This window comes from Pleurodeles waltl, chromosome 2_2 (assembly GCF_031143425.1).
Source record: "Pleurodeles waltl isolate 20211129_DDA chromosome 2_2, aPleWal1.hap1.20221129, whole genome shotgun sequence".
Classification (NCBI taxonomy): domain Eukaryota; kingdom Metazoa; phylum Chordata; class Amphibia; order Caudata; family Salamandridae; genus Pleurodeles; species Pleurodeles waltl.
Genome location: NC_090439.1, coordinates 1,201,015,863 through 1,201,258,408, shown reverse-complemented (window position 1 = coordinate 1,201,258,408; position 242,546 = coordinate 1,201,015,863). Strand labels below are relative to the sequence as shown.

General features: G+C 48.4%; 1 protein-coding gene across 1 annotated transcript; it reads left to right on the top strand.

Moving 5' to 3' along the window:
- Positions 1-43,061: 43,061 nt before the first annotated feature.
- LOC138279475 (axoneme-associated protein mst101(2)-like) lies at positions 43,062-233,413 on the top strand. Its single transcript, XM_069219406.1, has 4 exons — positions 43,062-43,202; positions 196,207-196,216; positions 232,433-233,297; positions 233,398-233,413. Exons 1-4 carry the CDS (start codon positions 43,062-43,064, stop codon positions 233,411-233,413), a joined length of 1,032 nt encoding a protein of 343 aa, XP_069075507.1.
- The last annotated feature ends 9,133 nt before the right edge of the window (positions 233,414-242,546 follow it).

Below are 242,546 nucleotides of genomic sequence, written 5' to 3'. Positions count from 1 at the left end.
AGTTATATGTACACAAACCACAAATAGGTAAGTAAGTGTCAAAAAAGTAATGCAAACAGTGTAGAATTACAATAGGTTGCAATAGGCAAGCATAGGTCTAGGGGCAACACAAACCATATACTCCAAAAGTGGAAAGCCTATTGTGAAGCGCTCTGACACCTTCGGGTAAAGTCCGCGCTATATAAAAACGCATTAAATAAAATAAATAAAATAAAAAAGCGAATCACAAATGGACCCCAGACCTATGGGAGCTTGTAGAGGGTCACTGGGACTGTAAGGAAACAGTCAGGGTGTCCAAGATACCCCACCCCAAGACCCCGAAAAGTAAGAGTAAAGTACACCTACTACCCCAAAAGAGCACAATAGTCGTGATAGGGGGATTCTGCAAGAACCACCAAACACCAGTGGTGCACTGAAGATGGATTCCTGGACCTGAGGACCTGCAAAGCAAGAGGACCAAGTCCAATAGTCGCAAAAGTGTCCAGGGGGGGCAGGAGCACAGAAAACCCCGGATGAAGGTGCAAGGAAGCTGCCTCTGGATGGAAGAAGCTTGGACTTCTGCAAGAAAGAAGAGGACTAGGGACTTCTCCTTTGGAGGAAAGATGTCACACATCGCGATGAAGCTTACAGAGGTATTCCCACGCAAAAATACCAGAAACAAGCCTTGCTAGCTGCAAGGGTCGCAGTAGAGGTTTTTGGGTGCTGCTTAGGACCAGGAAGGACCAGGATGTCACCACTTGGAGGAGGAGAAAGGGGGACGCTCAGCAACTCAGAGAGCCCTCACAGAAGCAGACAGCTCCCGCAGAAGTACCAGAACAGGAACTTGGAAGATTTGTGAACTGGAGTCTATGCAGAGTTACAAAAGAGGGTCCCATAACGACGGAGGCCAACTCAGCGGGTTGTGCACTGCAGGATAGATTGCTGGGGACCCAGGCTAGGCTGTGCATGAAGGAAAGCCTGGAAGAGTGCATAGAAGCCGGAACAGCTGCAAATCACGCAGTACACAGGTTTTCAGTCTAGCGTTGGGAGGCAAGGACTTACCTCCACCAAACTTGGACTGAAGAGTCAATGGACTGTGTGAGTCACTTGGACAGAGTTGCTCTGATCCAGGGACCATGCTCATCAGGATGAGAGGGGACCCAGAGGACCGGTGATGCAGTCTTTTGGTGCCTGCGTTAGCAGGTGGAAGATTCCGTCAACCCACAGGAGATTTCTTCGGAGTTTCAGGTGCAGGGTGAAGGCAGGCTACCCCCAGAGCGTGCACCACCTGGAAACAGTTGAGAATGCCGGCAGAATTATGCGCTACAATGTTGCTGGTAGTCGTCTTACTACTTTGTTGTGGTTTTTCAGGTGTATTGGAGCAGTCAGAGGTCGATCCTTAGTAGAAGTCGAAGAGGGAGAGGCAGAGGAACTCTGGTGAGCTCTTGCATTCGTTATCATAAGAATTCCCCAAAGCAGAGACCCTAAATAACCAGAAAAGGAGGATTGGCTACCAAGAGAGGTAAGAGCCTATCAGAGGGAGTCTCTGACGTCACCTGCTTGCCCTGGCCACTCAGACCAGTCCAGTGTGCCCCCAACACCTCTATTTTCAAGATGGCAGAGGTCTGGGACACACTGGAGAAGCTCTGGGCACCTCCCCTGGGAGGTATTGGTCAGGGGGGGAGTGGTCACTCCCCTTTCCTTTGTCCAGTTTTGCACCAGAGCAGGGCTGGAGGATCCCTGAACTGGTGTAGACTGGCTTATGCAGAGATGAGCACCATCTGTGCCCATCAAAGCATTTCCAGAGGCTGGGGGAGGCTACTCAGAGGAAATCCTTTGTTCTGCCTTCCTAGGCCAGGGCTGCCTGGACCCCAGGAGGGCAGAAACCTGTCTGAGGGGCTGGCAGCAGCTGCAGTGGTAACCCCGGAAAGGCAGTTTGGCTGTACACGGGTTCTGTGCTAGAGACCCGGGAAATAATGGAATTGTCCCCCCAATACCAGAATGGTATTGGGGGGACAATTCCATGATCTTAGACATGTTACATGGCCATGTTCGGAGTTATCATTGTGACGATATACATAGGTAGTGACCTATGTATAGTGCACGCGTGTAATGGTGTCCCCGCACTCACAAAGTCTGGGGAATTTGCCCTGAACGATGTGGGGGCACCTTGGCTAGTGCCTGTGTGCCCACACACTAAGTAACTTGGCACCCAACCTTCACTAGGTGGAGGTTCAACATATAGGTGACTTATAAGTTACTTATGTGCAGTGGTAAATGGCTGTGAAATAACATGGACATTGTTTCACGCAGGCTGCAGTGGCAGGCCTGTGTAAGAATTGTCTGAGCTCCCTATGGGTGGCAAAAGAATTGCTACAGCTGATAGGGATCTCCTGGAACCCCAAATACCCTGAGTACCTCAGTACCATATACAAGGGAATTATATGGGTGTACCAGTGTGGCAATGAGAATTGGTAAATTTAGTCACTAGCCTGCAGTGACAAATTTGGAAAGCTGAGAGAGCATAAACACTGAGGTTCTTGTTAGCAGAGCCTCAGTGATACAGTTGGCACCACACAGGGAACACATACTCCGCACATACTTTGGGAACTGGGGCCCTGCCTGGCAGGGTCCCAGTGACACAAGGGGTAAAACAACATACATACAGTGAAATATGGGGGTAGCATGCCAGGCAAGATGGTACTTTCCTTCAATAATACCCTTCATTTTAAGGTGCATTTCTAAGACACTATGCTGCTCATCCGGGACTGCAGCAAAGGTTTTTACCCATTCTGTGTCTATGGGAAAAAGTGTTCGTACATATGGCCCTGAATGAACAGTAACCACCTGAAACTAAACTCTGATAAAACAGAGATAGTAGTTACCAAGAATAGGATTGATTTCTGGAGTCCCTGCTTCTGGCCTAAGGAGATGGGTTTCCCCCTATTTCATAAGAAGATGGTAAAACGTCTTGGCTTCATCATTGATGAGGATCTAGTGATTCAGATCTGGTTCAGTGATTTTCTTCAACTTTGCAGAATTAAAACGATAAAGACATTTTTCACTACTGACAACTTGGTCCAAGTTTTGATTGTATTAGTCATGTCAAGAATCGACTATGCCAATTCTCTATACCTGAGTCTTCTCTAAGGGCCAGATGTATCAAACATTTTTGCATTCGCAAATGGTGCGAATCGCAAAATTCGACCGGTTGCGAATACAAAAATGCGTTTCAAGATTTATGAAAGACATTCACAGTGCAATTTCAAGGAATCGCTAAAATAGTGAGTCCCTGAAATTGCGACTCCATTTAGTGAATCGCAAATTGTGATTCTCTAAATGGGAAATCGCAAATAATTCCTGTTTGTGATTTCCAAAGCACACGTACCAAGCATTTCCTAAATGCGAATTGGGCATTTACCAAATGCAATTACCACCAAATCCAATTTGAGGGTAAGCATCTGCAATTTTTCAAAATGCATTATATATGTCCACAAATATTTTTTTGGGGTGCATCAAAGGGGGCCTCAGGCCTTCAGCACCCTGGGGTTTGCATTCCTAACAGGAATTGACAAATTAGGTAATGCAAAAACATTCACACCTATGGACCTACAGGCCCATAGGGATGAATGGAATCCCATTCCCTGATAGCAATTCGATAATATCGATTGCGAACTTTAAGAAATCGCTATTACCAAATTGCAATTTTTATACATCCCATTTTGCATTTCTTAAATAGCGATTTCTTAAAAATCGCTATTTAGAAAATGCAAACCGGGATGTTGATACATCTGGCCCAATATATCTTTTGTGCAAAGTCAAGCTAATTCAAAACCAGGCTATTCGGTTTACTTATCAACTTCCAAAACACTATCATCTCTCAAGTGACAAGAGAGTTTCACTAACTCCCTGTGGCACAGAGATATATGCACTAATCTTGTTTCACTGTCTTGAAGATCAGTGGCGGCTGGCAGCTTTAGGAGGGAGGGGGCGGGCGACACACACACACACTCATTCTTTCACACACAGACACGCATGCATGCAGATCCATTAACAACACTGATACCATTCAAACATGCACACACGCACCAAACATTTATTTTAAAAGATCGCGCACACTCATTCTTTCACACACACACGCACGCACGCACATTCATGAACAACACTCATAAGACTCAAACATGCACATGCGCACCAAACATTCAATTTAAAACATTTCACACATACACACACACACACACACTTACCTTCAGCCTCCAGGTCCCAGCAGGGTTGGACTGCTGCCTTCCCTCATAGGCAGCAGTCCCAGCCTCGTCACAGAGTGGGATGGGGTCAGTGAGACTGCTGACCCCACCCCACACTGCGACGAAGTGTCACTGATTGACACTCGCCCTGGGCACTTCGGGGCTTAAACCTGAAGCGTCCAGGGAGAGTGTCAATTGGTGATGCTTTCCTCGTCACCCAGGGGAGGGCCTCGAGGCACCTTTGCTGAGCTGAGGAGGTCACGCCCATAGGAGCTGTGACCTCCTCGGCCCAGCAAAGTTCAGCTCAGGCAGCCAGGAGTGTGTGCAAATCGCGCATGTCTGCTCCTGGCTGCCTGAGCTGAACATGGACAGTGTCTGTCAGGCTGACCTTTGTTAAGCCTGACAGACACTCTTCATGAGGGGCAAAAGGTGGGGGGGCGTGGCCCCTCCGCCTTAAAGGACGGGCTGCCACTGTTCAAGATTCTGCACATGAGTAGTCCTACTTTTGTTAAATCTTGGATACACAGGTACTCCCCCACCAGGAACCTTAGATCTACTCAATTAAGTTATGTGGTTATTCCTCAATTTAAGAGGAATATGACTGGTGGAAATGTCTGGAATTACTTGCCATTGGATCTGAACTTAAGACCATCTTAAACTGTGGAAAGTTCACACAAATTTTGAAGACCTGGCTCTTTTGGAAAGCTTAATAGTTAGTGCACTGAGGCCCTCATTACAACCCTGGCTGTAAATCCCACTTACCGTTGTGCCGACGGCCGCCAACAGACCGTGACCGCTGCGGTATTCTGCTACGGGTATGATGTCCCACACAGAGAAATCCGCCACTATACAGACACCCACACAAGTCCGCCACACCAAAGGTCAGTGATAAACTAGTGATAGCAAAACCCACACCATTACACCAACAGGAATATGCCCACAGTATCACGACCCATGAATACCGCGGCGGTATTACAACCGCAGTAAACCATTGGCGGTACACACTGCTGCGTTCAAAATACACATACATATACAAAACACAAGCACATTGGATAATTCAAACAACACATACCTGGCACACATACACACATCGCACCCTCACCACTATAAAACACACACCCACATTACCCACAACCCTTTCAATGAACAAATTTGAACAAGCAGAGAGAGAGAAAAGCAAAAACCACATCTTCACCACGAGGCACAGAACACCATCACACATACACCATCCACGTAATACATAATACATCACAACACAGCACCCCACACATCATCTCACACATCACTCACACCACATCATGGCACCTCAAAGACACCCCAGGTTTTCTGAGGAGGAGCTAAGGGTCATGGTGGAGGAAATCATCCAGGTAGAGCCACAGTTATTCAGATAACAGGAGCAGCAGACCTCCATTGCAAGGAAGGTGGCGTTATGGCGGAGAATCGTCGACAGGTTCAATGCTGTGGGACAACGTCCAAGAACCAGGGATGACATCAGGAAGAGGTGGAACGACCTACCGGGGAAGGTATGTTCCATGGTTTCAAGACACCAGGTTGCTCTACAGAGGACTGGTGGTGGACCCCCACAACTAACAACATGGGAGGAGCAAGTCTTGGCTATCATGCATCCTGGGGGCCTCACAGGAGTAGCAGAAGGACTGGACTCTGGTAAGGCAAACTTTACTACTTTATCCCCCCCACCATACCTGCATGCATGTAGGAAGCTGGCATGGCTTATAGTGGGTACCTGATGGTACTTATACCTTGTGCCAGGTCCAGTTATTCCTTATTAGTAGATTAGTAGTGTTGTAGCAGCTTAGGCTGATAGAGGTAGCTATAGCAGAGCAGCTTAGGCTGAACTAGGAGACATGCAAATCTCCTACTATACCACTTATATCATATAGCACTATATCATAAGAAGCACAAAACTCAGAGTTACTAAAAATAAAGGTACTTTATTTTAGTGACAATGTGCCAAAAATATCCCAGAGGATATACTTCCTTAGGAGGTAAGTAAAATACACAAAATATACACAAAAACCAATCAGGTAAGTTAACAGTTAGAAAAGTAGTGCAAACACTAGAATACAATAGGATGCAATAGGCCAGGGGCAACACAAACAATATACTCTAAAAGTGGAATGCGAACCACGAATGGACTCCAGGCCTAGTGTAGTGTGTAGAGGGTTGCAGGCAGTGTAAGAAAACACTAAGGGTGTCCAAGATACCCCACCCCAAGATCCTGAAAAGTAGGAGTAAAGTTACCCTACTTCCCCAGAAACACACTAAAGTCATGATAGGAGATTCTGAAAAGGACAACAACTGACTGCAAAGCAGTGAGGACGGATTCCTGGACCTGAGGACCTGTAAATGAAGGGGACAAAGTCCAAGAGTCACTCAAGTGTCCAGGGGGGGGCAGGAGCCCACTAAACCCTGGATGAAGGTGCAAAAGGGCTGCCTCCAGGGCGAAGAAGCTGAAGATTCTGCAACAGTGGAAGATGACAGGAACTTCTCCTTTGCACTGAAGATGTCCCACGATGTGATGGAGGATGCAGAATTGTTTCCACACAGAAAGACTGCAAACAAGCCTTGCTAGCTGCAAGAGTCGCAGTTGAAGAAACTGGCTGCTGCCCGGGCCAGGAAGGACCAGGAGGTAGCTCTTTGGAAGAGGAGACAGAGGGGGTGCTCAGCAGCACAGAGAGCCCATGCAGAAGCAGAAGTACTTGAACTGATGTTCAATAAATATGAGCACAGCGAGTTGAGCAATGCAGGACGGAGTGCTGGGGACCTGGGCTATGCTGAGCACAAAGGATTCCTTACAAAAGTGCACAGAAGCCAGAGCAGCTGCAGTTCACGCAGTACACAGGATTGTAGTGTAGCCATTTTTAATGTAGCTTTATGCGCGTTAGCTTCACATATTAAGTCTGTGCACTTTGCCCTAGATGCATTTTATTCAACCTCGCACTGTTATTTTACAATAACCAGTTTCACGGTCTTGTTTTATTTCATTCTATCGCACTGTTTAGCTTACTTCAGCACTGTGTTCTCAAACAATACATTCTTGTTCGCTCTGTTCTTCAGTCAAGGCTACAGTCTGGTACATTGCCGGTAAACGTGGTAGAAGTTTAGTCCCTAGTGTTCGTAGAAAGTACACATCCTTACGTAGGGACATTTCTTAGAACATCTGCGTGTTAGTTATAACAACACTTTCTAGTCCTAGTACAGGTCAGAGGGAGATTCCGACCAGGAACCTCAGATGCTGCTGAAGATTACAGGTCTTTGCTCAGGTATGAGGGTTGATGTCCTCCCGGGGGAACCTGAAAGGCAGAATTAGAGCTTTACATGCTGTGATCAGAATATAATTTAGAGAGAACATAATCTGGTTGCACTATGATAGCCTTATTCTTGTCCTTCACTCTCCTCGGTACTATTTTAATCCTACTGTGTTGTGTAGTTCTGGTTATTGCAGCTCACGCTTTGCTATCTAAAATGCAGTCGTTTTTATTAAACCAATCTTTACAACTCAAACTGCCTTTGTCATTTCTATATGAGACCGTACTGTGTATGAGAGAACCGGTTGAGACCTGAGTGACCACGACTTCCCTGGGAAGTACTAAGATGTCATGTGCTCGGCTGCCCAATTGTCTCTTCCCTTCAGGAGAGATAAGGCACTGCTAGTTAGCCGGAGCAAAACCGGATTTGGGGTGATAAGGGTCCTTCACCGTGGGTCAGACTTAGTCCCCCACACTGTGAACGATCTTGCTGCCCAAAAATCCAGTAGTCTCATTAGGATAATGAGAGCCTACGAGTAGGAGGCTGGCCTGGCTTGTAGTGGGTACCAGAGGTACCTACACCTTGTTCCAGGTCCAGTTATCCCTTATTAGTGTAGAAGAGGTGTTTCTACCAGCTAAGGCTGATAGAAGGTAGCTATGGCAAAGCAGCTTAGGCTGAACTAGGAGACAAGTAAAGCTCCTACTATACCACTGGTGTCATATGCACAATATAATACGAAAACATAATACACAGATATACTAAAAATAAAGGTACTTTATTTTTATGACAATATGCCAAAACTGTCTCAGTGAGTACCCTCAGTATGAGGATAAGAAATATACACAAGATATATGTACGCAACCCAAAATTATGCAGGTAATAGCAAAAGGAAGTAATGCAAGCAATGTAAAGTTACAGTAGATTGCAATAGGAGCACATAGGTATAGGGGCAACACAAACCATATACTCCAAAAGTGGAATGCGAACCACGAGTGGACCACAAACCTATGTGAGCTTGTAGAGGGTCACAGGGACTGTAAGAAAACAGTGAGGGTTAGAAAAATAGCCCACCCCAAGACCCTGAAATGTAGGTGTAAAGTGCACCTACAACCCCCAGAGAGCACAGAAGTCGTGATAGGGGGATTCTGCAAGGAAAACAAACACCAGCAATGCAAAAACAGTGGATTTCTGGACCTTAGTACCTGTAAGACAAGGGGACCAAGTCCAAGAGTCGGCGACAGTGTCGAGAGTGCGCAGGAGCCCAGGAAATGCCAGCTGAGGGTCAAGGAAGCTTGGTGTTCTGCAAGAACAAAGAGGATTAGAAACTTCCCCTTTGGAGGACAGATGTCCCACGTCATGAAGAAGCTTGCAGAGGTGTTCCCACGCAGAAAGACCACAAACAAGCCTTGCTAGCTGCAAGGGTCGTGGGAAGGGTTTTTGGATGCTGCTGTGGCACAGGAGGGACCAGGATGTCGCCACTTGGATGAGAAGACAGAGGGGGCGTCTAGCAACTCAGGGAGCCCTCACAGAAGCAGGCAGCACCTGCAGAAGTACCTGAACAGGCACTTGGAAGAAAAGTGAACCAGAGTCCACCCGAAGTCACACAAGGGAGTCCCACGATGCCGGAGGACAACTCAGAAGGTTGTGCACTGCAGGTTAGAGTGTCGGGGACCCAGGCTTGGCTGTGCACGAAGGAAATCCAGGAAGAGTGCACAGGAGCTGGAGCAGCTGCAAATCACGCGGTACCCAGAAATGCAGTTTAGCGTGGGGACGCAAGGACTTACCTCCACCAAACTTGGACTGAAGAGTCAGTGGACTGTGGGAGTCACTTGGACAGAGCTGCTGAGTTCCAAGGACCACACTCGTCATGCTGAGAGGGGACCCAGAGGACCAGTGATGCAGTCTTTGTTGCCTGCGGCTGCAGGAGGAAGATTCCGTCGACCCACAGGAGATTTCTTCAGAGCTCCTGGTGCAGAGAGGAGGCAGGCTACCCCCAGAGCATGCACCACCTGGAAACAGTCGAGAAAGCCGTCAGGATGAAGTGATACAAGGTTGCTAGTAGTCATCTTGCTACTTTGTTGCGGTTTTGCAGGCGTCCTGAGAAGTCAGCAGTCGATCCTTTGGCAGAATGTGAAGAGGGAGATGCAGAGGAACTCTGGTGAGCTCTTGCATTCGTTATCTGGTGAGATCCCCAAAGCAGAGACCCTAAATAGCCAGAAAAGGAGGTTTGCCTACCTAGAAAGGAGGATTGGCTACCAAGAGAGGTAAGAGCCTATCAGAAGGAGCCTCTGACGTCACCTGCTGGCACTGGCCACTCAGAGCAGTCCAGTGTGCCACAAACACCTCTGTTTCCAAGATGGCAGAGGTCTGGGACACACTGGAGGAGCTCTGGGCACCTCCCCTGGGAGGTGCAGGTCAGGGGAGTGGTCACTCCCCTTTCCTTTGTCCAGTTTCGAGCCAGAGCAGGGCTGGGGGATCCCTGAACCGGTGTGGACTGGCTTATGCAGAGATGGGCACCATCTGTGCCCATCAAAGCATTTCCAGAGGCTGGGGGAAGCTACTCCTCCCCAGCCTTCACATCTATTTCCAAAGGGAGAGGGTGTTACGCCCTCTCTCAGAGAAAGTCCTTTGTTCTGCCTTCCTGGGCCAGGGCTGCCTGGACCCCAGGAGGGCAGAAACCTGTCTGAGGGGTTGGCAGCAGCAGCAGCTGCAGTGGAGACCCAGTAAAGGCAGATTGACAGTACCCGGGTGTAGGAGGCTGGACTGGCTTGTAGTGAGTACCAAGGGGTACTTGCACCTTGCACCAGGCCCAGTTATCCCTTATTAGTGTATAGGGTGTCTAGCAGCTTAGGCTGATAGATAATGGTAGCTTAGCAGAGCAGCTTAGGCTGAACTAGGAGACGTGTGAAGCTACTACAGTACCACTTAGTGTCATATGCACAATATCATAAGAAAACACAATACACAGTTATACTAAAAATAAAGGTACTTTATTTTTATGACAATATGCCAAAGTATCTTAGAGTGTACCCTCAGTGAGAGGATAGGAAATATACACAAGATATATACACACAATAGCAAAAATATGCAGTATATTCTTAGAAAACAGTGCAAACAATGTATAGTTACAATAGGATGCAATGGGGAAACATAGGGATAGGGGCAACACAAATCATATACTCCAAAAGTGGAATGCGAACCACGAATGGACCCCAAACCTATTTGACCTTGTAGAGGGTCGCTGGGACTATTAGAAAATAGTGAGAGTTAGAAAAATAACCCTCCCCAAGACCCTGAAAAGTGAGTGCAAAGTGCACTAAAGTTCCCCTAAGGACAAAGAAGTCGCGTTAGAGGAATAATGCAGGAAAGACACAAACCAGCAATGCAACAACTGTGGATTTCCAATCTAGGGTACCTGTGGAACAAGGGGACCAAGTCCAAAAGTCACAAGCAAGTCGGAGATGGGCAGATGCCCAGGAAATGCCAGCTGAGGGTGCAAAGAAGCTTCTACTGGACAGAAGAAGCTGAGGTTTCTGCAGGAACGAAAAGGGCTAGAGACTTTCTCTTTGGTGGACGAATACCACTCGCCGTGGAGAGTCGTGCAGAAGTGTTTTCCCGCCGAAAGAACGCCAACAAGCCTTGCTAGCTGCAAATCGTGCGGTTAGCGTTTTTGGACACTGCTGAGGCCCAAAAGGGACCAGGAGATCGAAAATTGGACCAGCAGAGAGAGGGGACGTCGAGCAAGACAAGGATCCCTCTCTAAAGCAGGTAGCACCCAAAGAAGTACCAGAAACAGGCACTACAAGGATGTGTGAAATGGTGCTCGCCGAAGTTGCACAAAGGAGTCCCACGTCGCCGGAGACCAACTTAGAAAGTCGTGCAATGCACGTTAGAGTGCTGTGGACCCAGGCTTGGCTGTGCACAAAGGATTTCCGCCGGAAGTGCACAGGGGCCGGAGTAGCTGCAAAGTCGCGGTTCCCAGCAATGCAGCCCAGCGAGGTGAGGCAAGGACTTACCTTCACCAAACTTGGACTGAAGAGTCACTGGACTGTGGGGGTCACTTGGACAGAGTTGCTGGATTCGAGGGACCTCGCTCGTCGTGCTGAGAGGAGACCCAAGGGACCGGTAATGCAGCTTTTTGGTGCCTGCGGTTGCAGGGGGAAGATTCCGTCGACCCACGGGAGATTTCTTCGGAGCTTCTGGTGCAGAGAGGAGGCAGACTACCCCCACAGCATGCACAAGCAGGAAAACAGTCGAGAAGGCGGCAGGATCAGCGTTACAGAGTTGCAGTAGTCGTCTTTGCTACTATGTTGCAGGTTGGCAGGCTTCCAGCGCGGTCAGCAGTCGATTCCTTATCAGAAGGTGAAGAGAGAGATGCAGAGGAACTCGGCTGAGCTCATGCATTCGTTATCTCAAGTTTCCCCAGAGACAGAGACCCTAAATAGCCAGAAAAGAGGGTTTGGCTACCTAGGAGAGAGGATAGGCTACTAACACCTGAAGGAGCCTATCAGAAGGAGTCTCTGACGTCACCTGGTGGCACTGGCCACTCAGAGCAGTCCAGTGTGCCAGCAGCACCTCTGTTTCCAAGATGGCTGAGGTCTGGAGCACACTGGAGGAGCTCTGGACACCTCCCAGGGGAGGTGCAGGTCAGGGGAGTGGTCACTCCCCTTTCCTTTGTCCAGTTTCGCGCCAGAGCAGGGGCTAAGGGGTCCCTGAACCAGTGCAGACTGGCTTATGCAGAATTGGGCACATCTGTGCCCAACAAAGCATTTCCAGAGGCTGGAGGAGGCTACTCCTCCCCTGCCTTCACACCATTTTCCAAAGGGAGAGGGTGTCACACCCTCTCTCAGAGGAAGTTCTTTGTTCTGCCATCCTGGGCCAGGCCTGGCTGGACCCCAGGAGGGCAGATGCCTGTCTGAGGGGTTGGCAGCAGCAGCAGCTGCAGTGAAACCCCAGGAAGGGCAGTTTGGCAGTACCAGGGTCTGTGATACAGACCACTGGGATCATGGAATTGTACCAACAATGCCAGGATGGCATAGAGGGGGCAATTCCATGATCATAGACATGTTACATGGCCATATTCGGAGTTACCATTGTGAAGCTACATATAGGTAGTGACCTATATGTAGTGCACGCGTGTAATGGTGTCCCCGCACTCACAAAGTTCAGGGAATTGGCTCTGAACAATGTGGGGGCACCTTGGCTAGTGCCAGGGTGCCCTCACACTAAGTAACTTTGCACCTAACCTTTACCAGGTAAAGGTTAGACATATAGGTGACTTATAAGTTACTTAAGTGCAGTGTATAATGGCTGTGAAATAACGTGGACGTTATTTCACTCAGGCTGCAGTGGCAGGCCTGTGTAAGAATTGTCAGAGCTCCCTATGGGTGGCAAAAGAATTGCTGCAGCCCATAGGGATCTCCTGGAACCCCAATACCCTGGGTACCTTAGTACCATATACTAGGGAATTATAAGGGTGTTCCAGTAAGCCAATGTAAATTGGTAAAAATGGTCACTAGGCTGTTAGTGACAATTTGGAAAGAAATGAGAGAGCATAACCACTGAGGTTCTGATTAGCAGAGCCTCAGTGAGACAGTTAGTCACTACACAGGTAACACATTCAGGCACACTTATGAGCACTGGGGCCCTGGGTTACCAGGGTCCCAGTGACACATACAACTAAAACAACATATATACAGTGAAAAATGGGGGTAACATGCCAGGCAAGACGGTACTTTCCTACACAACCCCCCCCCAAACGAAGGACAATAAGACTAGCCATGACCTGATGAGTCTTCATTGTCTAAGTGGAAATATCTGGAGAGTCCATCTGCATTGGAGTGGCTACTCCCAGGTCTATGTTCCACTGTATAGTCCATTCCCTGTAGGGATATGGACCACCTCAACAATTTAGGATTTTCACCTTTCATTTGTTTTAGCCAAAGTAGAGGTTTGTGGTCTGTCTGAACAATGAAGTGAGTGCCAAACAGGTATGGCCTCAACTTCTTCAGAGCCCAGACCACAGCAAAGGCCTCCCTCTCAATGGCAGACCAACGCTTTTCTCTAGGGGTCAACCTTCTACTAATAAAAGCAACAGGTTGATCCTGGCCCTCAGAATTAAGTTGTGATAGGACTGCCCCTACTCCTAATTCAGATGCATCAGTTTGGACATAGAATTTTTTAGAGTAACAAGGGCTTTTCAGGACAGGTGCAGAGCACATGGCCTGCTTCAGCTCCTCAAAAGCTTTCTGACAGCTTGCTGTCCATAATACCTTTTTAGGCATTTTCTTGGATGTGAGGTCATTAAGAGGGGCTGCAATGGAGCCATAGTTCTTAATGAACCTCCTGTAATACCCAGTGAGGCCTAGGAAGGCTCTCACCTGAGTCTGAGTGGTAGGGGGAACCCAATCAATAATAGTTTGGATTTTCCCCTGAAGTGGTGCAATCTGTTCCCCACCAACAAGGTGTCCCAGATAAACCACCTTACCCTGCCCTATCTGGCACTTTGAAGCCTTGATAGCGAGGCCTGCCTTTTGCAGGGCCTCCAAAACTTTCCATAGGTGGACCAGGTGATCATCCCAGCTGGAGCTAAAGACAGCTATATCGTCCAAATATGCTGCACTGAAAGCTTCCAGCCCTTGCAGGACTGTGTTCACCAACCTCTGAAAAGTGGCAGGTGCATTTTTCAAACCAAAAGGCATTACAGTAAACTGGTAATGTCCTCCAATGGTAGAAAATGCAGTCTTAGGTTTAGCATCTTCTGACAATTTGATCTGCCAATACCCTGCAGTCAAATCAAAAGTGCTTAGATACTTGGCAGATGCCAGTGTATCTATGAGCTCATCTGCCCTGGGTATAGGGTGAGCATCAGTTTTGGTTACCAAGTTGAGACCTCTATAGTCTACACAAAACCGCATTTCCTTCTTTCCATCTTTGGAATGGGGTTTTGGTACCAGTACCACAGGAGAAGCCCATGGACTGTCAGAGTGCTCAACCACTCCTAGTTCTAACATTTTCTGGACCTCTTGCTTTATGCAGTCCCTGACATGGTCAGGCTGCCTATAGATCTTACTTTTGACAGGTAAACTGTCTCCAGTATCTATAGTGTGCTCACACCAAGAAGTGGTACCTGGCACAGTAGAGAAGAGTTCAGAGAATTGATCTAGGAGATTTATGCAATTATCTTTCTTCTCAGCAGTAAGACAATCAGCCAAAACTACACCTTCCACAAGAGCATCTTGTTCTGTGGAAGAGAAGAGATCAGGTAGAGGATCACTGTCTTCTTCCTGTCCCTCATCAGTTGCCATGAGCAGGGTGAGATCAGCCCTGTCATAGTAGGGTTTCAGGCGGTTGACATGGAGCACCCTAAGGGGACTCATGGCAGTGCCTAAGTCAACTAAATAGGTGACTTCTCCCTTCTTTTCAACAATTGTGTGGGGACCACTCCATTTATCTTGGAGTGCTCTTGGGGCCACAGGCTCCAAGACCCACACTTTCTGCCCTGGTTGGTACTGAACCAAAACAGCCTTCTGATCATGCCATTGCTTCTGGAGCTCTTGGCTGGCCTGAAGGTTTTTACTGGCCTTTTTCATGTACTCAGCCATCCTTGATCTGAGGCCAAGTACATAATCCACAATATCCTGCTTAGGAGCTTTTGAAGGTTGTTCCCAACCCTCCTTTACAAGTGTGAGTGGACCCCTAACAGGGTGTCCAAAAAGAAGTTCAAAGGGGCTGAAGCCCACTCCTTTCTGGGGTACCTCCCTGTAGGCAAAAAGGAGGCATGGTAGAAGGATATCCCATCTCCTGCGGAGTTTTTCAGGGAGACCCATAATCATGCCTTTGAGAGTTTTATTAAATCTCTCCACCAGTCCATTTGTTTGTGGATGATAGGGTGTTGTGAACTTGTACGTTACACCACACTCCTTCCACATGGCCTTTAAGTATGCAGACATGAAATTGCTTCCCCTGTCTGATACTACTTCCTTTGGGAAGCCCACCCTGAAAAATATACCCAGGAGGGCCTTTGCCACTGCAGGTGCTGTAGTGGTCCTTAAAGGAATAGCTTCAGGATATCTTGTGGCATGGTCCACTACCACCAAGATAAATCTATTGCCTGAAGCAGTAGGAGGGTCAAGGGGGCCAACTATGTCAACCCCTACCCTCTCAAAGGGAACCCCAACCACAGGCAGTGGAATAAGGGGTTCCTTTGGGGTGCCACCTGTCTTGCCACTGGCTTGACAGGTTTCACAGGACTTACAAAATTCCTTTGTGTCCTCAGACATCCTAGGCCAATGAAACAGGGGAACAAGCCTGTCCCAAGTTTTCATTTGTCCTAGGTGCCCAGCTAAGGGAATGTCATGTGCCAGTGTTAGGAGGAACTTTCTGTACTCCTGAGGAATCACTAATCTCCTGGCAGCTCCAGGTTTAGGATCCCTATGCTCAGTGTACAAGAGGTTGTCCTCCCAGTAAACTCTGTGAGAGTCACTGACATCCCCATTAGCCTGTTTGACAGCTTGCTGTCTGAGACCCTCTAATGTGGGACAGGTTTGCTGTGCCACACTCAGCTCCTCTCTGGCAGGCCCCCCTTCACCCAAAAGCTCAGCAGTGTCTGCTTCCAGCTCCTCTGGTGTAGGTTCTGCACAGGGAGGGAATTCTTCTTCCTCAGAAGTTGAATCCACTGTAGAGGGAGGGATAGTAGGAAGTGGTTTGCTTCTACTAGCCCTAGCTTTAGGGAGCACTTGGTCCATTGTTCCAGGATCCAAGCTTCCCTGTCCTTTTTGCTTTTTGGCCTGAGCCCTTGTCAAAGCAAAAATATGCCCTGGGATGCCCAGCATTGCTGCATGGGCCTCCAACTCCACATCTGACCAAGCTGATGTCTCCAAATCATTCCCTAATAGACAGTGTACAGGTAAATCTGAAGCTACCACAACTTTCTTTGGACCAGTAACCCCCCCCCCAGTTGAGATTAACAACAGCCATGGGGTGGCTAAGTGTGTTGTTGTGAGCATCGGTTACTTGGTACTGGTGACCAAGTAGGTGTTGTTCAGGGTGGACCAGTTTTTCTATGACCATAGTCACACTGGCACCAGTGTCCCTGTAGGCCTGAACCTCAACACCATTTATTAGGGGTAGCTGCTTGTACTTATCCATATTAAGGGGACAAGCAACTAAGGTGGCTAAATCAATAGCCCCCTCAAAGACTAACACAGCCTCTGTGGCCTCCCTAACAAGGCCAACCCCAACTAAGTTACCAAAAGTGAGCCCAGCTACTCCCTTGGATTGGCTATTAGTAGGTTTGCTCCCACCACCACTGCTATTAGTATGGACACTAGGTGTAGCAGTAGGGGTTGTAGTGGTAGGAGGCTTGGTGCCTTTCTTTGGACAACTGGGATCTGTTGTCCAATGGCCTTTTATTTTACATAAATAGCACCATGGTTTCTTTTCCTTGTTCTGATTAAAAGAGGATTTGGGCCCACCACCCCCACCAGAGTGTTTTTGTGGGCCTGATGAAGACTCATTTTTAGATTTGTCCCCATCCTTGTCAGAAGACTTACCATCCTTCTTCTTGTTGCCATCTTTGTCACCCCTTGTATGAACTTTTCTGTTCACCCTTGTTCTGACCCATTTGTCTGCCTTTTTTTCCCAATTCTTGGGGAGAGGTCAGATCAGAGTCCACCAAGTACTGGTGCAACAAATCAGACACACAATTATTATGAATATGCTCTCTCAGGATCAAGTTATACAGGCTTTCATAATCAGTAACTTTACTGCCATGTAACCACCCCTCCAAGGCCTTCACTGAATGGTCAACAAAATCAACCCAGTCTTGTGAAGACTCCTTTTTGGTCTCTCTGAACTTTATCCTGTACTGTTCAGTGGTTAAGCCATAACCATCCAGGAGGACATTCTTAAGAACTTGGAAATTATTAGCATCATTTTCTTTCACAGTAAGGAGCCTATCCCTACCTTTTCCACTAAATGATAGCCATAGGATAGCAGCCCACTGCCTTTGAGGGACATCCTGTACAACACAGGCCCTCTCAAGTGCAGCAAACCACTTGTTAATGTCACCCCCCTCCTTATAAGGGGGAACTTTCTTGTGCAGATTCCTGGAATCATGCTCTTTTGCAGGATGACTATGGGGAATACTGCTGCTGCCACCATGGGTTTCTAAACCCAGTTTCTGTCTCTCCTTCTCTACTTCTAAAGTCTGTCTATCCAAATCCAGCTGTTGCTTCTTGAGCTTCAGTCTGGTTTGTTCCACTCTCAATCTATTGAGTTCCCTTTCTAACAATCTGTCATCAGGGTGGGTGGGAGTGACATGCCTTGAAACAGAAGTATGGTGAGAATGGACAGAAGGAGACCTGTCCCTTTCAGAAGCCACCCTAACAGCTTGGCTAACAGAAACATCACTACCAGTATGGTGAGAATAAATGCTTTTGCTATGATGTGAGACAACACTATTTATATGGTGTGGCTCATCATCATTACCAACTATGCTAGACTGTCTAGTAATGGGCAGGCTAGGAAGTTTCTTTCCTGAATCTTTTCCTGGGGGAGTCCCTGGATCAGATTGAGAACCATTAGCTACTTTTTCTACAGATTGGGCACTTATGGCCTTATCCTGTACTCTAAGCATGTTAATTAACAGTTCTAAGGAAGGATTCTTCCCTACACTCAAACCTCTCTCTATGCAGAGATTCCTTGCTCCTTTCCAGCTAAGGTGATCATATGCAAGTTTGGACAGATCAACATTTTGGCCTGTGCCAGACATTTTTAGAGAGAGTTAAAGTGATAGTAAAAGAAAAAAAAGTTTGTCAGAGCTTTTAGAAAGACAGAGAAAAAAACTTTTTAAACTTTTTAGAACTTTTTAGAAAGTTAGAAGTACTTTTCAGCACTTAGAAAAGAGTGAAAAGAGGAAATGCAAAACTTTTTGGCTATGTGTATATACACTGACCTTGTTTTGTATATTTTTCTCTTATGAAAAGTACAATGACAAGAGTGGTAAGTAGTCTCAAAGCACTTATCCCACTGCTGCACAACCAATGTAGGAGGCTGGACTGGCTTGTAGTGAGTACCAAGGGGTACTTGCACCTTGCACCAGGCCCAGTTATCCCTTATTAGTGTATAGGGTGTCTAGCAGCTTAGGCTGATAGATAATGGTAGCTTAGCAGAGCAGCTTAGGCTGAACTAGGAGACGTGTGAAGCTACTACAGTACCACTTAGTGTCATATGCACAATATCATAAGAAAACACAATACACAGTTATACTAAAAATAAAGGTACTTTATTTTTATGACAATATGCCAAAGTATCTTAGAGTGTACCCTCAGTGAGAGGATAGGAAATATACACAAGATATATATACACAATAGCAAAAATATGCAGTATAGTCTTAGAAAACAGTGCAAACAATGTATAGTTACAATAGGATGCAATGGGGAAACATAGGGATAGGGGCAACACAAACCATATACTCCAAAAGTGGAATGCGAACCACGAATGGACCCCAAACCTATGTGACCTTGTAGAGGGTCGCTGGGACTATTAGAAAATAGTGAGAGTTAGAAAAATAACCCTCCCCAAGACCCTGAAAAGTGAGTGCAAAGTGCACTAAAGTTCCCCTAAGGACAAAAGAGTTGTGTTAGAGGAATAATGCAGGAAAGACACAAACCAGCAATGCAACAACTGTGGGTTTCCAATCTAGGGTACCTGTGGAACAAGGGGACCAAGTCCAAAAGTCACAAGCAAGTCGGAGATGGGCAGATGCCCAGGAAATGCCAGCTGCGGGTGCAAAGAAGCTTCGATTGGACAGAAGAAGCTGAGGTTTCTGCAGGAACGAAAAGGGCTAGAGACTTCCCCTTTGGTGGACGGATCCCACTTGCCTTGGAGAGTCGTGCAGAAGTGTTTTCCCGCCGGAAGGACGCCAACAAGCCTTGCTACACGCAAATCATGCGTTTGGCGTTTTTGGACGCTGCTGGGGCCCAGGAGGGACCAGGAGGTCGCAAATTGGACCTGAAGAGAGAGGGGACATCGAGCAAGACAAAGAGCCCTCACTGAAGCAAGTAGCACCCGGAGAAGTGCCAGAAACAGGCACTACGAGGATGCGTGAAACAGTGCTCGCTGAAGTTGCACAAAGGAGTCCCACGTCGCCGGAGACCAACTTAGAAAGTCGTGCAATGCAGGTTAGAGTGCCGTGGACCCAGGCTTGGCTGTGCACGAAGGATTTCCGCCGGAAGTGCACAGGGGCCGGAGTAGCTGCAAAGTCGCGGTTCCCAGCAATGCAGCCCAGTGAGGTGAGGCAAGGACTTACCTCCACCAAACTTGGGCTGAAGAGTCACTGGACTGTGGGGGTCACTTGGACAGCATCGCTGGATTCGAGGGACCTCGCTCGTCGTGCTGAGAGGAGACCCAAGGGACCGGTAATGCAGCTTTTTGGTGCCTGCGGTTGCAGGGGGAAGATTCCGTCGACCCACGGGAGATTTCTTCAGAGCTTCTGGTGCAGAGAGGAGGCAGACTACCCCCACAGCATGCACAAGCAGGAAAACAGTCGAGAAGGCGGCAGGATCAGCGTTACAGAGTTGCAGTAGTCGTCTTTGCTACTATGTTGCAGGTTTGCAGGCTTCCAGCGCGGTCAGCGGTCGATTCCTTATCAGAAGGTGAAGAGGGAGATGCAGAGGAACTCGGCTGAGCTCATTCATTCGTTATCTAAAGTTTCCCCAGAGACAGAGACCCTAAATAGCCAGAAAAGAGGGTTTGGCTACCTAGGAGAGAGGAAAGGCTACTAACACCTGAAGGAGCCTATCACAAGGAGTCTCTGACGTCACCTGGTGGCACTGGCCACTCAGAGCAGTCCAGTGTGCCAGCAGCACCTCTGTTTCCAAGATGGCAGAGGTCTGGAGCACACTGGAGGAGCTCTGGACACCTCCCAGGGGAGGTGCAGGTCAGGGGAGTGGTCACTCCCCTTTCCTTTGTCCAGTTTCGCGCCAGAGCAGGGGCTAAGGGGTCCCTGAACCGGTGTAGACTGGCTTATGCAGAATTGGGCACATCTGTGCCCAACAAAGCATTTCCAGAGGCTGGGGGAGGCTACTTCTCCCCTGCCTTCACACCATTTTCCAAAGGGAGAGGGTGTCACACCCTCTCTCAGAGGAAGTTCTTTGTTCTGCCATCCTGGGCCAGGCCTGGCTGGACCCCAGGAGGGCAGCTGCCTGTCTGAGGGATTGGCAGCAGCAGCAGCTGCAGTAAAACCCCAGGAAGGGCAGTCTGGCAGTACCAGGGTCTGTGCTACAGACCACTGGGATCATGGAATTGTACCAACAATGCCAGGGTGGCATAGAGGGGGCAATTCCATGATCATAGACATGTTACATGGCCACATTCGGAGTTACCATGGTGAAGCTACATATAGGTAGTGACCTATATGTAGTGCACGCGTGTAATGGTGTCCCCGCACTCACAAAGTTCAGTGAATTGGTTCTGAACAATGTGGGGGCACCTTGGCTAGTGCCAGGGTGCCCTCACACTAAGTAACTTTGCACCTAACCTTTACCAGGTAAAGGTTAGACATATAGGTGACTTATAAGTTACTTAAGTGCAGTGTAAAATGGCTGTGAAATAACGTGGGCGTTATTTCACTCAGGCTGCAGTGGCAGGCCTGTGTAAGTATTGTCAGAGCTCCCTATGGGTGGAAAAAGAAATGCTGCAGCCCATAGGGATCTCCTGGAACCCCAATACCCTGGGTACCTCAGTACCATATACTAGGGAATTATAAGGGTGTTCCAGTAAGCCAATGTAAATTGGAAAAATTGGTCACTAGCCTGTTAGTGACAATTTGAAAGTAATGAGAGAGCATAACCACTGAGGTTCTGGTTAGCAGAGCCTCAGTGAGACAGTTAGGCACCACACAGGGAACATATACATGCACACCTATGAGCACTGGGGCCCTGTGTGACAGGGTCCCAGTGACACATACATATAGGCCACAAACCTATGAGCACTGGGGTCCTGACCAGCAGGATCCCAGTGACACATAACAACCATACTGATAACAGTGTTTTCACCATGAGCACTGGGGCCTAGCCATCAGGATCCCAGTGAGACAGTGAAAACAGTGACAAACATCCTGACATACACTCACAAACAGGCCAAAAGTGGGGGTAACAAGGCTAGAAAGAGGCTACCTTCTCACACAACCCCCCCCCAAACGAAGGACAATAAGGCTAACCTTGGCCAGTTGAGACTTTATTGTCGAAGTGGTGATAAGTAGAGAGTAGCTCTGCAATAGACTGGTTACTCCCTTTATCATCCACTATATGGTTACTTCCCTGTGGGGATGTAAACCACCCTGTTTGAAGTTTTTTAGCTAAGCAACAATGTGAAGATGTATTTTCAGAGTTTCTATCAGTAAGTTTTAGTTTAGAGCAGTGGGAATTGTCCACTGAACCTATTTGTAGTGATGGAAATGCCAGACAGGGATGCTGTCTCAGTAAAGCCATAGCTGGGCAAAAACTTTGTCCATTTGGCTGGAAGAGGGAACAGGGATGCTGTTTCTCTTGAGTTGGAGCAGGGCAGGGATGCTGTCCTATGAGCTCCACACTAGGGCAGGGATGCTGTCCTAAGTGTTGTGAGGTAGTGCAGGGTTTCTGCACTAAAGTTTCTCTGGGAGGGTTGGAGGGATGCTCCATGTTAACTAAAATGGTGCCGTTTTTCTCACCAATGTTAGTTTTCCCACAGAGAGGTACTTCCACCTCAGGGAGTCCAGCTTTTCCAGCTGATGATTCCCTTGGAACAGGTGCCACCCCAGGGGAGGTTTCTCCCACCACAGGAATAGTATCCTGAATGGTAGGGTGGTTAGGGGATACTGTGATACCCTTTTTACCTGTTGATGGAGAGGGATCCTGAGTTTTCAGGCCTTCTCTCCTTTGCTTTTTCATTTCACTTGAAATGAGAGAGAACAATTCCTCAGGGATGCCCAGCATGGCTGCATGGGCATAAAACTCTACATCAGCCCAACCTGAGGCCTCTAGGTCATTACCTAAGAGACAGTCTACAGGTAAGCTAGGTGATACCACCACCTGCTTAGGGCCAGTAACTCCACCCCAACTAAACTGAATTATAGCTAAGGGAAGAAACTTAGTGGAGTTATGGACATCAATAATCTTATACTGTTGTCCAATGATGTGTTGTTCAGGAGGCACTAGGTTTTCAGTCACCAAAGTGAAACTGGCACCTGTGTCCCTGTAGGCCAAGGCCTCAACACCATTTATTGAAACTGTCTGCCTGTACGTATCCATTGTAAGGGGACAAGCAGCCAGTGTGGCAAGGCCAGTGCCACTAGGTGTGACAGAAACTGTCTTGGGACTGACTACCCCAGTTTCTACTATGGACCCATAAGTGAACCCAACTACACCCTTTGCTTGACTGTTGCCAGCAGTCCCACCACTAGTACCACTACTGCTAGGGGCACTAGAGCTTGATGTATTAGTGGTGGTAGGCTCAGGGGGTTTACCTGGACAGGACTTATCCCCTGGCCTATGGCCTCTATTTTTACACACAAAGCACCAAGGCTTTTTAATGTGTGCAGGTTGGGAAGAAGAGGAAGAATTTGTTTTATCCCCACCCTCTGAAGAGTGTTTAAGATTTGAAGTGGGATCTTTGGTTTTACCCTTATCCCCATGCTTATCTTGAGATTTTTCACCATCTTTCTTCTTATTGCCATCTTTGTCACCCCCTGTATGAACTTTTCTGTTCACCCTTGTTCTGACCCATTTGTCTGCCTTCTTTCCCAATTCTTGGGGAGAGGTCAGATCAGAGTCTACCAGGTACTGGTGCAACAAATCAGACACACAATTATTAAGTATATGCTCTCTCAGGATTGTGTTATACAGGCTTTCATAATCAGTAACTTTACTGCCATGTAACCACCCCTCCAAGGCCTTCACTGAATGGTCAATGAAATCAACCCAGTCTTGTGAAGACTCCTTTTTGGTCTCTCTGAACTTTATCCTGTACTGTTCAGTGGTTAAGCCATAACCATCCAGGAGTGCATTCTTAAGAACTTGGAAATTATTGGCATCATTTTCTTTCACTGTAAGGAGCCTATCCCTACCTTTTCCACTAAATGATAGCCATAGGATAGCAGCCCACTGCCTTTGAGGGACATCCTGTACAACACAGGCCCTCTCAAGTGCAGCAAACCACTTGTTAATGTCATCCCCCTCCTTATAAGGGGGAACTATCTTGTGCAGATTCCTGGAATCATGCTCTTTTGCAGGATGACTATGGGGAATACTGCTGCTGCCACCATGGGTATCTAAACCCAACTTCTGTCTTTCCCTCTCTATTTCTAAAGACTGTCTATCCAAATCCAGCTGTTGCTTCTTGAGCTTCAGTCTGGTTTGTTCCACTCTCAATCTATTGAGCTCCCTTTCTAACAATCTGTCATCAGGGTGGGTGGGAGGGACATTTCTAGATACAGAGGTATGATGGGAATGAACAGAAGGAGACCTGTCCCTTACAGAGGGCACCCTAACAGCTTGGCTACCAGCATAATGTGAGAGCACACCATCAGTATGGTGTGATTCAACCTCTGTACCAACTATGCTAGACTGTCTAGTAATGGGCAGGCTGAGAAGTTTCTTTCCTGAACCTTTTCCTGGGGGAGTCCCTGGATCAGATTGAGAACCATTAGCTACTTTTTCTACAGATTGGGCACTTATGGCCTTATCCTGTACTCTAAGCATATTAATTAACAGTTCTAAGGAAGGATTCTTCCCTACACTCAAACCTCTCTCTATGCAGAGACTCCTTGCTCCTTTCCAGCTAAGGTGATCATATGCAAGTTTGGACAGTTCAAAATTTTTTCCTGTGCCAGACATTTTTTAGAGAGAGTTAAAGTGATAGAAAAAGAGAAAAAAAAGTTTTCAGAACTTTTTGGAAAGACAGAAAAAACTTTTTAAACTTTTAAGAACTTTTTGAAAGTTTTAGAAGTACTTTTAAGCACTTAGAAAAGAGTGAAAAGAGGAAATGCAAAACTTTTTGGCTATGTGTATATACACTGACCTTGTTTTGTATATTTTTCTCTTATGAAAAGTACAATGACAAGAGTGGTAAGTAGTCTCAAGCACTTATCCTACCACTGCACAACCAATGTAGGAGGCTGGACTGGTTTGTAGTGAGTACCAAGGGGTACTTGCACCTTGCACCAGGCCCAGTTATCCCTTATTAGTGTATAGGGTGTCTAGCAGCTTAGGCTGATAGATAATGGTAGCTTAGCAGAGCAGCTTAGGCTGAACTAGGAGACGTGTGAAGCTACTACAGTACCACTTAGTGTCATATGCACAATATCATAAGAAAACACAATACACAGTTATACTAAAAATAAAGGTACTTTATTTTTATGACAATATGCCAAAGTATCTTAGAGTGTACCCTCAGTGAGAGGATAGGAAATATACATAAGATATATATACACAATAGCAAAAATATGCAGTATAGTCTTAGAAAACAGTGCAAACAATGTATAGTTACAATAGGATGCAATGGGAAACATAGGGATAGGGGCAACACAAACCATATACTCCAAAAGTGGAATGCGAACCACGAATGGACCCCAAACCTATGTGACCTTGTAGAGGGTCGCTGGGACTATTAGAAAATAGTGAGAGTTAGAAAAATAACCCTCCCCAAGACCCTGAAAAGTGAGTGCAAAGTGCACTAAAGTTCCCCTAAGGACAAAAGAGTCGTGTTATAGGAATAATGCAGGAAAGACACAAACCAGCAATGCAACAACTGTGGGTTTCCAATCTAGGGTACCTGTGGAACAAGGGGACCAAGTCCAAAAGTCACAAGCAAGTCGGAGATGGGCAGATGCCCAGGAAATGCCAGCTGCGGGTGCAAAGAAGCTTCGACTGGACAGAAGAAGCTGAGGTTTCTGCAGGAACAAAAAGGGCTAGAGACTTCCCCTTTGGTGGACGGATCCCTCTCGCCTTGTAGAGTCGTGCAGAAGTGTTTTCCTGCCGGAAGGACGCCAACAAGCCTTGCTACACGCAAATCGTGCGTTTGGCGTTTTTGGACACTGCTGGGGCCCAGGAGGGACCAGGAGGTCGCAAATTGGACCTGACGAGAGAGGGGACATCGAGCAAGACAAAGAGCCCTCACTGAAGCAGGTAGCATCCGGAGAAGTGCCAGAAACGGGCACTACGAGGATGCGTGAAACGGTGCTCGCCGAAGTTGCACAAAGGAGTCCCACGTCGCCGGAGACCAACTTAGAAAGTCGTGCAATGCAGGTTAGAGTGCCGTGGACCCAGGCTTGGCTGTGCACGAAGGATTTCCGCCGGAAGTGCACAGGGGCCGGAGTAGCTGCAAAGTCGCGGTTCCCAGCAATGCAGCCCAGTGAGGTGAGGCAAGGACTTACCTCCACCAAACTTGGGCTGAAGAGTCACTGGACTGTGGGGGTCACTTGGACAGCATCGCTGGATTCGAGGGACCTCGCTCGTCGTGCTGAGAGGAGACCCAAGGGACCGGTAATGCAGCTTTTTGGTGCCTGCGGTTGCAGGGGGAAGATTCCGTCGACCCACGGGAGACTTCTTCAGAGCTTCTGGTGCAGAGAGGAGGCAGACTACCCCCACAGCATGCACAAGCAGGAAAACAGTCGAGAAGGCGGCAGGATCAGCGTTACAGAGTTGCAGTAGTCGTCTTTGCTACTATGTTGCAGGTTTGCAGGCTTCCAGCGCGGTCAGCGGTCGATTCCTTATCAGAAGGTGAAGAGGGAGATGCAGAGGAACTCGGCTGAGCTCATGCATTCGTTATCTAAAGTTTCCCCAGAGACAGAGACCCTAAATAGCCAGAAAAGAGGGTTTGGCTACCTAGGAGAGAGGAAAGGCTACTAACACCTGAAGGAGCCTATCACAAGGAGTCTCTGACGTCACCTGGTGGCACTGGCCACTCAGAGCAGTCCAGTGTGCCAGCAGCACCTCTGTTTCCAAGATGGCAGAGGTCTGGAGCACACTGGAGGAGCTCTGGACACCTCCCAGGGGAGGTGCAGGTCAGGGGAGTGGTCACTCCCCTTTCCTTTGTCCAGTTTCGCGCCAGAGCAGGGGCTAAGGGGTCCCTGAACCGGTGTAGACTGGCTTATGCAGAATTGGGCACATCTGTGCCCAACAAAGCATTTCCAGAGGCTGGGGGAGGCTACTCCTCCCCTGCCTTCACACCATTTTCCAAAGGGAGAGGGTGTCACACCCTCTCTCAGAGGAAGTTCTTTGTTCTGCCATCCTGGGCCAGGCCTGGCTGGACCCCAGGAGGGCAGCTGCCTGTCTGAGGGGTTGGCAGCAGCAGCAGCTGCAGTGAAACCCCAGGAAGGGCAGTCTGGCAGTACCAGGGTCTGTGCTACAGACCACTGGGATCATGGAATTGTACCAACAATGCCAGGGTGGCATAGAGGGGGCAATTCCATGATCATAGACATGTTACATGGCCATATTCGGAGTTACCATGGTGAAGCTACATATAGGTAGTGACCTATATGTAGTGCACGCGTGTAATGGTGTCCCCGCACTCACAAAGTTCAGTGAATTGGTTCTGAACAATGTGGGGGCACCTTGGCTAGTGCCAGGGTGCCCTCACACTAAGTAACTTTGCACCTAACCTTTACCAGGTAAAGGTTAGACATATAGGTGACTTATAAGTTACTTAAGTGCAGTGTAAAATGGCTGTGAAATAACGTGGGCGTTATTTCACTCAGGCTGCAGTGGCAGGCCTGTGTAAGAATTGTCAGAGCTCCCTATGGTTGGCAAAAGAAATGCTGCAGCCCATAGGGATCTCCTGGAACCCCAATACCCTGGGTACCTCAGTACCATATACTAGGGAATTATAAGGGTGTTCCAGTAAGCCAATGTAAATTGGTAAAATTGGTCACTAGCCTGTTAGTGACAATTTGAAAGTAATGAGAGAGCATAACCACTGAGGTTCTGGTTAGCAGAGCCTCAGTGAGACAGTTAGGCACCACACAGGGAACATATACATGCACACCTATGAGCACTGGGGCCCTGTGTGACAGGGTCCCAGTGACACATACATATAGGCCACAAACCTATGAGCACTGGGGTCCTGACCAGCAGGATCCCAGTGACACATAACAACCATACTGAAAACAGTGTTTTCACCATGAGCACTGGGGCCTAGCCATCAGGATCCCAGTGAGACAGTGAAAACAGTGACAAACATCCTGACATACACTCACAAACAGGCCAAAAGTGGGGGTAACAAGGCTAGAAAGAGGCTACCTTCTCACACCCCCACAGCATGCACCACCAGGAAAACAGTCGAGAAGGCGGCTGGATCAGCGTTACAGTGTCGCTGTAGTCGTCTTTGCTACTTTGTTGCAGTTTTGCAGGCTTCCAGCGCGGTCAGCAGTCGATTCCTTGGCAGAAGGTGAAGAGAGAGATGCAGAGTAACTCTGATGAGCTCTTGCATTCGTTATCTAAGGAATTCCCCAAAGCAGAGACCCTAAATAGCCAGAAAAGAGGGTTTGGCTACTTAGGAGAGAGGATAGGCTAGCAACACCTGAAGGAGCCTATCAGAAGGAGTCTCTGACGTCACCTGCTGGCCCTGGCCACTCAGAGCAGTCCAGTGTGCCAGCAGCACCTCTGTTTCCAAGATGGCAGAGGTCTGGAGCACACTGGAGGATCTCTGGGCACCTCCCAGGGGAGGTGCAGGTCAGGGGAGTGGTCACTCCCCTTTCCTTTGTCCAGTTTGGCGCCAGAGCAGGGCTGAGGGGTCCCTGAACCGGTGTAGACTGGCTTATGCAGAAATGGGCAAAATCTGTGCCCATTAAAGCATTTCCAGAGGCTGGGGGAGGCTACTCCTCCCCTGCCTTAACACCTTTTTCCAAAGGGAGAGGATGTAACACCCTCTCTCTGAGGAAGTCCTTTGTTCTGCCTTCCTGGGCCAAGCCTGGCTGGACCCCAGGAGGGCAGATGCCTGTCTGAGGGGTTGGCAGCAGCAGCAGCTGCAGTGAAACCCCAGGAAGGGCAGTTTGGCAGTACCAGGGTCTGTGCTACAGACCACTGGGATCATGGGATTGTGCCAACTATGCCAGGATGGCATAGAGGGGGCAATTCCATGATCATAGACATGTTACATGGCCATATTCGGAGTTACCATTGTGAAGCTACATATAGGTAGTGACCTATATGTAGTGCACGCGTGTAATGTTGTCCCCGCACTCACAAAGTTCAGGGAATTGGCTCTGAACAATGTGGGGGCACCTTGGCTAGTGCCAGGGTGCCCTCACACTAAGTAACTTTGCACCTAACCTTTACCAGGTAAAGGTTAGACATATAGGTGACTTATAAGTTACTTAAGTGCAGTGTAAAATGGCTGTGAAATAACGTGGACGTTATTTCACTCAGGCTGCAGTGGCAGGCCTGTGTAAGAATTGTCAGAGCTCCCTATGGGTGGCAAAAAAAATGCTGCAGCCCATAGGGATCTCCTGGAACCCCAATACCCTGGGTACCTCAGTACCATATACTAGGGAATTATAAGGGTGTTCCAGTAAGCCAATGTAAATTGGTAAAATTGGTCACTAGCCTGTCAGTGACAATTTGAAATAAATGAGAGAGCATAACCACTGAGGTTCTGGTTAGCAGAGCCTCAGTGAGACAGTTAGGCACCACACAGGGAACACATACATATAGGCCACAACCTTATGAGCACTGGGGTCCTGACTAGCAGGGTCCCAGTGACACATAACAAACATACTGAAAACATAGGGTTTTCACTATGAGCACTGGGCCCTGGCTGGCAGGATCCCAGTGAGACAGTGAAAACACCCTGACATACACTCACAAACAGGCCAAAAGTGGGGGTAACAAGGCTAGAAAGAGGCTACTTTCTCACAACAAGCAACCAAGGTGGCAAAGTCAATACCACCATCAGAGACTAAAACAGCCTCTGTGGTCTTCCCAACAAGACCAACCCCAACTACATTGCCAATAGTGAGCCCAGCTACACCCTTGGATTGGCTATTAGCAGTAGACTTACCAGCACCACTGCTATTACTAGGGGCACTAGAGGTTGCAGTTGGGGTTGTGGTGGTGGGAGGTTTGGTGTTTTTCTTTGGACAAGTGGAATCACTTGCCCAATGGCCTTTGACTTTACACAAATAACACCAAGGCTTTTTCAGATTGTTGGAAGAGGATTTGGACCCACCACCCACAGAGGATTTTTCTGGGCCTGATGAAGACTCAGAATGCTTACTTGTGTCCCCACCCTTCTCAGAAGACTTATCATCCTTTTTCTTGCCATCCTTGTCACCCCCTGTATGAACTTTTCTGTTAACTCTTGTTCTGACTCATTTGTCTACCAATTATTGGGGAGAAGTCAGATCCGAGTCCACTAGGTATTGGTGCAACAAGTCAGACACACAATTGTTAAGAATATGCTCTCTCAGAATAAGATGATACAGGCTTTCATAGTCAGAAACTTTACTGCCATGCAACCAACCTTCCAAGGCCTTCACTGATCAGTCCACAAAATCTGTCCAGTCTTGAGAGGGCTTTCTTCTGGTGTCTCTAAACTTAATCCTGTATTGTTCAGTGGTTAAGCCAAATCCATCCAAGAGTGCATCCTTTGAAACTTTGTAATTATTGGCATCACTTTCTCTGACAGTAAGGAGCCTATCCCTACCCTTTCCAGTGTAAGATAGCCACAAGATAGCAGCCCACTGCCTTTGAGGGACCCCCTGTACCATACAGGCCCTCTCAAGTGCAGCAAACCACTTATTAACCTTGTATTATCCTTGTAAGGGGGGACTATCTTATGCAGGTTTCTGGAATCTTGCTCTCTAACAGGATTACTATCTGAAACACTGCTGCTGCACCATGGGGAACTAACCCCAATCTCTGTGTTTCTCTCTCTATGTCTAGGGATTCCCCGTCTAAGGCCAGCTGCTGCTATTTAAGCTTCAGTCTGGTCTCTTCCAACCTCAGCTTTCTGAGTTCCCTTTCCATTAAATTATCCTCAGGGTGGAAGGCTTGGGAATGTTTGGACACAGAGGAGATTTTGGAATTTGCAGAGCGAGAACTGTCCCTAACTGTCTGGACCCTAGTGACCTGGCCTCTAGAAGTGAAATATGCCCTACTAATGTGTGAGCCTCTAAAACTACCAGTGTCACTAGGTGCCCTGGTAAGGGGCAGGACTTTGCAAGAACGGTCCCCAGCTTCTTCAGGGGACTCCTCTGAGTATGACTGGGAAGCTTCCCCTTTTTCTACCCTCTCCTGAGATGGGCCAGACTGGTTCTGGTCATCTTGTAAGAGCAGATTAAAGAGAACTCCTTTTGTTTTATTCTTACCTATGCTTAAACCTCTATCCAGGCAGAGACCCCTCAAACTCATGTAGTTTAAACTTTCATAAGTTGCCTGAACAACTTTGGAAGTAGCCTCTCCTGTAGACATGATAGGAAAAGGTTTAAGACAGAGAGAGAAAAAGTTTTAGAACTTTTGAAAGCACAGAGAAAAACTTTTTTAAACTTTTAGAAAACCTTTAGAAGTTCAGAAACTCAGTTAAAAGTTTTAGAGTAGAAAAGTAAACTGTTTTGGTTAAGTGCACATATACTGAACTATTTGATATATGATTTTCTTATGAAAAGCACCAAATGACAAAGTGGTAAAGCAGTTACAAGTACTTATCCCGCCGCTGCAGCACCAATGTAGGAGGCTGGCCTGGCTTATAGTGGGTACCTTGTGGTACTTACACCCTGTGCCAAGTCCAGTTATCCCTTATTAGTAGAATAGAGGTGTTTCTAGCAGCTTATGCTGATAGAAGGTAGCTATGGCAAAGCAGCTTAGGCTGAACTAGGAGACATGTAAAGCTCCTACTATACCACTTATATCATATAGCACTATATCATAAGAAACACAATACTCAGAGTTACTAAAAATAAAGGTACTTTATTTTAGTGACAATATGTCAAAAGTATCTCGGAGGATACCCTCACTCAGGAGGTAAGTAATATACACAAATTATATGTACATAACCCAAAACAGGTAAGTAACAGTAAGAAAAGTAGTGTAAACAATGTAGAATCACAATAGGATGCAATAGGTGAACATAGGTCTAGGGGCAACACAAACCATATACTCCAAAAGTGGAATGCGAATCACGAATGGACCCCAGACCTATGGGAGCTTGTCCAACCCCAAGACCCTGAAAAGTAGGAGTAAAGTACACCTACTACCCCAAAAGAGCACAATAGTCATGATAGGGGGATTTTGCAAGAACAACAAACACCAGCAGTGCACTGAAAACGTATTCCTGGTGACCTCTGACCCTGCATCCTTGCAGGCAGGTCGCTTCCTCCTCACCACTGCTGCGTTAAGTGCTGCCACTGTTTTGGGCTTGTTTGGGCTTGTCTGGGCTTGTCTGGGCTTGTTTGGGCTTGCTTGGGCATCTTGGCTTCTCCTCTTCCGAAAGGCCCCGCCCCCCTCCCTCCTCCTCGGAGCTCTTCCTGCTCCTGACTCCTGCTGCCCCCGCACTCCCATTGGAGGTTTCCCTCCCTCCTCCCAGCTGCCACTCCCTCCCACTATCCTCTTATGGTGGCTGCAGTGCGGACGGGCCGCTGGCGCGCCAAAGGCAATCCCTTCTGCGCCCATCCACGCCAAGACCGCGCCCAGCGCCAGACCCCATGGCCAACATGCCTCCCGTGCCACCGAACACCTTTACACTGCCAACAAACTCCACGCCTTCAATCAGGACGCTCCTCCATCTGCTTCCAGTCCACCCCGACGCACACCAAAGGACCCTTCTCCTGCAAAGCCTGCAATTTCACCTGCAATCTAACCTCCAAACTCCAAATCAAAACAGAAAACCACCTAAGATGCATCCTACTTAACACCCGCTCCGTCCACAAACATGTACTTGAACTCTGGGACCTCCTGACCACATACTCGCCCAACATCGCATTCTTCACCGAAACCCGGATGAATTTGGCCTCGGAACCAGACGTAGCCATAGCCGTACCAGAAAACTACAAGATCACCAGAGGAGACCGAATCAACAGACCAGGAGGACGAATCGCCATAGTCCACAAAAACACCATAAGAGTCTCCACCAACTCCCACAACACCATCAACTCCGCCGAGCACCTCCACTTCAAAATCCACATCAACGCCAACAACACACTCAGAGGAACACTGGTCTACAAACCCCCTGGACCCAGACCGCAGTTCTGCGACGACATCGCCGACGCCATCTGTAGGAGGCTGGACTGGCTTGTAGTGAGTACCAAGGGGTACTGGCACCTTGCACCAGGCCCAGTTATCCCTTATTAGTGTATAGGGTGTCTAGCAGCTTAGGCTGATAGATAATGGTAGCTTAGCAGAGCAGCTCAGGCTGAACTAGGAGACGTGTGAAGCTACTACAGTACCACTTAGTGTCATATGCACAATATCATAAGAAAACACAATACACAGTTATACTAAAAATAAAGGTACTTTATTTTTATGACAATATGCCAAAGTATCTTAGAGTGTACCCTCAGTGAGAGGATAGGAAATATACACAAGATATATATACACAATAGCAAAAATATGCAGTATAGTCTTAGAAAACAGTGCAAACAATGTAGAGTTACAATAGGATGCAATGGGGAAACATAGGGATAGGGGCAACACAAACCATATACTCCAAAAGTGGAATGCGAACCACGAATGGACCCCAAACCTATGTGACCTTGTAGAGGGTCGCTGGGACTATTAGAAAATAGTGAGAGTTAGAAAAATAACCCTCCCCAAGACCCTGAAAAGTGAGTGCAAAGTGCACTAAAGTTCCCCTAAGGACAAAATAGTTGTGTTAGAGGGAAAATGCAAGGAAAACACAAATCAGCAATGCAACAACGATGGATTCCTGACTGAGGGTACCTGTGGAACAAGGGGACCAAGTCCAAAAGTCACAAGCAGCTCGGAGATGGGCAGATGCCCAAGAAATGCCAGCGGTTGGTGCAAAGAAGCTCTTACTAGGCTGAAGAACTGTGAATACTGCAGGAACGACAAGGGCTAGAGACTTCCCCTTTGGAAGATGGATCCCCCACGCCTTGGAAAGTCGTGCAGAAGTGTTTTCCCGCCGGATGGACGCCAACAAGCCTTGCTACACGCAAATCGTGCGTTTGGCGTTTTTGGACGCTGCTGGGGCCCAGGAGGGACCAGGAGGTCACAAATTGGACTTGCAGAGAGAGGGGACGTCGAGCAAGACAAAGAGCCCTCACTGAAGCAGGTAGCACCCGGAGAAGTGCCAGAAACAGGCACTATGAGGATGCGTGAAACGGTGCTCGCCGAAGTTGCACAAAGGAGTCCCACGTCGCCGGAGACCAACTTAGAAAGTCGTGCAATGCAGGTTAGAGTGCCGTGGACCCAGGCTTGGCTGTGCACGAAGGATTTCCGCCGGAAGTGCACAGGGGCCGGAGTAGCTTGCAAAGTCGCGGTTCCCAGCAATGCAGCCCAGCGAGGTGAGGCAAGGACATACCTCCACCAAACTTGGGCTGAAGAGTCACTGGACTGTGGGGGTCACTTGGACGGTGTCGCTGGATTCGAGGGACCTCGCTCGTCGTGCTGAGAGGAGACCCAAGGGACCGGTAATGCAGCTTTTTGGTGCCTGCGGTTGCAGGGGGAAGATTCCGTCGACCCACGAGAGATTTCTTCGGAGCTTCTGGTGCAGAGAGGAGGCAGACTACCCCCACAGCATGCACAAGCAGGAAAACAGTCGAGAAGGCGGCAGGATCAGCGTTACAGAGTTGCAGTAGTCGTCTTTGCTACTATGTTGCAGGTTTCCAGGCTTCCAGCGCGGTCAGCGGTCGATTCCTTATCAGAAGGTGAAGAGGGAGATGCAGAGGAACTCGGCTGAGCTCATGCGTTCGTTATCTAAAGTTTCCCCAGAGACAGAGACCCTAAATAGCCAGAAAAGAGGGTTTGGCTACCTAGGAGAGAGGAAAGGCTACTAACACCTGAAGGAGCCTATCAGCAGGAGTCTCTGACGTCACCTGGTGGCACTGGCCACTCAGAGCAGTCCAGTGTGCCAGCAGCACCTCTGTTTCCAAGATGGCAGAGGTCTGGAGCACACTGGAGGAGCTCTGGACACCTCCCAGGGGAGGTGCAGGTCAGGGGAGTGGTCACTCCCCTTTCCTTTGTCCAGTTTCGCGCCAGAGCAGGGGCTAAGGGGTCCCTGAACCGGTGTAGACTGGCTTATGCAGAATTGGGCACATCTGTGCCCAACAAAGCATTTCCAGAGGCTGGGGGAGGCTACTCCTCCCCTGCCTTCACACCATTTTCCAAAGGGAGAGGGTGTCACACCCTCTCTCAGAGGAAGTTCTTTGTTCTGCGATCCTGGGCCAGGCCTGGCTGGACCCCAGGAGGGCAGATGCCTGTCTGAGGGGTTGGCAGCAGCAGCAGCTGCAGTGAAACCCCAGGAAGGGCAGTTTGGCAGTACCAGGGTCTGTGCTACAGACCACTGGGATCATGGGATTGTGCCAACTATGCCCGGATGGCATAGAGGGGGCAATTCCATGATCATAGACATGTTACATGGCCATATTCGGAGTTATCATTGTGAAGCTACATATAGGTAGTGACCTATATGTAGTGCACGCGTGTAATGGTGTCCCCGCACTCACAAAGTTCAGTGAATTGGCTCTGAACAATGTGGGGGCACCTTGGCTAGTGCCAGGGTGCCCACACACTAAGTAACTTTGCACCTAACCTTTACCAGGTAAAGGTTAGACATATAGGTGACTTATAAGTTACTTAAGTGCAGTGTAAAATGGCTGTGAAATAACGTGGACGTTATTTCACTCAGGCTGCAGTGGCAGGCCTGTGTAAGAATTGTCAGAGCTCCCTATGGGTGGCAAAAGAAATGCTGCAGCCCATAGGGATCTCCTGGAACCCCAATACCCTGGGTACCTCAGTACCATATACTAGGGAATTATAAGGGTGTTCCAGTAAGCCAATGTAAATTGGTAAAAATGGTCACTAGCCTGTCAGTGACAATTTGGAAGTAATGAGAGAGCATAACCACTGAGGTTCTGGTTAGCAGAGCCTCAGTGAGACAGTTAGGCACCACACAGGGAACACATACATGCACACCTATGAGCACTGGGGTCCTGTGTGACAGGGTCCCAGTGACACATACATATAGGCCACAAACCTATGAGCACTGGGGTCCTGACCAGCAGGATCCCAGTGACACATAACAACCATACTGAAAACATGGTGTTTTCACTATGAGCACTGAGGCCTGGCTATCAGGTTCCCAGTGAGACAGTGAAAACAGTGACAAACACCCTGACATACACTCACAAACAGGCCAAAAGTGGGGGTAACAAGGCTAGAAAGAGGCTACCTTCTCACACAACCCCCCCCAAACGAAGGACAATAAGGCTAACCTTGGCCAGTTGAGACTTTATTGTCTAAGTGGTGATAAGTAGAGAGTAGCTCTGCAATAGACTGGTTACTCCCTTTATCATCCACTATATGGTTACTTCCCTGTGGGGATGTAAACCACCCTGTTTGAAGTTTTTTAGCTAAGCAACAATGTGAAGATGTATTTTCAGAGTTTCTATCAGTAAGTTTTAGTTTAGAGCAGTGGGAATTGTCCACTGAACCTATTTGTAGTGATGGAAATGCCAGACAGGGATGCTGTCTCAATAAAGCCATAGCTGGGCAAAAACTTTGTCCATTTGGCTGGAAGAGAGAACAGGGATGCTGTTTCTCTTGAGTCGGAGCAGGGCAGGGATGCTGTCCTATGAGCTCCACACTAGGGCAGGGATGCTGTCCTAAGTGTTGTGAGGCAGTGCAGGGTTTCTGCACTAAAGTTTCTCTGGGAGGGTTGGAGGGATGCTCCATGTTAACTAAAATGGTGCTATTTTTGTCACCAATGTTAGTTATCCCACAGAGAGGTACTTCTACCTCAGGGAGTCCAGCTTTGCCAGCTGATGATTCCCTTGGAACAGGTGCCACCCCAGGAGAGGTTTCTCCCACCACAGGAATGGTATCCTGAATGGTAGGGTGGTTAGGGGATACTGTGATACCCTTTTTACCTGTTGATGGAGAGGGATCCTGAGTTTTCAGGCCTTCTCTCCTTTGCTTTTTCATTTCAGTAGAAATGAGAGGGAACAATTCCTCAGGGATGCCCAGCATGGCTGCATGGGCATAAAACTCTACATCATCCCAACCTGAGGCCTCTAGGTCATTACCTAAGAGACAGTCTACAGGTAAGCTAGGTGATACCACCACCTGCTTAGGGCCAGTAACTCCACCCCAACTAAACTGAATTATAGCTAAGGGAAGAAACTTAGTGGAGTTATGGACATCAATAATCTTATACTGTTGTCCAATGATGTGTTGTTCAGGGGGCACTAGGTTTTCAGTCACCAAAGTGAAACTGGCACCTGTGTCCCTGTAGGCCAAGGCCTCAACACCATTTATTGAAACTGTCTGCCTGTACTTATCCATTGTAAGGGGACAAGCAGCCAGTGTGGCAAGGCCAATGCCACTAGGTGTGACAGAAACTGTCTTGGGACTGATTACATCAGTTTCCACTATGGACCCATAAGTGAACCCAACTACACCCTTTGCTTGACTGTTGCCAGCAGTCCCACCACTAGTACCACTACTGCTAGGGGCACTAGAGCTTGATGTATTAGTGGTGGTAGGCTCAGGGGGTTTACCTGGACAGGACTTATCCCCTGGCCTATGGCCTCTGTTTTTACACACAAAGCACCAAGGCTTTTTAATGTGTGCAGGTTGGGAAGAAGAGGAAGAATTTGTTTTATCCCCACCCTCTGAAGAGTGTTTAAGATTTGAAGTGGGATCTTTGGTTTTACCCTTATCCCCATGCTTATCTTGAGATTTTTCACCATCTTTCTTCTTATTGCCATCTTTGTCACCCCCTGTATGAACTTTTCTGTTCACCCTTGTTCTGACCCATTTGTCTGCCTTCTTTCCCAATTCTTGGGGAGAGGTCAGATCAGAGTCTACCAGGTACTGGTGCAACAAATCAGACACACAATTATTAAGTATATGCTCTCTCAGGATTGTGTTATACAGGCTTTCATAATCAGTAACTTTACTGCCATGTAACCACCCCTCCAAGGCCTTCACTGAATGGTCAATGAAATCAACCCAGTCTTGTGAAGACTCCTTTTTGGTCTCTCTGAACTTTATCCTGTACTGTTCAGTGGTTAAGCCATAACCATCCAGGAGTGCATTCTTAAGAACTGTAAAATTATTGGCATCACTTTCTTTCACAGTAAGGAGTCTATCCCTACCCTTTCCACTAAATGATAGCCATAGGATAGCAGCCCACTGCTTTTGAGGGACATCCTGTACAGCACAGGCCCTCTCAAGTGCAGCAAACCACTTGTTAATGTCATCCCCCTCCTTATAAGGGGGAACTATCTTGTGCAGATTCCTGGAATCATGCTCTTTTGCAGGATGACTATGGGGAATACTGCTGCTGCCACCATGGGTATCTAAACCCATCTTCTGTCTTTCCCTCTCTATTTCTAAAGACTGTCTATCCAAATCCAGCTGTTGCTTCTTGAGCTTCAGTCTGGTTTGCTCCACTCTCAATCTATTGAGCTCCCTTTCTAACAATCTGTCATCAGGGTGGGTGGGAGGGACATTTCTAGATACAGAGGTATGATGGGAATGAACAGAAGGAGACCTGTCCCTTACAAGGGGCACCCTAACAGCTTGGCTACCAGCATAATGTGAGAGCACATCATCAGTATGATGTGATTCAACCTCTGTACCAACTATGCTAGACTGTCTAGTAATGGGCAGGCTGAGAAGTTTCTTTCCTGAACCTTTTCCTGGGGGAGTCCCTGGATCAGATTGAGAACCATTAGCTACTTTTTCTTCAGATTGGGCACTTATGGCCTTATCCTGTACTCTAAGCATATTAATTAACAGTTCTAAGGAAGGATTCTTCCCCACACTCAAACCTCTCTCAATGCAGAGACTCCTTGCTCCTTTCCAGCTAAGGTGATCATATGCAAGTTTGGACAGTTCAACTTTTTGGCCTGTGTCAGACATTTTTAGAGAGAGTTAAAGTGATAGACAAAGAGAAAAAAGTTTCCAGAACTTTTTGGAAAGACAGAAAAAAACCTTTTAAACTTTTAAGAACTTTTTGAAAGTTTAGAAGTACTTTTCAGCACTTAGAAAAGAGTGAAAAGGGGAAATGCAAATTTTTTTGGCTATGTGTATATACACTGACCTTGTTTTGTATATTTTTCTCTTATGAAAAGTACAATGACAAGAGTGGTAAGTAGTCTCAAAGCACTTATCCCACCGCTGCACAACCAATGTAGGAGGCTGGACTGGCTTGTAGTGAGTACCAAGGGGTACTGGCACCTTGCACCAGGCCCAGTTATCCCTTATTAGTGTATAGGGTGTCTAGCAGCTTAGGCTGATAGATAATGGTAGCTTAGCAGAGCAGCTCAGGCTGAACTAGGAGACGTGTGAAGCTACTACAGTACCACTTAGTGTCATATGCACAATATCATAAGAAAACACAATACACAGTTATACTAAAAATAAAGGTACTTTATTTTTATGACAATATGCCAAAGTATCTTAGAGTGTACCCTCAGTGAGAGGATAGGAAATATACACAAGATATATATACACAATAGCAAAAATATGCAGTATAGTCTTAGAAAACAGTGCAAACAATGTATAGTTACAATAGGATGCAATGGGGAAACATAGGGATAGGGGCAACACAAACCATATACTCCAAAAGTGGAATGCGAACCACGAATGGACCCCAAACCTATGTGACCTTGTAGAGGGTCGCTGGGACTATTAGAAAATAGTGAGAGTTAGAAAAATAACCCTCCCCAAGACCCTGAAAAGTGAGTGCAAAGTGCACTAAAGTTCCCCTAAGGACAAAATAGTTGTGTTAGAGGGAAAATGCAAGGAAAACACAAATCAGCAATGCAACAACGATGGATTCCTGACTGAGGGTACCTGTGGAACAAGGGGACCAAGTCCAAAAGTCACAAGCAGCTCGGAGATGGGCAGATGCCCAAGAAATGCCAGCGGTTGGTGCAAAGAAGCTCTTACTAGGCTGAAGAACTGTGAATACTGCAGGAACGACAAGGGCTAGAGACTTCCCCTTTGGAGGATGGATCCCCCACGCCTTGGAGAGTCGTGCAGAAGTGTTTTCCCGCCGGATGGACGCCAACAAGCCTTGCTACACGCAAATCGTGCGTTTGGCGTTTTTGGACGCTGCTGGGGCCCAGGAGGGACCAGGAGGTCACGAATTGGACCTGCAGAGAGAGGGGACGTCGAGCAAGACAAAGAGCCCTCAATGAAGCAAGTAGCACCCGGAGAAGTGCCAGAAACAGGCACTACGAGGATGCGTGAAACGGTGCTCGCCGAAGTTGCACAAAGGAGTCCCACGTCGCCGGAGACCAACTTAGAAAGTCGTGCAATGCAGGTTAGAGTACCGTGGACCCAGGCTTGGCTGTGCACAAAGGATTTCCGCCGGAAGTGCACAGGGGCCGGAGTAGCTTGCAAAGTCGCGGTTCCCAGCAATGCAGCCCAGCGAGGTGAGGCAAGGACTTACCTCCACCAAACTTGGGCTGAAGAGTCACTGGACTGTGGGGGTCACTTGGACGGTGTCGTTGGATTCGAGGGACCTCGCTCGTCGTGCTGAGAGGAGACCCAAGGGACCGGTAATGCAGCTTTTTGGTGCCTGCGGTTGCAGGGGGAAGATTCCGTCGACCCACGGGAGATTTCTTCGGAGCTTCTGGTGCAGAGAGGAGGCAGACTACCCCCACAGCATGCACAAGCAGGAAAACAGTCGAGAAGGCGGCAGGATCAGCGTTACAGAGTTGCAGTAGTCGTCTTTGCTACTATGTTGCAGGTTTGCAGGCTTCCAGCGCGGTCAGCGGTCGATTCCTTATCAGAAGGTGAAGAGGGAGATGCAGAGGAACTCGGCTGAGCTCATGCATTCGTTATCTAAAGTTTCCCCAGAGACAGAGACCCTAAATAGCCAGAAAAGAGGGTTTGGCTACCTAGGAGAGAGGAAAGGCTACTAACACCTGAAGGAGCCTATCAGCAGGAGTCTCTGACGTCACCTGGTGGCACTGGCCACTCAGAGCAGTCCAGTGTGCCAGCAGCACCTCTGTTTCCAAGATGGCAGAGGTCTGGAGCACACTGGAGGAGCTCTGGACACCTCCCAGGGGAGGTGCAGGTCAGGGGAGTGGTCACTCCCCTTTCCTTTGTCCAGTTTCGCGCCAGAGCAGGGGTAAGGGGTCCCTGAACCGGTGTAGACTGGCTTATGCAGAATTGGGCACATCTGTGCCCAACAAAGCATTTCCAGAGGCTGGGGGAGGCTACTCCTCCCCTGCCTTCACACCATTTTCCAAAGGGAGAGGGTGTCACTCCCTCTCTCATAGGAAGTTCTTTGTTCTGCGATCCTGGGCCAGGCCTGGCTGGACCCCAGGAGGGCAGATGCCTGTCTGAGGGGTTGGCAGCAGCAGCAGCTGCAGTGAAACCCCAGGAAGGGCAGTTTGGCAGTACCAGGGTCTGTGCTACAGACCACTGGGATCATGGGATTGTGCCAACTATGCCCGGATGGCATAGAGGGGGCAATTCCATGATCATAGACATGTTACATGGCCATATTCGGAGTTATCATTGTGAAGCTACATATAGGTAGTGACCTATATGTAGTGCACGCGTGTAATGGTGTCCCCGCACTCACAAAGTTCAGTGAATTGGCTCTGAACAATGTGGGGGCACCTTGGCTAGTGCCAGGGTGCCCACACACTAAGTAACTTTGCACCTAACCTTTACCAGGTAAAGGTTAGACATATAGGTGACTTATAAGTTACTTAAGTGCAGTGTAAAATGGCTGTGAAATAACGTGGACGTTATTTCACTCAGGCTGCAGTGGCAGGCCTGTGTAAGAATTGTCAGAGCTCCCTATGGGTGGCAAAAGAAATGCTGCAGCCCATAGGGATCTCCTGGAACCCCAATACCCTGGGTACCTCAGTACCATATACTAGGGAATTATAAGGGTGTTCTAGTAAGCCAATGTAAATTGGTAAAAATGGTCACTAGCCTGTCAGTGACAATTTGGAAGTAATGAGAGAGCATAACCACTGAGGTTCTGGTTAGCAGAGCCTCAGTGAGACAGTTAGGCACCACACAGGGAACACATACATGCACACCTATGAGCACTGGGGTCCTGTGTTACAGGGTCCCAGTGACACATACATATAGGCCACAAACCTATGAGCACTGGGGTCCTGACCAGCAGGATCCCAGTGACACATAACAACCATACTGAAAACATGGTGTTTTCACTATGAGCACTGAGGCCTGGCTATCAGGTTCCCAGTGAGACAGTGAAAACAGTGACAAACACCCTGACATACACTCACAAACAGGCCAAAAGTGGGGGTAACAAGGCTAGAAAGAGGCTACCTTCTCACACCATCAGCTCCCAAGCCCTCGCCTCAACAGACTACATCCTCCTCAGTGACCTAAACTTACACCTGGAAAATAACAACGATATCAACACCACCAACCTAATCGACAACCTCGACAACTTAGGCCTCAAGCAACTCGTCACTACACCCACCCACTCCGCAGGCCACACACTCGACCCCATCTTCCCAGCCAGCAACCACGTCTCTTTCAGCCACACCACCGGACTCAGCTGGACAGCCCACCGCTGCATCCACTTCTCCTACCAGAAACCAATCACTCACCACCACCGCACACAACCCCCCCGACGCAACTGGAGCAAAATATCAACGGATCAACTGATCTCCACTCTCGCCTGGGCCCCATCCCTTGGGACCCGGGACCCCGGACCCCATCACAGCCACCACCAACCTGCATCGCTGGATAGAAGATTGCGCCAACACCCTCGCACCGCTCAAAAAAAACCCAAAACACCTCCCACAGAATCAAGGCCAGCTGGTTCACCCCAGAACTACAGGAATCCAAACGGCTATGTCGCAGAATGGAAAAAACCTGGCACCGTGACCTTACCAACTCCAACCACATCGCTTTCAAGGATGCCCTACGCAAACATCACCAACTGATCCGCACCACCTAAAGGACTCACTTCAAAAAACGCATCAACATCAACGCTCATAACGGTAAAGAGCTCTTCGGCATCGTCAATGAGCTCTCCACCCCCAGGACCTGCTTCAATGAACCCCCGCCATCACAGGAGTTCTGCAAGTCACCGGCAACCCACTTCCGTCGAAAGATAGAAGAAATACATAATAGCTTCAATCCCCAGACCTACCAGCTGACTACAAACACCCAAGAACCCTACTCTCCAATGAACACCCACCTCCTCCACACCTGGATCCACTTCAACATAGAGGACACCGCCACCACCATGGCCTCCATCGACTCTGGATCACCATCGGACCCCTGCCCAAACCATATCTTCAATAAGGCTAACATTATCATCGCCCCCCACCTCTGGAAAACCATCAACAGCTCCTTCGAGTCAGCCACCTTCCCAGAAATATGGAAGCACACAGAAATGAACGCCCTGCTGAAGAAACCAAAGGTAGACCCAGATGACCCCATGAACTACAGGCCGATCACCCTCCTCCCCTTCCCAGTCAAGGTCATCGAAAACATTGTAAACAGCCAACTATCCCGGTTCCTGGAAGACAGCAAGGTACTCGACACCTCCCAATCCGGATTCTGCAGAAACCACAGCACGGAGACTGCACTCATTGCTGCCACAGACGACATTAGGACCATGCTCGATGAAGGAGAAACAGCAGCACTCATCCTCCTGGACCTCTCTGCAGCTTTCAACATGGTATGTCATCAAACTCTCCGCACACGCCTCCACAACGCTGGAATCCGCGACAAGGCACTTGACTGGATCTCGTCATTTCTCTCAGGCATAACCCAGAGAGTCCGCCTCCCACCATTCCTGTCAAAAGCCTCCAGAATCATCTGTGGCGTTCCCCAAGGATCTTTGCTCAGCCCCATGCTCTTCAACGTTTACATGGCCCCCCTAGCAAACATTGCACAAACCCACCACATCAACAAAGTTTCCTACGCAGATGACACTGAGCTCATCATCTCCCTCACGAAAGACCCTACAACTGCAAATAACAACCTCCACAACGGACTTCACGCCTGTAGGAAAGTACCATCTTGCCTGGCATGTTACCCCCTTATTTCACTGTATATATATTGTTTTAGTGTATGTGTCACCGGGACCCTGCCAGCCAGGGCCCCAGTGCTCATAAGTGTGCCCTGCATGTGTTCCCTGTGTGATGACTAACTGTCTCACTGAGGCTCTGCTAACCAGAACCTCAGTGGTTATGCTCTCTCTCCTTTCCAACCTGTCACTAACAGGCTAGTGACCAATTTCACCAATTCACATTGGCATACTTGAACACCCTTATAATTCCCTAGTATATGGTACTGAGGTACCCAGGGTATTGGGGTTCCAGGAGATCCCTATGGGCTGCAGCATTTCTTTTGCCACCCATAGGGAGCTCTGACAATTCTTACACAGGCCTGCCACTGCAGCCTGAGTTAAATAACGTCCACGTTATTTCACAGCCATTTACCACTGCACTTAAGTAACTTATAAGTCACCTATATGTCTAACCTTCACCTGGTGAAGGTTGGGTGCAAAGTTACTTAGTGTGTGGGCACCCTGGCACTAGCCAAGGTGCCCCCACATCGTTCAGGGCAAATTCCCCGGAGTTTGTGAGTGCGGGGACACCATTACACGCGTGCACTATGCATAGGTCACTACCTATGTATAGCGTCACAATGGTAACTCCGAACATGGCCATGTAACATTTCTAAGATCATGGAATTGTCACCCCAATGCCATTCTGGCATTGGGGAAACAATTCAACGATCCCCTGGGTCTCTAGCACAGAACCTGGATACTGCCAAACTGCCTTTCCCGGGGTTTCACTGCAGCTGCTGCTGCTGCAAACCCCTCAGACAGGTTTATGCCCTCCTGGGGTCCAGCCAGGCCTGGCCCAGGAAGGCAGAACAAAGGACTTCCTCAGAGAGAGGTTGTTACACCCTCTCCCTTTGGAAAAAGGTGTCAGGGCTGGGGAGGAGCAGCCTCCCCCAGCCTCTGGAAATGCATTGATAGGCACAGATGGTGCCCATCTCTGCATAAGCCAGTCTACACCGGTTCAGGGATCCCCCAGCCCTGCTCTGGTGCGAAACTGGACAAAGGAAAGGGGAGTGACCACTCCCCAGACCTGCACCTCCCAGTGGAGGTGCCCAGAGCTTGTCCAGCGTGCCCCAGACCTCTGCCATCTTGGATTCAGAGGTGTTCTGGCACACTGGACTGCTCTGAGTGGCCAGGGCCAGCAGGTGCTGTCAGAGAGTCCTTCTGATAGGCTCTTACCTTTCTTACTAGCCTATCCTTCTTCCTAGGAAGCCAAACCTCCTTTTCTGGCTATTTAGAGTCTCTGCTTTGGGGAATTCTTCAGATACCAAATGCAAGAGCTCACCAGAGTTCCTCTGCATCTCCCTCTTCACCTTCTGCCAAAGGATCGATCGCTGACTGCTCAGAACGCCTGCAAAACCGCAACAAAGTAGCAAAGACGACAACTGCAACCTTGTATCGCTTCATCCTGCCGGCTTTCTCGCCTGTTTCCTGGTGGTGCATGCTCTGGGAGTAGCCTGCCTCCTTCTTGCACCAGGAGCTCTGAAGAAATCTCCCGTGGGTCGACGGAATCTTCCCCCTGTAACCGCAGGCAACAAAAGACTGCATCACCGGTCCTCTGGGTCCCCTCTCAGCATGACAAGCGTGGTCCCTGGAACTCAGCAACTCTGTCCAAGTGACTCCCACAGTCCAGTGACTCTTCAGTCCAAGTTTGGTGAAGGTAAGTCCTTGCCTCCCCACGCTAGACTGCATTGCTGGGTACTCTGTGATTTGCAGCTGCTCTGGCTCCTGTGCACTCTTCCAGGATTTCCTTTGTGCACAGCCAAGCCTGGGTCCCCGACACTCTAACCTGCAGTGCACAACCTCCTGAGTTGTCCTCTGGCGTCGTCGGACTCCCTTTTCTGACTTCGGGTGGATTCCAGTTCACTCTTCTTCCAAGTGCCTGTTCAGGTACTTCTGTGGGTGCTGCCTGCTTCTGTGAGAGCTCCCTGACTTGTTGGGCGTGCCCTCTGTCTCCTCATCCAAGTGGCGACCTCCTGGTCCCTTCTGGGCCACAGCAGCATCCAAAAACCCTTACTGCGACCCTTGCAGCTAGCAAGGCTTGTTTGTGGTCTTTCTACGTGGGAACACCTCTGCAAGCTTTCTCACGACGTGGGACATCCATCCTCCAAAGGGGAAGTTCCTAGTCCTCTTCGTTCTTGCAGAATCCACAGCTTCTACCATCCAGTGGCAGCTTCTTTGCATCCCCAGCTGGCATTTCCTGGGCATCTGCCCAATATCGACTTTGTCGCGACTCTTAGACTTGGTCCCCTTGTTCCACAGGTACTCTCGTCCGGAAATCCACCTTTGTTGCATTGCTGGTGTTGGTCTTCCTTGCAAAATTCCCCTATCACGACTTCTGTGCTCTCTCTGGAACTTAGGTGTATTTTACACCTACTTTTCAGGGTCTTGGGGTGGGCTATTTTTCTAACCCTCACTGTATTCTACAAGCTCACATAGGTTTGGGGTCCATTCATGGTTCGCATTCCACTTTTGGAGTATATGGTTTGTGTTGCCCCTATACCTATGTGCTCCTATTGCAATCTACTGTAACTTTACATTGCTAGAATTACTTAATTTTGCTAATACTGCATATTTTTGGTATTGTGTACATATATCTTGTGTATATTTGGCATCCTCATACTGAGGGTACTCACTGAGATACTTTTGGAATATTGTCATAAAAATAAAGTACCTTTATTTTTAGTATATCTGTGTATTGTGTTTTCTTATGATATTGTGCATATGACACCAGTGGTATAGTAGGAGCTTTGCATGTCTCCTAGTTCCGCCTAAGCTGCTCTCCTATAGCTACCTTCTGTCAGCCTAAGCTGCTAGAAACACCTCTTCTACACTAATAAGGGATAACTGGACCTGGCACAGAGTGTAAGTACCCCTTGGTACCCACTACAAGCCAGGCCAGCCTCCAACAATAGGTAGTGACCTATGTATAGTGCACGCGTGAAATGGTGTCCCGCACTCACAAAGTCCGGGGAATTTGCCCTGAACGATGTGGGGGCACCTTGGCTAGTGCTTTGGCCAGTTGAGACTTTATTGTCTAAGTGGTGATAAGTAGAGAGTAGCTCTGCAATAGACTGGTTACTCCCTTTATCATCCACTATATGGTTACTTCCCTGTTTGAAGTTTTTTGGCTAAGCAACAATGTGAAGATATATTTTCAGAGTTTATATCAGTAAGGTTTAGTTTAGAGCAGTGGGAATTGTCCACCGGACCCCTTTCTAGTGATGAGAATACCAGACAGGGAAGCTGTCTCAGTAAAGCCATAGCTGGGCAAAAACTTTGTCCATATGGCTGGAAGAGAGAACAGGGATGCTGTTTCTCTTGACTTGGAGCAGGGATGCTGTCCTATGAGCTCCACACTAGGGCAGGGTTGCTGTCCTAAGTGTTGTGAGGCAGTGCAGGGTTTCTGCACTAAAGTTTCTCTGGGAGGGTTGGAGGGATGCTCCATGTTAACTAAAATGGTGCTCTTTTTCTCACCAATGTTAGTTATCCCACAGAGAGGTACTTCCACCTCAGGGAGTACAGCTATACCAGCTGATGATTCCCTTGGAACAGGTGCCACCCCAGTTTCTCCCACCACAGGAATGGTATCCAGAATGGCAGGGTGGTTAGGGGATACTGTGATACCCTTTTTACCTGTTGTTGGAGAGGGATCCTGAGTTTTCAGGCCTTCTCTCCTTTGCTTTTTCATTTCAGTAGAAATGAGAGGGAACAATTCCTCAGGGATACCCAGCATGGCTGCATAGGTATAAAACTCTACATCAGCCCAACCTGAGGCCTCTAGGTCATTACCTAAGAGACAGTCTACAGGTAAGCTAGGTGACACTACTACCTGCTTAGGGCCAGTAACTCCACCCCAACTTAGTTGAACTATAGCTAAGGGAAGAAACTTAGTGGAGTTATGGACATCAATAATCTTATACTGTTGTCCAATGATGTGTTGTTCAGGAGCCACTAGGTTTTCAGTCACCAAAGTGATACTGGCACCTGTGTCCTTGTAGGCCTGGGCCTCAACACCATTTATTGAAACTGTCTGCCTGTACTTATCCATTGTAAGGGAACAAGCAGCCAGTGTGGCAAGGCCAATGCCACGAGGTGTGACAGAAACTGTCTTGGGACTGATTATGTGAGAAAGTAGCCTCTTTCTAGCCTTGTTACCCCCCCTTTTGGCCTGTTTGTGAGTGTATGTCAGGGTGTTTTCACTGTCTCACTGGGATCCTGCTAGCCAGGGCCCAGTGCTCATAGTGAAAACCCTATGTTTTCAGTATGTTTGTTATGTGTCACTGGGACCCTGCTAGCCAGGACCCCAGTGCTCATAAGTTTGTGACCTATATGTATGTGTTCCCTGAGTGATGCCTAACTGTCTCACTGAGGCTCTGCTAACCAGAACCTCAGTGGTTATGCTCTCTCATTTCTTTCCAAATTGTCACTAACAGGCTATTGACCAATTTCACCAATTTACATTGGCATACTGGAACACCCTTATAATTCCCTAGTATATGGTACTGAGGTACCCAGGGTATTGGGGTTCCAGGAGATCCCTATGGGCTGCAGCATTTCTTTTGCCACCCATAGGGAGCTCTGACAATTCTTACACAGGCCTGCAATTGCAGCCTGAGTGAAATAACGTCCACGTTATTTCACAGCCATTTACCACTGCACTTAAGTAACTTATAAGTCACCTATATGTCTAACCTTCACCTGGTGAAGGTTGGGTGCAAAGTTACTTAGTGTGTGGGCACCCTGGCACTAGCCAAGGTGCCCCCACATCGTTCAGGGCAAATTCCCCGGAGTTTGTGAGTGCGGGGACACCATTACACGCGTGCACTATGCATAGGTCACTACCTATGTATAGCGTCACAATGGTAACTCCGAACATGGCCATGTAACATGTCTAAGATCATGGAATTGTCACCCCAATGCCATTCTGGCATTGGGGAGACAATTCCATGATCCCCCGAGTCTCTAGCACAGACCCGGGTACTGCCAAACTACCTTTCCCTGGGTTTCACTGCAGCTGCTGCTGCTGCCAACCCCTCAGACAGGTTTCTGCCCTCCTGGGGTCCAGCCAGGCTTGGCCCAGGAAGGCAGAACAAAGGACTTCCTCAGAGAGAGGGTGTGACACCCTCTCCCTTTGGAAAAAGGTGTCAGGGCTGGGGAGGAGTAGCCTCCCACAGCCTCTGGAAATGCTTTGATTGGCACAGATGGTGCCCATCTCTGCATAAGCCTGTCTACACCGGTTCAGGGATCCCCCAGCCCTGCTCTGGTGTGAAACTGGACAAATGAAAGGGGAGTGACCACTCCCCTGACCTGCACCTCCCCTGGGAGGTGCCCAGAGCTCCTCCAGTGTGCTCCAGACCTCTGCCATCTTGGAAACAGAGGTGCTGCTGGCACACTGGACTGCTCTGAGTGGTCAGTGCCAGCAGGTGACGTCAGAGACTCCTTCTGATAGGCTCCTACAGGTGTTGCTAGCCTATTCTCTCTCCTAAGTAGCCAAACCTCCTTTTCTGTCTATTTAGGGTCTCTGCTTTGGGGAATTCTTTAGATAACGAATGCAAGAGCTCATCAGAGTTCCTCTGCATCTCTCTCTTCACCTTCTGCCAAGGAATCGACCGCTGACTGCTCTGGAAGCCTGCAAAACTGCAACAAAGTAGCTAAGACGACTACTGCAACCTTGTATCGCTGATCCGGCCGCCTTCTCTACTGTTTTCCTGGTGGTGCATGCTGTGGGGGTAGTCTGCCTCCTCTCTGCACTAGAAGCTCTGAAGAAATCTCCCGTGGGTCGACGGAATCTTCCCCCTGCAACCGCAGGCACCAAAAGACTGTATCACCAGTCCTCTGGGTCTCCTCTCAGAACTATGAGCGAGGTCCCTGGAACTCAGCAACTCTGTCCAAGTGACTCCCACAGTCCAGTGACTCTTCAGTCCAAGTTTGGTGGAGGTAAGTCCTTGCCTCCCCACGCTAGACTGCATTGCTGGGTACCGCGTGATTTGCAGCTGCTCCGGCTCCTGTGCACTCTTCCAGGATTTCCTTTGTGCACAGCCAAGCCTGGGTCCCGGCACTCTAACCTGCAGTGCACGACTTTCTGAGTTGTCCTCCGGCGTCGTGGGACCTTCCTTTGTGACTTCGGGTGAGCTCCAGTTCACTCCTCTTCGTAGTGCCTGTTCTGGCACTTCTGTGGGAGCTGCTTGTTTCTGAGTGGGCTCTTTGTCTTGCTAGATGCCCCCTCTGTCTCCTCACACAATTGGCGACATCCTGGTTCCTCCTGGGCCACAGCAGCATCCAAAAACCCTAACTGCGACCCTTGCAGCTAGCAAGGCTTGTTTGCAGTCTTTCTGCATGGAAATACCTCTGCAAGCTTCTTCACCATGTGGGACATGCCTCCTCAAAAGGGGACATTCCTAGTCCTCTTCGTTCTTGCAGAATCCTCAGCTTCTACCATCCAGTGGCAGCTTCTTTGCTCCCACAGATGGCATTTCCTGGGCATCTGCCCACTCCTGACTTGATTGTGACTCTTGGACTTGGTTCCCTTGTTCCACAGGTACTCTCATCAGGAAATCCATTGTTGTTGCATTGCTGGTGTTGGTCTTCCTTGCAGAATTCCCCTATCACTACTTCCGTGCTTTTTGGGGAACTTAGGTGCACTTTAAACCTACTTTTCAGGGTCTTTGGGTGGGCTATTTTTCTAACCCTCACTGTTTTCTTACAGTCCCAGCAACCCTCTACAAGGTCACATAGGTTTGGGGTCCATTCGTGGTCCGCATTCCACTTTTGGAGTATATGGTTTGTGTTGCCCCTATCCCTATGTGTCCCCATTGCATCCTATTGTAACTATACATTGTATGCACTGTTTTCTATTACTATACTGCATATTTTTGGTATTGTGTACATATATCTTGTGTATATTTGCTATCCTCATACTGAGGGTACTCACTGAGATACTTTTGGCATATTGACATAAAAATAAAGTACCTTTATTTTTAGTATATCTGTGTATTGTGTTTTCTTATGATATTGTGCATATGACACCAGTGGTATAGTAGGAGCTTTACACGCCTCCTAGTTCAGCCTAAGCTGCTCTGCTAAGCTACCTTTTCTATCAGCCTAAGCTGCTAGACACCTCTTCTACACTAATAAGGGATAACTGGACCTGGTGCAGAGTGTAAGTACCCCTTGGTACCACTACAAACCAGTCCAGCCTCCTACATTGGTTGTGCAGCGGTGGGATAAGTACTTGCAACTACTTACCACTTTGTCATTTTGTACTTTTTATAAGAGAAAAATATACAAAACAAGTTCAGTGTATGTACACCTAACCAAAAAGTTTTGCTTTTCTTCTCTTACTCCTTTGCTAAGTGCTGAAAAGTACCTCTAAACTTTCAAAAAGTTCTTAAAAAGTTGAAAACGTTTTTTTTCCCTGTTCCTTGAAAAGTCCTGAAACCTTTTCTTTCTTTTTCGGTCCCTTAAACCTTTTCTATCATGTCTGCTACAGGTCAAACTCTGGATCTGACCAGAACTGCTCATGACCACCTTAGCTGGAAAGGAGCAAGGAGTCTCTCCATTGAAAGAGGTTTAGGGGTAGGGAAGAATCCCTCAAGAGAATTGTTAGTTAATATGCTCATTGAACAGGATAAGACCATAGTTGGCACCTCTGGTGAGAGATTGGCTGATGGTTCTCACTCTGATTCTGGGGTAGCCCCAGTAAAAGAGCCAGAAGGGAACCTTCCCAACCTGCCCCTTAGCAGGCCACCTAGAAAGGCTGGAACTGATGTGAGTTCTCATCATAATATAGAGGTTACTCCTGTCGCGTGGGCTCTCATTATCCTAAATGAGACTACTGGATTTCTAGGCAGCAGGATCGATCACGGTGTGGGGGACTGAGTCTGACCCACGTGGAAGGAACTCTGACACCCTAAATCCGGTTTTTGCTCCGGCTAACTAGCAGTGCCTCATTTCTCCCAAAGGGAAGAGATGATTGGGCAGCCGAGCGCATGACATCTTCGGAACTTCTCAGGGAAGTCGTGGTCACTCAGATCCAAACCAACTCTCTCATTTACAGTATCATCTCATATACAAATGACAAAGGCAATATAAGTTTTATATAATGTTTTAATAAAACGACTGCATTTTAGATAATAAGGCGTGAGCCGCAATAACCAGAACCATACAACACAGTAGGATTGAAATAGTCACCAGGAGAGTAAAACATAAGAGCAATGCTATCATGGTGTTTAATAGTTTCCACTGTCCCTCTGCTAGTTCTATTTCGAGCACAGCATGTTAAGCTTCTAACTTGCCTTTCTGAATCCATGAGGAGACATCAGCCCTCATACCTGAGCAAAGGCCTGTGATCTTGGTTCAGCATCCGCAACGAGGCAGTCAGCGTCTAGTTGTGATTCCCTGGTCAGAATCTCCCTCTCTCGTGTATTGGGAAAAGGAAGTGTTTTTAGAACTAACATGTCAGCGTGATCACAAAATGTCCCTACGCAGAAATGCCAAAGACTAAACTCCTACCACGTCTATCAGCAATGTACCAGACTGTATACTTGACTGAAGCACAGAGTAAACAAGAATGTTATATGGAGAACTCCAGTGCTGAAGTAGGCTAAACAGTGTGATATGAAATATAAAACAAGACCGTAGAACTGGCTATTTGAAAAATAACAGTACGAAGCTGAATAACAAGCATTTAGAGCAAAGTGCACAGAGGCTCTAAGCTGCGAGCAAATTAATAAAATACATCCAGGGCAAAGTGCACAAAGGCCTAAAGCCTGAAGCTAATGCGCAAAGGATATGTAAAACTGACCACACTACACTCCTTTAGGCCAGGTTGTTAGAGTGCCATCTGTTAGGGACAGGTCTCCCTCTGTTCATTCACACCATTCTTCTGTGTCAAGGCATGCCCAACCCACCCACCCTGAAGACAGAGGGGGTCATTCTGACCCTGGCGGCCGGTGACCGCCAGGGTCACCGACCACGGGAGCACCGCCAACAGGCTGGCGGTGCTCCCGAGGGCATTCTGACCGCGGCGGTTCAGCCGCGGCCAGAAAGGGTAAACCGGCGGTCTCCCGCCGGTTTACCACTGCCCTTGTGAATCCTCCATGGCTGCGGAGCGCGCTCCGCAGCCATGGGGATTCTGACACCCCCTACCGCCATCCTGTTCCTGGCGGGTCTCCCGCCAGGAACAGGATGGCGGTAGGGGGTGCCGCGGGGCCCCTGGGGGCCCCTGCAGTGCCCATGCCTGTGGCATGGGCACTGCAGGGGCCCTCGTAAGAGGGCCCCGCAAAGTATTTCAGTGTCTGCTAAGCAGACACTGAAATACGCGACGGGTGCAACTGCACCCGTCGCACCCCTGAAACTACGCCGGCTCAATTCTGAGCCGGCGTCCTCGTTGCAGGGGCATTTCCTCTGGGCCGGCGGGCGCTCTTTTGGAGAGCGCCCGCCGGCCCAGAGGAAATGTCTGAATGGCCACCGCGGTCTTTTGACCGCGGTGCGGTCATTCAGCGGCGGTACCTTGGCGGACGGCCTCCGCCGTCCGCCAAGGTCAAAATGACCCCCAGAGTGTTAGAAAGGGAACTCAATAGATTAAGAGTGGAAGAGTCCAGGCTGAAGCTCAAGAAGCAACAGCTGGACCTAGACAGGGAAGCTTTTGACTTAGAAAAAGAAAGACAGAGGTTGGGGTTTGGACCCCATGGTGGCAGCAGCAGTATTACAGATAGAACTCCTGTAAAAGAGCATGATTCTAGGAATCTGCACAAGATAGTTCCCCCTTACAAGGAGGGGGGTGACATTAACAAGTGGTTGGCTGCACTTGAGAGGGCCTGTGTTGTACAGGGGGTCCCTCAAATGTTAGTGGGCTGCTATCCTATGGCTATCTTTCAGTGGAAAGGGTAGGGATAGGCTCCTTACTGTGAAGGAAAGTGATGCCAATAATTTTACAGTTCTTAAGAATGCACTCCTAGATGGTTGTGGCTCAACCACTGAACAGTACAGGATCAAGTTCAGAGAAACCAAAAAGGAGTCTTCACAAGACTGGGTAGACTTTGTTGACCATTCAGTGAAGGCCTTGGATGGGTGGTTACATGGCAGTAAAGTTTCTGAGTATAAAAGACTGTATAACTTAATCCTGAGAGAGCATATTCTTAATAATTGTGTGTCTGATTTGTTGCACCAGTATCTAGTGGACTCAGATCTGACCTCTCCCCAAGAATTGGAAAAGAAGGCAGACAAATGGGTCAGAACAAGGGTGAACAGAAAAGTTCATACAGGGGGTGACAAGGATGGCAAGAAGAAAGATGGTGAGAAATCTCAAGATAAGCATGGGGATAAGGGTAAAACCAAAGATCCTTCTTCAAATCTTAAACACTCTTCAGGAAGTGGGGATAAAACAAATTCTTCCTCTTCTTCTCAACCCACACACATTAAAAAGCCTTGGTGCTTTGTGTGTAGAAACAGAGGCCATAGGCCAGGGGATAAGTCCTGTCCAGGTAAACCCCCTGAGCCTACCACCACTAATACATCAAGCTCTAGTGCACCTAGCAGTAGTGGTACTAGTGGTGGGACTGCTGGCAACAGTCAAGCAAAGGGTGTAGTTGGGTTCACTTATGGGTCCATCATAGAAACTGGGGTAGTCAGTCCCAGGACAGTTTCTGTCACACCTAGTGGCATTGGCCTTGCCACACTGGCTGCTTGTCCCCTTACAATGGATAAGTACAGGCAGACAGTTTCAATAAATTGTGTTGAGGCCCAGGCCTACAGGGACACAGGTGCCAGTATAACTTTGGTGACTGAAAACCTAGTGGCTCCTGAACAACACATCATTGGACAACAGTATAAGATTATTGATGTCCATAACTCCACTAAGTTTCTTCCCTTAGCTATAGTTCAACTTAGTTGGGGTGGAGTTACTGGCCCTAAGCAGGTGGTAGTGTCACCTCGCTTACCTGTAGACTGTCTCTTACGTAATGACCTAGAGGCCTCAGGTTGGGCTGATGTAGAGTTTTATACCCATGCAGCCATGCTGGGTATCCCTGAGGAATTGTTCCCTCTCATTTCTACTGAAATGAAAAAGCAAAGGAGAGAAGGCCTGAAAACTCAGGATCCCTCTCCAACAACAGGTAACAAGGTCCAGTTATCCCTTATTAGTGTAGAAGAGGTGTCTAGCAGCTTAGGCTGATAGAAAAGGCAGCTTAGCAGAGCAGCTTAGGCTGAACTAGGAGACGAGTGAAGCTCCTACAGTACCACTAGTGTCACTTGCACAATATCATAAGAAAACACAATACACAGATATACTAAAAATAAAGGTACTTTATTTTTATGACAATATGCCAAAAGTATCTCAGTGAGTACCCTCAGTATGAGGATAGCAAATATACACAAGATATATGTACACAATACCAAAAATATGCAGTAATAGCAACAGAAAGCAATGCAAGCAATGTACAGTCACAATAGATTGCAATGAGAGCACATAGGGATAGGGGCAACACAAACCATATACTCTAGAAGTGGAATGCGAACCACAAATGGACCCCAAACCTATGTGACCTTGTAGAGGGTCGCTGGGACTGTAAGAAAACAGTGAGGGTTAGAAAAATAGCCCACCCCAAGACCCTGAAAAGTGGGTGCAAAGTGCACCTAAGTTCCCCAGAGAGCACAGAAGTCGTGATAGGGGAATTCTGCAAGGAAGACCAACACCAGCAATGCAACAACGATGGACTTCCTGATGAGAGTACCTGTGAAACAAGGGGACCAAGTCCAAAAGTCACGATCAAGTCGGGAGTGAGCAGATGCCCAGGAAATGCCAGCTATGGGTGAAAAGAAGCTGCCACTGGATGGTAGAATCTGTGTATTCTGCAAGAACGAAGAGGACTAGGAACTTCCCCTTTGGGGGATGGATGTCCCACGTCGTGAAGAAGCTTGCAGAGTTGTTTCCGTACAGAAAGACTGCAAACAAGGCTTGCTAGCTGCAAGGGTCGCAGTTAGGGTTTTTGGATGCTGCTGTGGCCCAGGAGGGACCAGGATGTCACCAATTGCGTGAGGAGACAGAGGGGGCATCTAGCAAGACAAAGAGCCCACTCAGAAACAAGCAGCTCCCACAGAAGTGCCAGAACAGGCACTACGAAGAGGAGTGAACTGGAGCTCACCCGAAGTCACAAAGGAAGGTCCCACGACGCCGGAGGACAACTCAGAAAGTCGTGCACTGCAGGTTAGAGTGCCGGGACCCAGGCTTGGCTGTGCACAAAGGAAATCCTGGAAGAGTGCACAGGAGCCGGAGCAGCTGCAAATCACGCGGTACCCAGCAATGCAGTCTAGCATGGGGAGGCAAGGACTTACCTCCACCAAACTTGGACTGAAGAGTCACTGGACTGTGGGAGTCACTTCGACAGAGTTGCTGAGTTCCAGGGACCTTGCTCGTCGTGCTGAGAGGGGACCCAGAGGACCGGTGATGCAGTCTTTTGGTGCCTGTGGTTGCAGCAGGAGGATTCCGTCGTCCCACGGGAGATTTCTTCAGAGCTTCTAGTGCAGAGAGGAGGCAGACTACCCCCACAGCATGCACCACCAAGAAAACAGTCGAGAAGACGGCCGGATCAGCGTTACAAGGTCGCAGTAGTCGTCTTTGCTACTTTGTTGCAGTCTTGCAGGCTTCCAGCGCGGTCAGCAGTCGATTCCTTGGCAGAAGGTGAAGAGAGAGATGCAGAGGAACTCAGATGAGCTCTTGCATTCGTTATCTAAAGTTTCCCCAGAGACAGAGACCCTAAATAGCCAGAAAAGAGGGTTTGGCTACCTAGGAGAGAGGATAGGCTAGCAACACCTAAAGGAGCCTATCAGAAGGAGTCTCTGACGTCACCTGGTGGCACTGGCCACTCAGAGCAGTCCAGTGTGCCAGCAGCACCTCTGTTTCCAAGATGGCAGAGGTCTGGAGCACACTGGAGGAGCTCGGGGCACCTCCCAGGGGAGGTGCAGGTCAGGGGAGTGGTCACTCCCCTTTCCTTTGTCCAGTTTCGCGCCAGAGCAGGGCTGAGGGGTCCCTGAACCGATGTAGACTGGCTTATGCAGAAATGGGCACCATCTGTGCCCATGAATGCATTTCCAGAGGCTGGGGGAGGCTACTCCTCCCCAGCCCTAACACCATTTTCCAAAGGGAGAGGGTGTAAAACCCTCTCTCTGAGGAAGTCCATTGTTCTGCCTTCCTGGGCCAGGCCTGGCTGGACCCCAGGAGGCTCGAAACCTGTCTGAGGGGTTGGCAGCAGCAGCAGCTGCAGTGAAACCCCGGGAAAGGCAGTTTGGCAGTGCCAGGTCTGTGCTAGAGACCCGTGGGATCATGGGATTGCACTAACAATGCCAGGATGGCATAGAGGGGTCAATTCCATGATCTTAGACATGTTACATGGCCATATTCAGAGTTACCATTGTGAAGCTACACATAGGTAGTGACCTATATGTAGTGCACGCGTGTAATGGTGTCCCCGCATTCACAAAGTCTGGGGAATTGGCCCTGAACAATGTGGGGGCACCTTGGCTAGTGCCAGGGTGCCCACACACTAAGTAACTTAGCACCCAACCTTTACCAGGTAAACGTTAGACATATAGGTGACTTATAAGTTACTTAAGTGCAGTGCAAAATGGCTGTGAAATAACATGGACGTTATTTCACTCAGGCTGCAGTGGCAGGCCTGTGTAAGAATTGTCAGAGCTCCCTATGGGTGGCAAAAGAAATGCTGCAGCCCATAGGGATCTCCTGGAACCCCAATACCCTGGGTACCTCAGTACCATGTACTAGGGAATTATAAGGGTGTTCCAGTATGCCAATGTAAATTGGTAAAATTGGGCACTAGCCTGTTAGTGACAATTTGTAAAGAGAGAGCATAACCACTGAGGTTCTGGTTAGCAGAGTCTCAGTGAGACAGTTAGGCATCACACAGGGAACACATACCTATAGGTCACAAACGTATGAGCACTGGGGTCCTGACTAGCAGGGTACCAGTGACACATAACAAACATACTGAAAACATAGGGTTTTCACTATGAGCACTGGGCCCTGGCTAGCAGGATCCCAGTGAGACAGTGAAAACACCCTGACATACACTCACAAACAGGCCAAAAGTGGGGGTAACAAGGCTAGAAAGAGGCTATTTTCTCACAGTATGTCACACCACATTCCTTCCACATGGCCTTTAAGTAAGCAGACATGAAGTTGCTACCCCTGTCTGATACCACCTCTTTTGGGAAGCCCACCCTGGAAAAGATTCCTAGGAGGGCCTTTGCCACTGCAGGAGCTGTAGTGGGCCTTAGAGGAATTGCTTCAGGATATCTGGTGGCATGGTCCACTACCACCAAGATAAACCTATTGCCTGAAGCAGTAGGAGGGTCAAGGGGGCCAACTATGTCAACCCCAAACCCTTTCAAAGCGAACCCCAACCACAGGCAGTGGAATAAGGGCTGCCTTTGGGGTGCCACCTGTTTTGCCACTGGCTTGACAGGTGACACAGGACTTACAAAATTCCTTTGTGTCCTCTGACATTCTTGGCCAATGAAACAAGGGAACAAGCCTGTCCCAAGTTTTCATTTGTCCCAAATGTCCAGACAAGGGAATGTCGTGGGCTAGAGTTAGGAGGAGCTCTCTGTATTGCTGTGGAATAACCAATCTCCTGGCTGCTCCAGGTTTTGGATCCCTTGCTTCAGTATACAAGAGGTTGTACTCCCAGTAAACTCTGTGAGAGTCACTGACATCCCCATTTTGGTGCTTGACAGCTTGCTGTCTTAGACCCTCTAGTGTGGGACAGGTCTGCTGTGCCACACTCAGCTCCTCCCTGGCAGGCCCCCCTCCACCCAAAAGCTCAGCAGTGTCTGCTTCCAGCTCCTCTGGTGTAGGTTCTGCACAGGGTGGAAATTCTTCTTCCTCAGAAGTAGAATCCACTGTAGAGGGAGGGATAGTAGGTAGTGTTTTACCTTTACTAACCCTAGCTTTAGGGAGCACTTTGTCCATTGTTCCAGGATCCAAGTTACCCTGTCCTTTTTGCTTTTTGGCCTGAGCCCTGTTCAAAGCAAAAATATGCCCTGGAATGCCCAGCATTGCTGCATGAGCCTCCAACTCCACTTCTGCCTAAGCTGATGTCTCTAAATCGTTCCCTAGTAGACAGTCTACAGGTAAATCTGAGGCAACCACAACTTTCTTTGGACCAGTAACCCCCCCCACACCCCCAGTTGAGATTCACAACAGCCATGGGGTGGCTAAGAGTGTTGTTATGATGTTATGAGCATCAGTCACTTGGTACTGGTGACCAAGTAGGTGTTCTTCAGGGTGGACCAGTTTCTCTGTTACCATGGTAACACTGGCACCTGTGTCCCTGTAGGCCTGAACCTCAACACCATTTATTAGGGGAAGTTGCTTGTACTTATCCATATTGAGGGGACAAGCAACCAAGGTGGCCAAATCAATGGCACCTTCAGAGACTAACACAGCCTCTGTGGGCTCCCTAACAAGACCAACCCCAACTAAGTTACCAAAAGTGAGCCCAGCTACTCCCTTGGATTGGCTATTAGTAGGTTTACTCCCACCATCACTGCTATTACTAGGTGCACTAGGTGTAGAAGCAGGGGTTGTAGTGGTAGGAGGCTTGGTGCTTTTCTTTGGACAACTGGGATCAGTTGTCCAATGGCCTTTTACTTTACATAAATAGCACCATGGTTTCTTAACTTGATTTGAAGAGGATTTGGGCCCACCACCCCCATCAGAGTGTTTTTGTGGGCCTGATGAAGACTCATTTTTAGATTTGTCCCCACCCTTGTCTGAAGACTTACGATCCTTCTTCTTGCCAACCTTGTCACCCTCTGTATGAACTTTTCTGTTCACCCTTGTTCTGACCCATTTGTCTGCCTTCTTTCCCAATTCTTGGGGAGAGGTCAGATCTGAGTCCACTAGGTACTGGTGCAACACATCAGACACACAATTATTAATAATATGTTCTCTCAGGATTAAGTTATACAGGCTTTCATATTCAGTAACTTTACTGCCACGTAACCACCCCTCCAAGGCCTTCACTGAATGGTTAACAAAGTCTACCCAGTCTTGTGAAGACTCATTTTTGGTTTCTCTGAACTTGATCCTGTACTGTTCAATGGTTAAGCCATAACCATCTAGGAGTGCATTCTTAAGAACTGTAAAATCATTGGCTTCACTTTCCTTAACAGTAAGGAGCCTATCTCTACCCTTTCCACTGAAAGATAGCCTTAGAATAGCAGCCCACTGCCTTTGAGGGACCCCCTGTACATTACAGGCCCTCTCAAGTGCAGCAAACCACTTGTTAATGTCATCCCCCTCCTTGTAAGTGGGAACTATATTGTGCAGATTCCTATAATCATGCTCTTTTACAGGATTACTATCTGTAATACTGCTGCTGCCACCATGGGGTCCAAACCCCAACCCCTGTCTTTCTTTTTCTAAGTCAAAAGCTTGTCTGTCTAGATCCAGCTGTTGCTTCTTGAGCTTCAGTCTGGATGCTTCCACTCTCAATCTATTGAGTTCCCTTTCTAAAATTCTGTCTTCAGGGAGGGTGGGTTGGGCATGCTTTGACACAGAAGAATTGTGTGAATGAACAGAGGGAGACCTATCCCTAACAGATGGAACTCTAACAACCTGGCCTAAAGGAGTAACCTCTATACTATGATGAGAACTCACATCAGTAGCATCCCTGCTAGGTGGCCTGCTAAGGGGAAGGTTGGGAAGGTTCCCTTCTAACCCTTTTACTGGGGCTACCTGTAGGAAAGTACCATCTTGCCTGGCATGTTACCCCCATTTTTCACTGTATATATGTTGTTTTAGTTGTATGTGTCACTGGGACCCTGCCAGCCAGGGCCCCAGTGCTCATAAGTGTGCCCTGAATGTGTTACCTGTGTTATGACTAACTGTCTCACTGAGGCTCTGCTATCCAGAACCTCAGTGGTTATGCTCACTTTTTTCTTTCCAAATTGTCACTAACAGGCTAGTGACCAATTTCACCAATTTACATTGGCATACTGGAACACCCTTATAATTTCCTAGTACATGGTACTGAGGTACCCAAGTGTAGGAGGCTGGACTGGCTTGTAGTGAGTACCTAGGGGTACTTGCACCTTGCACCAGGCCCAGTTATCCCTTATTAGTGTATAGGGTGTCTAGCAGCTCAGGCTGATAGATAATGGTAGCTTAGCAGAGCAGCTTAGGCTGAACTAGGAGACGTGTGAAGGTACTACAGTACCACTTAGTGTCATATGCACAATATCATAAGAAAACACAATACACAGTTATACTAAAAATAAAGGTACTTTATTTTTATGACAATATGCCAAAGTATCTCAGAGTGTACCCTCAGGGAGAGGATAGGAAATATACACAAGATATATATATACACAATACCAAAATATGCAGTAATAGTCTTAGAAAACAGTGCAAACAATGTATAGTTACAATAGGATGCAATGGGGACACATAGGGATAGGGGCAACACAAACCATATACTCCCAAAGTGGAATGCGAACCACGAATGGACCCCAAACCTATGTGACCTTGTAGAGGGTCGCTGGGACTATTAGAAAATAGCAAGGGTTAGAAAAATAGCCCACCCCAAGACCCTAAAAAGTGAGTGCAAAGTGCACTAAAGTTCCCCAAAGGACATAGAAGTCGTGATAGGGGAATTCTGCAGGAAAGACACAAACAAGCAATGCAACAACGATGGATTTCCAGTCGAGGGTACCTGTGGAACAAGGGGACCAAGTCCAAAAGTCACAAGCAAGTCGGAGATGGGCAGATGCCAAGGAAATGCCAGCTGCGGGTGCAAAGAAGCTGCTACTGGATGGTAGAAGCTTAGGTTTCTGCAGGAAAGACAAGGGCTAGAGACTTCCCCTTTGGAGGACGGATCCCGCACGCCGTGGAGAGTCGTGCAGAAGTGATTTCCCGCCGAAAGACTGCCAACAAGCCTTGCTAGTTGCAAATCGTGCAGTAAGGGTTTTTGGATGCTGCCGTGGCCCAGGAGGGACCAGGATGTCGCAAATTACGTCAGGAGACAGAGGGGACGTCGAGCAAGACAAGGAGCCCTCTCAGCAGCAGGTAGCACCCGGAGAAGTGCCAGAAACAGGCACTACAAGGATGCGTGAAACGGTGCTCACCCGAAGTCGCACAAAGGAGTCCCACGTCACCGGAGAACAACTTAGGAGGTCGTGCAATGCAGGATAGAGTGCCGTGGACCCATGCTGGACTGTGCACAAAGGATTTCCGCCGGAAGTGCACAGAGGCCGGAGTAGCTGCAAAAGTCATGGTTCCCAGCAATGCAGTCTGGCGAGGGGAGGCAAGGACTTACCTCCACCAAACTTGGACTGAAGAGTCACTGGACTGTGGGAGTCACGTGGACAGAGTTGCTGGATTCAAGGGACCTCGCTCGTCGTGCTGAGAGGAGACCCAGGGGACCGGTGATGCAGTTCTTTGGTGCCTGCGGTTGCAGGGGGATGATTCCGTCGACCCACGTGAGATTTCTTCGGAGCTTCTAGTGCAGAGAGGAGGCAGACTACCCCCACAGCATGCACCACCAGGAAAACAGTCGAGAAGGCGGCAGGATCAGCGTTACAGAGTTGCAGTAGTCGTCTTTGCTACTATGTTGCAGTTTTGCAGGCTTCCAGCGCGGTCAGCAGTTGATTCCTTGGCAGAAGGTGAAGAGAGAGATGCAGAGGAACTCAGATGAGCTCTTGCATTCGTTATCTCAAGTTTCCCCAGAGACAGAGACCCTAAAGCCAGAAAAGAGGGTTTGGCTACCTAGGAGAGAGGATAGGCTAGCAACACCTGAAGGAGCCTATCAGAAGGAGTCTCTGACGTCACGAGTGGCACTGGCCACTCAGAGCAGTCCAGTGTGCCAGCAGCACCTCTGTTTCCAAGATGGCAGAGGTCTGGAGCACACTGGAGGAGCTCTGGGCACCTCCCTGGGGAGGTACAGGTCAGGGGAGTGGTCACTCCCCTTTCCTTTGTCCAGTTTCGTGCCAGAGCAGGGCTAAGGGGTCCCTGAACCGGTGAAGACTGGCTTATGCAGAAATGGGCACCAAATGTGCCCATGAAAGCATTTCCAGAGGGTGGGGGAGGCTACTCCTCCCCTGCCTTCACATCATTTTCCAAAGGGAGAGGGTGTAACACCCTCTCTCAGAGGAAGTCCTTTGTTCTGCCATCCTGGGCCAGGCCTGGCTGGACCCCAGGAGGGCAGATGCCTGTCTGAGGGGTTGGCAGCAGCAGCAGCTGCAGTGAAACCCAAGGAAAGGCAGTTTGGCAGTACCAGGGTCTGTGCTACAGACCACTGGGATCATGGGATTGTGCCAACTATGCCAGGATGGTGTAGAGGGGGCAATTCCATGATCATAGACATGTTACATGTGTAGGAAAGTACCATCTTGCCTGGCATGTTACCCCCATTTTTCACTGTATATATGTTGTTTTAGTGTATGTGTCACTGGGACCCTGTCACCCAGGGCCCCAGTGCTCATAAGTGTGCCTGAATGTGTTACCTGTGTAGTGACTAACTGTCTCACTGAGTGTAGGAGGCTGGACTGGCTTGTAGTGAGTACCAAGGGGTACTTGCACCTTGCACCAGGCCCAGTTATCCCTTATTAGTGTATAGGGTGTCTAGCAGCTTAGGCTGATAGATAATGGTAGCTTAGCAGAGCAGCTTAGGCTGAACTAGGAGACGTGTGAAGCTACTACAGTACCACTTAGTGTCATATGCACAATATCATAAGATAACACAATACACAGTTATACTAAAAATAAAGGTACTTTATTTTTATGACAATATGCCAAAGTATCTTAGAGTGTACCCTCAGTGAGAGGATAGGAAATATACACAAGATATATATACACAATAGCAAAAATATGCAGTATAGTCTTAGAAAACAGTGCAAACAATGTATAGTTACAATAGGATGCAATGGGGAAACATAGGGATAGGGGCAACACAAACCATATACTCCAAAAGTGGAATGCGAACCACGAATGGACCCCAAACCTATGTGACCTTGTAGAGGGTCGCTGGGACTATTAGACAATAGTGAGAGTTAGCAAAATAACCCTCCCCAAGACCCTGAAAAGTGAGTGCAAAGTGCACCAAAGTTCCCCTAAGGACAAAATAGTCGTGTTAGAGGGAAAATGCAAGGAAAACACAAATCAGCAATGCAACAACGATGGATTCCTGACTGAGGGTACCTGTGGAACAAGGGGACCAAGTCCAAAAGTCACAAGCAGCTCGGAGATGGGCAGATGCCCAAGAAATGCCAGCGGTTGGTGCAAAGAAGCTCTTACTAGGCTGAAGAACTGTGAATACTGCAGGAACGACAAGGGCTAGAGACTTTCCCTTTGGAGGATGGATCCCACACGCCTTGGAAAGTCGTGCAGAAGTGTTTTCCCGCCGGATGGACGCCAACAAGCCTTGCTACACGCAAATCGTGCGTTTGGCGTTTTTGGACGCTGCTGGGGCCCAGGAGAGACCAGAAGGTCGCAAATTGGACCTGCAGAGAGAGGGGACGTCGAGCAAGAAAAAGAGCCCTCACTGAAGCAGGTAGCACCCGGAGAAGTGCCAGAAGCAGGCACTACGAGGATGCGTGAAACGGTGCTCGCCGAAGTTGCACAAAGGAGTCCCACGTCGCCGGAGACCAACTTAGAAAGTCGTGCAATGCAGGTTAGAGTGCCGTGGACCCAGGCTTGGCTGTGCACGAAGGATTTCCGCCGGAAGTGCACAGGGGCCGGAGTAGTTTGCAAAGTTGCGGTTCCCAGCAATGCAGCCCAGCGAGGTGAGGCAAGGACTTACCTCCACCAAACTTGGGCTGAAGAGTCACTGGACTGTGGGGGTCACTTGGACGGTGTCGCTGGATTCGAGGGACCTCGCTCGTCGTGCTGAGAGGAGACCCAAGGGACCGGAGATGCAGCTTTTTGGTGCCTGCGGTTGCAGGGGGAAGATTCCGTCGACCCACGGGAGATTTCTTCGGAGCTTCTGGTGCAGAGAGGAGGCAGACTACCCCCACAGCATGCACAAGCAGGAAAACAGTCGAGAAGGCGGCAGGATCAGCGTTACAGAGTTGCAGTAGTCGTCTTTGCTACTATGTTGCAGGTTTGCAGGCTTCCAGCGCGGTCAGCGGTCGATTCCTTATCAGAAGGTGAAGAGGGAGATGCAGAGGAACTCGGCTGAGCTCATGCATTCGTTATCTGAAGTTTCCCCAGAGACAGAGACCCTAAATAGCCAGAAAAGAGGGTTTGGCTACCTAGGAGAGAGGAAAGGCTACTAACACCTGAAGGAGCCTATCACAAGGAGTCTCTGACGTCACCTGGTGGCACTGGCCACTCAGAGCAGTCCAGTGTGCCAGCAGCACCTCTGTTTCCAAGATGGCAGAGGTCTGGAGCACACTGGAGGAGCTCTGGACACCTCCCAGGGGAGGTCCAGGTCAGGGGAGTGGTCACTCCCCTTTCCTTTGTCCAGTTTCGCGCCAGAGCAGGGGCTAAGGGGTCCCTGAACCGGTGTAGACTGGCTTATGCAGAATTGGGCACATCTGTGCCCAACAAAGCATTTCCAGAGGCTGGGGGAGGCTACTCCTCCCCTGCCTTCACACCATTTTCCAAAGGGAGAGGGTGTCACACCCTCTCTCAGAGGAAGTTCTTTGTTCTGCCATCCTGGGCCAGGCCTGGCTGGACCCCAGGAGGGCAGCTGCCTGTCTGAGGGGTTGGCAGCAGCAGCAGCTGCAGTGAAACCCCAGGAAGGGCAGTCTGGCAGTACCAGGGTCTGGGCTACAGACCACTGGGATCATGGAATTGTACCAACAATGCCAGGATGGCATAGAGGGGGCAATTCCATGATCATAGACATGTTACATGGCCATATTCGGAGTTACCATGGTGAAGCTACATATAGGTAGTGACCTATATGTAGTGCACGCGTGTAATGGTGTCCCCGCACTCACAAAGTTCAGTGAATTGGCTCTGAACAATGTGGGGGCACCTTGGCTAGTGCCAGGGTGCCCTCACACTAAGTAACTTTGCACCTAACCTTTACCAGGTAAAGGTTAGACATATAGGTGACTTATAAGTTACTTAAGTGCAGTGTAAAATGGCTGTGAAATAACGTGGATGTTATTTCACTCAGGCTGCAGTGGCAGGCCTGTGTAAGAATTGTCAGAGCTCCCTATGGGTGGCAAAAGAAATGCTGCAGCCCATAGGGATCTCCTGGAACCCCAATACCCTTGGTACCTCAGTACCATATACTAGGGAATTATAAGGGTGTTCCAGTAAGCCAATGTAAATTGGTCCAAAAACGCCAAACGCACGATTTGCAGCTAGCAAGGTTTGTTGGCACTCTTTCGGCGGGAAAACACTTCTGCACGACTCTCCACGGCGAGATAGATCTGTCCACCAAAGGGGAAGTCTCTAGCCCTTTTCGTTCCTGCAGAAACCTCAGCTTCTTCTGTCCAGTCGAAGCTTCTTTGCACCCGCAGCTGGCATTTCCTAGGCATCTGCCCATCTCCGACTTGCTTGTGACTTTTGGACTTGGTCCCCTTGTTCCACAGGTACCCTAGATTGGAAATCCACAGTTGTTGCATTGCTGGTTTGTGTCTTTCCTGTATTATTCCTCTAACACGACTACTTTGTCCTTAGGGGAACTTTAGTGCACTTTGCACTCACTTTTCAGGGTCTTGAGGAGGGTTATTTTTCTAACTCTCACTATATTCTAATAGTCCCAGCGACCCTCTACAAGGTCACATAGGTTTGGGGTCCATTCGTGGTTCGCATTCCACTTTTGGAGTATATGGTTTGTGTTGCCCCTATCTCTATGTTTCCCCATTGCATCCTATTGTAACTATACATTGTTTGCACTGTTTTCTAAGGCTATACTGCATATTTTTGCTATTGTGTATATATATCTTGTGTATATTTCCTATCCTCTCACTGAGGGTACACTCTAAGATACTTTGGCATATTGTCCTAAAAATAAAGTACCTTTATTTTTAGTATAACTGTGTATTGTGTTTTCTTATGATATTGTGCATATGACACTAAGTGGTACTGTAGTACCTTCACACGTCTCCTAGTTCAGCCTAAGCTGCTCTGCTAAGCTACCATTATCTATCAGCCTGAGCTGCTAGACACCCTATACACTAATAAGGGATAACAGGGCCCGGTGCAAGGTGCAAGTACCCCTTGGTACTCACTACAAGCCAGTCCAGCCTCCTACATTGGTTGTGCAGTGGTGGGATAAGTGCTTGAGACTACTTACCACTCTTGTCATTGTACTTTTCATAAGAGAAAAATATACAAAACAAGGTCAGTGTATATACACATAGCCAAAAAGTTTTGCATTTCCTCTTTTCACTCTTTTCTAAGTGCTGAAAAGTACTTCTAAACTTTCAAAAAGTTCTTAAAAGTTTAAAAAGTTTTTTTCTGTCTTTCCAAAAAGTTCTGAAAACTTTTTTCTCTTTTTCTATCACTTTAACTCTCTCTAAAAAATGTCTGGCACAGGCCAAAGTGTTGATCTGTCCAAACTTGCATATGACAACCTTAGCTGGAAAAGAGCAAGGAGTCTCTGTATAGAGAGAGGTTTGAGTGTAGGGAAGAATCCTTCCTTGGAACTGTTACTTAATATGCTTAGAGAACAGGATAAGGCCATAGGTGCCCCAGCTGTTGAAAAAGTACCTAATAGTTCCCAATCTGATTCAGGGACTCCCCCAGGAAAAGATTCAGGAACGAAACTTCCTAGCCTGCCCATTACTAGACAATCTAGCATAGATGGTAATGATGATGAGCCACACCAAATAAATAGTGTTGTCTCACATCATAGCAAAAGCATTTATTCTCACCATACTGGTAGTAATGTTTCTGTAAACCAAGCTGTTAGGGTGCCTTCTGTAAGGGACAGGTCTCCTTCTGTTTCTAGAAATGTCCCTCCCACCAACCCTGATGACAGAATGTTAGAGAGGGAACTCAATAAGTTGAGGGTGGAACAAACCAGACTGAAGCTTAAAAAGCAACAGCTGGATTTGGATAGACAGTCTTTTGAATTAGAGAAGGAAAGACAGAAGTTGGGTTTAGATACCCATGGTGGCAGCAGCAGTATTCCCTATAGTCATCCTGCAAAAGAGCATGATTCCAGGAATCTGCACAAGATAGTTCCCCCTTATAAGGAGGGGGATGACATTAACAAGTGGTTTGCTGCACTTGAGAGGGCCTGTGTTGTACAGGATGTCCCTCAAAGGCAGTGGGCTGCTATCCTATGGCTATCATTTAGTGGAAAAGGTAGGGATAGGCTCCTTACTGTGAAAGAAAATGATGCTAATAATTTCCAAGTTCTTAAGAATGCACTCCTGGATGGTTATGGCTTAACCACTGAACAGTACAGGATAAAGTTCAGAGAGACCAAAAAGGAGTCTTCACAAGACTGGGTTGATTTCATTGACCATTCAGTGAAGGCCTTGGAGGGGTGGTTACATGGCAGTAAAGTTACTGATTATGACAGCCTGTATAACCTAATCCTGAGAGAGCATATTCTTAATAATTGTGTGTCTGATTTGTTGCACCAGTACTTGGTGGACTCTGATCTGACCTCTCCCCAAGAATTGGGAAAGAAGGCAGACAAATGGGTCAGAACAAGAGTGAACAGAAAAGTTAATACAGGGGGTGACAAAGATGGCAACAAAAAGAAGGATGGTAAGTCTTCTGACAAGGGTGGGGACAAATCTAAAAATGAGTCTTCATCATGCCCACAAAAACACTCTGGTGGGGGTGGTGGGTCCAAATCCTCCTTTAATCAGAACAAGGAAAAGAAACCATGGTGCTATTTATGTAAAATAAAAGGCCATTGGACAACAGATCCCAGTTGTCCAAAGAAAGGCACCACAGCTCCTACCACTACAACCCCTACTGCTACACCTAGTGTCCCTACTAATAGCAGTGGTGGTGGGAGCAAACCTACTAATAGCCAATCCAAGGGAGTAGCTGGGCTCACTTTTGGTAATTTAGTTGGTGTTGGTCTGATTAGGGAGACCACAGAGGCTACTTTAGTCTCTGAAGGGGCTATTGATTTAGCCACTTTGGTTGCTTGCCCCCATAACTTGGAGAAGTACAAGCAACTAACCCTAATAAATGGTGTTGAGGTCCAGGCCTACAGGGACACAGGTGCCAGTGTCACAATGGTGATTGAGAAACTGGTGCACCCTGAACAACACATACTTGGACACCCGTACCAAGTAACCGATGCTCACAACATAACACAAAGCCACCCCATGGCTGTTGTAAATCTCAACTGGGGGGGGGGGGTAACTGGTCCAAAGAAAGTTGTGGTAGCTTCAGATTTACCTGTAGACTGTCTATTAGGGAATGATTTGGAGACATCAGCTTGGTCAGATGTGGAGTTGGAGGCCCATGCAGCAATGCTGGGCATCCCAGGGCATATTTTTGCTTTGACAAGGGCTCAGGCCAAAAAGCAAAAAGGACAGGGAAGCTTGGATCCTGGAACAATGGACCAAGTGCTCCCTAAAGCTAGGGCTAGTAGAAGCAAACCACTTCCTACTATCCCTCCCTCTACAGTGGATTCTACTTCTGAGGAAGAAGAATTCCCTCCCTGTGCAGAACCTACACCAGAGGAGCTGGAAGCAGACACTGCTGAGCTTTTGGGTGAAGGGGGGGCCTGCCAGAGAGGAGCTGAGTGTGGCACAGCAAACCTGTCCCACATTAGAGGGTCTCAGACAGCAAGCTGTCAAACAGGCTAATGGGGATGTCAGTGACTCTCACAGAGTTTACTGGGAGGACAACCTCTTGTACACTGAGCATAGGGATCCTAAACCTGAAGCTGCCAGGAGATTAGTGATCCCTCAGGAGTACAGAAAGTTCCTCCTAACACTGGCACATGACATTCCCCTAGCTGGACACCTGGGTCAAATGAAAACTTGGGACAGATTGGTTCCATTGTTTCATTGGCCTAGGATGTCTGAGGACACAAAGGAATTTTGTAAGTCCTGTGAAACCTGTCAAGCCAGTGGCAAGACAGGTGGCACACCAACGGCACCCCTTATTCCACTGCCTGTGGTTGGGGTTCCCTTTGAAAGGGTAGGGGTTGACATAGTTGGCCCCCTTGACCCTCCTACTGCTTCAGGCAATAGGTTTATCTTGGTGGTAGTGGACCATGCCACAAGATATCCTGAAGCTATTCCTTTAAGGACCACTACAGCTCCTGCAGTAGCAAAGGCCCTCCTGGGAATATTTTCCAGGGTGGGCTTCCCAAAGGAAGTAGTATCAGACAGAGGAAGCAATTTCATGTCTGCATACTTAAAGGCCATGTGGAAGGAGTGTGGTGTAACGTACAAGTTCACAACACCCTATCATCCACAAACAAATGGACTGGTGGAGAGATTTAATAAAACTCTCAAAGGCATGATTATGGGTCTCCCTGAAAAACTCCGCAGGAGATGGGATATCCTTCTACCATGCCTCTTTTTTGCCTACAGGGAGGTACCCCAGAAAGGAGTGGGCTTCAGCCCCTTTGAACTTCTTTTTGGACACCCTGTTAGGGGTCCACTCACACTTGTAAAGGAGGGTTGGGAACAACCTTTAAAAGCTCCTAAGCAGGATATTGTGGATTATGTACTTGGCCTCAGATCAAGGATGGCTGAGTACATGAAAAAGGCCAGTAAAAACCTTCAGGCCAGCCAAGAGCTCCAGAAGCAATGGCATGATCAGAAGGCTGTTTTGGTTCAGTTCCAACCAGGGCAGAAAGTGTGGGTCTTGGAGCCTGTGGCCCCAAGAGCACTCCAAGATAAATGGAGTGGTCCCCACACAATTGTTGAAAAGAAGGGAGAAGTCACCTATTTAGTTGACTTAGGCACTGCCAGGAGTCCCCTTAGGGTGCTCCATGTCAACCGCCTGAAACCCTACTATGACAGGGCTGATCTCACCCTGCTCATGGCAACAGATGAGGGACAGGAAGAAGACAGTGATCCTCTACCTGATCTCTTCTCTTCCACAGATCAAGATGCTCTTGTGGAAGGTGCAGTTTTGGCTGATTGTCTTACTGCTGAGCAGAAAGACAATTGCATAAATCTCCTAGAACAATTTTCAGAACTCTTCTCTACTGTGCCAGGCACCACTTCTTGGTGTGATCACACTATAGATACTGGAGACAGTTTACCTGTCAAAAGTAAGATCTATAGGCAGCCTGACCATGTCAGGGACTGCATAAAGCAAGAAGTTCAGAAAATGTTGGAACTAGGAGTGGTTGAGCACTCTGACAGTCCATGGGCTTCTCCTGTGGTACTGGTATCAAAACCCAATTCTAAAGATGGAAAGAAGGAAATGCGGTTTTGTGTAGACTATAGAGGTCTCAGCTTGGTAACCAAAACTGATGCTCACCCTATACCCAGGGCAGATGAGCTTATAGATACACTGGCATCTGCCAAGTATCTAAGCACTTTTGATTTGACTGCAGGGTATTGGCAGATCAAATTATCAGAAGATGCTAAATCTAAGACTGCATTTTCTACCATTGGAGGACATTACCAGTTTACTGTAATGCCTTTTGGTTTGAAAAATGCACCTGCCACTTTTCAGAGGTTGGTGAACACAGTCCTGCAAGGGCTGGAAGCTTTCAGTGCAGCATATTTGGACGATATAGCTGTCTTTAGCTCCAGCTGGGATGATCACCTGGTCCACCTATGGAAAGTTTTGGAGGCCCTGCAAAAGGCAGGCCTCACTATCAAGGCTTCAAAGTGCCAGATAGGGCAGGGTAAGGTGGTTTATCTGGGACACCTTGTTGGTGGGGAACAGATTGCACCACTTCAGGGGAAAATCCAAACTATTATTGATTGGGTTCCCCCTACCACTCAGACTCAGGTGAGAGCCTTCCTAGGCCTCACTGGGTATTACAGGAGGTTCATTAAGAACTATGGCTCCATTGCAGCCCCTCTTAATGACCTCACATCCAAAAAAATGCCTAAAAAGGTATTATGGACAGCAAACTGTCAGAAAGCTTTTGAGGAGCTGAAGCAGGCCATGTGCTCTGCACCTGTCCTGAAAAGCCCTTGTTACTCTAAAAAATTCTATGTCCAAACTGATGCATCTGAATTAGGAGTAGGGGCAGTCCTATCACAACTTAATTCTGAGGGCCAGGATCAACCTGTTGCTTTTATTAGTAGGAGGTTGACCCCTAGAGAAAAGCGTTGGTCTGCCATTGAGAGGGAGGCCTTTGCTGTGGTCTGGGCTCTGAAGAAGTTGAGGCCATACCTGTTTGGCACTCACTTCATTGTTCAGACAGACCACAAACCTCTACTTTGGCTAAAACAAATGAAAGGTGAAAATCCTAAATTGTTGAGGTGGTCCATATCCCTACAGGGAATGGACTATACAGTGGAACATAGACCTGGGAGTAGCCACTCCAATGCAGATGGACTCTCCAGATATTTCCACTTAGACAATGAAGACTCATCAGGTCATGGCTAGTCTTATTGTCCTTCGTTTGGGGGGGGGTTGTGTAGGAAAGTACCATCTTGCCTGGCATGTTACCCCCATTTTTCACTGTATATATGTTGTTTTAGTTGTATGTGTCACTGGGACCCTGGTAACCCAGGGCCCCAGTGCTCATAAGTGTGCCTGAATGTGTTACCTGTGTAGTGACTAACTGTCTCACTGAGGCTCTGCTAACCAGAACCTCAGTGGTTATGCTCTCTCATTTCTTTCCAAAATTGTCACTGACAGGCTAGTGACCATTTTTACCAATTTACATTGGCTTACTGGAACACCCTTATAATTCCCTAGTATGGTACTGAGGTACCCAGGGTATTGGGGTTCCAGGAGATCCCTATGGGCTGCAGCATTTCTTTTGCCACCCATAGGGAGCTCTGACAATTCTTACACAGGCCTGCCACTGCAGCCTGAGTGAAATAACGTCCACGTTATTTCACAGCCATTTTACACTGCACTTAAGTAACTTATAAGTCACCTATATGTCTAACCTTTACCTGGTAAAGGTTAGGTGCAAAGTTACTTAGTGTGAGGGCACCCTGGCACTATCCAAGGTGCCCCCACATTGTTCAGAGCCAATTCCATGAACTTTGTGAGTGCGGGGACACCATTACACGCGTGCACTACATATAGGTCACTACCTATATGTAGCTTCACCATGGTAACTCCGAATATGGCCATGTAACATGTCTATGATCATGGAATTGCCCCCTCTATACCATCCTGGCATAGTTGGCACAATCCCATGATCCCAGTGGTCTGTAGCACAGACCCTGGTACTGCCAAACTGCCCTTCCTGGGGTTTCACTGCAGCTGCTGCTGCTGCCAACCCCTCAGACAGGCAGCTGCCCTCCTGGGGTCCAGCCAGGCCTGGCCCAGGATGGCAGAACAAAGAACTTCCTCTGAGAGAGGGTGTGACACCCTGTCCCTTTGGAAAATGGTGTGAAGGCAGGGGAGGAGTAGCCTCTCCCAGCCTCTGGAAATGCTTTGTTGGGCACAGAGGTGCCCAATTCTGCATAAACCAGTCTACACCGGTTCAGGGACCCCTTAGCCCCTGCTCTGGCGCGAAACTGGACAAAGGAAAGGGGAGTGACCACTCCCCTGACCTGCACCTCCCCTGGGAGGTGTCCAGAGCTCCTCCAGTGTGCTCCAGACCTCTGCCATCTTGGAAACAGAGGTGCTGCTGGCACACTGGACTGCTCTGAGTGGCCAGTGCCACCAGGTGACGTCAGAGACTCCTGCTGATAGGCTCCTTCAGGTGTTAGTAGCCTATCCTCTCTCCTAAGTAGCCAAACCCTCTTTTCTGGCTATTTGGGGTCTCTGTCTCTGGGGAAACTTTAGATAACGAATGCAAGAGCTCATCCGAGTTCCTCTGCATCTCTCTCTTCACCTTCTGATAAGGAAACGACCGCTGACCGCGCTGGAAGCCTGCAAACCTGCAACATAGTAGCAAAGACGACTACTGCAACTCTGTAACGCTGATCCTGCCGCCTTCTCGACTGTTTTGCTGCTTGTGCATGCTGTGGGGGTAGCCTGCCTCCTCTCTGCACCAGAAGCTCCGAAGAAATCTCCCGTGGGTCGACGGAATCTTCCCCCTGCAACCGCAGGCACCAAAAAGCTGCATTACCGGTCCCTTGGGTCTCCTCTCAGCACGACGAGCGAGGTCCCTCGAATCCAGCGACTCTGTCCAAGTGACCCGCACAGTCCAGTGACTCTTCAGCCCAAGTTTGGTGGAGGTAAGTCCTTGCCTCACCTCGCTGGGCTGCATTGCTGGGAACCGCGACTTTGCAGCTACTCCGGCCCCTGTGCACTTCCGGTGGAAATCCTTTGTGCACAGCCAAGCCTCGGTCCACGGCACTCTAACCTGCATTGCACGACTTTCTAAGTTGGTCTCCGGCGACGTGGGACTCCTTTGTGCAACTTCGGCGAGCACCGTTTCACGCATCCTTGTAGTGCCTGTTTCTGGCACTTCTCCGGGTGCTACCTGCTTCAGTGAGGGTTTTTTGTCTTGCTCGATGTCCCCTCTCTCTTCAGGTCCAATTTGCGACCTCCTGGTCCCTCCTGGGCCCCAGCAGCGTCCAAAAACGCCAAACGCACGATTTGCAGCTAGCAAGGCTTGTTGGCGTTCTTTTGGCGGAAAAACACTTCCGCACGACTCTACACGGCAAGAGGGATCCTTCCACCAAAGAGGAAGTCTCTAGCCCTTTTCGTTCCTGCAGAAACCTCAGCTTCTTCTGTCCAGTCGAAGCTTCTTTGCACCCGCAGCTGGCATTTCCTGGGCATCTGCCCATCTCCGACTTGCTTGTGACTTTTGGACTTGGTCCCCTTGTTCCACAGGTACCCTAGATTGGAAATCCACAGTTGTTGCATTGCTGGTTTGTGTCTTTCCTGCATTATTCCTCTAACACAACTACTTTGTCCTTAGGGGAACTTTAGTGCACTTTGCACTCACTTTTCAGGGTCGTGGGGAGGGTTATTTTTCTAACTCTCACTATTTTCTAATAGTCCCAGCGACCCTCTACAAGGTCACATAGGTTTGGGGTCCATTCGTGGTTCGCATTCCACTTTTGGAGTATATGGTTTGTGTTGCCCCTATCCCTATGTTTCCCCATTGCATCCTATTGTAACTATACATTGTTTGCACTGTTTTCTAAGACTATACTGCATATTTTTGCTATTGTGTATATATATCTTGTGTATATTTCCTATCCTCTCACTGAGGGTACACTCTAAGATACTTTGGCATATTGTCCTAAAAATAAAGTACCTTTATTTTTAGTATAACTGTGTATTGTGTTTTCTTATGATATTGTGCATATGACACTAAGTGGTACTGTAGTAGCTTCACACGTCTACTAGTTCAGCCTAAGCTGCTCTGCTAAGCTACCATTATCTATCAGCCTGAGCTGCTAGACACCCTATACACTAATAAGGGATAACTGGGCCTGGTGCAAGGTGCAAGTACCCCTTGGTACTCACTACAAGCCAGTCCAGCCTCCTACAGTTATGCTCTCTCATTTCTTTCAAACACCCTTATAATTCCCTGAGGTACCCAGGGTATTGGGGTTCCAGGAGATCCCTATGGGCTGCAGCATTTCTTTTGCCACCCCATAGGGAGCTCTGACAATTCTTACACAGGCCTGCCACTGCAGCCTGAGTGAAATAACGTCCATGTTATCTCACAGCCATTTTACACTGCACTTAAGTAACTTATAAGTCACCTATATGTCTAACCTTTACCTGGTAAAGGTTAGGTGCAAAGTTACTTAGTGTGAGGGCACCCTGGCACTAGCCAAGGTGCCCCCACATTGTTCAGAGCCAATTCCCTGAACTTTGTGAGTGCGGGGACACCATTACACGCGTGCACTACATATAGGTCAATACCTATATGTAGCTTCACAATGGTAACTCCGAATATGGCCATGTAACATGTCTAAGATCATGGAATTGCCCCCTCTATGCCATCCTGGCATTGTTGGCACAATTCGATGATCCCAGTGGTCTGTACCACAGACCCTGGCACTGCCAAACTGCCTTTCCTGGGGTTTCACTGCAGCTGCTGCCAACCCCTCAGACAGGTTTCTGCCCCCCTGGGGTCAAGCCAGGCTTGTCCCAGGATGGCAGAACAAAGGACTTCCTCTGAGAGAGGGTGTTACACCCTCTCCCTTTGGAAAATGGTGTGAAGGCAGGGGAGGAGTGTAGGAGGCTGGACTGGCTTGTAGTGAGTACCAAGGGGTACTTGCACCTTGCACCAGGCCCAGTTATCCCTTATTAGTGTATAGGGTGTCTAGCAGCTTAGGCTGATAGATAATGGTAGCTTAGCAGAGCAGCTTAGGCTGAACTAGGAGACGTGTGAAGCTACTACAGTACCACTTAGTGTCATATGCACAATATCATAAGAAAACACAATACACAGTTATACTAAAAATAAAGGTACTTTATTTTTATGACAATATGCCAAAGTATCTTAGAGTGTACCCTCAGTGAGAGGATAGGAAATATACACAAGATATATATACACAATAGAAAAAATATGCAGTATAGTCTTAGAAAACAGTGCAAACAATGTATAGTTACAATAGGATGCAATGGGGAAACATAGGGATAGGGGCAACACAAACCATATACTCCAAAAGTGGAATGCGAACCACGAATGGACCCCAAACCTATGTGACCTTGTAGAGGGTCGCTGGGACTATTATAAAATAGTGAGAGTTAGAAAAATAACCCTCCCCAAGACCCTGAAAAGTGAGTGCAAAGTGCACTAAAGTTCCCCTAAGGACAAAGAAGTCGTGTTAGAGGAATAATGCAGGAAAGACACAAACCAGCAATACAACAACTGTGGATTTCCAATCTAGGGTACCTGTGGAACAAGGGGACCAAGTCCAAAAGTCACAAGCACGTCGGAGATGGGCAGATGCCCAGGAAATGCCAGCTGCGGGTGCAAAGAAGCTTCTACTGGACAGAAGAAGCTGAGGTTTCTACAGGAACGAAAAGGGCTAGAGACTTCCTCTTTGGTGGACGGATCCCTCTTGCCATGTAGAGTCGTGCAGAAGTGTTATCCCGCCGAAAGAACGCCAACAAGCCTTGCTAGTTGCAAATCGTGCGTTTGACGTTTTTGGATGCTGCTGGGGCCCAGGAAGGACCAGGAGGTCGCAAATTGGACCTGAAGAGAGAGGGGATGTCGGTCAAGACAAAGAGCCCTCACTAAAGCAGGTAGCTCCCGGAGAAGTGCCAGAAACAGGCACTACGAAGATGCATGAAATGGTGCTCACCGAAGTTGCACAAAGGAGTCCCACGTCGCCGGAGACCAACTTAGAAAGTCGTGCAATGCAGGTTAGAGTGCCGTGGACCCAGGCTTGGCTGTGCACAAAGTATTTCCGCCGGAAGAGCACAGGTGCCGGAGTAGCTGCAAAGTCGCGGTTCCCAGCAATGCAGCCCAGCGAGGTGAGGCAAGGACTTACCTCCACCAAACTTGGACTGAAGAGTCACTGGACTGTGGGGGTCACTTGGACAGAGTCGCTGGATTCGAGGGACCTCTCTCGTCGTGCTGAGAGGAGACCCAAGGGACTGGTAATGCAGCTTTTTGGTGCCTGCGGTTGCAGGGGGAAGATTCCGTCGACCCACGGGAGATTTCTTCGGAGCTTCTGGTGCAGAGAGGAGGCAGGCTACCCCCACAGCATGCACAGGCAGGAAAACAGTCGAGAAGGCGGCAGGATCAGCGTTACAGAGTTGCAGTAGTCGTCTTTGCTACTATGTTGCAGGTTTGCAGGCTTCCAGCGCGGTCAGCAGTCGATTCCTTATCAGAAGGTGAAGAGAGAGATGCAGAGGAACTCGGCTGAGCTCATGCATTCGTTATCTAAAGTTTCCCCAGAGACAGAGACCCTAAATAGCCAGAAAAGAGGGTTTGGCTACCTAGGAGAGAGGATAGGCTACTAACACCTGAAGGAGCCTATCAGCAGGAGTCTCTGACGTCACCTGGTGGCACTGGCCAATCAGAGCAGTCCAGTGTGCCAGCAGCACCTCTGTTTCCAAGATGGCAGAGGTCTGGAGCACACTGGAGGAGCTCTGGACACCTCCCAGGGGAGGTGCAGGTCAGGGGAGTGGTCACTCCCCTTTCCTTTGTCCAGTTTCGCGCCAGAGCAGGGGCTAAGGGGTCCCTGAACCGGTGTAGACTGGCTTATGCAGAATTGGGCACCTCTGTGCCCAACAAAGCATTTCCAGAGGCTGGGGGAGGCTACTCCTCCCCTGCCTTCACACCATTTTCCAAAGGGAGAGGGTGTCAAACCCTCTCTCAGAGGAAGTTCTTTGTTCTGCCATCCTGGGCCAGGCCTGGCTGGACCCCAGGAGGGCAGCTGCCTGTCTGAGGGGTTGGCAGCAGCAGCAGCTGCAGTGAAACCCCAGGAAGGGCAGTTTGGCAGTACCAGGGTCTGTGCTACAGACCACTGGGATCATGGGATTCTGCCAACTATGTCAGGATGGCATAGAGGGGGCAATTCCATGATCATAGACATGTTACATGGCCATATTCGGAGTTACCATTGTGAAGCTACATATAGGTAGTGACCTATATGTAGTGCACGCGTGTAATGGTGTCCCCGCACTCACAAAGTTCAGGGAATTGGCTCTGAACAATGTGGGGGCACCTTGGCTAGTGCCAGGGTGCCCACACACTAAGTAACTTTGCACCTAACCTTTACCAGGTAAAGGTTAGACATATAGGTGACTTATAAGTTACTTAAGTGCAGTGTAAAATGGCTGTGAAATAACGTGGACGTTATTTCACTCAGGCTGCAGTGGCAGGCCTGTGTAAGAATTGTCAGAGCTCCCTATGGGTGGCAAAAGGAATGCTGCAGCCCATAGGGATCTCCTGGAACCCCAATACCCTAGGTACCTCAGTACCATATACTAGGGAATTATAAGGGTGTTCCAGTAAGCCAATGTAAATTGGTAAAAATGGTCACTAGCCTGTTAGTGACAATTTAGAAAGAAATGAGAGAGCATAACCACTGAGGTTCTGGTTAGCAGAGCCTCAGTGAGACAGTTAGGCACCACACAGGGAACATATACATGCACACCTATGAGCACTGGGGCCCTGTGTGACAGGGTCCCAGTGACACATACATATAGGCCACAAACCTATGAGCACTGGGGTCCTGACCAGCAGGATCCCAGTGACACATAACAAACATACTGAAAACATAGTGTTTTCACTATGAGCACTGGGGCCTAGCTATCAGGATCCCAGTGAGACAGTGAAAACAGTGACAAACACCCTGACATACACTCACAAACAGGCTAAAAGTGGGGGTAACAAGGCTAGAAAGAGGCTACCTTCTCACACAACCCCCCCCCCCAAACGAAGGACAATAAGGCTAACCTTGGCCAGTTGAGACTTTATTGTCTAAGTGGTGATAAGTAGAGAGTAGCTCTGCAATAGACTGGTTACTCCCTTTATCATCCACTATATGGTTACTTCCCTGTGGGGATGTAAACCACCCTGTTTGAAGTTTTTTAGCTAAGCAACAATGTGAAGGTGTATTTTCAGAGTTTCTATCAGTAAGTTTTAGTTTAGAGCAGTGGGAATTGTCCACTGAACCTATTTGTAGTGATGGAAATGCCAGACAGGGATGCTGTCTCAGAAAAGCCATAGCTGGGCAAAAACTTTGTCCATGTGGCTGGAAGAGAGAACAGGGATGCTGTTTCTCTTGGGTTGGAGCAGGGCAGGGATGCTGTCCTATGAGCTCCACACTAGGGCAGGGATGCTGTCCTAAGTGTTGTGAGGCAGTGCAGGGTTTCTGCACTAAAGTTTCTCTGGGAGGGTTGGAGGGATGCTCCATGTTAACTAAAATGGTGCTCTTTTTCTCACCAATGTTAGTTATCCCACAGAGAGGTACTTCCACCTCAGGGAGTCCAGTTTTGCCAGCTGATGATTCCCTTGGAACAGGTGCCACCCCAGGAGAGGTTTCTCCCACCACAGGAATGCTATCCTGAATGGTAGGGTGGTTAGGGGATACTGTGATACCCTTTTTACCTGTTGATGGAGAGGGATCCTGAGTTTTCAGGCCTTCTCTCCTTTGCTTTTTCATTTCTGTAGAAATGAGAGGGAACAATTCCTCTGGGATGCCCAGCATGGCTGCATGGGCATAAAACTCTACATCAGCCCAACCTGAGGCCTCTAGGTCATTACCTAAGAGACAGTCTACAGGCAAGCTAGGTGATACCACCACCTGCTTAGGGCCAGTAACTCCACCCCAACTAAACTGAATTATAGCTAAGGGAAGAAACTTAGTGGAGTTATGGACATCAATAATCTTATACTGTTGTCCAATGATGTGTTGTTCAGGAGCCACAAGGTTTTCAGTCACCAAAGTGAAACTGGCACCTGTGTCCCTGTAGGCCAAGGCCTCAACACCATTTATTGAAACTGTCTGCCTGTACTTATCCATTGTAAGGGGACCAGCAGCCAGTGTGGCAAGGCCAATGCCACTAGGTGTGACAGAAACTGTCTTGGGACTGATTACTTCAGTTTCCACTATGGACCCATAAGTGAACCCAACTACACCCTTTGCTTGACTGTTGCCAGCAGTCCCACCACTAGTACCACTACTGCTAGGGGCACTAGAGCTTGATGTATTAGTGGTGGTAGGCTCAGGGGGTTTACCTGGACAGGACTTATCCCCTGGCCTATGGCCTCTGTTTTTACACACAAAGCACCAGGGCTTTTTAATGTGTGCAGGTTGAGAAGAGGAAGAATTATTTTTATCCCCACCCTCTGAAGAGTGTTTAAGATTTGAAGTGGGATCTTTGGTTTTACCCTTGTCCCCATGCTTATCTTGAGATTTTTCACCATCTTTCCTCTTATTGCCATCTTTGTCACCCCCTGTATGAACTTTTCTGTTCACCCTTGTTCTGACCCATTTGTCTGCCTTCTTTCCCAATTCTTGGGGAGAGGTCAGATCAGAGTCTACCAGGTACTGGTGCAACAAATCAGATACACAATTATTAAGTGTATGCTCTCTCAGGATCAAGTTATACAGGCTGTCACAATCAGTAACTTTACTGCCATGTAACCACCCCTCCAAGGCCTTCACTGCCTGGTCAATGAAATCAACCCAGTCTTGTGAAGACTCCTTTTTGGTCTCTCTGAACTTTATCCTGTACTGTTCAGTGGTTAAGCCATAACCATCCAGGAGTGCATTCTTAAGAACTTGGAAATTATTAGCATCATTTTCTTTCACAGTAAGGAGCCTATCCCTACCTTTTCCACTAAATGATAGCCATAGGATAGCAGCCCACTGCCTTTGAGGGACATCCTGTACAACACAGGCCCTCTCAAGTGCAGCAAACCACTTGTTAATGTCATCCCCCTCCTTATAAGGGGGAACTATCTTGTGCAGATTCCTGGAATCATGCTCTTTTGCAGGATGACTATGGGGAATACTGCTGCTGCCACCATGGGTATCTAAACCCAACTTCTGTCTTTCCTTCTCTAATTCAAAAGACTGTCTATCCAAATCCAGCTGTTGTTTTTTAAGCTTCAGTCTGGTTTGTTCCACCCTCAACTTATTGAGTTCCCTCTCTAACATTCTGTCATCAGGGTTGGTGGGAGGGACATTTCTAGAAACAAAGCTATGATGGGAATGAACAGAAGGAGACCTGTCCCTTACAGAAGCCACCCTAACAGCTTGTTTTACAGAAACATTACTACCAGTATGGTGAGAATAAATGCTTTTGTCATGATGTGAGACAACACTATTTATTTGGTGTGGCTCATCATCATTACCATCTATGCTAGATTGTCTAGTAATGGGCAGGCTAGGAAGTTTCTTTCCTGAATCTTTTCCTGGGGGAGTCCCTGAATCAGATTGGGAACTATTAGGTACTTTTTCAACAGATGGGGCACCTATGGCCTTATCCTGTTCTCTAAGCATGTTAAGTAACAGTTCCAAGGAAGGATTTTTCCCTACACTCAAACCTCTCTCTATACAGAGACTCCTTGCTCTTTTCCAGCTAAGGTTGTCATATGCAAGTTTGAACAGATCAACAGTTTGGCCTGTGCCAGACATTTTTTAGAGAGAGTTAAAGTGATAGAAAAAGAGAAAAAAGTTTTCAGAACTTTTTGGAAAGACAGAAAAAAACTTTTGAAACTTTTAAGAACTTTTTGAAAGTTTAGAAGTACTTTTCAGCACTTAGAAAAGAGTGAAAAGAGAAAATGCTAAACTTTTTGGCTATGTGTATATACACTGACCTTGTTTTGTATATTTTTCTCTTATGAAAAGTACAATGACAAGAGTGGTAAGTAGTCTCAAGCACTTATCCCACCACTGCACAACCAATGTAGGAGGCTGGACTGGCTTGTAGTGAGTACCAAGGGGTACTTGCACCTTGCACCAGGCCCAGTTATCCCTTATTAGTGTATAGGGTGTCTAGCAGCTTAGGCTGATAGATAATGGTAGCTTAGCAGAGCAGCTTAGGCTGAACTAGGAGACGTGTGAAGCTACTACAGTACCACTTAGTGTCATATGCACAATATCATAAGAAAACACAATACACAGTTATACTAAAAATAAAGGTACTTTATTTTTATGACAATATGCCAAAGTATCTTAGAGTGTACCCTCAGTGAGAGGATAGGAAATATACACAAGATATATATACACAATAGAAAAAATATGCAGTATAGTCTTAGAAAACAGTGCAAACAATGTATAGTTACAATAGGATGCAATGGGGAAACATAGGGATAGGGGCAACACAAACCATATACTCCAGAAGTGGAATGCGAACCACGAATGGACCCCAAACCTATGTGACCTTGTAGAGGGTCGCTGGGACTATTAGAAAATAGTGAGAGTTAGAAAAATAACCCTCCCCAAGACCCTGAAAAGTGAGTGCAAAGTGCACTAAAGTTCCCCTAAGGACAAAGAAGTCGTGTTAGAGGAATAATGCAGGAAAGACACAAACCAGCAATGCAACAACTGTGGATTTCCAATCTAGGGTACCTGTGGAACAAGGGGACCAAGTCCAAAAGTCACAAGCACGTCGGAGATGGGCAGATGCCCAGGAAATGCCAGCTGCGGGTGCAAAGAAGCTTCTACTGGACAGAAGAAGCTGAGGTTTCTACAGGAACGAAAAGGGCTAGAGACTTTCCATTTGGTGGACGGATCCCTCTTGCCGAGTAGAGTCGTGCAGAAGTGTTTTCCCGCCGAAAGAATGCCAACAAGCCTTGCTAGTCGCAAATAGTGCGTTTGGCGTTTTTGGACGCTGCTGGGGCCCAGGAGGGACCAGGAGGTCGCAAATTGGACCTGAAGAGAGAAGGGACGTAGAGCAAGACAAAGAGCCCTCACTGAAGCAGGTAGCACCCGGAGAAGTGCCAGAAACAGGCACTACGAGGATGCGTGAAACGGTGCTCGCCGAAGTTGCACAAAGGAGTCCCACGTCGCCGGAGACCAACTTAGAAAGTCGTGCAATGCAGGTTAGAGTGCCGTGGACCCAGGCTTGGCTGTGCACAAAGTATTTCTGCCGGAAGTGCACAGGGGCCGGAATAGCTGCAAAGTCGCGGTTCCCAGCAATGCAGCCCAGCGAGGTGAGGCAAGGACTTACCTCCACCAAACTTGGACTGAAGAGTCACTGGACTGTGGGGGTCACTTGGACAGAGTTGCTGGATTCGAGGGACCTCGCTCGTTGTGCTGAGAGGAGACCCAAGGGACCGGTAATGCAGCTTTTTGGTGCCTGCGGTTGCAGGGAGAAGATTCCGTCGACCCCCAGGAGATTTCTTCGGAGCTTCTGGTGCAGAGAGGAGGCAGACTACCCCCACAGCATGCACAGGCAGGAAAACAGTCGAGAAGGCGGCAGGATCAGCGTTACAGAGTTGCAGTAGTCGTCTTTGCTACTATGTTGCAGGTTTGCAGGCTTCCAGCGCGGTCAGCAGTCGATTCCTTATCAGAAGGTGAAGAGAGAGATGCAGAGGAACTCGGCTGAGCTCATGCATTCGTTATCTAAAGTTTCCCCAGAGACCCTAAATAGCCAGAAAAGAGGGTTTGGCTACCTAGGAGAGAGGATAGGCTACTAACACCTGAAGGAGCCTATCAGCAGGAGTCTCTGACGTCACCTGGTGGCATTGGCCACTCAGAGCAGTCCAGTGTGCCAGCAGCACCTCTGTTTCCAAGATGGCAGAGGTCTGGAGCACACTGGAGGAGCTCTGGACACCTCCCAGGGGGGGTGCAGGTCAGGGGAGTGGTCACTCCCCTTTCCTTTGTCCAGTTTCGCGCCAGAGCAGGGGCTAAGGGGTCCCTGAACCGGTGTAGACTGGCTTATGCAGAATTGGGCGCCTCTGTGCCCAACAAAGCATTTCCAGAGGCTGGGGGAGGCTACTCCTCCCCTGCCTTCACACCATTTTCCAGAGGGAGAGGGTGTCAAACCCTCTCTCAGAGGAAGTTCTTTGTTCTGCCCTCCTGGGCCAGGCCTGGCTGGACCCCAGGAGGGCAGCTGCCTGTCTGAGGGGTTGGCAGCAGCAGCAGCTGCAGTGAAACCCCAGGAAGGGCAGTTTGGCAGTACCAGGGTCTGTGCTACAGACCACTGGGATCATGGGATTGTGCCAACTATGTCAGGATGGCATAGAGGGGGCAATTCCATGATCATAGACATGTTACATGGCCATATTCGGAGTTACCATTGTGAAGCTACATATAGGTAGTGACCTATATGTAGTGCACGCGTGTAATGGTGTCCCCGCACTCACAAAGTTCAGGGAATTGGCTCTGAACAATGTGGGGGCACCTTGGCTAGTGCCAGGGTGCCCACACACTAAGTAACTTTGCACCTAACCTTTACCAGGTAAAGGTTAGACATATAGGTGACTTATAAGTTACTTAAGTGCAGTGTAAAATGGCTGTGAAATAACGTGGACGTTATTTCACTCAAGCTGCAGTGGCAGGCCTGTGTAAGAATTGTCAGAGCTCCCTATGGGTGGCAAAAGGAATGCTGCAGCCCATAGGGATCTCCTGGAACCCCAATACCCTAGGTACCTCAGTACCATATACTAGGGAATTATAAGGGTGTTCCAGTAAGCCAATGTAAATTGGTAAAAATGGTCACTAGCCTGTTAGTGACAATTTGGAAAGAAATGAGAGAGCATAACCACTGAGGTTCTGGTTAGCAGAGCCTCAGTGAGACAGTTAGGCACCACACAGGGAACATATACATGCACACCTATGAGCACTGGGGCCCGGTGTGACAGGGTCCCAGTGACACATACATATAGGCCACAAACCTATGAGCACTGGGGTCCTGACCAGCAGGATCCCAGTGACACATAACAAACATACTGAAAACATAGTGTTTTCACTATGAGCACTGGGGCCTAGCTATCAGGATCCCAGTGAGACAGTGAAAACAGTGACAAACACCCTGACATACACTCACAAACAGGCCAAAAGTGGGGGTAACAAGGCTAGAAAGAGGCTACCTTCTCACAAGGAGTAGCCTCCCCCAGCCTCTGGAAATGCTTTCTTGGGCACAGATGTGCCCAATTCTGCATAAGCCAGTCTACACCGGTTCAGGGACCCCTTAGCCCCTGCTCTGGCGCGAAACTGGACAAAGGAAAGGGGAGTGACCACTCCCCTGACCTGCACCTCCCCTGGGAGGTGTCCAGAGCTCCTCCAGTGTGCTCCAGACCTCTGCCATCTTGGAAACAGAGGTGCTGCTGGCTCACTGGACTGCTCTGAGTGGCCAGTGCCACCAGGTGACGTCAGAGACTCCTTCTGATAGGCTCCTTCAGGTGTTAATAGCTTATCCTCTCTCCTAGGTAGCCAAACCCCCTTTTCTGGCTATTTAGGGTCTCTGTCTCTTGGGAAACTTTAGATAACGAATGCAAGAGCTCATCAGAGTTCTTCTGCATCTCTCTCTTCACCTTCTCATAAGGAATCGACTGCTGACCGAGCTGGAAGCCTGCAAAACTGCAACAAAGTAGTTAAGACGACTACTGCAACTCTGTAACGCTGATCCTGCCGCCTTCTCGACTGTTTTCCTGTTTGTGCATGTTGTGGGGGTAGTCTGCCTCCTCTCTGCACCAGAAGCTCCGAAGAAATCTCCCGTGGGTCGACGGAATCTTCCCCCTGCAAACGCAGGCACCAAAAAGCTGCATTACCGGTGTGAGAAAGTAGCCTCTTTCTAGCCTTGTTACCCCCACTTTTGGCCTGTTTGTGAGTGTATGTCAGGGTGTTTTCACTGTTTCACTGGGATCCTGCTAGCCAGGGCCCAGTGCTCATAGTGAAAACCCTATGTTTTCAGTATGTTTGTTATGTGTCACTGGGACCCTGCTAGTCAGGACCCCAGTGCTCATAAGTTTGTGGCCTATATGTATGTGTTCCCTGTGTGGTGCCTAACTGTCTCACTGAGGCTCTGCTAACCAGAACCTCAGTGTGAGAAGGTAGCCTCTTTCTAGCCTTGTTACCCCCACTTTTGGCCTGTTTGTGAGTGTATGTCAGGGTGTTTGTCACTGTTTTCACTGTCTCACTGGGATCCTGATAGCCAGGCCTCAGTGCTCATAGTGAAAACACCATGTTTTCAGTATGGTTGTTATGTGTCACTGGGATCCTGCTAGTCAGGACCCCAGTGCTCATAGGTTTGTGGCCTATATGTATGTGTCACTGGGACCCTGTCACACAGGGCCCCAGTGCTCATAGGTGTGCATGTATATGTTCCCTGTGTGGTGCCTAACTGTCTCACTGAGGCTCTGCTAACCAGAACCTCAGTGGTTATGCTCTCTCATTACTTTCAAATTGTCACTAACAGGCTAGTGACCATTTTTTACCAATTTACATTGGCTTACTGGAACACCCTTATAATTCCCTAGTATATGGTACTGAGGTACCCAGGGTATTGGGGTTCCAGGAGATCCCTATGGGCTGCAGCATTTCTTTTGCCACCCATAGGGAGCTCTGACAATTCTTACACAGGCCTGCCACTGCAGCCTGAGTGAAATAACGTCCACGTTATTTCACAGCCATTTTACACTGCACTTAAGTAACTTATAAGTCACCTATATGTCTAACCTTTACCTGGTAAAGGTTAGGTGCAAAGTTACTTAGTGTGAGGGCACCCTGGCACTAGCCAAGGTGCCCCCACATTGTTCAGAGCCAATTCACTGAACTTTGTGAGTGCGGGGACACCATTACACGCGTGCACTACATATAGGTCACTACCTATATGTAGCTTCACCATGGTAACTCCGAATATGGCCATGTAACATGTCTATGATCATGGAATTGCCCCCTCTATGCCATCCTGGCATTGTTGGTACAATTCCATGATCCCAGTGGTCTGTAGCACAGACCCTGGTACTGCCAGACTGCCCTTCCTGGGGTTTCTCTGCAGCTGCTGCTGCTGCCAACCCCTCAGACAGGCAGCTGCCCTCCTGGGGTCCAGCCAGGCCTGGCCCAGGATGGCAGAACAAAGAACTTCCTCTGAGAGAGGGTGTGACACCCTCTCCCTTTGGAAAATGGTGTGAAGGCAGGGGAGGAGTAGCCTCCCCCAGCCTCTGGAAATGCTTTGTTGGGCACAGATGTGCCCAATTCTGCATAAGCCAGTCTACACCGGTTCAGGGACCCCTTAGCCCCTGCTCTGGCGCGAAACTGGACAAAGGAAAGGGGAGTGACCACTCCCCTGACCTGCACCTCCCCTGGGAGGTGTCCAGAGCTCCTCCAGTGTGCTCCAGACCTCTGCCATCTTGGAAACAGAGGTGCTGCTGGCACACTGGACTGCTCTGAGTGGCCAGTGCCACCAGGTGACGTCAGAGACTCCTTGTGATAGGCTCCTTCAGGTGTTAGTAGCCTTTCCTCTCTCCTAGGTAGCCAAACCCTCTTTTCTGGCTATTTAGGGTCTCTGTCTCTGGGGAAACTTTAGATACCGAATGCATGAGCTCAGCCGAGTTCCTCTGCATCTCCCTCTTCACCTTCTGATAAGGAAACGACCGCTGACCGCGCTGGAAGCCTGCAAACCTGCAACATAGTAGCAAAGACGACTACTGCAACTCTGTAACGCTGATCCTGCCGCCTTCTCGACTGTTTTCCTGCTTGTGCATGCTGTGGGGGTAGTCTGCCTCCTCTCTGCACCAGAAGCTCCGAAGAAATCTCCCGTGGGTCGACGGAATCTTCCCCCTGCAACCGCAGGCACCAAAAAGCTGCATTACCGGTCCCTTGGGTCTCCTCTCAGCACGACGAGCGAGGTCCCTCGAATCCAGCGACACCGTCCAAGTGACTCCCACAGTCCAGTGACTCTTCAGCCCAAGTTTGGTGGAAGTAAGTCCTTGCCTCACCTCGCTGGGCTGCATTGCTGGGAACCGCGACTTTGCAAGCTACTCCGGCCCCTGTGCACTTCCGGCGGAAATCCTTCGTGCACAGCCAAGCCTGGGTCCACGGCACTCTAACCTGCATTGCACGACTTTCTAAGTTGGTCTCCGGCGACGTGGGACTCCTTTGTGCAACTTCGGCGAGCACCGTTTCACGCATCCTCGTAGTGCCTGTTTCTGGCACTTCTCCGGGTGCTACCTGCTTCAGTGAGGGCTCTTTGTCTTGCTCGACGTCCCCTCTCTCTTCAGGTCCAATTTGCGACCTCCTGGTCCCTCCTGGGCCCCAGCAGCGTCCAAAAACGCCAAACGCACGATTTGCGTGTAGCAAGGCTTGTTGGCGTCCATCCGGCGGGAAAACACTTCTGCACGACTCTCCAAGGCGTGGGGGATCCATCCTCCAAAGGGGAAGTCTCTAGCCCTTGTCGTTCCTGCAGTATTCACAGTTCTTCAGCCTAGTAAGAGCTTCTTTGCACCAACCGCTGGCATTTCTTGGGCATCTGCCCATCTCCGAGTTGCTTGTGACTTTTGGACTTGGTCCCCTTGTTCCACAGGTACCCTCAGTCAGGAATCCATCGTTGTTGCATTGTTGATTTGTGTTTTCCTTGCATTTTTCCTCTAACACGACTATTTTGTCCTTAGGGGAACTTTAGTGCACTTTGCACTCACTTTTCAGGGTCTTGGGGAGGGTTATTTTTCTAACTCTCACTATTTTCTAATAGTCCCAGCGACCCTCTACAAGGTCACATAGGTTTGGGGTCCATTCGTGGTTCGCATTCCACTTCTGGAGTATATGGTTTGTGTTGCCCCTATCCCTATGTTTCCCCATTGCATCCTATTGTAACTATACATTGTTTGCACTGTTTTCTAAGACTATACTGCATATTTTTGCTATTGTGTATATATATCTTGTGTATATTTCATATCCTCTCACTGAGGGTACACTCTAAGATACTTTGGCATATTGTCATAAAAATAAAGTACCTTTATTTTTAGTATAACTGTGTATTGTGTTTTCTTATGATAGTGTGCATATGACACTAAGTGGTACTGTAGTAGCTTCACACGTCTCCTAGTTCAGCCTGAGCTGCTTTGCTAAGCTACCATTATCTATCAGCCTAAGCTGCTAGACACCCTATACACTAATAAGGGATAACTGGGCCTGGTGCAAGGTGCAAGTACCCCTTGGTACTCACTACAAGCCAGTCCAGCCTCCTACATTGGTTGTGCAGTGGTGGGATAAGTGCTTTGAGACTACTTACCACTCTTGTCATTGTACTTTTCATAAGAGAAAAATATACAAAACAAGGTCAGTGTATATACACATAGCCAAAAAGTTTTGCATTTCCTCTTTTCACTCTTTTCTAAGTGCTGAAAAGTACTTCTAAACTTTCAAAAAGTTCTTAAAAGTTAAAAAAGTTTTTTTTCTGTCTTTCCAAAAAGTTCTGAAAACTTTTTTTTTCTTTGTCTATCACTTTAACTCTCTCTAAAAATGTCTGGCACAGGCCAAAAAGTTGAACTGTCCAAACTTGCATATGATCACCTTAGCTGGAAAGGAGCAAGGAGTCTCTGCATAGAGAGAGGTTTGAGTGTAGGGAAGAATCCTTCCTTAGAACTGTTAATTAATATGCTTAGAGTACAAGATAAGGCCATAAGTGCCCAATCTGTAGAAAAAGTAGCTAATGGTTCTCAATCTGATCCAGGGACTCCCCCAGGAAAAGGTTCAGGAAAGAAACTTCTCAGCCTGCCCATTACTAGACAGTCTAGCATAGTTGGTACAGAGGTTGAATCACACCATACTAATGGTGTGCTCTCACATTATACTGGTAGCCAAGCTGTTAGGGTGCCCTCTGTAAGGGACAGGTCTCCTTCTGTTCATTCCCATCATACCTCTGTATCTAGAAATGTCCCTCCCACCCACCCTGATGACAGATTGTTAGAAAGGGAGCTCAATAGATTGAGAGTGGAACAAACCAGACTGAAGCTCAAGAAGCAACAGCTGGATTTGGATAGACAGTCTTTAGAAATAGAGAGGGAAAGACAGAAGTTGGGTTTAGATACCCATGGTGGCAGCAGCAGTATTCCCCATAGTCATCCTGCAAAAGAGCATGATTCCAGGAATCTGCACAAGATAGTTCCCCCTTATAAGGAGGGGGATGACATTAACAAGTGGTTTGCTGCACTTGAGAGGGCCTGTGCTGTACAGGATGTCCCTCAAAAGCAGTGGGCTGCTATCCTATGGCTATCATTTAGTGGAAAAGGTAGGGATAGGCTCCTTACAGTGAAAGAAAATGATGCCAATAATTTTACAGTTCTTAAGAATGCACTCCTGGATGGTTATGGCTTAACCACTGAACAGTACAGGATAAAGTTCAGAGAGACCAAAAAGGAGTCTTCACAAGACTGGGTTGATTTCATGGACCATTCAGTGAAGGCCTTGGAGGGGTGGTTACATGGCAGTAAAGTTACTGATTATGAAAGCCTGTATAACACAATCCTGAGAGAGCATATACTTAATAATTGTGTGTCTGATTTGTTGCACCAGTACCTGGTAGACTCTGATCTGACCTCTCCCCAAGAATTGGGAAAGAAGGCAGACAAATGGGTCAGAACAAGGGTGAACAGAAAAGTTCATACAGGGGGTGACAAAGATGGCAATAAGAAGAAAGATGGTGAAAAATCTCAAGATAAGCATGGGGATAAGGGTAAAACCAAAGATCCCACTTCAAATATTAAACACTCTTCAGAGGGTGGGGATAAAACAAATTCTTCCTCTTCTTCCCAACCTGCACACATTAAAAAGCCCTGGTGCTTTGTGTGTAAAAACAGAGGCCATAGGCCAGGGGATAAGTCCTGTCCAGGTAAACCCCCTGAGCCTACCACCACTAATACATCAAGCTCTAGTGCCCCTAGCAGTAGTGGTACTAGTGGTGGGACTGCTGGCAACAGTCAAGCAAAGGGTGTAGTTGGGTTCACTTATGGGTCCATAGTGGAAACTGATGTAATCAGTCCCAAGACAGTTTCTGTCACACCTAGTGGCATTGGCCTTGCCACACTGGCTGCTTGTCCCCTTACAATGGATAAGTACAGGCAGACAGTGTCAATAAATGGTGTTGAGGCCTTGGCCTACAGGGACACAGGTGCCAGTTTCACTTTGGTGACTGAAAACCTAGTGCCTCCTGAACAACACATCATCGGACAACAGTATAAGATTATTGATGTCCATAACTCCACTAAGTTTCTTCCCTTAGCTATAATTCAGTTTAGTTGGGGTGGAGTTACTGGCCCTAAGCAGGTGGTGGTATCACCTAGCTTACCTGTAGACTGTCTCTTAGGTAATGACCTAGAGGCCTCAGGTTGGGCTGATGTAGAGTTTTATGCCCATGCAGCCATGCTGGGCATCCCTGAGGAATTGTTCCCTCTCATTTCAAGTGAAATGAAAAAGCAAAGGAGAGAAGGCCTGAAAACTCAGGATCCCTCTCCATCAACAGGTAAAAAGGGTATCACAGTATCCCCTAACCACCCTACCATTCAGGATACTATTCCTGTGGTGGGAGAAACCTCTCCTGGGGTGGCACCTGTTCCAAGGGAATCATCAGCTGGCAAAGCTGGACTCCCTGAGGTGGAAGTACCTCTCTGTGGGATAACTAACATTGGTGAGAAAAACAGCACCATTTTAGTTAACATGGAGCATCCCTCCAACCCTCCCAGAGAAACTTTAGTGCAGAAACCCTGCACTACCTCACAACACTTAGGACAGCATCCCTGCCCTAGTGTGGAGCTGATAGGACAGCATCCCTGCCCTGCTCCAACCCAAGAGAAACAGCATCCCTGTTCTCTCTTCCAGCCATATGGACAAAGTTTTTGCCCAGCTATGGCTTTTCTGAGACAGCATCCCTGTCTGGCATTTCCATCACTACAAATAGGTTCAGTGGACAATTCCCACTGCTCTAAACTAAAACTTACTGATAGAAACTCTGAAAATACATCTTCACATTGTTGCTTAGCTAAAAAACTTCAAACAGGGTGGTTTACATCCCCACAGGGAAGTAACCATTTAGTGGATGATAAAGGGAGTAACCAGTCTATTGCAGAGCTACTCTCTACTTATCACCACTTAGACAATAAAGTCTCAACTGGCCAAGGTTAGCCTTATTGTCCTTCGTTTGGGGGGGGGTTGTGTGAGAAGGTAGCCTCTTTCTAGCCTTGTTACCCCCACTTTTGGCCTGTTTGTGAGTGTATGTCAGGGTGTTTGTCACTGTTTTCACTGTCTCACTGGGATCCTGATAGCCAGGCCTCAGTGCTCATAGTGAAAACACCATGTTTTCAGTATGGTTGTTATGTGTCACTGGGATCCTGCTAGTCAGGACCCCAGTGCTCATAGGTTTGTGGCCTATATGTATGTGTCACTGGGACCCTGTCACACAGGGCCCCAGTGCTCATAGGTGTGCATGTATATGTTCCCTGTGTGGTGCCTAACTGTCTCACTGAGGCTCTGCTAACCAGAACCTCAGTGGTTATGCTCTCTCATTACTTTCAAATTGTCACTAACAGGCTAGTGACCATTTTTTACCAATTTACATTGGCTTACTGGAACACCCTTATAATTCCCTAGTATATGGTACTGAGGTACCCAGGGTATTGGGGTTCCAGGAGATCCCTATGGGCTGCAGCATTTCTTTTGCCACCCATAGGGAGCTCTGACAATTCTTACACAGGCCTGCCACTGCAGCCTGAGTGAAATAACGTCCACGTTATTTCACAGCCATTTTACACTGCACTTAAGTAACTTATAAGTCACCTATATGTCTAACCTTTACCTGGTAAAGGTTAGGTGCAAAGTTACTTAGTGTGAGGGCACCCTGGCACTAGCCAAGGTGCCCCCACATTGTTCAGAGCCAATTCACTGAACTTTGTGAGTGCGGGGACACCATTACACGCGTGCACTACATATAGGTCACTACCTATATGTAGCTTCACCATGGTAACTCCGAATATGGCCATGTAACATGTCTATGATCATGGAATTGCCCCCTCTATGCCATCCTGGCATTGTTGGTACAATTCCATGATCCCAGTGGTCTGTAGCACAGACCCTGGTACTGCCAGACTGCCCTTCCTGGGGTTTCTCTGCAGCTGCTGCCAACCCCTCAGACAGGCAGCTGCCCTCCTGGGGTCCAGCCAGGCCTGGCCCAGGATGGCAGAACAAAGAACTTCCTCTGAGAGAGGGTGTGACACCCTCTCCCTTTGGAAAATGGTGTGAAGGCAGGGGAGGAGTAGCCTCCCCCAGCCTCTGGAAATGCTTTGTTGGGCACAGATGTGCCCAATTCTGCATAAGCCAGTCTACACCGGTTCAGGGACCCCTTAGCCCCTGCTCTGGCGCGAAACTGGACAAAGGAAAGGGGAGTGACCACTCCCCTGACCTGCACCTCCCCTGGGAGGTGTCCAGAGCTCCTCCAGTGTGCTCCAGACCTCTGCCATCTTGGAAACAGAGGTGCTGCTGGCACACTGGACTGCTCTGAGTGGCCAGTGCCACCAGGTGACGTCAGAGACTCCTTGTGATAGGCTCCTTCAGGTGTTAGTAGCCTTTCCTCTCTCCTAGGTAGCCAAACCCTCTTTTCTGGCTATTTAGGGTCTCTGTCTCTGGGGAAACTTTAGATAACGAATGCATGAGCTCAGCCGAGTTCCTCTGCATCTCCCTCTTCACCTTCTGATAAGGAAACGACCGCTGACCGCGCTGGAAGCCTGCAAACCTGCAACATAGTAGCAAAGACGACTACTGCAACTCTGTAACGCTGATCCTGCCGCCTTCTCGACTGTTTTCCTGCTTGTGCATGCTGTGGGGGTAGTCTGCCTCCTCTCTGCACCAGAAGCTCCGAAGAAATCTCCCGTGGGTCGACGGAATCTTCCCCCTGCAACCGCAGGCACCAAAAAGCTGCATTACCGGTCCCTTGGGTCTCCTCTCAGCACGACGAGCGAGGTCCCTCGAATCCAGCGACACCGTCCAAGTGACTCCCACAGTCCCGTGACTCTTCAGCCCAAGTTTGGTGGAAGTAAGTCCTTGCCTCACCTCGCTGGGCTGCATTGCTGGGAACCGCGACTTTGCAAGCTACTCCGGCCCCTGTGCACTTCCGGCGGAAATCCTTCGTGCACAGCCAAGCCTGGGTCCACGGCACTCTAACCTGCATTGCACGACTTTCTAAGTTGGTCTCCGGCGACGTGGGACTCCTTTGTGCAACTTCGGCGAGCACCGTTTCACGCATCCTCGTAGTGCCTGTTTCTGGCACTTCTCCGGGTGCTACCTGCTTCAGTGAGGGCTCTTTGTCTTGCTCGACGTCCCCTCTCTCTTCCGGTCCAATTTGCGACCTCCTGGTCCCTCCTGGGCCCCAGCAGCGTCCAAAAACGCCAAACGCACGATTTGCGTGTAGCAAGGCTTGTTGGCGTCCATCCGGCGGGAAAACACTTCTGCACGACTCTCCAAGGCGTGGGGGATCCATCCTCCAAAGGGGAAGTCTCTAGCCCTTGTCGTTCCTGCAGTATTCACAGTTCTTCAGCCTAGTAAGAGCTTCTTTGCACCAACCGCTGGCATTTCTTGGGCATCTGCCCATCTCCGAGTTGCTTGTGACTTTTGGACTTGGTCCCCTTGTTCCACAGGTACCCTCAGTCAGGAATCCATCGTTGTTGCATTGTTGATTTGTGTTTTCCTTGCATTTTTCCTCTAACACGACTATTTTGTCCTTAGGGGAACTTTAGTGCACTTTGCACTCACTTTTCAGGGTCTTGGGGAGGGTTATTTTTCTAACTCTCACTATTTTCTAATAGTCCCAGCGACCCTCTACAAGGTCACATAGGTTTGGGGTCCATTCGTGGTTCGCATTCCACTTCTGGAGTATATGGTTTGTGTTGCCCCTATCCCTATGTTTCCCCATTGCATCCTATTGTAACTATACATTGTTTGCACTGTTTTCTAAGACTATACTGCATATTTTTGCTATTGTGTATATATATCTTGTGTATATTTCCTATCCTCTCACTGAGGGTACACTCTAAGATACTTTGGCATATTGTCATAAAAATAAAGTACCTTTATTTTTAGTATAACTGTGTATTGTGTTTTCTTATGATAGTGTGCATATGACACTAAGTGGTACTGTAGTAGCTTCACACGTCTCCTAGTTCAGCCTGAGCTGCTTTGCTAAGCTACCATTATCTATCAGCCTAAGCTGCTAGACACCCTATACACTAATAAGGGATAACTGGGCCTGGTGCAAGGTGCAAGTACCCCTTGGTACTCACTACAAGCCAGTCCAGCCTCCTACACTCAGTGGTTATGCTCTCTCTTTACAAATTGTCACTAACAGGCTAGTGACCAATTTACCAATTTACATTGGCTTACTGGAACACCCTTATAATTCCCTAGTATATGGTACTAAGGTACCCAGGGTATTGGGGTTCCAGGAGATCCCTATGGGCTGCAGCATTTCTTTTGCCACCCATAGGGAGCTCTGACAATTCTTACACAGGCCTGCCACTGCAGCCTGAGTGAAATAACGTCCACGTTATTTCACAGCCATTTTACAATGCACTTAAGTAACTTATAAGTCACCTATATGTCTAACCTTTACCTGGTAAAGGTTAGGTGCAAAGTTACTTAGTGTGAGGGCACCCTGGCACTAGCCAAGGTGCCCCCACATTGTTCAGAGCCAATTCCCTGAACTTTGTGAGTGCGGGGACACCATTACACGCGTGCACTACATATAGGTCACTACCTATGTATAGCTTCACAATGGTAACTCCGAATATGGCCATGTAACATGTCTAAGATCATGGAATTACCCCCTCTATGCCATCCTGGCATTATTGGTACAATTCCATGATCCCAGTGGTCTGTAGCACAGACCCTGGTACTTCCAAACTGCCTTTCCTGGGGTTTCACTGCAGCTGCTTCTGCTGCCAACCCCTCAGACAGGTTTCTGCCCCCCTGGGGTCAAGCCAGGCTTGTCCCAGGATGGCAGAACAAAGGACTTCCTCTGAGAGAGGGTGTTACACCCTCTCCCTTTGGAAAATGGTGTGAAGGCAGGGGAGGAGTAGCCTCCCCCAGCCTCTGGAAATGCTTACTTGGGCACAGATGTGCCCAATTCTGCATAAGCCAGTCTACACCGGTTCAGGGACCCCTTAGCCCCTGCTCTGGCGCAAAACTGGACAAAGGAAAGGGGAGTGACCACTCCCCTGACCTGCACCTCCTCTGGGAGGTGTCCAGAGCTCCTCCAGTGTGCTCCAGACCTCTGCCATCTTGGAAACAGAGGTGCTGCCAGCACACTGGACTGCTCTGAGTGGCCAGTGCCACCAGGTGACGTCAGAGAATCCTTCTGATAGGCTCCTTCAGGTGTTAGTAGCCTATCCTCTCTCCTAAGTAGCCAAACCCTCTTTTCTGGCTATTTAGGGTCTCTGTCTCTGGGGAAACTTTAGATAACGAATGCAAGAGCTCATCAGAGTTCCTCTGCATCTCTCTCTTCACCTTCTGCCAAGGAATCGACTGCTGACCGTGCTGGAAGCCTGCAAAACTGCAACATAGTAGCAAAGACGACTACTGCAACTCTGTAACGCTGATCCTGCCGCCTTCTCGACTGTTTTCCTGCTTGTGCATGCTGTGGGGGTAGTCTGCCTCCTCTCTGCACCAGAAGCTCCGAAGAAATCTCCCGTGGGTCGACGGAATCTTCCCCCTGCAACCGCAGTCACCAAAAAGCTGCATTACCGGTCCCTTGGGTCTCCTCTCAGCACGACGAGCGAGGTCCCTCGAATCCAGCAACTCTGACCAAGTGACTCTCACAGTCCAGTGACTCTTCAGTCCAAGTTTGGTGGAGGTAAGTCCTTGCCTCACCTCGCTAGACTGCATTGCTGGGAACCGCGACTTTTGCAGCTACTCCGGCCCCTGTGCACTTCCAGTAGAAATCCTTCATGCACAGCCAAGCCTGGGTCTACGGCACTCTAACCTGCATTGCACGACTTTCTAAGTTGGTCTCCGGCGACGTGGGACTCCTTTGTGCAACTTCTGTGAGCACCGTTTCACGCATTCTCGTAGTGCCTGTTTCTGGCACTTCTCCGGGCGCTACCTGCTTCAGAGAGGGCTTTTTGTCTTGCTCGATGTCCCTTCTCTCTCCTGGTCCAATTTGCGACCTCCTGGTCCCTCCTGGGCCTCAGCAGCGTCCGAAAACGTTAACCGCACGATTTGCAGCTAGCAAGGCTTGTTGGCGATATTTCGGCGGGAAAACACTTCTGCACAACTATGCACGGCAAGTGGGATACGTCCACCAAAGGGGAAGTCTCTAGCCCTTTTCGTTCCTGCAGAAACTGCAGCTTCTTCTGTCCAGTCGAAGCTTCTTTGCACCCGCAGCTGGCATTTCCTGGGCATCTGCCCATCTCCGACTTGCTTGTGACTTTTGGACTTGGTCCCCTTGTTCCACAGGTACCCTAGATTGGAAATCCACAGTTGTTGCATTGTTGGTTGGTGTCTTTCCTGCATTATTCCTCTATCACGACTTCTTTGTCTTTTGGGGAACTTCAGTGCACTTTGCACTCACTTTTCAGGGTCTTGGGGAGGGCTAGTTTTCTAACTCTCACTATTTTCTAATAGTCCCAGCGACCCTCTACAAGGTCACATAGGTTTGGGGTCCATTCGTGGTTCACATTCCACTTTTGGAGTATATGGTTTGTGTTGCCCCTATCCCTATGTGTCCCCATTGCATCCTATTGTAACTATACATTGTTTGCACTGTTTTCTAAGACTATACTGCATATTTTTGGTATTGTGTACATATAACTTGTGTATATTTGCTATTCTCTTACTGAGGGTACACTCTAAGATACTTTGGCATATTGTCATAAAAATAAAGTACCTTTATTTTTAGTATATCTGTGTATTGTGTTTTCTTATGATATTTTGCAAGTGACACTTGTGGTACTGTAGTAGCTTCACACGTCTCCTAGTTCAGCCTAAGCTGCTCTGCTAAGCTACCATTATCTATCAGCCTAAGCTGCTAGACACCCTATACACTAATAAGGGATACCTGGGCCTGGTGCAAGGTGTAAGTACCCCTTGGTACTCACTACAAGCCAGTCCAGCCTCCTACATTGGTTGTGCAGCAGTGGGATAAGTGCTTTGAGACTACTTACCACTCTTGTCATTGTACTTTTCATAAGAGAAAAATATACAAAACAAGTTCAGTGTGTGTACACAGTGCTAAAAAGTTTTGCATTTCCTCTTTTCACTCTTTTCTAAGTGCTGAAAAGTACTTCTAAACTTTCAAAAAGTTCTTAAAAGTTTAAAAAGTTTTTTTCTGTCTTTCTAAAAAGTTCTGAAAACTTTTTTCTCTTTTTCTATCACTTTAACTCTCTCTAAAAATGTCTGGCACAGGCCAAAATGTTGACCTGTCTAAGATTGCATATGATCACCTTAGCTGGAAAGGAGCAAGGAGCCTCTGCATAGATAGAGGTTTGAGTGTAGGGAAGAATCCTTCCTTGGAATTGTTACTTAACATGCTTAGAGAACAAGATAAGGCTAAAAGTGCCCCATCTGTTGAAAAAGTAGCTAATGGTTCCCAATCTTATCCAGGGACTCCCCCAGGTAAAGGTTCAGGAATGAAACTTCTTAGCCTTCCCATTACAAGACAGTCTAGCATAGTTGGTACTGAGGTGGAGTCACATCATACAGATGATGTGCTCTCACATTACACTGTCAGCCAAGCTGTTAGGGTGCCCTCTGTAAGGGACAGGTCTCCTTCTGTTCATTCCCATCATACCTCTGTATCTAGGAATGTCCCTCCCACCCACCCTGATGACAGAATGTTAGAGAGGGAACTCAATAAGTTGAGGGTGGAACAAACCAGACTGAAGCTTAAAAAGCAACAGCTGGATTTGGATAGACAGTCTTTTGAACTAGAGAAAGAAAGACAGAAGTTGGGTTTTGAAACCCATGGTGGCAGCAGCAGTATTCCCCATAGTCATCCTGTAAAAGAGCATGATTCCAGGAATCTGCACAAGATAGTTCCCCCTTATAAGGAGGGGGATGACATTAACAAGTGGTTTGCTGCACTTGAGAGGGCCTGTGTTGTACAGGATGTCCCTCAAAGGCAGTGGGCTGCTATCCTATGGCTATCATTTAGTGGAAAAGGTAGGGATAGGCTCCTTACTGTGAAAGAAAGTGATGCCAATAATTTCCAAGTTCTTAAGAATGCACTCCTGGATGGTTATGGCTTAACCACTGAACAATACAGGATAAAGTTCAGAGAGACCAAAAAGGAGTCTTCACAAGACTGGGTTGATTTCATTGACCATTCAGTGAAGGCCTTGGAGGGGTGGTTACATGGCAGTAAAGTTACTGATTATGACAGCCTGTATAACTTGATCCTGAGAGAGCATATTCTTAATAATTGTGTGTCTGATTTGTTGCACCAGTACTTGGTGGACTCTGATCTGACCTCTCCCCAAGAATTGGGAAAGAAGGCAGACAAATGGGTCAGAACAAGGGTGAACAGAAAAGTTCATACAGTGGGTGACAAAGATGGCAACAAAAAGAAGGATGGTAAGTCTTCTGACAAGGGTGGGGACAAATCTAAAAATGAGTCTTCATCAGGCCCACAAAAACACTCTGGTGGGGGTGGTGGGTCCAAATCCGCCTTTAATCAAAACAAAGAAAAGAAACCATGGTGCTATTTATGTAAAGTGAAAGGCCATTGGACAACAGATCCCAGTTGTCCAAAGAAAAGCACCAAGCCTCCTACCACTACAACCCCTACTGCTACACGTAGTGTCCCTACTAATAGCAGTGGTGGTGGGAGCAAACCTACTAATAGCCAATCCAAGGGAGTAGCTGGGCTCACTATTGGTAACTTGTAGGAAAGTACCATCTTGCCTGGCATGTTACCCCCATTTTTCACTGTATATATGTTGTTTTAGTTGTATGTGTCACTGGGACCCTGGTAACCCAGGGCCCCGGTGCTCATAAGTGTGCCTGTATGTGTTACCTGTGTAGTGACTAACTGTCTCACTGAGGCTCTGCTGATCAGAACCTCAGTGGTTATGCTCTCTCATTTCTTTCCAAATTGTCACTGACAGGCTAGTGACCATTTTTACCAATTTACATTGGCTTACTGGAACACCCTTATAATCCCCTAGTATATGGTACTGAGGTACCCAGGGTATTGGGGTTCCAGGAGATCCCTATGGGCTGCAGCATTTCTTTTGCCACCCATAGGGAGCTCTGACAATTCTTACACAGGCCTGCCACTGCAGCCTGAGTGAAATAACGTCCACGTTATTTCACAGCCATTTTACACTGCACTTAAGTAACTTATAAGTCACCTATATGTCTAACCTTTACCTGGTAAAGGTTAGGTGCAAAGTTACTTAGTGTGAGGGCACCCTGGCACTAGCCAAGGTGCCCCCACATTGTTCAGAGCCAATTCACTGAACTTTGTGAGTGCGGGGACACCATTACACGCGTGCACTACATATAGGTCACTACCTATATGTAGCTTCACCATGGTAACTCCGAATATGGCCATGTAACATGTCTATGATCATGGAATTGCCCCCTCTATGCCATCCTGGCATTATTGGTACAATTCCATGATCCCAGTGGTCTGTAGCACAGACCCTGGTACTGCCAGACTGCCCTTCCTGGGGTTTCTCTGCAGCTGCTGCTGCTGCCAACCCCTCAGACAGGCATCTGCCCTCCTGGGGTCCAGCCAGGCCTGGCCCAGGATGGCAGAACAAAGAACTTCCTCTGAGAGAGGGTGTAACACCCTCTCCCTTTGGAAAATGGTGTGAAGGCAGGGGAGGAGTAGCCTCCCCCAGCCTCTGGAAATGCTTTGTTGGGCACAGAGGTGCCCAATTCTGCATAAGCCAGTCTACACCGGTTCAGGGACCCCTTAGCCCCTGCTCTGGCGCGAAACTGGACAAAGGAAAGGGGAGTGACCACTCCCCTGACCTGCACCTCCCCTGGGAGGTGTCCAGAGCTCCTCCAGTGTGCTCCAGACCTCTGCCATCTTGGAAACAGAGGTGCTGCTGGCACACTGGACTGCTCTGAGTGGCCAGTGCCACCAGGTGACGTCAGAGACTCCTTGTGATAGGCTCCTTCAGGTGTTAGTAGCCTTTCCTCTCTCCTAGGTAGCCAAACCCTCTTTTCTGGCTATTTAGGGTCTCTGTCTCTGGGGAAACTTTAGATAACGAATGCATGAGCTCAGCCGAGTTCCTCTGCATCTCCCTCTTCACCTTCTGATAAGGAATCGACCGCTGACCGCGCTGGAAGCCTGCAAACCTGCAACATAGTAGCAAAGACGACTACTGCAACTCTGTAACGCTGATCCTGCCGCCTTCTCGACTGTTTTCCTGCTTGTGCATGCTGTGGGGGTAGTCTGCCTCCTCTCTGCACCAGAAGCTCCGAAGAAATCTCCCGTGGGTCGACGGAATCTTCCCCCTGCAACCGCAGGCACCAAAAGGCTGCATCTCCGGTCCCTTGGGTCTCCTCTCAGCACGACGAGCGAGGTCCCTCGAATCCAGCGACACCGTCCAAGTGACCCCCACAGTCCAGTGACTCTTCAGCCCAAGTTTGGTGGAGGTAAGTCCTTGCCTCACCTCGCTGGGCTGCATTGCTGGGAACCGCGACTTTGCAAGCTTCTCCGGCCCCTGTGCACTTCCGGCGGAAATCCTTTGTGCACAGCCAAGCCTGGGTCCACGGCACTCTAACCTGCATTGCACGACTTTCTAAGTTGGTCTCCGGCGACGTGGGACTCCTTTGTGCAACTTCGGCGAGCACCGTTTCACGCATCCTCGTAGTGCCTGTTTCTGGCACTTCTCTGGGTGCTACCTGCTTCAGTGAGGGCTCCTTGTCTTGCTCGACGTCCCCTCTCTCTGCAGGTCCAATTTGCGACCTCCTGGTCCCTCCTGGGCCCCAGCAGCGTCCAAAAACGCCAAACGCACGATTTGCGTGTAGCAAGGCTTGTTGGCGTCCATCCGGCGGGAAAACACTTCTGCACGACTCTCCAAGGCGTGGGGGATCCATCCTCCAAAGGGGAAGTCTCTAGCCCTTGTCGTTCCTGCAGTATTCACAGTTCTTCAGCCTAGTAAGAGCTTCTTTGCACCAACCGCTGGCATTTCTTGGGCATCTGCCCATCTCCGAGCTGCTTGTGACTTTTGGACTTGGTCCCCTTGTTCCACAGGTACCTTCAGACAGGAATCCATCGTTGTTGCATTGCTGATTTGTGTTTTCCTTGCATTCTCCCTCTAACACGACTATTTTGTCCTTAGGGGAACTTTGGTGCACTTTGCACTCACTTTTCAGGGTCTTGGGGAGGGTTATTTTTCTAACTCTCACTATTTTCTAATAGTCCCAGCGACCCTCTACAAGGTCACATAGGTTTGGGGTCCATTCGTGGTTCACATTCCACTTTTGGAGTATATGGTTTGTGTTGCCCCTATCCCTATGTTTCCCCATTGCATCCTATTGTAATTATACATTGTTTGCACTGTTTTCTAAGACTATACTGCATATTTTTGCTATTGTGTATATATATCTTGTGTATATTTCCTATCCTCTTACTGAGGGTACACTCTAAGATACTTTGGCATATTGTCATAAAAATAAAGTACCTTTATTTTTAGTATAACTGTGTATTGTGTTTTCTTATGATATTGTGCATATGACACTAAGTGGTACTGTAGTAGCTTCACACGTCTCCTAGTTCAGCCTGAGCTGCTTTGCTAAGCTACCATTATCTATCAGCCTAAGCTGCTAGACACCCTATACACTAATAAGGGATAACTGGGCCTGGTGCAAGGTGCAAGTACCCCTTGGTACTCACTACAAGCCAGTCCAGCCTCCTACATTGGTTGTGCAGCGGTGGGATAAGTGCTTGAGACTACTTACCACTCTTGTCATTGTACTTTTCATAAGAGAAAAATATACAAAACAAGGTCAGTGTATATACACATAGCCAAAAAGTTTTGCATTTCCTCTTTTCACTCTTTTCTAAGTGCTGAAAAGTACTTCTAAACTTTCAAAAAGTTCTTAAAAGTTTAAAAAGTTTTTTCTGTCTTTCCAAAAAGTTCTGAAAACTTTTTTTTTTTTTCTTTTTCTTTCACTTTAACTCTCTCTAAAAAATGTCTGGCACAGGAAAAAATGTTGAACTGTCCAAACTTGCATATGATCACCTTAGCTGGAAAGGAGCAAGGAGTCTCTGCATAGAGAGAGGTTTGAGTGTAGGGAAGAATCCTTCCTTAGAACTGTTAATTAATATGCTTAGAGTACAGGATAAGGCCATAAGTGCCCAATCTGTAGAAAAAGTAGCTAATGGTTCTCAATCTGATCCAGGGACTCCCCCAGGAAAAGGTTCTGGAAAGAAAATTCTCAGCCTGCCCATTACTAGACAGTCTAGCATAGTTGGTACAGAGGTTGAATCACATCATACTGATGATGTGCTCTCACATTATACTGGTAGCCAAGCTGTTAGGGTGCCCTCTGTAAGGGACAGGTCTCCTTCTGTTCATTCCCATCATACCTCTGTATCTAGAAATGTCCCTCCCACCCACCCTGATGACAGATTGTTGGAAAGGGAGCTCAATAGATTGAGAGTGGAGCAAACCAGACTGAAGCTCAAGAAGCAACAGCTGGATTTGGATAGACAGTCTTTAGAAATAGAGAGGGAAAGACAGAAAATGGGTTTAGATACCCATGGTGGCAGCAGCAGTATTCCCCATAGTCATCCTGCAAAAGAGCATGATTCCAGGAATCTGCATAAGATAGTTCCCCCTTACAAGGAGGGGGATGACATTAACAAGTGGTTTGCTGCACTTGAGAGGGCCTGTGCTGTACAGGATGTCCCTCAAAGGCAGTGGGCTGCTATCCTATGGCTATCATTTACTGGAAAAGGTAGGGATAGGCTCCTTACTGTAAAAGAAAATGATGCTAACAATTTCCAAGTTCTTAAGAATGCACTCCTGGATGGTTATGGCTTAACCACTGAACAGTACAGGATAAAGTTCAGAGATACCAAAAAGGAGTCTTCACAAGACTGGGTTGATTTCATTGACCAGGCAGTGAAGGCCTTGGAGGGGTGGTTACATGGCAGTAAAGTTACTGATTATGACAGCCTGTATAACTTAATCCTGAGAGAGCATATTCTTAATAATTGTGTGTCTGATTTGTTGCACCAGTACTTGGTGGACTCTGATCTGACCTCTCCCCAAGAATTGGGAAAGAAGGCAGACAAATGGGTCAGAACAAGAGTGAACAGAAAAGTTCATACAGGGGGTGACAAAGATGGCAACAAAAAGAAGGATGGTAAGTCTTCTGACAAGGGTGGGGACAAATCTAAAAATGAGTCTTCATCAGGCCCACAAAAACACTCTGGTGGGGGTGGTGGGCCCAAACCCTCCTCTAATCAGAACAAGGAAAAGAAACCATGGTGCTATTTATGTAAGATAAAAGGCCATTGGACAACAGATCCCAGTTGTCCAAAGAAAGGCACCACAGCTCCTACCACTACAACCCCTACTGCTACACCTAGTGTCCCTACTAATAGCAGTGGTGGTGGGAGCAAACCTACTAATAGCCAATCCAAGGGAGTAGCTGGGCTCACTTTTGGTAATTTAGTTGGGGTTGGTCTGATTAGGGAGACCACAGAGGCTACTTTAGTCTCTGAAGGGGCTATTGACTTAGCCACTTTGGTTGCTTGCCCCCATAACTTGGAGAAGTACAAGCAACTAACCCTAATAAATGGTGTTGAGGTCCAGGCCTACAGGGACACAGGTGCCAGTGTCACAATGGTGATTGAGAAACTGGTGCACCCTGAACAACACATACTTGGACACCAGTACCAAGTAACCGATGCTCACAACATAACACAAAGCCACCCCATGGCTGTTGTAAATCTCAACTGGGGGGGGGTATCTGGTCCAAAGAAAGTTGTGGTAGCTTCAGATTTACCTGTAGACTGTCTATTAGGGAACGATTTGGAGACATCAGCTTGGTCAGATGTGGAGTTGGAGGCCCATGCAGCAATGCTGGGCATCCCAGGGCATATTTTTGCTTTGACAAGGGCTCAGGCCAAAAAGCAAAAAGGACAGGGAAGCTTGGATCCTGGAACAATGGACCAAGTGCTCCCTAAAGCTAGGGCTAGTAGAAGCAAACCACTTCCTACTATCCCTCCCTCTACAGTGGATTCTACTTCTGAGGAAGAAGAATTCCCTCCCTGTGCAGAACCTACACCAGAGGAGCTGGAAGCAGACACTGCTGAGCTTTTGGGTGAAGGGGGGCCTGCCAGAGAGGAGCTGAGTGTGGCACAGCAAACCTGTCCCACATTAGAGGGTCTCAGACAGCAAGCTGTCAAACAGGCTAATGGGGATGTCAGTGACTCACACAGAGTTTACTGGGAGGACAACCTCTTGTACACTGAGCATAGGGATCCTAAACCTGGAGCTGCCAGGAGATTAGTGATTCCCCAGGAGTACAGAAAGTTCCTCCTAACACTGGCACATGACATTCCCTTAGCTGGGCACCTGGGTCAAATGAAAACTTGGGACAGATTGGTACCACTGTTTCATTGGCCTAGGATGTCAGAGGACACAAAAGAATTTTGTAAGTCCTGTGAAACCTGTCAAGCCAGTGGCAAGACAGGTGGCACTCCAAAGGCACCCCTTATCCCACTGCCTGTGGTTGGGGTTCCCTTTGAAAGGGTAGGGGTTGACATAGTTGGCCCCCTTGACCCTCCTACTGCTTCAGGCAATAGGTTTATCTTAGTGGTAGTGGACCATGCCACAAGGTATCCTGAAGCAATTCCTTTAAGGACCACTACAGCTCCTGCAGTGGCAAAGGCCCTCCTGGGAATATTTTCCAGGGTGGGCTTCCCAAAGGAAGTAGTATCAGACAGAGGAAGCAATTTCATGTCTGCATACTTAAAGGCCATGTGGAAGGAGTGTGGTGTAACTTACAAGTTCACAACACCCTATCATCCACAAACAAATGGACTGGTGGAGAGATTTAATAAAACTCTCAAAGGCATGATTATGGGACTCCCTGAAAAACTCCGCAGGAGATGGGATATCCTTCTACCATGCCTCCTTTTTGCCTACAGGGAGGTACCCCAGAAAGGAGTGGGCTTCAGCCCCTTTGAACTTCTTTTTGGACACCCTGTTAGGGGTCCACTCACACTTGTAAAGGAGGGTTGGGAACAACCTTTAAAAGCTCCTAAGCAGGATATTGTGGATTATGTACTTGGCCTCAGATCAAGGATGGCTGAGTACATGAAAAAGGCCAGTAAAAACCTTCAGGCCAGCCAAGAGCTCCAGAAGCAATGGCATGATCAGAAGGCTGTTTTGGTTCAGTACCAACCAGGGCAGAAAGTGTGGGTCTTGGAGCCTGTGGCCCCAAGAGCACTCCAAGATAAATGGAGTGGTCCACACACAATTGTTGAAAAGAAGGGTGAAGTCACCTACTTGGTTGACTTAGGCACTGCCAGGAGTCCCCTTAGGGTGCTCCATGTCAACCGCCTGAAACCCTACTATGACAGGGCTGATCTCACCCTGCTCATGGCAACAGATGAGGGACAGGAAGAAGACAGTGATCCTCTACCTGATCTCTTCTCTTCCACAGAACAAGATGCTCTTGTGGAAGGTGTAGTTTTGGCTGATTGTCTTACTGCTGAGCAGAAAGATAATTGCATAAATCTCCTAGGACAATTTTCAGAACTCTTCTCCATTGTGCCAGGCACCACTTCTTGGTGTGAGCACACTATAGATACTGGAGACAGTTTACCTGTCAAAAGTAAGATCTATAGGCAGCCTGACCATGTCAGGGACTGCATAAAGCAAGAAGTTCAGAAGATGTTGGAACTAGGAGTGGTTGAGCACTCTGACAGTCCATGGGCTTCTCCTGTGGTACTGGTACCAAAACCCAATTCTAAAGATGGAAAGAAGGAAATGAGGTTTTGTGTAGACTATAGAGGTCTCAACTTGGTAACCAAAACAGATGCTCACCCTATACCCAGGGCAGATGAGCTAATAGATACACTGGCATCTGCCAAGTATCTAAGCACTTTTGATTTGACTGCAGGGTATTGGCAGATCAAAATGTCAGAAGATGCTAAACCTAAGACTGCATTTTCTACCATTGGAGGACATTACCAGTTTACTGTAATGCCTTTTGGTTTGAAAAATGCACCTGCCACTTTTCAGAGGTTGGTGAACACAGTCCTGCAAGGGCTGGAAGCTTTCAGTGCAGCATATTTGGATGATATAGCTGTCTTTAGCTCCAGCTGGGATGATCACCTGGTCCACCTTTGGAAAGTTTTGGAGGCCCTGCAAAAGGCAGGCCTCACTATCAAGGCTTCAAAGTGCCAGATAGGGCAGGGTAAGGTGGTTTATCTGGGACACCTTGTTGGTGGGGAACAGATTGCACCACTTCAGGGGAAAATCCAAACCATTATTGATTGGATTCCCCCTACCACTCAGACTCAGGTGAGAGCCTTTCTAGGCCTCACTGGGTATTACAGGAGGTTCATTAAGAACTATGGCTCCATTGCAGCCCCTCTTAATGACCTCACATCCAAGAAAATGCCTAAAAAGGTATTATGGACAGCAAACTGTCAGAAAGCTTTTGAGGAGCTGAAGCAGGCCATGTGCTCTGCACCTGTCCTAAAAAGCCCTTGTTACTCTAAAAAATTCTATGTCCAAACTGATGCATCTGAATTAGGAGTAGGGGCAGTCCTATCACAACTTAATTCTGAGGGCCAGGATCAACCTGTTGCTTTTATTAGTAGAAGGTTGACCCCTAGAGAAAAGCGTTGGTCTGCCATTGAGAGGGAGGCCTTTGCTGTGGTCTGGGCTCTGAAGAAGTTGAGGCCATACCTGTTTGGCACTCACTTCATTGTTCAGACAGACCACAAACCTCTACTTTGGCTAAAACAAATGAAAGGTGAAAATCCAAAATTGTTGAGGTGGTCCATATCCCTACAGGGAATGGACTATACAGTGGAACATAGACCTGGGAGTAGCCACTCCAATGCAGATGGACTCTCCAGATATTTCCACTTAGACAATGAAGACTCATCAGGTAATGGCTAGTCTTATTGTCCTTCGTTTGGGGGGGGGTTGTGTAGGAAAGTACCATCTTGCCTGGCATGTTACCCCCATTTTTCACTGTATATATGTTGTTTTAGTTGTATGTGTCACTGGGACCCTGGTAACCCAGGGCCCCGGTGCTCATAAGTGTGCCTGTATGTGTTACCTGTGTAGTGACTAACTGTCTCACTGAGGCTCTGCTGATCAGAACCTCAGTGGTTATGCTCTCTCATTTCTTTCCAAATTGTCACTGACAGGCTAGTGACCATTTTTACCAATTTACATTGGCTTACTGGAACACCCTTATAATCCCCTAGTATATGGTACTGAGGTACCCAGGGTATTGGGGTTCCAGGAGATCCCTATGGGCTGCAGCATTTCTTTTGCCACCCATAGGGAGCTCTGACAATTCTTACACAGGCCTGCCACTGCAGCCTGAGTGAAATAACGTCCACGTTATTTCACAGCCATTTTACACTGCACTTAAGTAACTTATAAGTCACCTATATGTCTAACCTTTACCTGGTAAAGGTTAGGTGCAAAGTTACTTAGTGTGAGGGCACCCTGGCACTAGCCAAGGTGCCCCCACATTGTTCAGAGCCAATTCACTGAACTTTGTGAGTGCGGGGACACCATTACACGCGTGCACTACATATAGGTCACTACCTATATGTAGCTTCACCATGGTAACTCCGAATATGGCCATGTAACATGTCTATGATCATGGAATTGCCCCCTCTATGCCATCCTGGCATTATTGGTACAATTCCATGATCCCAGTGGTCTGTAGCACAGACCCTGGTACTGCCAGACTGCCCTTCCTGGGGTTTCTCTGCAGCTGCTGCTGCTGCCAACCCCTCAGACAGGCATCTGCCCTCCTGGGGTCCAGCCAGGCCTGGCCCAGGATGGCAGAACAAAGAACTTCCTCTGAGAGAGGGTGTAACACCCTCTCCCTTTGGAAAATGGTGTGAAGGCAGGGGAGGAGTAGCCTCCCCCAGCCTCTGGAAATGCTTTGTTGGGCACAGAGGTGCCCAATTCTGCATAAGCCAGTCTACACCGGTTCAGGGACCCCTTAGCCCCTGCTCTGGCGCGAAACTGGACAAAGGAAAGGGGAGTGACCACTCCCCTGACCTGCACCTCCCCTGGGAGGTGTCCAGAGCTCCTCCAGTGTGCTCCAGACCTCTGCCATCTTGGAAACAGAGGTGCTGCTGGCACACTGGACTGCTCTGAGTGGCCAGTGCCACCAGGTGACGTCAGAGACTCCTTGTGATAGGCTCCTTCAGGTGTTAGTAGCCTTTCCTCTCTCCTAGGTAGCCAAACCCTCTTTTCTGGCTATTTAGGGTCTCTGTCTCTGGGGAAACTTTAGATAACGAATGCATGAGCTCAGCCGAGTTCCTCTGCATCTCCCTCTTCACCTTCTGATAAGGAATCGACCGCTGACCGCGCTGGAAGCCTGCAAACCTGCAACATAGTAGCAAAGACGACTACTGCAACTCTGTAACGCTGATCCTGCCGCCTTCTCGACTGTTTTCCTGCTTGTGCATGCTGTGGGGGTAGTCTGCCTCCTCTCTGCACCAGAAGCTCCGAAGAAATCTCCCGTGGGTCGACGGAATCTTCCCCCTGCAACCGCAGGCACCAAAAGGCTGCATCTCCGGTCCCTTGGGTCTCCTCTCAGCACGACGAGCGAGGTCCCTCGAATCCAGCGACACCGTCCAAGTGACCCCCACAGTCCAGTGACTCTTCAGCCCAAGTTTGGTGGAGGTAAGTCCTTGCCTCACCTCGCTGGGCTGCATTGCTGGGAACCGCGACTTTGCAAGCTTCTCCGGCCCCTGTGCACTTCCGGCGGAAATCCTTTGTGCACAGCCAAGCCTGGGTCCACGGCACTCTAACCTGCATTGCACGACTTTCTAAGTTGGTCTCCGGCGACGTGGGACTCCTTTGTGCAACTTCGGCGAGCACCGTTTCACGCATCCTCGTAGTGCCTGTTTCTGGCACTTCTCCGGGTGCTACCTGCTTCAGTGAGGGCTCCTTGTCTTGCTCGACGTCCCCTCTCTCTGCAGGTCCAATTTGCGACCTCCTGGTCCCTCCTGGGCCCCAGCAGCGTCCAAAAACGCCAAACGCACGATTTGCGTGTAGCAAGGCTTGTTGGCGTCCATCCGGCGGGAAAACACTTCTGCACGACTCTCCAAGGCGTGGGGGATCCATCCTCCAAAGGGGAAGTCTCTAGCCCTTGTCGTTCCTGCAGTATTCACAGTTCTTCAGCCTAGTAAGAGCTTCTTTGCACCAACCGCTGGCATTTCTTGGGCATCTGCCCATCTCCGAGCTGCTTGTGACTTTTGGACTTGGTCCCCTTGTTCCACAGGTACCTTCAGACAGGAATCCATCGTTGTTGCATTGCTGATTTGTGTTTTCCTTGCATTCTCCCTCTAACACGACTATTTTGTCCTTAGGGGAACTTTGGTGCACTTTGCACTCACTTTTCAGGGTCTTGGGGAGGGTTATTTTTCTAACTCTCACTATTTTCTAATAGTCCCAGCGACCCTCTACAAGGTCACATAGGTTTGGGGTCCATTCGTGGTTCACATTCCACTTTTGGAGTATATGGTTTGTGTTGCCCCTATCCCTATGTTTCCCCATTGCATCCTATTGTAATTATACATTGTTTGCACTGTTTTCTAAGACTATACTGCATATTTTTGCTATTGTGTATATATATCTTGTGTATATTTCCTATCCTCTTACTGAGGGTACACTCTAAGATACTTTGGCATATTGTCATAAAAATAAAGTACCTTTATTTTTAGTATAACTGTGTATTGTGTTTTCTTATGATATTGTGCATATGACACTAAGTGGTACTGTAGTAGCTTCACACGTCTCCTAGTTCAGCCTGAGCTGCTTTGCTAAGCTACCATTATCTATCAGCCTAAGCTGCTAGACACCCTATACACTAATAAGGGATAACTGGGCCTGGTGCAAGGTGCAAGTACCCCTTGGTACTCACTACAAGCCAGTCCAGCCTCCTACATAACTTAGTTGGGGTTGGTCTTGTTAGGGAGACCACAGAGGTTGTGTTAGTCTCTGAGGGGGCTATTGATTTAGCCACCTTAGTTGCTTGTCCCCTTAATATGGATAAGTACAAGCAGCTACCCCTATTAAATGGTGTTGAGGTTCAGGCCTACAGGGACACTGGAGCCAGTGTGACTATGGTCATAGAGAAACTGGTCCACCCTGAACAACACCTACTTGGTCACCAGTACCAAGTAACCGATGCTCACAACAACACACTTAGCCACCCCATGGCTGTTGTAAATCTCAACTGGGGGGGGGGGGGGTTACTGGTCCAAAGAAAGTTGTGGTAGCCACAGATTTACCTGTAGACTGTCTACTAGGAAATGATTTGGAGACATCAGCTTGGTCAGATGTGGAGTTGAAGGCCCATGCAGCAATGCTGGGCATCCCAGGGCATAATTTTGCTTTAACCAGGGCTCAGGCCAAAAAGCAAAAAGGGCAGGGAAGCTTGGATCCTGGAACAATGGACCAAGGGCTCCCTAAAGCTAGGGCTAGTAGAAGCAAACCACTTCCTACTATCCCTCCCTCTACAGTGGATTCTACTTCTGAGGAAGAAGAATTCCCTCCCTGTGCAGAACCTACACCAGAGGAGCTTGAAGCAGACACTGCTGAGCTTTTGGGTGAAGGGGGGCCTGCCAGGGAGGAGCTGAGTGTGGCACAGCAAACCTGTCCCACATTAGAGGGTCTAAGACAGCAAGCTGTCAAACAGGCTAATTGGGATGTCAGTGACTCTCACAGAGTTTACTGGGAGGACAACCTTTGTACACTGAAGCAAGGGATCCTAAACCTGGAACTGCCAGGAGGTTAGTGATTCCTCAGGACTACAGAAAGTTCCTCCTAACTCTAGCCCACGACATTCCCCTAGCTGGACACCTGGGACAAATGAAAACTTGGGACAGACTTGTCCCCTTGTTTCATTGGCCTAGGATGTCTGAGGACACAAAGAAATTTTGTAAGTCCTGTGAATCCTGTCAAGCCAGTGGCAAGACAGGTGGCACTCCAAGGGCACCCCTTATTCCACTGCCTGTGGTTGGGGTTCCCTTTGAAAGGGTAGGGGTTGACATAGTTGGCCCCCTTGACCCTCCTACTGCTTCAGGCAATAGGTTTATCTTGGCGGTAGTGGACCATGCCACAAGATATCCTGAAGCAATTCCTTTAAGGACCACTACAGCACCTGCAGTGGCAAAGGCCCTCCTGGGAATATTTTCTAGGGTGGGCTTCCCAAAGGAAGTAGTATCAGACAGAGGAAGCAATTTCATGTCTGCATACTTAAAGGCCATGTGGAAGGAGTGTGGTGTAACTTACAAATTCACTACACCCTATCATCCACAAACAAATGGACTGGAGGAGAGATTCAACAAAACTCTCAAAGGCATGATTATGGGTCTCCCTGAAAAACTCCGCAGGAGATGGGATATCCTTCTACCATGCCTCCTTTTTGCCTACAGGGAGGTACCCCAGAAAGGAGTGGGCTTCAGCCCCTTTGAACTTCTTTTTGGACACCCTGTTAGGGGTCCACTCACACTTGTAAAGGAGGGTTGGGAACAACCTTTAAAAGCTCCTAAGCAAGATATTGTGGATTATGTACTTGGCCTCAGATCAAGGATGGCTGAGTATATGAAAAAGGCCAGTAAGAACCTTCAGGCCAGCCAAGAGCTCCAGAAGCAATGGCATGACCAGAAGGCTGTTTTGGTTCAGTACCAACCAGGGCAGAAAGTGTGGGTCTTGGAGCCTGTGGCCCCAAGAGCACTCCAAGATAAATGGAGTGGACCCCACACAATTGTTGAGAAAAAGTGTGAAGTCACCTATTTAGTTGACTTAGGCACTGCAAGGAGTCCCCTAGGGTACTCCATGTAAACCGCCTGAAACCCTACTATGACAGGGCTGATCTCACCCTGCTCATGGAAACTGATGAGGGACAGGAAGAAGACAGTGATCCTCTACCTGATCTCTTCTCTTCCACAGAACAAGATGCTCTTGTGGAAGGTGTAGTTTTGGCTGATTGTCTTACTGCTGAGCAGAAAGACAATTGCATAAATCTCCTAGATCAATTCTCTGAACTCTTCTCTACTGTGCCAGGTACCACTTCTTGGTGTGAGCACACTATAGACACTGGAGACAGCTTGCCTGTAAAAAGTAAGATCTATAGGCAGCCTGACCATGTCAGGGACTGCATAAAGCAAATGGTACAGACAATGTTAGAACTAGGAGTGGTTGAGCACTCTGAAAGTCCATGGGCTTCTCCTGTGGTACTTGTACCAAAACCCCATTCCAAAGATGGAAAGAAGGAAATGCGGTTTTGTGTAGACTATAGAGGTCTCAACCTGGTAACCAAAACTGATGCTCACCCTATACCCAGGGCAGATGAGCTCATAGATACACTGGCATCTGCCAAGTATCTAAGCACTTTTGATTTGACTGCAGGGTATTGGCAGATCAAATTATCAGAAGATGCTAAACCTAAAACAGCATTTTCAACCATTGGAGGACATTACCAGTTCACTGTAATGCCTTTTGGATTGAAAAATGCACCTGCCACTTTTCAGAGGTTGGTGAACACAGTCCTGCAAGGGCTGGAAGCTTTCAGTGCAGCATATTTGGACGATATAGCTGTCTTTAGCTCCAGCTGGGATGATCACCTGGTCCACCTATGGAAAGTTTTGGAGGCCCTGCAAAAGGCAGGCCTCACTATCAATGCTTCAAAGTGCCAGATAGGGCAGGGTAAGGTGGTTTATCTGGGACACCTTGTTGGTGGAGAACAGATTGCACCACTTCAGGGGAAAATCCAAACAATTATTGATTGGGTTCCCCCTACCACTCAGACTCAGGTGAGAGCCTTCCTAGGCCTCACTGGGTATTACAGGAGGTTCATTAAGAACTATGGCTCCATTGCAGCCCCTCTTAATGACCTCACATCCAAGAAAATGCCTAAAAAGGTATTATGGACAGCAAACTGTCAGAAAGCTTTTGAGGAGCTGAAGTAGGCCATGTGCTCTGCACCTGTCCTGAAAAGCCCTTGTTACTCTAAAAAATTCTATGTCCAAACTGATGCATCTGAATTAGGAGTAGGGGCAGTCCTATCACAACTTAATTCTGAGGGCCAGGATCAACCTGTTGCTTTTATTAGTAGCAGGTTGACCCCTAGAGAAAAGCGTTGGTCTGCCATTGAGAGGGAGGCCTTTGCTGTGGTCTGGGCACTGAAGAAGTTGAGGACATACCTGTTTGGCACTCACTTCATTGTTCAGACAGACCACAAACCTCTACTTTGGCTAAAACAAATGAAAGGTGAAAATCCTAAATTGTTGAGGTGGTCCATATCCCTACAGGGAATGGACTATACAGTGGAACATAGACCTGGGAGTAGCCACTCCAATGCAGATGGACTCTCCAGATATTTCCACTTAGACAATGAAGACTCATCAGGTCATGGCTAGTCTTATTGTCCTTCGTTTGGGGGGGGTTGTGTAGGAAAGTACCATCTTGCCTGGCATGTTACCCCCATTTTTCACTGTATATATGTTGTTTTAGTTGTATGTGTCACTGGGACACTGTTCTCCAGGGCCCCAGTGCTCATAAGTGTGCCTGAATGTGTTACCTGTGTAGTGACTAACTGTCTCACTGAGGCTCTGCTAATCAGAACCTCAGTGGTTATGCTCTCTCATTTCTTTCAAATTGTCACTGACAGGCTAGTGACCAATTTTACCAATTTACATTGACTCACTGGAACACCCTTATAATTCCCTAGTATATGGTACTGAGGTACCCAGGGTATTGGGGTTCCAGGAGATCCCTATGGGCTGCAGCATTTCTTTTGCCACCCATAGGGAGCTCTGACAATTCTTACACAGGCCTGCCACTGCAGCCTGAGTGAAATAACATCCACGTTATTTCACAGCCATTTTACACTGCACTTAAGTAACTTATAAGTCACCTATATGTCTAACCTTTACCTGGTAAAGGTTAGGTGCAAAGTTACTTAGTGTGAGGGCACCCTGGCACTAGCCAAGGTGCCCCCACATTGTTCAGAGCCAATTCCCTGAACTTTGTGAGTGCGGGGACACCATTACACGCGTGCACTACATAGAGGTCACTACCTATATGTAGCTTCACAATGGTAACTCCGAATATGGCCATGTAACATGTCTAAGATCATGGAATTGCCCCCTCTATGCCATCCTGGCATTATTGGTACAATTCCATGATCCCAGTGGTCTGTAGCACAGACCCTGGTACGGCCAAACTGCCTTTCCTGGGGTTTCACTGCAGCTGCTGCTGCTGCCAACCCCTCAGACAGGTTTCTGCCCCCCTGGGGTCAAGCCAGGCTTGTCCCAGGATGGCAGAACAAATGACTTCCTCTGAGAGAGGGTGTTACACCCTCTCCCTTTGGAAAATGGTGTGAAGGCAGGGGAGGAGTAGCCTCCCCCAGCCTCTGGAAATGCTTTCTTGGGCACAGATGTGCCCAATTCTGCATAAGCCAGTCTACACCGGTTCAGGGACCCCTTAGCCCCTGCTCTGGCGCGAAACTGGACAAAGGAAAGGGGAGTGACCACTCCCCTGACCTGCACCTCCCCTGGGAGGTGTCCAGAGCTCCTCCAGTGTGCTCCAGACCTCTGCCATCTTGGAAACAGAGGTGCTGACAGCACACTGGACTGCTCTGAGTGGCCAGTGCCACCAGGTGACGTCAGAGACTCCTTCTGATAGGCTCCTTCAGGTGTTAGTAGCCTATCCTCTCTCCTAAGTAGCCAAACCCTCTTTTCTGGCTATTTAGGGTCTCTGTCTCTGGGGAAACTTTAGATAACGAATGCAAGAGCTCATCAGAGTTCCTCTGCATCTCTCTCTTCACCTTCTGCCAAGGAATCGACTGCTGACCGCGCTGGAAGCCTGCAAAACTGCAACATAGTAGCAAAGACGACTACTGCAACTCTGTAACGCTGATCCTGCCGCCTTCTCGACTGTTTTCCTGCTTGTGCATGCTGTGGGGGTAGTCTGCCTCCTCTCTGCACCAGAAGCTCCGAAGAAATCTCCCGTGGGTCGACGGAATCTTCCCCCTGCAACCGCAGGCACCAAAAAACTGCATTACCGGTCCCTTGGGTCTCCTCTCAGCACAACAAGCGAGGTCCCTCGAATCCAACAACTCTGTCCAAGTGACTCCCACAGTCCAGTGACTCTTCAGTCCAAGTGTCTTTCCTGCATTATTCCTCTAACACAACTTCTTTGTCCTTAGGGGAACTTTAGTGCACTTTGCACTCACTTTTCAGTGTCTTGGGGAGGGTTATTTTTCTAACCCTCACTATTTTCTAATAGTCCCAGTGACCCTCTACAAGGTCACATAGGTTTGGGGTCCATTCGTGGTTCGCATTCCACTTTTGGAGTATATGGTTTGTGTTGCCGCCATCCCTATGTGTCCCCATTGCATCCTATTGTAACTATACATTGTTTGCACTGTTTTCTAAGACTATACTGCATATTTTTGGTATTGTGTACATATATCTTGTGTATATTTCCTATCCTCTCACTGAGGGTACACTCTAAGATACTTTGGCATATTGTCATAAAAATAAAGTACCTTTATTTTTAGTATAACTGTGTATTGTGTTTTCTTATGATATTGTGCATATGACACTAAGTGGTACTGTAGTAGCTTCACACGTCTCCTAGTTCAGCCTAAGCTGCTCTGCTAAGCTACCATTATCTATCAGCCTATGCTGCTAGACACCCTATACACTAATAAGGGATAACTGGGCCTGGTGCAAGGTGCAAGTACCCCTTGGTACTCACTACAAGCCAGTCCAGCCTCCTACAGTCAGTTTCTATGATGGACCCATAAGTGAATCCAACCACACCCTTAGCTTGACTGTTGCCAGCAGTCCCACCACTAGTACCACTACTGCTGGGTGCACTAGAGCTTGATGTATTAGTGGTGGTAGGCTCAGGGGGTTTACCTGGACAAGACTTATCCCCTGGCCTATGGCCTCTATTTTTAGACTCAAAGCACCAAGGCTTTTTAATGTGTGTAGGTTGTGAAGAAGAAGATGAAGAATTTGTTTTATCCCCACCCCCTGAAGAGTGTTTAGGATTTGAAGAAGGATCTTTGGTTTTACCCTTATCCCCATGCTTATCCTGAGATTTCTCACCATCTTTCTTCTTGCCATCCTGGTCACCCCCTGTATGAACTTTTCTATTCACTCTTGTTCGGACCCATTTGTCTGCCTTCTTTCCCAGTTCTTGTGGAGAGGTCAGATCTGAGTCCACTAGATATTGGTGTAATAATTCAGACACACAGTTATTCAGAATATGCTCTCTCAGGATCAGATTATATAGGCTTTCATAGTCAGAACCATTACTGCCATGTAACCACCCCTCCAAGGCCTTCACTGAATGGTCAACAAAGTCTACCCAGTATTGTGAAGACTCTTTTTTGGTTTCTGTGAACTTAATCCTGTACTGTTCAGTGGTTAAGCCATAACAATCCAAGAGTGCATTCTTTAAAACTGTAAAATTATTGGCATCACTTCCCTTTACAGTAAGGAGCCTATCCCTACCCTTTCCACTGAAAGATACCCATAGGATAGCAGCCCACTGCCTTTGAGGGACCCCCTGTACAACACAGGCCCTCTCAAGTGCAGCAAACCACTTGTTAATATCATCCCCCTCCTTGTAAGGGGGAACTATCTTATGCAGATTCCTAGAATCATGCTCTTTTACAGGATTACTATCTGTAATACTGCTGCTGCTACCCTGGGGTCCTAACCCCGACCTCTGTCTTTCTTTTTCTAAGTCTAAAGATTCCCTGTCTAGAGCCAGCTGTTGCTGTTTTAGCTTCAGCCTGGACTCTTCCACTCTCTATCTATTGAGCTCCCTTTCTAACATTCTGTCATCAGGGTGGGTGGATTGGGCATACGTAGACACAGAAGAATGGTGTGAATGAACAGAGGGAGAAATGTCCCTAATAGTTGGCACCCTAACAACCTGGCCCGCAGGAATTACATCCCTACTGTGATGAGAGCTCACATTAGTACCAGTAATGCTAGGTTGTCTGCTAAGAGGCAAGTTCGAAAGAATACCATCTAACATTCTTGCTGGGGTTGCCCCAGAATCAGAGTGTAAACCATCTCCTAACTACTCAACAGATGTGCCATCTAAGGCCTTATCATTTTCAATGAGCATGTTAATCAACAATTCTCTAGAGGGATTCTTCCCTACCCCTAAACCTCTATCAATGCAGAGACTCCTCACACTTTTCCTGCTACGGTTGTCATAAGCAGTGCTGGCCAGATCAAGAGTAGGACCTGTACCAGACATGATAGAAAAAGGTTTAAGGGACAGAAAAAGAAAGAAAAAGTTTCGGGACTTTTTAAGGAAACAGAAAAAAAACTTTTTCAACTTTTTAGAAACTTTTTGAAAGTTTAGAGGTACTTTTCAGCACTTAGCAAATAGAGTAAGAGAAGAAAAGCAAAACTTTTTGGTTATGTGTACATACACTGAACTTGTTTTGTATATTATTGTCTTATGAAAAGTACAAAATGACAAATTGGTAAGTAGTTACAAGTACTTATCCCACCGCTGCACGACCAATGTAGGAGGCTGGCCTGGATTGTAGTGGGTACCAAGGGGTACTTACAGTCTGTACCAGGACCAGTTATCCCTTATTAGTGTAGAAGAGGTGTTTCTAGCAGCTTAGGCTGATAGAAGTTAGCTATAGCTGAGCAGCTTAGGCTAAATTAGGAGACATGCAAAGCTCCTACTATACCACTGGTGTCATATGCACAATATCATAAGAAAACACAATACACAGATACACTTAAAATAAAGGTACTTTATTTTTATGACAATATGCCAAAGTATCTCAGTGAGTATCCTCAGTATGAGGATGCCAAATATACACAAGATATATGTACACAATACCAAAAATATGCAGTAATGGCAAAAAGAAGTAATGCAAGCAATGTAAAGTTACAGTAGATTGCAATAGGAGCACATAGGTATAGGGGCAACACAAACCATATACTCCAAAAGTGGAATGCGAACCACAAATGGACTCCAAACCTATGTGAGCTTGTAGAGGGTCGTTGGGACTGTAAGAAAACAGTGAGGGTTAGAAAAAAAGCCCACCCCAAGACCCTGAAAAGTAGGTGTGAAGTGAATCTATATTCCCCAGAGAGCACAGAAGTTGTGACAGGGGAATTCTGCAAGGAAGACCAACACCAGCGATGCAACCAAAGTGGATTTCCGGACCTGAGTACCTGTGGAACAAGGGGACCAAGTCCAAGAGTCGCAACAATGTTGAGAGTGGGCAGATGCCCAGGAAATGCCAGCTGAGAGTGCGAAGAATCTGCCACCGGATGGTAGAAGCTGTGGATTCTGCAAGAATGAAGAGGGTTAGAAACTTCCCCTTTGGAGGATGGATGTACCACATCGTGAAGAAGCTTGCAGAGGTGTTCCCACGCAGAAAGACCGCAAACAAGCCTTGCTAGCTGCAAGGGTCACGGTTAGGGTTTTTGGATGCTGCTGTGGCCCAGGAGGGACCAGGATGTCGCTGCTTGGATGAGGAGACAGAGGGGGCGCCCAGCAAGTCAGGGAGCCCTCACAGAAGCAGGCAGCACCCGCAGAAGTATCAGAACAGGCACTTGGAAGAGGAGTGAACCGGAGTCCACTAGAAGACACAAAAGGGAGTCCCACGACGCCGGCGGACAACTCAGGAGGTTGAGCACTGCAGGTTAGAGTGTCGGGAACCCAGGCTTGGCTGTGCAAAAAGGAAATCCTGGAAGAGTGCACAGGAGCCGGAGCATCTGCAACTCATGCGGTACCCAGCAATGCAGTCTAGCGTGGGAGGCAAGGACTTACCTCCCCAAACTTGGACTTGAAGAGTCACTGGACTGTGGGAGTCACTTGGACAGAGTTGCTGAGTTCCATGGACCACGCTCGTCGTGCTGAGAGGGGACCCAGAGGACCAGTGATGCAGTCTTTTGTTGCCTGCGGTTGCAGGGGGAGGATTCCGTCGTCCCACAGGAGATTTCTTCAGAGCTCCTGGTGCAAGAATGAGGCACGCTACCCCCAGAGCATGCACCACCAGGAAACAGTCGAGAAGGCGGCAGGATCAGCGATACAAGGCTGCAGTAGTCGTCTTTGCTACTTTGTTGCGGTTTTGCAGGCGTCCTGAGCAGTCAGCGGTCGATCCTTTGGCAGAAGGTGAAGAGAGAGATGCAGAGGAACTCTGATGAGCACTTGCATTCGTTATCTAAAGAATTCCCCAAATAAGTGACCCTAAGTAGCCAGAAAGGGAGGTTTGGCTACCTAGGAAGGAGGATAGGCTAGTAACATAGGTAAGAGCCTATCAGAAGGAGTCTCTGACGTCACCTGATGGCACTGGCCACTCAGAACAGTCCAGTGTGCCAGCAACACCTCTGTTTCCAAGATGGCAGAGGTCGGGAGCACACTGGAGGAGCTCTGGGCACCTCCCCTGCGAGGTGCAGGTCAGGGGAGTGGTCAATCCCCTTTCCTTTGTCCAGTTTCACACCAGAGAAGGGCTGGGGGATCCCTGAACCGGTGTAGACTGGCTTATGCAGAGATGGGCACCATCTGTGCCCATCAAAGCATTTCCAGAGGCTGGGGGAGGCTACTCCTCCCCAGCCCTGACACCGTTTTCCAAAGGGAGAGGGTGTAACACCCTCTCTCTGAGGAAGTCCTTTGTTCTGCCTTCCTGGGCCAAGCCTGGCTGGACCCCAGGAGGGCAGGGACCTGTCTGAGGGGTTGGCAGCAGCAGCTGCAGTGAAACCCCGTGAAAGGAAGTTTGGCAGTACCCGGGTCTGTGCTAGAGACTCGGGGGATGATGGAATTGTCTCCCCAATGCCAGAATGGCATTGGGGTGCCAATTCCATGATCTTAGACATGTTACATGGCCATGTTCGGAGTTACCATTGTGACGCTATACATAAGTAGTGACCTATTTATAGTGCACGTGTGAAATGGTGTCCACGCACTCACAAAGTCCGGGGAATTTGCCCTGAACAATGTGGGGGCACCTTGGCTAGTGCCAGGGTGCCCACACACTAAGTAACTTTGCACCCAACCTTCACCAGGTGAACTTTAGACAAATAGGTGACTTATAAGTTACTTATGTGCAGTGGTAAATGGCTGTGAAATAATGTGGACGTTATTTCACTCAGGCTGCACTGGCAAGCCTGTGTAAGAATTGTCAGATCTCCCTATGGGTGGCAAAAGAAATGCTGCAGCCCATAGGGATCTACCGGAACCCCAATACCCTGGGTACCTTAGTACCATACACTAGGGAATTATAAGGGTGTTCCAGTATGCCAATGCGAATTGGCAAAATTGGTCACTAGCCTGTTAGTGACAATTTGTAAAGCAGAGAGAGCATAACCACTGAGGTTCTGGTTAGCAGAGCCTCGGTGAGACAGTTAGGCATCACACAGGGAACACATACATATAGGCCACAAACTTATGAGCACTGGGGTCCTGGCTAACAGGGTCCCAGTGACACAAAACAAACATACTGAAAACACAGGGTTTTCACTATGAGCACTGGGCCCTGGCTAGCAGGATCCCAGTGAGACAGTGAAAACACCCTGACATACTCACAAACAGGCCAAAAGTGGGGGTAACACTGACAGGCCTGTGTAAGAATTTTCAGATCTCCCTGTGGGTGGCAAAAGAAATGCAGCAGCCCATAGGGATCTCCTGGAACCCCAATATCCTAGGTACCTCAGTACCATATACTAGGGAATTATAAGGGTGTTCCAGCATGCCAATGTGAATTGGTAAAATTGGTCACTATCCTGTTAGTGACAATTTGTAAAGCAGAGAGAGCATAACCACTGAGGTTCTGGTTAGCAAAGCCTCAGTGAGACAGTTAGTCATCACACAGGGAACACATGCAGGACACACACATATGAGCATTGCGGCCCTGTCTGGCAGGGTCCCAGTGACACATAGACTAAAACAACATATATACAGTGAAATATGGGGGTAACATGCCAGGCAAGATGGTACTTTCCTACACAACCCCCCCAAATGAAGGACAATATGACTAGCCATGACCTGATGTGTCTTCATTGTCTAGGTGGAAATATCTGGAGAGTCCATCTGCATTGGAGTGGGTACTCCCAGGTCTGTGTTCCACTGTATAGTCCATTTCCTGTAGAGATATGGACCACCTCAACAATTTAGGGTTTTCATCTTTCATTTGTTTTAGCCAAAGTAGAGGTTTGTGGTCTGTCTGAACAATGAAGTGAGTGCCAAACAGGTATGGCCTCAACTTCTTCAGTACCCAGACCACAGCAAAGGCCTCCCTCTCTATGGCAGACCAACGCTTTTCTCTAGGGGTCAACCTTCTGCTGATAAAAGCAACAGGTTGATCCTGGCCCTCAGAATTGATTTGTGATAAGACTGTCCTTACCCCTAATTCAGATGCGTCAGTTTGAACAATGAATTTCTTGGAGTAACATGGGCTTTTTAGGACAGGTGCAGTGCACATGGCCTGTTTGAGCTCCTCAAAAGCTTTTTGACAGCTAGCTGTCCACAATACCTTTTTAGGCATCTTCTTGCTAGTGAGATCATTAAGTGTGGCTGAAATGGAGCCATAGTTTTTAATGAATCTCCTGTAATACCCAGTGAGGCCTAGGAAGGCTCTCACCTGGGTCTGAGTTGTAGGGGGAACCCAATCCATGATTGTCTGGATTTTCCGCTGAAGTGGTGCAATCTGTTCTCCCCCTACCAGGTGTCTCAGATAAACCACTTTCCCATGACCTATCTGGCACTTTGAAGCCTTGATAGTGAGGCCTGGCTTTTGCAGGGCCTCCAAAATGTTCCACAGGTGGACCAGGTGATCATCCCAGGTGGAGCTAAAGACAGCTATAACGTCCAGATATGCTGCAATAAAAGCCTCCAACCCTTGCAGGACAGTATTCGCCAACCTCTGAAAAGTGGCAGGTGCATTTTTCAAACCAAAGGGCATTACTGTGAATTGGTAGTGCCCTCTGTAGGAGGCTGGACTGGCTTGTAGTGAGTACCAAGGGGTACTTGCACCTTGCACCAGGCCCAGTTATCCCTTATTAGTGTATAGGGTGTCTAGCAGTTTAGGCTGATAGATAATGGTAGCTTAGCAGAGCAGCTTAGGCTGAACTAGGAGACATGTGAAGCTACTACAGTACCACTTAGTGTCATATGCACAATCTCATAAGAAAACACAATACACAGTTATAATAAAAATAAAGGTACTTTATTTTTATGACAATATGCCAAAGTATCTCAGAGTGTACCCTCAGTGAGAGGATAGGAAATATACACAAGATATATATACACAATAGCAAAAATATGCAGTATAGTCTTAGAAAACAGTGCAAACAATGTCTATTTACAATAGGATGCAATGGGGACACATAGGGATAGGGGCAACACAAACCATATACTCCAAAAGTGGAATGCGAACCACGAATGGACCCCAAACCTATGTGACCTTGTAGAGGGTCGCTGGGACTACTAGAAAATAGTGAGAGTTAGAAAAATAACCCTCCCCAAGACCCTGAAAAGTGAGTGCAAAGTGCACTAAAGTTCCCCTAAGGATAAAGAAGTCGTGTTAGAGGAATAATGCAGGAAAGACACAAACCAACAATGCAACAATGATGGATTTCCAATCTAGGGTACCTGTGGAACAAGGGGACCAAGTCCAAAAGTCACAAGCAAGTCGGAGATGGGCAGATGCCCAGGAAATGCCAGCTGTGGGTGCAAAGAAGCTTCTACTGGACAGAAGAAGCTGAGGTTTCTGCAGGAAAGAAATAGGCTAGAGACTTCCCCTTTGGTGGACGGTTCCGTCTTGCCGTGAAGAGTTGTGCAGAAGTGCTTTTCCGCCGAAAAAAAGCCAACAAGCCTTGCTAGCTGCAAATCGTGCGTTTAGCATTTTTGGACGCTGCTGTGGCCCAGGAGGGATCAGGAGGTCGCAAATTGGACCAGGAGGTAGAGGGGACGTCGAACAAGACAAGGAGCCCTCTTAGTAGCAGGTAGCACCCGGAGAAGTGCCAGGAACAGGCACTACGAGGATGCATGAAACGGTGCTCACATGAAGTTACACAAAGGAGACCCACGTCGCCGGAGACCAACTTAGAAAGTCGTGCAATGCAGGTTAGAGTGCCGTGGACCCAGGCTTGGCTGTGCACAAAGGATTTCCACCGGAAGTGCACAGGGGCCGGAGTAGCTGCAAAAGTCGCAGTTCCCAGCAATGCAGTCTAGCGAGGTGAGGCAAGGACTTACCTCCACCAAACTTGGACTGAAGAGTCACTGGACTGTGGGGGCCACTTGGACAGAGTTGCTGGATTCGAGGGACCTCGTTCGTCATGCTGAGAGGAGACCCAAGAGACCGGTAATGCAGCTTTTTGGTGCCTGCGGTTGCAGGGGGAAGATTCCGTCGACCCACGGGAGATTTCTTCGGAGCTTCTAGTGCAGAGAGGAGGCAGACTACCCCCACAGCATGCACCACCAGGAAAACAGTCAAGAAGGCGGCAGGATCAGCGTTACAGAGTTGCAGTAGTCGTCTTTGCTACTATGTTACAGGTTTGCAGGCTTCCAGCATGGTCAGCAGTCGATTCCTTGGCAGAAGGTGAAGAGAGAGATGCAGAGGAACTCGGATGAGCTCTTGCATTCGTTATCTAAAGTTTCCCCAGAGACAGAGACCCTAAGTAGCCAGAAAAGAGGGTTTGGCTACCTAGGAGAGAGGATAGGCTACTAACACCTGAAGGAGCCTATCAGAAGGAGTCTCTGACGTCACCTGGTGGCACTGGCCACTCAGAGCAGTCCAGTGTGCCAGCAGCACCTCTGTTTCCAAGATGGCAGAGGTCTGGAGCACACTGGAGGAGCTCTGGACACCTCCCAGGGGAGGTGCAGGTCAGGGGAGTGGTCACTCCCCTTTCCTTTGTCCAGTTTCGCGCCAGAGCAGGGCTAAGGGGTCCCCTGAACCGGTGTAGACTGGCTTATGCAGAATTGGGCACATCTGTGCCCAAGAAAGCATTTCCAGAGGCTGGGGGAGGCTACTCCTCCCCTGCCTTCACACCCTTTTCCAAAGGGAGAGGGTGTAACACCCTCTCTCAGAGGAAGTTCTTTGTTCTTCCATCCTGGGCCAGGCCTGGCTGGACCCCAGGAGGGCAGATGCCTGTCTGAGGGGTTGGCAGCAGCAGCAGCAGCAGCTGCAGTGAAACCCCAGGAAAGGCAGTTTGGCAGTACCAGGGTCTGTGCTACAGACCACTGGGATCATGGGATTGTGCCAACTATGCCAGGATGGCATAGAGGGGGCAATTCCATGATCATAGACATGTTACATGGCCATACTCGGAGTTACCATTGTGAAGCTACATATAGGTAGTGACCTATATGTAGTGCACGCCTGTAATGGTGTCCCCACACTTACAAAGTCCGGGGAATTGGCCCTGAACAATGTGGGGGCACCTTGGCTAGTGCCAGGGTGCCCACACACTAAGTAACTTTGCACCTAACCTTTACCAGGTAAAGGTTAGACATATAGGTGACTTATAAGTTACTTAAGTGCAGTGTAAAATGGCTGTGAAATAACGTGGACGTTATTTCACTCAGGCTGCAGTGGCAGGCCTGTGTAAGAATTGTTAGAGCTCCCTATGGGTGGCAAAAGAAATGCTGCAGCCCATAGGGATCTCCTGGAACCCCAATACCCTGGGTACCTCAGTACCATATACTAGGGAATTATAAGGGTGATCCAGTAAGCCAATGTAAATTGGTAAAATTGGTCACTAGCCTGTTAGTGACAATTTTGAAAGAAATGAGAGAGCATAACCACGGAGGTTCTGATTAGCAGAGCCTCAGTGAGACAGTTAGTCACTACACAGGTAACACATTCAGGCACACTTATGAGCACTGGGGCCCTGGGTTACCAGGGTCCCAGTGACACATACAACTAAAACAACATATATACAGTGAACAATGGGGGTAACATGCCAGGCAAGATGGTACTTTCCTACACAACCCCCCCCAAACGAAGGACAATAAGACTAGCCATGACCTGATGAGTCTTCATTGTCTAAGTGGAAATATCTGGAGAGTCCCTCTTCATTGGAGTGGCTACTCCCAGGTCTATGTTCCACTGTATAGTCCATTCCCTGTAGGGATATGGACCACCTCAATAATTTAGGATTTTCACCTTTCATTTGTTTTAGCCAAAGTAGAGGTTTGTGGTTTGTCTGAACAATGAAGTGAGTGCCAAACAGGTATGGCCTCAACTTCTTCAGAGCCCAGACCACAGCAAAGGCCTCCCTCTCAATGGCAGACCAACGCTTTTCTCTAGGGGTCAACCTCCTACTAATAAAAGCAACAGGTTGATCCTGGCCCTCAGAATTAAGTTGTGATAGGACTGCCCCTACTCCTAATTCAGATGCATCAGTTTGGACATAGAATTTTTTAGAGTAACAAGGGCTTTTCAGGACAGGTGCAGAGCACATGGCCTGCTTCAGCTCCTCAAAAGCTTTCTGACAGTTTGCTGTCCATAATACCTTTTTAGGCATTTTCTTGGATGTGAAGTCATTAAGAGGGGCTGCAATGGAGCCATAGTTCTTAATGAACCTCCTGTAATACCCAGTGAGGCCTAGGAAGGCTCTCACCTGAGTCTGAGTGGTAGGGGGAACCCAATCAATAATAGTTTGGATTTTCCCCTGAAGTGGTGCAATCTGTTCCCCACCAACAAGGTGTCCCAGATAAACCACCTTACCCTGCCCTATCTGGCACTTTGAAGCCTTGATAGTGAGGCCTGCCTTTTGCAGGGCCTCCAAAACTTTCCATAGGTGGACCAGGTGATCATCCCAGCTGGAGTTAAACACAGCTATATCGTCCAAATATGCTGCACTGAAAGCTTCCAGCCCTTGCAGGACTGTGTTCACCAACCTCTGAAAAGTGGCAGGTGCATTTTTCAATCCAAAAGGCATTACAGTAAACTGGTGATGGCCTCCAATGGTTGAAAATGCAGTTTTAGGTTTAGCATCTTCTGACAATTTGATCTGCCAATACCCTGCAGTCAAATCAAAAGTGCTTAGATACTTGGCAGATGCCAATGTATCTATGAGCTCATCTGCCCTGGGTATAGGGTGAGCATCAGTTTTGGTTACCAGGTTGAGACCTCTATAGTCTACACAAAACCGTATTTCCTTCTTTCCATCTTTGGAATGGGGTTTTGGTACAAGTACCACAGGAGAAGCCCATGGACTTTCAGAGTGCTCAACCACTCCTAGTTCTAACATTTTCTGCACCTCTTGCTTTATGCAGTCCCTGACATGGTCAGGCTGCCTATAGATCTTACTTTTGACAGGTAAACTGTCTCCAGTATCTATAGTGTGCTCACACCAAGAAGTGGTACCTGGCACAGTAGAGAAGAGTTCAGAGAATTGATCTAGGAGATTTATGCAATGGCCTTTCTGCTCAGCAGTAAGACAATCAGCCAAAACTACACCTTCCACAAGAGCATCTTGTTCTGTGGAAGAGAAGAGATCAGGTAGAGGATCACTGTCTTCTTCCTGTCCCTCATCAGTTGCCATGAGCAGGGTGAGATCAGCCCTGTCATAGTAGGGTTTCAGGCGGTTGACATGGAGTACCCTAAGGGGACTCCTTGCAGTGCCTAAGTCAACTAAATAGGTGACTTCACCCTTTTTCTCAACAATTGTGTGGGGACCACTCCATTTATCTTGGAGTGCTCTTGGGACCACAGGCTCCAAGACCCACACTTTCTGCCCTGGTTGGTACTGAACCAAAACAGCCTTCTGATCATGCCATTGCTTCTGGAGCTCTTGGCTGGCCTGAAGGTTTTTGCTGGCCTTTTTCATGTACTCAGCCATCCTTGATCTGAGGCCAAGTACATAATCCACAATATCCTGCTTAGGAGCTTTTAAAGGTTGTTCCCAAACCTCCTTTACAAGTGTGAGTGGACCCCTCACAGGGTGTCCAAAAAGAAGTTCAAAGGGGCTGAAGCCCACTCCTTTCTGGGGTACCTCCCTGTAGGCAAAAAGGAGGCATGGTAGAAGGATATCACATCTCCTGCGGAGTTTTTCAGGGAGACCCATAATCATGCCTTTGAGAGTTTTGTTAAATCTCTCCACCAGTCCATTTGTTTGTGGATGATAGGGTGTAGTGAATTTATAAGTTACACCACACTCCTTCCACATGACCTTTAAGTATGCAGACATGAAATTGCTTCCTCTGTCTGATACTACTTCCTTTGGGAAGCCCACCCTAGAAAATATTCCCAGGAGGGCCTTTGCCACTGCAGGTGCTGTAGTGGTCCTTAAAGGAATTCCTTCAGGGTATCTTGTGGCATGGTCCACTACCACCAAGATAAACCTATTGCCTGAAGCAGTAGGAGGGTCAAGGGGGCCAACTATGTCAACCCCTACCCTTTCAAAGGGAACCCCAACCACAGGCAGTGGGATAAGGGGTGCCTTTGGGGTGCCACCTGTTTTGCCACTGGCTTGACAGGTTTCACAGGACTTACAAAACTCTTTTGTGTCCTCAGACATCCTAGGCCAATGAAACAAGGGAACAAGCCTGTCCCAAGTTTTCATTTGACCCAGAAGCCCAGCTAGGGGAATGTTGTGGGCAAGAGTTAGTAGGAACTTTCTGTACTCCTGAGGAATCACTAATCTCCTGGCAGCTCCAGGTTTAGGATCCCTATGCTCAGTGTAAAAGAGGTTGTCCTCCAAGTAAACTCTGTGAGAGTCACTGACATCCCCATTAGCCTGTTTGACAGCTTGCTGTCTTAGACCCTCTAATGTGGGACAGGTTTGCTGTGCCACACTCAGCTCCTCCCTGGCAGGCCCCCCTTCACCCAAAAGCTCAGCAGTGTCTGCTTCAAGCTCCTCTGGTGTAGGTTCTGCACAGGGAAGGAATTCTTCTTCCTCAGAAGTAGAATCCACTGTAGAGGGAGGGATAGTAGGAAGTGGTTTGCTTCTACTAGCCCTAGCTTTAGGGAGCACTTGGTCCATTGTTCCAGGATCCAAGCTTCCCTGTCCTTTTTGATTTTTGGCCTGAGCCCTGGTTAAAGCAAAAATATGCCCTGGGATGCCCAGCATTGCTGCATGGGCCTCCAACTCCACATCTGACCAAGCTGATGTCTCCAAATCATTTCCTAGTAGACAGTCTACAGGTAAATCTGTGGCTACCACAACTTTCTTTGGACCAGTAACCCCCCCCCAGTTGAGATTAACAACAGCCATGGGGTGGCTAAGTGTGTTGTTGTGAGCATCGGTTACTTGGTACTGGTGACCAAGTAGGTGTTGTTCAGGGTGGACCAGTTTCTCTATGACCATAGTCACACTGGCACCATTGTCCCTGTAGGCCTGAACCTCAACACCATTTATTAGGGGTAGTTGCTTGTACTTATCCATATTAAGGGGACAAGCAACTAAGGTGGCTAAATCAATAGCCCCCTCAGAGACTAACACAGCCTCTGTGGCCTCCCTAACAAGGCCAACCCCAACTAAGTTACCAATAGTGAGCCCAGCTACTCCCTTGGATTGGCTATTAGTAGGTTTGCTCCCACCACCACTGCTATTAGTAGGGACACTAGATGTAGCAGTAGGGGTTGTAGTGGTAGGAGGCTTGATGCTTTTCTTTGGACAACTGGGATCTGTTGTCCAATGGCCTTTTACTTTACATAAATAGCACCATGGTTTCTTTTCTTTGTTTTGATTAAAGGAGGATTTGGACCCACCACCCCCACCAGAGTGTTTTTGTGGGCCTGATGAAGACTCATTTTTAGATTTGTCCCCACCCTTGTCAGAAGACTTACCATCCTTCTTTTTGTTGCCATCTTTGTCACCCCCTGTATGGACTTTTCTGTTCACCCTTGTTCTGACCCATTTGTCTGCCTTCTTTCCCAATTCTTGGGGAGAGGTCAGATCAGAGTCCACCAAGTACTGGTGCAACAAATCAGACACACAATTATTAAGAATATGCTCTCTCAGGATCAAGTTATACAGGCTGTCATAATCAGAAACTTTACTGCCATGTAACCACCCCTCCAAGGCCTTCACTGAATGGTCAATGAAATCAACCCAGTCTTGTGAAGACTCCTTTTTGGTGTCTCTGAACTTTATCCTGTATTGTTCAGTGGTTAAGCCATAACCATCCAGGAGTGCATTCTTAAGAACTGTAAAATTATTGGCATCACTTTCTTTCACAGTAAGGAGCCTATCCCTACCTTTTCCACTAAATGATAGCCATAGGATAGCAGCCCACAGCCTTTGAGGGACATCCTGTACAACACAAGCCCTCTCAAGTGCAGTAAACCACTTGTTAATGTCATCCCCCTCCTTATAAGGGGGAACTATCTTATGCAGATTCCTGGAATCATGCTCTTTTGCAGGATGACTATGGGGAATACTGCTGCTGCCCCCATGGGGTCCAAACCCCGACCTTTGCCTTTCTTTTTCTAAGTCAAATGCTTCCCTGTCTAGATCCAGCTGTTGCTTTTTAAGCTTCAGCCTGGACTCTTCCACTCTCAATCTATTGAGATCCCTTTCTAACACTCTGTCATCAGGGTGGGTGGTTTGGGCATGCTTAGACACAGAAGAATGGTGTGAATGAACAGAGAGAGACCTGTCCCTAACAGATGGCACCCTAACAACCTTTCCTAAAGGAGTGACATCCCTACTGTGATGAGAGCTCACATTAGTACCAGCCATGCTAGGTGGCCTGCTAAGGGGAAGGTTGGGAAGGTTCCCATCTAACACTTTTGCTGGGGCTACCCCAGAATCAGAGTGTGAACCATCAGCTAATCTCTCACCAGATGTGCCAGCTATGGTCTTATCGTTTTCAATGAGCATATTAACTAACAATTCTCTAGAGGGATTCTTCCCTACCCCTAAACCTCTATCAATGCAGAGACTCCTTACACCTTTCCAGTTAAGGTGGTCATAAGCTGTGCTGGCCAGATCCAGAGTTTGACCTGTACCAGACATGATAGGAAAAGATTTAAGGGACAGAAAAAGAAAGAAAAAGTTTCAGAACTTTTTAAAGAACAGAAAAAAACTTTTTCAAATTTTAAGAAACGTTTGGAAAGTTTAGAGGTACTTTTCAGCACTGAGCAATAGAGTAATAGGAGAAAAGCAAAACTTTTTGGTTAGGTGTACATACACTGAACTTGTTTTGTATATTTTTCTCTTATGAAAAGTACAAAATGACAAAGTGGTAAGTAGTTGCGCGTACTTATCCCACCACTGCACAACCAATGTAGGAGGCTGGCCTGGTTTGTAGTGGTACCAAGGGGTACTTACACCTTGCACCAGGCCCAGTTATCCCTTATTAGTGTAGAAGAGGTGTCTAGCAGCTTAGGCTGATAGAAAAGGTAGCTTAGCAGAGCAGCTTAGGCTGAACTAGGAGGCGTGTAAAGCTCCTACTATACCACTGGTGTCATATGCACAATATCATAAGAAAACACAATACACAGATATACTAAAAATAAAGGTACTTTATTTTTATGACAATATGCCAAAAGTATCTCAGTGAGTACCCTCAGTATGAGGATAGCAAATATACACAAGATATATGTACAAAATACCAAAAATATGCAGTAATAGCAATAGAAAACAGTGCAAGCAATGTATAGTCACAATAGGTTGCAATGGGAGCACATAGGTACAGGGGCAACACAAACCATATACTCCAAAAGTGGAATGCGAACCACGAATGGACCCCAAACCTATGTGACCTTGTAGAGGGTCACTGGGACTATTAGAAAATAGTGAGGGTTAGAAAAATAGCCCACCCCAAGACCCTGAAAAGTGGGTGCAAAGTGCACCTAAGTTCCCCAGAGAGCACAGAAGTCGTGATAGGGGAATTCTGCAAGGAAGACCAACACCAGCAATGCAAAAACGATGGATTTCAGGACGAGAGTACCTGTGGAACAAGGGGACCAAGTCCAAAAGTCACGATCGGAAGTCGGGAGTGGGCAGATGCCCAGGAAATGCCAGCTGTGGGTGTAAAGAAGCTGCCACTGGATGGTAGAAGCTGTGGATTCTACAAGAACAAAGAGGACTAGGAACTTCCCCTTTGGAGGATGGATGTCCCACATTGTGAAGAAGGTTGCAGAGGTGTTTCCGTGCAGAAAGATCGCAAACAAGCCTTGCTAGCTGCAAGGTTTGTGGTTAGGGTTGTTGGATGCTGCTGTGGCCCAGGAGGGACCAGGATGTCGCCAATTGCGTGAGGAGACAGAGGTGGCGTCCAGGAAGACAAAGAGCCCACTCAGAAGCAAGCAGCACCCGCAGAAGTGCCAGAACAGGCACTAAGAAGAAGAGTGAACCGGAGCTCACCCGAAGTCACAAAAGAAGGTCCCACGACGCCGGAGGACAACTCAGGAGGTCGTGCACTGCAGATTAGAGTGTCGGGGACCCAGGCTTGGCTGTGCACAAAGGAAATCCTGGAAGAGTGCACAGGAGCCAGGGCAGCTGCAAATCACGCGGTACCCAGCAATGCAGTCTAGCGTGGGGAGTGAAGGACTTACCTCCACCAAACTTGGACTGAAGAGCCACTGGACTGTGGGAGTCACTTGGACAGAGTTGCTGAGTTCCAGGGACCACGCTCGTCGTGCTGAGAGGGGACCCAGAGGACCGGTGATGCAGTCTTTTGGTGCCTGCAGTTGCAGGGGGAAGATTCCGTCGACCCACGGGAGATTTCTTCTGAGCTTCTAGTGCAGAGAGGAGGCAGACTACCCCCACAGCATGCACCACCAGGAAAACAGTTGAGAAGGCGGCCGGATCAGCGTTACAAGGTCGCAGTAGTCGTCTTTGCTACTTTGTTGCAGTTTTGCAGGCTTCCAGAGCAGTCAGCGGTCTATTCCTTGGCAGAAGGTGAAGAGAGAGATGCAGAGGAACTCTGATGAGCTCTTGCATTCGTTATCTAAAGAATTCCCCAAAGCAGAGACCCTAAATAGCCAGAAAAGGAGGTTTGGCTACTTAGGAGAGAGGATAGGCCAGTAACACCTGTAGGAGCCTATCAGAAGGAGTCTCTGACGTCACCTGCTGGCACTGGCCACTCAGAGCAGTCCAGTGTGCCAGCAGCACCTCTGTTTCTAAGATGGCAGAGGTGTGGAGCACACTGGAGGAGTTCTGTGCACCTCCCAGGGGAGGTGCAGGTCAGGGGAGTGGTCACTCCCCTTTCCTTTGTCCAGTTTCGCGCCAGAGCAGGGCTGGGGGATCCCTGAACCGGTGTAGACTGGCTTATGCAGAAATGGGCACCATCTGTGCCCATCAAAGCATTTACAGAGGCTGGGGGAGGCTACTCCTTCCCAGCCCTGACACCTTTTTCCAAAGGGAGAGGGTGTAACACCCTCTCTCTGAGGAAGTCCTTTGTTCTGCCTTCCTGGGCCAAGCCTGGCTGGACCCCAGGAGGGCAGAAACCTGTCTGAAGGGTTGGCAGCAGCTGCAGTGAAACCCCAGGAAAGGTAGTTTGGCAGTACCCGGGTGTAGGAAAGTACCATCTTGCCTGGCATGTTACCCCCATTTTTCACTGTATATATGTTGTTTTAGTTGTATGTGTCACTGGGACCCTGGTAACCCAGGGCCCCAGTGCTCATAAGTGTGCCTGAATGTGTTACCTGTGTAGTGACTAACTGTCTCACTGAGGCTCTGCTAATCAGAACCTCAGTGGTTATGCTCTCTCATTTCTTTCCAAATTGTCACTAACAGGCTAGTGACCATTTTTACCAATTTACATTGGCTTACTGGAACACCCTTATAATTCCCTAGTATATGGTACTGAGGTACCCAGGGTATTGGGGTTCCAGGAGATCCCTATGGGCTGCAGCATTTCTTTTGCCACCCATAGGGAGCTCTGACAAATCTTACACAGGCCTGCCACTGCAGCCTGAGTGAAATAACGTCCACGTTATTTCACAGCCATTTTACACTGCACTTAAGTAACTTATAAGTCACCTATATGTCTAACCTTTACCTGGTAAAGGTTAGGTGCAAAGTTACTTAGTGTGAGGGCACCCTGGCACTAGCCAAGGTGCCCCCACATTGTTCAGAGCCAATTCCCTGAACTTTGTGAGTGCGGGGACACCATTACACGCGTGCACTACATATAGGTCACTACCTATATGTAGCTTCACAATGGTAACTCCGAATATGGCCATGTAACATGTCTATGATCATGGAATTGCCCCCTCTATGCCATCCTGGCATAGTTGGCACAATCCCATGATCCCAGTGGTCTGTAGCACAGACCCTGGTACTGCCAAACTGCCCTTCCTGGGGTTTCACTGCAGCTGCTGCTGCTGCCAACCCCTCAGACAGGCAGCTGCCCTCCTGGGGTCCAGCCAGGCCTGGCCCAGGATAGCAGAACAAAGAACTTCCTCTGAGAGAGGGTGTGACACCCTCTCCCTTTGGAAAATGGTGTGAAGGCAGGGGAGGAGTAGCCTCCCCCAGCCTCTGGAAATGCTTTGTTGGGCACAGATGTGCCCAATTCTGCATAAGCCAGTCTACACCGGTTCAGGGACCCCTTAGCCCCTGCTCTGGCGCGAAACTGGACAAAGGAAAGGGGAGTGACCACTCCCCTGACCTGCACCTCCCCTGGGAGGTGTCCAGAGCTCCTCCAGTGTGCTCCAGACCTCTGCCATCTTGGAAACAGAGGTGCTGCTGGCACACTGGACTGCTCTGAGTGGCCAGTGCCACCAGGTGACGTCAGAGACTCCTTGTGATAGGCTCCTTCAGGTGTTGCTAGCCTATCCTCTCTCCTAGGTAGCCAAACCCTCTTTTCTGGCTATTTAGGGTCTCTGTCTCTGGGGAAACTTCAGATAACGAATGCATGAGCTCAGCCGAGTTCCTCTGCATCTCTCTCTTCACCTTCTGATAAGGAATCGACTGCTGACCGCGCTGGAAGCCTGCAAACCTGCAACATAGTAGCAAAGACGACTACTGCAACTCTGTAACGCTGATCCTACCGCCTTCTCGACTGTTTTCCTGCTTGTGCATGCTGTGGGGGTAGCCTGCCTCCTCTCTGCACCAGAAGCTCCGAAGAAATCTCCCGTGGGTCGACGGAATCTTCCCCCTGCAACCGCAGGCACCAAAAAGCTGCATTACCGTCCCTTGGGTCTCCTCTCAACACGACGAGCGAGGTCCCTCGAATCCAGCGACTCTGTCCAAGTGACCCCCACAGTCCAGTGACTCTTCAGCCCAAGTTTGGTGGAGGTAAGTCCTTGCCTCACCTCGCTGGGCTGCATTGCTGGGAACCGCGACTTTGCAAGCTACTCCGGCCCCTGTGCACTTCCGGCGGAAATCCTTCGTGCACAGCCAAGCCTGGGTCCGCGGCACTCTAACCTGCATTGCACGACTTTCTAAGTTGGTCTCCGGTGACGTGGGACTCCTTTGTGCAACTTCGGCAAGCACCATTTCACGCATCATGGTAGTGCCTGTTTCTGGAACTTCTCCGGGAGCTACCTGCTTTAGTGAGGGTTCTTTGTCTTGCTCGACGTCCCCTCTCTCTTCAGGTCCAATTTGCGACCTCCTGGTCCCTCTTGGGCCCCAGCAGCGTCCAAAAACGCCAATCGCACGATTTGCAGCTAGCAAGGCTTGTTGGCGTTCTTTCAGCGGGAAAACACTTCTGCACAACTCTCCAAGGCGAGAGGGATCATTCCACCAAAGGGGAAGTCTCTAGCCCTTTTCGTTCCTGCAGAAACCTCAGCTTCTTCTGTCCAGTCGAAGCTTCTTTGCACCCGCAGCTGGCATTTCCTGGGCATCTGCCCATCTCCGACTTGCTTGTGACTTTTGGACTTGGTCCCCTTATTCCACAGGTACCCTAGATTGGAAATCCACAGTTGTTGCATTGCTGGTTTGTGTCTTTCCTGCATTATTCCTCTAACACGACTACTTTGTCCTTAGGGGAACTTTAGTGCACTTTGCACCCACTTTTCAGGGTCTTGGGGAGGGTTATTTTTCTAACTCTCACTATTTTCTAATAGTCCCAGCGACCCTCTACAAGGTCACATAGGTTTGGGGTCCATTCGTGGTTCGCATTCCACTTTTGGAGTATATGGTTTGTGTTGCCCCTATCCCTATGTTTCCCCATTGCATCCTATTGTAACTATACATTGTTTGCACTGTTTTCTAAGACTATACTGCATATTTTTGCTATTGTGTATATATATCTTGTGTATATTTCCTATCCTCTCACTGAGGGTACACTCTAAGATACTTTGGCATATTGTCATAAAAATAAAGTACCTTTATTTTTAGTATAACTGTGTATTGTGTTTTCTTATGATATTGTGCATATGACACTAAGTGGTACTGTAGTAGCTTCACACGTCTCCTAGTTCAGCCTAAGCTGCTCTGCTAAGCTACCATTATCTATCAGCCTAAGCTGCTAGACACCCTATACACTAATAAGGGATAACTGGGCCTGGTGCAAGGTGCAAGTACCCCTTGGTACTCACTACAAGCCAGTCCAGCCTCCTACATTGGTTGTGCAGTGGTGGGATAAGTGCTTGAGACTGCTTACCACTCTTGTCATTGTACTTTTCATAAGAGAAAAATATACAAAACAAGGTCAGTGTATATACACATAGCCAAAAAGTTTTGCATTTCCTCTTTTCACTCTTTTCTAAGTGCTGAAAAGTACTTCTAAACTTTCAAAAAGTTCTTAAAAGTTTAAAAAGTTTTTTTCTGTCTTTCCAAAAAGTTCTGAAAACTTTTTTCTCTTTTTCTATCACTTTAACTCTCTCTAAAAAATGTCTGGCACAGGCCAAAGTGTTGATCTGTCCAAACTTGCATATGACAACCTTAGCTGGAAAAGAGCAAGGAGTCTCTGTATAGAGAGAGGTTTGAGTGTAGGGAAAAATCCTTCCTTGGAACTGTTACTTAACATGCTTAGAGAAAAGGATAAGGCCATAGGTGCCCCATCTGTTGAAAAAGTACCTAATAGTTCCCAATCTGATTCAGGGACTCCCCCAGGAAAAGATTCAGGAAAGAAACTTCCTAGCCTGCCCATTACTAGACAATCTAGCATAGATGGTAATGATGATGAGCCACACCAAATAAATAGTGTTGTCTCACATCATAGCAAAAGCATTTATTCTTACCATACTGGTAGTAATGTTTCTGTAAACCAAGCTGTTAGGGTGGCTTCTGTAAGGGACAGGTCTCCTTCTGTTCATTCCCATCATAGCTCTGTTTCTAGAAATGTCCCTCCCACCAACCCTGATGACAGAATGTTAGAGAGGGAACTCAATAAGTTGAGGGTGGACCAAACCAGACTGAAGCTTAAAAAGCAACAGCTGGATTTGGATAGACAGTCTTTTGAATTAGAGAAGGAAAGACAGAAGTTGGGTTTAGATACCCATGGTGGCAGCAGCAGTATTCCCCATAGTCATCCTGCAAAAGAGCATGATTCCAGGAATCTGCACAAGATAGTTCCCCCTTATAAGGAGGGGGATGACATTAACAAGTGGTTTGCTGCACTTGAGAGGGCCTGTGTTGTACAGGATGTCCCTCAAAGGCAGTGGGCTGCTATCCTATGGCTATCATTTAGTGGAAAAGGTAGGGATAGGCTCCTTACTGTGAAAGAAAATGATGCTAATAATTTCCAAGTTCTTAAGAATGCACTCCTGGATGGTTATGGCTTAACCACTGAACAGTACAGGATAAAGTTCAGAGAGACCAAAAAGGAGTCTTCACAAGACTGGGTTGATTTCATTGACCAGGCAGTGAAGGCCTTGGAGGGGTGGTTACATGGCAGTAAAGTTACTGATTATGACAGCCTGTATAACTTGATCCTGAGAGAGCATATTCTTAATAATTGTGTGTCTGATTTGTTGCACCAGTACTTGGTGGACTCTGATCTGACCTCTCCCCAAGAATTGGGAAAGAAGGCAGACAAATGGGTCAGAACAAGAGTGAACAGAAAAGTTCATACAGGGGGTGACAAAGATGGCAACAAAAAGAAGGATGGTAAGTCTTCTGACAAGGGTGGGGACAAATCTAAAAATGAGTCTTCATCAGGCCCACAAAAACACTCTGGTGGGGGTGGTGGGTCCAAATCCTCCTTTAATCAGAACAAGGAAAAGAAACCATGGTGCTATTTATGTAAAATAAAAGGCCATTGGACAACAGATCCCAGTTGTCCAAAGAAAGGCACCACTGCTCCTACCACTACAACCCCTACTGCTACACCTAGTGTCCCTACTAATAGCAGTGGTGGTGGGAGCAAACCTACTAATAGCCAATCCAAGGGAGTAGCTGGGCTCACTTTTGGTAACTTAGTTGGGGTTGGTCTGATTAGGGAGACCACAGAGGCTACTTTAGTCTCTGAAAGGGCTATTGATTTAGCCACTTTGGTTGCTTGCCCCCATAACTTGGAGAAGTACAAGCAACTAACCCTAATAAATGGTGTTGAGGTCCAGGCCTACATGGACACAGGTGCCAGTGTCACAATGGTGATTGAGAAACTGGTGCACCCTGAACAACACATACTTGGACACCAGTACCAAGTAACCGATGCTCACAACATAACACAAAGCCACCCCATGGCTGTTGTAAATCTCAACTGGGGGGGGGTAACTGGTCCAAAGAAAGTTGTGGTAGCTTCAGATTTACCTGTAGACTGTCTATTAGGGAATGATTTGGAGACATCAGCTTGGTCAGATGTGGAGTTGGAGGCCCATGCAGCAATGCTGGGCATCCCAGGGCATATTTTTGCTTTGACAAGGGCTCAGGCCAAAAAGCAAAAAGGACAGGGAAGCTTGGATCCTGGAACAATGGACCAAGTGCTCCCTAAAGCTAGGGCTAGTAGAAGCAAACCACTTCCTACTATCCCTCCCTCTACAGTGGATTCTACTTCTGAGGAAGAAGAATTCCCTCCCTGTGCAGAACCTACACCAGAGGAGCTGGAAGCAGACACTGTTGAGCTTTTGGGTGAAGGGGGGCCTGCCAGAGAGGAGCTGAGTGTGGCACAGCAAACCTGTCCCACATTAGAGGGTCTCAGACAGCAAGCTGTCAAACAGGCTAATGGGGATGTCAGTGACTCTCACAGAGTTTACTGGGAGGACAACCTCTTGTACACTGAGCATAGGGATCCTAAACCTGGAGCTGCCAGGAGATTAGTGATTCCTCAGGAGTACGGAAAGTTCCTCCTAACACTGGCACATGACATTCCCCTAGCTGGGCACCTGGGTCAAATGAAAACTTGGGACAGATTGGTTCCATTGTTTCATTGGCCTAGGATGTCTGAGGACACAAAGGAATTTTGTAAGTTCTGTGAAACCTGTCAAGCCAGTGGCAAGACAGGTGGCACTCCAAAGGCACCCCTTATCCCACTGCCTGTGGTTGGGGTTCCCTTTGAAAGGGTAGGGGTTGACATAGTTGGCCCCCTTGACCCTCCTACTGCTTCAGGCAATAGGTTTATCTTGGTGGTAGTGGACCATGCCACAAGATACCCTGAAGCAATTCCTTTAAGGACCACTACAGCTCCTGCAGTGGCAAAGGCCCTCCTGGGAATATTTTCCAGGGTGGGCTTCCCAAAGGAAGTAGTATCAGACAGAGGAAGCAATTTCATGTCTGCATACTTAAAGGCCATGTGGAAGGAGTGTGGTGTAACGTACAAGTTCACAACACCCTATCATCCACAAACAAATGGACTGGTGGAGAGATTTAATAAAACTCTCAAAGGCATGATTATGGGACTCCCTGAACAACTCTGCAGGAGATGGGATATCCTTCTACCATGCCTCCTTTTTGCCTACAGGGAGGTACCCCAGAAAGGAATGGGCTTCAGCCCCTTTGAACTTCTTTTTGGACACCCTGTTAGGGGTCCACTCACACTTGTTTAGGAGGGTTGGGAACAACCTTTAAAAGCTCCTAAGCAGGATATTGTGGATTATGTACTTGGCCTCAGATCAAGGATGGCTGAGTACATGAAAAAGGCCAGTAAAAACCTTCAGGCCAGCCAAGAGCTCCAGAAGCAATGGCATGATCAGAAGGCTGTTTTGGTTCATTACCAACCAGGGCAGAAAGTGTGGGTCTTGGAGCCTGTGGCCCCAAGAGCACTCCAAGATAAATGGAGTGGACCCCACACAATTGTTGAAAAGAAGGGTGAAGTCACCTACTTGGTTGACTTAGGCACTGCCAGGAGTCCCCTTAGGGTGCTCCATGTCAACTGCCTGAAACCCTACTATGACAGGGCTGATCTCACCCTGCTCATGGCAACTGATGAGGGACAGGAAGAAGACAGTGATCCTCTACCTGATCTCTTCTCTTCCACAGAACAAGATGCTCTTGTGGAAGGTGTAGTTTTGGCAGATTGTCTTACTGCTGAGCAGAAAGACCATTGCATAAATCTCCTAGGACAATTTTCAGAACTCTTCTCTACTGTGCCAGGCACCACTTCTTGGTGTGAGCACACTATAGATACTGGAGACAGTTTACCTGTCAAAAGTAAGATCTATAGGCAGCCTGACCATGTCAGGGACTGCATAAAGCAAGAAGTTCAGAAAATGTTGGAACTAGGAGTGGTTGAGCACTCTGACAGTCCATGGGCTTCCCCTGTGGTACTGGTACCAAAACCCAATTCTAAAGATGGAAAGAAGGAAATGCGGGTTTGTGTAGACTATAGAGGTCTCAACTTGGTAACCAAAACTGATGCTCACCCTATACCCAGGGCAGATGAGCTTATAGATACACTGGCATCTGCCAAGTATCTAAGCACTTTTGATTTGACTGCTGGGTATTGGCAGATCAAATTATCAGAAGATGCTAAATCTAAGACTGTATTTTCTACCATTGGAGGACATTACCAGTTTACTGTAATGCCTTTTGGTTTGAAAAATGCACCTGCCACTTTTCAGAGGTTGGTGAACACAGTCCTGCAAGGGCTGGAAGCTTTTAGTGCAGCATATTTGGACGATATAGCTGTCTTTAGCTCCAGCTGGGATGATCACCTGGTCCACCTATGGAAAGTTTTGGAGGCCCTGCAAAAGGCAGGCCTCACTATCAAGGCTTCAAAGTGCCAGATAGGGCAGGGTAAGGTGGTTTATCTGGGACACCTTGTTGGTGGGGAACAGATTGCACCACTTCAGGGGAAAATCCAAACAATTATTGATTGGGTTCCCCCTACCACTCAGACTCAGGTGAGAGCCTTCCTAGGCCTCACTGGGTACTACAGGAGGTTCATTAAGAACTATGGCTCCATTGCAGCCCCTCTTAATGACCTCACATCCAAGAAAATGCCTAAAAAGGTATTATGGACAGCAAACTGTCAGAAAGCTTTTGAGGAGCTGAAGCAGGCCATGTGCTCTGCACCTGTCCTGAAAAGCCCTTGTTACTCTAAAAAATTCTATGTCCAAACTGATGCATCTGAATTAGGAGTAGGGGCAGTCCTATCACAACTTAATTCTGAGGGCCAGGATCAACCTGTTGCTTTTATTAGTAGGAGGTTGACCCCTAGAGAAAAGCGTTGGTCTGCCATTGAGAGGGAGGCCTTTGCTGTGGTCTGGGCTCTGAAGAAGTTGAGGCCATACCTGTTTGGCACTCACTTCATTGTTCAGACAGACCACAAACCTCTACTTTGGCTAAAACAAATGAAAGGTGAAAATCCTAAATTGTTGAGGTGGTCCATATCCCTACAGGGAATGGACTATACAGTGGAACATAGACCTGGGAGTAGCCACTCCAATGCAGATGGACTCTCCAGATATTTCCACTTAGACAATGAAGACTCATCAGGTCATGGCTAGTCTTATTGTCCTTCGTTTGGGGGGGGGTTGTGTAGGAAAGTACCATCTTGCCTGGCATGTTACCCCCATTTTTCACTGTATATATGTTGTTTTAGTTGTATGTGTCACTGGGACCCTGGTAACCCAGGGCCCCAGTGCTCATAAGTGTGCCTGAATGTGTTACCTGTGTAGTGACTAACTGTCTCACTGAGGCTCTGCTAATCAGAACCTCAGTGGTTATGCTCTCTCATTTCTTTCCAAATTGTCACTAACAGGCTAGTGACCATTTTTACCAATTTACATTGGCTTACTGGAACACCCTTATAATTCCCTAGTATATGGTACTGAGGTACCCAGGGTATTGGGGTTCCAGGAGATCCCTATGGGCTGCAGCATTTCTTTTGCCACCCATAGGGAGCTCTGACAAATCTTACACAGGCCTGCCACTGCAGCCTGAGTGAAATAACGTCCACGTTATTTCACAGCCATTTTACACTGCACTTAAGTAACTTATAAGTCACCTATATGTCTAACCTTTACCTGGTAAAGGTTAGGTGCAAAGTTACTTAGTGTGAGGGCACCCTGGCACTAGCCAAGGTGCCCCCACATTGTTCAGAGCCAATTCCCTGAACTTTGTGAGTGCGGGGACACCATTACACGCGTGCACTACATATAGGTCACTACCTATATGTAGCTTCACAATGGTAACTCCGAATATGGCCATGTAACATGTCTATGATCATGGAATTGCCCCCTCTATGCCATCCTGGCATAGTTGGCACAATCCCATGATCCCAGTGGTCTGTAGCACAGACCCTGGTACTGCCAAACTGCCCTTCCTGGGGTTTCACTGCAGCTGCTGCTGCTGCCAACCCCTCAGACAGGCAGCTGCCCTCCTGGGGTCCAGCCAGGCCTGGCCCAGGATAGCAGAACAAAGAACTTCCTCTGAGAGAGGGTGTGACACCCTCTCCCTTTGGAAAATGGTGTGAAGGCAGGGGAGGAGTAGCCTCCCCCAGCCTCTGGAAATGCTTTGTTGGGCACAGATGTGCCCAATTCTGCATAAGCCAGTCTACACCGGTTCAGGGACCCCTTAGCCCCTGCTCTGGCGCGAAACTGGACAAAGGAAAGGGGAGTGACCACTCCCCTGACCTGCACCTCCCCTGGGAGGTGTCCAGAGCTCCTCCAGTGTGCTCCAGACCTCTGCCATCTTGGAAACAGAGGTGCTGCTGGCACACTGGACTGCTCTGAGTGGCCAGTGCCACCAGGTGACGTCAGAGACTCCTTGTGATAGGCTCCTTCAGGTGTTGCTAGCCTATCCTCTCTCCTAGGTAGCCAAACCCTCTTTTCTGGCTATTTAGGGTCTCTGTCTCTGGGGAAACTTCAGATAACGAATGCATGAGCTCAGCCGAGTTCCTCTGCATCTCTCTCTTCACCTTCTGATAAGGAATCGACTGCTGACCGCGCTGGAAGCCTGCAAACCTGCAACATAGTAGCAAAGACGACTACTGCAACTCTGTAACGCTGATCCTGCCGCCTTCTCGACTGTTTTCCTGGTGGTGCATGCTGTGGGGGTAGTCTGCCTCCTCTCTGCACTAGAAGCTCTGAAGAAATCTCCCGTGGGTCGACGGAATCGTCCCCCTGCAACCGCAGGCACCAAAGAACTGCATCACCGGTACCTTGGGTCTCCTCTCAGCACGACGAGCGAGGTCCCTTCAATCCAGCAACCCTGTGCAGTGAAACCCCGGGAAAGGCAGTTTTGCAGTACCAGGGTCTGTGCTACAGACCACTGGGATCATGGGATTGTGCCAACTATGCCAGGATGGCATAGAGGGGGCAATTCCATGATCATAGACATGTTACATGGCCATATTCGGAATTACCATTGTGAAGCTACACATAGATAGTGACCTATGTGTATTGCACGCGTGTAATGGTGTCCCCGCACTCACAAAGTCCGGGGAATTTGCCCTGAACAATGTGGGGGCACCTTGGCTAGTGCCGGCGTGCCCACACACTAAGTAACTTTGCACCCAACCTTTACCAAGTAAAGGTTAGACATATAGGTGACTTATAAGTTACTTAAGTGCAGTGTTAAATGGCTGTGAAATAACGTGGACGTTATTTCACTCAGGCTGCAGTGGCAGGCCTGTGTAAGAATTGTCAGAGCTCCCTATGGGTGGCAAAAGAAATGCTGCAGCCCATAGGGATCTCCTGGAACCCCAATACCCTGGGTACCTTAGTACCATACACTAGGGAATTATAAGGGTGTTCCAGTATGCCAATGTAAATTGGTGAAATTGGTCACTAGCCTGTTAGTGACAATTTAGAAAGAAAATGAGAGAGCATAACCACTGAGGTTCTGGATAGCAGAGCCTCAGTGAGACAGTTAGTCATAACACAGGTAAAACATTCAGGGCACACTTATGAGCACTGGGGCCCTGGCTGGCAGGGTCCCAGTGACATATACAACTAAAACAACATATATACAGTGAAAAATGGGGGTAACATGCCAGGCAAGATGGTACTTTCCTACATGGGGGAGGTGTAGGGAAGAGGTCAAGGTTTGATAGGAAAACTTTTCTAGACACACTGGGACGGGTAGATGGAGGGGGTTTGGGTGTGGAGGAAGAGGTAGTGGTTGTAGGACGTGTTCTTTTGGTGACTTTGGGTGAATGTGCATGGGCTGTAGGCTGTCGTGAGGTGGATGGCTGTTGGGTGGGTGTGTGAGTGTGTTTGTGTAGTTTGGGAGGTGGGCTGACAACACACTGGGAGAGGACACATGGGGATGTGTGAATGGTAGTGGGGGTGGTGAGTGTACGTGAGCGGTGTGTGGTGATGGCCGTGCTGGTGATGGAGGTAGTGACTGAGGATGTAGTGCATGCAGGTGTGAATGGAGACGAGACTGGGACGGAGGAGGGAGACATGGAGGAGGGTGTAGGAGGCTGGCCTGGCTTGTAGTGTGTACCAAAGGTACTTACACCTTGTGCCAGGTCCAGTTATCCCTTATTAGTGTAGAAGAGGTATTTCTAGCAGCTTAGACTGATAGAAGGTAGCTATGGCAAAGCAGCTTAGGCTGAACTAGGAAAACGAAGGAAGCTCTTACTACACCACTTATATCATATACAATATCATAAGAAAACACAATACACAAAGTTACTAAAAATAAAGGTACTTTATTTTTATGACAATATGCCACAAGTATTTCGGTGAGTACCCTCAGTAAGAAGGTAAATAATATACAGAAGTTAAATGTACACAAACTTAAATCAGGTAAGAAGGAGCAAGAAAAGTAATGCAAACAGTGTAGAATTACAACAGGTTGCAATAGGAGCACATAGGTATGGGGGCAACACAAACCATATAATCCAAAAGTAGAATGCAAACCACAAATGGACCCCAGACCTATGTGAGCTTGTAGAGGGTCGCTGGGACTGTAAGAAAATAGTGAGGGTTAGAAAAATAGCCCACCCCAAGACCCTGAAAAGTAGGTGTAAAGGGCACCTATATTCCCCAGAGAGCACAGAAATTGTGATGGGGAATTCTGCAAGGAAGACCAACACCAGCAAAGCAACCAAAGTGGATTTCCTGACGAGAGTACCTGTGGAACAAGGGGACCCAGTCCAAGAGTCGCGACAAAGTCGAGATTGGGCAGATGCCCAAGAAATGCCAACTGAGGGTGCAAAGAAGCTGTCACTGGATGGTAGAAGCTGTGGATTCTGCAAGAACGAAGAGGGCTAGAAACTTCCCCTTTGGAGGATGGATGTCACACGTCGTGAAGAAGCTTGCAGAGGTGTTCCCAAGCAGAAACACCTCTGCCACTCCCAACTGTAGTACTGGGAGAGCCCTTGGTGGCAGGTGTTTTGGCCTTCTCCCTCTGGGCTGTGGCCAACTTCTTTTGTTTTTGAGGTGTTTTTGTCCTTGGCTTGGCTCCTTGGCACACTGGCTGCCCTGCTGCTATGCGCACTCCAGAAGCGGGTTACTGCTGGCACCACTGTTCCCGGTGATGTGGTGGCTGAGGTGCTTGGGACCTGGAAAGGCGGGCCCTAGGGGACGGAAGGGGTGGGGTAGGTGTAGGGAAGAGGTCAAGGTTTGATAGGAAAACTTTTCTAGACACACTGGGACTGGTAGATGGAGGGGGTTTGGGAGTGCAGGAAGAGGTAGTGGTTGTAGGAGGTGTTCGTTTGGTGACTTTGGGTGAAGGTGCATGGGCTGTAGGCTGTCGTGAGGTGGATGGCTGTTGGATGGGTGTGTGAGTGTGTTTGTGTAGTTTGGGAGGTGGGCTGACAGACACACTGGGAGATGACACATGGGGATGTGTGAATGGTAGTGGGGGTGGTGAGTGTAAGTGAGCGGTGTGTGGTGATGGCCATGCTGGTGATGGAGGTAGTGACTGAGGATATAGTGCATGCAGGTGTGAATGGAGACGAGACTGGGAGGGAGGAGGGAGACATGGAGGAGGGTGTAGGAGGCTGGCCTAGCTTGTAGTGGGTACCATAGGTACTTATACCTTTTGCCAGGTCCAGTTATCCCTTATTAGTGTTGAAGAGGTGTTTCTAGCAGCTTAGACTGATAGAAGGTAGCTATGGCAAAGCAGCTTGGGCTGAACTATGAAAACGAAGGAAGCTCTTACTACACCACTTATATCATATACACAATATCATAAGAAAACACAATACAGAAAGTTACTAAAAATAAAGGTACTTTATTTTTCTGACAATATGCCACAAGTATCTCAGTGAGTACCCTCAGTAAGAAGGTAAGTAATATACAGAAGTTAAATGTACACAAACCCAAGTCAGGTAAGTAAGAGCAAGAAAAGTAATGCAAACAGTGTAGAATTACAATAGGTTGCAATAGGAGCACAGAGGTATGGGGGCAACACAACCCATATAATCTAAAAGTGGAATGCAAACCACAAATGGACCCCAAACCTATGTGAGCTTGTAGAGGGTCGCTGGGACTGTAAGAAAATAGTGAGGGTTAGAAAAATAGCCCACCCCAAGACCCTGAAAAGTAGGTGTAAAGAGCACCTATATTACCAAGAGAGCACAGAAGTTGTGATGGGGAATTCTGCAAGGAAGACCAACACCATCAAAGCAACCAAAGTGGATAACCTGAAAAACTTCCGCCCCATCTCTCTTCTACCTTTCCCAGCCAAGGTAATAGAAAAGACCGTCAACAAACAGCTGACCACCTTCCTGGAAGACAACAACCTGCTCGACCCTTCACAAACCGGATTCCGAACCAACCACAGCACGGAAACCGCCCTCATCTCAGTCACAGACGACATCAGAACCCTGATGGACAACGGTGAAACAGTCGCCCTCATTCTCCTCGACCTCTCGGCTGCCTTTGACACCGTCTGTCACCGCACCCTAATCACCCGCCTACGCTCCACCGGGATCCAAGGCCAGGCCCTGGACTGGATCGCCTCCTTCCTCGCTAACCGCTCCCAAAGAGTTTACCTCCCTCCGTTTCGCTCAGAACCCACCAAGATCATCTGCGGCGTACCTCAAGGCTCATCGCTCAGCCCGACACTCTTCAATGTCTACATGAGCCCCCTCGCCGACATCGTACGCAAGCAGGACATCATCATCACCTCCTACGCCGACGACACCCAACTTGTACTCTCCCTCACCAAGGACCCCGCCAGCGCCAAGACCAACCTACAAGAGGGTATGAAGGACGTCGCAGATTGGATGAGGCTCAGCCGCCTAAAGCTGAACTCTGAAAAAACGGAAGTCCTCATCCTCGGCAACACCCCGTCCGCCTGGGACGACTCCTGGTGGCCCACGGCCCTCGGCACCGCACCGACCCCCGCAGACCACGCCCGCAACCTCGGCTTCATCTTGGACCCTCTTCTCACCATGACCAAGCAAGTCAACGCCGTGTCCTCCGCCTGCTTCCTCACTCTCCGCATGCTCCGCAAGATCTTCCGCTGGATCCCCGCCGACACCAGAAAAACCGTGACCCACGCCCTTGTCACGAGTCGCCTGGACTACGGCAACACCCTCTACGCCGGGACCACCGCCAAACTCCAAAACCGCCTGCAACGCATCCAAAACGCCTCGGCCCGCCTCATCCTCGACGTACCCCGCAACAGCCACATCTCCGCACACCTGAGACACCTGCATTGGCTCCCAGTCAGCAAAAGGATCACCTTCCGTCTTCTCACCCACGCACACAAAGCCCTCCACAACAAGGGACCGGAATACCTCAACAGACGCCTCAGCTTCTACGTCCCCACCCGCCCCCTCCGCTCCGCTGGCCTCGCACTTGCTGCCGTCCCTCGCACCCGCCGCTCCACGGCGGGTGGGAGATCTTTCTCCTTCCTGGCGGCCAAGACCTGGAACTCCCTCCCCACCAGCCTCAGGACCACCCAGGACCACTCCGCTTTCCGGAGACTCCTAAAGACCTGGCTGTTCGAGCAGCGATAACCCCCCCTTTCCCCCCTAGCGCCTTGAGACCCGCACGGGTGAGTAGCGCGCTTTATAAATGTTAATGATTTGATTTGATTTGATTTGATAACCGGATGAGAGTACCTGTGGAACAAGGGGACCCAGTCCAAGAGTCGCGACAAAGTCGAGATTCGGCAGATGCCCAATAAATGCCAACTGAGGGTGCAAAGAAGCTGCCACTTGATGGTAGAAGCTGTAGATTCTGCAAAAACGAAGAGGGCTAGTAACTTCCCCTTTGGAGGATGGATGTCATACGTCGTGAAGAAGCTTGCAGAGGTGCTCCCACACAGAAAGACCGCCAACAAGCCTTGCTAGCTGCAAGAGTCGCAGTTAGGGTTTTTGGATGCTGCTGTGGCCCAGGAGGGACCAAGATGTCGCCAATTGCGTAAGGGGACAGAGGGGTCACCCAGCAAGACAAGGAGCCCTCTCAGAAGCAGGCAGCACCCGCAGAAGTGCCGGAACAGGCACTACGAAGAGGAGTGAAACAGTGCTCACCCGAAGTTGCACAAAGGAGTCCCACGCCGCCGGAGGACAACTTAGAAAGTCGTGCAATGCAGGTTAGAGTGCCGTGGACCAAGGCTTGGCTGTGCACAAAGGATTTCCCCTGGAAGTGCACAGAGGCCGGAGTAGCTGCAAAAGTCGCGGTTCCCAACAATGCAGTCTGGCGTGGGGAGGCAAGGACTTACCTCCACCAAACTTGGACTGAAGAGTCACTGGACTGTGGGAGTCACTTGGACAGAGTTGCTGGATTCAAGGGACCTCGCTCGTCGTGCTGGGAGGGGACCCAGAGGACCGGTGATGCAGTGTTTTGTTGCCTGCGGTTGCAAGGGGAAGATTCCGTCGTCCCACGGGAGATTTCTTCAGAGCTCCTAGTGCAGAGAGGAGGCAGGCTACCCCCACAGCATGCACCACCAGGTAAACAGTCGAGAAGGTGGCAGGATCAGCGTTACAGAGTTGCAGTAGTCGTCTTCGCTACTTTGTTGCAGTTTTGCAGGCTTCCAGCGCGGTCAGCAGTCGATTCCTTGGCAGAAGGTGAAGAGAGAATTGCAGAGGAACTCTGATGAGCTCTTGCATTCGTTAGCTAAGGAAATCCCCAAAGCAGAGACCCTAAATAGCCAGAAAAGAGGGTTTGGCTACTTAGTAGAGAAGATAGGCTAGCAACACCTGAAGGAGCCTATCAGAAGGAGTCTCTGACGTCACCTGCTGGCCCTGGCCACTCAGAGCAGTCCAGTGTGCCAGCAGCACCTCTGTTTTCAAGATGGAAGAGGTCTGGAACACACTGGAGGAGCTCCGGGAACCTCCCAGGGGAGGTGCAGGTCAGGGGAGTGGTCACTCCCCTTTCCTTTGTCCAGTTTCGCGCCAGAGCAGGGCTGAGGGGTCCCTGAACCGGTGAAGACTGGCTTATGCAGAAATGGGCCCATCTGTGCCCATGAAAGCATTTCCAGAGGCTGGGGGAGGCTACTCCTCCCCTGCCTTCACACCATTTTCCAAAGGGAGAGGGTGTAACACCCTCTCTCAGAGGAAGTCCTTTGTTCTGCCATCCTGGGCCAGGCCTGGCTGGACCCCAGGAGGGCAGCAGCCTGTCTGAGGGGTTGGCAGCAGCAGCAGCTGCAGTGAAACCCCGGAAAAGGCAGTTTGGCAGTACCCGGGTCTGTGCTACAGACCACTGGGATCATGGGATTGTGCCAACTATGCCAGGATGGCATAGAGGGGGCAATTCCATGATCATAGACATGTTACATGGCCATATTCGGAGTTACCATTGTGAAGCTACATATAGGTAGTGACCTATATGTAGTGCACACTTGTAATGGTGTCCCCGCACTCACAAAGTCTGGCGAATTGGCCCTGAACAATGTGGAGGCACCTTGGCTAGTGCCAGGGTGCCCACACACTAAGTAACTTAGCACCCAACCTTTACCAGGAAAAGGTTAGACATATAGGTGACTTATAAGTTACTTAAGTGCAGTGTAAAATGGCTGTGAAATAACGTGGACGTTATTTCACTCAGGCTGCAGTGGCAGGCCTGTGTAAGAATTGTCAGAGCTCCCTATGGGTGGCAAAAGAAATGCTGCAGCCCATAGGGATCTCCTGGAACCCCAATACCCTGGGTACCTCAGTACCATATACTAGGGAATTATAAGGGTGTTCCAGTAAGCCAATGTAAATTGGTCAAATTGGTCACTAGCCTGTTAGTGACAATTTGAAAGAAATGAGAGAGCATAACCACTGAGGTTCTGATTAGCAGAGCCTCAGTGAGACAGTTAGTCATAACACAGGTAACACATTCATGCACACTTATGACCACTGGGGCCCTGACTAGCAGGGTCCCAGTGACACATACAACTAAAACAACATATATACAGTGAAAAATGGGGGTAACATGCCAGGCAAGATGGTACTTTCCTACACAACCCCCCCCAAACGAAGGACAATAAGACTAGCCATGACCTGATGAGTCTTCATTGTCTAAGTGGAAATATCTGGAGAGTCCATCTGCATTGGAGTGGCTACTCCCAGGTCTATGTTCCACTGCATAGTCCATTCCCTGTAGGGATATGGACCACCTCAATAATTTAGGATTTTTACCTTTCATTTGTTTTAGCCAAAGTAGAGGTTTGTGGTCCGTCTGAACAATGAAGTGAGTGCCAAACAGGTATGGCCTCAACTTCTTCAGTGCCCAGACCACAGCAAAGGCCTCCCTCTCAATGGCAGACCAACGCTTTTCTCTAGGGGTCAACCTTCTACTAATAAAAGCAACAGGTTGATCCTGGCCCTCAGAATTAAGTTGTGATAGGACTGCCCCTACTCCTAATTCAGATGCATCAGTTTGGACATACAATTTTTAGAGTAACAAGGGCTTTTCAGGACAGGTGCAGAGCACATGGCCTGCTTCAGCTCCTCAAAAGCTTTCTGACAGCTAGCTGTCCACAATACCTTTTTAGGCATTTTCTTGGATGTGAGGTCATTAAGAGGGGCTGCAATGGAGCCATAGCGCTTAATGAACCTCCTGTAATAGCCAGTGAGACCTAAAAAGGCTCTCACCTGGGTCTGAGTGGTAGGGGGAACCCAATCTATAATAGCTTGGATTTTCCCCTGAAGTGGTGCAATCTGGTCTCCACCAACAAGGTGTCCCAGATAAACCACCTTCCCCTGCCCTATCTGGCACTTTGAAGCCTTGATAGTGAGGCCTGCCTTTTGCAGGGCCTCCAAAACTTTCCATAGGTGGACCAGGTGATCATCCCAACTGGAGCTAAAGACAACTATATCGTCCAAATATGCTGCACTAAAAGCTTCCAGCCCTTGCAGGACTGTATTCACCAACCTCTGAAAAGTGGCAGGTGCATTTTTCAATCCAAATGGCATTACTGTGAATTGGTAATGGCCTCCAATGGTTGAAAATGCAGTTTTTGCTTTTGCATCTTCTGATAATTTGATCTGCAAATACCCTGCAGTCAAGTCAAAAGTGCTTAGATACTTGGCAGATGCCAGTGTATCTATGAGCTCATCTGCCCTGGGTATAGGGTGAGCATCAGTTTAGGTTACCTGGTTGAGACCTCTGTAGTCAACACAAAACCGCATTTCCTTTTTTCCATCCTTGGAATGAGGTTTTGGTACAAGTACCACAGGAGAAGCCGATGGACTTTCAGAGTGCTCAACCTCTCCCAGTTCTAACATTTTCTGCACCTCTTGCTTTATGCAGTCCCTGACATGGTCAGGCTGCCTATAGATTTTACTTTTGACAGGGAAGCTTTCTCCAGTATCTATAGTGTGCTCACACCAAGAAGTGGTACCTGACACAGTAGAGAAGAGTTCAGAAAATTGACACAGGAGATTTATGCAATGGTCTCTCTGCTCAGCAGTGAGACAATCAGCCAAAACTACACCTTCCACTAGAGCATCTTGCTCTGTGGAAGAGAAGAGATCAGGGAGAGGGTCACTCTCTTCTTCCTGTCCCTCATCAGTTGCCATTAGCAGGGTGAGATCAGCCCTGTCATAATAGGGTTTCAGGCGATTGACATGGAGCACCCTAAGGGGACTCCTGGCAGTGCCTAAGTCAACTAAGTAGGTGACTTCACCCTTCTTTTCAACAATTATGTGGGGTCCACTCCATTTATCTTGGAGTGCTCTTGGAGCCACAGGCTCCAAGATCCACACTTTCTGCCCTGGTTGGTACTGAACCAAAACAGCCTTCTGGTCATGCCATTGCTTTTGGAGCTCTTGGCTGGCCTGAAGGTTTTTACTGCCCTTTTTCATGTGCTCAGCCATCCTTGATCTGAGGCCAAGTACATAATCCACAATATCTTGCTTTGGAGCTTTTAAAGGTTGTTCCCAACCCTCCTTGACAAGTGTTAGTGGACCCCTAACAGGGCGTTCAAAGAGGAGTTCAAAGGGGCTGAAGCCCACTCCTTTCAAGGGTACCTCCCTGTAGGCAAAAAGGAGGCATGGTAAAAGGATATCCCATCTCCTGCGGAGTTTTTCTGGGAGTCCCATAATCAGGCCTTTGAGAGTTTTGTTAAATCTCTCCACCAGTCCATTTGTTTGTGGATGATAGGGTGTAGTGAACTTGTATCTCACACCACACTCCTTCCACATAGCCTTTAAGTAAGCAGACATGAAATTGCTTCCTCTGTCTGATACCACCTCTTTTGGGAAGCCCACCCTGGAAAATATTCCCAGGAGGGCCTTTGCCACTGCAGGTGCTGTAGTGGTCCTTAGAGGAATAGCTTCAGGATATCTTGTGGCATGGTCCACTACCACTAAGATAAACCTATTGCCTGAAGCAGTAGGAGGGTAAAGGGGGCCAACTATGTCAACCCCTACCCTTTCAAAGGGAACCCTAACCACAGGCAGGTGAATAAGGGGTGCCTTTGGAGTGCCACCTGTCTTGCCACTGGCTTGACAGGTTTCACAGGACTTGCAAAATTATTTTGTGTCCTCTGACATTCTAGGCCAATGAAACAAGGGAACAAGTCTGTCCCAAGTTTTCATTTGTCCCAAATGTCCAGCTAGGGGAATGTTGTGGGCTAGAGTTAGGAGGAACTTTCTGTACTCCTGAGGAATCACTAACCTCCTGGCAGTTCCAGGCTTAGGATCCCTTGCTTCAGTGTACAAGAGGTTGTCCTCCCAGTAAACTCTGTGAGAGTCACTGACATCCCCATTAGCTTGTTTGACAGCTTGCTGTCTTAGACCCTCTAGTGTGGGACAGGTATGCTGTGCCACACTCAGCTCCTCCCTGGCAGGCCCCCTTTCACCCAAAAGCTCAGCAGAGTCTGCTTCCAGCTCCTCTGGTGTAGGTTCTGCACAGGGTGGACATTCTTCTTCCTCAGAAGTAGAATCCACTGTAGAGGGAGGAATAGTAGGTAGTGCTTTACTTCTACTAGCCATAGCTTTAGGGAGCACTTGGTCCATTGTTCCAGGATCCAAGTCACCCTGTCCTTTTTGCTTTTTGGCCTGAGTCCTGGTTAAAGCAAAAATATTCCCTGGGATGCCCAGCATTGCTGCATGGGCCTCCAACTCCACATCTGACCAAGCTGATGTCTCCAAATCATTTCCTAGTAGACAGTCTACAGGTAAATCTGAGGCTACCACAACTTTCTTTGGACCAGTAACCCCCCCCCCAGTTGAGATTTACAACAGCCATGGGGTGGCTAAGTGTGTTGTTGTGAGCATCGGTTACTTGGTACTGGTGACCAAGTAGGCGTTGTTCAGGGTGGACCAGTTTCTCTATTGCCATAGTAACACTGGCACCAGTGTCCCTTTAGGCCTGAACCTCAACACCATTTATTAGGGGTAGCTGCTTGTACTTATCCATATTAAGGGGACAAGCAACTAAGGTGGCTAAATCAATAGCCCCCTCAGAGACTAACACAGCCTCTGTGGTCTCCCTAATCAGACCAACCCCAACTAAGTTACCAAAAGTGAGCCCAGCTACTCCCTTGGATTGACTATTAGTAGGTTTGCTCCCACCACCACTGATATTAGTAGGGACACTAGGTGTAGCAGTAGGGGTTGTAGTGGTAGGAGGCTTGGCGCTTTTCTTTGGACAACTGGGATCTGTTGTCCAATGGCCTTTTATTTTACATAAATAGCACCATGGTTTCTTTTCTTTGTTTTGATTAGCAGGGGATTTGGGCCCACCACCCCCACCAGAGTGTTTTTGTGGGCCTGATGAAGACTAATTTTTAGATTTGTCCCCACCCTTGTCATAAGACTTACCATCCTTCTTCTTGTTGCCATCTTTGTCACCCCCTGTATGAACTTTTCTGTTCACCCTTGTTCTGACCCATTTGTCTGCCTTCTTTCCCAATTCTTGGGGAGAGGTCAGATCAGAGTCCACCAGGTACTGGTGCAAAAAAATCAGACACACAGTTATTAAGTATATGCTCTCTCAGGATCAAGTTATACAGGCTGTCATAATCAGTAACTTTACTGCCATGTAACCACCCCTCCAAGGCCTTCACTGAATGGTCAATGAAATCAACCCAGTCTTGTGAAGACTCCTTTTTGGTCTCTCTGAACTTTATCCTGTACTGTTCAGTGGTTAAGCCATAACCATCCAGGAGTGCATTCTTAAGAACTGTAAAATTATTGGCATCACTTTCTTTCACAGTAAGGAGACTATCCCTACCCTTTCCACTAAATGATAGCCATAGGATAGCAGCCCACTGCCTTTGAGGGACATCCTGTACAACACAGGCCCTCTCAAGTGCAGCAAACCACTTGTTAATGTCACCCCCCTCCTTATAAGGGGGAACTATCTTGTGCAGATTCCTGGAATCATGCTCTTTTGCAGGATGACTATTGGGAATACTGCGGCTGCCACCATGGTTTTCAAAACCCAACTTCTGTCCTTCCTTCTCTAGTTCTAAGGACTGTCTATCCAAATCCAGCTGTTGCTTCTTAAGCTTCAGTCTGGTTTGTTCCACTCTCAACTTATTGAGCTCCCTTTCTAACAATCCGTCATCAGGGTGGGTGGGAGGGACCTGTCTTGAAACAGAGGTATGATGAGAATTGACAGAAGGAGACCTGTCCCTAACAGAAGGGACCCTAACAGCTTGGTTAACAGAAACATCACTTCTACTGTGGTGAGAAGCAATACTCTTGCTATGATGTGAGATAACAATATCTGTATGGTGTACCTCTACATCAGTACCAACTATGCTAGACTGTCTACTAATGGGCAGGCTAAGAAGTTTATTTCCTGAATCTTTTCCAGGGGAGTCCCTGGATCAGATTGGGAACCATTAGCTACTTTTTCAACAGATGGGACCCTTCTGGCCTTATCTTGTTCTTTAAGCATGTTAAGCAATAATTCCAAGGAAGGATTCTCCCCTACACTCAAACCTCTTTCTATGCAGAGACTCCGTGCTCCTTTCCAGCTAAGGTGATCATATGCAAGTTTGGACAGATCAACATTTTGGCCTGTGCCAGACATTTTTAGAAAGAGTTTAAGTGACAGACAAAGAGAAAAAAGTTTTCAGAACTTTTAGAAAGACAGAAAAAAAAACTTTTCAAACTTTTAAGAACTTTTTAGAAAGTTTAGAGGTACTTTTCAGCACTTTAGAAAAGAGGTGAGAAAAGAAATACAAAACTTTTTGGTTAGGTGTACATACACTGAACTTGCTTTGTATATTTTTCTCTTTTGAAAAGTACATTGACAAAAGTGGTAAGTAGTTACAGAGCACTTATCCCACCACTGCACAACCAATGTAGGAGGCTGGACTGGCTTGTAGTGAGTAGCTAGGGGTACTTGCACCTTGCACCAGGCCCAGTTATCCCTTATTAGTGTATAGGGTGTCTAGCAGCTTAGGCTGATAGCTAATGGTAACTTAGCAGAGCAGCTTAGGCTGAACTAGGATACGAGTGAAGCTCCTACAGTACCACTAGTGTCATATGCACAATATCATAAGAAAACACAATACACAGATATACTAAAAATAAAGGTACTTTATTTTTATGACAATATGCCAAAAGTATCTCAGTGAGTACCCTCAGTATGAGGATAGCAAATATACACAAGATATATGTACACAATACCAAAATATGCAGTAATAGTATTAGAAAACAGTGCAAACAATGTATAGTTACAATAGGATGCAATGGGGACACATAGGGATGGGGCAACACAAACCATATACTCCAAAAGTGGAATGCGAACCACGAATGGACCCCAAACCTATGTGACCTTGTAGAGGGTCGCAGGGACTATTAGAAAATAGTAAGGGTTAGAAAAATAGCCCACCCCAAGACCTTAAAAAGTGAGTGCAAAGTGCACTAAAGTTCCCCAAAGGACTTAGAAGTCGTGATAGGGGAATTCTGCAGGAAAGACACAAATCAGCAATGCAACAACGATGGATTTCCAAACGAGGGTACCTGTGGAACAAGGGGACCAAGTCCAAAAGTCACAAGCAAGTCGGAGATGGGCAGATGCCCAGGAAATGCCAGCTGTGGGTGCAAAGAAGCTGCTACTGGACAGTAGAAGCTTGAGATTCTGCAGGAACGACAAGGGCTAGGAACTTCCCCTTTGGAGGACTGATCCCGCACGCCGTGGAGAGTTGTGCAGAAGTATTTTCCTGAAGAAAGACCACCAACAGGCCTTGCTAGCTGCAAATCATGCGGTTAGGGTTTATGGATGCTGCTGTTGCCCAGGAGGGACCAGGATGTCGCCAATTGCGTCTGGGGACAGAGGGGGCATCGAGCAAGACAAGGAGCTCTCTCAGAAGCAGGCAGCACCCGCAGAAGTGCCAAAACAGGCACTACGAAGTGGAGTGAAACGGTGCTCACCCGAAGTTGCACAAAGGAGTCCCACTCCGCCGGAGGACAACTTAGGAGGTTGTGCAATGCAGGTTAGAGTGCAGTGGACCCAGGCTGGACTGTGCACAAAGGATTTCCGCCGGAAATGCACGGAGGCTGGAGTAGCTGCAAAAGTCGCAGTTCCAAGCAATGCAGTCTGGCGTGGGGAGGCAAGGACTTACCTTCACCAAACTTGGACTGAAGAGTCACTGGACTGTGGGAGTCACTTGGACACAGTTGCTGGATTCAAGGGACCTTGCTCGTCGTGCTGAGAGGAGACCCAGGGTACCGGTAATGCAGTTCCTTGGTGCCTGCGGTTGCAGGGGGACGATTCCGTCGACCCACAGGAGATTTCTTCAGAGCTTCTAGTGCAGAGAGGAGGCAGACTACCCCCACAGCATGTACCACCAGGAAAGCAGTCGAAGAGGCGGCAGGATCAGCGTTACAGAGTTGCAGTAGTCGTCTTTGCTACTTTGTTGCAGTTTTGCAGGCTTCCAGCGCGGTCAGCAGTCGATTCCTTGGCAGAAGGTGAAGAGAGAGATGCAGAGGAACTCGGATGAGCTCTTGCATTCGTTACCTAAGGAATCCCCAAAGACAGAGAACCTAAATAGCCAGAAAAGAGGTTTTGGCTACTTAGGAGAGAAGATAGGCTAGAAACACCTGAAGGAGCCTATCAGAAGGAGTCTCTGACGTCACCTGCTGGCCCTAGCCACTCAGAGCAGTCCAGTGTGCCAGCAGCACCACTGTTTCCAAGATGGCAGAGGTCTGGAGCACACTGGAGGAGCTCTGGGCACCTCCCAGGGGAGGTGCAGGTCAGGGGAACAAAGTCCGGGGAATTGGCCCGAACAATGTGGGGGCACCTTGGATAGTGCCAGGGTGCCCATACACTAAGTAACTTAGCACCCAACCTTTACCAGGTAAAGGTTAGACATATAGGTGACTTATAAGTTACTTAAGTGCAGTGTAAAATGGCTGTGAAATAACGTGGACGTTATTTCACTCAGGCTGCAGTGGCAGGCCTGTGTAAAAATTGTCAGAGCTCCCTATGGGTGGCAAAATAAATGCTGCAGCCCATAGGGATCTCCTGGAACCCCAATACCCTGGGTACCTCAGTACCATATACTAGGGAACTATAAGGGTGTTCCAGTAAGCCAATGTAAATTGGTAAAATTGGTCACTAGCCTGTTAGTGACAATTTGGAAGAAATGAGAGAGCATAACCACTGAGGTTCTGATTAGCAGAGCCTCAGTGAGACAGTTAGTCATAACACAGGTAACACATTCAGGCACACTTATGAGCACTGGGGCCCTGATTAGCAGGGTCCCAGTGACACATACAACTAAAACAACATATATACAGTGAAAAATGGGGGTAACATGCCAGGCAAGATGGTACTTTCCTACAAGGGGTGCTCCATGATAACCAAAATGGTGCTCTTTTTGTCACCAATGTTAGTTATCCCACAGAGAGGTAATTCTACCTCAGGGAGTACAGCTTTTCCAGCTGATGATTTCCTTGGAACAGGTGCCACCCTAGTTTCTCCCACCACAGGAATGGTATCCTGATTGGCAGGGTGGTTAGGGGATACTGTGATACCCTTTTTACCTGTTGTTGGAGAGGGATCCTGAGTTTTCAGGCCTTCTCTCCTTTGCTTTTTCATTTCAGTAGAAATGAGAGGGAACAATTCCTCTGGGATGCCCAGCATGGCTGCATGGGCATAAAACTCTACATCAGCCCAACCTGAGGCCTCTAGGTCATTACCTAAGAGACAGTCTACAGGTAAGCTAGGTGATACCACCACCTGCTTAGGGCCAGTAACTCCACCCCAACTAAACTGAATTATAGCTAAGGGAAGAAACTTAGTGGAGTAATGGACATCAATAATCTTATACTGTTGTCCAATGATGTGTTGTTCAGGATGCAATAGGTTTTCAGTCACCAAAGTGATACTGGCACCTGTGTCCCTGTAGGCCAAGGCCTCAACACCATTTATTGAAACTGTCTGCCTGTACTTAACCATTGTAAGGGGACAAGCAGCCAGTGTGGCAAGGCCAATGCCACTAGGTGTGACAGAAACTGTCTTGGGACTGACTACACCCTTAACTTGACTGTTGCCAGCAGTCCCACCACTAGTACCACTACTGCTCGGGGCATTAGAGCTTGATGTATTAGTGGTGGTAGGCTCAGGGGGTTTACCTGGACAGGACTTATCCCCTGGCCTATGGCCTCTGTTTTTACACACAAAGCACCAAGGCTTTTTAAACTGTGTAGGTTGAGAAGAAGAGGAAGAATTTGTTTTATCCCCACCCCCTGAAGAGTGTTTAAGATTTGAAGTAGGATCCTTGGTTTTACCCTTATCCCCATGCTTATCTTGAGATTTTTCACCATCTTTCTTCTTATTGTTCTCTTTGTCACCTCCTGTATGAACTTTTCTGTTCACCCTTGTTCTGACCCATTTGTCTGCCTTCTTTCCCAATTCTTGGGGAGAGGTCAGATCTGAGTCCACTAGATACTGGTGCAACAAATCAGACACACAATTATTAAGTATATGCTCTCTCAGGATTATGTTATATAGGCTTTTATAGTCAGTCACTTTACTGCCATGTAACCACCCCTCCAAGGCCTTCACTGAATGGTCAATAAAGTCTACCCAGTGTTGTGAAGACTCCTTTTTGGTTTCTCTGAACTTCATCCTGGACTGTTCAGTGGTTAAGCCATAACCATCTAGGAGTGCATTCTTAAGAACTTTGAAATCATTGGCTTCACTTTCTTTCACAGTAAGGAGTCTATCCCTACCCTTTCCACTAAATGATACCCATAGGATAGCAGCCCACTGCCTTTGAGGGACATCCTGTACAACACAGGCCCTCTCAAGTGCAGCAAACCACTTGCTAATGTTATCCCCCTCCTTATAAGGGGGAACTATCTTGTGCAGATTCCTAGAATCATGCTCTTTTGCAGGATGACTATGGGGAATACTGCTGCTGCCACCATGGGTTTCTAAACCCAATTTCTGTCTTTCTCTTTCCACTTCTAAGGACTGTCTATCCAAATCCAGCTGTTGCTTCTTGAGCTTCAGTCTGGTTTGTTCCACTCTCAATCTATTGAGCTCCCTTTCTAACACTCTATCATCAGGGTGGGTGGGTGGGACATGCCTTGAAACAGAAGTATGGTGAGAATGAACAGAAGGGGACCTGTCCCTAACAGAAGGCATCCTAACAGCTTGGTTAACAGAAACATCACTTCTACTATGATGTGAAGGAATACTCTTGCTATGATGTGAGACAACACTATCAGTATGGTGTGACTCTACATCAGTACCAGCTATGCTAGGTTGTCTGGTAATAGGCAGGCTAGGAAGTTTCTTTCCTGAATCTTTTTCTAGGGGTGTCCCAGGGTCAGATTGTGAACCATTAGCTACTTTTTCAACAGAAGGGGCACCTCTGGCCTTATCCTGTTCTACAAGCATGTTAACCAACAGTTCTCTGGGGGGATTCTTCCCTACACTTAAACCTCTTTCTATGCAGAGACTCCTTGCTCCTTTCCAGCTAAGGTGATCATAAACAAGTTTGGACAGATCAACAGTTTGGCCTGTGCCAGACATTTTAGAAAGTGTTTAAGTGATAGAAAAAGTGAGAACAAGTTTTTAGAACTTTTTAAAGAACAGGAGAAAAAAAAAAAAACTTTTACAACTTTTTAAGAACTTTTTAGAAAGTTTAGAGGTACTTTTCAGCACTTAGAAAAGAAGTGAGAGAAGAAAAGCAAAACTTTTTGGTTAGGTGTACATACACTGAACTTGTTTTGTATATTTTTCTCTTATGAAAAGTACAATGACAAAAGTGGTAAGTAGTTGCAAGTACTTATCCCACCGCTGCACAACCAATGTAGGAGGCTGGACTGGCTTGTAGTGAGTACCAAGGGGTACTTACACCTTGCACCAGGCCCAGGTATCCCTTATTAGTGTATAGGGTGTCTAGCAGCTTAGGCTGATAGATAATGGTAGCTTAGCAGAGCAGCTTAGGCTGAACTAGGAGACGAGTGAAGTTCCTACAGTACCACAAGTGTCATATGCACAATATCATAAGAAAACACAATACACAGATATACTAAAAATAAAGGTAGTTTATTTTTATGACAATATGCCAAAAGTATCTCAGTGAGTTCCCTCAGTATGAGGATAGCAAATATACACAAGATATATGTACACAATACCAAAAATATGCAGTATAGTCTTAGAAAACAGTGCAAACAATGTATAGTTACAATAGGATGCAATGGGGACATATAGGGATAGGGGCAACACAAACCATACACTCCAAATGTGGAATGCGAACCACGAATGGACCCCAAACCTATGTGACCTTGTAGAGGGTCGCTGGGACTGTAAGAAAACAGTGAGGGTTAGAAAAATAGCCCAACCCAAGACCCTGAAAAGTGAGTGCAAAGTGCACTAAAGTTCCCCAAAGGACAAAGAAGTTGTGATAGGGGAATTCTGCAGGAAAGACACAAACCAGCAATGCAACAACGATGGATTTCCAGTCGAGGGTACCTGTGGAACAAGGGGACCAAGTCCAAAAGTCACAAGCAAGTCAGAGATGGGCAGATGCCTCAGGAAATGCCAGCTGTGGGTGCAAAGAAGCTGCTACTGGACAGTAGAAGCTGAGGATTCTGCAGGAACGACAAGGGCTAGAGACTTTCCCTTCAGAGGATAGATCCCCCACGCCACGGAGAGTCGTCCAAAAGTGTTTTCCCGAAGAAAGACCACCAACAAGCCTTGCTAGCTGCAAGTCATGCGGTTAGCATTTTTGGATGCTGCTGTGGCCCAGGAGGGACCAAGATGTCGCCAATTGCGTCAGGGGACAGAGGGGGCACCCAGCAAGACAAGGAGCCCTCTCAAAAGCAGGCAGCACCCGCAGAAGTGCCGGAACAGGCACTACGAAGAGGAGTGAAATGGTGGTCACCCAAAGTTGCACAAAGGAGTCCCACGCCGCCGGAGGATCACTTAGAAAGTCGTGCAATGCAGGCTAGAGTGACGTGGACCCAGGCTTGGCTCTGCACAAAGGATTTCCACAGGAAGTGCACAGAGGCCGGAGTAGCTGCAAAAGTTGTGGTTCCCAGCAATGCAGTCTGGCGTGGGGAGGCAAGGACTTATCTCCACCAAACTTGGACTGAAGAGTCACTGGACTGTGGGAGTCACTTGGACAGACTTGCTGGATTCAAGGGACCTCGCTCGTCGTGCTGAGAGGAGACCCAGGTGACCGGTGATGCAGTTCTTTGGTGCCTGCGGTAGCAGGGGGAAGATTCCGTGACCCACAGGAGATTTCTTCGGAGCTTCTAGTGCAGAGAGGAGGCAGACTACCCCCACAGCATGAACCACCAGGAAAACAGTTGAGAAGGCGGCAGGATCAGCGTTACAGAGTTGCAGTAGTCATCTTCGCTACTTTGTTGCAGTTTTGCAGGCTTCCAGCGCGGTCAGCAGTCGATTCCTTGGCAGACGGTGAAGAGAGAGATGCAGAGGAACTCTGATGAGCTCTTGCATTCGTTATCTAAGGAAATCCCCAAAGCAGAGACCCTAAGTAGCCAGAAAAGAGGGTTTGGCTACTTAGGAGAGACGATAGGCTAGCAACACCTGAAGGAGCCTATCAGAAGGAGTCTCTGACGTCACCTGCTGGCCCTGGCCATTCAGAGCAGTCCAGTGTGCCAGCAGCACCTCTGTTTTCAAGATGGCAGAGGTCTGGAGCACACTGGAGGAGCTCTGGGCACCTCCTAGGGAAGGTGCAGGTCAGGGGAGTGGTCACTCCCCTTTCCTTTGTACAGTTTCACCCCAGAGCAGGGCTGAGGGGTCCCTGAACCGGTGTAGACTGGCTTATGCAGAAATGGGCCCATCTGTGCCCATGAAAGCATTTCCAGAGGCTGGGGGAGGCTACTCCTCCCCAGCCCTGACACCTTTTTCCAAAGGGAGAGGGTGTAACACCCTCTCTCTGAGGAAGTCCTTTGTTCTGCCATCCTGGGCCAAGCCTGGCTGGACCCCAGGAGGGCAGAAACCTGTCTGAGGGTTTGGCAGCAGCAGCAGCTGCAGTGAAACCCCGGGAAAGGTTGTTTGGCAGTACCCAGGTCTGAGCTACAGACCTGTGGGATCATGGGATTGTGCCAACAATGCCAGGATGGCATAGAGGGGGCAATTCCATGATCATAGACATGTTACATGGCCATATTCGGAGTTACCATTGTGAAGCTACACATAGGTATTGACCTATGTGTAGTGCACGCGTGTAATGGTGTCCCCGCACTCACAAAGTCCGGGGAATTTGCCCTGAACAATGTGGGGGCACCTTGGCTAGTGCCAGGGTGCCCACACACTAAGTAACTTTGCACCTAACCTTTACCAGGTAAAGGTTAGACATATAGGTGACTTATAAGTTACTTAAGTGCAGTGGTAAATGGCTGTGAAATAACGTGGACGTTATTTCACTCAGGCTGCAGTGGCAGGTCTGTGTAAGAATTGTCAGAGCTCCCTATGGGTGGCAAAAGAAATGCTGCAGCCCATAGGGATCTCCTGGAACCCCAATACCCTAGGTACCTCAGTACCATATACTAGGGAATTATAAGGGTGTTCCAGTATGCCAATGTAAATTGGTGAAATTGGTCACTAGCCTGTTAGTGACAAATTGTAAAGAGAGAGCATAACCACTGAGGTTCTGGATAGCAGAGCCTCAGTGAGACAGTTAGGCATCACACAGGGAACACATACATATAGGTCACAAACTTATGAGCACTGGGGCCCTGACTAGCAGGGTCCCAGTGACACATAACAAACATACTGAAAACATAGGGTTTTCACTATGAGCACTTGGCCCTGGCTAGCAGGATCCCAGTGAGACAGTGAAAACACCCTGACATACACTCACAAACAGGCCAAAAGTGGGGGTAACAAGGCTAGAAAGAGGCTACTTTCTCACAGATGGTCACTGTCTTCTTCCTGTCCCTCATCTGTTGCCATGAGCAGGGTGAGATCAGCTCTGTCATAGTAGGGTTTCAGGTGATTGACATGAATCACCCTAAGGGGACTCCTGGCAGTGCCCAGGCCTACCAAGTAGGTAACCTCACCCTTCTTTTTAATAATGAGATGGGGTCCATTCAATTTGTCTTGGAGTGCTCTTGGGGCCACAGGCTCTAATACCCACACCTTCTGTCCTGGGTGGTACTAAGTTAGGACAGCCTTCTGGTTATGCCATTGCTTTTGCAGCTCCTGGCTGGCCAGAAGTTTTTTACTGGCCTTTTTGATATACTCAGGCATTCTGGATCTTAGGGCAAGAACATAGTCTACAATGTCCTGTTTAGGAGCTTTTAAAGGTTCTTCCCAAACCTCCTTCACAAGAGCAAGTGGACCTCTTACAGGGTGCCCAAAGAGGAGTTCAAAGGGGCTGAAGCCCACTCCTTTCTGGGGTTCCTCCCTGTAAGCAAAAAGGAGGCAAGGTAACAGGACATCCCATTTCCTCCTGAGCTTTTCAGGGAGTCCCATGATCATACCTTTGAGAGTTTTATTAAACCTCTCAACCAGACCATTTTTTTGTGGATGGTAAGGGGTGGTGAACTTGTAGGTAACACCACACTCCTTCCACATTGCTTTTAGGTATGCAGACATGAAGTTGCTACCTCTGTCTGACACCACCTCTTTAGGAAAACCCACTCCGGAAAAGATTCCCAGGAGGGCCTTTGCCACTGCAGGAGCTGTAGTGGTCCTTAAAGGTATGGCTTCACGATATCTTGTGGCATGGTCCACTACCACCAACATAAATCTATTGCCTGAGGCAGTAGGAGGGTCAAGGGGGCCAACTATGTCAACCCCTACCCTTTCAAAGGGGACTCCAACCACTGGAAGTGGAATTAGAGGGGCCTTTGGAGTGCCACCAGTCTTGCACTGGCTTGCCAGGTCACATAAGAGCGACAAAACTCTTTGGTTCCTCTCACATATGAGGCCAGTGAAACAAGGGGACAAGTCTTTCCCAAGTTTGGTCTGGCCCAAATGCCCAGCCAAAGGAATGTCATGTGCTAGGGTGAGAAGAAACTCTCTGTACTGCAGGGGAATGACCAATCTCCTTGCAGCTCCAGGTTTTGGGCCCCTTGACTCTGGGTACAAGAGGTTGTCTTCCCAGTATACCCTATGACTGTCACTGACATCCCCATGCTGCTGTTTGACAGCTTGCTGTCTGAGACCCTCTAATGTGGGACAGGTTTGGTGTGCCACACTCAGCTCTTCCCTGCCAGGCCCCCTACACCCAAAAGCTTAGCAGTGCCTGCTGCCAGCTCCTCTGGTGTAGGTTCTGCACAGGGAGAGAATTCCTCTTCCTCAAAAGGGGGATCATCTGTAGAGGGGGGGATAGTGGGCAGGGATTTACCCTTTCTACCCCTAGCTTTAGGGAGCACTTGGCCCATTGTTGCAGGATCCAAGTTTCCCTGTCCTTTTTGCTTTTTGGCGTGAGCCCTAGGTAAAGCAAAAATATGCCCAGGAATGCCCAGCATTGCTGCATGAGCCTCCAACTCCACTTCTGCCCATGCTGATGTTTCCAAATCGTTTCCAAGTAGACATTCTACAGGTAGATCAGTGGCTACCACAACTTTCTTTGGACCAGTAAGCACCCCCCAGTTGAGATTCACAACAGCCATGGGGTGGCTAAGAGTGTTGTTATGAGCATCAGTTACTTGGTACTGCTGACCAAGTAGGTGTTGATCAGGGTGGACCAGTTTTTCTATCACCATAGTTACACTGGCTCCTGTGTCCCTGAAGGCCTCAACCTCAACACCGTTGATTAGGGGAAGTTGCTTGTACTTACCTATATTAAGGGGACAAGCAACTAAGGTGGCAAAATCAATGCCACCATCAGAGACTAAAACAGCATCTGTGGTCTCCCTAACAAGGCCAACCCCAACTACATTGCCAATAGTGAGCCCAGCTACACCCTTGGATTGGCTATTAGTAGTAGATTTCCCACCACCACTGCTATTACTAGGGGCACTAGAATTTGCAGCAGTGGTTGTGGTGGTAGGGGGTTTGGTGTTTTTCCTTGGGCAAGTGGAATCACTTGCTCAATGGCCTTTGACTTTACACAAATAACACCAAGGCTTTTTCTGTTGATTATTAGAAGAGGACTTGGACCCACCACCCCCAGAGGATTTTTGTGGGCCTGATGAAGACTCAGAATGCTTACTTTTGTCCCCACCTTTCTCAGAAGACTTACGATCCTTCTTCTTGCCATCCTTGTCACCCCCTGTATGAACATTTCTGTTCACCCTTGTTCTGACCCATTTGTCTGCCTTCTTTCCCAATTCTTGGGGGAGAGGTCAGGTCCACTAGGTATTGGTGCAACAAGTCAGATACACAATTGTTAAGAATATGCTCTCTCAGAATATGATTATACAGGCTTTCATAGTTAGAAACTTTACTGCCATGCAACCACCCATCCAACGCCTTCACCTAACAGTCCACAAAACCTGTCCAGTCTTGAGAAGACTCTTTTCTGGTGTCTCTGAACTTAATCCTGTATTGTTCAGTGGTTAAGCGAAATCCATCCAAGAGTGCATCTTTCAAAACTTTGTAATTATTGGCATCACTTTCTCTGACAGTAAGGAGCATATCCTTACCCTTTCCAGTGAAAGATACCACAAAATAGCAGCCCACTGCCTTTGAGCGACCACCTGTACCATACAGGCCCTCTCAAGTGCAGCAAACCACTTATTAATGTCATCCCCCTCCTTGTAACTGGGGGCTATCTTGTGCAGATTCCTGGAATCTTGCTCTCTTACAGGATTGCTATCAGAAATACTGCTGCTGCCACCATTGGGAACTAATGCCAACCACTGTCTTTCCCTCTCTATGTCTAGGGATTCCCTATCTAAGGCCAGCTGCTGCTGTTTAAGCTTCAGTCTGGTCTCTTCTACTCTCAGCTTTGTGAGTTCCCTTTCCATCAAGTTATCCTCAGGGTGGGTGGGTTGGTAATGTTTAGACACAGAGGAAATGTGGGAAGTTTCAGAGGGAGACCTGTCCCTAACTGTCTGGACCCTAGTAACCTGGCCTCTATGTGTGAAAGATGCCCTACTGGTGTGTGACTCTCTAACACTACCAGTGTCACTAGGTGCCCTGCTAAGGGGCAGAACTTTGTAAGAACCCTCCCAAGCTTCCTCATGGAACTCCTCTGTGTCTGAATGAGAAGCTTCCCCATTTTCTAACCTCTCCTGAAATGGACCAGACTGGTTCTGGTCATCTACAATGAGCATGTTAAAGTGAAAGTCTTTTGTAGGATTCTTACCTATACTCAAACCTCTATCCAGGCAGAGACCCCTCAAACTTTTATAGTTTAAACTCTCATATGTTGCATTAACAGTTTTCGGAGTGGGCTCTACAACAGACATGATAGTATAGGTTTAAGGATAGTGAGAGAAAAAGTTTTTAGAACTTTAGAAAGCACAGAGAAAAAAACACTTTTTTCAAACTTTGGGAAAACTTTTAGAAGTTTTCAAAACTTTTCAGATACTTTGTTAAAAGTTTAGACATAGAAAAGTAAACAGTTTTGGTTAAGTGTACATATACTGAACTATTTGGTATATCATTTTCTTATGAAAAGCACCAAATGACAAAGTGGTAAAGCAGTTGCAAGTACTATCTCACCGCTGCACCACCAATGTAGGAGGCTGGTCTGGCTTATAGTGGGTACCTTGTGGTACTTACACCCTGTGCCAGGTCCAGTTATCCCTTATTAGTAGAATAGAGGTGTTTGTAGCAGCTTAGGCTGATAGAAGGTAGCTATTGCAAAGCAGCTTAGGCTGAACTAGGAGACATGCAAAGCTCCTACTATACCACTTATATCATATAGCACAATATCATAAGAAAACACAATACTCAGAGTTACTAAAAATAAAGGTACTTTATTTTCATGACAATATGCCACAAGTATCTCAGAGAGTACCCTCACTTAGAAGGTAAGTAATATACACAAGTTATATGTACACAAACCCAAAACCGGTAAGTAACAGTAAGAAAAGTAGTGCAAACAATGTAGAATCACAATAGGATGCAATAGGTGAACATAGGTCTAGGGACAACACAAACCATAAACTCCAAAAGAGGAATGCGAACCACGAATGGACCCCAGACCTATGGGAGATTGTAAAGGGTTGCTGGGACTGTGAGAAAACAGTAAGGGTGTCCAAAATACCCCACCCCAAGACCCTGAAAAGTAGGAGTAAATGTACCCTACTACCCCAGGAAGACAGAATAGTCGTGATAGAGGATTCTGCAAGAACCACAAGCACCAGAAAAACACTGAATTCATGGACCTGAGTACCTGTAAAGGAAGGGGACCAAGTCCAAGAGTCACGATAGTGTCCATGGGGGGCAGGAGCCCAGAAAATCCCGGATGAAGTTGCAAAAGGGCTGCCTCTGGGTGGAAGAAGCCAAATCTGCAACAACGAAAAGGGCTAGTAACTTCTCCTTTGGATGGAAGATGTCCCACGGCGTGCTGGATGTTGCAGAAGTGTTCCCATGCAGAAATAATGCAAACAAGCCTTGCTAGCTGCAAGAGTCACAATAAAGGTTTTTGGGTGCTGCTGGGGACTAGGAAGGACCAGGATGTCGCCCCTTGGAGGAGGAGACAGAGGGGTTGCTCAGCAAGTCAGAGAGCACCCACAGAAGCAGGCAGCATCCACAGAAGTACCAGAGCACGCACTTGGAATATCCGAGGATAGCGGTCGACTCAGAGTCACAAAGGAGGGTCCCAAGACGTCGGAGCCCAACTCAGTGAGTTGGGCAATGCAGGACAGAGTGCTGGGGACCCAGGTTAGGCTGTGCACAAAGGAAGTCCTGGAAAAGTAAACAGAAGCCAGAGTAGCTGGAAGTCACACAGTACACAGGTTTGCTGTCTAGTGTGGGGAGGCAAGGACTTACCTCTACCAAACTTGGACTGAAGGACCCTTGGACTGTGGGGGTCACTTGGATCCAGCTCCTGTGTTCCAGGGACCACGCTCGTCAGGATGAGAGGGGACCCAGAGGACCGGTAAAGCAATCTTTTGGTGCCTGCATTAGCAGGAGAAGATTCTGTCGACCCACGGGAGATTTCTTCTTGGCTTCCAGTGCAGGGTGAAGGCAGACATCCCTCAGAGCATGCACCACCAGGAAACAGTCAAGAAAGCCGGCAGGATGAGGCGCTATAATGTTGCTGGTAGTGGTCTTGCTGCTTTGTTGCGGTTTTGCAGGCGTCCTGGAGCAGTCAGCGGTCAATCCTTGGTAAAAGTCGAAGAGGGAAGTGCAGAGGAACTCTGGTGAGCTCTTGCATTCATTATCTGTAGAATTCCCCAGAGGAGAGACCTTAAATAGCCAGAAAAGGAGGTTTGGCTACTAAGAAAGGAGCCTTGGCTACTGAAAGAGGTAAGCACCTATCAGGAGGGGTCTCTGACGTCACCTGCTGGCACTGGCCAGTCAGAGCAGTCCAGTGTGCCCCCAGCACCTCTGAATCCAAGATGGCAGAGGCCTGGGACACACTGGAGGAGCTCTGCGCACCTCCCCTGGGAGGTACTGGTCAGGGGAGTGGTCACTCCTCTTTCCTTTGTCCAGTTTCGCACCAGAGCAGGGCTGGGGGATCCCTTAACTGGTGTAGACTGGCTTATGCAGAGATGGGCACCATTTGTGCCCATCAAAGCATTTCCAGAGGCTGGGGAAGGATACTCCTCCCCAGCCCTTCACACCTTTTTCCAAAGGGAGAGGGTGTAACACCCTCTCTTAGAGGAAATCCTTTGTTCTGCCTTCCTGGGACTGGGCTGCCCAGACCCCAGGAGGGCAGAATCCTGTCTGAGGGGTTGGCAGCAGCAGCAGTTGCAGTGGAAACCCCGGAAAGGCACTGGTCAGGGGAGTGGTCACTCCCCTTTCCTTTGTCCAGTTTCATGCCAAACAAGTTCCCAATGAAGTTCAAAAAGTCAAAAAAGCGATCACCAAAAATATGGAAGTAGGAAAAAATCCAAAAAGAGAAAAGGCAAAAACAAGCTGTATGTGGTCATTTAATGGTCTGCACTGAAAACAGTAGTGTACATTAAATCACTGTATGTCAAGTACAAATATTAGTTCAGTCCTCACCGCTGATCACCAATGTTAGAATTGGGGTCTTTGGTTGGCAGTCAGGTCACCTCGTGTCCAAGCAAGGAATGAGCAGGCAGGCTTAACTTCAGAAGCAATGTGTAAAGTGTTTGCACCAACACACGCAGCAACTCAGTGAAAACACTACAAAATGACACAACAGAGGTTTAGAAAAATAGTTAATACTGATCCAAACAAAACAAGACCAAATACAATAAAAATACACAATGTACAGTTATAAATATGAATTTAGCAATTAAACATATGAAAAACAGTGCTTTGAGGCACAAATACTGCAAGTTGATATTATACGACGTCGTGACGGAGTTGTTTGCTACAATGCAACGCCAATGGCTCCATTTACGGAGTCGTTCAACCCCAAGGTACAGTACCTGAGGAAACAAGTAGAAAACAGGCCGGTGCACAGAGTCGGGGAGAGCAGCTTTGCTGGGTCCGATGCAGCGTGGCTGGTTGGTGAAACCTTTACTGTACCTGAGGCTTCAAAACAGGAGGCAAGCTCTACTCCAAGCCCTTGGAGTTACTTCTCAAGCAGGAATTCAACAAAGGCCAGTCTCTGTCCCCGTGCACAAGCAGAAGCAGCAACTGCAGGATAGCCCAGCACAGCACAGTCACAGGCCAGGGCTGCACTTGTCCTCAGCTCTGCAGCTCCTCTCTAGGTAGAGGTTCCTCTTGAATCCATCCTTGAAGTAATATAATCTTCAGGGGTTTTGGGTCCACTACTTGGGTCCTCTACTGCCTTTGAAGTAGGCAAACTTCAAAGAAAAGTCACTTTTGTTTGTAAGATCCTGTCTTCCCCAGGCCAGGCCCCAGACACACCAGGGGGTTGGAGCCTGCATTGTGTGAGGGCAGGCACAGCCCTTTGAGCTGTGAGTGACAACTCATCCCCTCCCTCCCAGCACAGATGGCCCATCAGGATATACCGGCTACACCCCAGCTCCCTTTGTGTCACAGTCTAGAGGAGAGGTGCAAACAGCCCAACTCTCAAACTGACCCAGACAGGGGAATCCACAAACAAGCAGAGTCACAGAATGGTTTAAGCAAGAAAATGTTTACTTTCAAAAAGTGGCATTTTCAAACACACAATCTAAAAACCAACTTCACAAAAAGATGTATTTTTAAATTGTGGCAGTATTTCACTGTCAGGATATGTAAAACACATAAGTACCTGTCCCACCTTTAACATACACTGCACCCTTCTGATGGGGCTACCTAGGGCCTACCATAGGGGTGCCTTACATGTATAAAGAGGGAGGGTTTAGGGGTGCCAAGTGGGTACAGTTGCCGAGTCGAATTAGCAGTGAAGACTGCACACACAGGCACTGCAGTGGCGGGTCTGAGACATGCTTGTAGGGCTTCTTGTGTGGGTGGCACAATCAATGCTCCAGGCCCATTAGTAGCATTTGATTTACAGGCCCTGGGCACCTCTAGTGCACTGTACTAGGGACTTAATAGTAAATCAAATATGACAATAATGGAAAGCCAATTACACATGTATGTTACATAGGAGCACCTGCACTTTTGTACTTGTCAGCAGTGCTAAAGTGCCCAGAGTACCAAAAACAGCGAAAACAGAGTCCAGCACACATCAACAACCAGGGAAACAGAGGCAAAAAGTTAGGGAACACCACACCAAGGATGCTAAGTCTAACACCTACATGTTTGCCACCTCCTCCCCATACTTTCTCATAGTGTCCAATTCTTTTGCATCTTCAACATTCCTGGGTTGTAGCAGGACAGGTCTTAAAATTGACAAATGAGTTAATGAGCCACAAACATGACTTTTTCCTCAATTTGCTGGAACAATAGTGATGTCAGTTGCTTATTTTCACAACTATGGCCCTCATTACAACCCTGGAGGTCGGTGTTAAAGCGTCGGCAATACTGCCAACAGGCCGGGGGTAACAAAATGGAATCATGACCACGGCGGAAACCGCCAACACAGACAGCCACTTTAACACTCCAACCGCCACAGCGGTAGCAACAAACACCGCTGCGGTAACCGCCAACAGCTCACCCGCCAGCTTTTCTGGGGCGGTACCAACACCATCAAAAGCACGGTGGAAACAGTACCACTCAACTCTCGACACTCAAGGAAGAACCAGGATGCAGTGGAGCCCGAGCTGCAGGTCTTCCCCATGCTGGTATATCCGTTCATATACCAGGAGCACCAACACTGGCGATAACGGTGAGTATTGCACCTAGCAGACAAGGGAGGGGGGGAGGAAAAAGAGAGTGACACACACACGCAACACCCCCACCCCCACCCACACCCCCAACACCATACACACAAACAGATGCAACAACATCACATATACACTGGTAACCCTCCGGAATAACACAAGGACAAAAGGAATTGAGCCAAATGAGTGTTATATTAGAAATACTTAAAAAATACGTTCATAAATAAATAAACAGTATGTGCAATATGTACAATATATAAAAAATGAGGGACAATGTCCCCACAAAAATAGTCCGTGGCCCACTGGGCCATAACACATAGGCCAACCCCACACTTGACTCCTGCCTCAAAACAGAGAGAACACTGCAGGAGCATCAGGTCGAAAACACACAGGCACCTCAGGGGGACACCTCAGCCAGAAGATGGTACTATGCCACTGCTCCTGGGGAGTGCAAAGCCACAGTCTCTGTAGTGGGTGGTTTTCCCACTGCTTGGTCCTGGGGAGTACAAAGCCACAGTCTCTCTAGTGGATAGTTTGCGCACTGCTTAGTCCTTGGGAGTGCAATGCCACAGTCTCTCAAGTGGATGGCTTCTCCACTGCTTGGTCCTGGGGAGTGCAAGGCCATAGTCTCTCAAGTAGTGGCTTCTCCACTGGTTCTGGAGGGAGCTTTGTGCCCAGTGTGCTTCATCCTGCCAAGGATAGGGTGAGTGGATGCCTTCTTCCACTGGTTCTGGAGGGGGCTTTGTGCTCAGTGTGCTTCATCCTGCCAAGGATAGGGTGAGTTGATGCCTTCTTCCACTGGTTCTGGAGGGGGCCTTGTGCCCAGTGTGCTTCATCCTGCCAAGGAGGGGGTGAGTGGATGTCTTCTTCCACTGGTTCTGGAGGGGGCTGTGTGCCCAGTGATGCATCACTTGGGGAGTGCCAGGTCACAGTCCCTCACCTGGGTGTCAGAGCCACAAGATTTGCAGTGGGCAGGATGCATGATACTCCATGGAGGCAGGACTGCAGTCCATCCGCCGGCACCTACGGCTGCACAGTGGTAGTAGTGCTGGTGCTGGTGGGGGTGCTGCCAGTGGTGGGGGGAGGCTCCAGCCCTTCCCCTGCAGCCTCGGACGGCTGCCCACCGGGGCTGCTGGCAGTGGTGCTACTATCAGAGGTGCAGGTGGCGTTGCTTGTGGCAGTGCTTGTGGTGGTGCAGGTGGCGGTGCTGGCCGTGGTTCAGGTGCCGGTGCTGCCAGTGGTGGGGGGAGGCTACTGCACTTCCCCTGCAGCCTCGGACGGCTACCCACTGGGGTTGCTGCTGCTTCCAGTAGTGGTGCTTGCGGCGGTGCAGGTGGCGGTTGTGCTCGTAGCCTGCAGGCTCAGACAGATGAAATACCTTGACTGGTGTTCTGTGCCCCTTCCTGCCCTTGGCAGATGGTGATGCCTCATTGGGTCTGCCATCTGGAGTCTTTGATGTGGCCTGGCTGAGTGGTTGTGGCTCCTTCTCCTTTGCTGGATGCTGTCCCCTTCTTGCGCTTGCCAGGTGACGGAACCTTCTTGGCTTGGCAGGGGTTGGTGGCACACTGGCAGGGCTGAAGTGTGCCCCCTTAGAGGCTCTGACAGCTGCAGAAACCACAACGGACGTGGACTTGGTGGCTGAGGTGCCAGGCTGGGTTCTGGCCACCCTGGCCTGAGGTGAAGGATGGGGGGGAGTGGTAGGGAAGAGGTCAATGTTGGGTAGGAAAGGCTTCATAGGGACATTGGGGTGGGAAGAGGGTGAAGGTTAGGGAGTGGAGGTAGAGGGAGTGGTTGTAGGAGGTGTCAGCTGGCTGTGTTTGGGTGCAGATGCATGAGCTGGATACTGTTGTGAGGTGGATGGCTGTTGGGTGGGTGTGTGCTTGCGTTTGTGCACTTTGGGAGGAGGGGACACAGACACCGTGGGAGAGGACACAGGGGACATGTGCATGGATGTGGGGGTGGTGACTGCCAGTGAGGGGCGTGTGGTGATTGGCGTGCTGGTGATGCAGATATTGGATGAGGATGTAATGCATGCAGGTGTGAGTGGAGACGCTACTGGGGGGTGGACGAGTGTAGGAGGCTGGACTGGCTTGTAGTGAGTACCAAGGGGTACTTGCACCTTGCACCAGGCCCAGTTATCCCTTATTAGTGTATAGGGTGTCTAGCAGCTTAGGCTGATAGATAATGGTAGCTTAGCAGAGCAGCTTAGGCTGAACTAGGAGATGTGTGAAGCTACTACAGTACCACAAGTGTCACTTGCACAATATCATAAGAAAACGCAATACACAGTTATACTAAAAATAAAGGTACTTTATTTTTATGACAATATGCCAAAGTATCTTAGAGTGTACCCTCAGTGAGAGGATAGGAAATATACACACGATATATTTACACAATAGCAAAAATATGCAGTATAGTCTTAGAAAACAGTGCAAACAATGTATAGTTACAATAGGATGCAATGGGGACACATAGGGATAGGGGCAACACAAACCATATACTCCAAAAGTGGAATGCGAACCACGAATGGACCCCAAACCTGTGTGACCTTGTAGAGGGTCGCTGGGACTATTAGAAAATCGTGAGAGTTAGAAAAATAACCCTCCCCAAGACCCTGAAAAGTGAGTGCAAAATGCACTAAAGTTCCCCTAAGGACAAAGAATTCGTGATAGAGGAATAATGCAGGAAAGACACAAACCAACAATGCAACAACGATGGATTTCCAATCTAGGGTACCTGTGGAACAAGGGGACCAAGTCCAAAAGTCACAAGCAAGTCGGAGATGGGCATATGCCCAGGAAATGCCAGCTGTGGGTGCAAAGAAGCTTCTACTGGACAGAAGAAGCTGAGGTTTCTGCAGGAACGAAAAGGGCTAGAGACTTCCCCTTTGGTGGACAGATCCCACTCGCCGTGGAGAGTCGTGCAAAAGTATTTTCCCGCCAAAAGAACGCCAACAAGCCTTGCTAGCGGCAAATCGTGCGGTTAGCGTTTTAGGATGCTGCTGTGGCCCAGGAGGGACCAGGTGGTCGCAAATTGGACCAGAAGGTAGAGGGGACGTCGAGCAAGACAAGGAGCCCTCTCAGCAGCAGATAGCACCCGGAGAAGTGCCAGAAACAGGCACTACGAGGATGCGTGAAACGGTGCTCACCCGAAGTTACACAAAGGAGTCCCACGTTGCCGGAGACCAACTTAGAAAGTCGTGCAATGCAGGTTAGAGTGCCGTGGACCCAGGCTTGGCTGTGCACAAAGGATTTCCGCCGGAAGTGCACAGGGGCCGGAGTAGCTGCAAAAGTCGCGGTTCCCAGCAATGCAGTCTAGCGAGGTGAGGCAAGGACTTACCTCCACCAAACTTGGACTGAAGAGTCACTGGACTGTGGGAGACACTTGGACAGAGTTGCTGGATTCGAGGGACCTCGCTCGTCGTGCTGAGAGGAGACCCAAGGGACCGGTAATGCAGCTTTTTGGTGCCTGCGGTTGCAGGGGGAAGATTCCGTCGACCCACGGGAGATTTCTTCGGAGCTTCTAGTGCAGAGAGGAGGCATACTACCCCCACAGCATGCACCACCAGGAAAACAGTCGAGAAGGCGGCAGGATCAGCGTTACAGTGTTGCAGTAGTCGTCTTTGCTACTTTGTTGCAGAGTTGCAGGCTTCCAGCGCAGTCAGCAGTCGATTCCTTGGCAGAAGGTGAAGAGAGAGATGCAGAGGAACTCTGATGAGCTCTTGCATTCGTTATCTAACGTTTCCCCAGAGACAGAGACCCTAAATAGCCAGAAAAGAGGGTTTGGCTACTTAGGAGAGAGGATAGGCTAGCAACACCTGAAGGAGCCTATCACAAGGAGTCTCTGACGTCACCTGGTGGCACTGGCCACTCAGAGCAGTCCAGTGTGCCAGCAGCACCTCTGTTTCCAAGATGGCAGAGGTCTGGAGCACACTGGAGGAGCTCTGGACACCTCCCAGGGGAGGTGCAGGTCAGGGGAGTGGTCACTCCCCTTTCCTTTGTCCAGTTTCGCGCCAGAGCAGGGCTAAGGGGTCCCCTGAACCGGTGTAGACTGGCTTATGCAGAATTGGGCACATCTGTGCCCAAGAAAGCATTTCCAGAGGCTGGGGGAGGCTACTCCTCCCCTGCCTTCACACCATTTTCCAAAGGGAGAGGGTGTAACACCCTCTCTCAGAGGAAGTCCTTTGTTCTGCCATCCTGGGACAAGCCTGGCTTGACCCCAGGAGGGCAGAAACCTTTCTGAGGGGTTGGCAGCAGCAGCTGCAGTGAAACCCCAGGAAAGGCAGTTTGGCAGTACCAGGGTCTGTGCTACAGACCCCTGGGATCATGGGATTGTGCCAACTATGCCAGGATGGCATAGAGGGGGCAATTCCATGATCATAGAAATGTTACATGGCCATATTCGGAGTTACCATTGTGAAGCTACATATAGGTAGTGACCTATATGTAGTGCACACGTGTAATGGTGTCCCCGCACTCACAAAGTTCAGGGAATTGGCTCTGAACAATGTGGGTGCACCTTGGCTAGTGCCAGGGTGCCCTCACACTAAGTAACTTTGCACCTAACCTTTACCAGGTAAAGGTTAGACATATAGGTGACTTATAAGTTTCTTAAGTGCAGTGAAAAATGGCTGTGAAATAACGTGGACGTTATTTTACTCAGGCTGCAGTGGCAGGCCTGTGTAAGAATTGTCAGAGCTCCCTATGGGTGGCAAAAGAAATGCTGCAGCCCATAGGGATCTCCTGGAACCCCAATACCCTGGGTACCTCAGTACCATATACTAGGGAATTAAAAGGGTGTTCCAGTAAGCCAATGTAAATTGGTAAAATTGGTCACTAGCATGTTAGTGACAATTTAGAAAGAAATGAGAGAGCATAACCACTGAGGTTCTGGTTAGCAGAGCCTCAGTGAGACAGTTAGTCACTACATAGGTAACACATTCAGGCACACTTATGAGCACTGGGGCCCTGGTGAACAGGGTCCCAGTGACACATACAACTAAAACAACATATATAAAGTGAAAAATGGGGGTAACATGCCAGGCAAGATGGTACTTTCCTACAACGAGGAGGTGGAGAGGGACACAGTGGAGGAAGTGGATGTCGGTGTGTCTGAATGGGGATGGTGCTTTTGTGAGTGCCTGTGTGATGAAGAGTGGTGCTTGAGTTTGCCTGAGCCACTTCTGTGTGTTGATTTGGGTGAATTCTGGTCTGAAGGTTTGCTTTGGATAGACTGGGGTTGAATGGATTGGGACTGGGTAGAGGAAGTTGGAGGGGGGAGGCTGGATACAGGGACAATGGCTGCCATCAGTGCAGAGGCCAGAGCCTGTAATGCTCTCTGTTGGGCCGCCACGCCAAAGTGAATGCCCTCCAGGTATGCATTTGTTTGTAGCAAATGCCTTTCAACACCCTGGATGGCATTTAGTATGGTTGACTGCCCAACAGTGAGGGATCTCAAGAGGTAAATAGCCTCCTCACTGAGGGCAGGTGGGGGCTGACCGGGGCAGGGCCTGAGGTGCCTGGGGCGAAGGAGATGCCCACCCTCCTGGGTGATTGCGCAGGGGAAACACGCTGAGGGGCTGCTAGGAGGTAGGTGCTGGTACAGGGGGTGGTGGCTGTACCTGTTGTTGGGGTTGGCACAGAAGTGTCCGCCACCGCCAGGGAGCTTCCATCAGAGGATGAGTCACTGTCTGTACTGTCCCCTCCTGTCTCCGTCGTGGTGTTGTCCTCGCCCTCCGTCCCTCTGGTGCCCTCACCGTCGGTGGATTCGGCCTCCAGGCCCATGTGGGATGTAGTTCCCTCCGTCGCCGATGCCTCGGCTCCTCCGCCAGATAATGCTAATACACACAAGGACAGGGTGACAAAACAAGTAGGGGGGAGAGACAGAGGATATGCTTGGTCAATGCCAGCAACAACACTACAGTTGGCTTTCACAACACACAGGGAGCAGCCCTATGCACTAGGCCATGTGTAGGAAAGTACCATCTTGCCTGGCATGTTACCCCCATATTTCACTGTATATATGTTGTTTTAGTTGTATGTGTCACTGGGACCCTGCCAGCCAGGGCCCCATTGCTCATAAGTGTGCCCTGTATGTGTTACCTGTGTTATGACTGTAGGAAAGTACCATCTTGCCTGGCATGTTACCCCCATTTTTCACTGTATATATGTTGTTTTAGTTGTATGTGTCACTGGGACCCTGCTAGTCAGGGCCCCAGTGCTCATAAGTGTGCCTGAATGTGTTACCTGTGTTATGACTAACTATCTCACTGAGGCTCTGCTATCCAGAACCTCAGTGGTTATGCTCTCTCATTTCTTTCAAATTGTCACTAACAGGCTAGTGACCAATTTTACCAATTTACATTGGCTTACTGGAACACCCTTATAATTCCCTAGTATATGGTACTAAGGTACCCAGGGTATTGGGGTTCCAGGAGATCCCTATGGGCTGCAGCATTTCTTTTGCCACCCATAGGGACCTCTGACAATTCTTACACAGGCCTGCCACTGCAGCCTGAGTGAAATAACGTCCACGTTATTTCACAGCCATTTTACACTGCACTTAAGTAACTTAAAAGTCACCTATATGTCTAACCTTTACCTGGTAAAGGTTGGGTGCTAAGTTACTTAGTGTGTGGGCACCCTGGCACTAGCCAAGGTGCCCCCACATTGTTCGGGCCAATTCCCCGGACTTTGTTAGTGTGGGACACCATTACACGCGTGCACTACACATAGGTCACTACCTATGTGTAGCTTCACAATAGGAACTCCGAATATGGCCATGTAACATGTCTAAGATCATGGAATTGCCCCCTCTATGCCATCCTGGCATTGTTGGTGCAATCCCATGATCCCACGGGTCTCTAGCACAGACCCTGGCACTGCCAAACTGCCTTTCCTGGGGTTTCACTGCAGCTGCTGCTGCTGCCAACCCCTCAGACAGGTTTCTGCCCTCCTGGGGTCCAGCCAGGCTTGGCCCAGGATGGCAGAACAAAGGACTTCCTCTGAGAGAGGGTGTTACACCCTCTCCCTTTGGAAAATGGTGTGAAGGCAGGGGAGGAGTAGCCTCCCCCAGCCTCTGGAAATGCTTTCATGGGCACACATGGTGCCCATTTCTGCATAAGCCAGTCTACACCGGTTCAGGGACCCCTCAGCCCTGCTCTGGCGCGAAACTGGACAAAGGGAAGGGGAGTGACCACTCCCCTGACCTGCACCTCCCCTGGGAGGTGCCCAGAGCTCCTCCAGTGTGCTCCAGACCTCTGCCATCTTGGAAACAGAGGTGCTGCTGGCACACTGGACTGCTCTGAGTGGCCAGGGCCAGCAGGTGACGTCAGAGACTCCTTCTGATAGGCTCCTTCAGGTGTTGCTAGCCTATCTTCTCTCCTAAGTAGCCAAACCCTCTTTTCTGGCTATTTAGGGTCTCTACTTTGGGGATTTCCTTAGATAACGAATGCAAGAGCTCATCCGAGTTCCTCTGCATCTTTCTCTTCACCTTCTGCCAAGGAATCGACTGCTGACCGCGCTGGAAGCCTGCAAAACTGCAACAAAGTAGCAAAGACGACTACTGCAACTCTGTAACGCTGATCCTGCCGCCTTCTCGACTGTTTTCCTGGTGGTGCATGCTGTGGGGGTAGTCTGCCTCCTCTCTGCACTAGAAACTCCGAAGAAATCTCCAGTGGGTCGCCGGAATCTTCCCCCTGCAACCGCAGGCACCAAAGAACTGCATCACCGGTCCTCTGGGTTTCCTCTCAGCACAACGAGCAAGGTCCCTTGAACTCAGCAACTCTGTCCAAGTGACTCCCACAGTCCAGTGACTCTTCAGTCCAAGTTTGGTGGAGGTAAGTCCTTGCCTCCGTACGCTAGACTGCATTGCTGGGAACCGTGTGTTTTGCAGCTACTCTGGCTCCTGTGCACTCACCGAGGATTTCCTTCGTGCACAGCAAAGCCTGGTTCCCCGGCACTCTAACCTAAATTGCACAACCTCCTGAGTTGTCCTATGGCGGCGTGGGACTCTCTTGTGCAACTTCGGGTGAGCACCGATTCACTCCACTTTGTAGTGCCTGTTCCAGCACTTCTGTGGGTGCTGCTTGCTTCTGAGAGGGTGTAGGAAAGTACCATCTTGCCTGGCATGTTACCCCCATTTTTCACTGTATATATGTTGTTTTAGTTGTATGTGTCACTGGGACCCTGGTAACCCAGGGCCCCAGTGCTCATAAGTATGCCTGAATGTGTTACCTGTGTAGTGACTAACTGTCTCACTGAGGCTCTGCTAACCAGAACCTCAGTGGTTATGCTCTCTCATTTCTTTCCAAATTGTCACTGACAGGCTAGTGACCATTTTTACCAATTTACATTGGCTTACTGGAACACCCTTATAATTCCCTAGTATATGGTACTGAGGTACCCAGGGTATTGGGGTTCCAGGAGATCCCTATGGGCTGCAGCATTTCTTTTGCCACCCATAGAGAGCTCTGACAATTCTTACACAGGCCTGCCACTGCAGCCTGAGTGAAATAACGTCCACGTTATTTCACAGCCATTTTACACTGCACTTAAGTAACTTATAAGTCACCTATATGTCTAACCTTTACCTGGTAAAGGTTGGGTGCTAAGTTACTTAGTGTGTGGGCACCCTGGCACTAGCCAAGGTGCCCCCACATTGTTCGGGCCAATTCCCCGGACTTTGTGAGTGTGGGACACCATTACACGCGTGCACTACATATAGGTCACTACCTATGTGTAGCTTCACAATAGGAACTCCGAATATGGCCATGTAACATGTCTAAGATCATGGAATTGCCCCCTCTATGCCATCCTGGCATTGTTGGTGCAATCCCATGATCCCAAGGGTCTCTAGCACAGACCCTGACACTGCCAAACTGCCTTTCCTGGGGTTTCACTGCAGCTGCTGCTGCTGCCAACCCCTCAGACAGGTTTCTGCCCTCCTGGGGTCCAGCCAGGCTTGGCCCAGGATGGCAGAACAAAGGACTTCCTCTGAGAGAGGGTGTTACACCCTCTCCCTTTGGAAAATGGTGTGAAGGCAGGGGAGGAGTAGCCTCCCCCAGCCTCTGGAAATGCTTTCATGGGCACACATGGTGCCCATTTCTGCATAAGCCAGTCTACACTGGTTCAGGGACCCCTCAGCCCTGCTCTGGCGCGAAACTGGACAAATGGAAGGGGAGTGACAACTCCCCTGACCTGCACCTCCCCTGGGAGGTGCCCAGAGCTCCTCCAGTGTGCTCCAGACCTCTGCCATCTTGGAAACAGAGGTGCTGCTGGCACACTGGACTGCTCTGAGTGGCCAGGGCCAGCAGGTGACGTCAGAGACTCCTTCTGATAGGCTCCTTCAGGTGTTGCTAGCCTATCTTCTCTCCTAAGTAGCCAAACCCTCTTTTCTGGCTATTTAGGGTCTCTACTTTGGGGATTTCCTTAGATAACGAATGCAAGAGCTCATCCGAGTTCCTCTGCATCTTTCTCTTCACCTTCTGCCAAGGAATCGACTGCTGACCGCGCTGGAAGCCTGCAAAACTGCAACAAAGTAGCAAAGACGACTACTGCAACTCTGTAACGCTGATCCTGCCGCCTTCTCGACTGTTTTCCTGGTGGTGCATGCTGTGGGGGTAGTCTGCCTCCTCTCTGCACTAGAAACTCCGAAGAAATCTCCAGTGGGTCGCCGGAATCTTCCCCCTGCAACCGCAGGCACCAAAGAACTGCATCACCGGTCCTCTGGGTCACCTCTCAGCACAACGAGCGAGGTCCCTTGAACTCAGCAACTCTGTCCAAGTGACTCCCACAGTCCAGTGACTCTTCAGTCCAAGTTTGGTGGAGGTAAGTCCTTGCCTCCGTACGCTAGACTGCATTGCTGGGAACCGTGTGTTTTGCAGCTACTCTGGCTCCTGTGCACTCACCGAGGATTTCCTTCGTGCACAGCAAAGCCTGGTTCCCCGGCACTCTAACCTAAATTGCACAACCTCCTGAGTTGTCCTCCGGCGGCGTGGGACTCTCTTGTGCAACTTCGGGTGAGCACCGATTCACTCCACTTTGTAGTGCCTGTTCCAGCACTTCTGTGGGTGCTGCTTGCTTCTGAGAGGGTGTAGGAAAGTACCATCTTGCCTGGCATGTTACCCCCATTTTTCACTGTATATATGTTGTTTTAGTTGTATGTGTCACTGGGACCCTGGTAACCCAGGGCCCCAGTGCTCATAAGTATGCCTGAATGTGTTACCTGTGTAGTGACTAACTGTCTCACTGAGGCTCTGCTAACCAGAACCTCAGTGGTTATGCTCTCTCATTTCTTTCCAAATTGTCACTGACAGGCTAGTGACCATTTTTACCAATTTACATTGGCTTACTGGAACACCCTTATAATTCCCTAGTATATGGTACTGAGGTACCCAGGGTATTGGGGTTCCAGGAGATCCCTATGGGCTGCAGCATTTCTTTTGCCACCCATAGGGAGCTCTGACAATTCTTACACAGGCCTGCCACTGCAGCCTGAGTGAAATAACGTCCACGTTATTTCACAGCCATTTTACACTGCACTTAAGTAACTTATAAGTCACCTATATGTCTAACCTTTACCTGGTAAAGGTTAGGTGCAAAGTTACTTAGTGTGAGGGCACCCTGGCACTAGCCAAGGTGCCCTCACATTGTTCAGAGCCAATGCCCTGAACTTTGTGAGTGCGGGGACACCATTACACGCGTGCACTACGTATAGGTCACTACCTATATGTAGCTTCACAATGGTAACTCCGAAGATGGCCATGTAACATGTCTATGATCATGGAATTGCCCCCTCTATGCCATCCTGGCATAGTTGGCACAATCCCATGATCCCAGTGGTCTGTAGCACAGACCCTGGTACTGCCAAACTGCCCTTCCTGGGGTTTCACTGCAGCTGCTGCTGCTGCCAACCCCTCAGACAGGCAGCTGCCCTCCTGGGGTCCAGCCAGGCCTGGCCCACGATGGCAGAACAAAGAACTTCCTCTGAGAGAGGGTGTGACACCCTCTCCCTTTGGAAAATGGTGTGAAGGCAGGGGAGGAGTAGCCTCCCCCAGCCTCTGGAAATGCTTTGTTGGGCACAGAGGTGCCCAATTCTGCATAAGCCAGTCTACACCGGTTCAGGGGACCCCTTAGCCCTGCTCTGGCGCGAAACTGGACAAAGGAAAGGGGAGTGACCACTCCCCTGACCTGCACCTCCCCTGGGAGGTGTCCAGAGCTCCTCCAGTGTGCTCCAGACCTCTGCCATCTTGGAAACAGAGGTGCTGCTGGCACACTGGACTGCTCTGAGTGGCCAGTGCCACCAGGTGACGTCAGAGACTCCTTCTGATAGGCTCCTTCAGGTGTTGCTAGCCTATCCTCTCTCCTAGGTAGCCAAACCCTCTTTTCTGGCTATTTAGGGTCTCTGTCTCTGGGGAAACTTCAGATAAGGAATGCAAGAGCTCATCCGAGTTCCTCTGCATCTCTCTCTTCACCTTCTGATAAGGAATCGACTGCTGACCGCGCTGGAAGCCTGCAAAACTGCAACATAGTAGCAAAGACGACTACTGCAACTCTGTAACGCTGATCCTGCCGCCTTCTCGACTGTTTTCCTGCTTGTGCATGCTGTGGGGGTAGCCTGCCTCCTCTCTGCACTAGAAGCTCCGAAGAAATCTCCCGTGGGTCGACGGAATCTTCCCCCTGCAACCGCAGGCACCAAAAAGCTGCATAACCGGTCCCTTGGGTCTCTTCTCAGCACGACGAGCGAGGTCCCTCGAACCCAGCGACTCTGTCTAAGTGACCCCCACAGTCCAGTGACTCTTCAGTCCAAGTTTGGTGGAGGTAAGTCCTTGCCTCACCTCGCTGGGCTGCATTGCTGGGAACTGCGACTTTGCAGCTACTCCGGCCCCTGTGCAGTTCCGGCGGGAATCCTTTGTGCACAGCCAAGCCTGGGTCCACGGCACTCTAACCTGCATTGCACGACTTTCTAAGTTGGTCTCCGGCGACGTGGGACTCCTTTGTGCAACTTCGGCGAGCACCGTTTCACGCATGCTCGTAGTGCCTGTTTCTGGCACTTCTCCGGGTGCTACCTGCTTCAGTGAGGGCTCTTTGTCTTGCTCGACGTCCCCTCCTGGGCCACAGTAGCGTCCAAAAACGCCAAACGCACGATTTGCGACTAGCAAGGCTTGTTGGCGTCCTCTCGGCGGGAAACCACTTCTGAACGACTCTCCAAGGCGAGTGGGATATGTCCACCAAAGGGGAAGTCTCTAGCCCTTTTCGTTCCCTTGTAGAAACCTCAGCTTCTTCTGTCCAGTAGAAGCTTCTTTGCACCCGCAGCGGGCATTTCCTGGGCATCTGCCCATCTCCGACTTGCTTGTGACTTTTGGACTTGGTCCCCTTGTTCCACAGGTACCCTAGATTGGAAATCCACAGTTGTTGCATTGCTGGTTTGTGTCTTTCCTGCATTATTCCTCTAACACGACTTCTTTGTCCTTAGGGGAACTTTAGTGCACTTTGCACTCACTTTTCAGGGTCTTGGGGAGGGTTATTTTTCTAACTCTCGCTATTTTCTAATAGTCCCAGCGACCCTCTACAAGGTCACATAGGTTTGGGGTCCATTCGTGGTTCGCATTCCACTTTTGGAGTATATGGTTTGTGTTGCCCCTATCCCTATGTTTCCCCATTGCATCCTATTGTAACTATACATTGTTTGCACTGTTTTCTAAGACTATACTGCATATTTTTGCTATTGTGTATATATATCTTGTGTATATTTCCTATCCTCTCACTGAGGGTACACTCTAAGATACTTTGGCATATTGTCATAAAAATAAAGTACCTGTATTTTTAGTATAACTGTGTATTGTGTTTTCTTATGATATTGTGCATATGACACTAAGTGGTACTGTAGTAGCTTCACACGTCTCCTAGTTCAGCCTAAGCTGCTCTGCTAAGCTACCATTATCTATCAGCCTAAGCTGCTAGACACCCTATACACTAATAAGGGATAACTGGGCCTGGTGCAAGGTGCAAGTACCCCTTGGTACTCACTACAAGCCAGTCCAGCCTCCTACATTGGTTGTGCAGTGGTGGGATAATTGCTTTGAGACTACTTACCACTCTTGTCATTGTACTTTTCATAAGAGAAAAATATACAAAACAAGGTCAGTGTATATACACATAGCCAAAAAGTTTTGCATTTCCTCTTTTCACTCTTTTCTAAGTGCTGAAAAGTACTTCTAACTTTCTAAAAAGTTCTAAAAAAGTTTAAAAAGTTTTTTTTTCTCTGTCTTTCTAAAAGCTCTGACAAACTTTTTATCTTTTACTATCACTTTAACTCTCTCTAAAAAATGTCTGGCACAGGCCAAAATGTTGATCTGTCCAAACTTGCATATGACAACCTTAGCTGGAAAAGAGCAAGGAGTCTCTGTATAGAGAGAGGTTTGAGTGTAGGGAAGAATCCTTCCTTGGAACTGTTACTTAACATGCTTAGAGAACAGGATAAGGCCATGGGTGCCTCATCTGTTGAAAAAGTACCTAATAGTTCCCAATCTGATTCAGGGACTCCCCCAGGAAAAGATTCAGGAAAGAAACTTCCTAGCCTGCCCATTACTAGACAGTCTAGCATAGTTGGTAATGATGATGAGCCACACCATACAAATAGTGTTGTCTCACATCATAACAAAAGAATTTATTCTCACCATACTGGTAGTAATGTTTCTGTTAGCCAAGCTGTTAGGGTGGCTTCTGTAAGGGACAGGTCTCCTTCTGTTCATTCCCATCATACCTCTGTATCTAGGAATGTCCCTCCCACCAACCCTGATGACAGAATGTTAGAGAGGGAACTCAATAAGTTGAGGGTGGAACAAACCAGACTGAAGCTTAAAAAGCAACAGCTGGATTTGGATAGACAGTCTTTTGAACTAGAGAAGGAAAGACAGAAGTTGGGTTTAGAAACCCATGGTGGCAGCAGCAGTATTCCCCATAGTCATCCTGCAAAAGAGTATGATTCCAGGAATCTGCACAAGATAGTTCCCCCTTATAAGGAGGGGGATGACATTAACAAGTGGTTTGCTGCACTTGAGAGGGCCTGTGTTGTACAGGATGTCCCTCAAAGGCAGTGGGCTGCTATCCTATGGCTATCATTTAGTGGAAAAGGTAGGGATAGGCTCCTTACTGTGAAAGAAAATGATGCTAATAATTTCCAAGTTCTTAAGAATGCACTCCTGGATGGTTATGGTTTAACCACTGAACAGTACAGGATAAAGTTCAGAGAGACCAAAAAGGAGTCTTCACAAGACTGGGTTGATTTCATTGACCATTCAGTGAAGGCCTTGGAGGGGTGGTTACATGGCAGTAAAGTTACTGATTATGACAGCCTGTATAACTTAATCCTGAGAGAGCATATTCTTAATAATTGTGTGTCTGATTTGTTGCACCAGTACTTAGTGGACTCTGATCTGACCTCTCCCCAAGAATTGGGAAAGAAGGCAGACAAATGGGTCAGAACAAGAGTGAACAGAAAAGTTCATACAGGGGGTATCAAAGATGGCAACAAAAAGAAGGATGGTAAGTCTTCAGACAAGGGTGGGGACAAATCTAAAAATGAGTCTTCATCAGGCCCACAAAAACACTCTGGTGGGGGTGGTGGTTCCAAATCCTCTTTTAATCAGAACAAGGAAAAGAAACCATGGTGCTATTTATGTAAAATAAAAGGCCATTGGACAACAGATCCCAGTTGTCCAAAGAAAGGCACCAATGCTCCTACCACTACAACCCCTACTGCTACCCCTAGTGTCCCTACTAATAGCAGTGGTGGTGGGAGCAAACCTACTAATAGCCAATCCAAGGGAGTAGCTGGGCTCACTTTTGGTAATTTAGTTGGGGTTGGCCTTGTTAGGGAGGCCACAGAGGCTGTGTTAGTCTCTGAGGGGGCTATTGATTTAGCCACCTTAGTTGCTTGTCCCCTTAATATGGATAAGTACAAGCAACTACCCCTAATAAATGGTGTTGAGGTTCAGGCCTACAGGGACACTGGTGCCAGTGTGACTATGGTCATAGAGAAACTGGTCCACCCTGAACAACACCTACTTGGTCACCAGTACCAAGTAACCAATGCTCACAACAACACACTTAGCCACCCCATGGCTGTTGTAAATCTCAACTGGTGGGGGGTTACTGGTCCAAAGAAAGTTGTGGTAGCCACAGATTTACCTGTAGACTGTCTACTAGGAAATGATTTGGAGACATCAGCTTGGTCAGATGTGGAGTTGGAGGCCCATGCAGCAATGCTGGGCATCCCAGGGCATATTTTTGCTTTGACAAGGGCTCAGGCCAAAAAGCAAAAAGGACAGGGAAGCTTGGATCCTGGTACAATGGACCAAGTGCTCCCTAAAGCTAGGGCTAGTAGAAGCAAACCACTTCCTACTATCCCTCCCTCTACAGTGGATTCTACTTCTGAGGAAGAAGAATTCCCTCCCTGTGCAGAACCTACACCAGAGGAGCTGGAAGCAGACACTGCTGAGCTCTTGGGTGAAGGGGGGCCTGCCAGAGAGGAGCTGAGTGTGGCACAGCAAACCTGTCCCACATTAGAGGGTCTCAGACAGCAAGCTGTCAAACAGGCTAATGGGGATGTCAGTGACTCTCACAGAGTTTACTGGGAGGACAACCTCTTGTACACTGAGCATAGGGATCCTAAACCTGGAGCTGCCAGGAGATTAGTGATTCCTCAGGAGTACAGAAAGTTCCTCCTAACACTGGCACATGACATTCCCTTAGCTGGGCATCTAGGACAAATGAAAACTTGGGACAGGCTTGTTCCCCTGTTTCATTGGCCTAGGATGTCTGAGGACACAAAGGAATTTTATAAGTCCTGTGAAACCTGTCAAGCCAGTGGCAAGACAGGTGGCACCCCAAAGGCACCCCTTATCCCACTGCCTGTGGTTGGGGTTCCCTTTGAAAGGGTAGGGGTTGACATAGTTGGCCCCCTTGACCCTCCTACTGCTTCAGGCAATAGGTTTATCTTAGTGGTAGTGGACCATGCCACAAGATATCCTGAAGCTATTCCTTTAAGGACCACTACAGCACCTGCAGTGGCAAAGGCCCTCCTGGGAATATTTTCCAGGGTGGGCTTCCCAAAGGAAGTAGTATCAGACAGGGGAAGCAATTCCATGTCTGCATACTTAAAGGCCATGTGGAAGGAGTGTGGTGTAACGTACAAGTTCACAACACCCTATCATCCACAAACAAATGGACTGGTGGAGAGATTTAATAAAACTCTCAAAGGCATGATTATGGGTCTCCCTGAAAAACTCCGCAGGAGATGGGATATCCTTCTACCATGCCTCCTTTTTGCCTACAGGGAGGTACCCCAGAAAGGAGTGGGCTTCAGCCCCTTTGAACTTCTTTTTGGACACCCTGTTAGGGGTCCACTCACACTTGTAAAGGAGGGTTGGGAACAACCTTTAAAAGCTCCTAAGCAGGATATTGTGGATTATGTACTTGGCCTCAGATCAAGGATGGCTGAGTACATGAAAAAGGCCAGTAAAAACCTTCAGGCCAGCCAAGAGCTCCAGAAGCAATGGCATGATCAGAAGGCTGTTTTGGTTCAGTACCAACCAGGGCAGAAAGTGTGGGTCTTGGAGCCTGTGGCCCCAAGAGCACTCCAAGATAAATGGAGTGGTCCCCACACAATTGTTGAAAAGAAGGGAGAAGTCACCTATTTAGTTGACTTAGGCACTGCCAGGAGTCCCCTTAGGGTGCTCCATGTCAACCGCCTGAAACCCTACTATGACAGGGCTGATCTCACCCTGCTCATGGCAACAGATGAGGGACAGGAAGAAGACAGTGATCCTCTACCTGATCTCTTCTCTTCCACAGATCAAGATGCTCTTGTGGAAGGTGTAGTTTTGGCTGATTGTCTTACTGCTGAGCAGAAAGATAATTGCATAAATCTCCTAGATCAATTCTCTGAACTCTTCTCTACTGTGCCAGGTACCACTTCTTGGTGTGAGCACACTATAGATACTGGAGACAGTTTACCTGTCAAAAGTAAGATCTATAGGCAGCCTGACCATGTCAGGGACTGCATAAAGCAAGAGGTCCAGAAAATGTTAGAACTAGGAGTGGTTGAGCACTCTGACAGTCAATGGGCTTCTCCTGTGGTACTGGTACCAAAACCCCATTCCAAAGATGGAAAGAAGGAAATGCGGTTTTGTGTAGACTATAGAGGTCTCAACTTGGTAACCAAAACTGATGCTCACCCTATACCCAGGGCAGATGAGCTCATAGATACACTGGCATCTGCCAAGTATCTAAGCACTTTTGATTTGACTGCAGGGTATTGGCAGATCAAATTGTCAGAAGATGCTAAACCTAAGACTGCATTTTCTACCATTGGAGGACATTACCAGTTTACTGTAATGCCTTTTGGTTTGAAAAATGCACCTGCCACTTTTCAGAGGTTGGTGAACACAGTCCTGCAAGGGCTGGAAGCTTTCAGTGCAGCATATTTGGACGATATAGCTGTCTTTAGCTCCAGCTGGGATGATCACCTGGTCCACCTATGGAAAGTTTTGTAGGCCCTGCAAAAGGCAGGCCTCACTATCAAGGCTTCAAAGTGCCAGATAGGGCAGGGTAAGGTGGTTTATCTGGGACACCTTGTTGGTGGGGAACAGATTGCACCACTTCAGGGGAAAATCCAAACTATTATTGATTGGGTTCCCCCTACCACTCAGACTCAGGTGAGAGCCTTCCTAGGCCTCACTGGGTATTACAGGAGGTTCATTAAGAACTATGGCTCCATTGCAGCCCCTCTTAATGACCTCACATCCAAGAAAAGGCCTAAAAAGGTATTATGGACAGCAAACTGTCAGAAAGCTTTTGAGGAGCTGAAGCAGGCCATGTGCTCTGCACCTGTCCTGAAAAGCCCTTGTTACTCTAAAAAATTCTATGTCCAAACTGATGCATCTGAATTAGGAGTAGGGGCAGTCCTATCACAACTTAATTCTGAGGGCCAGGATCAACCTGTTGCTTTTATTAGTAGAAGGTTGACCCCTAGAGAAAAGCGTTGGTCTGCCATTGAGAGGGAGGCCTTTGCTGTGGTCTGGGCTCTGAAGAAGTTGAGGCCATACCTGTTTGGCACTCACTTCATTGTTCAGACAGACCACAAACCTCTACTTTGGCTAAAACAAATGAAAGGTGAAAATCCTAAATTGTTGAGGTGGTCCATATCCCTACAGGGAATGGACTATACAGTGGAACATAGACCTGGGAGTAGCCACTCCAATGCAGATGGACTCTCCAGATATTTCCACTTAGACAATGAAGACTCATCAGGTCATGGCTAGTCTTATTGTCCTTCGTTTGGGGGGGGGTTGTGTAGGAAAGTACCATCTTGCCTGGCATGTTACCCCCATTTTTCACTGTATATATGTTGTTTTAGTTGTATGTGTCACTGGGACCCTGGTAACCCAGGGCCCCAGTGCTCATAAGTATGCCTGAATGTGTTACCTGTGTAGTGACTAACTGTCTCACTGAGGCTCTGCTAACCAGAACCTCAGTGGTTATGCTCTCTCATTTCTTTCCAAATTTTCACTGACAGGCTAGTGACCATTTTTACCAATTTACATTGGCTTACTGGAACACCCTTATAATTCCCTAGTATATGGTACTGAGGTACCCAGGGTATTGGGGTTCCAGGAGATCCCTATGGGCTGCAGCATTTCTTTTGCCACCCATAGGGAGCTCTGACAATTCTTACACAGGCCTGCCACTGCAGCCTGAGTGAAATAACGTCCACGTTATTTCACAGCCATTTTACACTGCACTTAAGTAACTTATAAGTCACCTATATGTCTAACCTTTACCTGGTAAAGGTTAGGTGCAAAGTTACTTAGTGTGAGGGCACCCTGGCACTAGCCAAGGTGCCCCCACATTGTTCAGAGCCAATTCCCTGAACTTTGTGAGTGCGGGGACACTATTACACGCGTGCACTACATATAGGTCACTACCTCTATGTAGCTTCACAATGGTAACTCCGAATATGGCCATGTAAGATGTCTATGATCATGGAATTGCCCCCTCTATGCCATCCTGGCATAGTTGGCACAATCCCATGATCCCAGTGGTCTGTAGCACAGACCCTGGTACTGCCAAACTGCCCTTCCTGGGGTTTCACTGCAGCTGCTGCTGCTGCCAACCCCTCAGACAGGCAGCTGCCCTCCTGGGGTCCAGCCAGGCCTGGCCCAGGATGGCAGAACAAAGAACTTCCTCTGAGAGAGGGTGTGACACCCTCTCCCTTTGGAAAATGGTGTGAAGGCAGGGGAGGAGTAGCCTCCCCTAGCCTCTGGAAATGCTTTGTTGGGCACAGAGGTGCCCAATTCTGCATAAGCCAGTCTACACCGGTTCAGGGGACCCCTTAGCCCTGCTCTGGCGCGAAACTGGACAAAGGAAAGGGGAGTGACCACTCCCCTGACCTGCACCTCCCCTGGGAGGTGTCCAGAGCTCCTCCAGTGTGCTCCAGACCTCTGCCATCTTGGAAACAGAGGTGCTGCTGGCACACTGGACTGCTCTGAGTGGCCAGTGCCACCAGGTGACGTCAGAGACTCCTTCTGATAGGCTCCTTCAGGTGTTGCTAGCCTATCCTCTCTCCTAGGTAGCCAAACCCTCTTTTCTGGCTATTTAGGGTCTCTGTCTCTGGGGAAACTTCAGATAACGAATGCAAGAGCTCATCCGAGTTCCTCTGCATCTCTCTCTTCACCTTCTGATAAGGAATCGACTGCTGACCGCGCTGGAAGCCTGCAAACCTGCAACATAGTAGCAAAGACGACTACTGCAACTCTGTAACGCTGATCCTGCCGCCTTCTCGACTGTTTTCCTGCTTGTGCATGCTGTGGGGGTAGCCTGCCTCCTCTCTGCACCAGAAGCTCCGAAGAAATCTCCCGTGGGTCGACGGAATCTTCCCCCTGCAACCGCAGGCACCAAAAAGCTGCATTACCGGTCCCTTGGGTCTCCTCTCAGCACGACGAGCGAGGTCCCTCGAACCCAGCGACTCTGTCCAAGTGACCCCCACAGTCCAGTGACTCTTCAGTCCAAGTTTGGTGGAGGTAAGTCCTTGCCTCACCTCGCTGGGAACCACGACTTTGCAGCTACTCCGGCCCCTGTGCACTTCCGGCGGGAATCCTTTGTGCACAGCCAAGCCTGGGTCCACGGCACTCTAACCTGCATTGCACGACTTTCTAAGTTGGTCTCCGGCGACGTGGGACTCCTTTGTGCAACTTCGGCGAGCACCGTTTCACGCATTCTCGTAGTGCCTGTTTCTGGCACTTCTCTGGGTGATACCTGCTTCAGTGAGGGCTCTTTGTCTTGCTCGACGTCCCCTCTCTCTTCAAGTCCAATTTGCGACCTCCTGGTCCCTCCTGGGCCCCAGCAGCGTCCAAAAACGCCAAACGCACGATTTGTGACTAGCAAGGCTTGTTGGCATCCTTTTGGCGTGAAAACACTTCTGCACAACTCTCCAAGGCGAGTGGGATCCGTCCACCAAAGGGGAAGTCTCTAGCCCTTTTTGTTCCTGCAGAAACCTCAGCTTCTTCTGTCCAGTAGAAGCTTCTTTGCACCCGCAGCGGGCATTTCCTGGGCATCTGCCCATCTCCGACTTGCTTGTGACTTTTGGACTTGGTCCCCTTGTTCCACAGGTACCCTAGATTGGAAATCCACAGTTGTTGCATTGCTGGTTTGTGTCTTTCCTGCATTATTCCTCTAACACGACTTCTTTGTCCTTAGGGGAACTTTAGTGCACTTTGCACTCACTTTTCAGGGTCTTGGGGAGGGTTATTTTTCTAACTCTCGCTATTTTCTAATAGTCCCAGCGACCCTCTACAAGGTCACATAGGTTTGGGGTCCATTCGTGGTTCGCATTCCACTTTTGGAGTATATGGTTTGTGTTGCCCCTATCCCTATGTTTCCCCATTGCATCCTATTGTAACTATACATTGTTTGCACTGTTTTCTAAGACTATACTGCATATTTTTGCTATTGTGTATATATATATTGTGTATATTTCCTATCCTCTCACTGAGGGTACACTCTAAGATACTTTGGCATATTGTCATAAAAATAAAGTACCTTTATTTTTAGTATAACTGTGTATTGTGTTTTCTTATGATATTGTGCATATGACACTAAGTGGTACTGTAGTAGCTTCACACGTCTCCTAGTTCAGCCTAAGCTGCTCTGCTAAGCTACCATTATCTATCAGCCTAAGCTGCTAGACACCCTATACACTAATAAGGGATAACTGGGCCTGGTGCAAGGTGCAAGTACCCCTTGGTACTCACTACAAGCCAGTCCAGCCTCCTACAGAGGGCTCTTTGTCTTGCTGGACTCCTCCTCTGTCTCCTCACACAATTGGTGACGTCCTGGTCCCTCCTGGGCCACAGCAGCATCCAAAAACCCTAACCGCAAGCTTTGCAGCTAGCAAGGCTTGTTTGCGGTCTTTCTGCGGGAAAACACTTCTGCAGGACTCTTCACGACGTGGGACATCCATCTTCCAAAGGGGAAGTTTTTAGCCCTTGTCGTTCTTGCAGAATCCTCAGCTTCTACCATCCGGTGGCAGCTTCTTTGCACCGACAGCTGGCATTTCCTGGGCATCTGCCCACTCCCGACTTGATCGTGACTTTTGGACTTGGTCTCCTTGTTCCACAGGTACTCTTGTCTGGAAATCCATCGTTGTTGCATTGCTGGTGTTGGTCTTTCCTGCAGAATTCCCCTATCACGACTTCTGTGCTCTTTGGGGAACTTAGGTGCACTTTGCACCCACTTTTCAGGGTCTTGGGGTGGGCTATTTTTCTAACCCTCACTGTTTCCTTACAGTCCCAGCGACCCTCTACGAGGTCACATAGGTTTGGGGTCCATTTGTGGTTCGCATTCCACTTCTAGAGTATATGGTTTGTGTTGCCCCTATCCCTATGTGCCCCCATTACATTCTATTGTGACCATACATTGTTTGCACTGTTTTCTATTGCTATCACTGCATATTTTGGTATTGTGTACATATATCTTGTGTATATTTGCTATCCTCATACTGAGGGTACTCACTGAGATACTTTGGCATATTGTCATAAAAATAAAGTACCTTTATTTTTAGTATATCTGTGTATTGTGTGTTCTTATGATATTGTGCATATGACACTAGTGGTACTGTAGGAGCTTCACTCGTCTCCTAGTTCAGCCTAAGCTGCTCTGCTAAGCTACCTTTTCTATCAGCCTAAGCTGCTAAACACCCCTCTACACTAATAAGGGATACCTGGGACTGGTGCAAGCTGTAAGTACATCTTGGTACCCACTAAAAGCCAGTCCAGCCTCCTACACCATGCACTACCACTTACAAAGCTAGTCACCAGCCCATGGGGTACATAGCATAATGGCATCAGCTCCACACCTCAAACAAGCAGGACTAGTAGATGATTGGCACTAACATTATTGGTGTTGGAGTGCTTCAGAGCCTGCCCAACAAGGGACCTACCCTGCCATGTTCGACCTGGCCTAGGGGCAACCACAGCCCACATCCTCCACCCAGGTAAAACTTTAACGCGCGGAAAGTCATGATTCTGAATCTGTACTCACCCCCTTGTGGCTGCTGTGATGCCTTCAAGCGCCCAGCCAACTCTGGATAGTCTACTGCCAGGATGTGGTGCATCAGGGGGTCAGGGTATAACGGGTACCCCTTCCTTGTTGGGAGGTCAGCCGCAGCTGGGCCTCCACCATCTTCCTTACCCAGCCGCGCATGTCCTCCCACCATTTGTGGCAGTGGGTGCACCGCCTGTCAAAGACCCCCAGGGTCCGCACCTCCTTGGCGATGGCACGCCAAATACCTTTTTTCTGATGGGCGCTGACCTGCATGAACAAGACAGCAGAAATGGGATTAGTCATAACCGTCCGGACTCTCATACTCATGGCCCACCATAACCCTCCCATCCCCTTACGGACATATATTGACCACCATACATGCAGCACTCTGCCCAGGACTCCTCACCCCCCCACATTAGGCTTACACACACAGCCCACACACCATGCTCACAGTGTACTCACCTGTTTGTCTGAAGGACCATTGAGTAAATTGTACTCGGGTAGGACCCCATCCACCAGTCTCTCCAACTCCTCCGAAGTGAAGGCAGGGGCCCTTTCCCCAGACACTTGAGCCATTGTCGCTTCCAAACACAGGTCACAGCAGCACTTGCAGTGTAGGTACTCTCCTGTTGAAGGTCAGGTAGCAAATGAGTGAACAGATAGAAAATGGCGGTCACGTCCACGGCGGTGCTTACCGTCACCACCGGCATACACCGCCATTGGCTCCTGGAACCCATAGGGCCTAATGTTAACCAATGCAAAGTTGCGTGGCGGTCGTTGACTGCCAACCACTATGGCGCACAACGCCAGCAGAATGACCTCATTTCCACTTGTCTCTCCTTGGAGGTGAGGCAGCCGCCATTTCAGGGGGGCACAGGCCATGCACCTAACTGCGTCACAGCAGACACTGGCAAATCTACTGACTCTCGAATTTACATACTGTTTCCGTAAAGGAATAAATGCATCATTATTTCAACAGATGTGTGAATATGACCCTCTGCTCCCTGTTTTTCTCCTTAGAGTTCAACCGGTGAGGATGAATATGAGATGGAGACATCCTCCCTTGTACAGACAATGGAGGGATGACACATTATCCTAACCAACAGACTTGATAGGGTCACAATCTAAGAACTGTGTGCCCAATAGTAGCCAGACCTGATTTCAGCTATCCGCCAGCCCACAGGTATCCCCCTCTTGTGCGGGTCCGGTCAGTGCTCCATTTCCTGGCAAGTGGGTCATTCCAAGCAACAGTGGCCATGGCACCAGGCATGTCACAGCCTATGTTCTCAAACGTGTTGACCAGAGTGTTGTCTGCCCTGCTGCAACACATGTGCAGCTACATCGTATTCCCCCATGTGGAGGATTTGGCCACAGTGAAAGCTGACTTCTATGCCCTGGGACTTATCACCAACATCATTGGTGCCATTGATGGTAGACATGTAGCATTTGCCCCCTGTAGGAGGCTGGACTGGCTTGTAGTGAGTACCAAGGGGTACTTGCACCTTGCACCAGGCCCAGTTATCCCTTATTAGTGTATAGGGTGTCTAGCAGCTTAGGCTGATAGATAATGGTAGCTTAGCAGAGCAGCTTAGGCTGAACTAGGAGACGTGTGAAGCTACTACAGTACCACTTAGGGGGTTATTCTAACTTTGGAGGAGTGTTAATCCGTCCCAAAAGTGACGGTAAAGTGACGGATATACCACCAGCCGTATTACGAGTTCCATAGGATATAATGGACTCGTAATACGGCTGGTGGTAAATCCGTCACTTTTCCGTCACTTTTGGGACGGATTAACACCTCCTCCAAAGTTAGAATAACCCCCTTAGTGTCATATGCACAATATCATAAGAAAACACAATACACAGTTATACTAAAAATAAAGGTACTTTATTTTTATGACAATATGCCAAAGTATCTTAGAGTGTACCCTCAGTGAGAGGATAGGAAATATACACAAGATTTATATACACACTAGCAAATATATGCAGTATAGTCTTAGAAAACAGTGCAAACAATGTATAGTTACAATAGGATGCAATGGGGAAACATAGGGATAGGGGCAACACAAACCATATACTCCAAAAGTGGAATGCGAACCACGAATGGACCCCAAACCTATGTGACCTTGTAGAGGGTCGCTGGGACTATTAGAAAATAGTGAGAGTTAGAAAAATAACCCTCCCCAAGACCCTGAAAAGTGAGTGCAAAGTGCACTAAAGTTCCCCTAAGGACAAAGTAGTCGTGTTAGAGGAATAATGCAGGAAAGACACAAACCAGCAATGCAACAACGGTGGATTTCCAATCTAGGGTACCTGTGGAACAAGGGGACCAAGTCCAAAAGTCACAAGCAAGTCGGAGATGGGCAAATGCCCAGGAAATGCCAGCTGCGGGTGTAAAGAAGCTTCTACTGGACAGAAGAAGCTGAGGTTTCTGCAGGAACAAAAAGGGCTAGAGACTTTCTCTTTGGTGGACCGATCTACCTCGCCGTGGAGAGTTGTGCAGAAGTATTTTCCCGCCGAAAGAACGCCAACAAGCCTTGCTAACTTCAAATCGTGCGGATAGCGTTTTTGGATGCTGCTGAGGCCCAGGAGGGACCAGGAGATCGCAAATTGGACCAGCAGAGAGAGGGGACGTAGAGCAAGACAAGGAATCCTCTCTGAAGCCAGTAGCCCCTGCAGAAGTGCCAGAAACAGGCACTAAGAGGATGCGTGAAATGGTGCTCGCTGAAGTTGCACAAAGGAGTCCCACGTCGCCGGAGACCAACTTAGAAAGTCGTGCAATGCAGGTTAGAGTGCCGTGGACCCAGGCTTGGCTGTGCACAAAGGATTTCTGCCAGAAGTGCACAGGGGCCGGAGTAGCTGCAAAGTTGCGGTTCCCAGCAATGCAGCCCAGCGAGCTGAGGCAAGGACTTACCTCCACCAAACTTGGACTGAAGAGTCACTGGACTGTGGGGGTCACTTGGACAGAGTCGCTGGATTCGAGGGACCTTGCTCGTTGTGCTGAGAGGAGACCCAAGGGACCGGTAATGCAGCTTTTTGGTGCCTGCGGTTGCAGGGGGAAAATTCTGTCGACCCACGGGAGATTTCTTCGGAGCTTCTGGTGCAGAGAGGAGGCAGACTACCCCCACAGCATGCACAAGCAGGAAAACAGTCGAGAAGGCGGCAGGATCAGCGTTACAGAGTTTCAGTAGTCGTCTTTGCTACTATGTTGCAGGTTTGCAGGCTTCCAGCGCGGTCAGCAGTCGATTCCTTATCAGAAGGTGAAGAGAGAGATGCAGAGGAACTCGGCTGAGCTCATGCATTCGTTATCTGAAGTTTCCCCAGAGACAGAGACCCTAAATAGCCAGAAAAGAGGGTTTGGCTACTTAGGAGAGAGGATAGGCTACTAACACCTGAAGGAGCCTATCAGAAGGAGTCTCTGACGTCACCTGGTGGCACTGGCCACTCAGAGCAGTCCAGTGTGCCAGCAGCACCTCTGTTTCCAAGATGGCAGAGGTCTGGAGCACACTGGAGGAGCTCTGGACACCTCCCAGGGGAGGTGCAGGTCAGGGGAGTGGTCACTCCCCTTTCCTTGGTCCAGTTTCGCGCCAGAGCAGGGGCTAAGGGGTCCCTGAACCGGTGTAGACTGGCTTATGCAGAATTGGGCACCTCTGTGCCCAACAAAGCATTTCCAGAGGCTGGGGGAGGCTACTCCTCCCCTGCCTTCACACCATTTTCCAAAGGGAGAGGGTGTCACACCCTCTCTCAGAGGAAGTTCTTTGTTCTGCCATCCTGGGCCAGGCCTGGCTGGACCCCAGGAGGGCATATGCATGTCTGAGGGGTTGGCAGCAGCAGCTGCAGTGAAACCCCAGGAAGGGCAGTTTGGCAGTACCAGGGTCTGTGCTACAGACCACTGGGATCATGGAATTGTACCAACAATCCCAGGATGGCATAGAGGGGGCAATTCCATGATCTTAGACATGTTACATGGCCATATTCGGAGTTACCATTGTGAAGCTACATATAGGTAGTGACCTATATGTAGTGCACGCGTGTAATGGTGTCCCCGCACTCACAAAGTTCAGGGAATTGGCTCTGAACAATGTGGGGGCACCTTGCCTAGTGCCAGGGTGCCCTCACACTAAGTAACTTTGCACCTAACCTTTACCAGGTAAAGGTTAGACATATAGGTGACTTATAAGTTACTTAAGTGCAGTGTAAAATGGCTGTGAAATAACGTGGACGTTATTTCACTCAGGCTGCAGTGGCAGGCCTGTGTAAGAATTGTCAGAGCTCCCTATGGGTGGCAAAAGAATTGCTGCAGCCCATAGGGATCTCCTGGAACCCCAATACCCTGGGTACCTTAGTACCATATACTAGGGAATTATAAGGGTGTTCCAGTAAGCCAATGTAAATTGGTAAAAATGGTCACTAGCCTGTTAGTGACAATTTGGAAAGAAATGAGAGAGCATAACCACTGAGGTTCTGATTAGCAGAGCCTCAGTGAGACAGTTAGTCACTACACAGGTAACACATTCAGGCACACTTATGAGCACTGGGGCCCTGGGTTACCAGGGTACCAGTGACACATACAACTAAAACAACATATATACAGTGAAAAATGGGGGTAACATGCCAGGCAAGATGGTACTTTCCTACACCCCCCCCCCCCTCCGGGGGATTGAACAAGTGTTCAGGAATAGAAAAAGCTATCACTCCCTGAATGTGCAGATGTTGTGTTTTGCGGACCAGTACATCTCCTATGTGAATGTCAAATATCTTTGCTCTGTGCTTGATGCCTTTATCTTGAGGAATAGCAGCGTTCAATATGTGATGTCTCAACTCCAGAGGCACCCAGTTGATGTAGGTATATGAGTGTGGGGTTGGCCCTAAGAGTGAGTGTCTGTCTAACAGGTATCCCTCGAATATTTGCAGGTGACTCTGGTTACCCCAACCTCTAATGGCTACTGGCCCCAGTGAGGAATGCCAGGACAAGGGCAGAGGAATGTTACAATGAGTCACATGGGCGGGCAAGGAGTATAATTAAAAGAACCTTTGGCGTCCTGAAGGCCAGGTTCTGGTGCCTACATCTGACAGGTGGATCTCTGTACTACTCACCCAAGAAGGTGTGCCAGATCATCGTTGCATGTTGCATGTTGCATGTTGCACAACCTGGCCTTGCGACTCCAGGTGTCTTTTCTGCAGGAAGATGAGCCTGGGGGAGGTCTTGTGGCAGCGGTGGAGCCTGTGGACAGTGAGGAAGAGGAGGCAGAGGAAGAACATGTGGACAACAGAAGTTCACTCATTCAACAATACTTCCAGTGACACACAAGTAAGGCACTGTATCTTCACTTCCCATTGCGGTTTTGTGTTGAACATTGAACATGGCAGCCTGATTTTCCATTTTGTATGGCCACTTACTGTACCCTTTGACATCTCTATTTTCAGACATCTGTGTCCCACTCTGACTCCTGGTGTGTTCCTGAAGGAGACTGGACTGGCTTGTAGTGAGTACCAAGGGGTACTTGCACCTTGCACCAGGCCCAGTTATCCCTTATTAGTGTATAGGGTGTCTAGCAGCTTAGGCTGATAGATAATGGTAGCTTAGCAGAGCAGCTTAGGCTGAACTAGGAGACGTGTGAAGCTACAATAGTACCACTAGTGTCACTTGCACAATATCATAAGAAAACACAATACACAGTTATACTAAAAATAAAGGTACTTTATTTTTATGACAATATGCCAAAGTATCTTAGAGTGTACCCTCAGTGAGAGGATAGGAAATATACACAAGATATATGTACACAATACCAAAAATATGCAGTATAGTCTTAGAAAACAGTGCAAACAATGTATAGTTACAATAGGATGCAATGGGGACACATAGGGATAGGGGCAACACAAACCATATGCTCCAAAAGTGGAATGCGAACCACGAATGGACCCCAAACCTATGTGACCTTGTAGAGGGTCGCTGGGACTATTAGAAAATAGTGAGAGTTAGAAAAATAACCCTCCCCAAGACCCTGAAAAGTGAGTGCAAAGTGCACTAAAGTTCCACAAAGGAGAAAAAAGTCGTGTTAGAGGAATAATGCAGGAAAGACACAAACCAACAATGCAACAACGGTGGATTTCCAATCTAGGGTACCTGTGGAACAAGAGGACCAAGTCCAAAAGTCACAAGCAAGTCGGAGATGGGCAGATGCCCAGGAAATACCAGCTGTGGGTGCAAAGAAGCTTCTACTGGACAGAAGAAGCTGAGGTTTCTGCAGGAACGAAAAGGGCTAGAGACTTCCCCTTTGGTGGACCGATCCCTCTCGCCGTGGAGAGTCGTGCAGAAGTATTTTGCTGCCAAAAGAATGCAAACAAGCCTTGCTAGCTGCAAATCGTGTGGTTAGCGTTTTTGGATGCTAGTGTGGCCCTGGAGGGACCAGGAGGTCGCAAATTGGACCAGGAGGTAGAGGGGATCTCAAGCAAGACAAGGAGCCCTCTTAGCAGCAGGTAGCACCCGGAGAAGTGCCAGAAACAGGCACTATGAGGATGCGTGAAACTGTGCTCACCCGAAGTTACACAAAGGAGTCCCACGTCGCCGGAGACCAACTTAGAAAGTCGTGCAATGCAGGTTAGAGTGCCGTGGATGCAGGCTTGGCTGTGCACAAAGGATTTCCGCCGGAAGTGCACAGGGGCTGGAGTAGCTGCAAAAATTGCGGTTCCCAGCAAAGCAGTCTAGCGAGGTGAGGCAAGGACTTACCTCCACCAAACTTGGACTGAAGAGTCACTGGACTGTGGGAGTCACTTGGACAGAGGTGCTGGATTCGAGGGACCTCGCTCGTCGTGCTGAGAGAAGACCCAAGGGACCGGTAATGCAGCTTTTTGGTGCCTGCGGTTGCAGGGGGAAGATTCCGTCGACCCACAGGAGATTTCTTCGGAGCTTCTAGTGCAGAGAGGAGGCAGACTACCCCCACAGCATGCACCACCAGGAAAACAGTCGAAAAGGCGGCAGGATCAGCGTTACAGAGTTGCAGTAGTCGTCTTAGTTACTTTGTTGCAGTTTTGCAGGCTTCCAGCGCGGTCAGCAGTCGATTCCTTATCAGAAGGTGAAGAGAGAGATGCAGAGGAACCCTGATGAGCTCTTGTATTCGTTATCTAAAGTTTCCCCAGAGACAGAGACCCTAAATAGCCAGAAAAGAGGGTTTGGCTACCTAGGAGAGAGGATAGGCTACTAACACCTGAAGGAGCCTATCAGAAGGAGTCTCTGACGTCACCTGGTGGCACTGGCCACTCAGAGCAGTCCAGTGTGCCAGCAGCACCTCTGTTTCCAAGATGGCAGAGGTCTGGAGCACACTGGAGGAGCTCTGGACACCTCCCAGGGGAGGTGCAGGTCAGGGGAGTGGTCACTCCCCTTTCCTTTGTCCAGTTTCGTGCCAGAGCAGGGGCTAAGGGGTCCCTGAACCGGTGTAGACAGGCTTATGCAGAATTGGGCACATCTGTGCCCAAGAAAGCATTTCCAGAGGCTGGGGGAGGCTACTCCTCCCCTGCCTTCACACCATTTTCCAAAGGGAGAGGGTGTAACACCCTCTCTCAGAGGAAGTCCTTTGTTCTGCCATCCTGGGACAAGCCTGGCTTGACCCCAGGAGGGCAGAAACCTGTCTGAGGGGTTGGCAGCAGCAGCAGCTGCAGTGAAACCCCAGAAAAGGCAGTTTGGCAGTACCAGGGTCTGTGCTACAGACCACTGGGATCATGGAATTGTACCAATAATGCCAGGATGGCATAGAGGGGGCAATTCCATGATCTTAGACATGTTACATGGCCATATTCGGAGTTACCATTGTGAAGCTACATATAGGTAGTGACCTATATGTAGTGCACGCGTGTAATGGTGTCCCCGCACTCTCAAAGTTCAGGGAATTGGCTCTGAACAATGTGGGGGCACCTTGGCTAGTGCCAGGGTGCCCTCACACTTAGTAACTTTGCACCTAACCTTTACCAGGTAAAGGTTAGACATATAGGTGACTTATAAGTTACTTAAGTGCAGTGTAAAATGGCTGTGAAATAACGTGGACGTTATTTCACTCAGGCTGCAGTGGCAGGCCTGTGTAAGAATTGTCAGAGCTCCCTATGGGTGGCAAAAGAAATGCTGCAGCCCATAGGGATCTCCTGGAACCCCAATACCCTGGGTACCTCAGTGCCATATACTAGGGAATTATAAGGGTGTTCCAGTAAGCCAATGTAAATTGGTAAAATTGGTCACTAGCCTGTTAGTGACAATTTGAAAGAAATGAGAGAGCATAACCACTGAGGTTCTGGTTAGCAGAGCCTCTGTGAGACAGTTAGGAACCACACAGGGAACACATACAGATAGGCCACAAACTTATGAGCACTGGGGTCCTGACTAGCAGGGTCCCAGTGACACATAACAAACATACTGAAAACATAGGGTTTTCACTATGAGCACTGGGCCCTGGCTATCAGGATCCCAGTGAGACAGTGAAAACACCCTGACATACACTCACAAACAAGCCAAAAGTGGGGGTAACAAGGCTAGAAAGAGGCTACTTTCTCACACCTATAGATTTTACTTTTGACAGGTAAACTGTCTCCAGTATCTATAGTGTGCTCACACCAAGAAGTGGTACCTGGCACAGTAGAGAAGAGTTCAGAGAATTGATCTAGGAGATTTATGCAATGGTCTTTCTGCTCAGCAGTAAGACAATCAGCCAAAACTACACCTTCCACAAGAGCATCTTGTTCTGTGGAAGAGAAGAGATCAGGTAGAGGATCACTGTCTTCTTCCTGTCCCTCATCAGTTGCCATGAGCAGGGTGAGATCAGCCCTGTCATAGTAGGGTTTCAGGCGGTTTACATGGAGTACCCTAAGGGGACTCCTTGCAGTGCCTAAGTCAACTAAATAGGTGACTTCACCCTTTTTCTCAACAATTGTGTGGGTACCACTCCATTTATCTTGGAGTGCTCTTGGGGCCACAGGCTCCAAGACCCACACTTTCTGCCTTGGTTGGTACTGAACCAAAACAGCCTTCTGATCATGCCATTGCTTCTGTAGCTCTTGGCTGGCCTGAAGGTTTTTACTGGCCTTTTTCATATACTCAGCCATCCTTGATCAGAGGCCAAGTACATAGTCCACAATATCCTGCTTAGGAGCTTTTAAAGGTTGTTCCCAAACATCCTTTACAAGTGTGAGTGGACCCCTAACAGGGTGTCCAAAAAGAAGTTCAAAGGGGCTTAAGCGCACTCCTTTCTGGGGTACCTCCCTGTAGGCAAAAAGGAGGCATGGTAGAAGGATATCCCATCTCCTGCGGAGTTTTTCAGGGAGACCCATAATCATGCCTTTGAGAGTTTTGTTAAATCTCTCCACCAGTGTAGGAAAGTACCATCTTGCCTGGCATGTTACCCCCATTTTTCACTGTATATATGTTGTTTTAGTTGTATGTGTCACTGAGACCCTGTTCTCCAGGGCCCCAGTGCTCATAAGTGTGCCTGAATGTGTTACCTGTGTAGTGACTAACTGTCTCACTGAGGCTCTGCTAATCAGAACCTCAGTGGTTATGCTCTCTCATTTCTTTCAAATTGTCACTAACAGGCTAGTGACCAATTTTACCAATTTACATTGGCTTACTGGAACACCCTTATAATTCCCTAGTATATGGTACTGAGGTACCCAGGGTATTGGGGTTCCAGGAGATGCCTATGGGCTGCAGCATTTCTTTTGCCACCCATAGGGAGCTCTGAGAATTCTTACACAGGCCTGCCACTGCAGCCTGAGTGAAATAACGTCCACGTTATCTCACAGCCATTTTACACTGCACTTAAGTAACTTATAAGTCACCTATATGTCTAACCTTTACCTGGTAAAGGTTAGGTGCAAAGTTACTTAGTGTGAGGGCACCCTGGCACTAGCCAAGGTGCCCCCACATTGTTCAGAGCCAATTCCCTGAACTTTGTGAGTACGGGGACACCATTACACGCGTACACTACATATAGGTCAATACCTATATGTAGCATCACAATGGTAACTCCGAATATGGCCATGTAACATGTCTAAGATCATGGAATTGCCCCCTCTATGCCATCCTGGCATTGTTGGCACAATTCGATGATCCCAGTGGTCTGTAGCACAGACCCTGGTACTGCCAAACTGCCTTTCCTGGGGTTTCACTGCAGCTGCTGCTGCTGCCAACCCCTCAGACAGGTTTCTGCCCCCCTGGGGTCAAGCCAGTTTTGTCCCAGGATGGCAGAACAAAGGACTTCCTCTGAGAGAGGGTGTTACACCCTCTCCCTTTGGAAAATGGTGTGAAGGCAGGGGAGGAGTAGCCTCCCCCAGCCTCTGGAAATGCTTTCTTGGGCACAGATGTGCCCAATTCTGCATAAGCCAGTCTACACCGGTTCAGGGACCCCTTAGCCCCTGCTCTGGCGCGAAACTGGACAAAGGAAAGGGGAGTGACCACTCCCCTGTCCTGCACCTCCCCTGGGAGGTGTCCAGAGCTCCTCCAGTGTGCTCCAGACCTCTGCCATCTTGGAAACAGAGGTGCTGCTGGCACACTGGACTGCTCTGAGTGGCCAGTGCCACCAGGTGACGTCAGAGACTCCTTCTGATAGGCTCCTTCAGGTGTTAGTAGCCTATCCTCTCTCCTAGGTAGCCAAACCCTCTTTTCTGGCTATTTAGGGTCTCTGTCCCTGGGGAAACTTTAGATAACGAATGCAAGAGCTCATCAGAGTTCTTCTGCATCTCTCTCTTCACCTTCTGATAAGGAATCGACTGCTGACCGCGCTGGAAGCCTGCAAAACTGCAACAAAGTAGCTAAGATGACTACTGCAACTCTGTAACGCTGATCCTGCCGCCTTCTCGACTGTTTTCCTGTTTGTGCATGCTGTGGGGGTAGTCTGCCTCCTCTCTGCACCAGAAGCTCAGAAGAAATCTCCCGTGGGTCGACGGAATCTTCCCCCTGCAACCGCAGGCACCAAAAAGCTGCATTACCGGTCCCTTGGGTCTCTTCTCAGCACAACGAGCGAGGTCCCTCGAATCCAGCAACTCTGTCCAAGTGACCCCCACAGTCCAGTGACTCTTCAGTCCAAGTTTAGTGGAGGTAAGTCCTTGCCTCACCTCGCTAGACTGCATTGCTGGAACCGCGACTTTGCAGCTACTCCGGCCCCTGTGCACTTCCGGCGGAAATCCTTTGTGCACAGCCAAGCCTGGGTCCACGGCACTCTAACCTGCATTGCACGACTTTCTAAGTTGGTCTCCGGCGACGTGGGACTCCTTTGTGTAACTTCGGGTGAGCACCGTTTCACGCATCCTCGTAGTGCCTGTTTCTGGCACTTCTCTGGGTGCTACCGGCTGCTGAGAGGGCTCCTTGTCTTGCTCGAAGTACCCTCTCTCTCCTGGTCCAATTTGCGATCTCCTGGTCCCTCCTGGGCCACAGCAGCGTCCAAAAACGCAAACCGCACGATTTGCCGCTAGCAAGGCTTGTTGGCGTTCTTTCGGCAGGAAAATACTTCTGCACGACTCTCCACGGCGAGAGGGATCCGTCCTCCAAAGGGGAAGTCTCTAGCCCTTTTCGTCCCTGCCGAAACCTCAGCTTCTTCTGTCCAGTAGAAGCTTCTTTGCATCCACAGCTGGCATTTCCTGGGCATATGCCCATCTGTAGGAAAGTACCATCTTGCCTGGCATGTTACCCCCATTTTTCACTGTATATATGTTGTTTTAGTTGTATGTGTCACTGGGACCCTGGTAACCCAGGGCCCCAGTGCTCATAAGTGTGCCTGTATGTGTTACCTGTGTAGTGACTAACTGTCTCACTGAGGCTCTGCTAATCAGAACCTCAGTGGTTATGCTCTCTCATTTCTTTCCAAATTGTCACTGACAGGCTAGTGACCATTTTTACCAATTTACATTGGCTTACTGGAACACCCTTATAATCCCCTAGTATATGGTACTGAGGTACCCAGGGTATTGGGGTTCCAGGAGATCCCTATGGGCTGCAGCATTTCTTTTGCCACCCATAGGGAGCTCTGACAATTCTTACACAGGCCTGCCACTGCAGCCTGAGTGAAATAACGTCCACGTTATTTCACAGCCATTTTACACTGCACTTAAGTAACTTATAAGTCACCTATATGTCTAACCTTTACCTGGTAAAGGTTAGGTGCAAAGTTACTTAGTGTGAGGGCACCCTGGCACTAGCCAAGGTGCCCCCACATTGTTCAGAGCCAATTCACTGAACTTTGTGAGTGCGGGGACACCATTACACGCGTGCACTACATATAGGTCACTACCTATATGTAGCTTCACCATGGTAACTCCGAATATGGCCATGTAACATGTCTATGATCATGGAATTGCCCCCTCTATGCCATCCTGGCATTGTTGGTACAATTCCATGATCCCAGTGGTCTGTAGCACAGACCCTGGTACTGCCAGACTGCCCTTCCTGGGGTTTCTCTGCAGCTGCTGCTGCTGCCAACCCCTCAGACAGGCATCTGCCCTCCTGGGGTCCAGCCAGGCCTGGCCCAGGATGGCAGAACAAAGAACTTCCTCTGAGAGAGGGTGTGACACCCTCTCCCTTTGGAAAATGGTGTGAAGGCAGGGGAGGAGTAGCCTCCCCCAGCCTCTGGAAATGCTTTGTTGGGCACAGAGGTGCCCAATTCTGCATAAGCCAGTCTACACCGGTTCAGGGACCCCTTAGCCCCTGCTCTGGCGCGAAACTGGACAAAGGAAAGGGGAGTGACCACTCCCCTGACCTGCACCTCCCCTGGGAGGTGTCCAGAGCTCCTCCAGTGTGCTCCAGACCTCTGCCATCTTGGAAACAGAGGTGCTGCTGGCACACTGGACTGCTCTGAGTGGCCAGTGCCACCAGGTGACGTCAGAGACTCCTTGTGATAGGCTCCTTCAGGTGTTAGTAGCCTTTCCTCTCTCCTAGGTAGCCAAACCCTCTTTTCTGGCTATTTAGGGTCTCTGTCTCTGGGGAAACTTTAGATAACGAATGCATGAGCTCAGCCGAGTTCCTCTGCATCTCCCTCTTCACCTTCTGATAAGGAATCGACCGCTGACCGCGCTGGAAGCCTGCAAACCTGCAACATAGTAGCAAAGACGACTACTGCAACTCTGTAACGCTGATCCTGCCGCCTTCTCGACTGTTTTCCTGCTTGTGCATGCTGTGGGGGTAGTCTGCCTCCTCTCTGCACCAGAAGCTCCGAAGAAATCTCCCGTGGGTCGACGGAATCTTCCCCCTGCAACCGCAGGCACCAAAAAGCTGCATCTCCGGTCCCTTGGGTCTCCTCTCAGCACGACGAGCGAGGTCCCTCGAATCCAGCGACACCGTCCAAGTGACTCCCACAGTCCAGTGACTCTTCAGCCCGAGTTTGGTGGAGGTAAGTCCTTGCCTCACCTCGCTGGGCTGCATTGCTGGGAACCGCGACTTTGCAAGCTACTCCGGCCCCTGTGCACTTCCGGCAGAAATCCTTCGTGCACAGCCAAGCCTGGGTCCACGGCACTCTAACCTGCATTGCACGACTTTCTAAGTTGGTCTCCGGCGACGTGGGACTCCTTTGTGCAACTTCGGCGAGCACCGTTTCACGCATCCTCCTAGTGCCTCTTTCTGGCACTTCTCCGGGTGCTACCTGCTTCAGTGAGGGCTCTTTGTCTTGGTCGACGTCCCCTCTCTCTGCAGGTCCAATTTGCGACCTCCTGGTCCCTCCTGGGCCCCAGCAGCGTCCAAAAACGCCAAACGCACGATTTGCGTGTAGCAAGGCTTGTTGGCGTCCATCCGGCGGGAGAGCACTTCTGCACGACTCTCCAAGGCGTGGGGGATCCATCCTCCAAAGGGGAAGTCTCTAGCCCTTGTCGTTCCTGCAGTATTCACAGTTCTTCAGCCTAGTAAGAGCTTCTTTGCACCAACCGCTGGCATTTCTTGGGCATCTGCCCATCTCCGAGCTGCTTGTGACTTTTGGACTTGGTCCCCTTGTTCCACAGGTACCTTCAGACAGGAATCCATCGTTGTTGCATTGCTGATTTGTGTTTTCCTTGCATTTTCCCTCTAACACGACTATTTTGTCCTTAGGGGAACTTTGGTGCACTTTGCACTCACTTTTCAGGGTCTTGGGGAGGGTTATTTTTCTAACTCTCACTATTTTCTAATAGTCCCAGCGACCCTCTACAAGGTCACATAGGTTTGGGGTCCATTCGTGGTTCACATTCCACTTTTGGAGTATATGGTTTGTGTTGCCCCTATCCCTATGTTTCCCCATTGCATCCTATTGTAATTATACATTGTTTGCACTGTTTTTTAAGACTATACTGCATATTTTTGCTATTGTGTATATATATCTTGTGTATATTTCCTATCCTCTTACTGAGGGTACACTCTAAGATACTTTGGCATATTGTCATAAAAATAAAGTACCTTTATTTTTAGTATAACTGTGTATTGTGTTTTCTTATGATATTGTGCATATGACACTAAGTGGTACTGTAGTAGCTTCACACGTCTCCTAGTTCAGCCTGAGCTGCTTTGCTAAGCTACCATTATCTATCAGCCTAAGCTGCTAGACACCCTATACACTAATAAGGGATAACTGGGCCTGGTGCAAGGTGCAAGTACCCCTTGGTACTCACTACAAGCCAGTCCAGCCTCCTACACCATCTACGACTTGCTTGTGACTTTTGGACTTGGTCCCCTTGTTCCACAGGTACCCTAGATTGGAAATCCACAGTTGTTGCATTGTTGGTTTGTGTCTTTCCTGCATTATTCCTCTATCACGACTTCTTTGTCTTTTGGGGAACTTTAGTGCACTTTGCACTCACTTTTCAGGGTCTTGGGGAGGGCTAATTTTCTAACTCTAACTCTAATTCCATGATCTTAGACATGTTACATGGCCATATTCGGAGTTACCATTGTGAAGCTACACATAGGTAGTGACCTATATGTAGTGCATACGTGTAATGGTGGCCCCGCACTCACAAAGTCCGAGGAATTGGCCCTGAACAATGTGGGGGCACCTTGGCTAGTGCCAGGGTGCCCACACACTAAGTAACTTAGCACCCAACCTTTACCAGGTAAAGGTTAGAAATATCGGTGACTTATAAGTTACTTAAGTGCAGTGTAAAATGGCTGTGAAATAACGTGGACGTTATTTCACTCAGGCTGCAGTGGCAGGCCTGTGTAAAAAATTGTCAGAGCTCCCTATGGGTGGCAAAAGAAATGCTGCAGCCCATAGGGATCTACTGGAACCCCAATACCCTGGGTACCTCAGTACCATATACTAGGGAATTATAAGGGTGTTCCAGTATGCCAATGTAAATTGGTAAAATTGGTCACTAGCCTGTTAGTGACAATTTGGAAAGAAATGAGAGAGCTTAACCACTGAGGTTCTGAATAGCAGAGCCTCAGTGAGACAGTTAGTCATAACACAGGTAACACATACAGGGCACACTTATGAGCACTGGGGCCCTGGCTGGCAGGGTCCCAGTGACACATACAACTAAAACAACATATATACAGTGAAATATGGGGGTAACATGCCAGGCAAGATGGTACTTTCCTACACAACCCCCCCCCCCCCCAAACGAAGGACAATAAGACTAGCCATGCCCTGATGAGTCTTCATTGTCTAAGTGGAAATATCTGGAGAGTCCATCTGCATTGGAGTGGGTACTCCCAGGTCTATGTTCCACTGTATAGTCCATTCCCTGTAGGGATATGGACCACCTCAACAATTTAGGGTTTTCACCTTTCATTTGTTTTAGCCAAAGTAGAGGTTTGTGGTCTGTCTGAACATTGAAGTGAGTGCCAAACAGGTATGGCCTCAACTTCTTCAGTGCCCAGACCACAGCAAAGACCTCCCTCTCTATGGCAGACCAACGCTTTTCTCTAGGGGTCAACCTCCTGCTGATAAAAGCAACAGGTTGATCCTGGCTCTCAGAATTAAGTTGTGATAAGACTGCCCCTACCCCTAATTCAGATGCATCAGTTTGGACAATGAATTTTTTGGAGTAACAGGGGCTTTTCAGGACAGGTGCAGAGCACATGGCCTGCTTCAGCTCCTCAAAAGCTTTCTGACAACTAGCTGTCCACAAGCATTTTCTTAGATGTGAGGTCATTAAGAGGGTCTGCAATGGAGCCATAATTCTTTATGAACCTCCTGTAGTACCCAGTGAGGCCTAAGAAGGCTCTCACCTGGGTCTGAGTTGTAGGGGGAACCCTATCCATAATAGTTTGGATTTTCCCCTGAAGTGGTGCAATCTGTTATCCACCTACCAGGTGTCCCAGATAAACCACCTTCCCCTGCCATATCTGGCAATTTGAAGCCTTGATAGTGAGGCCTGCCTTTTGCAGGGCCTCCAAAACTTTCCATAGGTGGACCAGGTGATCATCCCAGCTGGAGCTAAAGACAGCTATATCATCTAGATATGCTGCACTAAAAGCTTCCAGCCCTTGCAGGACTGTATTCACCAACCTCTGAAAAGTGGCAGGTTCATTTTTCAATCCAAAAGGCATTACTGTGAATTGGAAATGGCCTCCTATGGTTGAAAATGCTGTTTTTGCTTTTGCATCTTCTGATAATTTGATCTGCCAATACCCTGCAGTCAAATCAAAAGTGCTTAGATACTTGGCAGATGCCAGTGTATCTATTAGCTCATCTGCCCTGGGTATAGGGTGAGCATCAGTTTTGGTTACCTGGTTGAGACCTCTGTAGTCCACACAAAAGCGCATTTCCTTCTTTCCATCCTTGGAATGAGGTTTTGGTACAAGTACCACAGGAGAGGCCCATGGACTTTCAGAGTGCTCAACCACTCCTAGTTCAAGCATTTTCTGTACTTCTTACTTTATGCAATCTGACATGGTCAGGCTGCCTATAGATCTTACTTATGACAGGCAAGCTGCCTCCAGTATCTATAGTGTGCTCACACCAAGAAATGGTGCCTGGAACAGTAGAGAAGAGTTCAGAAAACTGATGCAGGAGATTTATGCAGTGGTCTTTCTGCTCAGCAGTAAGACAATCTGCCAAAACTACACCTTCCACTAGAGCATCTTGTTCTGTGGAAGAGAAGAGATCAGGGAAAGGGTCACTCTCTTCTTCCTGTCCCTCATCTGTTGCCATGAGCAGGGTGAGATCAGCCCTGTCATAGTAGGGTTTCAGGCGATTGACATGGAGCACCCTAAGGGGACTCCTGGCAGTGCCTAAGTCAAATAAGTAGGTGACTTCACCCTTCTTTTCAACAATTATGTGGGGTCCACTCCATTTGTCTTGGAGTGCTCTTGGTGCCACAGGCTCCAAGACCCACACTTTCTGCCCTGGTTGGTACTGAACCAAAACAGCCTTCTGGTCATGCCATTGCTTCTGGAGCTCTTGGCTGGCCTGAAGGTTTTTACTGGCCTTTTTCATGTACTCAGCCATCCTAGATCTGAGGCCAAGTACATAGTCCACTATGTCTTGCTTTGGAGCTTTTAAAGGTTGTTCCCAACCCTCCTTAACAAGTGTTAGAGGACCTCTCACAGGGTGTCCAAATAGGAGTTCAAAGGGGCTGAAGCCCACTCCTTTTTGGGGTACCTCCCTGTAAGCAAAAAGGAGGCAAGGTAACAAGATATCCCATCTCCTGCGGAGTTTTTCAGGGAGTCCCATAATCATGCCTTTGAGAGTTTTCTTAAATCTCTCCACCAGTCCATTTGTTTGTGGATGATAGGGTGTGGTGAACTTCTATGTCACACCACATTCCTTCCACATGGCCTTTAGGTAAGCAGACATGAAATTGCTTCCCCTGTCTGATACCACCTCTTTTGGGAAACCCACCCTGGAAAAGATTCCCAGGAGGGCCTTTACCACTGCAGGAGCTGTAGTGGTCCTTAGAGGAATTGCTTCAGGATATCTGGTGGCATGGTCCACTACCCCCAAGATAAACCTATTGCTTGAAGCAGTAGGAGGGTCAAGGGGGCCAACTATGTCAACCCCTACCCTTTTAAAGGGAACCCCAACCACAGGCAGGGGAATAAGGGGTGCCTTTGGAGTGCCACCTGTCTTGCCACTGGCTTGACAGGTTTCACAGGACTTACAAAATTCCTTTGTGTCCTCTGACATTCTAGGCCAATGAAACAAGGGGACAAGCCTGTCCCAAGTTTTCATTTCCCCCAAATGTCCAGCTAAGGGAATGTCGTGAGCTAGAGTTAGGAGGAACTTTCTGTACTCCTGAGGAATCACCAATCTCCTGGCAGCTCCAGGTTTTGGATCCCTTGCTTCAGTGTACAAGAGGTTGTCTTCCCAGTAAACTCTGTGGGAGTCACTGGCATCCCCATTTGCTTGTTTGACAGCTTGCTGCCTTAGACCCTCTAGTGTGGGACAGGTATGCTGTGCCACACTCAGCTCCTCCCTGGCAGGCCCCCCTTCACCCAAAAGCTCAGCAGTGTCTGCTTCCAGCTCCTCTGGTGTAGGTTCTGCACAGGGTGGAAATTCTTCTTCCTCAGAAGTTGAATCCACTGTAGAGGGAGGGATAGTAGGTAGTGTTTTACTCTTACTAACCCTAGCTTTAGGGAGCACTTGGTCCATTCTTCCAGGATCCAAGTCACCCTGTCCTTTTTGCTTTTTGGCCTGAGCCCTTGTCAAAGCAAAAATATGCCCTGGAATGCCCAGCATTGCTGCATGAGCCTCCAACTCCACATCTGACCAAGCTGATGTCTCTAAATCATTCCCTAGTAGACAGTCTACAGGTAAATCTGAGGCAACCACAACTTTCTTTGGACCAGTAACCCCCCCAGTTGAGATTTACAACAGCCATGGGGTGGCTAAGTGTGTTGTTATGAGCATTGGTTACTTGGTACTGGTGACCAAGTAGGTGTTGTTCAGGGTGGACCAGTTTCTCTATTACCATTGTAACACTGGCACCTGTGCCCCTGTAGGCCTGACACTCAACACCATTTATTAGGGGTAGTTGCTTGTACTTATCCATGTTAAGGGGACAATCAACCAAGGTGTCTAAATCAATAGCCCCCTCAGAGACTAACACAGCCTCTGTGGTCTCCCTAATCAGACCAACCCCAACTAAGTTACCAATAGTGAGTCCAGCCACTCCCTTGGATTGGCTATTGTAGGAAAGTACCATCTTGCCTGGCATGTTACCCCCATTTTTCACTGTATATATGTTGTTCTAGTTGTATGTGTCTCTGGGACCCTGTTCTCCAGGGCCCCAGTGCTCATAAGTGTGCCTGAATGTGTTACCTGTGTAGTGACTAACTGTCTCACTGAGGCTCTGCTAATCAGAACCTCAGTGGTTATGCTCTCTCATTTCTTTCAAATTGTCACTAACAGGCTAGTGACCAATTTTACCAATTTACATTGGCTTACTGGAACACCCTTATAATTCCCTAGTATATGGTACTGAGGTACCCAGGGTATTGGGGTTCCAGGAGATCCCTATGGGCTGCAGCATTTCTTTTGCCACCCATAGGGAGCTCTGACAATTCTTACACAGGCGTGCCACTGCAGCCTGAGTGAAATAACGTCCACGTTATTTCACAGCCATTTTACACTGCACTTAAGTAACTTATAAGTCACCTATATGTCTAACCTTTACCTGGTAAAGGTTAGGTGCAAAGTTACTTAGTGTGAGGGCACCCTGGCACTAGCCAAGGTGCCCCCACATTGTTCAGAGCCAATTCTCTGAACTTTGTGAGTGCGGGGACACCATTAAACGCGTGCACTACATATAGGTCAATACCTATATGTAGCTTCACAATGGTAACTCCGAATATGGCCATATAACATGTCTAAGATCATGGAATTGCCCCCTCTATGCCATCCTGGCATTGTTGGCACAATTCGATGATCCCAGTGGTCTGTAGCACAGACCCTGGTACTGCCAAACTGCCTTTCCTGGGGTTTCACTGCAGCTGCTGCTGCTGCCAACCCCTCAGACAGGTTTCTGCCCCCCTGGGGTCAAGCCAGGCTTGTCCCAGGATGGCAGAACAAAGGACTTCCTCTGAGAGAGGGAGTTACACCCTCTCCCTTTGGAAAATGGTGTGAAGGCAGGGGAGGGGTAGCCTCCCCCAGCATCTGGAAATGCTTTCTTGGGCACAGATGTGCCCAATTCTGCATAAGCCAGTCTACACCGGTTCACGGACCCCTTAGCCCCTGCTCTGGCACGAAACTGGACAAAGGAAAGGGGAGTGACCACTCCCCTGACCTGCACCTCCCCTGGGAGGTGTCCAGAGCTCCTCCAGTGTGCTCCAGACCTCTGCCATCTTGGAAACAGAGGTGCTGCCAGCACACTGGACTGCTCTGAGTGGCCAGTGCCACCAGGTGACGTCAGAGACTCCTTCTGATAGGCTCCTTCAGGTGTTAGTAGCCTATCCTCTCTCCTAAGTAGCCAAACCCTCTTTTCTGGCTATTTAGGGTCTCTGTCTCTGGGGAAACTTTAGATAACGAATGCAAGAGCTCATCAGAGTTCCTCTGCATCTCTCTCTTCACCTTCTGATAAGGAATCGACTGCTGACCGCGCTGGAAGCCTGCAAAACTGCAACAAAGTAGCAAAGACGACTACTGCAACTCTGTAACGCTGATCCTGCCGCCTTCTCGACTGTTTTCCTGTCTGTAGATGCTGTGGGGGTAGTCTGCCTCCTCTCTGCACCAGAAGCTCCGAAGAAATCTCCCGTGGGTCGACGGAATCTTCCCCCTGCAACCGCAGTCACCAAAAAGCTGCATTACTGGTCCCTTGGGTCTCCTCTCAGCACAACGAGCGAGGTCCCATGAATCCAGCAACTCTGTCCAAGTGACCCCCACAGTCCAGTGACTCTTCAGTCCAAGTTTGGTGGAGGTAAGTCCTTGCCTCACCTCGATGGGCTGCATTGCTGGGAACCGCAACTTTTGCAGCTACTCCGGCCCCTGTGCACTTCCGGCAGAAATCCTTTGTGCACAGCCAAGCCTGTGTCAACGGCACTCTAACCTGCATTGCACAACTTTCTAAGTTGGTCTCCGGCGACGTGGGACTCCATTGTGCAACTTCGGCGAGCACCGTTTCACGCATCCTCGTAGTGCCTGTTTCTGGCATTTCTCCGTGTGTTACCTGCTTTAGAGAGGGCTCCTTGTCTTGCTTTACGTCCCTCCTCTCTTCTGGTCTAATTTGCGACCTCCTGGTCCTTCCTGGGCCACAGCAGCGTCCAAAAACGCTAACCGCACAATTTGCAGCTAGCAAGGCTTGTTGGCGTTCTTTCGGCGGGAAACCACTTCTGCACGACTCTCCACTGCAAGAGAAATCCGTCCACCAAAGGGGAAGTCTTTAGCCCTTTTCGTTCTTGCAGAAACCGCAGCTTCTTCTGTCCAGTAGAAGCTTCTTTGCACCTGCAGCTGGCATTTCCTGGGCATTTGCCCATCTCCGACTTGCTTGTGACTTTTGGACTTGGTCCCCTTGTTCCACAGGTACCCTAGATTAGAAATCCACAGTTGTTGCATTGTTGGTTGGTGTCTTTCCTGCATTATTCTTCTATCATGACTCTTTGTCTTTTGGGGAACTTTAGTGCACTTTGCACTCACTTTTCAGGGTCTTGGGGAGGGCTAATTTTCTAACTCTCACTATTTTCTAATAGTCCCAGCGACCCTCTACAAGGTCACATAGGTTTGGGGTCCATTCGTGGTTCGCATTCCACTTTTGGAGTATATGGTTTGTGTTGCCCCTATCCCTATGTGTCCCCATTGCATCCTATTGTAACTATACATTGTTTGCACTGTTTTTTAAGACTATACTGCATATTTTGGTATTGTGTACATATAACTTGTGTATAATTGCTATCCTCATACTGAGGGTACTCACTGAGATACTTTGGCATATTGTCATAAAAATAAAGTACCTTTATTTTTAGTATATCTGTGTATTGTGTTTTCTTATGATATTGTGCAAGTGACACTTGTGGTACTGTAGTAGCTTCACACGTCTCCTAGTTCAGCCTAAGCTGCTCTGCTAAGCTACCATTATCTATCAGCCTAAGCTGCTAGACACCCTATACAGTAATAAGGGATAACTGGGCCTGGTGCAAGGTGCAAGTACCCCTTGGTACTCACTACAAGCCAGTCCAGCCTCCTACATTGGTTGTGCAGCGGTGGGATAAGTGCTTTGAGACTACTTACCACTCTTGTCATTGTACTTTTCATAAGAGAAAAATATACAAAACAAGTTCAGTGTGTGTACACAGTGCTAAAACGTTTTGCATTTCCTCTTTTCACTCTTTTCTAAAGTGCTGAAAAGTACTTCTAAACTTTCAAAAAGTTCTTAAAAGTTTAAAAAGTTTTTTTTCTGTCTTTCTAAAAAGTTCTGAAAACTTTTTTCTCTTTTTCTATCACTTTAACTCTCTCTAAAAATGTCTGGCGCAGGCCAAAATGTTGACCTGTCTAAGATTGCATATGATCACCTTAGCTGGAAAGGAGCAAGGAGTTTCTGCATAGAGAGAGGTTTGAGTGTAGGGAAGAATCCTTCCTTGGAACTATTGCTTAATATGCTTAGAGAACAAGATAAGGCCAAGGTGGCCACATCTGTTGAAAAAGTAGCAAATGGTTCCCAATCTGATCCAGGGACACCCCCAGGTAAAGGTTCAGGAAAGAAACTTCTTAGCCTTCCCATTACAAGACAGTCTAGCATAGTTGGTACTGAGGTGGAGTCACAACATACAGATGATGTGCTCTCACATTACACTGTCAGCCAAGCTGTTAGGGTGCCCTCTGTAAGGGACAGGTCTCCTTCTGTCCATTCTCACAATACTTCTGTGTCTAGGAATGTCCCTCCCACCCACCCTGATGACAGAATGTTAGAAAGGGAGCTCAATAGATTGAGAGTGGAGCAATCCAGACTGAAGCTTAAACAGCAACAGCTGGATTTAGATAGACAATCCTTAGAAGTAGAGAAGGAAAGACAGAAATTGGGTTTTGAAACCCATGTGGCAGCAGCAGTATTCCAAATAGTCATCCTGCAAAAGAGCATGATTCTAGGAATCTGCCCAAGATAGTTCCCCCTTATAAGGAGGGGGATGACATTAACAAGTGGTTTGCTGCACTTGAGAGGGCCTGTGTTGTACAGGATGTCCCTCAAAGGCAGTGGGCTGCTATCCTATGGCTATCATTTAGTGGAAAAGGTAGGGATAGGCTCCTTACTGTGAAAGAAAGTGATGCCAATAATTTCCAAGTTCTTAAGAATGCACTCCTGGATGGTTATGGCTTAACCACTGAACAATGCAGGATAAAGTTCAGAGAGACCAAAAAGGAGTCTTCACAAGACTGGGTTGATTTCATTGACCATTCAGTGAGGGCCTTGGAGGGGTGGTTACATGGCAGTAAGGTTACTGACTTTGAAAGCCTGTATAACCTGATCCTGAGAGAGCATATTCTTAATAATTGTGTGTCTGATTTGTTGCACCAGTACTTGGTGGACTCTGATCTGACCTCTCCCCAAGAATTGGGAAAGAAGGCAGACAAATGGGTCAGAACAAGAGTGAACAGAAAAGTTCATACAGGGGGTGACAAAGATGGCAACAAAAAGAAGGATGGTAAGTCTTCTGACAAGGGTGGGGACAAATCTAAAAATGAGTCTTCATCAGGCCCACAAAAACACTCTGGTGGGGGTGGTGGGTCCAAATCCTCCTTTAATCAGAACAAAGAAAAGAAACCATGGTGCTATTTTTGTAAAGTAAAAGGCCATTGGGCAACAGATTCCAGTTGTCCAAAGAAAAGCACCAAGCCTCCTACCACTACAACCCCTACTGCTACACCTAGTGTCCCTACTAATAGCAGTGGTGGTGGGAGCAAACCTACTAATAGCCAATCCAAGGGAGTAGCTGGGCTCACTTTTGGTAATTTAGTTGGGGTTGGCCTTGTTAGGGAGGCCACAGAGGCTGTGTTAGTCTCTGAGGGGGCTATTGATTTAGCCACCTTAGCTGCTTGTCCTCTTAATATGGATAAGTACAGGCAGCTACCCCTAATAAATGGTGTTGAGATTCAGGCCTACAGGGACACTGGTGCCAGTGTGACTATGGTCATAGAGAAACTGGTCCACCCTGAACAACACCTACTTGGTCACCAGTACCAAGTAACCGATGCTCACAACAACACACTTAGCCACCCCATGGCTGTTGTTAATCTCAACTGGATGGGGGTTACTGGTCCAAAGAAAGTTGTGGTAGCTTCAGATTTACCTGTAGACTGTCTACTAGGAAATGATTTGGAGACATCAGCTTGGTCAGATGTGGAGTTGGAGGCCCATGCAGCAATGCTGGGCATCCCAGGGCATATTTTTGCTTTGACAAGGCCTCAGGCCAAAAAGCAAAAAGGACAGGGAAGCTTGGATCCTGGAACAATGGACCAAGTGCTCCCTAAAGCTAGGGCTAGTAGAAGCAAACCACTTCCTACTATCCCTCCCTCTACAGTGGATTCAACTTCAGAGGAAGAAGAATTCCCTCCCTGTGCAGAACCTACACCAGAGGAGCTGGAAGCAGATACTGCTGAGCTTTTGGATGAAGGGGGGCCTGCCAGAGAGGAGCTGAGTGTGGCACAGCAAACCTGTCCCACATTAGAGGGTCTAAGACAGCAATCTGTCAGACAGGCTAATGGGGATGTCAGTGACTCTCACAGAGTTTACTGGGAGGACAACCTCTTGTACAGTGAGGCAAGGGATCCTAAACCTGGAGCTGCCAGGAGATTGCTGATTCCTCAGAAGTACAGAAAGTTCCTCCTAACTCTGGCACACGACATTCTCCTAGCTGGGCATCTAGGACAAATGAAAACTTGGGACAGGCTTGTCCCCTTGTTTCATTGGTCTAGAATGTCTGAGGACACAAAGGAATTTTGTAAGTCCTGTGAAACCTGTCAAGCCAGTGGCAAGACAGGTGGCACCCCAAAGGCACCCCTTATTCCACTGCCTGTGGTTGGGGTTCCCTTTGAAAGGGTAGGGGTTGACATAGTTGGCCCCCTTGACCCTCCTACTGCTTCAGGCAATAGATTCATCTTGGTGGTAGTGGACCATGCCACAAGATATCCTGAAGCTATTCCTTTAAGGGCCACTACAGCTCCTGCAGTGGCAAAGGCCCTCCTGGGAATATTTTCCAGGGTGGGCTTCCCAAAGGAAGTAGTATCAGACAGGGGAAGCAATTTCATGTCTGCATACTTAAAGGCCATGTGGAAGGAGTGTGGTGTAACTTATAAGTTCACTACACCCTATCATCCACAAACAAATGGACTGGTGGAGAGATTTAACAAAACTCTCAAAGGCATGATTATGGGTCTCCCTGAAAAACTCCGCAGGAGATGGGATATCCTTCTACCATGCCTCCTTTTTGCCTACAGGGAGGTACCCCAGAAAGGAGTGGGCTTCAGCCCCTTTGAACTTCTTTTTGGACACCCTGTTAGGGGTCCACTAACACTTGTGAAGGAGGGTTGGGAACAACCTTTAAAAGCTCCTAAGCAGGATATTGTGGACTATGTACTTGGCCTCAGATCAAGGATGGCTGAGTATATGAAAAAGGCCAGTCAAAACCTTCAGGCCAGCCAAGAGCTCCAGAAGCAATGGCATGATCAGAAGGCTGTTTTGGTTCAGTACCAACCAGGGCAGAAAGTGTGGGTCTTGGAGCCTGTGGCCCCAAGAGCACTCCAAGATAAATGGAGTGGTCCCCACACAATTGTTGAGAAAAAGGGTGAAGTCACCTATTTAGTTGACTTAGGCACTGCAAGGAGTCCCCTTAGGGTACTCCATGTAAACCGCCTGAAACCCTACTATGACAGGGCTGATCTCACCCTGCTCATGGCAACTGATGAGGGACAGGAAGAAGACAGTGATCCTCTACCTGATCTCTTCTCTTCCACAGAACAAGATGCTCTTGTGGAAGGTGTAGTTTTGGCTCATTGTCTTACTGCTGAGCAGAAAGATAATTGCATAAATCTCCTGGATCAATTCTCTGAACTCTTCTCTACTGTGCCAGGTACCACTTCTTGGTGTGAGCACACTATAGATACTGGAGACAGTTTACCTGTCAAAGGTAAGATCTATAGGCAGCCTGACCATGTCAGGGACTGCATAAAGCAAGAGGTCCAGAAAATGTTAGAACTAGGAGTGGTTGAGCACTCTGAAAGTCCATGGGCTTCTCCTGTGGTACTTGTACCAAAACCCCATTCCAAAGATGGAAAGAAGGAAATGCGGTTTTGTGTAGACTATAGAGGTCTCAACCTTGTAACCAAAACTGATGCTCACCCTATACCCAGGGCAGATGAGCTCATAGATACACTGGCATCTGCCAAGTATCTAAGCACTTTTGACTTGACTGCAGGGTATTGGCAGATCAAATTGTCAGAAGATGCTAAACCAAAGACTGCATTTTCAACCATTGGAGGACATTACCAGTTCACTGTAATGCCTTTTGGTTTGAAGAATGCACCTGCCACTTTTCAGAGGTTGGTGAACACAGTCCTGCAAGGACTGGAAGCTTTCAGTGCAGCATATCTGGACGATATAGCTGTCTTTAGCTCCAGCTGGGATGAGCACCTGGTCCACCTATGGAAAGTTTTGGAGGCCCTGCAAAAGGCAGGCCTCACTATCAAGGCTTCAAAGTGCCAGATAGGGCAGGGAAAGGTGGTTTATCTGGGACACCTTGTTGGTGGGGAACAGATTGCACCACTTCAGGGGAAAATCCAGACTATCATAGACTGGGTTCCCCCTACTACTCAGACTCAGGTGAGAGCCTTCCTAGGCCTCACTGGGTATTACAGGAGGTTCATTAAGAACTATGGCTCCATTGCAGCCCCTCTTAATGACCTCACCTCCAAGAAGATGCCTAAAAAGGTATTATGGACAGCAAACTGTCAGAAAGCTTTTGAGGAGCTGAAGCAGGCCATGTGCTCTGCACCTGTCCTAATAAGCCCTTGTTACTCTAAAAAATTCTATGTCCAAACTGATGCATCTGAATTAGGAGTAGGGGCAGTCCTATCACAACTTAATTCTGAGGGCCAGGATCAACCTGTTGCTTTTATTAGTAGGAGGTTGACCCCTAGAGAAAAGCGTTGGTCTGCCATAGAGAGGGAGGCCTTTGCTGTGGTCTGGGCTCTGAAGAAGTTGAGGCCATACCTGTTTGGCACTCACTTCATTGTTCAGACAGACCACAAACCTCTACTTTGGCTAAAACAAATGAAAGGTGAAAATCCAAAATTGTTGAGGTGGTCCATATCCCTACAGGGAATGGACTATACAGTGGAACATAGACCTGGGAGTAGCCACTCCAATGCAGATGGACTCTCCAGATATTTCCACTTAGACAATGAAGACTCATCAGGTCATGGCTAGTCTTATTGTCCTTCGTTTGGGGGGGGGGTTGTGTAGGAAAGTACCATCTTGCCTGGCATGTTACCCCCATTTTTCACTGTATATATGTTGTTCTAGTTGTATGTGTCACTGGGACCCTGTTCTCCAGGGCCCCAGTGCTCATAAGTGTGCCTGAATGTGTTACCTGTGTAGTGACTAACTGTCTCACTGAGGCTCTGCTAATCAGAACCTCAGTGGTTATGCTCTCTCATTTCTTTCAAATTGTCACTAACAGGCTAGTGACCAATTTTACCAATTTACATTGGCTTACTGGAACACCCTTATAATTCCCTAGTACATGGTACTAAGGTACCCAGGGTATTGGGGTTCCTGGAGATCCCTATGGGCTGCAGCATTTCTTTTGCCACCCATAGGGAGCTCTGACAATTCTTACACAGGCCTGCCACTGCAGCCTGAGTGAAATAACGTCCACGTTATTTCACAGCCATTTTACACTGCACTTAAGTAACTTATAAGTCACCTATATGTCTAACCTTTACCTGGTAAAGGTTAGGTGCAAAGTTACTTAGTGTGAGGGCACCCTGGCACTAGCCAAGGTGCCCCCACATTGTTCAGAGCCAATTCCCTGAACTTTGTGAGTGCGGGGACACCATTACACGCGTGCACTACATATAGGTCAATACCTATATGTAGCTTAACAATGGTAACTCCGAATATGGCCATGTAACATGTCTAAGATCATGGAATTGCCCCCTCTATGCCATCCTGGCATTGTTGGCACAATTCGATGATCCCAGTGGTCTGTAGCACAGACCCTGGTACTGCCAAACTGCCTTTCCTGGGGTTTCACTGCAGCTGCTGCTGCTGCCAACCCCTCAGACAGGTTTCTGCCCCCCTGGGGTCAAGCCAGGCTTGTCCCAGGATGGCAGAACAAAGGACTTCCTCTGAGAGAGGGTGTTACACCCTCTCCCTTTGGAAAATGGTGTGAAGGCAGGGGAGGGGTAGCCTCCCCCAGCCTCTGGAAATGCTTTCTTGGGCACAGATGTGCCCAATTCTGCATAAGCCAGTCTACACCGGTGCAGGGACCCCTTAGCCCCTGCTCTGGTGCGAAACTGGACAAAGGAAAGGGGAGTGACCACTCCCCTGACTTGCACCTCCCCTGGGAGGTGTCCAGAGCTCCTCCAGTGTGCTCCAGACCTCTGCCATCTTGGAAACAGAGGTGCTGCCAGCACACTGGACTGCTCTGAGTGGCCAGTGCCACCAGGTGACGTCAGAGACTCCTTCTGATAGGCTCCTTCAGGTGTTAGTAGCCTATCCTCTCTCCTAAGTAGCCAAACCCTCTTTTCTGGCTATTTAGGGTCTCTGTCTCAGGGGAAACTTTAGATAACGAATGCAAGAGCTCATCAGAGTTCCTCTGCATCTCTCTCTTCACCTTCTGATAAGGAATCGACTGCTGACCGCGCTGGAAGCCTGCAAAACTGCAACAAAGTAGCTAATACGACTACTGCAACTCTGTAACGCTGATCCTGCCGCCTTCTCGACTGTTTTCCTGTCTGTGCATGCTGTGGGGGTAGTCTGCCTCCTCTCTGCACCAGAAGCTCCGAAGAAATCTCCCGTGGGTCGACAGAATCTTCCCCCTGCAACCGCAGGCACCAAAAAGCTGCATTACCGGTCCCTTGGGTCTCCTCTCAGCACGACGAGCGAGGTCCCTCGAATCCAGCGACTCTGTCCAAGTGACCCCCACAGTCCAGTGACTCTTCAGTCTAAGTTTGGTGGAGGTAAGTCCTTGCCTCACCTCGCTGGGCTGCATTGCTGGGAACCGCAACTTTTGCAGCTACTCCGGCCCCTATGCACTTCCGGCATAAATCCTTTGTGCACAGCCAAGCCTGGGTCCACGGCACTCTAACCTGCATTGCACGACTTTCTAAGTTGGTCTCCGGCGACGTGGGACTCCTTTGTGCAACTTCGGCAAGCACCGTTTCATGCATCTTCGTAGTGCCTGTTTCTGGCACTTCTCCGGGTGCTACCTGCTTCAGAGAGGGCTTCTTGTCTTGCTTGATGTCCCTTCTCTCTCCTGGTCCAATTTGCGACCTCCTGGTCCCTCCTGGGCCACAGCAGCGTCCAAAAACGTTAACCGCACGATTTGCAGCTAGCAAGGCTTGTTGGCGTTGTTTCGGCAGGAAAACAATTCTGCACAACTGTCGACGGCAAGTGGGATGCGTCCACCAAAGAAGAAGTCTCTAGCCCTTTTTGTTCTTGCAGAAACCACAGCTTCTTCTGTCCAGTAGAAGCTTCTTTGCACCCACAGCTGGCATTTCCTGGGCATTTGCCCATCTCCGACTTGCTTGTGACTTTTGGACTTGGTCCCCTTGTTCCACAGGTACCCTAGATTGGAAATCCACAGTTGTTGCATTGTTGGTTGGTGTCTTTCCTGCATTATTCTTCTATCACGACTCTTTGTCTTTTGGGGAACTTCAGTGCACTTTGCACTCACTTTTCAGGGTCTTGGGGAGGGCTATTTTTCTAACCCTCACTATTTTCTAATAGTCCCAGCGACCCTCTACAAGGTCACATAGGTTTGGGGTCCATTCGTGGTTCACATTCCACCTTTGGAGTATATGGTTTGTGTTGCCCCTATCCCTATGTGTCCCCATTGCATCCTATTGTAACTATACATTGTTTGCACTGTTTTCTAAGACTATACTGCATATTTTTGGTATTGTGTACATATAACTTGTGTATAATTGCTATCCTCATACTGAGGGTACTCACTGAGATACTTTGGCATATTGTCATAAAAAGAAAGTACCTTTATTTTTAGTATATCTGTGTATTGTGTTTTCTTATGATATTGTGCAAGTGACACTTGTGGTGCTGTAGTAGCTTCACACGTCTCCTAGTTCAGCCTAAGCTGCTCTGCTAAGCTACCATTATCTATCAGCCTAAGCTGCTAGACACCATATACACTAATAAGGGATAACTGGGCCTGGTGCAAGGTGCAAGTACCCCTTGGTACTCACTACAAGCCAGTCCAGCCTCCTACAGCTATTAGTAGGTTTGCTCCCACCACCACTGCTATTAGTAGGGACACTAGGTGTAGCAGCAGGGGTTGTAGTGGTAGGAGGCTTGGTGCTTTTCTTTGGACAACTGGGATCTGTTGTCCAATGGCCTTTTATTTTACATAAATAGCACCATGGTTTCTTTTCTTTGTTTTGATTTGAAGAGGATTTGGGCCCACCACCCCCACCAGAGTGTTTTTGTGGGCCTGATGAAGACTCATTTTTAGATTTGTCCCCACCCTTGTCAGAAGACTTACCATCCTTCTTCTTACCATCTTTGTCACCCCCTGTATGAACTTTTCTGTTCACCCTTGTTCTGACCCATTTGTCTGCCTTCTTTCCCAATTCTTGAGGAGAGGTCAGATCAGAGTCCACCAGGTACTGGTGTAACAAATCAGACACACAATTATTAAGAATATGCTCTCTCAGGATTAGGTTATACAGGCTTTCATAATCAGTAACTTTACTGCCATGTAACCACCCCTCCAAGGCCTTCACTGAATGGTCAACAAAGTCTACCCAGTCTTGTGAAGACTCCTTTTTGGTTTGTCTGAACTTCATCCTGTACTGTTCAGTGGTTAAGCCATAACCATCTAGGAGTGCATTCTTAAGAACTTTGAAATCATTGGCCTCATTTTCTTTTACAGTAAGGAGCCTATCCCTACCCTTTCCACTAAATGATAGCCATAGGATAGCAGCCCACTGCCTTTGAGGGACATCCTGTACAACACAGGCCCTCTCAAGTGCAGCAAACCACTTGTTAATGTCATCCCCCTCCTTGTAAGGGGGAACTATCTTGTGCAGATTCCTAGAATCATGGTCTTTTGTAGGATGACTATTTGGAATACTGCTGCTGCCACCATGGGTTTCTAAACCCAATTTCTGTCTTTCTCTTTCTATCTCTAAGGATTGCCTATCTAAATCCAGCTGTTGCTTCTTGAGCTTCAGCCTGGATTGTTCCACTCTCAATCTATTGAGCTCCCTTTCTAACACTCTGTCATCAGGGTGGGTGGGTAGTGCATGTCTTGAAACAGAAGAATGGTGAGAATGAACAGAAGGAGACCTGGCCCTAACAGATGTCACACTAACATTCTGGCCTACAGAAGTGATACTTCTACTATGATGAGAAACAACACTATTACTGTGATGTGAGACAACACTTTTACTGTGATGTGAATTCTCATCAGTACCAGCTATGCTAGGTGGCTTGCTAGGGGGCAGGTTGGAAAGTTTCCCTCCTACATCTTTTGCTAGGGGTGCCCCAGAATCAGAGTTGGAACCATCAGCTAATTTCTCACCAGACGTGCCACCTAAGGTCTTATCTTGTTCAATGAGCATATTAACCAACACTTGTCTTGAGGGATTCTTCCCTACCCCTAAACCTCTATCTATACAGAGACTCCTTGCTTCCTTCCAGCTAAGGTTGTCATAAGCTATGTTGGACAGATCAAGAGTTTGGCCTGTACCAGACATTATAGAAAGTGTTTAAGGGACAGAAAAAGTGAGAAAAAGTTTTTCAGAAGTTTTTGAAAGACAGAAAAAACTTTTTAAACTTTTTAAGAACTTTTTAGAAAGTTTAGAGGTACTTTTCAGCACTTAGTAAAGAAGTGAGAGAAGAAAAGCAAAACTTTTTGGTTAGGTGTACATACACTGAACTTGTTTTGTATATTTTTCTCTTATGAAAAGTACAATGACAAAAAGTGGTAAGTAGTTGCAAAGTACTTATCCCACCGCTGCACAACCAATGTAGGAGGCTGGACTGGCTTGTAGTGAGTACCAAGGGGTACTTACACCTTGCACCAGGCCCAGGTATCCCTTATTAGTGTATAGGGGTGTCTAGCAGCCTAGGCTGATAGAAAAGGTAGCTTAGCAGAGCAGCTTAGGCTGAACTAGGAGACGAGTGAAGCTCCTACAGTACCACTAGTGTCATATGAACAATATCATAAGAAAACAGAATACACAGATTTACTAAAAATAAAGGTACTTTATTTTTATGACAATATGCCAAAGTATCTCAGTGAGTAACCTCAGTATGAGGATAGCAAATATACACAAGATATATGTACACAATACCAAAATATGCAGTAATAGCAATAGAAAACAGTGCAAACAATGTATAGTCACAATAGAATGCAATGGGGGCACATAGGGATAGGGGCAACACAAACCATATACTCTAGAAGTGGAATGCGAACCACGAATGGACCCCAAACCTATGTGACCTTGTAGAGGGTTGCTGGGACTGTAAGAAAACAGTGAGGTTTGAAAAATAGCCCACCCCAAGACCCTGAAAAGTGGGTGCAAAGTGCACCTAAGTTCCCCAAAGAGCACAGAAGTCGTGATAGGGGAATTCTGCAGGAAAGACCAACACCAGCAATGCAACAACGATGGATTTCCAGACGAGAGTACCTGTGGAATAAGGGGACCAAGTCCAAAAGTCACGATCAAGTCGGGAGTGGGCAGATGCCCAGGAAATGCCAGCTGTGGATGCAAAGAAGCTGCCACTGGATGGTAGAAGCTGAGGATTCTGCACAAACGACAAGGGCTAGAAACTTCCCCTTTCGAGGATGGATGTCCCACTTCGGGAAGAGTCGTGCAGAAGTGTTTTCTCGCAGAAAGACCGCAAACAAGCCTTGCTAGCTGCAAGGGTTGCTGTTAGGGTTTTTGGATGCTGCTGTGGCACAGAAAGGACCAGGATGTCGCCAATTGTGTGAGGAGACAGAGGGGGCGTCCTGCAAGTCAAGGAGCCCTCTCAGAAGCAGGCAGCACCCGCAGAAGTGCCGGAACAGGCACTACGAAGTGGAGTGAAATGGTGCTCACCCGAAGTTGCACAAGAGAGTCCCACGCCGCTGGAGGACAACTCAGGAGGTCGTGCAATGCTGGTTCGAGTGCTGGGGACCCAGGCTTGGCTGTGCACAAAGGAAATCCTCGGTGAGTGCACAGGAGCCGGAGTAGCTGAAAAACACGCGGTTCTCAGCAATACAGTCTAGCGTGGGGAGGCAAGGACTTACCTCCACCAAACTTGGACTGAAGAGTCACTGGACTGTGGGAGTCATTTGGACAGAGTTGCTGAGTTCAAGGGACCTCGCTCGTCGTGCTGAGAGGAGACCCAGAGGACCGGTGATGCAGTTCTTTGGTGCCTGCGGTTGCAGGGGTAAGATTCCGTCGACCCACGGGAGATTTCTTCACAGCTTCTAGTGCAGAGAGGAGGCAGACTACCCCCACAGCATGCACCACCAGGAAAACAGTCGAGAAGGCGGCTAGATCAGCGTTACAGTGTTGAAGTAGTCGTCGTTGCTACTTTGTTGCGGTTTTGCAGGCTTCCAGCGCAGTCATCAGTCGATTCCTTGGCAGAAGGTGAAGAGAGAGATGCAGAGGAACTCTGATGAGCTCTTGCATTCGTTATCTAAGGAATTCCCCAAAGCAAAGACCCTACATAGCCAGAAAACAGGGTTTGGCTACTTAGGAGAGAGGATAGGCTAGCAACACCTGAAGGAGCCTATCAGAAGGAGTCTCTGATGTCACCTGCTGGCCCTGGCCACTCAGAGCAGTCCAGTGTGCCAGCAGCACCTCTGTTTCCAAGATGGCAGAGGTCTGGAGCACACTGGAGGAGCTCTGGGCACCTCCCAGGGGAGGTGCAGGTCAGGGGAGTGTTCACTCCCCTTTCCTTTGTCCAGTTTTGCGCCAGAGCAGGGCTGAGGGGTCCCTGAACCGGTGTAGACTGGCTTATGCAGAAATGGGCACCATCTGTGCCCATGAAAGCATTTCCAGAGGCTGGGGGAGCCTACTCCTCCCCTGCCTTAACACCTTTTTCCAAAGGGAGAGGGTGTAACACCCTCTCTCTGAGGAAGTCCTTTGTTCTGCCTTCCTGGGCCAAGCCTGGCTGGACCCCAGGAGGGCAGAAACCTCTCTGAGGGGTTGGCAGCAGCAGCAGCTGCAGTGGAACCCCGGGAAAGGCAGTTTGGCAGTACCCAGGTCTGTGCTAGAGACCCAGGGAATCATGGGATTGTCTCCCCAATACCAGGATGGCATTGGTGATGCAATTCCATGATCTTAGACATGTTACATGGCCATATTCGGAGTCACCATTGTGAAGCTACACATAGGTAGTGACCTATATGTAGTGCACGCGTGTAATGGTGTCCCCGCACTCACAAAGTCCGGGGAATTGGCCCTGAACAATGTGGGGGCACCTTGGCTAGTGCCAGGGTGCCCACACACTAAGTAACTTAGCACCCAACCTTTACCAGGTAAAGGTTAGACATATAGGTGACTTATAAGTTACTTAAGTGCAGTGTAAAATGGCTGTGAAATAACGTGGACGTTATTTCACTCAGGCTGCAGTGGCAGGCCTGTGTAAGAATTGTCAGAGCTCCCTATGGGTGGCAAAAGAAATGCTGCAGCCCATAGGGATCTCCTGGAACCCCAATACCCTGGGTACCTCAGTACCATATACTAGGGAATTATAAGGGTGTTCCAGTATGCCAATGTAAATTGGTAAAATTGGTTACTAGCCTGTTAGTGACAATTTGAAAGAAATGAGAGAGCATAACCACTGAGGTTCTGAATAGCAGAGCCTCAGTGAGACAATTAGTCATAACACGTCACACATACAGGGCACACTTATGAGCACTGGGGCCCTGGCTGGCAGGGTCCCAGTGACACCTACAACTAAAACAACATATATACAGTGAAATATGGGGGTAACATGCCAGGCAAGATGGTACTTTCCTACAGCCTCTTCTGGGAGGGGGACTAGATGTTGGTGGCACCTCCTCTTCGGTGACGTTGAGTGGGGGTCCTGTGGAGATGAAAATGCAGTGTTATTGTTACTGCGTGTGACATCTTGTGCATGGATATGTTTCCCTCTATGGTTGTTATTGGCAAAGCAGCTTTGGCTTGTGTGAGATATGATTTGGTTAAGAAAGTGATGGTTACTATTGAGCATGCTGTGGTGATGGGTGTCTATGCAGGTCTGTGATGGGTGTCCATGCATTGTTGTTGCATGCAGGGCTTGGTGTTGGGAATGGTGGGTTGTGATGGTGGGGTGTATGTGAGGTGGTGTAGTGATGGAGTAAGGGTAGGGGTGGGAGTTTGTGATGGCATGCAGGTTGGTTGGGGGGGGGTAAAGTAGTAAAAAATGTACTTACCAGAATCTAGTCCTCCTGCTACTCCTGCGAGGCTCTCAGGATGCATGATTGCCAAGACTTGCTCCTCCCATGTTGTTAGTTGTGGGGGAGGAGATGGGGGTCCACCGCCAGTCCTCTGTGCGGCTACCTGGTGTCTTGCAACCTTCCCCCATAGTTCGTTCCACCTCTTCCTAATGTCATCCCTTGTTCTGGGGTGCTGTCCCATGGCGTTGACCCTGTCCACGACTCTCCGCCATAGCTCCATCTTCTTTGCAATGGATTTCTGCTGCACCTGTGATCCGAATAGCTGTGGCTCTACCCGGATGATTTCCTCCACCATGACCCTTAGCTCTTCCCATGAAAACCTGGGGTGTCTTTGTGGTGCCATGGTTGTAGAGTGAGTGGTATGTGTGAGGGTGTGTGGGGTGATGTGTTAGGGTGTGTGCTGTGAGGTGTATGGATGGTGTATGGGTGATGGTGTTTTGTGGCTCAGATTGAGTGGGTGCTCCTGGCTTGTCTCTCTGTCAGTTGGCTATATTTATTTTCATTGTAAGGGGTTGTGGGTAATGTGGGTGTGTGTTTTATATTGGATTGGGTGCATGCGTGTGGTGTGTATTTTGAATTGTCCAATGTGGTGTAGTTTTGTTAGTGTGTGTATATTTTGAGCGCTCCGGTGTGTACCGCCAATGGTTGAAAGACCGCTGTGGTGATTCGTGGGTCCTGATGCTGTGGACGTATTTCTGTTGGAGTAACAGTGTGGGTTTTGGTACAGCCAGTTTATCACTGACCTTTGGGCTGGCTGACTTGTTGTGTGTCTTTATAGTGGCGGATTTCTCTGTGTGGGTTAAAATACCTGTAACGGTATACCGCCGCGGTCACAGTATCTTGGCGGCCGTCAGCATGGCGGTCGGCAGCATTTACCGCCATGGTTGTAATGAGGGCCTATGTTTGTTATAACAAACTTTGGCCACACAACGGGCAGAATTGTCATATTCTAGCTGTTTGAGTATGCATGAGAAAGTTCAATGTCTATTGCTTCATCAACTGTAGGATTCTTACAGGCCAACAATCCCAATCTTTGCTGATTTTTTTAGAATAACATCTAGACACAATCTGATCTCTAATGAGTTGTAAGGTAAAACGTTCAAATTCACAATATGCTGCAAAAACTTTTAAAGCTGTACTATATGAGTCATAAGGCTCATTAGGGGACTGTTCCGGTGTGATAAATGTATGATAAAGTACCACCAAATGTATCTTTCCCTGAAAATAAAATTCCAATCTTTTAACTGCAACCTCAAACTCATGACACCATCATCATCATTACCAATGAATTCAGGTAAATGGTCAAATAAATGTTGTTCTCCAACAACCAAATAATGATGCAGCAAATTGCGTTTCCTATTAGGTTTAAACTTCAATCCATCTATGGCTTCTAAGTATGCAGTGAATGTTCTAAAGCAAATTCACTATTTCAAAGGAGGATCACCAGGGTCCTGTGAAAATAGAGATGGCAGATTCACAGCTTGCATATTGACCAGTTCAGCTGAGAAAGCAAAATTATTAATAAAAAATGCAAACAAATTATTTTAAACAAACTGAAACAGAATACTGTGAAGAATGAGTACTTTAAGGAGTGTTCTAATCACTGTAAATTGATCAGCAACTTAGAAGTGTGCTACTCACTGTGAAGACGAGAAGTGTGCTACTCACTGTGAAGATGAGAAGTGTGCTGATCACTGTGAAGACGAGAAGTGTGCTACTCACTGTGAAGATGAGACTGTGAAGACGAGAAGTATGCTGATCAGTGTGAAGATGAGAAGTGTGCTGATCACTGTGAAGACGAGAAGTGTGCTACTCACTGTGAAGATGAGAAGTGTGCTACTCACTGTGAAGATGAGAAGTGTGCTGATCACTGTGAAGACGAGAAGGGTGCTACTCACTGTGAAGACGAGAAGTGTGCTGATCACTCTGAAGACGAGAAGTGTGCTACTCACTGTGAAGACGAGGAGTGTGCTGATCACTCTGAAGACGAGAAGTGTGCTACTCACTGTGAAGACGAGAAGTGTGCTGATCACTGTGAAGACGAGAAGTGTGTTACTCACTGTGAAGATGACAAGTGTGCTACTCACTGTGAAGACGAGAAGTGTGTTACTCACTGTGAAGATGACAAGTGTGCTACTCACTGTGAAGATGAGAAGTGTGCTACTCACTGTGAAGACGAGAAGTGTGCTACTCACTGTGAAGATGAGAAGTGTGCTACTCAATATGAGAACAAGAAGTGTGCTGATCACTGTGAAGATGAGAAGTGTGCTGATCACTGTGAAGACGAGAAGTGTGCTACTCACTGTGAAGATGAGAAGTGTGCTACTCACTGTAAAGGCGAGAAGTGTCACTGTGAAGATGAGAAGTGTGCTACTCAATATGAGAACAAGAAGTGTGCTGATCACTGTGAAGACGAGAAGTGTGCTACTCACTGTGAAGATGAGAAGTGTGCTACTCACTGTGAAGATGAGAAGTGTGCTACTCACTGTGAAGACGAGAAGTGTGCTACTCACTGTGAAGACGAGAAAAGTGCTGATCACTGTGAAGACGAGAAGTGTGCTACTCACTTTGAAGATGAGAAGTGTGCTAATCACTGTGGAGATGAGAAGTGTGTTACTCACTGGAAGATGAGAAGTGTGCTGATCACTCTGAAGATGAGAAGTGTGCTACTCACTGTGAAGATGAGAAGTGTGCTACTCACTGTGAAGACGAGAAAAGTGCTGATCACTGTGAAGACGAGAAGTGTGCTGATCACTGTGAAGATGAGAAGTGTGCTGATCACTGTGGAGATGAGAAGTGTGTTACTCACTGGAAGATGAGAAGTGTGCTACTCACTGTAAAGGCGAGAAGTGTCACTGTGAAGATGAGAAGTGTGCTGATCACTGTGAAGATGAGAAGTGTGCTGATCACTGTGGAGATGAGAAGTGTGCTACTCACTGTAAAGGCGAGAAGTGTCACTGTGAAGATAAGAAGTGTGCTGATCACTGTGGAGATGAGAAGTGTGCTGGTCACTGTAAATGGACCAGCAAAACACACGTGTGCTGGTCACAGATACATTCAGTTAGCTGGCATATAACATTTCAGCAACAGTAGATGGCACCGTTTGCCAACATTGATCAGCAGTATAAACTTACTCCTGAATGATACCACGCCATATTGAAGATCCACAGCAGAAAGAAAGTCTCTACTAACTTCCAGTAGGATCAAAGAAAAAAAAATCTATTAATAATGATGCACAATTTTTCACCAAAGTGTGTGTCCCTGAAAACAGCAGACCAGCTGCTGAAGTACTGAAGTACACCAGGGAATGTCTCCAGGCAAGAGAGGACATTTACAGAGAAATCTGTAAACAAACGGGAGAAGGCAAAGCTTTGTAGCTAAAGAAGACAATGCAAAACTTTCTGGCTGAACAAGAGAAGGCAACACTTTGCTTTGTGGCATAAGAACGGAAGGCAAAGCTTTGTGGCTAAAGAACAGAAGTCAAAGCTTTGTGGGTAAAGAACAGAAGTCAAAGCTTTGTGGGTAAAGAACAGAAGGCAAAGCTTTGTGGCTAAAGAACAGAAGGCAAAGCTTTGTGGCTAAACAAGAGAAGGCAAAGCTTTCAGCACATGCATGAACTTCCTAGAGCCTCCACTCCTCCAGCCTTGCTTGTCGCTACTAAGCATCAGAAACTTGCTGCTGCTCTAGAAGAACTCATGCAGTGCAAACATGACTCATGCTGGAAGGTTCTGAAGTGCGGACGCTACACAGATGTTTTTGACATGTGCTGTCCATATGGGTAGAGAGCGTGAAGTGCCTCGAGGCCTCCCTTAAATTAAGACACCATGTAAATCTTCACAGTGACGATTAAGATTAATTTGTTTCTAATAGTTCCTTATGCCCTCAGAAATTGCAATGAACTTTTAACACAATTCCAGTACAATCCCTTCTCCCACATTGGAGGAGGCTGGCCTGATTTGTAGTGTGTGCCAAAGGTACTTCCACCTTACACCAGGTCCAGGTATCTCTTATTAGTTTATTTAGTCAGTGTCTAGAGGCCAGGCTCCCCAGGGGTAGTGTCTATGAGCAGCCAATGCATAACTAGGAGACATGCAAAGCTCATGCAATATCACTATAGCCACACAGTACTCACACACATGAAAGAGAATGCTCAGTGGTACAAACATAAAGGTACTTTATTTTGACAACACACTTGCCAAATATACCATAAAGACTATACTCCCTTTGGAGGTAAGTAAAATACACAAAATATACACTAGTATCCAAAATCAGGTAAGTAAAGAGTTAGAAAACAGAGAAAATAGTGAAAATCACAATACCTAAAAATGAGCCTTGGACAACACAAACCATATACTAAGAAAGTGGAATGCAAATATGGGTTGAGCATCTAGGCAAGTGTAGTGTGTAGAGGGGTGCTGGGAGTATTAGAAAACACCAAAGGTAAGTAATAGAACCCACCCCAGAGACCAGAAAAGAACTGGTTAAACAATCTCCAACACTTCAGAACTAGTATTAGATTATGTCTTAGTGAAAACGATGACCCTCTCTGATTTACAATCGTCCCCTTCCTCCGAAAACAAACAATTACTCCCAGAAAAAGGCTCTCTATTTGTTCATGCAAACGAAGAACATGCACTGGCAAAGCCAATAGGCCTTGCACTGACAACCCTCCACTGTATCAGTCTAGTATACATAAAGCATTGTACAGACTGATGGCTTGTCAGAAAATCCCACTTTTGACGTTCTAAGACATCATGGCCCTCATTCTGACCTTGGCGGGCGGCGGAGGCCGCCCGCCAAAGTCCCGCCGTCAGGTTACCGTTCCGCGGTCGAAAGACCGCGGCGGTAATTCTGACTTTCCCGCTGGGCTGGCGGGCGGTCTCCTTCAGACCGCCAGCCAGCCCAGCGGGAAAGAGGCTTCCACGATGAAGCCGGCTCGGAATCGAGCCGGCGGAGTGGAAGCTGTGCGACGGGTGCAGTTGCACCCGTCGCGTATTTCACTGTCTGCGCAGCAGACAGTGAAATACATTTAGGGGACCTCTTACGGGGGCCCCTGCAATGCCCATGCCAGTGGCATGGGCACTGCAGGGGCCCCCAGGGGCCCCGCGACCCCCCCCTACCGCCATCCGGATCTCGGCGGTCCGACCGCCGGGATCTGGATGGCGGTAGGGGGGGTCAGAATCCCCGCGGCGGTGCAGCAAGCTGCGCCGCCGCGGAGGATTCAATGGGGCCGCGGTACACTGGCGGGACCCCGCCAGTGGTGCCGGTCCGACCGCGGCTTTACCGCCGCGGTCGGAATCCCCATTGAAGCACCGCCGGCTTGTCGGCGGTGCTCCCGCGGTCCTCCGCCCTGGCGGTCAAAGACCGCCAGGGTCAGAATGAGGGCCCATGTGTCAACAAATGTTACTAACATGTCAAAACACATAATGAGAGACTACTGGCAGAAAGTGGCACTTGTAGCATCCCACCATCTACTGGTAGAAAGTGGCACTTGTAACATCCCACCATCTACTGGTAGAAAGTGGCACTTGTAGCATCCCACCATCTACTGGCAGAAAGTGGCACTTGTAACATCCCACCATCTACTGGCAGAAAGTGGCACTTGTATCATCCCACCATCTACTGGCAGAAAGTGGCACTTGTAACATCCCACCATCTACTGGCAGAAAGTGGCACTTGTATCATCCCACCATCTACTGGCAGAAAGTGGCACTTGTATCATCCCACCATCTACTGGCAGAAAGTGGCACTTGTAACATCCCACCGTCTACTGGTAGAAAGTGGCACTTGTAGCATCCCACCATCTACTGGCAGAAAGTGGCACTTGTATCATCCCACCATCTACTGGCAGAAAGTGGCACTTGTATCATCCCACCATCTACTGGCAGAAAGTGGCACTTTATCATTTGTAGACAACCAGTGGCAATGATATCATCCCTCATTGTCAGGAAGTAGCACTTGCAGGATTGCAAGACATCTAAGGCCTCAGTTTCGAGGCCATTGTGCCACCGGAGTGTCACTTTCAGAGCTGCTCCGGTGGCGCTGTGCCCTTTTCCATATTTACAATGCGGCGTGAAGCTACTTTGCGTGGTTTAAGGCCGCCATGTAAATATGGGCCGACTGGCACCGTTTTCTGTGGCAGATGGGCATGCAATGGGTGTTGCTGTTGGTGTATCCATGCAATACCCATTACTTTTGTCACTACCCCAGATTTACGAGAAATCGGAAACCTGAGGCAGCACCAAAAACTAACCCCACCCCAGGGGTGGCATTAGCATCCAGCAACAAGAAGAAATACTTTTATTTCTCCTCATTTTTGCTTTTTCTATGTGTGCTGCATTCTGAAGCATACATAGAAAGAGCAAAACACCATTAATGATTGTTTATGTGCAGGAATGTGTCACGTCCTGCACAGAAACAATCATTAAATAACAATCATTTGTTACTTCTATGTGTGCTGCAATCTGCAGCACATATAGAAAAACAACAACTCATCATTATTGATTGTTTATGTGCAGAAAGGGACACCTTCCTGCAAATAAACAATCATTCTCTCCAGTGCAGACACCCATGCACCAGGTTCCCTGCGTGGGCGCTGGGCAGCTAATTTTACCGCCAGCGTGAAGAAAACACAGGGTTGTGCCATATTGTGGTAAAATGCAGCGCATCCCTGCGTTTCTGAAATGATCCAAAATGTATTACAGCGCCGCACTGTGCCCCTTCTTTCTAAATGAGGCCCCTACTGACAGAAAGTGGCAATTATAACATCCTGCCATCTACTGTCAGGACGTGACACTTGTAGCATTACAAGACAACCAGTGATAGAAAGTGTCATTCCAAGACACGCTGTGGCAGAACGTGCCACTTATATCGTTCTCAGAAACCCAATGTCAGAAAGTGCCAAAAATTGTATCCCTAGGTACACACAGCCTGTCAGTGGTACTTTAGTACCCCAAGGCATTTATGGCCAGAAAGTAACACTTAATAATCCCACTCATTGTCAGTAGTATGAACTCATGAGGCCCAGAGACATCTACCATCAGAACCCGCCACTGGTAATATCCAAGACACTCTGGGCCAGATGTATTTTAGTGTTGCATTGCCCTGGTGCCACTCAAGGGGGTTCAAGGGGTTCAAGTCAGACTTATCAAGCCACGCAAGACCACCTTGTGTGACCCTGTGTGGCTTGATGAACCTGCAGTAGCACAACGTAGCACAAACTGCTACCTTCTGTTACGCTGCCCAGTGGAGGCGTTCCATGGGTGGAGCATGCAGCGGTGCATTGACCCGCTACTGCTGTGAGTCACTACATCCCAGGCTCATTAGTTAGTTTAACAATTAATTTAAATAGCCTAGTACCGCCATTCTTTTTCTTCCGTATGGGGGGGCTGGTTCTCTCTTGAAAGCCGTAAGTGGGTGCGATGGGCAGCTGACGCTGGTGACGGAGTTGCGCATGTCAGATTGGCAGTATTTTTGTTGTGGTTTGGGCTTCCACATTGAAGGCTGCCATGTAGCTGCGTCAGCAAAGACACAGCCCAATCGGTCTTCAATTGTGTGGTGTGCTTCCATGTCCCAGTCAATCCTGGTCTAACTTAGAATAATATGCAGCATTAGAGCAGTGCTCGGATTGGCTGGGAGCCAAGGTTTACCTCCATACAAAAACAGAAGTACTGAGCATGAGACAATCATGGCGGCTGGCATCCGGCAGGTACTGAGCCCCTTTCAATGAGGAGCAGAGTTGATTGCTTATTCACCACAGCAAAGGCCTCCCTCTCTATGGCAGACCAACAATTTTCTCTAGGGGTCAACCTTCTGCTGATGAAAGCAACTGGTTGATACTGGCCCTCAGAATTCAGTCGTGATAAGACTTTCCTGTAGGAAAGTACCATCTTGCCTGGCACGTTACCCCCATTTTTCACTGTTTATATGTTGTTTTAGTTGTATGTGTCACTGGGACCCTGCCAGCCAGGGCCCCAGTGCTCATAAGTGTGCCTGAATGTGTTCCCTGTGTTATGACTAACTGTCTCACTGAGGCTCTGCTATCCAGACCCTCAGTGGTTATACTCTTTCATTTCTTTCCAAATTGTCACTAACAGGCTAGTGACCAATTTCACCAATTCACATTGGCATACTGGAACACCCTTATAATTCCCTAGTATATGGTACTGAGGTACCCAGGTTATTGGGGTTCCAGGAGATCCCTATGGACTGCAGCATTTCTTTTGCAACCCATAGGGAGCTCTGACAATTCTTACACAGGCCTGCCACTGCAGCCTGAGTGAAATAATGCACAGCCATTTTCACTGCACTTAAGTAACTTATAAGTCACCTATATGTCTAACCTTTACCTAGTAAAGGTTAGGTGCTAAGTTACTTAGTGTGTGGGCACCCTGGCACTAGCCAAGGTGCTCCCACATTGTTCAGGGCAAATTCCCCGGACTTTGTGAGTGCGGGGACACCATTACACGCGTGCACTACACATAGGTCACTACCTATGTGTAGCTTCACAATGGTAACTCCGAATATGGCCATATAACATGTCTAAGATCATGGAATTGCCCCCTCTATGCCATCCTGGCATTGTTGGCACAATCCCATGATCCCACGGGTCTGTAGCACAGACCCTGGTACTGCCAAACTGCCTTTTCAGCGGTTTCACTGCAGCTGCTGCTGCTGCCAACCCCTCAGACAGGTTTCTGCCCTCCTGGGGTCCAGCCAGGCTTGGCCCAGGAAGGCAGAACAAAGGACTTCCTCAGAGAGAGGGTGTTACAGCCTTTCCCTTTGGAAAAAGGTGTTAAGGCAGGGGAGGAGTAGCCTCCCCCAGCCTCTGGAAATGCTTTCATGGGCACAGATGGTGCCCATTTCTGCATAAGCCATTTACACCGGTTCAGGGACCCCTCAGCCCTGCTCTGGCGCAAAACTGGACAAAGGAAAGGGGAGTGACCACTACCCTGAACTGCACCTCCCCTGGGAGGTGCCCAGAGCTCCTCCAGTGTGCTCCAGACCTCTGCCATCTTGGAAACAGAGGTGCTGCTGGCACACTGGACTGCTCTGAGTGGCCAGGGCCAGCAGGTGACGTCAGAGACTCCTTCTGATAGGCTCCTTCAGGTGTTGCTAGCCTATCCTCTCTCCTAAGTAGCCAAACCCTCTTTTCTGCCTATTTAGGGTATCTGCTTTGGGGAATTCCTTAGATAACGAATGCAAGAGCTCATCAGAGTTCCTCTGCATCTCTCTCTTCACCTTCTGCCAAGGAATCGACTGCTGACCGCGCTGGAAGCCTGCAAAACTGCAACAAAGTAGCAAAGACGACTACTGCAACTCTGTAACGCTGATCCTGCCGCCTTCTCGACTGTTTTCCTGGTGGTGCATGCTGTGGGGGTAGTCTGCCTCCTCTCTGCACTAGAAGCTCCGAAGAAATCTCCTGTGGGTCGACGGAATCTTCCCCCTGCTACCGCAGGCACCAAAGAACTGCATCACCAGTACCCTGGGTCTCCTCTCAGCACGACGAGTGAGGTCCCTTGAATCCAGCAACTCTGTCCAAGAGACTCCCACAGTCCAGTGACTCTTCAGTCCAAGTTTGGTAGAGGTAAGTCCTTGCCTCCCCACGCCAGACTGCATTGCTGGGAACTGCGTCTTTTGCAGCTACTCCGGCCTCTGTGCACTTCCGGCGTAAATCCTTTGTGCACAGCCAAGCCTGGGTCCACGGCACTCTAACCTGCATTGCACGACTTTCTAAGTTGTCCTCCGGTGGCGTGGGACTCCTTTGTGCAACTTCGGGTGAGCACTGTTTCATTCCTCTTTGTAGTGCCTGTTCCGGCACTTCTGCGGGTGCTGCCTGCTTCTGAGAGGGCTCCTTGTCTTGCACGACGACCCCTCTGTCCCCAGACGCAATTGGCAACATACTGGTCCCTTCTGGGCCACAGCAGCATCCAAAAATCCTAACCACACAATTTGCATCTAGCAAGGCTTGTTGGAGGTCTTTCGGCGGGAAAATACTTCTGCACGACTCTTCACGATGTGGGACATCCATCCTCCAAAGGGGAAGTTTCTAGCCCTTGTCGTTCTTGCAGAATCGTCAGCTTCTAAGGCCCAGTAGCAGCTTCTTTGCACCCACAGCTGGCATTTCCTAGGCATCTGCCGATCTCCGACTTGCTTGTACCTTTTGGACTTGGTCCCTTGTTCCACAGGTACCCTAGACTGGAAATCCATTGTTGTTGCATTGCTGGTTTGTGTCTTTTCTGCAGAATTCCCCTATCACGACTTCTGTGCTCTTTGGGGAACTTTAGTGCACTTTGCACTCACTTTTCAGGGTCTTGGGGTGGGCTATTTTTCTAACCCTCACTGTTTTCTTACAGTCCCAGCGACCCTCTACAAGGTCACATAGGTTTGGGGTCCATTCGTGGTTCGCATTCCACTTTTGGAGTATATGGTTTGTGTTGCCCCTATCCCTATGTGTCCCCATTGCATCCTATTGTAACTATACATTGTTTGCACTGTTTTCTAAGACTATACTGCATATTTTTTGGTATTGTGTACATATATCTTGTGTATATTTGCTATCCTCATACTGAGGGTATTCACTGAGATACTGTGGCATATTGTCATAAAAATAAAGTACCTTTATTTTTAGTATATCTGTGTATTGTGTTTTCTTATGATATCGTGCAAGTGACACTAGTGGTACTGTAGGAGGTTCACTCGTCTCCTAGTTCAGCCTAAGCTGCTCTGCTAAGCTACCATTATCTATCAGCCTAAGCTGCTAGACACCCTATACACTAATAAGGGATACCTGGGCCTGGTGCAAGGTATAAGTACCCCTTGGTACTCACTACAAGCCAGTCAAGCCTCCTACATTGGTTGTGCAGCGGTGGGATAAGTACTTTGCAACTACCTACCACTTTTGTCACTGCACTTTTCATAAGAGAAAAATATACAAAACAAGTTCAGTGTATGTACACCTAACCAAAAATTTTTGCATTTCCTCTTTTCACTTCTTTTCTAAGTGCTGAAAAGTACCTCTAAACTTTCTAAACGTTTCTAAAAAGTTGAAAAAGTTTTTTTTCTTTCTTTCCAAAAGTTCTGAAAATCTTTTTTCTCACCTTTTCTATCACCTAAACACTGTCCAAAATGTCTGGCACAGGCCAAACTGTTGATCTGTCCAAACTTGCTTATGATCACCTTAGCTGGAAAGGAGCAAGGAGTCTCTGCATAGATAGAGGTTTAAGTGTAGGGAAGAATCCCCCTAGAGAACTGTTAGTGAATATGCTTGTTGAATAGGATAAGGCCAGAGGTGGCACTTCTGTTGAAAAGTTAGCTGATGGTTCCCAATCTGACCCTGGGGCACCCCCAGCAAAAGATTTAGAAGGGAAACTTCCTAGCCTGCCCATTAGCAGACAACCTAGCATAGCTGGCACTAATGTAGAGTCACACCATACTGATAGTGTTGTCTCTCATCACAGTAAGAGTATTCATTCTCACCATAGTAGAAGTGCTGTTTCTGTTAGCCAGGTTGTTAGGGTGCCATCTGTTAGGGACAGGTCTCCTTCTGTTCATTCTCACCATACTTCTGTTTCTAGGCATGTCCCTCCCACCCACCCTGATGACAGAGTGTTAGAAAGGGAGCTCAATAGATTGAGAGTGGAGGAATCCAGGCTGAAGCTCAAGAAGCAACAGCTGGATTTAGATAGGCAGTCTCTAGAGATAGAAAGAGAAAGACAGAAAATTGGGTTTGAAACCCATGGTGGCAGCAGCAGTATTCCCCATAGTCATCCTGCAAGAGAGCATGATTCAAGGAATCTGCACAAGATAGTTCCCCCTTATAAGGAGGGGGATGACATTAACAAGTGGTTTGCTGCAC

Bases quoted from the DNA above. Each gene is read 5' to 3' on its own strand.
- LOC138279475 (XM_069219406.1), top strand. From the start codon at position 43,062: ATGAACGCCCTGCTGAAGAAACCAAAGGTAGACCCAGATGACCCCATG.